The sequence below is a fragment of the Erinaceus europaeus genome, chromosome 12 (genome assembly GCF_950295315.1).
Source record: "Erinaceus europaeus chromosome 12, mEriEur2.1, whole genome shotgun sequence".
Classification (NCBI taxonomy): Eukaryota; Metazoa; Chordata; class Mammalia; order Eulipotyphla; family Erinaceidae; genus Erinaceus; species Erinaceus europaeus.
Window position 1 is genome coordinate 55,646,144 of NC_080173.1, and position 278,605 is coordinate 55,924,748.

Consider the following 278,605-nt stretch of genomic DNA (forward strand, 5'->3'; position numbering starts at 1 on the left):
GATAAGGCTCCCAGCTCCACCTCTGCAGTAGGCGGGTGAGGCAGCCTGGGCTGACAGCCTGGTGGAGGTGGCCATGGAGACTCTGACCCCAGCTGGAGAATGTAGAAACACCAAGAGACCAGAGGGCAGTGAGTGGACAACACCCACCACAGGTTTCCCTACCCCTGCCCTGCCAGAGAGGAGACAGTGGAGGCAGATGAGGGAGTGGCTATCCTGAAGGGGCAAGGTGTCTGCTGTGACCTGTTGTCTCTCCATCTGTTTGTTCATTTGTAAGTAGGGGCAATATTACCTCTAGTGCTGGCTATTGGAGGACTTCAATGAGAGAATTAACCTTCAGGTCCCCAGTGAGCACAGAGTAGGTCCTCACTGCACACTGTGGAGGAGGTAGACAGACAGGCAAGCAAGCAGGCAGATTAGCCAGTCATTCTTCCTGTTGGGTCAGAAACCCACAACACTTGCTGGGGAGTTGTGCAGTATGCTCCCTGAATGGCCCAAGTAGCAGCAGGAAGCCCACTGGCTTAAGCCCCAGAATGTTTCACCCTTGTTGGGACTGCCATGTCCGGTGCCACCACACCCCAAGCAGCTGTCCTAGGAATGAAAGGGATGATGGCTTTTTTGTAGGCAATTCAGACATTAAAATAAAATTACATTTTTTTTCTCTTGAAGCTGGGGAACCCAAAAGTGGCCCATCTAAATCTTAGTTGTTGTGCTTGCTAAAATAATACCTATCAGGACCTTCCAGGGAAGTGATTTCCTCCCAAGGAAGAGACCACAGTAGGGAGAATTCCACGTTCCTGATTGTTGCCTGTGGGTCACTCCAGTGTCCTCACATCCTGTGTAGATGGATCCTCCCCTCCCTCTTCCCTCAAATTGCATTTTCAGGCACTGACAGATTTGAGAATTTGGCAACAATCTAAAGAAAGCATGGAGGTTTTGCCAGCAGTATGATAGGGGCCTCTGAACACTGGGCTTGCCTTTTTTAGAAAGAGGATGCACAGCAAGGCTGCAAGCTTTCTGTCCTTTGCAGGGAGGGGATGAACCAGAACTCCCATCCCATGCCCTGACTAAACTAATCAGGGTTTCCACTCGCTCTTCCCTTCAATGACGCTTTTATTTAATTAGCCAGCCCTGAACCAGGGCAACCCAGATGCTCATGATTTCCATTGTGCATGAAGAGACAGGAGCTCAGCTTGATTTACTAGAGGCTGCACAGGGACTCAGTCCCGCCCCTGAGGACAAGGACCACGTTGTGGTAGATTTTCCATAAGCCACAAATTGTCATTTCTCCCACAGGAGACCGCCTATCACAACTGATAGGGGCTTTCTCTCTCTCTCTCTCTCTCTGTATCTTTTATTTATTTTTCTTCTTCTTTTTTCACCAAAGCACTGTTCAGCTTTGGTTTATAGTAGTGTAGGGGATTGAACTTTGGCGTCTCAGGCATAAAAGTCTCTGCATAACCATTATGCTATCTATCCCTGCCTACCTTTTATTTCTTAATCACTACACAAGCCCCAAGACAGGAGCCCCTAATGACCAAAGATAATGTTAAACCCACCAGCATGATCCTTATACAGCCTTTCAATCATTGTTCATAGGACAATGTTTCCTTGCTTGTAAGACATACATTTGTCACGTTTCTACAATGCAAGTGCACTTTATAATTAAAGTATACACATAATGTACCCCTTTTTTGTTTGCTTGCTTGCTTACTTTGTTTTGTTTTTCTGCTGAAAAAAAGCTCTTGGTAAATCTCTGGGTGTCATATGATCAAGAAAACAGGACTGGTCACTTTGCAGTGATGAAATAAAATCATCAGTGTGATTTCTCTCCCACTCCATTCACTTCCTTTCATATCCCTGGGCATGGCAATGGATTTAAAGTAAGGGCAACAGGCCCCAACTGGATGAAGCTCAGTATTTCATAATCCCTGGCCAGCTGGCCACCCCACGCAGAAGACTTGAGTAATTAGACTAACTTCAGTATAAATCACAATCATAGTAGGACATATTTAAATCACAGCTCTGTGAAGTCCAAAGAGAAAAGGAAAGAGAAAAACTGATGTTTAGTGAGTACCTATTTGGTGACAGCTCTGTGTTGGGGGATTTGAAGGAGGAGGGGGTCTTCCAGGCTGAGGCTGTAACTGAGGCAATAGTGAACAATTCCTCAGAGTGAGCAAGGCTTCCAACCCCAAAGGGGAGGATGCACACTGTAGCCATCCTGTTATCTTCTCTCCCCATCCCTCAGGAATTAGTAAACCAGGAGAAAAATAAGGTTTTTTTTTGTTTGTTTGTTTTACCAGAACACTGCTCAGCTCAGGATTGTGGTGATGCAGGGGATTAAACATGGGACTTTGGAGCCTCAGGCATGAGAGTCTCTTCGCATAACCATTATGCTATCTACCCCTGCCCCGAAAAATGTTTTAAAGGTGTCTTTTAAAAATATTTATTTGTGGGGGTCGGGCGGTGGCGCAGTGGGTTAAGCGCATGTGGCGCAAAGCGCAGGGACCGGCGTAAGGATCCCGGTTCGAGCCCCCGGCTCCCCACCTGCAGGGGAGTCGCTTCACAGGCGGTGAAGCAGGTCTGCAGGTGTCTATCTTTCTCTCCCCTTCTCTGTCTTCCCCTCCTCTCTCCATTTCTCTCTGTCCTATCCAACAACGAATTGCGTCAACAAGGGCAATAATAATAACCACAACGAAGCTACAACAAGGGCAACAAAAGGGGGGGAAAAAAAGAAAATGGCCTCCAGGAGCAGTGGATTCATGGTGCAGGCACCGAGCCCAGCAATAACCCTGGAAGCGGAAAAAAAAAAAAAAATTTATTTGTGGGAGTCGGACGGTAGTGCGGCGGCTTAAGCACATGCAGGTGGCGCAAAGCGCAAGGACCAGAATAAGGATCCTGGTTTGAGCCCCTGGGTCCCCACCTGCAGGTGAGTCGCTTCACAGGCGGTAAAGCAGGTCTGCAGGTGTCTATCTTTCTCTCCCCTTCTCTGTCTTCCCCTCTTCTCTCCATTTCTCTCTGTCCTGCCCACAGAGGTGCTGATTTAGATGGTCTGGGGTAGGGAGTGGAATCTGAGAAGTTGCCATGATGCCAAAGCTGCCTGCGCAGGAGGACTTCCTGGGATGTTCTTGAAGCTGCCCCTGGACCCAGATTCAGACTTACTGGTCTGGGTGCAGCCCAGTCTTCAGGACGCTTCAAGCTGCGTGAGAGATTCTCACATGCTACCCTGGACTGAGAATTGCCGGGTCCTGTGGGAAAACTCAACAGGCATGATTAAGGTTCTGGGGTCTAGAGTGTCAACTGTTCCCCCGGTCTTCTGAATGAGGGGGCCTGCCAAGCCCCCAAGTCTCTGAGGATTGAAGGAAAGTTGCCCTCTATAGGCCATGCTTCTATACCTGGCTTTTTGAATCCAAAGAAACTACCAGCTAATGCTGAAAAAAATGTGTAAGCCTATTAGCGGTGTTTAAGTCAGATGTCATAAAGCCAAGTTTGCTGGTTCCCCTGGGTAAGAATCTGAGCATGTGGCAATGGCTGGAGATGGGGGCTGGGTACAGTCACCCACTCAGATGGCACGCACTTGCCAGCTTGCCACAGTATCCATCACTTCCTAGTGTCTTGACCTCCCCCCCCACCCCTGCCCTTTGGCTGTGTAGAACTAAACCATCTCCCACTAGTGTACAGGTATTAGTGGACAGGTGGTCTGGGAGTTTGGACTCAAACATTGTACCTTGAAATTGAGACAAAAGACAGTTGTGGGAGGTGAGGAAGCAGAGGGAGCATGTTGGGCATGGGTGTCAAGTTCTGGGATGTAAGCTAGACTTTGCTCTTATCCTGAGAAGTTGGGTTGGAGGCACTAGGATGAAGTTTAGGAGAACTAAAATCTAATCCCAGCTCTGTCACCAACTTTCAGGGTGCCCTTAAGCAACTAACACCCCTCTCCCTATGTCTCTGTTGCCTCATCTTGCTGACTTCCTGTGCTCTTCCTTTTCTTGGAGTTGGAAGAGGGAAAAGCTCTGGTCCTAGAGCCAGGGGTTGGGAGGAGGAGGAGGACCTTCAGGCCTAAGGTGGGAATGCAGCTGGGTCCAGGCTATAGCAGGACCATGTTCTGACCTAACCCACCACAGAACCCCCAGCTGGTCTGTCTCCCTGGCTTTGTCTCCTCCCTCCTTTATATGTGTGCTTAGGCAGGTGATTTCACCTCCTAGAATCTCAATATTCTTACAAGGGAAGTTGGCTAGTGACGGCTTGCTAGGAGGATCAAACAGCTGAACATTTAGCACAAACAGAGCCTGTGTATAATAGAATCTCATTGTCATCAAGAGCAAATGATCAGGTTGAAGGTCCCACTTTTTTTTTTTTTTTAGGAGAATAGAACAAAAGCTACAAATGCTTATTTGGAACCAGAAAATACCTAGAATTGCCAAAACAATCTTGAGAAGAAAGAACAGGACTGGAGGCATCACATTCCCAGATATCAAATTGTGTTATAGGGCCATTGTAGTCAAAACTGCTTGGTACTGGAACATGAAGAGACACTGACAAGTGGAATAGAATTGAGAGCCTGGAACTGAGCCCCCACAGCTGTGGACATCTAATCTTTGACAAAAGTGCCCAGACTATTAAATGGGGAAGGAGAATCTCTTCAACAAATGCTGTTGGAAAAATTGGGTTGAAACATACAGAAGAATGAAACTGAACCACTATATTTCACCAAACATAAAAGTAAATTCCCTCTACCTGCAGGGGAGTCACCTCACAGGGGGTGAAGCAGGTCTGCAGGTGTCTTTCTCTCCCCCTCTCTGTCTTCCCCTCCTCTCTCCATTTCTCTCTGTCCTATCCAACAACAACAACAACAACAATAAAAACTACAATAATAAAACAACTAGGGCAACAAAAGGGAATAAATAAATAAATATTAAAAAATCTTTTTTTAAAAAAAAGTAGGGAGTCCAGTGGTAGCGCAGCGGGTTAAGCGCAGGTGGCACAAAACACAAGGACCGGTGTAAGGATCCCAGTTCAAGCCCCGGCTCTCCACCTGCAGGGGATCGCATCACAGGCGGTGAAGTAGGTCTGCAGGTGTGTATCTTTCTCTCCCCCTCTCTGCCTTCCCTTCCTCTCTCCATTTCTCTCTGTTTTGTCCAACAACAACGACATCAATAACAGCAACAATAAAACAATAAGAGCAACAAAAATAAATAGATAGATTTTTTTTTTTTAAAAAAAGTAAATTCTATGGTTTGGGAGGTGGTGTAGTGGTAAAGCTTTGGACTCTCAAGCATGAGGTCCCAAGTTTGATCCCTGGCAGCACATGTGCCAGAGTGATGTCTGGTTCTTTCTCTCTCCTCCTGTCTTTCTCATAAATAAATAAAATCTTAAAAAAATTAAATTCCAAGTGGATCAAAGACTTGGATGTTAGACCAAAAACTATCAGATACGTAGAGGAAAATATTGGCAGAACTCTTTTCCATCTAAATTTTAAAGGCATCTTCAATGATACAAATCCAATTACAAAGAAGACTAAAATAAAAATAAACCAATGGAACTACATCAAATTAAAAAGCTTCTGCATGGGGGTCAGGCGGTGGCGCAGTGGGTTAAGCGCATGTGGCACAAAGCGCAAGGACCGGTGTAAGGATCCCAGTTCGAGCCCCCGGCTCCCCACCTGCAGGGGAGTCGCTTCACAGGCGGTGAAGCAGGTCTGCAGGTGTCTCTTTCTCTCCCCCTCTCTGTCTCCCCCTCCCCTCTCCATTTCTCTCTGTCCTATCCAACAACGAACAACGTCAACAATGGTAATAATAATAACCACAAGGAGGCTACAGTAACAAGGGCAACAAAAGGGGGAGAAAATGGCCTCCAGGAGCAGTGGATTCATGGTGCAGACACCAAGCCCAGCAATAACCCTGGAGGAAAAAAAAAAAGCTCTGCACAGCAAAAGAAACAACCACCCAAGCAAAGAGACCCCTCGCAGAATGGGAGAAGATCTTTACATGCCACACATCAGACAAGAGGGTAATAACAAAATATATAAAGAGCTCACCAAACTCAGCAAGAAAAAAAAAAGACCCCATCCAAAAATGGGAAGAGGATATATGAACAGAATATTCATCACAAAAGAGATCCAAAAGGTCAACAAACATGAGAAAATGCTCCAAGTCTTTGATTGTCAGAGGAATACAAATAAAGACAATGAGATACCACTTTACTCCTGTGAGAACTCACACATACATCAGAAAAGGTAGCAGCAACAAATGCTGGAGAGGTTGTGGGGACAAAGGAACACTCCTGTACTTCTGGTGGAAATGTAAATTGGTTCAACCCCTGTGGAGAGCAGTCTGGGGATCTCTCAGAAGGCTAGTATTGAACCTGCCCTATGACCCTGCAGTTCCTCTCCTGGGGGTATATTCTAAGAACCAAACATGTATCCAAAAAGATCTCTGTATACCTATGTTCATAGCAGCACAATTAGTAATAGCAAAACCTGGAAGCAACCCAGGTGTCCAACCACAAATGAGTGGCTAAATAAGTTCTAGTATATATACACAATAGAATACTACTCAGCGATTAAATATGGTGAATTCACCTTTTCCACCTCATCTTGAATGGAGCTGGAAGAAATCATGTTAAGAGAGATAAGTCAGAGTGGTCTGGGAGGTGGTACAGCGGATAAAGCACTAGATTCTCAACCATGAGGTCCTAAGTTCAATCCTCAGCAGCACATGCACCAGAGTGATGTCTGGTTCTCTCTTTCTCTCCTTTCTCATGAATTAATTAATTAATTGATTGATTGATTGATTGATTAAAAAAGAGAAAGAGAAGTCAGAAAGAGAAGGCTAAATAAGAGATAATCCCACTCACAGACAGAATTTGAAAAATAAGAACAGAAGGGAAAACACAAAGCAGAACTTAGACTGGAGTTGGTGTATTGCACCAAAGTAAAAGACTCTGGGGTGGCAGGGGGGGAGAGTTCAGGTCCTGGAACATGATGGCAGAGGAGGACCTAGAGGGATTGAACTGTTCCGTAGAAAACTGAGAAATGTTACACATATACAAACTACTGTATTTTACTGTAAACCACTAATTTCCCCAATAAAGAATAAATAAAGAAAATAATAAAATTAAATAAAATGTACAAAGGATGAAACAAAATTTACAGAAAAGAAAACGAGAAAGCATAAGGAAAAAAAATTATCAAGTTGTACTCTGAGCCCTTGAAGCCTCAGCTCCAGCCCCAAGATGCCTCTGCTGAGAACAGGGGTCTCCCTGCCCTCTTATTTTCTATTGAGCCAAAGTTTCCTGACGTGAGGTTGCTTCTGGCCCAGGCCACATTCACTTGGATGCTTCCTTGAGTTCCCTGTAGGCGTAGATCCCTGGAGCCAGGCTTCCCTCTGGCCCTGAGCCCCAGACCTACTTACTGTTTGCTGTACCTCAGTGCCAAGCCCCTCACCATTCATCTTCATCTAATATAATGTACCCAACAGCCAATGGTGAGTGCACCCATTCATTCACCCAACACATTTTTTTTTTTAGTTTTTAAAAAATATTTATTTTCCCTTTTGTTGCCCTTATTTTATTGTTGTAGTTATTAATGTTGTTGTTATTGATGTCATCATTGTTGGATAGGACAGAGAGGAGGAGAGAAAGATAGACAATTGCAGACATGCTTCACCATCTGTGAAGCGACTCCCCTGCAGGTGGGGAGCCAGGGGTTGGAACCCGGATCCTTAGCCGGTCCTTGTGCTTTGTGCCACATGCGCTTAACCTGCTGCACTACCGCCCAACTCTCCACCTAACACATTTTCATGTCCACTGTGGATACTGAGTCAAATAACACACCTCACCAGTTATGTGACTTTGGGGAGGTTACTGAATCTTTTTTTTTTTTAAGATTCATTTTCTTACTGAATGAAAGAGAAAAAAGTCAGCGTGCCACTCCAACACATGCAGCACTGGATATTAAACTAGGAGCTTCTTGCAGGCAGGGGTAGATAGCACAATGGTTATGCCTGAGGCTCCAAAGTTCCAGGAGCAATCCCTTGCATCACCATAAGCCAGAGCTAAGCAATGCTCTGGTAAAATAATAATAATAACAGTAATAAATAAATAAAACAAACCAGGACCTCCAGGCACACAAGTTTGTTTTTTGCCATCAAAGTTATTGATGGAACTTGGTGCCGGCACTACAAATCCATGGCTCCTAGCATCTATTTTTTTCCCTTTTTATTTTTCTTCCTTTCTATTTTGTTTGATAGGACAGAGAGAAATTAAGAAGGGAAGAGAAGATAGAGAGAAAGACCCCTACAGATCTACTTCATTGCTTATAAAGTGTCACCCTTGCAGGTGGGGAGCAGGGGCTTGAGCCTAGGTCCTTGCACAAGGTAATGTATGTGCTCAACTGGGTTCACCACCTTCCCAGCCTCCCAGACCAGGCACAGAAGTTTTGTCCTCTATCAGTTGACTTACCCTCTCCTCTCCCTAACTGCACCCTGACCACCTAGGTTACATACTTCTTACCAGCTTTTATATAGTGGGAAAAATAACCTTCCCAGGAAACCTTAAGGTCTAGGAGGACAGGAACAGTTGAATAGAATAATAGGGACAGGCTCAATAGTTCATTTGGATAGTGTGCTGCTTTGTGAAACACACAACCCTAGTTTGAGCCCAGTTCCCATATCACTGAAGGAAGTTTTGGTGTTGTGGTCTCTTTCACTCTCTATCTCTTCCTCTCTGTCTCTATTTAAGAAATGAACAAATAAATACATTGAATAATATGGGTGGAACCTAGTACCAGTTATAGAGTAGGAACAAAGCTAATACTTCTTGGATCTAAACCTGCTTGACTCCTTGGATGGCTGTATTTTCCACCCTGCTCACTTGCTGAGACACGTTCTGGAAACTTTGACCATCACTCACTAGGCCAGTAGGTATCATACCTGACTCTTCCTATTCCTATCTTATCAATTTCAGCCAGGCTGAAGAAGAAGAGCCAGACTTCTGGCATGACCCCAAACTCCTCGCCACCTCATCTAATGTAATGGACCCAGCAACCAAATGGTGAGTTCATTCATTTACTCATTTATTCATCCAACACATTTTTTTATGGAGGGCCTCCCTAGCATCTCTCCCCAAGTTTCAGATTAAGCATCTACTAAGCCCTTGAACATCTCCATATGGGTCTACCACAAAAAGGCCAACTCAATCTTCCTTTTTTCACCCCAGTTCTCCTCCAGAGCTGTCTAAACTACTGATGCCACTGTTTGCCCAGTCACTTGAGACAAACTTAGGAGATGCCCGTGATACTCCCAGCCTGGCAAGCACCTGGGCCTGACAATTTCCTTCCTAAATGTCCTTCATATCTTAGCCTTCCCAACCTTTCCCGTCCCATCTCTGAATGCCGAAGCTCTCTTTCTTAGGCTTCTCTGACCTACCTGCTTCCTCTCGCCCATTACTCTTCTCCATCCTCCCAGCTGCTGCCCCTAGAGGGTCCTGCCCCCACTTTTCTATTCACTAACTGCTCAAACTCTCAACCTGTCACTCAAGGCTACCAAAGTCTAGGGACCTGCCCAGCCTCAATTGTCCTCCTGCTCACTCTTGATCTCTTTCATCAGATGGAGTCCTGGCTAATGCCATTTTGCATCTTACCTCCAGGGCTTATTTGTACTACTCCTCTGCCTAGACACCTTTCCTACCTTACTTCATCCCTTAGCTGGACAATCCTTACTCACCTTTCAAAGCCAGTTCAATGGCACCTCCTCCAGGAAAACCTTTCAGACCCCACCCAGTGTAGATTACAGACTCCAGGTCTGCTCCCATATTACCTGTACATGACTCCATCCTTGCACTTACCACATTATTTTTATAATTATCTGCTTATGTGTCCAGTTTTGCCATTAAATTATTAGTTTATTGGGGCCAGGGACCATGCTTCTTCATCATTCTACCTCCTCTGTGCAGAGTTCCTGATGCAGGTAACACCCTCTTTTCAGATACTGTTTTATAATAAATCACCCCGCAATGTGGTGGCTAAAAAATTGCTCTTTTTCTTTCCTCATGGTTTTTGTAGGTCTGGAACATGAGCAGTTTTCAGTCAGGCACGTCTCACTTCCAGTCGGCCAAAGGCTGCGTCACTAGAAGATTCCACAAGGTTGGGTTCAGATGATGCTCAACACTCACGGGGGACTCCGAGAAATTTGGACCAAAATGAGACCACTGGACTCCCCGGCATGGCAGCCTTAGGGCATTAGGGCATTCAGACTTCTCACATAAACTGGCATTCCTCTCTTCCCCCAGAGTGCATCCCAAGAAAGCCAAAGGGGCCTTTGTGTGGCATTTGCTGATCCAGACTTGGCAATTGGAAGCATCATCTCCACTGCATTCTGTGGGTTACAAGTAAACCATTAAGATCAATTCAGATTCAAGGAAGGAGATAGAGACCCTGGTGTTTGTTTGCTTGTGTGTGGAACCAGAGACTTCCCTTTGTACTATTCTACCACACCTGAGCCATTTTTTTCCCCTTCAGGCAGAGAGACAGAGAAAGATAGAACCAGTACAGCACCCCAGCTTCTTCCAGTGCCACAGCATCTCCCATGTGGTGCCAGGGCCCCAATATGGGCCTCTAGTATGGCAAGGTATGCACCCTACCAGTAAGCAGTCATCTCTCTGGCACAAGATGCTGCTTTGCTTTTCTTTCTTTTTTAAGACCTTCCTCTTAAAATACTTATTTATTTTTAGTGAAAGGGAGGAAGAGAGAGGCAGGGAGGTGGGGAGGAAGAGAGAGTGCAGAATAGTGCTCTACTCTGGTTTATGGTGGTTCTGGGAATTGAATCTGGGACCTCAGAGCCTGAAGCATGCAAATCTTTTTGCATGACCATAATGTTATCTTCCAAGACCTACGGACATGTTTTAAAATCAAGATACCCCTCAACATTTGCTCAATGAGTGTTTGGATATGTGAATGGATGTCTTGAAGAGCCTGGCTTCATAAGTATCTGGTTCTTTCCTTTCTGCTTCTGGTAACTTCTGCACCAACAGGAGAGAGAGAAATTGAGAAGGGAGGGGGCAGATAAAGAAAGAGAGAAGAAAAGACACCTGAAGACCTGCTTCATCACTCATGAAGCTTCCCCCTGCAGGTGAGGACCTGGGGCTTGAATGTGGGCCCTTGAGCATGATAACGCCAAGAGCCTCCCCGCCCTTGCCCAGCTCTTCTGGAGACTTGTTTTGTAATAACACAGGCACAGGCAGTACCACCTAGGAAGGGAGATTCAAACAGTGCAGATGTATACAAAGCAAAAAAAAAAAAAAGTGGACTTCCTTTGACCATTGTTTCTGCCCTGCCTTCAAAAGGCCATTGTCAGTGTGCCCTGTGGCCCTTTTAAAAGCATCTTCGTTCATTCACATGCAGATGCAGAGGAGAGATGGCATTGCTGGGGATCTGTGGTTTTTTTTTCTTTCTTTCTTTCTTTCTTTTAACACAAATGAGATCATCTGTTCCTAATGTTCTGCAACCATGTTCTTTTCACTTTATTCCAAGTCTTTCCATGTCTGGGCAGAAAGATGATCCAGTCCTTTTCCTTCTTTTTAAAAATATACTTATATTGGAGTAAGGCACCAAAGTAAAAGCCCTGGGTTGAGGGTGGGGGTGGATATTCAGCTTCATGGGAGCGGGGGGAACACAGTCTTTTGGTGGTGGGAATGGTGTTTATGTACACTCCTATTAATTTGTAGTCATATAAATCACTAAGTAATATGGGAGGGGGAAAACTGATTGAATGTCTCACACTTTTTAAAAAATATTTATTTATTTATTTATTTTCCCTTTGTTTTTGCCCTTGGTGTTTTATTGTTGTAGTCATTATTGTTGTTGTTATTGATGCCTTTGTTGTTGGATAGGACAGAGAGAAATGGAGAGAGGAGGGGGAGACAAGGAGAGAGAAAGATAGACACCTGCAGACCTGCTTCACCGCTTGTGAAGCAACTCCCCTGCAGGTGGGGAGCCGGGGGCTTGAACCGAGACCCTTATGCCGGTCCTTGTGCTTTGCGCCACCTGCACTTAACCACTGCGCTACCGCCCGACTCCCTGTCTCACACTTTTTAAAGCACAGACTGAGTCTTTTTAATACATAGGCTGAGTCTTTGATATGTTGACTCTCTTAAAAGCCTAGACCAGGGAGAACAGAAGCAACCGGTGGCATAGCTATATACAAATAATGTCAAAGGACATAAAATATGGTGATGGTGTGTATGATACAACAAATCCTAACAAAGGGATTTTTCAAAGTTAACCAATTGCCAAACAATGTGATTATAACAATAACTAGCTATTGTCTTCTTAAACCCTAAGACAGCAGGAACCTCCTGCTTCCTCTATAAAGCCTGTATTTCTCCCAGTCCTGGAACCTCTGGGGTGGGGCCCACTTTCCTGCATGCTTCTCTCAAGTCATACCAAATGATATTGCATCTACTGATCCCAACCTAATCAACGCAGCGAGTACCACCTCAGCATGCTTCACTTCAGACTGTGTCCAGAGATGTCAAGCATGGACTGTCAACCCTTCAGCCTCATTACTTGGGTGAGACCTTTTCTTTCATGGTATTCTCTAATTCCATTCCAGGAGGTTCACTTCCTAACAAAGTCCCAAAACCTGAGATTCCCAAATAGACTGGATGGGCCTAGACCTTGAATAAATCCCTCTCTCTATTGTTACCAGTCATTTCTATCAGGAACACTGTTGTATGCTTCACATTGGTTTGGTCTCCCCCCACCCCCGCAAGGAGAATTGGTTTGGCCCTTGCTAGTTTCGCGCCTCCCCGCCCCCTATGCTACGTAGTTGGGAAGTTCTGGCGGAACCACTGGAAGAGAAGAAGGCAGGACAGATCTGTGTGGTGATTAGTTTGGGTTAGTTTATAAATCGTTGTTTGTGAATAAAGAATACAGCTTCCCGGCCCAACCATGTGTCCTCGAGTCTCTGTTTACCGCCGCAAAGCTAGCCTGGCCTGCTGGAGCCCCGAACATTAACGACAAACAACAAAATAGACCCCTTTGTGGGCCCCCATAGGACCTGGCCCTCAACTTAGGTCAACAATGGTAGAGAATGTTCCATCCTCTGAAGGGAGGATGGACAACACACTCTATGCTACACCTGAGGAAGATGGGTGGATATTGGGGCAGCATGGAATGTCCCTACTCATGACCACAGAATGTGAGCTCAGATCTGGAGGGATGCAGAGGTCACATAGGCTTCTAAGCTGATTATGGGCCCCAGATCACATCAAATCGATGGGGTTTACAGTCAACAATATTCATACCCCTTTCCCATATTAGGGAGCTACTCTCTTCCCTGATCCAGCTTTCTGATCCTTTTTCTAGCCATGACATCATCTCCCCAGACAATAATTAGGATCCACTGGCATATCAGATGTCAGGCTCAGGGGCAAAAAGAAAAAGAAAAAAAAAACTAGTATAGCCACAGGCCCTTTGGAATATAACTAAAATATACCTACTTGCTATCTACAAAATGGAGGACTCCCCAACTCTTCATCAGCACTATTCCAGCCTTTAGGTCCATGACTGATCAACAATTTGTTTGGCTTTGTATGTTAACTCTCTTGTCAACCACCAGGTTCCAGATGCTAGCAGGATGCCAACCAGACTTCCCTGGACAGACAACCCTACCAATATGTCCTGGAGCTCCACTTCCCCAGAGCCCTTCCCCACTGAGGAAAGAGATTGGCAGGCTGGGAGTATGGATCGACCTGTCAACGCCCATGTTCAGTGGGGAAGCAATTACAGAAGCCAGACCTTCCATCTTCTGCATCCCACAATGATGCTGGGTCCATACTCCCAGAGGGCTAAAGAATAGGAAAGCTATCAGGGAAGGGGATGGGATACAGAGTTCTGGTGGTGGGAATTGTGTGAAGTTGTACCCTTCTTATCCTATGGTATTGTCAATATTTCCTTTTTATAAATAAAAATAATTTTTAAAATTTTCAGAAAAAAAAAGATTTGTGGTCTTCCTATTAGAAGAAGCTAGGAAGTCCATTTTAGTTATATTCCAAGGGACCCATGACTTCATTAATATTTGTCTGAACCTGACAGCTAACATGCAGGTGGGCTGAAAGTATTTTCTGGGAAGATGGTAAAGATGGTGTCATGTACTTTACTTTTAATAAATATATAGAGTCTCAGATAAATATATATATATATATATACTTATATATTTCTTTAAATTTGTTTACTGGATAGAGACAGAGAGAAATTGAGAGGGAAGGGGGAGATAGGGAGAGAGAAATAGACACCTGCAGCACTGTTTCACCTCTCACAAAGTTATCTCCCCACAGGTTGGGCCTGGGGCTTAAACCCAGATTCTGGCACACTGTGTGCTCAATTTGGTGCACCGCTGCCCGGGTCCCCAATCTTTTCTTTTTTAACTGCTCTATAAAATGCCTATAACATTGGCAAAAAGACTAAACAAAACAAAACAAAAAAAACCCGTTCTATAATATGGGTATCTAAGTAGACACTATTTCATTATGAACTTGATACTGACTCACTACAGACTATTGTGTATTTTTGCTTTCAGGTATATATTTTGCCCTAATTTATGGATACATGTGAACATATGCTCTATCTTACGGGATCTGCATGTTCCCTAACTCACTGGATCATCTCACTGTCAAGTTCTTGGGGAAATTCCAGTTTTCTCTTACCCCATCCAGTTCTGCGATGGACATCATCAGGCTGCATTGGGCACCGGACCTAGAGCTGCAGAACTCTCCAACCCTCAATGACCTTCACTGGAGTTCAGATCCTGAGGGCGCGGTCTAAGCTGTGTGGCCCGGGGACAGTCACTCCACAACCAACAATAGCGCACGCTCCCTGGGGCGCTGTCTGGAGAGGCACCTGCGAGGCCGCCTCGATCGATCGGCCTTTGCATACTCATGCGTCCGCTAAAGCTGCCTGACTTGTCGACGGGACCCAGATTCAAAGAGGAAATCTCTCTCCTGCGCCCTCTCATGCTCCCCCACCTCTCTCCCCATCTGGCCGCCCGCTCTCATCTCTGAAGGTATGGAAAGCGCTCCCGATGTCTAATTCCGTCTGCTTATGCAACCCAAAATATGATGGCCGCGTTTCCCGGGGGTGATGGAGTGTGTATTCTGGGCTGCAGGCGCGCTAAATGCGGCAGCCGGCCCCGCCGCCCCAGCGCCAGCGCACTACGCGCGGCTGATTTGGGCTCCTGGCAGGCGCGGGGGGCGGGGGGCGGGGGGCGGCAACCGAGGGCGGGGACGCAGGCCCCAGAGCCCGAGGGAGGAGGCGGGGACACTTGTGCCGCCGACCTGGAGAGCTGCTTCTTTACCTCTGATTCCCATGTGCCCCGCGCAGGAAATATCTTCCACGCCATCATTTGACAAGGTGTTGTTGACTCTGTAATAGGGCAAAACTGGATGCCACTGTGCCCGTCGCTGGAGAGCGACTGAAATAAACCAAGGGAACATCAATATTCTGCATCTGTACTGTTGGTTTTTAAGATGGGGTAGGTAAATGGATTAGTGTGGATCCCATTAAAGGAAAAAACATCACAGGAAAACACAGGCTTGGGTGTGTGTATGTGTGTGTGTGTGTGTGTGTGTGTGTGTGTGTGTGTGTTCATTCATAACATGGAAATGGAAGAAAGCATCGAACCATACCACCGTTATCTCTGGGGTGGGCCCAGGACTGGAGACTGTTTGTGGGTGAAACTGTTAGGTTTTACTATCTTTCTATTTTATATGACTGCCACGAACAGACTGTTTGTGTATTACTTACATCCCTTTAAATATATGCTTTCTCTATATTGTAAAAAGAAAGAAAGAATATGAAGAAGAAAAAAAAAAGGAAAGGGAAAAGAAAGATGCAACCAGGGAAATAGCTCAGCTAGTAGAGTGCAGGACTTGCATGTTTGAGGCTCCTGATTCCCTCCTAGCTACATATCCCCAAGTGATGCTTTGGTTTCTGTTTGTCAATAAATAACTATAGGAGGCCCAGCAGTGATGCATCCAGTTAAGTGTGCATATCACCATGTGGATGGACCTGGGTTCAAGCCCCACTTCCCACCTGTAGGGGGGACACGTCATGAATAGTGAAACAGGTCTGCAGATGTCTCTCTTTCTCTCTATCTTTCTCTCTCAATTTCTCTGTATCCTATCCAGTGAAATAAAAAGAAAGAAAGAGAAAGAAAGAAAGGGAATACATATGGCTGGATGGTGATACAACATGTAGAGCACACACACTACCATCCTCAAGGACCAGCATTCAAGTTTCTGGTTCTTACCTTAAGGGGGAAAGCTTCATAAGCAGTGAAACAGTGCTGCAAATATCTGTCTTTTTCTTTTCCTTCCTTTTTGCCTCCAGGGTTATTGCTGGGCCTCAGTGCCTGCACTGCTACCGAAGATTATCTTTTTCCTTTTGTTGCCCTTGTTGTTTATTATTGTTGTTGTTATTGTTGTTATTGCTGTTGGATAGGACAGTGAGAAATTGAGAAAAGACAAGAAGACAGAGGGGGAAGAGAAAGATAGACACCTGCAGACCTGCTTCACTGCTTGTGAAGCGACCCCCCTTGCAGGTGGGGAGCGGAGGGCTGGAACCGGGATCCTTACAACAGTCCTTGCGCTTCGGGCCATGTGCACTTAACCCACTGTGCTACCACCTGGTCCCCTCTGGTTTTTGTTTGTTTGTTTGTTTTTATTTTTGAGAGAGAAAAAGAGAGAGAGAGAGAGAAACACCAAAGCACTGCTCAGCTCTGGCTTACAGTGGTATGGGGAATTGAACCTGGAACTTTGAAGCCTCAGGCATGAGAGTCTCTTCGCATAATCATTATGCTATTTACCCCCACCCTTTCTTTTCCTTTCTATCCCCTATTTGCTCTCAATTTCTATCTGTATAATAAAAAAAAAAGGATGTGGTGAATGACCGCTGGGAGTGGTGGATTCATAGTGCAGGCACTGAGCTCCAGTGATAACCCTGGTGACAGTGAATAAATATCTTTAAAAATAAATGTTTTGTTTCTTTGCTATGGGGGAGAGGCAGAAAAACAGCCAGAGCCTCCCAATGACCTCTTTCTCTGCACACAGTGGGCAGCTAGTAAATGGAGGATCTGCTGGCCTTTGGCTCCAGGCTCAGCCTCCACGTTGTCTGAGTTCTGTGCATGGAGGCCTGAGGTCTGAGGAAAGGGTGTCTACCTGGCCTGGCAAATGCTGAGGGGAAGAATCAGAAAATGGTTTCCAACTTTGTAGGATTGGCTCCAGTGACAAAATGCCTTATATTTGTTGCCCTGGTTTCATCTACCCTTGGAGGGTAGAAAAGGATCAGAAAAGAAAGAAAAGAAAAATGCATGACTAGTAGAGTTGATGTTCAAGGACTGGTAGAGCTGATGTTCGGGCCCTGAGCCTCAGCTATAACTGAGGCTTTCTGCATTTGTGGCAAGAAAAAAATAAATAAGTAAAATAAATAAGTAAATACAAAGGAAGAGTTGGGGAGACAACATAATGGTTATGCACAAGACTTTCATGCCTGGGGCTCCAAGGTCCCAGGTTCAATCCCCAGCACCACCACCAGCCAGAGCTGGGCAGTGCTCTGGTGTTTCTCTCTGTGTCTTTCTCATTAAAATAAATAAATAAAATACTTTTTTTTGAAAAAAAAAAAAAAGGAAGAAGGGGGGAGAAAGCACACAGAAGACACAGGCACGTACATCCTGGGAAGTACATGCAGGTGAAGGGGGCACCAGTCTGCTGGACCACACACAGGCAGGCACCACTCAGAACAGAGAAGTCCTCCAGAAAATTGTGTCCTCAGGACCTAGTTGTATTGTTATATGGAAAACCGGGAAATGTTATGCATGTACAAACTATTGTATTTACTGTTGAATGTAAAACATTAATTCCCCAATAAAGAAATTTTAAAAAGAAAAGAAAAGAAAGAAAGAAAATTGTGTCCTCAGATAGCGGTGGCTTCCCTGGATCTGCATGTGAGAGGAGACGTGGGGGTGGAGCAGGATCAAGGTTTAGAGGGAAGCTAAGGGACTCTCGAGCACATTTAGCAGAGCAGTTCACAGGAGGCATATGTCCTGCGAGTATTTTTATCTTCAGTGCTCATGTGTCTAGCAGAGTCTGGGCAGCTCTGGAGTGCTACCAGGAAGAAGGACAAGTGGCTGGATTTCCAAACAGATGGCCTTTGGAAGGAGACCCTTAATCTTGGCAATACACACACACACACACACACACACACACACACACACTGCCTCAGAAGCCAGCCCAGGCTGTGCCCTTCCCACCAGGAAGAAGCCAGCATTGCAAATCCCCAAGCCCCACCATTCTTTCTCCCAGGTGCCCCCAGGGGGAATCTGACACTCCCCCCCCCACACACACACACACAACCCCCACCATTCAGGAGTTCAGCTCAGGGTCTTCAAGCTGTGACCTTCAACCTGGGACCTGGGCTGTGATAGATTGTGGGAGGTCGCTCCCGGGCTGCCACAAATGCAAGCACTGATGGTGTTTTCCACTGTTCCTGTGGTCGACATTTGCCCTAGCCTCCCAGTTGGTCAGACAAGCTGGTGGATTTGGAAAGCTATTTAATCCCTGAGTTCTGACGCACCCAGTTCACCACCAAGCAGGATCTAGTGCCCACGGATCTGATGTCAGAGGGCGGCCCTGGCATCTCTCCAGCCTCCTGCCCACATGGCAGCATAGTGGGGTGGCAGGAGAGGCACTCTAAAGCCTGACCCTCTTGAATCACAGCCTTTTGCTTTACATTTAGCCTGTAAACATCTAAAACTTCTGAAAGACAGTGCAATAATAATAATAAGGAAGAAGAATTAGGAGCTCTCAAGTGAAGACAGCAGATAAGCAAAACATTAGAACCTTGAGCTTAAGTTACAATAATAACTATGTTTAGGCAGATGGAAAAACTAACAGTGACTATCAGATTTATCACTCAACAAATATTTATTGAACACATATTATTTGTTAGACTGTTCTAGGTGCTGGGCTTATAAAAGTATAGAGAAAAAACTCTAAGTGATTGTATATGGAAGAGTGAACAGATCATGATAAAATAGCTAAATTCAGTACAGTATGATAAATGTTGATAAACACAATGTGAAAAAGAACATAGGGCCTGGGTGGAGGAAAAGGCATAGTGTTTATGCAAAGAAACTCTTGTGTCTGAGGTTCCAAAGTCCCAGGTTCAATCCACTGTAGCACCATAAGCCAGAACTGAGCAGTGCTCTGATTAAATAAATAAATATAATGGTCCAGCCATGACGTCATCTCCCCAGACAATAATTAGGATCCACCTACATATCAGATTTCTGGCTCAGGCAAAACAAACAAACAAACAAACAAAACAAAAAAACCTAGTATAGCCATAGGCCCTTTGGAATATAACTAAAATATGCCTACTAGCTATCTATAAAACGGAGACCCCCCCCTTCATCTGCACTAGTCCAGCTTTAGGTCCATGATTTGTCAACAATTTGTTTGGCTTTGTATGTTAACTCTCTTTTCAACCGCCAGGTTCCAGATGCTAGCATGATTGCCAACCAGACTTCCCTGGACAGACGACCCCACCAATGTGTCCTAGAGCTCCGCTTCCCCAGAGCCCTTCCCCTCTAGGGAAAGAAAGAGGCAGGCTGGGAGTATGGATCGACCCGTCAACACCCATGTTCATCAGGGAAGCAATTACAGAAGCCAGACCTTCCACCTTCTGTATCCCACAATGACCTTGGGTCCATACTCCCAGAGGGTTAAAGAATAGGAAAGCTATCAGGGGAAGGGAGGGGATATGGAGTTCTGGTGGTGGGAACTGTGTGGAGTTGTACCCCTCCTATCTTATGGTTTAGTCAATGTTTCCTTTTTATAAATAAAAAAATTAAATATATATATAATGGTAACTTAAAAATTAAAATCAATAAATATATCTTTAAAAAAAGAACATAGTGGTTGGGTGATGGGTTGTAGTGTTTTATTAGACATTATGGGTGTTTTGTGGAAGCCATTGCTCCTGGACACTCCTGGACCAACTGTTTCATTTCCTTTTTAAATGTCAAATAGAGAAGGTGTAAGAGAAGTAGAGAGAGAGATGGAGAGAGAGAGAAGAAGAGACACTACTACTATGCTGCTCCACCATCTGTGAAGCTTCTTCCTGATGTGGTCTGATCCACTGTGCTCCCATGAAGTGCTGAGGCTTGAACCCAGATCCTCACTCATGGTAAGTAAGGCATGCACTTTATAGAACAAGCAAGCAATCTCCTGACTCCAACCATTTAGCTAATTAACTAATTAATTTTGCAAAACTAGGACCTTATGTATGTGTGATTTCACTGTTCCAGGGGTGGCTTTTCCTTTTAGAGAGACAGAAAGAGGGAGAGACACAACAGTACCAAAATTTCCCCTGGTGCCATGATATTCCCATATGGTACGGAAGCTCAGACTTGGGCCAAGCATCTGTCCTAGCTGGGGAGTTATCTCCCCAGCCCCTGTTTTAATTTTCTAGATATATTTATTTATTTTATTGCCACTAAATTGGGGCTTAGTGCCTACACAAGTCCACTGCTCCTGGCGGCCATTTGTTTCATTTTTTCCCCCTTTCTTTGATAGGACAGAGAGAAATTGGGAAAGATAAGGAAGAAGAGAGACAGAGATACACCTGCAATACTTGCTTCAACGCTCATGAAGCTTCCTTCCTACAGATGGGGACCAGGGGCTCTAACCTGGGTTCTTGCACATGGTAAGGTGTGTGATTAACCAGATGTGCTTCTAGCCTAGTCTTTGTTATTCAGAGAAGGCAAAGGAAGAGAGGAAGAGACTCCAAAGCACCAACCCACCATCCATGGAGTGCCCTTGCTGCTGTCCTTGGTACGAGGGCCTCACACACATGCACTCTACCTTCTTTTTTTTTAATTTATTTATTGGGGAATTAATGTTTTACATTCAACATTAAGTAGAATAGTTTGTACATGCACAACATTTCCCAGTTCTCCATATAACAATACAACCCCCACTAGGTCCTCTGTCATCTTTCTTGGACCTGTATTCTCCCCACCCCACCCCCCACCCCAGAGTCTTTTACTGTGGTGCAATACTCCAGTTCCAGTTCAGGTTCTACTTGTGTTTGCTCTTCTGATCTTGTTTTTCAACTTCTGCCTGAGAGCACTCTACCTTCTGAATTGCCTCCCAGCCCAAGAGGATTTTCAGATTTACTAGGAAATCACAATAGTATGGAGAATCCCCCCCCAAAGCCCTCCCAACCATCAAGCCGTACACAGTTTCTCCTATTACTAACATCTTCCATCAAAATGACACATTTATTATGAGCAATAAAACAGTACTACTTCATAATCAATTGAGGTCTATAGTGAATTAGGATTTCCTTAGTTTACCTAATTTCTTTTGTCATGCACATTACCTAGGCTTGAGCCTGGCCCCCAGGCACCCCTGTGATGGAAGCTTTCATGTCTCCCTCTGCTTCTCTGTTTTCATTTTGTCTTTTTTGTTCTTTTTATTTGTTTGTTTGTTTTCGTTTTATTTTTGCCACCAGGGTTATCATTGGGGCTTGGTGCTAGCACACTCCCAAAGGATCAATGGTCTTTCCTTCCTTCCTTCCTTCCTTTTTTCTTCTTTTCTTTTATTTCTATTTTACTTGACAAAACAGAGAGAAATTGAGAGTGGAGAGGGAGATAAAGAAGAAGAGAAAAAAAGAGAGACACCTGCAAGTCTGCTTCACCACTCATGGGGAACAGGGGCTTGAACCTGGTCTTTGTGTCTGGTAACGTGTTTGTTTAACAGGGTGCACCATCTCCCAACCCCTCCTTCTTTCTCTCCATATCTGAGAAAGTCGGCCCAGAGTGGTGAAACCATGTGATGACCAAAAAAAAGAAGAGATCCCATCCAGATTATTACATTACACAGAAAAGTTATTTTCAACTCCCCTGAACTGTGACAGTTTCTCACACTTTCCTTGTTTTCAATGACCTTGCCAGTTCCGAGGCTACTGGGCAGGTATTTGTGCTCAAATTTGTTTCATCTTTGTCTCATGATCATACTGGGCCTCTGGGTTTCCAGAAGCAAGATCGCAGAGGTAAAGTGTCATTTTCAGCATATATCACATTGGGGGCACACTCCATAAACGTGGGTGTTTGGCTCTTGATGTTGGCCTTGGCCATCTGGGTGAGGCAGTGTTTATCAGCTTTCTCCACCATGGAGTGGCCTCCTCATCTCTCTGCACTCTTCTCTTAGGCTGGAAGTGGTTTCTCTTCCGAGGCCCCCATCTAGGGAGAAGTTCCAACATAAATTATTTAGAATGAATGGCCAGTAGGCTATACAGTGGCTATAATGTTGGACTGGCAAGCACGAGGTCTCACATATGCCAATGATGCTCTGATTCTCTCATTTTCACTCTCTCATTTATGTTAATAAAGAAATGAATCTTTTAAAAATGGTTTGTAGGGGGCCAGGTGATAGTGCAGCAGGTTAAGCACACCTGGCACAAAGCACAAGGACTGGTGTAAGGATCCTGGTTTGAACCCCTGGCTCCCCACCTTCAGGGGGGTCAATTCACAAGTAGTGAAGCAGGTCTGCAGGTGTCTATCTTTCTCTCCCCCTCTGTCTTCCCCTCCTCTCTCAATTTCTCTCTGTCCTACCCAACAACAATAGCAACAACAATAATAATAACAAGGGCAACAAAAATGGGGGAAAAAATAGCCTCCAAGAGCAGTGGATTCATAGTGCAGGAACTGAGCCCCAGTGATAACACCGGAGACCAAAAAAAGAAAAGAAATGAAAAAATAAATAAAGGTTTGTAATGTGTTTACACTGGGGGTTTCTTCTACTCGTTTATTAAGTTATCCAATCACAGGCCAGCAAAATAGTCACTTAGATAGTGTGTTGCTTTGCCATGTGAGTGACAGGTTCAAGCCTAGCCCTCACTGCATTGAAGAAAACTTTGGTGTTGTGGTTTCTTTTGTTTTCTCTTCCTCTCTGTTCTTTATCTGAATAATTCATCCCACAGCAGTGAGACCCGAGAGATAACTATATATTCATTTATCTATCTATAATGGACTCATAGGGGGCCAGGAGTGCTTTACTATGAATGAGGGCCCAGATTCAAACTCTGGTACTACATAGCAGTACCTCAGACATGTCACATGGGGGAAGCACCACAGAGGGAGGGACAATGCTGTGGTGTCTCTCTCCACCTCCCTCTGAAATAAAGAATGAAAAGGTCAGTCTGGGAGTAGTGTACACCAAGATTTTCAGAGGTCTGGGTCTTGATGGGGACAGAAATGCCCCACAGTGGGAGAACAGCCCTTCCCTTCTGCCTAGCAGTGCCCAGGATGGGACTCAGGGGTCAAGTCAACTTGGTCCTCAGCTCCCAGTTTCAGAGGCCTTTGCCACAGTCACCAGGACTGCTAAGCAAATGAACAGCATATTCATGAAGGTGGTATCTCCTGGCCAGTGGGAGGTGATAGCAAAAAATCACACCCATCCCTCATTTTTCAGAAAAACAATAACTTAATTTGAAAAATTATTGTTATTAAAATGTTGTTTGAAAGGTAACACTTCCTGTATCTTCTAAAGCTGAACATTATGACTGCCACACTGGCAGGCTAGCAGAATGAAGGTAGGCGTCCTAAACACAGGTAAATCTCACAAATAAAGCATCCAGCAGACACTGGATACAAAGGTCCTGTGCTGTATGTCTCCTTTTGTGGTTTTATTTCGCAGCAGGTGGAGTAGCCCGTAGGGTTGAGAATCAGGAGAGAGGTTTGGGGTGGAGACAGTGAGTGAAGGTGGCATATGAGTGAGGGCTTCTAAGGTGCTGGGGACGTGTGTTTTAGTCTGGGAGCTGGTTACACAGCCATGCCCAGCTTGTGCAGATTCTTCCAGCTGTGGACTTTAAAATTTTATTTTATTACATATGAGAGTCTTACATGAGGCAGAGAGGGGAAAGATACATACAGACTGACAGAGATATATGCAGCGCAGGTGTCAAAGTGTGCTAACTTAGCACTGGAGCTAGTTCCAGCGGGGCACACTTGATTTATGTAAATTTCCTGCTTCTATTCAGCCTGGAGAATGCCAGGAGCTGTGAGGCCAGTTCCCAGGGTCAGCTCCACAAACATGGCCTCAGCTGAGGCTCTAGCAGGGCTGCAGGCTGGCCCTCCCCAGCTGAGTCACCACAGCGTCCTTGCCACCAGCCTGGGGACCTGGGTTGCTAGGGGCGGCCTTGGGGTCTGTGGGTTATGCCCACCTGCCCTCTGTACTCTCCCCCCCCCCCGTGCAGGGTGGGCTGCCAGGCGAAGGTGTCTACACTGCCTCACCCACCCCCAACCACCCGTAGCAGAGGCTGTGGAGCCCAGGTGCCACTCCCCTCGAGGAAAGCCCTGGGACCCCTTTCCACCTCTTCGCAAAGGTCACCGCACCGGGCCTGGAGAGTTTTGGGTTGCAACACCCGCCTGGGGTTTGGGGAGGTCAGTTCGTGCCCGGACTGCGAGGGGCGCCCTTCCAGCGCTCGCCCGCCCGCGCCAGCCAGTCGGGCGCAGCTATTTATAACCCGGGTCGGGTCGCATTACCTCCTGACCTTCAGTCGGGCCGCGATCCGCAGCGATTAGCATCTCCCCGCCGCCCGCTGCGAACAAACACCCCTCTGTGCGCCCTCCCTTCGAGGCCTGCAGGAAGCAGGATATGGACCCGGAGTCGTGCCCCGTGGCTCCCCAGGGCGCACCCAGCCACGTGTGAGTTGGAGCAGTGGGTGCGGTTTGGGGGAAGGTGAGAGAAAACTCTGAATGATTCCTCCTGTAGTTCCTTGAGTTGGGAACGTTGCTATGTCCTGGGTGGGGGGAGAAGGGGAGAGAGTCTGTCCAGTGGGTCCTTTTTTCAAAGTCAAAGTCGGGAGGAAGAAAGCAGTTACTAGTGACAGACCTGAATCACACAATGTCAAGTACCTCCTCCCCAGCCCACCTCACCCTGGAAGGCAGCTGGAGCCCAGAGCAGGCAATGACTGGGCCAAGGTCACAAAGAGTCATATCCATGACTCTTTGCACTGGGAAGACAAGGAAGCCGGAACTCTCATTATCAGCCTCAGCAGCCATTGTAAAAGGAGGCCAGGTGAGATTAGTGCATTCATCTCTGCATGCATTCATTCTTGCCTTCAACACCATTCTGTTGACTGCCCATTAGGTGCTAGACAGAAGCCCTTACCCTTTTGGTGCTGCCAATCCAGGGGACACAGTCATTCCCTAGAACTGGGGGTCCCTTGATGGAGCCTCACTTCAGCCAGCTGCCAAAGGCCTTGAAATTTAAGCCCCTGGGGAGGTAGATGGAGGCAAGGGGCAAGAGCCCAGACCAAAGGGGCCCTGTGGGGTTGTGACCTGGGATTGAGCATTTGCTCCAGGTGACCAAGGCCATGCATGTTGGCACCCTATGCCCATAAAGGCCCTGCCTTAACAGTAGGTGCCCTCATTCAGCTACACAGACACACACACACACACACACACACACACCTTCTAATGCCCTTGCACCCAGAGCAGAGAGTGACTCACCCAGCACCCAATCTTGGCAATCTTCCTGGGGGAAGCCCTGGGCTGGGTCCAGCTAAGGGGCTGGTTCTGCCCAGGGCAGGAAGGCTTGTGGAGGGTGGCAGTGAGGGTAGGCCAGGCTCTGTGTGCTTCTTTCCCTTCCTGCCAGGCCCTCAGAGGCAGCACTGGGGGGGGAGCTTTGGCTGAGTGATGTGACCATCCCTTGTCACGTCTGGACTGAACCTCTTTTTCCACACATGAGGATGAAGGTTGTGTTGGGAGGGACCACTTCAATTCTAGCTGTCTGAGGTTCTTATCCAGGGGCACACTACACACCTTCCTTCCAGAGTGGTTCAGCCTATAAAGCCGTGTACTGTGCGAGTATGCAGAATTGCCTGCAGTCATGTGTGTGTAGGAGTGTGACTCTGTGAGTAGGTGACTGTACAAAACATTGTGTTCATGGGAGGGGTTGTGCATTCTGATGTGTGTGTGTGTGTGTGTGTGTGTGTGTGTGTGTGTGTGTATGTGGATTGTTTGTATGTGGGAGTTCAGGGATAGACAGTATGTATAAATGTAGGGGGTCACCATGGTGTGGGTGCAGGTATGTTTATGTAGGAGTGTGTGTGTTGTCTCAGACTAGAGGTGAGAGCCTGAAGGGCCTCTCCCTTACACTGAAACCTCTGCCCACATGGGCATCCTGTAGCCATCAGGCCCTGACCAGTCAGTGAACTCAGGGTCTAGAAGAGTCAGCGACTTTTCCAACCTCTATGCCAAATGGGATGTCAGCATGGGGGCGGGGGCTCAGGGGTGCAGCTTGGGGATGGTGGCAATGACTTCATGACTACCGGATGCTGAGCAGCTGGGAGCTGGGGGAAGGGAGCTGGGGCCTGGGATCCCACTGGGATCCACTCAGGGTTCAGGAAGCAGTTCAGTCACAGGTTCACACTTTCTGGGAACCCTCTGGTTGCTTTGGGGGGGGCTGTGGTTATGACAGGGTTCCTAGGGAAAGTGGAAGGAGACCTCTTGAGGATTATGTGCACCCAGGGCTTAAGCTCACAGTAAGAGGCAAGGACCTTTATTCCTGTTTCTCAGATGAGGGAACTGAAACTCAAATATATGTCTGAAGTTGAGGCGGGCTGGTGTGCACCCCACTCTGTCTCACAGCCATGCGATGGTGGCTTGACAACTCTTAAAAACCATTCCTCTGGGGAGTAAGTAAGCAACACACTGGTAGAACACACACTTCACCATGCTCAAGGACCCCTGTTTGAATTTCTGAGATACCACATGGGAGCACTATGCAGAGGGGAAGCTTCACAAGCCATGGAACAGTGTTGTAGTGTCACTCATTTTCTCTCTCTGTCTCTGTCTTTAAAAAAAAAAAATTTACTGGGAGCTGTGGAATTGTGCAGGCAAAAGCCACAGCAAAAACTCTGGTGGCAGAGTGGTCCAGGAGGCGGTACAGTAGATAAAGCATTAGACTCTCAAGCATGAGGTCCCGAGTTCAATCCTGGTAGCATGTATACCAGAGTGATAACTGGTTCTTTCTCTCTGTCTCCTCCTATCTTTCACATAAATAAATACATTTTTTAAAATTTTTATTTATTTATTTTTCCCTTTTGTTGTTCCCTTTTTTTTGTCTTTTTATTGTTGTTGTAGTTATTACTGTAGTTATTGATGTCATTGTTGGATAGGACAGAGAGAAATATAGAGAGGAGGGGAAGACAGAAAGAGGGAGAGAAAGATAGACACCTGCAGACCTGCTTCACCGCCTGTGAAGCGACTCCCCTGCAGGTGGGGAGCTGGGGGCTCGAACTGGGATCCTTTTGCCAGTCCTTGTGCTTTGTGCCACATGCACTTATCCCTCTGTGCTACCTTCTGACTCCCATAAATACAGTTTTTAAAGTTCTTAAAACAAAACAAAAAACTCTGGTGGCAGAGACAAAACAAAGCTGCTCTCCTGGACTTGTGAGGTAGCTCACCTGAGAGCTTAGTCATGCATTTGACCCAGACCTCCTGTTACCCTGTGGAAATAATACAGTACAGGAAGAAGCTTTGGTGCTGTGGTGTTTTCCCCCCAACTCCAGCCCCAGTTCTCTATCACTTTCATCTGAAAAAAAAAAAATCAGCTTTCAGTAGTGAAGCTCTAGCAATGAAAAATGAAATAAAATAGCCATGCTCCTCTGAGAAAACCTTGAAGTTTGGCTTTCTCTAAAGGTTTCTCCTCAGACCCACACAGTTCAGCTCATTCAAAAGAACTCACCCCGGGGGTCAGGCATTAGCGCAGCAGGCTAAGTGTACATGGTGCAAAGCACAAGGACCAGCATAAGGATCCCTGTTTGAGCCCCCAGCTCCCCACCTGCAAGAGGGGTCACTTCACAGGCGGTGAAGCAGGTCTTCAGGTGTCTGTCTTTCCCCCTCTCTGTTTCCCCCTTCTCTCTCCATTTCTCTCTGTCCTATCCAACAACAATAACAGCAATGACAATAACAATAACAACAACAAGGGTAATAACATAGGCAACAAAATGGGAATAATGGCCTCCAGGAGCAGTGGATTTGAGGTGCAGGCACCGAGCCTCAGCAATAACCCTGGAGGCAAAATAAAATATAATAAGATAAAATAAAATAAAATACACCTCATTCCTCTGTAAAGTGGGAGGGACAGGGGGATGACAGATAACCAGACAGTGAGGTCACCATAAGTAAATGAAAGCCTTTACAAATGTCAGTTCCCCTCTCTAAATACAGACCACCCAGCAGACAGGTCCTGACTCATAGTTATCAGGCTAGTGGTGCTCCTTTGTAGGGCTGAGGGGCCCCCAGATCACAGGTTCAGGGGTGGGTGTGAGCATTGTGCATGTGCCCAGAAGCTGAGATCAGCTTTCCAAGTGCTCTTTCTTCAGCCATTTATTAGTTTCCTATAACAATACTAATAACCCCCCCTGCCTAAGCTTTCTAGTTCACAGCACTTTCACAAACAGTCTCTCATTTCATCCCCACTTGGCCCTGTGATGAGGAGTTAATAGTCCCATTTTATAGAGCAAGAGACTGCAGCTCAGGGAGGAAGCCTCTAGGGCTAGTTTCCCATCACAGGGCCTGGAAGTGGCAGATTCCTGAGCCCCTGTCCAGTCCCAGCTACCCTACCCCAGAGGTCCACATCAGCCAGCACCCAGCAAAATGACAAAGGTACCCTCTTCCTTCATCTCAGAGCTGCTTCTCATCCTCCCTGCCTGCAAATACATGGGGGGAGGGGCAGGGGAAAATCTGTAAGGCAACAAAGATGACAGCTTCATGAGAGCACTGGAGACAAAGTGCTGGGGTGAGGGGGTTCCCCACAGCCCATGGCATTGGGTCCAGGTAGCGGAGGGGAATGTGAGCCCTGTGTCAGTTGTTGTCGTGTTCTCTCATCTGCTTGTCATGAAATGAGAAAAATAGGCACAATAGAGGAGCCGAGAAGTCACAAGGACTATCGTCCACCTAAGCTGTGTATTATGTTTCCCCCTACCCTTCCCATTTGTTTTCTAGCTACAGAGAAGGCAGAAAGGGAGAGAGTCAGAGACCACAGCACCAAAGCTTCCTTCAGTGTGTTGGGAGCCAGGCTCAGACCTGAGTCATGCACATCGCAAAGCAGCACACTATCTGACTGAGCTATTTTGCCACCCCCTGAGCTGTGTATTTTCAGTTGTGTGTGTTGCAATGTCTGTAACTTGGTAAACAAACAAGCAAACGGATGACAATGTCAGGCCCTAAGTTGCTTTGTTGGAAAGGCCAGTGACCCAAGAGATTGGCAAATCTGAGAAGCACTGAGCTAGCTCCTAGTTCTGGGTGAGATTTGGCATGAAAGAGTTGTTCTTGAATTCAGGAATGATATATGAATGGCTGAAACAGACCAGAGCGGGGCACTGGGGTTCCTGCCCAGCTCAGCACCACACTCCCTTCACGCGCCACCCCACTCCTCCCAAAGGACCCAGGCATCCCCGAGGAAACCTGAGCAGAAGGAACATCTGAGTAACTGTACATGGAATTCTGAGAAAGGCTTCTGAGGCCAAGTCTCCATGCCACACATCCTCGGCCTCTTTCTTCTCTGACCTGGAGCCAGGAGGAAATGTTCCCTTAAGTCTCTCCCTTCCATGCCACCCCCACTACAACCCCCCCCCCACTCCCTGCCCCAGTCGCCCCCCCAGTCTGGTTCCAAAATAACCCAGGCCCTGGAGACGTCATGGATCAGGCTGGCTGCTTGCCCCTCTGCCAGGGAAGGCTAGTAATGCCGGGCCCTAATATAGAGGGACACCCGACACCCCCGCCCCCAAGGGGCCTGGGGAGCCCCGCTGCTTCCCCGCCCCCATCCCTTGGGCGCTGACACCCCAGAGGCCCGCCCCTCCCGGCTGGGCCCAACCCCGAGCAACATGCCTCGACAAGCCCCGCGCCGAGCTGGAGGCGGCCCGGTGGGGGAAAGGGGGCGCCGGGTCAGGCCCGGGGTGAGCGTGGGGACACCCGGTCCTTCAGGGTCGCCAAGAGAGTTTACGAGCGTCAGTGCCCACAGGCTGCCCCTAGAGGCTGTCTCCCAGGCAGAAGCCTGTTCTTCCCACCCGGGCGGCGGCCATAAACCCCGGGGTGTGGGAGGCGGGCGGGGAGCAGGGCGCCGGGCTGAACCCCAATAAACTGCTGGCTGAATCCAACTGCAAATCATTCTTCCTGATCCGCCTGCTTGCCAGCACTCACTGCTCGTGGGGATTAAAAGTCAAAGGGCAGAGCTGCTGACGCAAATGCCAGGGGAGCCGGGCGGTTTGCACAGGGGCCCCCGCGGGGCGCGGAGCGGCTGCAAGGGGCACCCCGCTCGCGCCCGTCCTCGCCGCCCGCCGGGGCCCGGCGAGGATCCAGTACAAGGCTTGTCCGAAATCCCCGCGAGGCGGCGCTGCCGAGGCCTGGGAGGCTGCAGAGGGCCGGCTCGGCGTCCTGTGAGCAACCCCCTCGTGTGCCCTGATCTGGGGCGCCTGGCTCCCTAAAACCTTGTGTCCCCCCAGGTCCACCTGCCGGCCCGCACACCCTGGAGCCACGGTCTGTGCGTCGGTGGATCCCCCCAGTGTCCACAGTAGGCTGGAACCCGGACCTCGGGCTGTGGCTGGGGAGGTGGGGCAGGGGGTGGAGGGGGGCACAGAGAGAGATTGAGAGATGTGTGTGTTGGAGGTGGTTGGAGGCATTTGTGTATGTACATGCTGAATCTGTTTGCTCCAATTGTGGCTGATGATGAGCTTCCTGAGTGCACACTCATCACCTAGCCCTAAGCCCTGTTTCTATTAATAGCTCCGCCTCTGACCTCAGTCCCTCAGGCTCCATACCTAGCCAGATGGGACTGGCTAATGCTCTTGGTATTGCCCTAGTCATCTCGGACCCAACCTAGGAGCATCTTCAATGATGGGCCTGGGTGAGGACCGGGTACCAGTTCCAGCCCCTGTGTGAGCCTGGGTGGGTCACTTCTCAACCCAGCTTCCTCAGCTGCACAGTGAGAATGGTGAGCCCAGTTTCTGCCTGGGAGAGCACACTACATGAGTTATTCTTCATCTGTGAGCAACATGAGTTTGAACTGGGTTTGTTTATACTCCTTTTTTCTTTTCTTTTTCTCCCATTAGGGTTGCTGCTGGAATTTGGTGTCTGCACAACTCCACCACTCCCAGTGACTACTTTATGATAAGGGGGTGAAAGACAGAAGCAGAGAAAGAGAGATGGAGAGGAGAAACATCTGCAGCATAGATTTATCATTTCAAAGCTTCCCCGCACCCCCCCCCCCCCCGCCAGGTGTGGATGGGAGAACTTGAACCCAGGTCCTCACATGGGGCAATGTGTGTACTCTATCAGGTAAACCATTGCCTGGCCCAGTGCAGATTTTTTTTCATCACTTTCTCCTCTCACCCTATTCACGTGGAAATGAGAATGAAGACTTCATGATGAGCCACTTAGGGTTTTCTCTAGAACAGTTTCCCCTCATTTATTTACTTGTCAGACTACAGCATAATGAGATGTGTTATGGGATTATTTATGTTATTGGTAAGGCTTCTGGCCAACAGCCAGCTGTTGGTAGTTAAGTTTGGGATGAATCAGACATTATGCTCAAATTTTCAACTGGCTGTTGTTAGTGGCCTTATCCCCCCTATACTGTTCAAGGGTTAACTGTAAGTAATAGACAGTACATAAAGACCCAGTCACATAGAGAATTTCAGTGCATGTGGAATTATTTCTGTTCAAATCCTCTATTTTACAAACAAGCAAACTGAGGACGTACGGAGGTAGTTCACCTGGTAGAGTGCACACTGTGCCTTGTGCCATGACCAGGGTTTGAGTCCCTGGCATGTGGGGCACTATGCAAGATAGTTTCTGTGATGTCTCTCTGTCTCTATCTTAACTCAAGGGAGGAAAAAGAAATACACTGGGGACAGTGAGATGCTGTAGGCATCAGCCCCTGGCAGGTGGGTGTGAGGGAAGGAAACAGGCCCAGAGGACTGGTGTGAGAGCTAATGCTTGACACCAAGTCCCAGGTGCCTTAACAACATGTTGTGAGGGAGGGCACTGGAAGTTCCTTCCTACCACTCCTTTTGTCATCACGCTCAGGAGGCCACACCTCCTGAGTTCATCAGGCCCATCCACCTGCCTGAAGGGGCGGGTATGCCTGGCCAAGTGTTAAGGTCACTCAGCCACAGAAAATACCTTTTGGGATGAGACAACCATGGTCATGGCCAGGCGGCTATGAGTCAGGAGGACTCATCTGCAAAGTGACTAGTGAGGTTCAGCATGGCGGTCTTTCGGGATGGTGGGGCACACAGACACACAACCTCTCCTTTCCCCCAGCCTGCCACTGCTGTAGCCCTTGGAGGAACCTGCAGAAGTGCACTGTGTCCTCAAGCATTGGACCCGAGGGCAGGCAGACGCTTGCACCCTGTGTCACACCCCCACCCCAGACACCACCTCCATCCTCCCTGCTCTCTGTAGCCATAAGCTTAAGGCTCCCCATTTTCTCTCTGGCCTTCTTCTGTCTTTTCTTTCTTTCTTTAAGAAAGGAGAAATTAACAAAACCGTAGGATAGGAGGGGAACAACTCCACACAATCCCCACCACCTGATCTCCATATCCCCTCCCCTGATAGCTTTCTCATTCTCTATCCCTCTGGGAGTATGGACCCAGGGTCGTTATGGGTTGCAGAAGGTGGAAGGTCTGGCTTCTGTAATGGCTTCCCGGCTGAACATGGGTGTTGACTGGTCAATCCATACTCCCAGTCTGCCTCTCTCACTTCAGACTGTGACCAGAGACTTCAGGTGTGGAATGACAACCCTTCAGCTTCATCACTCGGGTGAGACCGTTCCTTTCACAGTATTCTCTAATTCCATTCTTCTGTCTTCTACACTAATATGACCTAATTCAACCAGATGAACTCTGGGATCCCCGTGAGTCTACACATTAGGAGCAGAAGAATGGACATTAGAGCTTGTTATTCCTAGCCCCTCCCCACCAAAATTAGTTGCTAGAGGCTGTTGAATCCTCATGGGGGAGAATGAGACCTTACCCCCATCATAGGGGCAAGGAGGGCCTCAAAGAGTGTTGTGAGATGGATTCAAGACCATCTCAGGTGGGGCAGCTCCAGGGCAGAGAAAGGGAAGGGGGAGAGAAATGGGAATAGCCAGTCCTGGAAGAAAGGGACCTTTCATAGCAGAGGGTCCAGTGGTGCTCCAGGGCCTTCAGAATTCCCACCGAACTTCCTCCTTGCCTCACAGACACACACCATTTGAAGTTTCTCCTTACCCAGCTTCCTTTGCAAAACTACACATCAGATCCACCAGTCAGGAGTTAAGTGGCCAGTGTAACACTAATTGAGGAAGGGAAAGGCCTTTGAGAAAGGTTGAGGAGGGAGGGGACGACATGTCTGGCATGGAGCAACGGCAGGGAAACTAAGGGAGTTGCAGCAGACAGAGGGCTATGGCTCCTTGGGGAGCTTTGGTGAACAGTAGCCAGGCTGCCAGGACTCTCTCCTTAGGGACCTGGGTCCAGAACTTCTTTTTTAAAACAAATATTTATTCCCTTTTGTTGCCCTTGTTTTATTGTTGTAGTTATTATTGTTGTTGATGTCGTCATTGTTGGATAGGACAGAGAGAAATGGAGAGAGGAGGGGAAGATAGATAGGGGGAGAGAAAGATAAGACACCTGCAGACCTGCTTCACCACTTGTGAAGCAACCCCCCTGCAGGTGGGGAGCCGGGGGCTCGAACCGGGATCCTTATGCCAGTCCTTGCGCTTGGCACCATGTGTGCTTTACCCGCTGTGCTACCGCCCGACTCCCTCCAGAATTTCTATGACAGGATCATGCCTTGGGCAAGAAGGCCAACAGGACCCCTTCCTCAGCTTCAAGCCCCGGGCAGAGGGAGAATGCCCACAGCCTCTGAGCAAAGCATCCCCAGGGAGAAATGAGAGTCTGGGGGTGGAGCTGTAGAGGGAGGTGAGTAGTCAGGTTCCTCAGTCCACCTGCCTTGGAGCTAAGCTGTATTAGAAAAGGTAAAGGTCAGAAATCACACACTAGGAAGAAGTTTCCTATCAAGACATAACCATTTCCCCAGAGGAGACCCCACCTACCTATGGACTCAGTACAGACTCTCTAACCAGGCCTTTTAATTGTATTCAGCCTGCTTTTTGGGACTGTGTTCTGTCCCTGCCACCAACCCCCACCCCTGCTTTTAGAAATAGCTGTGAGTCTGGGCCTGCCCTGGAGTCAACCGGGCTTCCAGGCAGATGACCCCCTGCCCCCAGGCCAGCCCAGCACTGGCACTGAGGTCTGAGAGATGGTGGTATTCCCTCCAGCCCCCATTAAAAAGGTGCCAGAGAAGGTGGATGAGGAGCCCCTGGACCGCCCCCTACAGGTGGCAAAGCAGTGTTGCAGGTGTCTACTCTTTCCCTCTTGATGTCTCTGTCACTAATAAATAGTACAATCAAATTAAATGAATCTCACCCACCCTTACCCCATCCCCAGACCTCACAAGCAGATAGTGCTTGCAAGGGACCTTGGGGTACCATCTCTTGTTAATTGGCTTGACTCTCCAATAGTAATCTGGTCACCAATTATACTTGGCCTGAGCTAAAACCAGCAAAGCAGGTAAGGGGATGAGGTACACCAGCCCCCTGCAAGGGGAGAAGGTAGTGGCTTGTTTGGGAGTGACTAATACAGAAAAATACTTGGCCCACCCATCTCTGAAGCTGAAAGAGAAGCTAGTGCCCACTGGGGGGTAGGGAGGGCTTGCAGCTCTTTGGCTCAGCTTCACCCACCTTCAAAAGTTTTCTCAGCCATCTTCCCCCTCTGTGCAGAGGTGTGTGTGTGTGTGTGTGTGTGTGTGTGTGCGCGCGCTCTCTTTCTTAATCCTGCTCCTTGCCCAAGACCTTAGACTTCTGAGAACCCTCAGTGGGGCATGCTTGCTCCCCCTCAGCCTCACCAGTACAGGTGAAAGGAGTGTGCGATGGGCAGCAGGGCACCAGAGACAAAACTAAGTGTTGGTCACCTTATGTTCCTCTTTGAGGCCCTCCTTGCCCCTATGATGGGGGTAATGTCTCATTCTCCCCCATGAGGATTCAACAGCCTCTAGCAACTAATTTTGGTGGGGAGGGGCTAGGATAACAAGCCCTAATGTCCATTCTTCTGCTCCTAATGTGTAGACTCACGGGGATCCCAGAGTTCATCTGGTTGAACTAGGTCATGTTAGTGTAGAAGACAGAAGAAGGCCAGAGAGAAAATGGGGAGCCTTAAGTTTATGGCTACAGAGAGCAGGGAGGATGGAGGTGGTGTCTGGGGTGGGGGTGTGACACAGGGTGCAAGCCTCTGCCTGCCCTCGGGTCCAATGCTTGAGGACACAGGGCACTTCTGCAGGTTCCTCCAAGGGCTACAGCAGTGGCAGGCTGGGGGAGGGGAGAATGGAGACTTATTCTAGTCACATAGGTTCTCTCTCTCTCTAATCCTTACCCCCTCCTTTTCCTTTTTCAGCAGCAGTTATAAAATCCAGGAAATAAATGTGGATTGATGGCCTATACAGGGCTTAGTTAATGCTGTGACCTGCCGAGTTATGTAACTCCCATTTATTATCGGCCTTGGACAGAGTTTCTATTGAAGCCACTCACTAAGCTGATTCCATGACATTTCCCTTAGCCTTGTTCAGAGGTGGTGGGCAGAAACAGACAGATTCTTCTGCAGGTTCACAGACCGGAAACTAGTGGTATAGAGGCTTGCAAAAAAATTCCCTTCTTTAATTCTGTGGGCTAGTGCTTCTCTCACCAAATCAATTTCTTTGCTCACTTCTGCAGTGGTGCTGACAAATCTACTGGAAATAATACTCTGCACTAAATTAACATGAGGATGGTTTTTCTTCCCAGTAGGTCCTTGGTAGAGAAGCCTAAAAAAAAAAGGTGTGTGTGGGGTGGATGGTGGTCCACCTCATTGAGTGCTCACATTAAAATGTGCAAAGACCCAGATTCAAGACCCCAGTTCCCACCTGCAGAAGGGAAAGTTTTACTAGTACTGAAGCAGTGTTGTAGGTATCTCTTTCTCTGCCTCTTCCTCTCAATTTCTCTCTACCCTATCAAAGGAGGGAGGGAAGAAGGAAGGAATTAAGAAGAAAAGAAAGTGAGGTGGGTGTTCTCCTTGCCCCTGGTGAAGGGGAGAAGTGGGTTCAAGTCTTAAGCTAGAAGCAGGCCTGGGGAGCTAGCATGAAAATTGTGCAGACTTCCATGCCCGAGGCTCCAAGGTCCCAGATCCAGTCCCCACCCCACCCTTCACCCCCAAATAAGTGGGAGCTGAGGAGTGCTATGATAGGAAGGAGAAAAGGAATGAATGAATGAATCTGAAGCAGGCTGGTTGAAGGAGCTCAGCACTAAGAGTAAAGAGTTCTAGTAGTCAGATTTTCTATATAGGGTGGCCGGGTGGTGGCGCCCCAGGTTAAGCACATGTTACAATGTGCAAAGACCTGGGTTCAAGCCCCTGGACAACCCCCCCCCCCTCCAGAGTGCAAAACAGTGTTGCAGGTGTCTACTCTTTCCCTCTTGATGTCTCTGTCACTAATGAATAATAAAATAAAATTAAAACAATAAAAGACAAAAGATCTCTGTATGGGGGGAGAATAGCCACTTTGGGCCTCAGCTTCTCAGTAAAGCAAACCAGTCCACCTAATCTGTACAACTTGATCCCTAGCAGCACTCTCCTGGGTCTGATGTGGCTTGCCTCACTGGGTAGAGCGGTGAAGGGGAGGGATGAGGAAGGCTAATGCCAACATGGCGCCACCTTGTGTTCAGAAGGGGACAGAGTCCAGGCTCTGTCCAGTCTAGCAATTTTAGAAATGAATTTAATTCCCATCTCTCAGACTTTTCTTTGCAGTTTTTGGTTTGTTTAGTTATTTATTTTTATTTACATCAGATCTGTGATTCTGTATTTTGACTCTGTTTTTAAGACACCAATCTGGCCTAAATACCTGTCTACTCAGCTTTTGTTATTCATCTGTAACCAGTACCTTCCAGGGAAGACAAATGTTTGAATGCTTCTTAAGGCTTAGTATTGCTCTTTTCTGGTAGAGTATGACAGACTTTTGCAATTAGTTCTTAGTAAGAACTTCACATAAACTTCCCAAGACAAATCCTTTCTGTCTCCAAAGAAGCCAAAATGTGCCGAGAATGGGCAGTCAGGGAGGCAGCTCAGTAGAACGCGCATGTGTTATTTGCCCGAGCTAGCCAAAGGGAGTGAAATTAAGCTTGATATCAAAGGACAACAGGAAAAGAAAATAAAGAAAATAAAGCCCCCTATACAGGCCTATACTACGGGACTGGTGCAGTGGCTTCAGGGTTGGTCTGTCTCTCTCTCTCCCTCTGTATCTCCCCCTACCTTCTTGATTTCTGGCTGTCTCTAGCCAATCTATAAAGATGATAAAAGTAATAAAAAGAAAGAGAAGTTGAGATGAGAGGGAGAAAAAAAACCTCAGCACTATTTTTTCCACACATAAAGCTTCCCCTCTGCAGGTGGGAACTGAAGACTTATGCACCGTATTGTGTGTGCTCAATGCAGGTGCGCCACTGCCCAGTGCACACGATATTAAAGTTTTTGAAAGCCTATTCCACTCTTTGTGTGTCTCTGCACCTGAGATACCCAGTAAAAATCTTAAGAGATGGAGGTTTGCTTTTTTTTTTTTTTTTTTGGCTTGAGTAATGTTAAACTTGCTTTCTCATTGATCAGGTTATGGTGGTGCAGGGGACTGAACCTGGGACTTTGGAGCCTGAGGCATGAGAGTCTCTTTGCATAACCTGTATTATGCGATCTACTCCTGCCCATGCTAAGCTTTCTTAGCAATAGGAACTATATACCTTTTTTGCCACCATTCTGCACCCTGCTGTGAATCTGATGTTAATGTTTTACTTAGTTCTGTGTGTTAGTCCTCTAACCACTTACATGCAGTGGCTGGGTTTAATTATTGTCATAAAGTGTAATGAACAACAGATACTGAATAAATATTTTGATGGTATCTGGAATGTAAACTTGCCACTATTTCTCAAGCTCCATACGTGCCTCTGTGTGACTGAATAGGAATGAAAGCAACCCTGGGCTGGCACAGTAGCTTGCTTGGGTAGCGCATTGCTTTGCCATGTGTGTGACTCAGGTTTGAGCGCGGCTTCCATCACACTGAAGGAAGCTTTGGTGCTGTAATCCTTCCTCACTCTTGGTCTATCTCTCTACCTCTCTGCCTCAGAAGGAGAAGGATGCAGAGGAGAAATAAGGAATGAAATAAACTCTTAGATGCAAAGAGAACATGGCTGGGTCTCTGTGTTGCTGGTATAGTCTATTTCCTTACCCTGGAGAGGATGGGGCAGCAGAGAGAGGCTGGATAGGCCCAAGAAAACCTCTACTTCTCAATACAGTTCTTTTAGGACAAGATCTAGAACATTGACAAATCTACTGAAAATGACATTTGGCATTAAATTAGTACTGAAGACAGTTTTTCTTGTTTTAATCATATTACAACATAGCCAAAGCAGTCACTGTGCCAAAGGCTTTTTTAAAATTTATTTTCTCTTTTGTTGTCCTTCATTGTTGTTGTCATCGACATTGTTGGATAGGACAGAGAGAAATGGAGAGAGGAGGGGAAGACAGAGAGGGGGAGAGAAAGACACCTGCAGACCTGATTCACCACCTGTGAAGTGACTCCCCTGCAGGTGGGGTGCCGGGGGCTTGAACCGGGATCCTTTCGCCAGTCCTTGCGCTTCACACCACATGCGCTTAACCCACTGCGCTACCACCCAACTCCCCGCCAAGGGCATTTGTTTACCTACTGATTTCTAACATAGCCATACTTCCTGACTACATGTCATCCTTCCCACATTTGCTGCCTTCTTTTACCCCAGTCTCCTTGAGTGTGTCTTACTCAGGGTTCACATACTTAACACCTAGCAATATGTAAAGTCTGCAGCTGAATGGATGGCAGAGGGAGGTCAGATGTGCTGTTGCAATCACAGGCATTGCTCCCCTCAGCCATCACCTGAACATTTTTCAGGGTGTTACTCATTTTACAGTAAGGAAATAGAATATTAAACAGCCAATGAAGGACCACAAAAATAGAAATCAATAGACCCAATATTCAAACCTAGACCTCCTGGCTTCAAATTTAGTGCTTCCCCCAACATGTCTACAGTACCTTCTAGTGAGTTAATCTGGTTACACTTGCCAGAGAGGACTTTGAATCCATACTCATCTCAGCTGGCCCTATTTAGCAATGAGCAAAATCCTTTTCTTTTAATAAAATTTTTTATTAATTTTATTTTTTTAATTTAATTTTATTTTTTAAATTTATTTATTTCCTTTTGTTGCCCTAGTTTTTTAAAAATTATTATTATTGTTGTCATCGCTGTTGGATAGGACAGAGAGAAATGGAGAGAGGAGGGGAAGACAGAGAGGAGGAGAGAAAGATAGACACCTGCAGACCTGCTTCACCGCCTGTGAAGCGACTCCCCTGCAGGTGGGGAGCCGGGGTTTGAACTGGGACCTTATGCCAGTCCTTGTGCTTTGCGCCACCTGCGCTTAACCCGCTGCGCTACAGCCCGACTCCCATTAATTTTATTTTTGAGACAGATGCAGACACATACACACACAGACACACACAGAGAGAAACAGAGAGAGACACCAGAGCACTGCTCAGCTCTTGCTTATGATGGTGCGGGGGATTGAACTTGGGACTTAGGAGCCTCAGGAATGAGAGTCTGTTTTGCATAGCCATTATGTTATCTCCCCGCCCGCAAAAATCCTTTTAAACTTACTTTTATTTTAATAAAGACGGTGGGGAAGAGGGAAAAGGGACACCAGAGCACTGCTCAGCTCTGACATGGCTGTGCCAGGGATTGAACCTGAGGCCTCTGGGGCCTCCAGGCATAAAAGTTTGGTACACAAACCACTATGCTATCTCCTCTGACCAAAGTCTCTCCCCCCAAAAAAGACAGAAGTTGAGAGAGAAACGGGAGAAAGACACCTGCAGCATTGCTTCACTGCTTGTGAAGCTTTCCATCCTGTGGCTGGATACAGGATGGGGGGGTTTGAACCTGGGTCCTTGCACACAACATATGCAACATATGCAGTCTACCAGGTGTGTCACCTCCTGGCTCTCCCAAAGTCCTTATGGCCAGGTCTCTGGATCACATGAGGACAAAAATATAGTCCAAAGGGTCGCTCTACCAATCTCATTACAGTTTATGGACTAAATGCTTGGAGAAAAGGATTAGATACTATAATATGCTTAGACGTTTTTTTTTTTTTTTCTTTTTCTTTTTGCTACCAGGTTCATAACTGGAGCTCAGTGCCAGCAGTACAAATCCACTCCCCCTGGGGGGGGGGCATTTTTTTCTATTCCTTTCTGTTATACTTGATAGGACAGAGAGAAACTGAGAGAGGATAGGGAGATAAGAGAGGGAGAGAGACACCTGCAGCCTTGTTTTACCACTCATGAAGCGTCTCCCCTGCAGGAGGAGATGGGGGCTCAAACCCTGATCCTTGCACATGGTGATATGTGTGTTTAACTGAGCATGCCACCATGGGGACCCTGATTTTTTTTTTTTAAAGATTTTTAAATTTATGAGAAAGATAGGAGGAAAGAAGGAACCAGACATCACTCTGGCACATGTGCTGCCAGGGATCGAACTCAGGACCTCATGCCTGAGAGTCCAAAGGTTAATCACTGGGCCGGACCACAGGACCCCAATTTTTTTCTATGAAAAGAAAAATCCTTACCAAGCAAAGGGGAAATGAATATTCACTTTAAGCTTTTAATGCAGAATAAGTTCAAAGTACCCTAAACTTCAATTGTCCATGAGTCAAAGAGTTGGAACTGCTGGCCAATCACCAGCTACTGGTAATGACCTGCACTGAATGAATACAGCGCTGTGTTCCTAGAACACAGATGTTGTGAATCCAGCTGGGCTGCCCGGAGTTCCTCTTAAGCAGCTGTTGCCAATTCAAACAAGAGCTGAATCACCTGGGTAAATTTTTTTTTTCTTTTCTAAATATAGCCACAAAGTCTATGGGACTCCTGAGGTAAGGAGTAAAATAATTTCATTCTGGAACTAGCTCCCAGATGGTTCTGGTCATACTCATCTCTCTTAGCCCGGTTGAGAACTACAGCTTTTACAGGGAGTAACTGTCCCTCTTGGGGGGATGGGGGTGGGTATCAGTGTGCACATGCGTGTGCGTGTGGGAGGGTTAGACTTCTCAAAAGTACCATTACAAATCACAATTTATATTTTTATTATTTAATTAATTTTTACCTGTGTGTAGGAGTCAGCTCTGCTTGGATATGAAATCAAGGAGCTATCTGGATCATACTTTACAGTGTTGCTCTGGTAATGTAATCTCATCCATCAGATATCTGAGTACCCAGGGGGACAGGGCAGCTCTGGGCCTGCAAAAGCAGGTATGGTCAGTATCTATCTGTGCAGATAGCAAACTGAGGCAATTCAGAGCTGGGGCACAGAAGCAGAGGCTGTTAGTTGAGCATCTTCTGAGATGACCTGGTTAAACCACCTCCTTGGACGTGAGAGAGTTAACATTCAAAAATGTTAAAGCAGTATCCCCCAGATGAAAATATTATTAAAATGAGAATACAGTTATTTTAAAACTCCCCCCCCCCTCCAGGGTTATTGCTGGGGCTCGGTTCCTGCATTGTGAATCTACTCCTGGAGGCTATTTTTTCCCTTTTGCCCTTGTTGTTTATCGTTATTATTGTTGTTGTTATTGCTGTTGTTGTTGGATAGGACAGAGAGAAATCGAGAGAGGAGGGGAAGACAAAGAGGGGGAGAGAAAGATAAGACACCAGCAGACCTGCTTCACCACTTGTGAAGTGATCCCCGTGCAGGTGGGGAGCCTGGAGCTCAAACCAGGATCCTTACACCGGTCTTTGCGTTTCACACCATGTGCACTTAACCCACTGCACCACCGCCCAACCCCCTCTAAAACTATTCTTACAATCACACTTCACAGATACTCACAAGAGATCCCCCCGTTCAGGTCAGGGGTGAAGCTTTGTGGATGATCTCTCTACTAAGGCTTGAAAGATCATTTCAGGGCAGAGAGAGAGTTCACTAGGTAAGGTGTATGCCTTGCCATGTGTGTAGCTTTCTTTGATGCTGTAGTCTTTCTTTGAATTAAAAAATGGCCCAGAGTAGTACTATCACTATGTGTGAGGATACAACAAACACTATCATTTCACTACTGGGTGGGACTGTAAGCTATGTAAGTCCAGCTCTGAGGACCACACTCCTGTCCTGTCCCCAACAAAGTTAATGTGTTCTGCCCTGTGCTGCTATTCACCAGACACTGTCTGGATCAGAAAGATGGCTGAATGAGGCTCAAGAGAATTAACCAGTTTTTAAAAGAATGGGTTGGCTGGCCCCAGAGGACTAAGTGGCAGTTACAGCACATTCTGTAAGGTAGGAAAAAGCCAAGCTATTGATTCTTTTTTTCTCTTACTAGAGCACTGCTCAGCTCTGGTTTATAGTGGTGCAGGGGAATTGAACCTGGGACTATGGAGCCTCAAGCATGAGAGTCTGTTTGCATAACCATTATGCTTTCTACCCCTGTCCCAGGCTACTGATTCTATTCTAGAGTATCCACCTTACTTGATAGATGGTCTACTAACATGCCACTGAGGACTATTTTTACAATCACGTCAGATGTCTACATTCTGAGTACACAAACCAGAGTAGACAAAATACCACTGCATGAAACATGGATGGAATGGAACTGATCTATCATGTGATTCATTTTATAATCATATCTCCTTCCAGGGTCCTTCCCAAGTAAATGAACTACAGGTAAGCATACCTATTATTAACACATTAAAGCTAGTCTCTTATTATTACTGAGTCATCTGGCAAATGATATACCTTTAGTATCACGTGTGGGATGTTACTCAGCACTTCCAAGTTTCTAGAAAGCTCCACTGTCCATTAGTCATATCTAATATGAATATTCCCCAATGTTCACCTCTACTCACTGCCAAGTCATTAGTTCTGACCGTTGGAAGTGATATATTTGATGGAAGATTGTTGTATTTTTTTTTTTTTACCAGAGCACTGTTCAGCTCTGGCTTATGGTGATGTAGGAGCCTGAACCTGGGACTTTGGAACCTCATGCATGAAAGTGTGTTTGTATAACCATTATACTATCTAACCTCCGCCCAACTGTTCTATTTTCAAATCAAAACCAAGTCCAGGCTCTTAGGCAAAAGCAAAACACACAGGATCTCAGACATGTTTCATATACATATTTATATATATTTCATGTACAAAGTTACATTCCGAACCCCAGGGATTCCATAGTAGAAATAAATACTGAAATAACTACATTGCTAAATGAGTTTTTTACTCATAGAAATGAAGCCTCAGCCTCTAAAAGATACCAAGTGGGACATTCTAGAACCCATTTATCAGATTATAGAGGCAAGTAAAATTCTGCATAAAGTGTCTAGGACAAAAACAAATTTTAGAACATAAATTGGTTAAAATATATTCAAATATTGAGAAATGTATAACAAAAGTAATAATAAAAACTTAATTTTTAAGAGAAAGAAAAAGACAGTGTTACAAAATTGTATAACCCTGTTAGAAAAGCATTTGTGATTTCCACATTGAAAGTTCTCTCTATTTTTCCCATGTTACAATCGGGGGCCAAGTGAGTCCCTTTCTCAACATGATCAATTCAGAAGAACCCTAAATCTGATCAAGTCCTTTGGTAACTGTCATAATACTCACAAGGAAATAAATATTCAGTTCCATAGCATTTGCAAGACACACAATCCTTAGGACAGTTAATATTATTAGACATTTGTTTTGTTACTAAGGCAGCCTATGTTAAAGGGTCTATTCTCAAATATAGGGAGACTTTTATAAGAAACAAACAATACAATAACCAAAAGAATGCATTTTACCCTTTCTATGCAGATACATTGAATCTGAGAGGTTATATGCTGCATATTTTGTGCTCAAGAATGTTTTACACTTTCAACAAGCTTCAACTAATTAAAATATTCTTATTTAAAAAAATTAGATTCACAGGAGCAAAAGAAAAGCATTCTCAAAACAGAGTTCTTAGAAAATAGTCTCCTTTTGCCTTACATGTTACCCTGCAACTAATAGTAAATATTAAGCGACATATATGACGCTGCCATCTTGGTGGATTAGCAGTGGCTGAACACTGGCGATTTCACATAGTCCAAACATATACATAACCCAAGCATAACAAAATTAGAAAATTCTTTAATATCCCTCATTTCTTCCCATAGATGTACTTTATTTTTATTTTTTTACATTTTTTTTTTTCAGCTCGGAGAGTCCAACCTCAGGTACTCAAGCCTTTTCTCTGCCTCATGACATGGTAGTCACAAAGCAGCTTACATGGCTCTGCTGTTTACAACAAGCTTACATTTTGGCCTTTTCTTTCAAAGGTTACCAGCTCAACCAAAGTGAACATTACCAGAAAAGAAGTCAATTATTGGGGGTGGGGGGAAGGGAGACGTAAAACAGTCTATAGAAAATATTGTACTGAAACTGCAAACAGAAGGACAGATCCTTAAAACAAATTGTACAGGTAATTTTTTTTTAATACTCTCTAGTCCTGAAATTGAGTAATAGGGTCACAGTATTTAATAAAATAACTACACGCCTATGATCCTTATATTAAAGTCAGTACGTTTTAAAAGAACAACTACAACCATTGCGACATGTTTGCATTTCTTCATCTTTAACTCCTGATCTTTTAAATTATAGTCCTTACACAAACATGTAAAAGACTAAACAGCAAATGAAGTCAAACTCGGGGATATTTGCTACTTGGAATTAAAATTCCCAAACACCTTGGTGTCTCTTCCTTGTGAATTAATATACAGTAATTCCCCTCTCAAATTAATAATGTGTTTTTAAGGTAGTGCCAAAAATATTGGTTTTTAATAAGATCATAGCTTATAAGCTATGGAAAAGTGGCCCAAGTTTTGGTGCTCTGAAAAATATGTAACTCAAAGCAAAAATTACCCTTAATATAGTTTTTATCAAAATTTTTTTTCTGGCCATCTAAAGTGGCCAGTTTTATCATGTACACAATGTGCTTATAGACACATGTGGCTAAAGGTTCCCTCCAGCCCAATGAATCCCAGGTATTCTGTAATCTAGTCTAATCATATGAATGCTTAAAAGACACTGATATACTTGAAAACAATTCTTTGCATGATAGTTGTTTTTTTTTTTAATCTCTAGTACTTAAGAATGCTTAGATGATCTGAGACCTTTCTTTGCTTACTTTTCTTTGAAGTAGTCCTTCTGATGACTGGGAGGTCTTTAGCCTATAGGTTTATATTTTTTAAGTAGTTCTTAAATTCATAGTTAACTCTACATAATTACTACCCTTGCGTCCATAGTTAACTCTTTAAAGTAGTGGATAAGAAACGGAAATAATAGATTTTTTAGAAGTTTTGGGGGGGGATAACTACCATAATTGTTTAAATAATGTATTAAAATGAGAAAATCAAATCTAGAGTTTTGCTGTTAAACAGGCCTTGTCAGTGATAAGATATAAATCCAACATTTACTTTATGAAGTCAGTTTTGTCTGCTTCCCCTTCATAAGTTTCCTCTCTGAAGATAGCATTTTTAATCTCAAAAGGACACAAAGCTTCAATGTGCCATTTATATATATATTATCAAGTGTGAGCTGTTCTGCAGTTTTATACAAAACAAGAGAAAATAGCATTTCTAATCATATCCCTCATTCCGATCGTCTGGCCACATTCTATCACTGCTACAGCTTTACTCTCAGAGCAGTCCAAGAACAGCTGGTAAACAGGTGAAGTTTTTTTACAAGGAAAAAAGTCAACTCTCACCATCTGCTGGTTATAAGGAATCCAAAACAGTTTCCTTTAAGAGAAAATTCTATCATTGAGGCATATCTCTTTTTAAATAACAAACCTTTCAGAAGACATATCAGTATGAAAATGGGCGAGACTAGTTAACAAAAAAGTCAGTATCTTCAGAAAAGCAGGCCTCATAAACTTTAGAGCTCTAATAAGTCAAAACAAGAACTTTTTATTTAAATAGTGTAGTCTTAATTTCTTTAATATAAAACCCCCCAAATCTGATGAAAACAAAGCTTTATATACCATATAAACAAGATTTGTCAGATTTGAAAGTGAAGTTAAAGTAATTTACAGTTAGCATTTAGCCCTCTCGGGACATTTAGATAAAATCCTGATAATCCACCTGATATTAGTCTGCGTCAATTTTATAATACACTAGGGGAAACTTTACTATTGAACTTAATAGTACAGTTTCATTTATCAAGTGTTTTCATTAATTCTATTACTAGTGGCAGCTAAAAAGTGACCCCATCAAACAAAGTGAGTGACATTAGCTGTGGCAGAATAAACTACATCTGGATTGCTTTCTATAATTCACCAGTTTGCAGAAAGCAAACATTCTTTGATTTGTTCATAATATACTGAAATTGCCTATAACACTGGTGCAGTAAAACAGCTAGTTCCATATTGTTACAGTAAGACAGATCTTGTAATATAAACTTAACAGGAAAAAAAATGCTCACACATTATGTGGTGAAACTTCTTTCACAGAGAGAGCATTAAATAAAGAGGAAAAGGAAAATAAACCATGCAGAAGAGACTGCTTTTCTGTCTCTACCTTTTTTCTGTGGGCTCACTCACTACCATACATCACTTGCCACACTATCAAGTGACTCCTTTCCGCTTTGGCGACAGATGGTTCAAGTGGAAGATCCTCTCCAAGAAGTTCTGATTCTCCACCTTCATCACCTGGCGAATGATAAGCAGACCAGTTATGCAGGCCAGCTCAAATACGCAGGCCAATACACATAAGACCTTTTTTTTCTTTTTTTAAATTCTTTTTGTGATTAATAGTAGGCTACAAAGATTATAAGATTACAGTGTATAGTTCCACATCACACCCACCACCAAATTTCTTTATCCCTACCTACCTCCCACCTCCCAAAGATAACCACCAGAGTTCTCACATCTTAGACACAGTTTGCTTTGCTTCCCCCTTCCCTTCCCTTCCCTAGTTCATGAGTTTTCAATCTCTTGACTCTACTTGAAATCACTGGCAGTTGTGTTTCATCTCTTTACTTATTTCACTAAATGTAATCACTTCTAGTTTATCCATTTTGTCCCAAAGGACACAAATTCATCCTTTTTGATTACAGAGTAGTATTCATGGAATATATATCCCATAATTTTATCCAGTCATCTGCTGATGGGTATTTAAGTTGCTTCCACTCTTTGGCTATTGTGAATAATGCAGTTATGAATATAGGTATGCATATGTCCCTTCAAATTAGTGTTTGTGGAGTGTCCTTTGGATAAATGCCTAAGAGTGGTAGCGCTGGATCATAAGGTAATTCCATTTGTTTGCTTAAGGACTTTCCGTACAGTCTGCCAATTTCCAATCTGCATTATCACCAGCAATGTAGCAGAGTTCTCTTTTCTCCACAACCTCTCCAACACCTGTCTTTTACTGGTCTGTTAATGTAAGCTACTCTCACAGGTGGGAGATATATCTCAAGTGTAGTTTTAATTTGCATTTCTCTAATGATAAGTGAAGTGGAGCATTTCTTCATTTGTCTGTGGGCCATGCATATCTCTTCTTTAGAAAACTGGCTATTGGGGGCTGGGTGGTGGTGCACCTGGATAAGTGAATACATTATCACATGCAAGGGCCTGAGCTTAAGCCCCTACTCCCCACCTGCGGGGGGGGGGGGAATGCTTCATAAATGGCGAGGCAGGTTTGCAGGTGTCTATCTTTCTCTCTTTTTTAATATTTTTATTTTATTATTGGGTAGAGACAGACAAATTGATTGGGGATGGGGACATAGAGAGGGAGAGAGACAGAGTGACACCGTAGCCCTGCCTCACTACTTGTGAAGCTTTCCCCTTACAGGTGGGGACCAGGGGCTTGAGCCTGGTTCTTAAGCACTGTAATTCTCTCTCCCTCTCCCCTCAATTTCTCTCTTTCCTATCAAATAAAATAGAAAGAAAAAAAAAAGTAGCCACAGGGAGCAGTGGATTCATATGCTGGCACTGAGCCCCAGCAATAACCCTGGTGGAAATAAAAACAAACTTAAAATATATATATATATATGGGGAGTTGGGCAGTGGCACAGTGGGTTAAGCGCACATGGCGCAAAGCGCAAGGGCTGGCGTAAGGATCCCGGCGTAAGGATCCGGGTTCGAGCCCCTGGCTCCCCACCTGCAGGAGGGAGCGGTGAAGCAGGTCTGCAGGTTTATCTTTCTCTCCTCCTTCCTCTCTGTCTTCGCCTCCTCTCTCCGTTTCTCTGTCCTATCCAACAATAACAGCTATGACAACAATAACAACTACAAGCACAACAAGGGCAAGAAAATGTGAAAAATAGCCTCCAGGAGCAGTGGATTCGTAGTGCAGGCACCGAGCCCCAGCAATAACCCTGGAGGCAAAAAAATTAAAAAAATGAAAAAATAAAAATAAAAAAATTTTAAAAATCTGCTTAGTTCTTTGGCCCACTTTTTTGTTTGATTACTTTCACTTCTTCTGTGCCAATCTTCAGTACAGATGTCTGATGTCAGTTGCTTGTCAGATGCATAGTGTGCAAATATCTTCTCCCATTTACTGGGTTGCCTGGTTATCTTTATGTAGTTTGCTTTTGATGTGTAGAAGTTCTTTAGTTTCATGTAATCCCATTTATTTACTCATTTTTAATTTAATGTGTCTCACATGAATGCCAATTAAGCAAAAGAAAACATTCATACTGTCAACTAGAGACAGTAGGAAAGAAACCCCCTAACAATCTGCTTTTTTTTCTGCAGGTCAAAGGCTCCCTTATCCAACACCCCCCCAGTGGCTTTTCACAGCAATGTCAAACTGTGATGAGGAGCAATCTTTTAAAAGGAGAACAGCAAAGTCTAGTTTCTGAACTGAAACAATCAGGTGGTAAAAGTATAAAAAAAAAAAAAAAACTAAGCTTGGCTTTTAAATTATTTTTAAATTACAATGGTAACATTGACATTGATTAGCTAAAACATAATACTGTCATTTATTTTTTGAGTTGTTTTGTTCTGAAGGTTCCTCTGTCTCCCCCCTCCCCTCTCAATTTCTGTCCCTATTAAAAATAAATAAATAAATAAATAAAAACACACATGCTCACTAGTAGAATGCAGGACTTGAATGTAAGGTGCCAAGTTTAACCCCCAACCCCTCATAAAATGACAAAAGTGCTCTAGTCATTCTATCTAAACACTACAATTAACTTTATTATATTACAAAAAAATAAAGAAAATGAAACTAATATCAAATAAAATTTAAAAATGCATATTTAATGTTAAAATTAACTTATACTATAAGACGAGTCTACTTTTCAGACAACTAGCTAAATTTTCAGACAACTAGTCAAAATTTTAAAAACTTTTTCTGGATCCATAATGACTAAAATTTTTAGTGGAAATGGAAAAACCACAGATTTTATTTATTTTATTTATTTTTAAAATTTTTTAAAAAGTTATTTATTTTCCCTTTTGTTGCCCTTGTTGTCTTTTTATTGTTGTTATTGATGTCGTCGTTGCTGGATAGGACAGCGAGAAATGGAGAGAGGAGGGGAAGCCAGAGAGAGGGAGAGAAAGACACCTGCAGACCTGCTTCACTGCCTGTAAAGTGACTCCCCTACAGGTGGGGAGCCGGGGCTCGAAGCAGGATCCTTACGCCGATCCTTGTGCTTTGCACCACGTGTACTTAACCGGCTCTGCTACCGCCCAACTCCCAAACCACAGATTTTATTAATGTGTCTCCAACTGACATTTTGAACTCCAAGAAAAAGCTCTAAAAATTCATCTCATTCAGATGAAATTCCTCTATAAAGAAATGCACTGATTTAAAACACGGTGGTGGGGTGAGGTGTGTGTGTGGGGTAAGTTAGGGGGTGCAGATAAGCTTGGAAGTGAAATATCTTCCCACTAGGCCTTGCCATGCAAGTCACCCAGCACCAGACAAACCACAGGAAGAGTGTAAATGTATCTTCCCATCCCAAGATTCTGTGCTATGGTGTCTCTCTTCCTCTACCTAGAAAAGTTGATCTGGAACAATAAAATTGTACATGTTCAAGGTGACAACAACACAAATATATAAAGTCACTTTGAAGTGGCCATTCCTGATGACATCATAAGAAACAATTCGTAAACCTAACATGAACAACTGTTCTTAAAATTCTGTCAAAAAGCAGGGGACCAGGAGGTGGTGCTATCTCCACGGCCCCAATTTTATTCTTGTTTTAAATAGAATTTATTTTAAAAAACAATTTATATCTAAAATAAGTGCTTGTCATCAATCTATAACAATATACTCCCCAAACCTTATGCTTAGGAACTTTCTGAATCATTGCGATTTTAAACCAGTTCAGAGGATCTCCGCCCCTTTTATTTTAGCAAATAAAATTCTATCTCAGTGCTCTATAGTTCACAAAGCATTATTACACTTTCACAAGCACAGAGCACCTGTGCTTTCTTGGTACCTCTCTGCTCATTTCTTCTTAGATCCACCCCTTCATAATCCCTAGTGATTCTCTAAATGAAGTATTGACTCACTGTTGTATATTGGAACCTCCCCGTCTTTTTAATTTTTGAAGATTATTTATTTATTTACTGGATAGAGACAGAAACAGAGAGGGGAGAGGTAGATAGAGAAGGAAAGAGAGACCTGTAGCGCTGTTTCACTGCTCATGAAGTTTTCCCACTGCAGGTGAGGACCAGAGGCTTCAAACCACATCCTAGGGCGCTATATTGTGTGCACTTAACCAGGTGCACCACCACCTGGTCCACTAAAGTAATTCTTTTTTTTTTTTTTTCTAAACAGAGCTTTAGTTCTGGTTCTTGATGTTGTGATTGAACCTGAAGCCTCAGGCATGAGACTCTCTTTGCATAACCATTATGCTATCTCCCCAGCCCAGAACTTCTTCTAGGTTATATTCTTCTTAGCCTCACAGCTTTTTTTTTTTTTTTTTTTAAATAATTTATTTCTTTATTGGGGAATTAATGTTTTACATTCAACAGTAAATACAATAGTTTGCACATGCATAACATTCCCCAGATTCCCACTTAACAATACCACCCCCACTATGTCATTCATCATCTTTCATGGACCTGTATTCTCCCCACCCACCCACCCACCCACCCCATAGTCTTTTACTTTGGTGCAATACTCCAATTCCATTTCAGGTTCGACGTGTGTTTTCTTTTCTAATCTTGTTTTTCAACTTCGGCCTGAGAGTGAGATCATCCCATATTCATACTTCTGTTTCTAACTTATTTCACTCAATATGATTTTTTCAAGGTCCATCCAAGATCTAGCCTCACAGCTTTTAATAACCACTATATGCAAACCCTAAGTCAGTCAGTCTCTAAATCAGTCCCTCCCTCCTAAATATAAAAACCTAAATATCACAAAACCCAGTGACTCTATTTCACCTATATAACTCCAAATGACCATGTTCTTTATACAAAGTCGGCCTGTGCAATACAGAACTCCGCTTTCCCTTTCTCCAGTGACCCATCTCTCTGAGTAAATGTATCTATCACTCCCTCTTTCCCCGTGGCCCATTACTTCTAAATCCCCCACTTAAACTGCTTACATATTCTAGCAGTCATTCTTACTCAGTCATTCCTTTTTTTTTTTCTTCTTCTTCTTCCTAACTCATTTCTTCACCTCGAATCTTTTACTTCTAATCCACAGTCCACACAAATCTAATTGTAACATTGCTCTGTTTGAAGTCCCCCATTAGTTTTCCTTTGCTAAAGGATAAAAGTTCAAATTCCTTTGAGTTGGGGGAAATGGCTCAGTTGGTCGAACATAGGAATTGTATGTTGAAGTTCCCAGTTTAATCCCTGGCACTGCATGTACTAGAGTGGGGCTCCAGCATTTCTTTCTCTCTCATATGAAACTATCTCATATTGAAAAAAAAAATTCTTTTTTCAAACACCCTGACTTGGTCTAAAAAGACTTGAATATAGGGGAGACAGTGTAACAGTTATGCAAAGAGACTCACTCCTGAGGCTCCAAAGTCCCAGGTTCAATCCCCCACACCATCAGAAGCCAGAGCTGAGTAGTGCTCTGGGAAAAGAGGGGAAGGGAGAAGGAAGGGGGAGGGGGAGGGAGGTACAGGGAGAGGGTGAGGGAGAGGAAAAGGAGACTCAGATGGTGGCTCACTGGGTTAAGTGCACATAGTAAAAAGCACAATAAATATTTTAAATTTTATTAGTGATTTGATAATGACTGACAAGACTGTGGAATAAGAGGAGTACAGGTCAGTACATTTCCCACCACCAGAGTTCCATATCCTCAGTTCTTCCCCCCTCTTTTTTATGTTTATCTTTGATCAAATTTGTATTTGCTACTAGAAACTCCATGTTTTAGTCATGTGAAGAAGAAAAAAAGTTGGTCTTCAATTAAGGTAGTTTTCATAAGTTTTAGTAATTTAAAAACAGTTTTTCTTCAGTTAAAGTGTTCACATTTTCTAAACCTTTGGTCAAACTAAACTTTTACCTTGGGATACTATCTATCCTCTACCCAGCTTTTCCCATCCTACTCCAAAATCCAATTCTCTCAACTAATATCCAAAATCCAATTCTCTAAACTAATACTATTCAGTGTTGAGTCATCTCAACCGTCTCCCCTGCCCCCACTCTTTAATTACAGTGCCAAGGTCATGCACATGTGTTATCAGAACTTTTTCATTCATTTGTATGAGAGAGAGGAGAGATACCACAGCACTTCCCCACCATTCATGAAGTTCCCCCCGGCTGTCCACAGTGCTCCAAAATATAGTGCTGGAGCTCTATTAGGTGAGCTACCTCCCAGTCCCGTAAGTATCATTTCTACATTTCCTCCTCTCCTTACTTCTGGAAAGAACTAACTATTCCCTCATCAGGGCACCTATAAAATTGTAACTTATTAAAATATTTCTTTTTTTTTTCTTCCTCCCCCTATTATTTCTTTTCCTACATCATTCTATTATCTTGGAGGGAGGCTTTCTTTAGTCTTTGTATCTCAACTTAGGGTAGAAACGCACATAGTAGACACTCTATAAAGTAAGGAAATGAAGTTAATTTTGCAGCAAACAAGACTTACCAAGTATTAGGTTCTAAGAGACTAAATGATTTGTCCAGAGCCTTCTGACTCCATAGCCTATCTGTTTCACATAAGTCACAATATATGACCACATGATGCTATTTATTAGTGTCCTTTCAAATATACTCTCATGTAAAAAAGAAATATGAAAGAAAAATAAGGAAAATACAAACTTCTTTTCTAAGAATTAAAAAAAAAACAATCTCTTAGAAATCATGTATCAGAATAGTTTCTCTTTTTTTGAGTATTTTACTTATTTAATTATTTTCCTTTTTTGTTGTTTTTATCATTGTTGTGGTTATTGATGTTGTTGTTGCCAGATAGGACAGAAAGAAATAGAGAGAGATGGGGAAGACAGAGAGGGGGAGAAAAAGATAGACATCTGCAGACATGCTTCACCACTTGTGAAGCGACTCCCCTGCAGGTGGGGAGCTGGAGGCTTGAACCAGGATCCTTACACCAGTCCTGGAGCTTCGCACCATGTGCGCTTAACTTGCTGTGCTACAGCCCGACCCTCCCAGAATAGTTTCTTACAGTGGATGAACAGCTAAGACACAGAACCAAGTAGAGATCTCATCCCTAGAACTTACCCATACGGAAGTCAATGTAGCCCTCTCCTCCACTGATGACAAGCATAGATTTTAAGGGTGCCTGGCTGCCAGACTCCTGTGTCGATGGTCCTGCTTTGTCACCTGCTAGATCTGTGCCACTATTGCCACTTTGAGGGCTGACAACTTGACCTACTTATACAGGAAGAGAAGTGAATATTACTTATCACACATTGGAATAAGAGAAAACTCATCTTTTCTGAGTACTTTTAGAAAGCTGAATAAATAGATTTACTCTAATACAATCAATGTTCTGGGATGTTAGAAGCCTCTGTGTGATCAGGAAACATTATCTATACAGATAACAAGAGTCTAATTTGAAAACCTAAGTAGGGAAGTTTTTACATCAAAGAAAGAATGGCCCAGAATCCAGTACGGAATCTGTGTATTGCTTGGCTGGTCCTGGTCAACTGCTTCAGGCTATTAAACTCCACATCTCTTGATCTAAAAGACAATGGAAAGTTCTCTTTCCTGAAATAGTATGTTTATTTGTGTTAGAAACTGAGAAAAGGGAGTTGGGGCAGCAGCACAGTGGGTTAAGTGCATATGGCGCAAAGCGCAGGGACTGGTGTAAGGATCCCGGTTCGAGCCCCCGGCTCCCCACCTGTAGGGGAGTTGCTTCCCTCTCTGTTTTCCCCTCCTCTCCCCATTTCTCTCTGTCCTATCCAACAACAATGACATCAATAATAACTACAACAATAAAAAAAAAACAAGGGCAACAAAAGGGAATTTAAAAAAAAAAGTTGAGAAAAGTGGTGTATTGCACCAAAGTAAAAGACTCTGGAGTGGTGGTGGGGAATTCAGGTCCTGGAAGAGGGTGGCAGAGGACCTAGTGGGGGTTGAATCATTGTGTGGAAAACTGAGAAATGTTATGCATATACAAACTATTGTATTTACTGTTGACTGTAAAGAATAGAGCTCCCAATGAAGAAATTTAAAAAAAAGAGAGAAAAATCTCCAACTTATGCCTTATGAGTTTGGATTTAGTAATTAATATTTAGATCGATTTCAAATCCATGTTTTTTGACTCACATTTAAGAAAAGTCCACCTTATTTTATATTTAGGCTATATAAGTAAGCCTACTGGCAAACATGCTATTTGTTCTAAAGTTTAAGTTCACAGTCAGACTCTGTGCATGAAACAGTAGAGAGCTACATACCTTTAAATATTACTCATGGTCTGAGAAGACAGCATTCTGGAATTATTTGTGACTTTCAATGCTTAACATTAGATTAGATAGCAGAATTAAGGGACAAAAGAGAGGCAATTAAATCAACGATCTCAACAGAATCATGTAACTCACCTGGGACCGCCACAAAGAATTTCACAGCATCCCGGTGCCCGTGAAAGCAAAGCTGTGCGTGTGCCATTGAACAATAGGGTATAAATGTCCCTGGAGTCACTTTATCACTGTTTTCATCACCATACACACGGATTACACTTCCAGGACGATTTCCTGGTGCTCCTGAGGTTTTATTTGCTGTAACAGAAAAACCAAAACCAATTTTACCCCCTAGAAAATACTAGTGATGTAAGAGGTTACTGGTTAATCCTTATGATATTATCTAAAAGCTACAGCCAGTTGAGATAAAACAAGGGCAGCAATGCCAACTCAAGACAAAGCTGGAAAAAAAAAAGATATACAGCATGCTAGTTATTTTTAGGTACCTCAGTAAATGGAGTAGGGGATTTTGCCAGTCTAGCAATAACTAAATTTGTAAGTTTTCCTAATATTTTAAAAAATCATTTCAGTCAGCAAAAGAAAACAGATTTGAATGCCTGTTTTCACTGCTTTCTAATATCATATCACCGTTTTCGAAAACTGATTACTTATATATAATTTATAGTAAATACGTGCATTAAAAAAAAAAAGATTTTTCTTTTATCTTCTGATTTTGGCCCTTTATGGTGAAGAACATTTCCTCTTAAGAGGAATGGTAAAAGTCCTGCTTAAAAAGTCCAGCTACTATAATAGCTTCTCTTTTCTTTACCAGATTAATGATTTGCTGGAGTCTTTGAGAATAAGCAGACTAACAAAATATCCCCAATTCCATGGGCAAGTAAGTGAATGAAAGAAACATGATCGGTAACAAGAGTAAACAATGTAGATTAATGACAGACAGTTTTAAGAGATGTTCCATGTTTTTATTGGAGGGAAAATAAAGTTTGAAAGAAAGTTCAGCTGCAACAGAAAACAATAAATAGACTAAGCTGCTGAGCAGTAGTTTGGTGGCCATGTAACAAACATTACAGGAAAAAAAAAAAAAAGACCTGCTGCGAGATGCAGTGACTGCAAGTGGATGATATTTAAGAACATTCAGAGGGTATTTTAGAGACGTGAGAATAGTCTCCCAGTGGCTATGAGAAGCCAGAAGAAGAGTCAGTTCAGGATCTGCACTTACCCCTCAGCCCCAGTAAACGTCCCTGGTGGAGGATTACGGCTAAAGTGAGAAAGGAGGAAATGGGACATGGAGGGGTGCATGACAGGGAGGAGAAGAATTACTATGAGCCACCACTCTCAAAGTCTTCTACCTGGCAACTTGGTACTCAAAGCTCCACCTACATTATTAGCAAAATACAACCTGGAATAACACCAAGTAACACACCAAGTTCTCACAGAAGCTTCTTTAGAATATCTCTGCTTATTAAGAACAATTTAATTTCCTGTGATTTATCTTTCCCTAGTTGCAAATTAATTTTAGTAAATAAAAATTTTATGGGGTGGGAACCAGGCTGTGGCACATCTGGTTGAGTGCACACACAACAGTGCATAAGAATCTGGGTTCAAGCTCCTGACCCCCAACCGCAGGAGGAAGCTTCATGAGGGCTGCAGGTGTCTCTCTGTCTCTCCATCTGTATCTCCCCTCCCCTCTCAATTTCTGTCTCTATCCAAAATAAGTAAATAAATAATAAAATTTTTAAAAGGAGTCTTTAAAAAATAATTTAACGAGGTCATTTCCTAAATGCTAATACTTCCCCTTTTTCTTTTTTTAAAAAAAATCTGCTTGAACAATTATACCAAAATGAAATTCACTCCTTAAATAAGCTCTGGAGATCCTGAGATTATAAGTATTCTAAATGTGTTTATTTATAAGGAGCTGAAGACAAGACAGCTGAAATTAAAAACTTGGGTTCCTTAAAGCATCCAGACCATGGTCTGGGAGGTGGTGCAGTGGATAAAGCACTGGACTCTCAAGCATGAGGTCCTGAGTTCAATCCCCAGCAGCATGTACCAGATTCTGGTTCTTTTTCTCTCCAATCCTCTCATAAATAAATAAATACAATATTAAAAAGAAAAGCATCCAGACATCCTCCCTTTCCACTGGAAAAAAATAATAGGAGGGCAATTCTGCGTAATCTATTTACTATTTTGGTACTCTGGTACCTGTTTTCAAACATTCCTTGTGGTGAATTTTGCAACACAAAACATTTAATGAATGATCAATGTAATGAAAACACATAATGTATATTCTGTTAACAAAAAAAAATAATAATATGACATAATATTTAAAAAAACACATAATGTACATTTTGTTCACATTCTTTTCATATATAGGATAACTATATCCTATATAGTTATCCTATATAGTCTGCAGCATAAAGAAGGACTTGGTAAAGTGAGAAACTGTCTCACAACTTTTTCTAAATTTCAAATATACTAGACCATGTATCAATACTACCTGTCAGAAAGGTTATGAGAAGTTAGGATAAATATTACTGTTTCTGTATAGTGGTATGTATAAGATGGAAAAAAAAAAAGAACTTTATGGGTAGGGTGATAGCTCACCTAGTACAGCACACGCTTTACCACGTGCAAGGCCATGAGTTCAAGTCCCAGCACTACATGGAGCAGCAGATAATACCCAGGGAATCTCCAAATCTCCATGGATGGAGGACTGGTGGCATGGTAACTTTCCTCCCTCTCCCCCAACCCCCTTCCCTTTCTTCTCTTAAAATAAAACAATAAGAAACTTGACTCAGGGAAGTCACTCAATAGTATCAAGGCGGGTTCATTTCCCAGCACCATATAACAAAAATGGAAAAAAGAAAAATGTTCTTGAGTCTTTATCTGAAAGGTAAAATAGGACTGTGATTCCTGAAATAAGAAAAAGAGCTACACACACACACACGTACTCACACACCTTTTAATTATAAATATTGGTCCTATTAAATGAAAAGTGTTATTCACTAGAACTTAGACATTTCATAAAAGTGTATAGAAGAATGGAGAGACAGCTCAGAGTGTGAAGCACATGCCTTACCTTACATGCCTTGGGTTTGGGGTTTGCTATCTAGTAGCAGATGGGGATACCAATGGCTAGCACCAGTGGGAGCTCCATGGGTGGAAAAGCAGTGCTTTGGTGTCTCTCTTCTCCTCTCTATCTCTACACCTCTTCCAGTATATAGAGTGAGAAAATTGGGTGAGGGATGTCACTCAACATTACTGGATATGCCTGAGACGCTTAATTTATTCTCCCCAACTCCATGCTGAATTGCAGGGGAGGGGATAAAAGAATGAAGGAACAATAGGTAGATCTTTGTTATCAACTTGATTTTCTGAATTATCATAGACCTGCCAATCCTAAACAGTTTCCAGCCTGGATTTGGGGTATAGCCATTCTATTTGGATTCTGATAATTAGCAGGAAATATACTTACTTTCTGTCAGTGGGATGGAGATAATGACACCGTTTCCTGTCCCCACCCACAAGCGATTACAAGACACCATAAGAGCTGTGATTCTCACAAAAGAGAAACCCAGTTTTCCAGTACCTGTATAATAAGAGGAAAACAGTTTACTGAGGAAATTATCACAGATAATGTTTCAGGCTCCAAGTCTCTCAGAGTAGTTGGACTAATAAAACAGAAGAAATGTAACCATGGCTAGCTGGGTGTTTCCTAAAAGACTTTGCATCTTGGGGTGGGGGAGACAGCACAATGGTTATGCAAACAGACTGTCATGCCTGAGGCTCTCAGGTTCCAGGTTCAATCCCCCAAACACCATAAGCCAGAGCTGAGCAGTGGCTCTGTGGTTGGGGCGGAGACTACATATCAAGGTGAACTCTCATTTTGCTTTATCACCTTCCTGAAAAGTGATGGTTAATAAAGAAGGAAAAATCTAAAAGTGGCTGTCATTTCATTATCATTCCAAATATAAGGCTGACTAGGGAATATGACATTAGATTTAATTTAAAAGCAAAACAAAATTAGAAGACAAGAAGACAAAAACAGAATTTGCCATACTGGGAAATTATATCTTGATTTTTAAACTGGGGGGGGGGGGGGAGAAGAAATGCTAAGTTTGTCGTCAATTTCTTCGCATAGATAAAAATTACTTTGTTAACAAAACCTACATTCTCTCGTTTACATGTTTTACGTTCTGAAACAATTTAGAAAATTTAGCTTACCACTGCATGTAAGCATATAACATAGAGAGAATGAATGCATTTTTAATTGTGAAGAAATCTTTCCAACTGATTTTTATTTTCTGGGATTTAAGAGGCAAAATTATTAAACAGAACACATTTATTATGACAAATAGTATTAGCGACTCCTAAGTTCTACAAAAAAAAATGAAGAGTATGTTCATAGAATGACAGTTAAAAGGAAACTTAACTACTATTCATTCTAAGTTAGTGATTTTTAACTTTTGTGCCTAAATGTATACATGTCCTTGATATTGGGAAGACACACAGCTATCATCAGGTATCCTGAATGCAATGACTCTAAAAAAGGTTTTTAAAAAAACTGCTGGGGAGTCAGGCGGTAGCACAGTGTGTTAAGCATAGATGGCGCAAAGTGCAAGGACCGGTGTAAGGATTCCGGTTCGAGGCCCCGGCTCCCCACCTGAAGGGGAGTCACTTCACAATCAGTGAAGCAGGTCTGCAGGTGTCTATCTTTCTTTCCCCTCTTCCCCACCTCTCTCCATTTCCCTCTGTCCTATGCAACAACAACGGCATCAATAATAACTACAACAATAAAACAACAAGGGCAACAAAAGGGAATAAATATTTTTTTTAAATTAAAAAAACAAAAACTGCTGGCACATTCCAAACTTTTTAATAAGGGAAGTCTTTATGATCTACTTAGCAGTCAGACAGCACTAGATTAGTAGCTAAGAACACAGCAAGAAACAAGTCAGAGATGGTCCCTGGCCCTGCATGGGTTTATAGTGGTGGTGGTGGTGGTGGGGAGACACACTGTAAGCAAGAAGCCTGTAGAACCAGTATAATCACAGTAATGAGAAATCCATTCAGAAAACATCTGAGGACCTAAATCAAAGTGGGAAATCAGGAAAGATCTCTTTTGGATGTGATATGTATGCTCTAAGCCTGGAACCAAGTAAAAAGGAGCAGAATTTCTCAGACAGAAGACACAGCACATGTTATGTATTGGCTCTGAAATAGAAACATATTGAATCTGGCTTACCGTCGACAGACCAGAACAAGCAAGAAGAGTAGCTCAGGTCACTTAAATTCTTATGGTCATGTCACAAAGTGTTACCTCAATTAAAGGTTGCTCTACAAGTGGTTTGCATTACATAGTGGAAGTATGCCACAGAGATATTTACACATTGGTTACTAATGGAAGCAAAGAGACCAGTTAGGAAGCGTAAGGTTATCCAGGGATGGGGAAGTATGCTACATACAGAAATGGCACATACAGAAATAATGGTAAGTTAAGTAAATGACTTAAGATATTTATTGGAGGGAGAACTGACAGTTCTCGGTGATGGATTAAATGTAGGGAGTAATAGAGAAGGAATAAAAAAAATTCCAAATTTTTCTTAAGAACCATAACACAGGAGTCGGGTGGTAGCGCAGCAGGTTAAGTGCAGGTGGCGCAAAGCGCAAGGACTGGCATAAGGATCCCGGTTCAAGCCCCGGCTCCCCACTTGCAGGGGAGTCACTTCACAAGCGATGAAGCAGGTCTGCAGGTGTCTCTCTTTCTCTCCCCCCTGTCTTCCCTTCCTCTCTCCATTTCTCTCTGTTTTATTCAACAAAGACGATATCAACAACAACAACAATAACTACAACAAAAAAACATGGGCAACAAAAGGAAATAAATATTAAAAAAAAAAAAAAAAGAAGAACCATAACAGAGGTAGAGAGCATCTGTCTTGTCTTGATACTTTCAGTGATAAAAGAAGCAACTTCTTCATTGATTTTACCAGTATTTGAAACCATTCATAAATCAAACATCTTCTATAACAAAGGTAAAATGTTATGGCAACTTACCTAACATTTTGCTTACATAAGGTTCAATGTCCACATCTTGTAGGTGTTGGTAAGTGTGTGCATGATAGAGACGGAGTGTAGAATCCAAACGAATGGAGACCCACACTCCATCACCTACCCAGGCAAGCTGTCGTACTTGGCTCTCCTTCCTGGGGTGTGCATCAAATGATTTCTAGGAAAGATTGTTCAAATACAATGTTACTTTTATTACACAGGAGTTCATATTTTAAAACCTTGCTAATTTGTACAAATTTAGCAGCCCAAATATTAATTTACTAAATATAATTGCTCCTGTATGCACATTTGCTTTTATTCTAGACTGGAAAAAAACAAAACAAACAACAAAAACAATGAAAGTAAAACTAACACAGTCATGCTATCTAACAGTGTTCAATAAAATGACTGAATTTGGTCTTAGGAGTCTGCATTGTTGCAGAATAACATATGAAGTAAGATCTTATTTGTAATTACAAAAATAGCAACCTACATTGCTGTGTGTGTATCTATAAGGAATCCATCTGAAAAATAAACTCCAATGGTCAACTTTCACTTTAACATTTACATTTACCTAATGATGTAAGTTTTTTTTTTTTCCCTTCCCTTTTCTTTTCTTAAATAATAGAATAGGGCTCTGGCTAAACAGCTCACCTGAACAGTGTACATACTTTGCCATGAATGAAACCCATGTTCAAGCTTGACCTCCACTACACTGGAGGAAGCTTCAGTGCCATGTTTGTGTGAAAGAGAGTGAGTGTGGGTGGGTGTCTGAAATTATTTATGATAGAAGGTGGGGGGGGGGGTGTCTGGGAGGTGGCACAGTGGATAAAGTACTGAACTCTCAAGCATGAGGTCCTGAGTTTAATCTCTGGCAGCACATGTACCACAGTGATGTCTGGTTCTTTCTTTCTCCTCTTATCATTCTTCATGAATAAATAAACAAAATCTTAAAAAAAAAAAAAAAAAAAAAAAAGAGGAGAGGGGTCCAGAAAGTGGTGCAGTAGATAAAGGGTTGGACTCTCAAGCATGAGGTCCTGAGTTCCATCCCCAGCAGCACATGTACCAGTTGTCCGGTCATTTCTCTCTCCTCCTATCCCTCTCATAAATAAATATTTTTTAAAAACAGAGGAGAGAGGGGGGTCGGGCGGTGGCGCAGTGGGTTAAGCGCATGTGGCGCAAAGCGCAGGAACCGGCGTAAGGATCCCGGTTCAAGCCCCTGGCTCCCCACCTGCAGGGGAGTCGCTTCACAGGTGGTGAAGCAGGTCTGCAGGTGTCTATCTTTCTCTCCCCTTCTCTGTCTTCCCCTCCTCTCTCCATTTCTCTCTGTCCTATCCAACAACGAATTGCGTCAACAAGGGCAATAATAATAACCACAACGAAGCTACAACAAGGGCAACAAAAGGGGGAAAAAAAATGGCCTCCAGGAGTGGTGGATTCATGGTGCAGGCCCCGAGCCCAGCAATAACCCTGGAGGAGGGGAAAAAAAAAAAACAAAAAAAACAGAGGAGAGAGAACAAACATATCACTCTGGTACATGTTATGTTAGGTATCAAACTTGGAATATTGAGCTATGTTTAGCACAACTCATGCATAACAAGATTCACATACTCAAAAAAATGTATCTGTTCTGAAAGGCATACATTTAAATGTTCATGTGTTAACCCTCCAGTTCTCTTTTTTTTTTTTTTATTAATTCTCTTTTGTTGCCCTTGTTTTATTGTTGTTCTTGATGTTGTCATTGTTGGATAGGACAGAGAGAAATGGAGAGAGGAGGGGAAGACAGAGAGGGGGAGAGAAAGACACCTGCAGATCCCCTGCAGGTGGGGGGCCGGGGCTCGAACCAAGATCCTTACGCCGGTCCTTGCACTTCGTGCCACATGTGCTTACTCCCAACCCTCCAGTTCTTAAAAAGGAAATTTTACTATTCTTTTGCCAAGTGTGGCACGAGGAAGGGGGTAGACAGCATAATGGCTATGCAGAGGCTCTCAGGGGCCAAGCGGTGCCCCGCCCGCCCGTCAAGTGCTCACATTACAGCGTGCAAGGTCTTGGGTTCAAGACCCCTGTCCACACCTGCAGGTGGGAAGCTTCATAAATGGTCTGTCTCTCTCCTCTGTCTCCTCATCCTCTCTCAACTTCCCTGTCTCTATCCACTTATAAATATACAAATAAAAAAATAATAACTTAGGTCCACTTGCATATCGATGTCAGGCTCAGGCAAAAACTAGTAAAATCATGGGCCCCTTGGAATATACCTAAAATAAACCTACTAGCTTTTTCCAGAACAGAGGTCCCAAATATTCATCTGCAATATTCCAGCCTTTAGGTTCATGATTAGTCAACAATTTGTTCTGCTTTGTATCTTAATGCTTTTCAGCAACCAGGTTCTAGATGCTACCATGATGCCAAACAGACTTCTCAGGGCAGATGACCCCAGCAATGTGTCCTGGAGCCCCGCTTCCCCAGATCTCTGCCCCACTAGGGAAAGAGACAGAGAGGCTGGGAATATGGATCGAACTGTCAATGCCCATGTTCAGCGGAGAAGCAATTACAGAAGCCAGACTTCCACCTTCTGTACCCCATAATGGCCCTAGGCCCATACTCTCAGAGGGTTAAAGAATAGGAAAGCTATCAAGGGAGGAAACAGAATATGGAGTTCTGGTGGTGGGAACTGTACCCCTGTTGTTTGTGGAACTGTCAGTGTTTTCATTTTATAAATTAAAACAAAAAAACAAAAAACAACCAAATGTGGCAAGAAAGGTAAACTAAAGTACTCAAAAACACAGATTTAGAAACAATTGCTACAGAAGCCGAGTTAATACAAATTCAACTAAGTACAGAGAACATGGTTCAACTTGCCTCTATTTTCATGGCTTTTGGCTGTACCACATAGATTTTGTTCCTATAGCCACACCAGACTTTGTCATGAACCACAGTCATACATCTGATGGAATGATGAGGCCGTCCAAGGTCTAAAAGGTGGTAGTTTGACAAATCCCACTGGCCATCTTTAAATTAAGAAAAAGACTATTAGCTATGCATATCACCTTTTATTTACAAGAAACCGTCTACTTCGGGGTATGATTAGATTCATTCATAAAATGTCCCTACCACAAAACTGGAACAGCTATCAAAAGTCATTTGGTCCAACTTGCCACCAAATACTGGCATCCCTATGCCCTCAATAGCAGTGAATGAGATACAACCTTTATCTATGATAATAATAGTTTAGTGAGAATGGCTAGAGAGTTACAGAGTGGTAGTACATAGGACTTGCCAGTAAGGGTTGATTTCAATCAGGATTGTTATCAATCAGGATTGATTTTTCCAACATTAGTAGCTAGAGCTGAGTGGTGCTCTAGTTAAAAATAACAGTAATCCTGGAAGTATTAGAATGGATTTAAGGTTATATGGGGCTTAAGACTAGGAATTGGGAGTCGGGCAGTAGTGCAGCGGGTTAAGGACATGTGGTGCAAAGCACAAGGACCGGAATAAGGATCCTAGTTCGAGCCCCTGGCTCCCCAACTGCAGGGGAGTTGCTTCACAAGCAGTGAAGCAGGTCTGCAGGTGTCTCTCTTTCTCTCCCCCGTCTTTTCCTCCTCTCTCCATTTCTCTCTGTCCTATCTAACAACAACGACATCAATAACAACAATAACTACAACAACAGTAAAAAAAAAAAAAAGGCAACAAAAGGGAAAATAAATAAATATAAAAAAAGACTAGGAATTATGCATATAATCATTTATGTGGTGGCAGAAACAGAAATGAAAACCAACTATTGTGTAGCTTTGCTTGAGAATTTCAGTGAAGTTAAACATACTGGCTCACAAAGTAACTGTTCAATTTGAGAAAACTGTAATTGTCTTAAAAAAAAAAAAAAAAACTTCATACCTCAAGTTTGCTTTATTGTACATAGGGCCTAGTGGTCCATAGTTTATGGCAAATGAAAACAGTAAGTATTGCCCCACTTCTTTGTTACTACTCTACCACTTCCTTTGAAAACCAAGCATCCTTCCTTAATTGTATTTTATATTTACCACAGTTTACAGACTTTTTATCATTACTCCATTTTATCAGTGTTCTTTCAATATATTTGTAAACAACCTGTAGGTAATTCTCATTTTATTATTATTTTAATATTTATTACTTTTTGTCATTTTAATATTTATTCCCTTTTAATATTTATTCCCTTGTTGTTTTATTGTTGTAGTTATTATTGTTGGTATTGACGTTGTCGTTACTGGATAGGACAGAGAGAAATGGAGAGAGATGGGGAAGACAGAGAGGGGGAGAGAGAAACAGACACCTGTAGACCTGCTTCACCACCTGTGAAGCGACTCCCCTGCAGGTGGGGAGCTGGGGGCTCGAACCGGGATCCTTACGCTGGTCCTTGCGCTTAACCCACCGTGCTACCGCCCGACTCCCGGTAATTCTCATTCTTAAGATGTATCTCTTCCATCTTACTTTTCTAAATTCAAAGCAGAACTTTATATTTACCTTATTAAATATTTTTGTCCACTATGCCAATGTGATTTTCAACTCAGTTTACCAAAACATTTTTTATTCCATTTATCTAGGCCTTTCAATTTAGTGAATACAATGAATAAGTGACTGAAACCACTCTATACTTATGAGGATTAAATTGAAATCAAGTCTGTAATGGGGTGGGGCAGGAGGTGGTGCACTGGATAAAGTGTTGGATACACAAGCATGAGGTCGAGAGTTCAATCCTTGGCATCACACATGTCAGAGTAATGCACTGGTTCTCTCTTTCTCTCCCATAAATAGATAATATTTCTTTAAGTCTGTAATGGGTTTGAACATTATCATACAGATGTTTTATTATTTAATGATATGGAGCATTAACCAGAATCTCTGTGAAAAGACTTACTAAAATCTGAATTCAGCATTATCTTTGCTTTTAAAGCATTTCCCTATCCAGTAGTTAGGAAATTAGTTATCATTATGGATGGTATGAAATGATAATCTGATTCATTTGGGACAGGTCTTCTGACACCACTATTCCCTCCCTCTATAAAGAGTAGAAGCACTAATTTTAAAAGAATAAAATTAAGGGGGCCAGGCTGTAGCACAGTGGGTTAAGTGCACACGGTGTGAAACTCAAGGGCTGGTATAAGGATCCCAGTTCGAGCCCCCAGCTCCCCACCTGCAGGAGGGTCACTTCACAAGTGGTGAAGCAGGTCTGCAGGTGTCTATCTTTCTCTTCCCATCTCTGTCTTCTCCTCCTTTCTCCATTTCTCTCTGTCCTATCCCGCAACAACATCATCAATAACAACAACAATAATAATAAACACAACAATGGTAAAAACAAGGGCAACAAAAAAGAAAATATTTTTAAAAAATGAATAAAATTAATATAACCTGAAGATAATTAAATTTTACCCAACTAAAAGCGCCTTTTAAAAAGCTAGAAAAAAAATTTTTTAACTGCCAGACAAAAGAAAAAGACTTTCATTATTTATTCCCCAACTGAATAAACATATGAGTGAAAAACAATTGCTTCCACATTACATTATTTAAGAGTATGAGAAATAATAAACATATTTGCTCATGGTAGCTAACATATTTTAAATGAGGTAGACTATTAATACATACTTCTAGGTATACATGCTCATATTTATTTTTCTCCTGTTAAGTATCATCTCTTTAAAATGTAAAAAGTCAGTTTGCTTGAAAATACTTTTACATCAAAGTGCATATCACATATTCATAACTTACCCACTCCTCTGTGAAAGATTGCAAGGGTGCCATCAGCCAGGGCCACTAGTACAATTCCTTTCACATGTCTACAAATAGAAAAGAGGGTTTAGGACACTCCTCCATTTGGGAATAAGGAAGGGACCACATGCTACTGAACTAGTTCAGAAGCTCTCAGAAGTCGGTGTGTGACTGAGACAAAATTTTTAGAAGAACCTTTTCTTCACCAAGAAAGTCTAACCAGAAAAATATCCTATGGACTAAATAAATAAATAGCATATAAGGTAACTCTAGCCCAAGCTCCTGTCATAGCTGAGTGTTGATGAAAGGCTCACAGACCAGAGACACACAACTTGAAGGAAATTAACATGGTCTGTGAGCCTATAAGACAAGCTAATTTTTAGTAATCAACATATAGGAAAGGAATAGTAAATTGGGTCTCTCCCCTAAAGTACTAATGAACTCACAGTATGTGGAGTAATTAACCTGGGAAGATTTCCCTCCTAATTAAAAGTCTTTTATTCTGCTTTTAAACTAACGGTTTAATCTCATTCAATTTAATTTCATAAAGAGAGTTAAAAAAAATTCTGAATACTAATTTAGACAGGAAGTACAGATTACCTTTAATTGTCTTTATATCTAGTTTATATACCTCCCCCCCAAAAAGACAGGTTTTTATAAGAATTGCTAGAAGACAACTTACACAATACTGAGAATCGAATCTTTAAGTTTAATAGAATGGAGACATTTCCTCCACTGGGCTACGGATGAATGGACATACAAACTGCAAGAACAAAATCAAGACTTAGGCATCGAGAACATCAAATCACTGTTTAATATTTAATAATGAACACAAATTATCTTCAAGAGGAGAGTAACACAAAAATCTTAGAGGGAAAAATGAGAGAAAGTATAGGCCTAAGGTAGAGAGACAAGCTGACTAAGCAACAGAAACACACAAAGAATAAATAGCCAGAACTGGAATAATGGATGGTCAATAGTTTCAGATTATCCCACACTATGGAGTTCTTGGCTAAAATCCTTTATTAAAATTACCTTACAGGGCTCGGTGGTGGTGTATCTGGTAGAGTTTACATGTTACCATGGACCAAGGACCCAGGTTCAAGCCCCCAGTTCTATCTGCAGGAGGGAAGCCTCACAAGTGATGAAGTAGTGCTGCTAGTGTTTTCCTTTTTCTTTCTCACTTTCCATCTCTAATAAATTAATTAAATAAACGGCTTCTTTAAAAAAAAAATCACTACTCTTCTACTATCATGAACCATAATTTTTTTGGCTGACACCAGGGAGTGGCAAAAATAATTGCTTAATTTCTTAATGGCTGGGGGGGGGTCAATACTATTTCAAGATATGTGTGATTTACATGATATTCAAATTTTGGTGTTCATAAATAAAGTTTTAATGGAACATAGTCACACTAACTCACTTATGTATCATCAATACATTGGATGTTTTTGAACTACAACAGCAGAATATGAGTAGCTGCAAGAGATCACAATGCCATAAAGCGAACTATTCTTAATAACCTTCCATAGAAAACATCTGCCAAAGCTTCACTTTGTAGTACTAGACACCAATAAAAAAGATGCACTAGTGGCCTTCCTTAACCTCTGGCAAAGCACAATACTCCCTACAGTACTAAAAGCGGGGGTAGGCGGGTTGTGTGTGTGTGTGTGTGTTAAAATTTAATATTTCTTGGGGGGGGGGGAAATTTAATATTTCTTTATCCTCTCCTAGGTTTTCAGACTTATTCATCCAGGTTGTGGAAGTAACCTTATTAAAAAGTTACATTTGGAATTAGGTAGTCTTATAACCATATACATTAGTTTAACCTCTGATATTATTTGCTGGTTATACTGTAGTCTATATAAGCTTTCTAAGCATCAATAATTCTGTATCTGTCCTATGTAGTATATTCTATTTCTTAATCACACAGAGAACATAATAATTTACCATTCAGAACTAATGCAGATCTGATGTCTAAGGCAACTAGAATATATAGCCTCAAATTTTGTGTGTATAAAATTCTTGTTTTAATAATTGCTTTTTGTTCAATTTTTATGGACCAAGCTTTGCATATTTTACATTAGATTTCAAAAGCAAAAGTAAAGATCTAGGGCTGAAGAGAGCTCAATACTAGAACACAGGGCTTGCATACCTGAGTGTCCATGTCTAATTGCCCAGTAATGCATATGCCTGAGCTGAATAGTGCTTGTATATCTCTTTCTCTTCCCCCTAGCCCATTCCTTATAATACAATTATTTTTTAATTATATAAAGATACTATAATATGTGTGGTTTGGGAGATGGCACAGTGGATAAAGTATTCAAGCAGAAGGTCCCGAGTTCAATCCCTGGAAGCACATGTACCAGAGTGATGTCTGGTTCTTTCTCTCTGTCTTTCTCATGAATAAATAAATAAATAAAATCTTTTAAAAAATAAATAAAGATACTATAGGGACTGGGTGTTGACGCACCTGGTTGAGTGCACATGTTACAGTGCGCAAGGACCTGGGTTCAAGCCCCTGGTCCGCACCTGCAGGGGGAAAGCTTCACAAGTGGTGAAGCAGTGCTGCAGGTGTCTCTCTGTCTCCCCCTTCTTCTCAATTTCTGGCTGTCTCTATCAAATAAATAAAGATTTATAAAAAACAAAGATACTATAATATTATAAGAGTTGACATTTACCAGCCATTCTGGGCACCAAGCCACATAGTTGGCAAAAGACTACTCATCTTCTGAGCTTCTTCTCTTGCCAGGTCTTGTTCGCTTGGCAATACTGATATTTGATCTTTAAACACATCTGAGTCACTACTGGGAAAAAGGGAACAAAAAGAAGATTACTGAGTAGGTTTAGTTACAGTTCTTAGGAATTAAACATTTTAGTCTAAAGTTAAAGAAAATCAAATATTAAAATCCCAGAAAGTCAGATGCTTACATTAATCTTATATTGCAGGGGACTGTGCAGTGGTGCTCCTGGTTAAATGAACATATTGCCATACATAAGGACCTGAGTTCCAGCCCCCAGTCCCCAGATGCAGGGGGAAAGCTTCACAAGCAGTGAAGAGTGCTGCAGTGCCTCTTTGTCTCTATACCCTTTCCCTCTCAAATTCTCTGACCTCTCAAATTAAATAAAGTTAAAATAAATAAATAAATACACTTACACTACATTTCAACAAGTCTACCAGAAATAACAATGCTCATATTTGAAGAAACAAAACACAGAATTAAAACATGATAAGGTGGGAGCTAGGAAGACAGCACACTAGACTTTTATGCCCTGAGGCACCAGATGTAGCAGATTCAATTCCAAGCAGCACCATATGCAAGAGCTGAGCTATACTCTGGTCTGCCTGGCTCTCTCTCTAGTGAAAAGTAAATTTTAAAAGTACTAATAGGACCCAGGTGGTAGCACACTGGGCTAAGCACATATAATACAATGTGCAATGACCTGGGTTCAAGCTCCTGGTCCCCACCTGCAGAGGGAAAGCTTCACAAGTGGTGATGCAGTTCTGCAGGTGTCTATCTCTCTATCTCCCCCTTCCTCTCAATTTCTGGCTGTCTCTCTCCAATAAATAAAGATAATATCTTAAAAAAGAAAGTTATTTTAAAAAATACAGGTCCATGAAGGATGATAGAGGACCTAGTGGGGGTTGTATTGTTATATGGGAAACTGGGGAATGTTATGCATGTACAATCTATTGTATTTACTGTTGAATGCAAAACATTAATTCCCCAATAAAGAAATTAAAAAAAAATTTTTTTAAAAACTTGACAATGAAGTAGCAGTTAATATGTCAGCTACATTATGGCTTTCCCTTTTAGTTATTTTGAATTTCATTAGTTCTGTCGGGGGTGGGGGGGATACAAGAGGGAGAAATGGTTTGATCTAAAAATCAGACACACACACACACTGGGGAGCTTTTCTAATCTGTCAGCTAAAACATGCCTATATGATGTCCCCAAATCACTTTTATTTGGGATTATCAGAGCATATTTAGGAAAAGGAAAAGAGAGAAAGAATATATCCCCATCTCCGAACAAATAAACCTAATTCTAAAACAATGATTTTCATTGTTGTTTCTTTTTCCATTTTTGATAGGAAAGGGAGAAATTGAGAGGAGGGGAAAACAGAGACACACCTGCAACAGCCCTGCTCCAACGTGAGCGAAACTTTCCCCCTAAAAGTGGGGACTGGAAGGCTTGAACCCAGGTCCTTGGACATTATAATATGTTCAATCATATGTGCCACTACCCAGCTCCCTACTTATTCTTATATTAAGACATGTTGCTAGACATTTCACCGTTCTATATACTAAGAGGAAGAACAGAAAATTGTAAACAAGATATACTTTATAAAAAAAACCCATAAGCTTTTCATAAGGCCTAGACAAGTTAAGAAAGAAAAATAATTCACTAAGTGGGCCTAAGATAAACCAAATTGTTTTCTAATAAGATGTTTGCCAGAAAATTAAATCAAATGGTTATTCAAGTTCATGGGGGAAAATTTAAACAACTGCCAATATTGTGGGTAAGTAGAACTAAGAGTAGGGGTCGGGATTTAAATGCTAAAGTAGGTAGCAAACATAGCAACTCTGAAAAAAAAATTATCCCCGTCAAAAAAAATCACACCAGAGGAGAAAATGTTAGGAAAATGTTAACTAATAAACTATAAAGACTTATTTTTAAGTTGGAACAGGGAACAAAAGGAAAACCACATACAGAGAGAAAGGATGTAGAATGAAGAGACGAAGAAAAAAGAGCAAGTCTAAGTGTGTCACAATGTCAATTATAAAAATATTTTATTGCTAGAGATTATTTTAGTTTCTTTCATATATACACTTATCCAGTTTCCTAAAGTTGTCGGGTCATTTGCATACCTTGACTGGTACACTGGTGAGAGGTCTTCTGGGATTTGAACTCCCAAAGGATCCGTGAAGACATGCTCTGTGTACACGCCAGTTTGGGAGGTGTCCACTGTGTCTTCAGCTGATCCTGCATTGCCTTCTGTGGCTTCCGTTGCTTCTTCTGCTGTTGGGACATTTTCATCAACCTCACTGTTTTCTGCTTCCTTTTCTACAAAACAAATAAAAACATACTATCAAGCTTAATCTTTTCTTCTGCAATTATTTTACACACTCAACCCAACTCTTGAATTCCACCCTTTCTTACATAATACATCATGGACTTAAGGTTTTTTTCTTTTTTGTTTTGTTGTTTTTGGTGCTGGAAATCAAATAACCCAGGACCTTATACATGCAAGTCATACACTTCACTGCTGTGCCACACCCCCAATTAAAAACTGAAAACTTGGGAGTCGGGTGGTAGTGCAGCAGGTTAAGCGCATGTGGTGCAAAGTGCAAGGGCTGGCTTAAGGATCCTGGTTTGATCCCCCTGCAGGGGAGTTGCTTCACAGGCGGTAAAGCAGGTCTGCAGGTGTCTACTTTTCTCTCCCCCTCTCTCCATTTCTCTCTGTCCTATCCAACAACGACGACATGAATAGCTACAACAATAATAACTACAACAAAAATAAAAAACAGCAAGGGCAACAAAAGGGAAAAATAAATAAATATAAAAACTGAAAACCCAATTTTATTAATAAATACTACCACTTTAAAATTTTATTAATTACATAATAATAATTTACAATATTACAACTGTTAGTAATTACTACACCTTTTTTCAAACTTGTTAATTTAGTATCTAAATTAAGTCTAATGATAAGTCTAAAAACAATATCTAATGTGTCATCTGGGTAGCTTCAGACTTGCACATATGATACATAAGGGGAACAGAAGTACCTAGTGGTTTTTCCATCACAGGAGAAGCACCGTTGGTACTGGGGGTAGTGGCAGCTGCTGTCACACTTTCTGTGGAACAACCAACCACCGTGATACCTCCCAACAGACTATCAGTCTCTGCTGAACTATTGCTTGTCATACTTCCACATAAAGATGCTTTGTCTACCTGTCCCGACTCTGAAAGTTCTTCACCTGCAGGGTAGTCTGTTTCTCGTGCACCTGGGGGGGAAAAAAGAAATCCCCTTCACAGTTAAGTAAGTTCCTATAAATATAATTTTCTCCATTAAAAAGAAAAACTGAGTCTCTATGGTAAAATAAGATGATGGTGTGACTGAAGGTAAAATGTACTGATACTCATCTTAGGGAAATGTGGAAATGTACCAGTGACAACAAAAATCCTGTAAGTCAGCATTTGCTCAATAAAGTAATATTGGAGTTGAGAAGAAAAAATGAAGGTTAATGCATTTAACTGAACATCTGTAAATTAGTTATCTGATCACAATCCAAATTCTGAATCTCAGATTATCTGGAAAATCGATAAAGCTTTGTCAGGATAGCAAAGGATGGGTTGGCATAGAATATTAAGCATCATATAAAAAGATTTGGTTGGGAGTCGGGCGGTAGCGCAGCAGGTTAAGTGCACGTGGCGCAAAGCTCAAGGACCGGCATAAGGATCCTGGTTTGAGCCCCCGGCTCCCCACCTGCAGGAGAGTCGCTTCATAAGCAGTGAAGCAGGTCTGCAGGTGTCTGTCTTTTTCTCCCCCCCTCTCTCTCTTCCCCTCCTCTCTCCATTTCTCTCTGTCCTATCCAACTACAATGACTTCAATAACAACAATAATAACTACAACAATAAAACAACAAGGGTAATAAAAAGGGAAAATAAATTTAAAAAACCATAAAAAAAAAAAAGATTTGGTTTTAGAGTTCCTTTTCATGGTTCACTCAGCTGAATTCACTTTACTACAGCATTTGAAAGTAGTCCAAAAAACAAACAACAAAAACCGTAAGGGGGAAGGAATGATTATGAACCAAGACTTTCGTGCCTGAAGTTCTTAGGTCCTTGGTTCAATCACCAGCACCACAAGCCAAAACTGAGCAGTGCTCTGGTTAAAATATATATACAGAATAATTTTAAAGAGAGACTGAAAAAAGAGACAGCAAAATGGTTATGCAAAAAGACTTTCAAGCCTGAGGCACCAAAGCCAAATTCAATCCCCAGTACCACCAATCAGCCAGATCTGAGCAGTTCTCTAGTCTTTCTCTATGAATCTTTCTCTCTTTATCTCTCTCATTTAAAATATATACATATATATATATACACATATGCATTTGTTATTAAATATGCTTTTGTCTTGGACTGGACTGAGCAGGATGTACTGCACTAAAACAAGACTCTGGTGAGGCAGGGGTTGGGAGAGTATGAAAGGATTCTGAGGTACTGATGTGCTTATATGCCAGGAACCATACTATAAACCACTAAGCCTCCACTAAGATCGAGGAGGGGGTTCAAAATATGCTTTTGTGAACATTAAAAATTTTACTGTAGAAACAAATAACCTAAAATTGTCGCTTTGATCATCTTAAGTACACAATTCAATGACATCAGTTACATTTATAATGTTGTACAATCATCACAACTATCAATGTCTAAACTTTTTCCATTACTCTACAGAGAACTCTGTATCCATTAAACAATAACTACTTATCCCTTACCCTTTTGCCCCCAGTAAGTGTTCACCTGCTACTATCAGTATGACCTTGCACTAATTTGCTAATTCATAGGTGCAATGATATGGTGTTTGTCTTTTTATGTCTAGATTATTCAGTTAGTGCGCTTCCAAGACCGATCCAATGTTGTAATATGTGTGAGAATTTCAATTCTTCTTAATAAAAACATTTACATATTTACAGTATATGGACAGACCACAATTTCATGTTTTAAACAGATATTTTAACATCATCTATTTAATCTAGAACTCTAGATGATCATCCTTAACTCATACATACAAATAACCCCCTTGCACTGCATTCTGGTCATTTTCTCATATTGCCATTGTTTTATTTTCTTTACATATCTGAAAACACCTTGCCTAATTATTTGCTTTCAAGTTTATTTTCAGGCTTCCCCAACTAGACCATAAATTTAAGTAAGGGGACATAGATTAGAGCCGTCCAATTATATTTCCAGTAACCCAATCTGATCCTGCAGTGATAGACGTATGGATGATGAAAAGAAAAGGACATGGTTCACGCTTACCTGGCACACTTGCTATACACAGAACATGAGAGTTGCAAACAGTGAAACTGTCTAGGATATTGCCTGGTTGAACAGCATCAATAATGATAACTTTTGTAGCTGAATGAGTGCTGGTACAGATCCAGACGAGACTGGATAATTCTTCTTGATTTTTTAATTCCTTCTGTTGCTCCTGTGGAAGCAACAAAGAAAGATGACCACTTGAAATTCTATGTAAGCATATATTTGATATGGAAGTGTTCATATACAGTAAAAAGACAAAGGTATTTAAAGTTTATTTCCACATTAATTGAAAGGCAGAATATAAAACCACTTTAAAAAGTTTTGCAGGAAGAATTAAGAGTCCAACATTTTATTCAATGTGCCACATCCTGGGCTACAGTCACCTCCAATATTACTAGACTGAAAAATATTAACTGGGGGGCTAGGCATTGGTGCATCCAGTTGAGTGCATACACTACCATGCATGAGGACCTGGGTTTGAGCCCCCACACCCCACCTGAAGCTTCACAAATAGTGAAGCAGGCCAGCATATGTCTCTCTTTCTCTCCCTTCTCAATTTCTCTATGTTGAGGAAGGGGTAGATAGCATAATGGTTATGCAGAGAGACTCTCATGCTGAGGGCTCCAAAGTTTAACCACACACACACACACACACACACACACACACACACACACACACACCCAGCCATAAGCAGAATTAACAGTGCTCTGGTGTTACAAATAAATAAATAATAAACAAACACCAGCAAAATGATGTACAACTGAAATTTATGTAATGTTATAATGCAGTATTACTTTAATTTACACAGTTATAAAAAGAAAGACATCAACTATCAAGTGTATTCACTTACCTTAAGTTCCTGATCTAACTTATCCAAACTACTCTGAGATGCACTGCGTTGTTTACTATCTTCTGTATCCAAACCAGAAACATCTTTGTAAAATACACTTGCTCCAACAACAGAACCGCCATCTCTGGTCTTCCCACCTGATAAATTGACTCCAACAGCACACCACAACTTTGGGAGTTAAAAAGAAAGAAAATAAGGCATTAAAAGTCACTACCTCTCTAAAAATATTTACAGTTTTTCACATTTTCATATGTGCATCTTTCATATTCAAAGAACTCCCATCTTAAAACTGTAATATACCCACAGAAGTAGAATTTAAAAGTTTTTGTTGTTAGATAACTGACCCACAGTTTAAGAACTATCTCTAACTTCAAAACCGAATTACCTTCATTGATGTATCTTTTTCATCCAGAGGTCTGAGATAGACAGGGACAGGTAAATTTTTCATCTTGTTTTCCCCTTGACCATTAGTTACCTAATCATTTAGAATGGGAGAGAAAAGAGCACAATAAAATGCTCCAGAATAGTAAATTTACAGCAATACTGAAATATGGGCAAACATGACTGTTATGTGCTTATTCCTTGAAATCAAATGCAAGTTAATTTATTCATCATTATTTGAAAATTAGCATGAGTGGTCTAGGATGTGGCACAGTGGATAAAGTATTGGACTCTCAAGCATGAGGACCTGAGTTCAATCCCTGGAAGCACATGTACCAGAGTGATGTCTGGTCCTTTTTCTCTCTCCTCCTATTTTTCCTCATCAATCAATTAAAAAAAAAAATCTTAAAAGAAGAAAAAGAAAAATTGCATGAAAATCAAGTAGCAATTAAAAAATATAAACAGGCCAGGCAGTAGCACACACATTCTAGTGTATAAGGACCTGGGTTCAAATCCATGGTTTCCCACTTGCAGGGGAAAAGCTTCACAAATGGTGAAGCAGGGATATAGGTATCTCTCTCTTTCCCTCTTTAGTTCTCCCTTCTCTATTTTTGTCTCTATCCAATAATAAAAGATTACAGAAAGAATAATCTTTAAATATGTATTTAGATATATGATACAAAGGAGCTTTGAAGTGATATCATTAATTCTTTGGTTTTTGTGTGTACATGTGTGTTGGGGGGGAGGTATGTAAAGACGTGAGCTGAGTCACTTGAGGATATGAACAGAATATTCACCAAAGAAGAGATCCAGAGACATATGAAAGAGATCCAACAGACATATGAAAAAATATTCCAAATCATTATCAGAGAAATGCAAATAAAGATAACAATGAGCTATATCACTTCACTCCTGTGAGAATGTCATACATCAGAAAAGGTAGCAGCAACAAATGCTGGAGACGTTGTGGGGGCAAAGGAACTGTTGGTGGGAATATAAATTGGTCTAACCCCTGTAGAGAGCGGTCTAGAGATCTCTGTCAGAAGGCTAGAAGTGGACTATGACCCTGCAATTCCTCTCCTGGGGATATATCCTATGGAACCAAATACACCCATCCAAAAAAGATCTATGAATACCTCTGTTCATAGCAGGACAATCTATAATAGCAAAACCTGGAAAAAACCCAAGCGTTCAACAATAGGTGAGTGACTGAGCAAGTTGTGGTATATATACACAATGGAATACTACTCAGCTATAAAAAATGGTGAATTCACCTTCTTTATCTCATCTTGGAGGAGCTTGAAGGAATCAAGTTAAGTGAGATAAACCAGGGTGAGGGTAGACAGCATAATGGTTATGCAAAGAGACTCTCATACCTGAGGCTCTGAAGTCCCAGGTTAAATCCCCCCACACCACCATAAGCCAGAGATAAGCAGTGCTCTGATTATTTAAAAAAAGGAGGAGAAGGAGGAGAAGGGGGAGAAAGAGGAGAAGGAGGAGAAGAAGAAGAAGTGAGATAAGCCAGAAAGAGAAGGGTAAATATAGGATGATTGCACTCATAGACAGAAGTTGAGAAATAAGATCAGGAGGGAAAACACAAAGCAGAACTTGGACTAGAGTAGGTATATTACACCAAAGTAAGAAAGACTCTGGGGTGCGGAGGAGTGTTCAGGAAGACCTAGGTGGGTTGTTGAACTGCTATGTGGAAAACAGAAATGTTAGCACATGTATAAACTACTGTATTTCACTGTTGACTGTAAATGATTAACCTGTTCAGTAAAGGAGGATAAAAGTTATTAAAAAGAGAGAGAAGGCTTGGGGTGCACATTTTGATTCTTCCATGCCCAGCCATACTTTTTTTTTTTTTCAATTATCTTTATTTATTTATTGGATAGAGACAGCCAGAAATCGAGAGGGAAGGGGGTGACAGAGAGGGAGAGAGACAGAGAGACACCTACAGCCCTGCTTCAACACTTGTGAAGCTTTCCCCCTGCAGGTGGGGGCCAGGGGCTCGAACCTAGATCCTCACGCACTGTAACGTGTGCTCAATCAAGTGCGCCACCACCCGGCACCCAGCCATACTCTTATGCCCCTGCATTTCACATTAGATGAACCCACTTTACCTGTTTATATTTTTGAGGCAGACTCCAGCCAAAAGCCTGCACTCTACCATCTTCCTTCTGGACATGTGCTTTCACCTGACGATACTGTTCTCTCTTCTGTTCTCTGCGTGAGGCTAAACTAGCTTCAGTTCTAAAAGGGAAAGAACATTTTCTTTTTAGCTATATGAGTAAGTTTCCTCCCCTTTTTTAAAGCAACAAAAATAACTAGAAACATGACTTTTGATTATTTACTTCAGACTATAGTTTCTCTTTATAAAATGTTATACTAGGGGGGTAGACAGTCACACACCCAGTACAGCTCACAAGTTATCATGTATGAGGACCAGGGTTTGAACCACCATTCACCACTTACAGGGAGGAAGTCACATGCAGTGTGAAGCAGTGCTGCAAGTGCCTCTCTCACTCCTTCCTTATCTTCCCCCTTCCCTCTCAATTTCTGCCTCCATCCAAATAAACAAGTAACAAAGATATATATATATATATTAATATGTTAAATATTATACTAAAGGTAGTCTCTTTTTCAAATATTTTATTTATTTATTTCCTAGACAGAGACAAAGAGAAAGAGAAGAAAGAAGAAGGTAGAGAGGAAGAGAGAGAAACACCTGTAGTAGTGCTTTATCACATGTGAAACTTCCCCTTGCAGGTGATGGCCAGGGCTTGAGCCTGGGTCCTTGTGCATTATAACATATGTGCTCAATAAAGACAACAATGAGATACCATTTCACTCCTGTGAGAATGTCACACATCAGAAAAGGTAGCAGTAACAAATGCTGGAGAGGTTGTGAGAACAAAGGAACCCTCCTGCACTGCTGGTGGGAATGTAAGCTGATCCAGCCTCTGTGGAGAGCAGTCTGGAGAACTCTCAGAAGGCTAGAAGTGGACCTTCCCAATGACCCTGCAATTCCTCTCCTGGGGATATATCCTAAGGAACCAAACACACCCATACAAAAAGATTTGTGTATACCTACGTTCATAACAGCACAATTTGTAATAGCCAAAACCTGGAAGCAACCCAGGTGTCCAACAACAGATGAGTGGCTGAGCAAGTTGTGGTATATATACACAATGGAATAATACTCAGATATTAAAAATGGTGAATTCACCTTCTTCACCTCATCTTGGACAAAGCTTGAAGGAATCGTGTTGTGAGCTAAGTCAGAAACAGAAGGATGAATATGGGATGATCTCACTCATAGACAGAAGTTAAAAAATACTACCATGACACCAACCTGTGTTCCCTGGGAAGTTGACATCACCAATGTGTCCTAGAACCCCACCTCCCCCTAGCCCTATCCTACTCGGGAAAGGTAAAGACAGGCTGGGGGTATGGATTGACCTGTCAACACCTATGTCCAGAGGAGAAGCAATTATAGAAGCCAGACTTCCGATATTTTGTGCCCCTTAGAGATCTTTGGTTCATATTCCTGGAGGAAAAAAGAATAGGGAAGCTTCCAGCAAAAGAGATGGGATACGGCATGATGGTGGTGGGAGTTGTGTGAATTGTGCCCCTCTTATCCTGCAATCTTGTCTATCAGTATGAAATCACTAATAACAATAATAACAACAACAACAGAAGCTGGAAAATAAGAAAACACAAAGCAGAACTTGGACTGGGTTTGGTGTACTGAACCAAAGTAAAAGACTGGAATTGGTGGTGGGCGTGGGGGTGAGGGTGGGGAGTTCAGGTCCTGGAACATGATAGCAGAGGAGGACCTGGGGGAGTTGAACTATTATGTGGAAAACTAAGAAATGTTACACATATACAAACTACTGTATTTTACTGTTGACCATAAACCATTAATTTATCAAGAAAAAAAAATTCAAAAAAAATCTAATAAACTACCTAAGGTGCTAAACATAAACAAACAAAAATAATATATGTGCTCAACCAGGTGAACCACCAGCTAGTCCCTAAAGGTAGTCTCTTAAAGAGTAAAGTATCCAAGCTAACAGGTTAGCAAATAGTTTATAATAGTATATTGAATCACCTAGCAAATTTCTACCAGGTTTTAGATTTTGGCTATATTAAAGGGGAATTTTCTTAAATATTTTTTTATTCCTTTTTTCTGTTTATGCTCACTCCACAAATTTCTACTGAGAAATTTCTAATGTCAGTGAATGTGCTACTCAGCATCTCAAGAAGATAATACAGGTTAATTTTCAGGCCCCATTAACTTCTTTCAGAAGGTAAAATGAAGGTAAGCACTAGCACCATGGAATAAAACACTGTGCAAGTGGTTCTGAAAAATAACTTGTTTCTAGACAGACCACTTAAAATTTGTTTGAGACAACTTGCTGTGACTCTTTACAGACACTATATGATTCATTCTAACATCTCTGCTGTAGATTATAATACTCACTCAGGCTACAGGCAGAGAGAAACTGGGGTTCTGACAGGCTAACTTGCCCCAAGTTCATGTATCTAGTGAATAGCTTTCAGGGTAGAAAACCAAATCCTTCTGATGCCAAAGAAAGCCTTCATATTTAGGATAAGGAATCACATAGATCACTGAATTTCCATTAACATTTTACCAGTGTTACTGTATCAATGAAAATGAAACACTGAAAAGAATATTCTTTATGAAAACCATGAAATTCACGAAAAAAAAGTGCTTACTTTACTTAAAGGAGCCAAGTTATAGAAAGTGTCTTTATAGATTGATATAAACTTTAATAACTTATCTGATAAAAAGAAAAAAAAAGTCTGAACTGTGTAAGTTATTAAGGACATAACCATTAGCCTAGAAAACACTTACTCTTCACTAAGGAAATCAAAGGCTTTGGACTTATCTCCTGGGAGCTGAGATAAGGTGCTGCTTCTTTTCTTGACAGAAGGAGTAACATGAGAGGTGGGTGCATTGTACTTCAGATTCACAGGTGGTTCAGGCTTCTTAGTAGTATTACTTGAGGGGTTGAAAAGTCTGCTAAAACTGAAAAAGAAAAGAGAGGAAAGAAGAGAAGAAGGCATTTGTGACAAACATTGTCAAGAATAACTCATAATCTCCCACAAACTCCACAATGACCTTTACATAAAAGGCAGTAAATGAAAAACCAGCAGAAAGATTTTTTTTTTTTGGGGGGGGTAGTCAAACAAAGCAGCCTTTACAATAACTCAGAGCCAAACTCAAACACACAAGGAAGAAAATAATTGCTTAGACATGCCATTTAAGAGTGCCTTAATTAGAAATTCCCACAATGAAAAGAAGATCTCAAGTAGAAGGAACTACCCTAAGTGAAGAAATAAAGCAAGGTAGTTCTTTCAGCTACCTTCTACTTTGTGCTGGCTCAAGTAGTTGTTAAAAAAGCAAAACTTACTGTGTTAATTCTAATAGTCATAATAAAGCACTGGAACACACACTAACAAAATTAATCACACTTTAAACATTTTCTCAAAAGCTTAATTTATATAACTTGTTTTCACATCCACTGAAGGGAAGGTTCACCAAAAGGGGTTAAGCTTTAAACACAGTAAATATATGTATTTCTAACACAAGTATAATTCAAATCCAAAACATACACTTTCAAATGCTAATCAAACTCCACAAAGACTAAATTTCTAATCATTGTAAAGTTCTTTGCCATCACACAGCCAGTGATTAAGTAACTTATATTGTAGGGATCTAGGTAATTATCAACTCTTTGAATGATTTCATTTTGTTTCATTTTGCAAAGGATTCCACCAAATGCATAATCAACATGATGCAGCTTAAAATAGCATTTTTTCTGACCTCAAGAACAGCCTTACCGAGCTGGCATACTACATATTGAAAAGAAAGGGGGAAAAAAATCAATTTAGTTATGTGCTTTAAATTTTAAAAAGATAAAATAATTATTGAAAATAAGTGTTGATTATAACATTTTGTTACAAAATGTTGTCTAGTATCTTTACTAGATATTAGACATTTTAGATACTCACAACTGCCAAATGCTTGACCTTTTTTTTTCTTGCATGGCTGGATTTTCTCTTGATGCTCTAAAAAAAAGAAAAAGGAAGAAAGGTGTTGTCAGCAAGATTTTCTAGCTTTCTATAGGAAGGGAACCAAGAAGTTATGAAATAACAGAGAAGTGAAAATTCAATTCAGTAAATAGCTACCTTGACCTGGCATGTGCTTGACTAAGGTTAATGTAACTAAGATAAATAAAATATAATCTCTCTAACTCTAGAGCAAGAAAGCCTGCCTCTCTCTCTCTCTCTCTCTCTCATTTTAGTTAATATTCATTCAAAGTTGAAGTTTAGAATTTACATTTTACTACAGAATATGGATTGCTTTCTTTAGTAGCTATAAGCAATCACAATTATAGCAAACTGTAACTGTGATATATAAAATATATCATTCTAATGTGACATTTGTAAAGGATATAAAAATAATAAAATAAATTATATAATAATAACAATGGGAAAAGTGGCAGTTAGAAAACATGTACATGGGAGTCGGGCGGTGGCGCAGTGGGTTAAGCGCACATGGTGCAAAGCGCAGGGACCGGTTCAAGGATCCCAGTTTGAGCCCCGGCTCCCCACCTGCAGGGGAGTCGCTTCACAGGCGGTGAAGCAGGTCTGCAGGTGTCTGTCTTTCTCTCCCCCTCTTGTCTTCCCCTCCTCTCTCCATTTCTCTCTGTCCTATCTAACAACGACGACATCAATAATAACAATAATAACTACAACAACAATGAAAAACAACAAGGGCAACAAAAGAGAAAAAATATATATATAAAAAAAGAAAGGGTGGGTGGATGGGGAGAATACAGGTTCAAGAAGGATGACAGAGGACCTAGTGGTGGTTGTGTTGTTAAATGGGAAACTGGGGAATGTTATGCATGTACAAACTATTGTATTTACTGTTAAATGTAAAACATTAATTCCCCAAAAAGAAATTTAAAAAAAATGTTTAAAAAAGAAAGAAAACATGTATATAAGCTTTTTAACTAGAGGGAGGAGATTTAGATGAGATAGAAAGAAAGAGACAGAGATACAAACCAGAGCACCACTCTGATACAGGCAAAGGTAGAAATTAAACCAGGAACCTCAGGCATGCAGGTCTGTCTGATGCTTTAAATTGAGCTGTAGGGAGTACTGGTTGCTGAGATTATGGCCACTAGATGGCAGTAGTAAATGAGATTAAATCCAACTAACAAAATATGGAAGGAAGGTGTTTTTTGATAGTCAGAAAGTGGAGGAGGGGGTCGGGCGGTAGCGCAGCGGGTTAAGCACACTTGCTGTAAAGCGCAAGGACCTGCCTAAGTAAACCGGTTCGAGCCCCTGGCTCCCCACCAGCAGAGGAGTCGCTTCTAAGGCAGTGAAGCAGGACTGCAGGTGTCTTTCTCTCCCCCTCTGTCTTCCCCTCCTCTCTCCATTTCTCTCTGTTCTATCTAACAACGATGACATCAACAACAACAACAACAAAACAACAAGGGCAACAAAAAATTTAAAATAGGGGGTCAAACGGTAGCACAGTGGGTTAAGCGCACATGGCACAAAAAAAGCGCAAGGACAGACTTATGGATCCTGGTTCCAGCTCCCGGCTCCCCACCTGCGGGGGGGGGGGGGGGGGGGGGGGCGGGGGGGGGGAATAACTTCACAAGCGGTGAAGCATAGCATGTCTACAGGTGTCTATCTTTCTCTCCCCCTCTTGACTTCTCTCTGTCCTTTCCAATAACAACGATATCAATAACAATTACCTCAACAATAAAAAAATAGAAAAAAAAGTGGAGGAAATCAGAAAGAGGATTGATTTTGTAGGAAGACAGAGTAAGAATCACTAACTTTCCATGTTGTATATAAAAACTTTATCTTCTCTTAAATATAAATAAATAAATAAAATCACTGACTAGAAAAAAAACTTTATCTTCTCCTAACATGACTGCAAAACAATGTCAATTTCTATATTTTTTGAGAAAAGACCACTTTTTGTAAGAACTAACCATTGCTTTTTAGAAGTCATGGAACTGGACAGGGATAGATAGCATAGCAGTTATGGAAAGAGATTCTCATCCCTGAGGCTCCAAAGTCCCAGGTTCAATCCCCAGCATCACCATAAATCAGAACTGAGCAGAGCTCTGGGGGGGGGGGGGGGGGAGACTGTCAATAAATAAGTAAAAAAAAAAAAAAAAAAAAAAGTCATGGGCCCATTCTCAGCCTTCCCGGCAATAAAAGCACCCACTTAAATCACATTCTGTTACCACTGCCAAGTATTATTTTCCAAAGTCTCTCCTAGCAGCTGAAGAGGTCATACTGTGGACTGGATAGAGCTAGACCTGCATGTATGAGACCATAATTCACTCTCCTAACACTGCACATACTAGAGCTGTGCTCTGGTAGCTCTGATCACCCTAATAACAAACAAATAAATCTGTGGAAAAAGAAAAAAGGAAGCTTTTCCAGCAAACAGAACAAGTACTTTGGATTCCCAAGGCAAGATTACAGTTCTGAATCAAGGAATTATACAAAATAGAAAATACAAATAATAAAAAATAGGAAACCATCAGACGTATTTTTTTTTTATACTAACCGAATCATCTCTGTCCATCGAACAGCTTCCTGAAGCTCCATCAATCTCTCTTTATATTGGTTTCTCTCCATCAGAACTCGGGCCATTTCTACCCTAGTAAACCGCTTCCTCTGAGCTGTAGGAATATCACTCTATAATGAAAAGAACACTATCAATCACTTTAAGAGTCTATATCTGCTATTTATATAGTTTTGTAATGATATAGACCAACTGCCTGGTATTAAAGTTCTAAACTTTAGAGTGAGTGTGCATATGCCTAACACTATTAAACAATTTTCAATTATCAAGATTCTATTGCTATAAGTCAAAATTCAAAGCAAAACAAATAACATAACTCCCTCATTAACACCACAGTGCTCTAGCTAGTCCTTAATACTTGAAGATGAAAACATAGATCATAGAGTCATGGGAAAGTGGGAACACCTACCACCACATATAGCAAGGCTTAGCATTCATCTGGATACCATGCACTATCCTATTCATGGCCAGAAACATGTTTTTTTTTTTAAGATTTTATTTATTTATTTATTAAAGAGAAAGACAGGAAGAGATAAAGAACCAGACATCACTCTGGTACATGTGCTGTTGGGGATTGAACTCAGTCTCATGCTTGAGATTCCTATACTTTTTCTACTGTGCCACCTTCTGGACCACTGTGTCTGGAATTTTATTAAAATTTTTCACACTTATATCCAAAACAAAACCAGCAAACTTTTTCCAAGATACTAAAGTGTGATAGGAAAAATGCCCCAAACTGTAAACTTACATCATCATCATCTTTTGCTTTCTGCCTTGCATCTTCAGCTTCTGCTCGAGCTCTATGGGGAAAATAACAAGCTGAGTTTATTTTTTTCAGAGAACAGAAGATAAGGTGAGGGAGTTGGGCGGTACTGCAGCGGGTTAAGTGCACGTGGTGCAAAGTGCAGGGCGTAAGGATCCCGGTTGGAGCCCCGGCTCCCTACCTGCAGGGTAGTCACTTCACAGGCGGTGAAGCAGGTCTGCAGGTGTCTATCTTTCTCTCCCCTCTCTGTCTTCCCCTCCTCTCCCCATTTCTCTCTGTCCTATCTAACAACAATGACATCAGTAAGAATAATATCTACAACAATAAAAAACAAGGGCAACAAAAGGCAAAATAAATAAACAAACATAAAAAAGAAGAGAAGGTGAACAATTATAACCACCACTAAATTATTAGTTTTCTTTTCCTACTAGAGTAGCTGTCTCTACTCCAGCAAACACCATAGTGCTATTTTTCAAGAGAAGGAGGAGGAGGAGAGCAGGAGCAGGAGGAGAAGAAGGAGAGGAAGAAGAAGAAGAAGGAAAAAAGCACTAAAGAAAGCTGGGAGGAACCAGGCAGTGGTGCCTCTGGTAGATGACATGTTATAATGAGCAAAGGGCCCAGATTCAATCCCCTGGTTCCCACCTGCAGGGGGAAAGCTTCCTAAGTAGTGAAGGATTCTCTGCCTCTCCTCCTCTTTATCTCTCCCACCCACCTTGATTTCTAACTCTATACAATTATTTTTAAAAAAGAAAAGCTGCAGAAAGGGGGGAAATGAATATTCCTATAACTTCCTCAATTGCAGTATTTGCAATGCTCTTCCAATACACAGACACACGCACGCACTCACGAATGCGCACATGCATAAAGTATAAGGCCTGCTCACAGTGGAGGCAATGGCTGGGTCCTTTCCCCTATTATTAGTTACCATGTAGCTCATGGTCCTGCTGGCCTGAGGAAGGCTGAAAGGATCAGTGTCAGAGTAGCACCTATAACCTTTTATGGAACAGTGGCAATTTAGCTTGGTTTAGATAGAATGAAAACTTACTTCCTCAGCTCTTCCTCCAATTCTTTGTTCTTTTCCTCAAGCTTCAGTTTGGCTTGTTTCACAGCCTCCAGTTCCCCTTGCAGCACATCTTTCTCACAGGTGAGCTCGTCTACTTTTGCTATCAAATCATTCTTCACTACATTCAAAGCATTTCTAAGAAACACATATTTCAAGTGCATCATTACAGATACTCTTTCCTTCTTTCAGTTTATTCTCTTGTAGACTAAAGTGATTACAGTTATTAAATATCTGAATACTTCAAAGACCATCTATTTGATGTTCCTAATAGAAAAGGTTTTTTTTTAAAAAAAAAAAAAAGCAGAAGTCTAAATTCTTACTCTTACTACTAATCAAGTGAAAAATAAATAGGTAAAGATGGGCAAACCATCAAGTAAGAAAAAGTTAGAATGAAACTAAGACTAAACTTTTAATAAATAGCATTCCTCAAAGCACCTTTATTAAGTTCTAAAAGGTATTACCTAGTCATAAAGTATTCATTGAAATAATATGTAACAACTGAAGAGGAAAAAGTCTAAATTGGAAAGAAGCTTAAAAAAAAAAATCAAAGGGTCTAATTCCTTTCACTATGGCAGAGGGCAGGCACAAGACCTCATTATAGCTGCATTCTGTTTTGCACTGACATAGTTCTAATGCTGTGACATAGCAAATTGACAAAAATGACAAAATGACCCAGTCTGCTCATATACATGACTCACAACCTGTCCCAGTAAAACAAGACTCCAATGTGCTTGAGGACCCAAAGCCTCAGAAATTTTACCCAAAAATCTGCAACAAAGGAAGAAAACTCTGAATATATACGTTGGGATTACATCAAAATATTTGTGCAGAAACCTAAGGAGGAAACAAAAAAATAATGAAAACCAAAGAAGGGCACAAGAAAAGCACAGGACACAACTACAAGAAAAAGGCATCAGTACTAGAGGGAAGGCAAAATTTGCTTCTGGGGGTGGGGGGTAATGCAGAAGAATAAAACATACCCATCAGCAAAATTACATCCTGTTGCCTATTTGTATGTGCATATGCACACATACAAAGAAGAATGAGACGAGGCTGTGAGAGACCACACTAGTCTTGTATCCAACTGAAGAAGTTTCATAGACTTCGACAAGAAGAAAATTCAATTTCTTTTGATCCTTGTTGTATACTTACTTGGTTTCCAATAGCTGTGTATTTTCTAATATAAGATTTTCAACTTCACGACCCATTCCTATCAGAAGAAAAAGAAATATTTTGAAGATATAGTTATCAAAAATTACGTAAGTTCACAATAAGTTATAGTCATAAAATATATCTATATTTTATCAATTTATTTTATTTAATTTCATTTGATATACCTACTAATGTATAGATTATAAAATTAAAAATAATTATCTATTGAAAACCAAACCAAAGCTAAAGACTTTGCTGGTCAATTCTTTTAACTGTTAATCTATATTTTATTTCTCATAAATATTTCAAAAGGACTAAGAACTGTCTGTGACATATTCTGATATGAAACATTATTTAAATTGGGAAAAAGAACAGTATCAGTATAGACAGGAAAGTATTTCCAATGAACATCTGATATTATAGTTATTAGCCTAAAAAAAAAAATTAGGAGTGGACAAAGACACCAATGCAGATGAAACCTTACCAAAGAAATTATGGTCTTAAAGCCCATGTATTCCATGTAAAGCAAAAACAAAGAACAAGAAATGTTTTATGTAAGAAACAGCATGATTATCTGTACAGTTCTATGCATGGTATGAAAAACATCTAGACTTGTGATTCAAAGCATAATGATGTGTGTGCAAAAGAAAAAAAAAGAAAAGATGACTCCCTTCTCCCAAAGATGTTCTTTGATGTTATACCTAAAAATGCTTTACTCATTTGCTCTCACAATAAAACTGAATATAGCTAGATTGAAAACCCCAGATTCCTTTAATATGACATCAATAAAACAATAATATTCCACTGTCACCTTGTAGATTACGCTTAATAATTTAAGAGTACTGTAAGGTAGATAGGTAGAGTACTCCTCAATGTAAGATTCAGCATACTGAGCTTTATGGAGAGGCAAGCTATATAATTTTTTTTTGTAGGAAATTAATGGGCTAGGGAGGTGGCTCATTAGCAGAGCACATACCTCACAGGCATGAGTTCCTGGGTTTAATCAAGATACCCATTAAAAGAGGAACAGAAGAAATGAGACAATTCATTAAGCAACTGACCTTAAAAAGCCATAGCAACAAAGAAATAAACCGATCACAAGTTTTCCTAAGATAATGTGAGTTAACGTTGGAAAAATCACATATAAGAAGTAAATTTGAAAACAGGTAAATAAGAAGGAAACATCTTCAACTAAAGTAACATATGGCAGAGTAGTTAATATGTCCCCTTTCCAAAAAGGTAGTATTCCAAAAGATTTCATTAATAACAAAACTATCCTAGAGTTGCTAAAAATTCACTGTTCTGTGAAATTTGTTTCAAATATTCTTAAATATCAAGGTTGTTCTACCATTAAGAATTAAGTATCAGAAATAGCATAATTTAATCATCTATATGTTCTTCAAAAATTGAGAAGGATTTCATATCCTATTTACAAAGAATTTTGGCAAGCTATATTCAAATATTTGCTTTATATATTATCTTTCCATTAAAGCTACAATCAGAAAAAAGTAGACTTCAGATTAGTTGAAATTTTTACATAAAATTATGTGTTTGCTACGATAAAAGGACAGAAAGAAAATAAATAATACAAACAGAAATCAATTATATATTTGTTATAAACTCAAGCACATAGGAAAATATATATAAACACTGAAAATATTATGGAGGGCAAAAAAAATAGTTGAGCAGCAAAAAAAAAATAACACAGCTTTAGATGAAAATAGCAGCCAAAAGTATCTTTAAAAGCAACAATGTTAAGAGTATTTAAAAGCATACACACCAGAATATTCCCCTGGGTAAGCAGCCCAAGAGAAAAGTGAATGAGAATCTCAATTAGGTTGTTTTTAGAACGCAAGATCTATACTCATTTACTTCCAAATGAGAGAGGAGACAAAAAATTGAAAAGATGTATAGAAACCAGTAACTAAACACAATAAAGTATAAATATTATAAGAAAATATTTTGAAATATGCACTATGTGGGAATCATGTCCTATAATATAGTTTTTAAAGTTCATATATCCCCAGTGAAGACATTAAAATCTAGTAAAAAAAAAAAATGTATGAACAAAACTGCCCAAATTTTTCACTTTGAAATGTGCCAATAAAATTAAGTTCATAACTATGTGAAAAATGTAACAAAAGTGTTTCAGTTGCTATTCAAGACTTCAAGCAGGATTGGGGAGGTAGCACTTTTTTGCATAGTGGTTATGCAAAAAATATTTTCATTCCTAAGGGTACAAAGTCACAGGTTCAATTCTCCAACCAGTATAAACCAAAGCTGATCAGTGCTCTGGTAAGAAAAAAATGGAAAAAAAAATTCTGTAAAGGCTGAAGAGTGACAAAGTAAATGAAACACAGTGCAGTATGAATACTTGAGGGAAATTTAAGGCAGATTCCTGAAGAAGGATATGCCAAGCAGTGGCAAGCAGAAATTATATAAAGATACACATAGAGATACATGTTGATGTAAGAACAGCTTTGTAGACTGGAAAGGCAGTAAAGATAAAGAATCAAGCTTCTAGTAAATCCACTGCAAATTCATATAAATAATCTTGGAGATGTCTTTTGGGCTATTTGGAAGTAAAAATCTAGAATTCTTAAAAGAAAAAAACAAAACAAAAAAATGGGGGGGGGGGCGCGAGTTGGGCAGTAGTGCAGTGGGTTAAGCGTACATGGCGCAAAGCGTAAGCATCCCGGTTTGAGCTCTCAGCTCTCCACCTGCAGGGAAGTCACTCACAAGTGGTGAAGCAGGTCTGCAGGTGTCTAGCTTTCTCTTCCCCTCCTCTCTCCATTTCTCTCTGTCCTATCCAACAACAAAGACATCAGTAACAATAATAATAACTACAACAATAAAACAAGGACAACAAGGGAATAAATAAAAGGGAATAAATTTTTTTTTTTAAATCTGAGGGGGTAGATAGCATAATGGTTATGGAAAGAGTCTCATACCTGAGACTCCAAAGTCCCAGATTCAATCCCCCACACAAACATAAGCTAGAGCTGAACAGAAAGTACTGTGGCAGGGGAAAAAGTCTTGGAGAAAGGTGAAAAGTATTCATGAGGGGCAAGGTGGTGGCGCACCCGGTTAAGTACACACATTACAATGTGCAAGGACTTAGGCGAGTCTCTAGACCCCACTTGCAGGGGGAAAGCTTCACAAGTGGAGATATAAGGTTGTGGGTCTCTCTCTCTCTGTCTCTCTCTCCCCCCCTACTTCCCCCTGCCCTCTGAATTTCTCTATCCAATAATAAATAAATATATTTTTAAAACAAAAACTATTCATGTAAGTCAAACTATAACAAATACGATTTGTTATAGTTTGACTATAACAAAAACAAAAAAGTCAGCCTGGCTCAGGAATGCTAATCTCTGAAATATGGACAAGGACAGATGCTGCCAGGGAGACTGAAAAGGAAGAGGCTGAAAACAGTGCAGCAAACTCTGATATCACAGAGACCCAGGACTTTTAAAGATAGGTGTTATTTGAGAAGTCGCGTGAAACAACTGAGAAGAAAGCTCTGAATATAGCAAAAAGAAGCTTGTTCTAGGCCAGATGAGAGGAGGAATGCCAAATGAGGTGCAAGTGGGACTAGGGTACTGCTGCCAGTTAAAAGCAGTCACACTGCAGCCTGGGAGGATAAGCATGAGGTCCCAAGTTTGAGCTCCAGCATCACATGCACCAGTGATGCTCTGGTTCTTCCTTTCTCTATCTATGTCTCCCTCTCTCTTTTTCTCTCATAAATAAAATGAAAAAGCAAAAAAAAAAAATTATTGAGATTAATGCTATCGTGGATTCAATATATGTGCTTACAATTGCATTGTATACCAGGCCCCCAAAGTGTTTGCCTTCTCTTTGCTCCCCCTCCCTCCTCGGAGTCCTTTGCTTTAAGTAGCCATGTTGAGTCAGCAAGGTAGTTCATATAATCAGACATATTTTGGGGACTAGGGAGACAGTACAGCAGATTATATGACACTTTTTTAAAAATACAACAGACTTTTCCGTCCGAGCTTTCAAGATGTCTGTTTTGATCACTGACATGTCAAAAGCATCTAGAATGGTACCAAGTACATAACTGCGATCTCATAAGAGACAGCTGCTTAACAATATGACTATAAATGGAAAGAGTGGCCATGATAACATGACAAGATACTGGATATGCAGGGTGAGAGGGTAGCATTTTTTTATTCAAAGGATTCGGGGCTGGGCAGAGTGGTACACCTGGTTGAGGAAATGCACTACTATGTGCAAGGACCTAGGTTTAAGCCCCTAACTCCCCACATGCAAGGGGAGCAGCTTCATAAGCAGTGAAACAGGTCTATAGCTCTTCCCCTCTCAATTTTTCTGTCCTATCAAAATAAAAAGAGGAAGGAAAAAAAAAGGCCTAAACATTTTATTTTGTTAGAGACTGAGGAAAACATATTAAAAAAAAAAAAGATTTAAAATCAGGGCTGGATGGTGACACACCTAGTTGTGCACACATGTTGCAATATGCAAGGACCCAGGTTATAGCCCCAGTCCCCATCTGCAGGCGGAAGCTTCACAAGCGGTGAAGCAGTGCTGCAGGTGTCTCTCTGACTCCCTCCCTCTCCATCTCTCCCTTCCTCTTGATTTCTGGCTGTCTCTGTCCAATAAATGAAGATAATTTTAAGGAGGGGAGCTGGGGAGATAGCATAGTGGCTGTGTAAAGAGACTTTCATGCCTGAGGCTCCAAGATCTCAGGTTCAAACCCCAGTACCACCATAAACCAGAGCTGAGCAGTGCTCTGGTCTCTATCCCCTCTCTCTGTATCTCTCATCAAAAATAAATAAATAAAATATAAAAAGAGAGAAATTGAGAAGGAAAGGGAAGTTAGAAGAGGGAAGGGGGGAGGGAGTAAGAGAGGAGCCCTGCTTCATCACTCATGATGCTTCCTCCCTGCAGGTAAGGGCCAGAGGCATAAACCCAGTTCCTTGAACACTGTATCATGTATGCTCAACCACTTACACCACAGCCCAGTCCCCTGAACATATTTCTATGGCAATAGTGTAAATGAGCAAATATGGTAAAACTGAAAGTACAGAAGATAGCCAATGCATGAAAGTGTGATTTCAAGTCCTAAAATGTGCCTCCTAGGGAGTGAGTGACGAAAGTCAATGAAGGGGAGTCAGGCTGTAGTGCAGCGGGTTAAGCGTAGGTAGTGCAAAGCACAAGGACCAGCATAAGGATCCCGGTTCGAACCCCGGCTCCCCACCTGCAGGGGAGTCGCTTCACAGGCGGTGAAGCAGGTCTGCAGGTGTCTTTCTCTCCTCCTCTCTGTCTTCCCCTCCTGTCTCCATTTCTCTCTGTCCTATCCAACAACGACAACAACAATAATAACTACAACAATAAAACAATAAGGGCAACAAAAGGGAATAAATAAAATAAATATTTTTAAAAAAAAAAGAAAAAAAGAAAGTCAACGAAGAAAAGGGCCATAAAAGTGAAGGGATAGGGCTGCGGATGCAGCATGATGGTTTTGCTTGTGGCTCCAAAGTCCTGGGTTCAATCCCCAGCAACAACATAACCAAGGGCAGGGAGGGGGAGGGAGGGAAGAGATGAAATTTATATCATATCATCAAAAAAGAAAAAGTAGTGCAGCGGGTTAAGCACACGTGGCTAAAAGCACAAGGACTGGCATAAGGATCCTAGTTTGAGCCCTCAGCTCCCCACCTGCACACAGGTGGGGAAGCAGGTCTTCAGGTGTCTATTTTCCTCTCCTCTCTCGATTTCTCTCTGTCCTATCCAAGAACAACGACAGCAATAACAACAACAATAAATACCAAGGGCAACAAAGCAGAAAAAATAGCCTCCAGGAGCAGTGGATTCATAGTCCAGGCACTGAGCCCCAACAATAACCCTGGAGTCAAAAAAAAAGAAAGAAAAGAGGAAAAAACTGTACATCCAAAATTATGAATCTTAATGTATATTAATTCTTTTGGCAATAATAAATAGCTCAACTGGCAAACCGTAGGACTTGAATCCCTAAGGCTTCTGGCTAGATTCCCTTTACGACATGTACTGGAGTGGTACTTTGGTGCATGTACATTTCCTCTCTCTCTTTCTCTCTCTTGCATTAAAAAAAAAAATTGGGGGGCAAAGGGTAGATAGCATAATGGTTAAGCAAAGAGACTCTCGTGCCTAAGGTTACAAAGTCCCAGGTTCAATCCCCCAAACCACCATATGCCAGAGCTGAGCTGTGCTCTGGTATATATATATATATATATATATATGATACTTTTAAGAACAAAAGAAAGGCTTAATTAATGTTTTTAACTTTTTTCTTTGCACCAAGGCTTCATGTCTATGTGATCTCACCTCTCTCAGTGGACTCCCACTTTTTCCTATGTGGTGCCAGGGACTCTAATTAGAGTATTCATGTACTACAAGGTGCATATACTCTACCAGGTAAAATCTCTCCTGTCCCCAGCTACTTTTAATGGTGGTTGTCTATGTCTAACTCAGAATAGTTCCTCCTAGTAGACAAGTGAGCTTTAGTTAGACAGAACTTGTGTATCTCCTTCAAAAAGTACTTCAGAAGCCAGAAGGCAGCTCACTAGCTAGATCACGTGCCTTACTGTGCATGAGGCCCTGGCATTTGAATCCTGGCACCACATGAGAGCACCATGAATAGCATCAGCATAGATCCATGGGTGGTGGAGCAGTGCTATGGTGCCTTTCTTCTCTATTACCTTTTTTCTTTCCCATCAAATAGAAGAAAAACTTGGAACCAGAAGGCTGCTCTACATGCATGAGACTGAGTTCATTCTCTGTTATCATGTTTAATTTTTTTTTGTTCAAACTGCTAAAAAAATTGAATATTATTTGTTTACTTATTCATTTATTTTTGAGAGAGGGAGAGGGAGAACAAATATCAGAGAACCACTCTAGCACATGTGATGCTGGGACTTGAACTCTGAACTTCATGCATGACAGTACAACATTCTATCTAATGTGTCAATGCCCAGGTCACACTGCCAATATATTCATTGTAAGTTAGTAAATCAAAATTAATGCAGCAGTGTCACTCTATAATCATGAGAAGTAACAGGGAGCACCTCTTGAGAATAGTGTAGTCTATATTATAGTCAGATTAATAGATACTAAGATTATTTTGGAGATTGGTAGATACCAAAGAAACAGATTTTTAACAATTTAAGCTTTTCAATTTCTCAGAGTTCTCAATTTATAAGTACACCAATATTAATTCACAAATAAATCACAATCACATTATTATTGAAAACTTTAGAGATAAACTAGAGTAGGAGTCAACAAAGTATTGTTTTATTATTTTTTAACTTTTATTTATTTAATTCAATAGGACAGTGAGAAATTGAAAGGGAGAAAATTGAAGGAGAGAGAGACAGAGAGACACCTGCAGCCCTACTTCACCACTTGGAAGCTTTCCTCTTGCAGGTGGGGGCCGGGGACTCAAACCTGGGTCCTTGCACATTGTAGCCCCAAAGGTTTTCTATAAAAGTCCAGACAATTCTAAGCTTTATAAGTCATATAGTTTGTCTATTACAAACTCCTAACTCTAAGGTTAGCAAATGGGTAGAAGTATGATCCAACCAAACTACACACATTGGGTGTGTACTAGATTTGGCCTATGAGCTGCAATCTGTCTGACCACTAGACTAGAGCCTTTTTCTTTTCCTCCTTTCTTCCTTCCTCTCTTTTCTGTTTCTTTTTTACTTTATACAGAAAGAAACTAAGGCATGGAAAGGTTTAAGCTACTTGTCAAAGATCATCAGCTAACTAGTACAAAAAACAAATGCTGTGTTCTTTTCAAACCAGTGATCTTTAGTAATACAAACTTTAACGTGGTTACATTTGTCAGGGAGGAAAAGAACAGTATTTTGAACAATCAAGTGATATAACTTCTTATTTAAGGTCAATAGAATCTGAAATGCGGGAGTCAGGCGGTAGCGCAGTGGGTTAAGCGCATGTGACAAAGCCTAAGGACCCCGGTTCAAGCCCCTGGCTCCCCACCTGCAGGGGAGTCACTTCACAGGTGGTGAAGTGGGTCTGCAGGTGTCTGTCTTTCTCTCCCCCTCTGCCTTCTTCTCCTCTCTCCATTTCTCTCTGTCCTATCCAACAACAATATCAATCATAACTACAACAATAAAAAACAAGGGCAACAAAAGGGAATAAATAATAAATATTAAAAAAAAAAAAGAATCTGAAATGCACTGAAGTCAAGAACTAACTATCGGCTAATCTACACATTATATGTATATAAAAACATCACCATGTTTCTAATATGTAATATTTATCTTATAATATAGAAAATGGGTATTTAATATAATGCATTGTATGAATTTAAAAGCAACTAAATTTAGAAATATTCATGTGAAAATTCTTTCATTTAAAACTCAAAAAAAATAAGCTCCAATTAATTACCTAAAAGTATAACTATTAATGGGCAGGTAGGGACATTTTGAAGGAATTTTCAATTATGTCATATTCTTATTATCTATCTATTTGAAAAAATAGCATGGTGCTCCTTCGGGTAAGCTATCATACCTAGTAAATCTGCTCCTTCATCCACATCTCCAATTAGGCCTGAGCCAGCTGAAGACAGTTCTTCAAAAAGAGATTCTGTATTGCGATCAAAAGCTTTGTTCTCTATGCCTTTGGTGGGAGTGCTATGCAACAAAAACAATAAAACCAAATCAGCAAACTTTACAATGACTTTTTAACCACGCAAAATGAAAACAAGAGGCAATTTACAACTATTTTTACCTGTAATTTATACTTACTGCAAAATGCAATTTTAAAGGTTTTTCTCAAGTTTCTTAAAGAAATACTTATTAAATGCCACAGAAATAACATGATCAAGAAAACACAGAATTGTTATGGTAAGATCCCAGCAGACACAAATATTAAATGGTTACTAACAGTTTGATATCTGGCACTGGTCTGAGTGCTTTATATAGATAATGCTATTAAATCCTCACCAGTACACTACAAAGTAGATGTTGCTATTACCTCAATATTACCAATGAGGGCACTAAAGAGGTTAAATACTTTTCTAGGGTCATCAACAAATGAGTGAAGGAAGCAGGGTTCAAACTCAGACCACTGGGTTTTAGAGCCCAAAATCTTAACTACTGTGTTCTATGCTGTTTCTGTATAAATTGTCAAGGAAATTTTATTTTTTTCCTTTAAAGGCAACTGGTAATATGTATTAAAATTCAAAGTTAGCATTGAAGAGGTGCCTCACTGCGTAGTGGCAAGCCCTGCCACACACATGACCCAGGTTGAAGTCCTCACACCAGGTAGGATGGTAGGTAAGGTGGGGGAGATGGGGTGGGAGGGAGCTCTGATGCTATAATGTCTCTCCCTTTCCAGCTCTCTATCTGAACAAAAAAGTGGCCTGAGGGCAGTGAAATTGCACATGTATGTAAAGACCCAGCTCCATGATAAAAAGATTAACTAATTTAAATTACACTGGCCCGACAAAGTGATATTCAAAAATGTCCTACAAAATTCTGTCACAAGAAACAACAATATATGCTTAAAAAAGAATGATCAGAGCATTTTTATAGTAGTGAAAAGTTCAAGCAACTTAAGTGATCATTGACAGGGTTGAAATAAAGCAAACTATGCAAATAGCCTATGAAGTTACATTGTTTTAATTTAATAAATGCATTGAAATAGAGCTTTGTAAACTACAGAAATCATCATATACTTGTTTTTTATATAACTGTTTCTTAAGCAAGCTGCAAAACTTGATTGTTTAGTGTGAACCTCCCCCCCTTTTTTACTGTGAACCTTTTAAAAATATATTTATTAATATGAGAAAGATAAAAAAAAAAAAAAAGGATCACAGCACTGCTTTAGCACATGAGATGCTAGGGATTGAATTTGGGACTTTTTTTTGCCTCCAGGGTTATTGCTGGGGCTCAGTGCCTGCACTATGAATCCACTGCTCCTGGAGGCCATTTTTTTTTTTCCATTTTGTTGTCCTTGTTACCACTGATGTTGTTGGATAGGACAGAGAGAATTCAAGAGGGGAGGGCAGACAGAGGGGGAGAGAAAGATAAGACACCTGCAGTCCTGCTTCACCACCTGTGAAGTGACCCCCCCCCCCATAAGGTGGGGAGCCAGGTGCTCAAACCAGGATCCTTAAGCTGGTCCTTGTGCTTCAGGCCATGTGCGCTTAACCTGCTGCACTAACCCCCCCCAAACGTGGGACCTTTTTTTAAAAAATTTTTTTTTCTTATTATCTTTATTCATTGGATAGAAACAGCCAGAAATTGAGGGAAGGGGGATATATATATATATATATATATATAGATAGATAGATAGATAGAGAGAGAGAGAGAGAGAGAGAGAGAGAGAGAGGTACCTGCAGTCCTGCTTCACCACTCGTGAAGCTTTCCCCCTGCAGGTGGGGAAAAGGGGCTTGAACCTGGGACCTAGCATATTGTAACATGTAAGCTCAACCAGGTGTGCCACCACCCAGCCCCTGAACTTGGGACTTTTAAGCCCAATGCTCTAGCCACTGCACACTATACCACCTCCTGGGTTGCTCAGTATAAGGCCTTTTACATAGAAGTGTACAAAGAAATGGGGGTGCTTGCATGTTTGTACATTCATGTTATAGCAACAGAAAAAAAAGTCTGCACAGGATTCCAGTAAGTCACAGAGGTTTGAACATAGTAATTATCATTCAACAATTCATAAATTCAATTAAAATGACAGTAAAAGAATTAGAAAAGATATACACCTGCAAAGGCATAGAGAACAGAAAAATAAACTTTAGCAGGTGAGATGCAAATGTTTGTAAGAAGAAAATCAGATGGGCAATCAGGAGAATAAATAAGCAAGGGAGTCAAGAGATTAAGTTACTTGAATTTAGGAGTAAAACAAAATGCTACCAGAATGCCTGAAAAATCCAAGAATTCTTAGAAGCAAGCAGTAATCTGCAGATACAGTAATGTAAGGAAGAACATGAGGTCATAATTAAGACAGGATACAGAAGGCACAAGGAGCAGTATGAGACCTAGATCCAATAGAACAATGAGACCTCTCTTCTTGCACCATAACTGCCCAAATTATAAGGTCAAGCTTAAATGTTATAGGCAGAAAACTGAAGAACCTGTGCTATCTACTTCAGTGTAACCAAAATAGTCATAAACATCAGAGACTTTTAATATAAAATAAAGAGCCCAAAACAAATGGATAATGACAAAAGTACTCTTGGCAAAAAGGGGAACCCCCCCCAAAAAAAAAACTGCTTTCAGAATGAATAACAGGATATTTCCGAAAGTAACCATCAAAAAAAATTCAAATAAAAACTTTCAGGGGTTCTCACTTGCAGGGGGGGAAGCTGTTTAAGTAGTGAAGCAGTGTTGTAGGTGTCTCTCTTTTTCCCTGTCTCCCCCTTCTCTCTCAATTTCTCTGTCTCTAGCAAATAAATAAATAAAATATTAAATTTAGGTGGGGGAAGCAATGAAGGATTAAAGATAAAGTACACGTTAGATTAGAATTAAAAAGCTACGGGGAATGTGAGGGCCAGTTCAGAAAATTCAGTATCCTAACTGGTATTTCAGAAAAAGAAATGGTGGGGCAGGGGTAGTTGCATAATGATCATGCAAACAGGCTCTCATTCCTGAGGCTCCATAGTCCCAGGGTCAATCGCGTGCACCACCATAAGCCAGAGCTGAGCAATTGCTCTGGTAAAACAAACAGAGAAAAAAAAGCCAGGAATGGTCAACAATAAGAGACAGACAGAAAAATGATGCAAATCAGTAAATGGGAGAAGATACTTGCATATCACACATCAGACAAGCATCAAATGTCTACACCGAATTGGTACAGATCTACAAAAAAAGGAGAAATAACCCAATAAAAAAAGTGGGCCAAAGAGCTAAACAGTTTTCTAAAGGAGAGATACACATGGCTCACAGGCACATGAAGAAATGTTCCACTTCATTTACCATTAGAGAATTACAAGTTAAAAATTACACTGAAATACCACCTCACACCTGGGAGAATGGCTTACATCAACAAACTAGAAAATGGCAGGTGTTGGAGAGGTTGTGAAGAAAAGGGAACTCTGCATCATTGCTAGTAGGAATGCAAATTGATGCAGCCCCTTTGGAAGACTGTATGGACAGTCCTTAAACAAATAAAAATGGAATTACCTTATGACCCAGCAATACCACTCTTAAGCATTTACCCAGAGGACACTCAAAGTTATGGGATATATATAAAAAAAGATGATATTGTGTCTTTTGGGACAAAATGAATGGAACTGGAGGTGATTATTCTTAGCAAAATAAGAGATGAAAAGAAAACGACCAGATGCTCTCACTCATGTGTGAATCTAGAGATCTGATTTACATGAACTTGCCAAAAAAAAAAAAATCAAACAAAACAGAAGCAAGCAAATTCTTAAGACTAGTGAGAACTATGGTGGTTATCTTTGGGAGGTGAGAGGGTGGGGGGCTGTAGAACTATAAATGATAATCTTACAATCTTGTAACAAACTACTAACAAATAAAAAATGGGGCCCTGTGGTGGCACGCCTGGTTGAGTGCACATGGTACAATGTGCAAGGATCTGGGTTCAAGCACCCCAGTCCCCACCTGCAGGGGGAAAGCTTTGCAAGTGGTGAAGCAGTGTTGCAAGTATCACTCTGTGTGTCCTCTTTCTATCCACCCCTTCCCTCTTGATTTCTGACTATCTCTATCCAATTAATAAAAATTTTAAAAATTTAAAAATTAAATTAAAAATATCTCTGGAAGATTAAAGAACTTACTACTTAGAAAAAAATTTTAATGGATTATATATATGAACTTACTACGTACAAGAAGATATAAAAGAAGACCCATGGGAGCCGGGCAGTACTGCGGCGGGTTAAGCACAAGTGGCGCAAAGTGCAAGGACCAGCGTAAGGATCCTGGTTCAAGCCCTTGTCCTCTCACCCGCAAAGGAGTCGCTTCACAAGTGGTGAAGCAGTGCTGCAGGTGTGTCTCTCTCCCTCTCTATCAACCCGCTCCTCTCAATTTCTGGCTGCCTCTATCCAATAAATAAAAGATAATAAAAAATTTTTAAAAGCAGAGATACATAAAATAACTTGATCTTTTCCATTTAAAAGTCAACAGCTAATGTCCCATGAAAGCCTTTTACAAAATGCCTCATTTGATCCACAGGATATAGAAAGTGACTTGAGAGACTTTTTAAACAAACTCTTCAAAGAATGTACACAGTCAGGGCTACTCTATATGAACAGGGCCTAGCTAATCAGTTATATAAGTGATACCCTGGGAAATTAAAACTAATTTTCTCATTAAAAAAAAAAAGATGAGAAAGAGGATGATCAAAAAGAGCAACCTAGGGATATGACTATGATCCTCAAAGATAAATAGTGAGAGAACACTTAAAGTAGAAACGAGAGGTGAGTAGTGGTTATGGGGATACTATTTATTACCTTTCGTATTTTTTTATTATTTGACCTTTATGTTGCATATATACATTAATTTAAGAAAAAAATATTTTTTAATATTTGTTAATAGATAGAGACAAAGAGAAATTGAGAGGGATTGGTGTATTGCACCAAGTAAAAGACTCTGGGGTAGGTGGGGGCTGGGGGAGGGGAGAGTTCAAGTCCTGGAACAGGATGGCAGAGGACCTAGTGGGGCAACTTGTATTGCTATGTGGAAAACTGAGAAATGTTATGCATGTACAAACTATTGTATTTACCATCAACTCTAAAACATTAATCCCCCAATAAAGAAATTTTTAAAAAGAAAGAAACTGAGAGGGAGGGGGTATAGAGAGGGAGAGAGTAGCCCTGCTTCACCACTCGTGAAGCATTCCCCCTGTAAGTGGGGATCAGGGGCTTGAACCTGCATCCTTACACAATGTAATGTATGTACTTAACTAGGTGCACCATTTCATGGACCCTGAGAAATTAATTTTTTAGGGTCTAAGAGATGGCTCATCTAATAAAGCATGTATCTTACTAAGTATTAAACCCTGGATTCAACCCACAGCACTACATGGGAATACCGTAGAAGGCACACTGAGAGTTTAAAAGATGCTTGAACAATGCTCTGGCTAGCTCTGGCAAGCCCCCCACCCCCACCCCAAGAAGGGAGGGAGGGAGGAAGGGACTAGAGCCTAAGGTGATATCATGCATGCATAAAGTCCTGAGCTCATTCTCCAACATGACATTTTCTTTTAATTATTTTTAAAATTTTTACAAAGGCTGGAAATATAAACACTACACAAGGTTAATGTCCCTAGGAGTCAGGTGGTGGTGGTTAAGCACATACATTACAGTACACAAGGACTTGGGTTCAAGCCCCTGGTTCTCACCTTTAGGGAAAAAGCTTCATAAGTTACGACGCAGGGCTGCTGGTGTCTATCTCCTTCCCTTTTTCTACCTCCCCCTCCTCTCAATGTCTCTGTCTCTACCCAATAAGATTTTTAAAAATAATTTAAAAAGTTAAAACAAACAAATAACAGTATGTAACAAGCTTGAGAATAAAAAATATTACTTTTTAAAAAATATTTATTTATTTATTTTCCTTTTTGTTGCCCTTGTTGGTTTTTATTATTGTTGTTGTAATTGATGTCATCATTGTTAGACAGGACAGAGAAATGGGGAAGACGGGGGCGGGAGGGGGGGAGACACCTGCAGACTTGCTTCACCACCTGTAAAGCAACCCCCTGCAGGTGGGGAGCTGGGGCTTGAACCAGGATCCTTACACCGGTCCTTGCGCTTTGCATCACATGTGCTTAACCCGCTGCGCTACCGCTCAACTCCCCAAATTTTACTTTTTATACTCTGTATTATTTACATTTTTAAATAAATAAGGGGACAAAACATGACATGGCCTTTGAAATTTGAGTCTTAGAATGAAACCCAGCCTCACTTCTTATTAGCTTGGTGTTCTTGAGCAATTTGCTATATAATCCTGAGTTTTCTTATTTGTGAAACAAGGATGAGATCTCTTCAGGAGGTTGTAATTAAGATCAAACCATATAAAATAATTAGAATAATAGTAATATTAGCTCATATCTATTGAATTAGGAACTTTTTGCCAATGATTTAAAGTATGAATATTAATTTACTCTTTACAATCATCTGAGGTATTATTTAAATGTACATCCATGTGTAAGGAAATTTACCTCATACTCACGAGACAGGATCTGAACCCATATAATCTTAATTTGTTTTTTACGCTACTACCTACTATTGTATTCAAAACAATGTCTAACAGTGACCAAAAATGGCATTATTATGATTAAAAATAAAATCCATGAAAAAAAATCAAAGGAAGGTAGAGAGAGCCAGGCAGTGAAGCACCAGGTTAAGCACACATAATATGAAGCTCAAGGACCCGCGTCTGAGTCCCCAGCTCCCCCCATGTGGGGGTCATATCACAAGTAATGAAGCAGGTCTGCAGGTGTCTGTCTTTCTCTCTCCCTCTCTATCTTCCCCTCCCCTCTCAACTTCTATTATACCCCCCCCAAAAAAAAAACTGGAAAAAAAAATGGCCACAGGAGCAGTGGATTTGTACTACAGGCACTGAGCCCCAGTAATAACCCTAGAAGAAGAGGGGGGGGAAAAAGGAAAAGGATAGAAACACTTGTCTGACATTCATAAATTCCAGTGAGTTTCAGATAATCCTGATTTAAGACAAATAACCATTTTCTTCCCACCATTAAATAAGTATCTTTTCCATGTAAAGACAACAGAATGAAATAAATTTCTTCCCAACAATAAAATCATTACAGTTCAAAAAATCTAACACTCTCTTCTACCTGATATCAGGAAAGGAACAAGTTTCCTTAGTTTCCCCTACTCCTGCTTCTGTTTCCTCAAACTCCAAAAAGGACTGGGTTTTCCTTAGCTGTTGTTTCTTCCCCAACTTTCTAAATGTTTCTTCCCCAACCTTCTAAACCAACTCCCTGATGTTACAAAGGCAGTATTTCAGGGGGTAGATAGCATAATGGTTATGCAAAGAAAACTCTCATACCTGAGGCTCTAAAGTTCCAATTCCCCACTCCACCATAAGCCAGAGCTGAGCAGTGCTCTGGTAAACAAATTTAAATTAAAGGGGGGGGGGGGAAGGTGGCACACCAGGTTAAGTACACATAATACCAAGTGCAAAGACCCGTGTGAGGATCCTGGTTCAAGCCCCTGCCTCCCTCCATGGGGGGGGGGGGGCCGGCACTTCACAAGTGGTGAAGCAGGTCTGCATGTCTATCTTTCTCCCTCTCTATCTCCTCATCCTCTCTCAATTTCTCTCTGTCCTATTTAATAAGAAATGGCTTTCTAGGAGTAGTGGATTTATACCCGAACTGCCCCTGCGGCTCCAGACAGACTATGACCCACATAGTCAATGACTGCCACCTCTCCAGATTCAAAGGAGGTCTCGAAACTTTACATCAGGCTCAACCTGACGCTGTTGACTGGCTACGGAAGAAGGGCAAACGCTAGAAGAAGAAAGTGCTGGCACTGAGCCCCAGTGATAACTCTGGAGACAAGGGGGGGGGCAGTATTTCACATGTAAACCATGTACAAGATTCAATTTCATCAAAATACATGAGTAGACCGAGAACAGTGCGCTTCTGGGAGAAAAGGAGAATACAATGTCTTCATATGATATTCACAATACCTTGAGCCTTTATATCCACTGAGATCTTTGTCCATATCCAACTCAGGAGTAGATTCAATAATTGCTTGAACTTCTGACTTCTCTTCATTTTCAACAGAGCCTTAGGAAAGAACAGACAACAAATAATATATATATATATTTATATATATCCCCCAATATGAAAGCCTGTTGCTTCTATGGTTGTAAAAACATCATTTGAGGGGGCTGGATGGTGGCACACCTGGTTGAGTGCACAGGTTACAACGTGCAAGGCCCCAGGCTCCAAGCACTGGTCTCCACCTGCAGGGGGAAAGCTTTTCAAGTGCTGCAGGTGTCTCTCCTGCTCTCTCTCCATTTCCCCCCTTCCCTCTCAATTTATGGCTGTCTCTGTCAAAAAATTTTGTTATTTTCCCTTTTGTTGCCCTTGTGGTTTTTTTTATTGTTATTGTGGCTATTGTTGTTGTTATTGATGTCATTGTTGTTGGATAGGACAGAGAGAAATGGAGAGAGGAGGGAAAGACAGAGAGGGGTGGAGAAAGGCAGACACCTACAAACCTGCTTTACCGCTTGTGAAGGGACCCCCCAACAGGTGGGGAGGTGGGGGCTCAAACCAGGATCCTTACACTGGTCCTTGCATTTCGTGCCATGTGCACTTAACCTGCTGTGCTACCACCCAACCCCCAATTATATCATATTTTTAAAGAGTAGATGATTGGAAATACAGGATTAGATAATATGTCACCAATAAAGACACTGTCTTCCTGGTCTTTCAGATTCTCCAGTCCCCTAGGTCCTAGCTTTTTTTTTTTTCCTCCAAAACTTTTTTTAGAAGATTTCATTTATTTATTAATGAGCAATATAGGGAGAGAGAGAAAGAGAGAGAGAACAAACCAGACATAACTGTGGTACATGTGCTGCCACGCACTGAACTCGGGACACCATGCTTGAGTATAATGTTCCATCAGCTGCACCACCTCCCAGAACACTCTCCAAAACTTGAATCATTCTCTCTTTTAAGTTTATTCACAACTGTGTACAATGAATTATTCAACACCTAGTTTATCTATCTAAAATAGCTATACCACAAGGTGGATTTTCTCATAGCCGTATAATATTCATTACTGAATATTTTGCCAATAAGTAAAGAACAAAAGTTGGGTCAGGAATATAACATGGCAATTTACACAAGAGACTTTTATGCCTGATGGCCTCTATTCAATCCCCAGCACATCACCTCAAGCCAAAGCTGAGCAATGCTCTAATGTCAACACACACACACACACACACACACACACACACACACACACACACACACACCCGTAAAGGACAAGGGTCACTTACCTGTTGATACATTTCTAGTTTCTTGGGCCACTTGTACTTCGATATGCTTGTTTATCTCTGATTTACTTGGTGTATCTGCTACTTTCACAAATCCTTCATTATCCTCCTTCAATGGAGTGTCAGCAGAGAATGCTGCCACATCTGAGGCAGCTGTTGATGCTGGAGTGGTAGCTTTCGATCCATCTTGGCTGACATCTGAAAGCTCGTCCTACAATAAAAATAATTAGGGAGAAAATTGTGAAGAGTACTTTATTTTAAAACATCTTAAAAATGGGTTAAGAAACAGACTTGTCAGACCAGGAGATAAGCTTACCTAAGAAAGCACAAGCCCTGTTCTGCATGAGGGCCCAGGCTGGTGCCCATGGGAGTACCACCAACACTGGGAAAGCTCCAGAGATGGTGGAGCTGTGCTGTCGTGTTTCTCCTTTTCCCCATCAACTCCCAAAATTAAAGAATGAAAAAGTCAGCCAGAAACAGAGGAATCCTAAGTACAAGGTCCTCATGCCCTCAGACCTAAGACCCCCTTACCCTCAAAAAAATAACTGTCAAAAAGAAAATTATATTTTAAAAAAAGTAACAGTCACTGAATAACAAAATCAACTAATCACCTTTGCAGAATACTTTCAAGTAGGAAATGTTTAAATGAACCGTATTTTCCCAGAGATTCTTCTCAACAGAAAATCTGTAGATAAAAGTAGAAAAGGTAACTAATGGGGGCCAGGTAGCATACCTGGTTATGGTTCAAGTCCCTGGATACCACCCACAGGTAGAAAGCTTCATGAGTGGTGAAGCAGGGCTGCAAGTATCTCTCTCCCTCTGTAGCTCCCCCTCCGTTCTCAAATTCTCTGTCTCTATCGAATAATAAATAAATGACACAAAATTTTAAAAAGAAAAGATTACTAACAAAAAAGCAAAAGAAAAAAAGTAATGTCAACATAAGAGGGTTTTTTTTGTTTGTTTTTGTTTTTGCCTCCAGGGTTATTGCTGAGGCTTGGTGCCTGCATTACGAATCCACTGCTCCTGGGGGCCATTTTTTTCCTTTTTGTTGCCCTTTTTGTTTATCATTGTTATTATTATTGCTGTCATTGCTGTCGTTGCTGGACAGAGAGAACTCGAGAGAGGAAGGCAAGACAAAGTGGGAGAGAAAGAGAGACAGCTGCAGACCTGTTTCACCACTTGTGAAGCGACGCCCCTGCAGGTGGGGAACCAGGGGCTCCAACCAGGATCCTTAAGCTGGTCCTGCACCATGTGTGCTACCGCCCAAACCCCAACATAAGAGGTTTTAACAACAGTTATAATATGACACAATCATTTGACAAAGAACTATTGGGTAAATCAATATTAAATCACTAATAAAACATATATTTTAGAAAAAGAACTACTGAGTTGTCAGAAAAGCTATGACACATTTTTGCATAGGACAACACAGGAAAAATATATTATGGAGGTAGACAGCATAACAATTACACAAAGAGACTGTGATGCCTGAAGCTCCAAAGTCCCAGGCTCAGACCCCCACAGCACAATAAGCCTGAGCTGAGCCCTGCTCTAGAGAAAGAAAACAAACTAACAAAATTGTGACTTTTCCTGAATATTTCACAAGATTGGAGTGCACATCTTGCCACATGTGAGGACCCAGATCAGAGCCTCAGGAATTAGATGAGAGCACCATGCATGATCAATGAACTGACTGATCAAAGAACTGTGATCACTGAACTGTGAAACTGAAAGGGGAAGGGGGAAAAAAAATGAATAGTCAACTAGAGCAGTGGAGTCGATCAGGCACTAGGATCTAACAGCAAAAAAAGGGGGGAGGGGCATTTGATCAAGCTACTGACATTTCAAAACATAAGGTAACTATTATTCTAAAACAGCAGTGAAATAGCAAAATACAGACTTATAAAATGCAATTTTTAAAAAAAGCAATCCAAAAAAGAAATTGGCAAGGTCCCTTGAGCTGGTGACTGGCACCTAAATACAAAAAAAGTAGCGTAAAGAAATTTGGGGGCCGGGGGGGTATACAGCATAAAGATACTCTCATGCTTAAGGCTCCAAAGTCTCAGGTTCAATCCCCAACCACCATAAGCCAGAGCTAAGCAGTGCTCTGGTAAAAACAGACAGACAAGGGGGGGGTCTGATGGTAGCACAGTGGTTTAAGAGCACAAGAACCTGCTTAAGGATCCTGGTTCAAGCCCTGGCTCCCCACCTGCAGGGTGATCTCTTCACAAGTGGTGAAGCAGATTTGCAGGCCTCTATCTTTTTCTCCGCTTCTCTGTTTCCCATCCTCTCTCAAGTTCTCTGTTCAATCCAACAATGACAATAACAGTAACGACAACATCAAGGGCAAGAAAATGGGAAAAAAAAAAATAGGCAGACAGATGGGGGCGGAGCCTGGGGGAAGGTGATTTAAATGGCAATGGCTACACAATTCCACAAATTTGTCAAAACTAAAAAAAAAAAAAAAAAAGTACACAAAAGTATTTTGCCATATGTTCTTATGTTTCAAACTTACATTTTCTTAAACCTGTCCCTCAATTTGGCCAAGGAACCAGTTTCTTAAAGCAGTTAAATCTTGGGTTCATGAGATAGTCACTTGGCTAGTGTAAAGCATTGCCATGTGCACAACCTAGGTTGTTCAAGTATGACTCCTACTGCATTGACAAAAAGCTTTGCTGCTGTGGATTCTGTCTCTCTAAATAAATAAATAAATAAATAAATAAATAAGGCAGACAAATCTTAAAAGAATTTTTCATCGGCTGGGTGGTAGCATACCCGGTTGAATGCCCACTTTATAGTACATAAAGATTGGATTCAAGACCCAGTTCTCACCTGCAGGGAGAAAGTTTCTATTTCCCCCCTTCCCTCCCAATAACTCTGTCTCTAACCAAAATAAATAAAATATTTTAACTTTTCATGCTTAATTTAAGGTATACATTTAAATGTAAAAACAAAGTGTTCTTTAAGAATTAATCTTTTGATTTTTGGGCTTTACTGAACATTAATTAAACTGGAGGAGATCAAACTAAGCTAAATAACTCAGAAAAGAGACAATACTGAATAATCCTATGGAAATGTGGGTTATAAATAAACAAGGAAATACAAAACAAACTCTTAGATTCTAACTGCAGAGCTAAGGTCACCAACGAAGGAATAGGAGTAGGGTATATAATAGATTTTAAGAAAGGAATATTGGTGGTCTGGTACTGGGTGGGCATGGTATGTGGTAATACACAATAAGAAAGAGAAGTTACACCACTAAAACATAGTCTTATAAGTTAACTGTATGTTGATAAAATTCTTCAAACTTAACAAAAATAATTTATCTTCTGGGGTCTTGTGTGAGAAATAAGAATTATTCAGAGAAGATATAAATGGACAGTTCTCTAAAGAAGAGATGCACTTGGCCCACAGACTATATGCGACAATGTTCTAATTCACACTGAGATTCCATCTCACACCTGTAAGAATGGGCTCCATTAATAAAACAGGAGAAGATAAACACTGGAGAGGATATGTAGAGAGAGGAACTCTATGACACTGCTGATGGAAATGTAAACTGGTACAACCACTATGAAGAACAGTATGGGAAATCCTTAAACAAATACAAATGGAGATTGTAAAACCCAGCAATCCCACTAATGGGCATAATAGTCACAGTAATAACACTGATTCGAAGGGGTATATGCACCCCAATACTTATAGCGTTTTTATTCACAATAGCAAAATCCTGGACAAAACCAAAATACTCTATTGTGACAGGTGACTGGATAAAAAAAGCTATGGGGCATATATTCAACAAAATATTACACAACAAAAAGGGATGATTTTGTGTCCTTGTATTTCTATCAAAAAATACTTCAAGATGTCAAGGAAATTTAACTGTAGTTGATAAATTAAACATTCTATATTCTCAAAAACTGGCAAACAGCTCTTTTTGAGACTGTAAACATATTTGATAAAAATAAACAATTATTTCCAGAGCCAAAAAGAACTGTAACTAAAGTAGAGCTACACGAATACCTTTTTTTGTGTGCCTGTTACAAACTATTAAAAGAAAAAAAGGTTGATAGTCAATTAAGTTCAGTTATCTCCCCAGCCTTATTTTTACTTAAAAAGATTACTAGGGGGGCGGTGCATGCTAGGTGGTGGCACATATAGTTAAGTGCACTAATGTTATTATGGGCTAGGACCCAGGTTTGAGCACTCCCACTCCCCACCTGTAGGTAGGGGACAATTCAAGAATGGTAAAAGCTCAGGGGCCTTAGGGCCCTTTATCTGGTTTAAGTTAAGCTCTCTTCTGGCAACAATTACACTCCTCTGTCCACAAGTGAATTTGAGGGGGTAGGCTTTCGTTAAGCTGTTTAAATTGTGTTTTCCCTCCTAGTTCCAGAGACTAGAATCTCTTGAAGGATCTCAAGGTTTAGGGTTAAAAAAAAGTTGCAAATAAGGATCTACAGAGAACAATATTTTAAATTTGCCCATGGCTATCCAAATAACATTAAGTTTATTTATCTTTAGTTTACTTCCCATTTAAACCTTAACTACATAAATATATTTTACACTCATTAAAATAGCTCCCTGTGTGGGTTGTTCTTCTGACAACTGGATTCCAAGGACATTGCTGAAAGCTAAGGAAGGAAACACTCTAAATTTTAGGTGATAGTTCTCAAGAGGCATTTTTCATCATATACTAAGGTTATGCTGCTTTGGTCAACAGTCTAGACAACAAATGTCACTTTACTTAGCTAAATACTCCTATCCTATCAATTCCAATTACCTGGTATCATTAAGTTCTTTTTCTTTTTTTTTGCATATTTATTTATTTTCTCTTTTTGTTGCCTTTGTTTTTTATTGTTGTTATTGATGTTGTCATTGCTAGATAGGACAGAGAGAAATGGAAAGAGGAGGGAAAAACAGAGAGGGGGAGAGAAAGACACCTGCAGACCTGCTCCACCACCTGTGAAGCAACTCCCCTGCAGGTGGGGATCCTTATGGGGTCCTTGTGTTTTGTTCCACCTGCACTTAACCCGCTGCACTACCGCCCAACTTCCATTAAGTTCTTTTTCTTAATCTTTATTTTATTGGATAGAGGCAGCCAGAAACCAAGAGAAACCCTGCTTCACCACTCCTAAAGCTCCCCCCCTGCAGATGAGGACCAGAGGCTTCCTTGCACATTGTAACATGTGCATTCAACCAGGTGCACCACCACCTGACCTCCTCATAAGTCTCTTCAACGGTAGGTATAGTTGTCAAATATGGAGATTTAAATTGGGCTTTAAAATGGTAGGTATCATTCAAAGATGACACATAAATGAGCAAAAAGTACATATAAAGACATATCACTAGTCATCAGAGAAATGGAAATAAAAACCACAATGTACTATCTCCTCACACACATTAGGGTGACTATTATATAACAGAATCAATCAAATAAGAGGCGTAAACATGGGTGTGAAGCAACTGGAACCTTTGTGTTGGTGGGACTGTAAAACTGCATACTTACTATGGGAAATAATTCCTTCATAAACATAAAAACAGAACTACTATCTGTGATCAGCAATCCCACTTCTGGGAATATATCCAAAAGAGTTAAATCTTGAAGAGATACTTGCCCAACCAGGTTCATAGCAGCAGTATTCACAATTGTCAATACGTATGGATTAATGGATGAATGAGTAAACAAAATGTGATATATGCATACCATGTGGGATTACTTGGTTTTAATAAGAAAGGAAATCCTGTCACATGCTACAATGTGGATTAATCTTGAGGACATTGTGCTAAGTGAACTATGCTAGTCACAAAAAAGACAAATACCACATAATCTGGTTTTATGACTTATGTGAAACAATCAAACTTATTAACAACAAAATGGGGTTCCCAGGAGACTAAAGGGAAAGAGAATAAGTGAGTCGTTCAATAGAGCTTCAGACATACAAAATGAAAAGCTTTTGGAGGCCTAGCAAGGTAGCTAGAGTGTGCTTCCTTTGCCATGCACTCAACCCAGGTTCAAGCCCAGCCCCCAGGATTCCATGAAGCTTTGGTGTAGTAGTATCTTTCACAGATCTCTGCCCTCTGCCTCTATCTCTTACTCTGTCTCTACTGGAAAAGTCAGCCTGGTGTGATGAAGACCCAACAACAAAGAAAATTATTTAACATATTCTTAAATCTTCTTAAAAGTTAAGATGATACATTTCATGTTATGTGCTTTTGTACAACAAACACATGAAAACTGTAAGCTTCATTTGAGATACCATGATCAAAACAATCTAGACTTTGTAACTACTTCCTACTGGTTTTAGGTATTCTACTAAAAATTCCACTGGCCTTTACCAAATATGTTCAATTTTTCCATTTATCAAATACCTCATGTGCTCGGAGCTGTGCAGAATAAATCTATCATGTGTTATCTGTCACTGCCCCATTGCTATTTATTTTCTCAAAAACTACAAACTATATTCCAATGATATAAAACACATTATCCCATTTAAAGGACAACTTAAAGGACAAGAAAAGAGAAAGCCTGACCAGGGATGCTCCAAAAATGGTAAGCAAAGCAATGTCCTTTCTCTAAAATAAAAACAATTTTAAAAAAATGGGGGTAGGGGAGATAGCATAATGGTTATGCAAATAACCATTTCATGCCTGAGATTCCAAAATCCCAGGTTCAATCCCCCACACCACTATAATCCAGAGCTGAGCAGTGCTCTCTGGACTCTTCCTATGTACCTTTTTCTCTACATATCCCTCATTAAAACAAAAACAAATTTAAAAAAAATTAATGTAACTAAAACCAGCAATTTCAGGGTGCTGGGAGATAGCTCACTTTATAGGGTGAATGCTTTTGGTAGTATGAGTCCCTGGTTTGAACCCCTGCACCACAGGACAACATTACAACACCAGGGGTAGCTCCATGGATAAAAGAGTAGTAATATGATACTCTCCTTCCCTGCTTAGAGGAGACTGAAAAAGCTGGCCCAGGAGCAAGGGTACAGTGAGTACACAAGACACTAACACCAAAAATAAATAAGTAAGTACTGGTTTGCTGGAAAAATCATGACACATTTTTGCATAGAAACACAGACGAAAATGTCATGACTTTTCCAACAACCTAATGGTAGTGGTTTCTAAAGTTTTATAAAAAAAATTTTAAGGGAGTCGGGCGGTAGCGCACCGGATTAAGTGCACGTGGCGCGGAAGCTCAATGACCAGAGTAAGGATCCCGGTTCGAACCCCCCCCCCCACCTGTGGGGGAGTCGCTTCACAGGCGGTGAAGCAGGTCTGCAGGTGTCTGTCTTTCTCTCCCCCTGTCTTCCCCTCCTCTCTCCATTTCTGTCTGTCTTATCTTACAACAACAATAATAATAACTACAACAACAATGAAAAGCAACAAGGGCAACAAAAGGGAAAATAAATAAATATAAAAAAATTTTTTTAAAAACCAACAATTTTAAGATAGTAGAATTTCACAATCCAGTACAGACATATTTTGCTTTGTTTCTCCATGGGAGAAAATTATCTGTCAAGTAAATAGCCTGACTAGTAAGAATAAAATAAAATAAAATAAAATAAAATAAAATAAAATAAAATAAAATAAAATAAAATAAAGGGCCTGCATGCCTGGGTCTTTTGCTATTTTGCTTTTGCTCTCCTCTCTCTCATCCTCCCTCCCCTCTTTCTTGCATACACGCACACTACCACCACATTACACAAAAAATTCATCTTCAAATAAACTTTTTTTTTTTTTTAATTAATGAAAGAGAAAGGAAAAGAGAGCATGATTCTCACACATGGCAATGCTAGGGAACAAACTCAGACCCTCCTGCTTGAGAATCCAATGTTTTATCCACTGAGTCACCTCTTGGCTTGCCAAAAAAAAAAAAAATCACATTTTTAAAGGAAAAGAAAAAACAAAACTCAACTTGTAAATCCTAGAAGACTGCCACCCAAACAAACACTGAGAATCATAATTGTAGAAAGAACTGGAAGGGCCAGGTTGTGATACACTTGGTTGAGCGCACATGTCACAATGCGCAGGGACCTGGGTTCAAGCCCCCAGTCTCCACCAGCAAGGGGAAAACTTTGCAAGTGGTGAAGCAGGGTTGCAGGTGTCTCTCTCCCTGTCACCCCCACCCTTCTTGACTTCTGGTTGTCTCTGTCCAATAAATAAAGATAATATCAAAGAATTTTTAATTAAAAGAATTAGATGAAATAAATTTAGATGTAAACTGTACTGTATGTTAATCACATTCAGATTATTAAAGGAATGGTATAAATATTGTTTCACTGACAGATCTGTTAAAAAGCATTCATAGACTCATGCTAACGTTGACCTAGTGGGTAGGACTTAGCTGTCTTTCCCTAATGCCCAGTATATCAAGACTGACATGAAGCAGGCACTCAACTGATGTTCACTGAATGAAGCTGAATGGCACCTTGATTGGGCCTGAAGAAATATAAATCCATTCAACTAGGGAAGGAGTTCAGGGTAAAATAACATATAAAGCTGTTTCCAGGATACATATAAGTTATGCTCACTTTTCCCTGAGAATAGTACTTGTGTAAAGCATACTCATTTTCTTACCTAAAGCTGAATAAATGGAAATAGGCTGAATTCCCACAGGATCTACTTATATTTTTTTCTTCTTTATTCCAAAATGCTGACTTTAGGGGAAGAATAAATTATAGGTTACGGTAAATCCTGGCAACCACTGTAGAGAAAGTTATTCTCTTTTGTATTTCAATGAATAAATCAGTAGTCTTCCAAACTGAGCACTTGGTATCTTGAGAATAGCAGTGGAGGACGTAACCAATAGTTAAATCACTTTCATTTATTCTTTGCAAATGTTTTTGAAACAACCATTCTCACCTCCTGTTCTACAGCCTTCAGAGGTTCAGGACTACTGCTGACCTGGGAAGAGGGAAAGATTATAAAAGAGAAAAAATCATGTATTTACTAGGAGATAGCATATTTGTAAGGATCTATCTCTTTATTATCTACTATGTTGAAATGAGGGCTGGGGAGTTTGGCTTTTTCTTATTTTGATTTAAAGTCACCATCTTGAAATCTCTTAATGGGAATAGTATCAGGATTCATAAGGCACTGCCTGGGTTATTTCTTACATTATACTTAACAGACAGCTCATCATATAAACCCTTTTTTATATATGTTCACACAAGTCTATGAAACTCTCTAAAATTTATTCTAGTCATCAAAACATTCCATACAGATGTAACACACCTTTCATCTCATCTATTTTCAAAATTATTCAATAGTACGAATAGCTGAAGATTGACCAGATTGAAATGCTTTTCACAAAACATCTATTTGTTCATAGTTCTGTTTTAATTTTTGTTTGTTTTCACCACTGAGGTTCCAGGCCTTTATGATTTCACCACTCATGGCAGCTGCCCTCCACCCGCACTCCTTCCCCCCACCCCCAGACAGAGGGTGAGAGACAAACAGGGAGAGATGGAGAGATACAATAGCATGGTTCCACCACTTGTGAAATTTCCCTTTGCCTGAGGTTCCCATGTGATGGCACTATTATCAGGTGAACTATCTCCTGGTCCCCCAAATTCTTTATTTCTATCTGTACATATACTCTCTGAGATAAGAATTTATTTATTTATTTAGTATTTTTACTTATTTAATATTGGATAGACACAGAGAGAAATGGAGAGGGGAGGAGGGGGTAAGGAAAAAAAGCAGAGAGACACACCTTCAGGCCTGTCTCACCACTTGTGAAACTTTCCTCCTGCTTATGGGGACCAGGGGCTTGAACCCAAGTCCTTGTACACTAAGCCAGGAACACCACTGCTTAGCACCAATAAGAATGCTTTTCTAAAACACAAAGCAACTTCAAGTTTAAAATATTCTTGATCTATAAACTCACAAAGTGTTTTCAAAAAATATAGATTTTCAATGCAACAAGTACCACCTCAGCATGCTTCACTTCAGACTGTGTCCAGAGACATCAGATGTGGAATGTCAACCCTGCAGCCCCATTACTCGGTGAAACCTTTCCTTTCATAGGATTCTCTAATTCCATTTCAGGTGGATCACTTCCTAAAAAAGTCCCAAAACCTAGATATAGACCAGGTCACATGAGATAGAGCATATGTCCACATATATCCATAAATAGGGCAAAATATATACCTGAAAGCAAAAGTACACAATAGTCTGCAGTGAGTCAGTATAAAGTTCCTAATGAAATAGTGTCTACTTAGACATAGATACACTCCTCACCTACTTCCTATTACACTTCCCTCACTCACTCCAAAGCTAACCTTATCAAAGCAAGGACTGCAAAAGTTGAATAAGGGCAAGAGACTGGCATACTTTAACAAAGACTCTTCAGTCACTATCAGGCCACCCCGTCAGCTGGGGCCTTAATCGGGGAGTCTGGAGATTCTCCAACAGACATGACAGGCCTAGACCTCAAATAGATCCTTCTCTCCATTGTTACCGGTCACTCCTATCAGGAACAACATAATAGACCCCTTTGTGGACCCCCATAGGACCTTGCCCTCAACTCAGACCAACAATGGTAGAGAATGTTCCATCCTCCAAAGAAAGGATGGACAACATACTCTATCTTCAACCTGAGAAAGACACGTCCTGAAATTGGGGCAGCTTGGAACGTTCCTTCTCATGACCACAGAATGTTAGCTCAGATCTAGAGGGATGCAGAGGTCACATAGGCTGTTAAGGTGAATATGGACCCCGGATCAGATCACATCAATGGGGTTTACAGTCAACAATATTTATACACCTTTCCCATATTTGGGAGCTACTCTCTTCCCTGATCCAGTTTTCTGATTCTTTTTCCAGCCATGACATCGTCTCCCCAGACAATAACTTGGATCCACCTGCATATCAGATTTCAGACTCATGGGGAAAAAAAAAAAAAAACTACTATAGCCACAGGCCCTTTGGAATATAACTAAAACATGCCTACTAGCTATCTATGAAACGGAGACCCCCCCTCAACTTTTCATCTGCACTACTCCAGCCTTTAGCTTGATGATTAGTCAACAACTTTGGCTTTATATGTTAACTCTCTTTTTTCAGCCATCAGGTTCCAGATACTACCATGAGGCCAACCAGACTTCCCTAGACAGATGACTACACCAATGTGTCCTGGAGCCCCGCTTCCCCAGAGCCCCACCCCACTAGGGAAAGAGACAGAGAGGCTGGGAGTATGGATCGACCTGTCAACGCCCACGTTCAGTGGGGAAGCAACTACAGAAGCTAGACCTTCCACCTTCTGGACCCCATAATGACCCTGGGTCCATACTCCCCCAGAGGGATAAAGAAAAGGAAAGTTATCAGGGGAGGGGATGAGATGAAGAGTTCTGATGGTGGGAATTGTGGTGTTGTAGCTCTCTTATCCTATGGTTTTGTCAGTGTTTCCTTTTAATAATAATATATATATGTTATATATATATATAGATACATATATAGATTTTGTATATATATGTATATACATATATACATATATAGATTTTACAAGTCTGTTAATTCAACAAAACAGATCAGGAAGGTGTGGTTTGCTTTATAAAAATCAGATTTTCTCTTCTTTAATGGTTACTCTATAATACATATCTACATAACTGTGCATATTTATATATAATAAATTATCTTAAGCATGAATTCCTGAGTTTGAGCCACAGCAGCTCATGTACTAAGAGTAGATGTCTGGTTTTTTCTATCTTCTCCTATCTTTCTCATTAATTAATAAAATCTAAAAAAAAAAAAAAAGAAAAGAAAAAATAACTAATTGGAGACAGGGAAAGTAACCTGAGACTGTCTTGAATACTTGAGCCTATTAATGTGTCAGGCTTTATATCTGGGATGACATAAGAGACTAAGAGGATAAAAATTTTAAAGTACAGGGAGTCGGGTGGTAGCACAGCGCACCAACAGGCATAAGGATCCCGGTTTGAGCCCATGGCTTCCCACCTGCAGGGGAGCTGCTTCACAGGCAGTGAAGCAGGTCTGCAGGTGTCTATCTTTCTCTTTCCCTCTGTCGTCTCCTTCTATGTCCATTTCTCTCTGTCCTATCTAACAACGATGACATCAATAACAACAACAATAACTATAACAACAATAAGCAACATAAGGGAAAATAATTAAATATTTTAAAAATTTAAAGTACAACTAGAAACAAATTATATGTGCATCTTATATATAGTGTTTGCTTCTGAACTCTAATCGCCTTTAACCATTCTCAATTACTTACAGGGTTGTGGAAAAGTCATGATGTTCTTTTGCATAGAAAATAAAAGTAAAAAAAAAACATCATGGGGGGTAGACAGCATAATGGTTATGCAAAGAGACTCTCATGCCTAAGGCTCTGAAGTCCCAGGTTCAATCCCCCACACCACCATAAAAATCATTAAATATTTTAATAAGTAATTCATTTTTCTTCAAATTGTATTATTTTGTCCCAGTATTTCATTATTGTGTCCATTAAAACATTATAGAGCACCTGACTTGCAAGGGTAATGTCCCAATGACAATCAGAATGACAATCTCTCCCTCCCAAATAAATAAATATTTAAAATATTATATCCCAGACAGTAAAAATATTAGTGCCCAGATCTCTATTAAAAGCAATAAGGGTACCTTGAATAAAAAGAAGAAGGTGGAGACAGGAAAATTAAAGCAAAAATAGGGACCAAACAGAAGAATAGGGAAGGGAGAGGACAGGAGGGCAGACAAATAACAGAAGCAGAAAATTGATAGTAGTGGGAAAAACTCAAATTTTTAATAGTACAAGTCTGTAGTTTAGTTAATAAAATTGTTCCAATGTGGGTGGTGGGTGGTAGAGCAGGGGTTAAGCTACAGGTGGTGCAAAGCACAAAGACCTGTGTAAGGATCCCGGCTCCAGCCCCCAGCTCCCCACCTGCAAGGGAGTCACTTCACAGGTGGTGAAGCAGGTCTATCTTTCTCTCCTCCTCTCTGTCTTCCCCTCCTCTCTCCAATTCTCTGTCCTATCCAACAATGACAACATCAACAACAATAATAAATTAAACAATAAAACAAGGGCAACAAAAGGGAATAAATATTTAAAAAATATTTTTAAAAAATTGTTCCAATGTTAATTTCTAGTTTAGGTAACTGTACCATGGATAATTGCATTAAACAGTGGAAGATTCTGGGTAATATGAACTCTGCAGGGCAGAAGAGATAACAGGCCTGAGGCTCCAAAAGTCCCAGGTTCAATCCCCAATACCACTGTAAGCCAAAGCCAAATAGTGCTCTGGACACGGACACGGACAGGGACAGGGACAGGGACATGGAGACAGACACACACACACACACACACACACACACACACACACACACACACACACACACTCTGCAGTTCTCAGGTAACTTTTTTCTCTACAACTAAAAAAAAAAAAAAAGAAAAGAAAACTTTAAAACAAACCCTGAGAGCTTTCACTTGTTTTGATATTTTAAATCACACATACACTTTATAATAGGCATAAGTATAACTAATCAGATAAGATACAGGATTAAAGCTCAACTGCAATGGAGATTCAGGTTTGGGAAAACTGAAGAATTAAAAATAACCTAAAAACAACAAATGGAAGAGGGAGGAAATTTCTTCTGAAAAAAAGAAAGCTGGCTCTGTTTAGACAGCTCCTGCTCTGTATTCTAAGCACAACCCCTGAAGAATGCAGCACACACTGACCACTGACCTTATATACCAAGTGCTGTTAAATAAGTTTCTCACAGCAGTTCTACTTAAATAGTTCAAGTCAAATTACTTTAAAAAAATAAAATCTATAAAATCCTTCCCAAGTTGGCACTAATACTGTATCTTTTCAGTTAAAATTATTCTCTCTGTTCTAAAAGCCACATTAATAAAAGCAAAACCAAAAACCACGATTATCTCAATAGATGCAGAGAAAGCCTCTGACAAAATCCAACACCCATGCATGCTCAAAACACTACAAAAATGAGAATAGATGGAAAATTCCTCAAGATAATGGAGTCCACATATAGCAAACCTACAGCCAACATAATACTCAATGGATAGAAGGTGAAAGCATTCCCCCTCAGATTGGTGACTAGACAGGGCTGTCCATTATCACCATTACTCTTCAATGTCCATTATCACCATTACTCTTCATTACTCTTCTAGTATTAGAAGTTCTTGCCCTAGCAATCAGGCAAGAGAAAGAAATCAAAGGAATATAGATTGGAAGGGAAGAAGTCAAGCTCTCACTATTTGCAGATGATATGATAGTATACATAGAAAAACCTAAAGAATCCAGCAGAAAACTACTGGAAGTTATTAGGCAATATACTACAGGCTACAAAATCAATGTAAAAATCAGTGGCATTTCTTTATGCAAACACTAAATCTGAAGAAGAAGAAATCACTCCCACACACTGCTGCAGCAAAATCAATAAAATACCTAGGAATAAGCCTGACCAAAGAAGTAAAAGACTTATATACTAAAAACTACGAGTCACTATTCAAGGAAATAGAAAATGATACCAAGAAATGGAAAGACATCCCATGCTCATGGGTTGGAAGAATTAATATCATCAAAATGAACATTCTCCCCAGAGCCATATACAAATTTAACGCAATACTCATCAATGTTCCACCAAGCTTCTTTAAGATAATAAACAAAAGTCACAATCATTTATCTGGAACCAGAAAACACCTAGAATTGCCAAAACAATCTTGAGGAAAAGAAAGAAAAATGGAAGCATCACATTCCCAGATCTCAAACTATATTATAAGGCCATCATCATCAAAACAGCCTGGTTCTGGAACAAAAATAGGCACACAGACCAGTGGAACAGACTTGAAAGCCCAGAACTAAACCCCCACACCTACAGACATCTAATCTTTGATAATGGGGCCCAAACTATTAAATGGAGGAAGGAAGCTCTCTTCAATAAAAAATGGTGCTGGGAAAACTGGGTCAAAACATGCAGAAGAATGAAACTGAACCACCTTATCTCACCAGAAACAAAAATCAACCCCAAATGGATCAAGGACATGGACGATAGACCAGAAACTATCAAATACTTAGAGGAAAACATTGGTGGAACACTTTCCCACCTAAACCTCAAGGACATCTTTGATGAAACAAACCCAATTGCAAGGAAGACTAAAGCAGAAACAAACCAATGCGACTACATCAAATTGAGAAGCTTCTGCACATCCAAAGAAACTATCACAAACAAGGAGACTCCTCACAGAATAAGATCCTCATATGTCATACATCAGACAAGAGACTAATCACCAAAATATACAAAGAGCTCAGCAAACTTAGCAACAAAAAAGCAAATGACCCCATCCAAAAATGGGCAGAGGATATGAACAGAACATTTACTACAGAAGAGATCCAAAGAGCTAACAAACACATGAAAAATTGCTCCAGGTCACTGATTATCAGAGAAATGCAAGTAAAGACAACACTGAGATACCACCTCACCCTTATGAGAATGGCATACATCAAAAAGGATAGCAGCAACAAATGCTGGAGAGGCTATGGGGACAGAGGAACCCTTCTGCACTGCTGGTGGAAATGTAAATTGGTCCAGCCTCTCTGGAGAGCTGTCTGGAGAACTCTCACAAGGCTAGACATGGACCTTCCATATGATCCAGTAATTCCTCTCCTGGGGATATACCCCAAGGACTCCATAATGCCCAACTAAAAAGATATGTGTACAACTATGTTCATAGCAGCACAATTCATAATAGCTAAAACCTAGAAGCAACCTAGGTGCCCAACAACAGATGAGTGGCTGAGAAAGCTGTTTCTTCTTCTAGCGTTTGCCCTTCTTCCGTAGCCAGTCAACAGCGTCAGGTTGAGCCTGATGTAAAGTTTCGAGACCTCCTTTGAATCTGGAGAGGTGGCAGTCATTGACTATGTGGGTCATAGTCTGTCTGTAGCCGCAGGGACAATTCAGGTCATCTCTGGCTCCCCAGCGATGGAACATAGCGGCGCACCGGCCATGGCCTGTTCGATAGCGATTGAGGAGGGCCCAATCATAACGTGCTAGGTCAAAGCCGGGTTGACGCTTGCAGGGGTCTGTGATGAGGTGTTTGTTCTTTACCTCAGCTGACTGCCAACTCTGTTTCCAAGAGACTGGAACAGAGAAGTTCAGTGTAGGTGTAGGGGACCAGATTGGGTGACGAGATGTCAAGCATTGGACAGGGTGGGCAAAGATATCCGCGTATATTGGCAGGTCCGGTCGAGCGTAGATGTGGGAAATGAACTTAGATGATGCCGCATCCCGACGAATATCTGGCAGGGCGATGTTGCTAAGAACTGGCAGCCATGGAACCGGGGTGGAACGGATGGTTCCAGAAATTATCCTCATGGAGGAATATAATTTGGAATCAACCAAGTGGACATGGGGGCTAAGGAACCATACTGGGGCACAGTATTCTGCAGTGGAAAAGCATAATGCCAGAGATGATGATCGTAGTGTGGAAGCGCTCGCGCCCCATGAGGAGCTGGCCAGTCTTGCAATGATGTTATTCCTCGCGCCCACCTTTGCTGCAGTTTTTATGAGATGTTCGTGAAATGACAGAGTGCGATCGAGAGTAACGCCAAGATAGACTGGCTGGGCTTCATGCCGGATTCTCGTACCGCCAAGCTGCACATTAAGCTCACGCGAGGCCGAGGCATGGTGTAGTTGGAAAACAGATGATACCGTTTTTGCAGTGCTAGGGATTAGTCGCCATTTTTTACAGTAATCAGATATCAGAGACATGTCTTTCGTGAGTGTTTCCTCAAGGATGTCGAACCTGGATGCCTGAGTTGCACAGCAGATGTCATTGGCGTAGATGAACTTCCTTGAAGAAGTTTCTGGGAGGTCATTGATGTAAATATTAAATAGCATAGAAGCCAGAACAGAGCCCTGGGGGAGGCCACTTGAGACAAGTCTCCATCTGCTAGACTTGTCACACAGATGCACCCGGAATCTTCTGTTTTGGAGAAGAAACGATATAGTGTTGGCCACACATGGAGGCAGGCATCTTGAGATCTTGACTAGGAGACCACGGTGCCAGACCGTGTCATAGGCTGCTGTGAGATCAACAAAGACAGCACCCGTCTTTAAATTCTTCTGGAATCCATTTTCAATGTAAGTTGAGAGGGCCAGGGCTTGTTCGCAGGTAGATCTTCCTGGGCGGAAACCAGCTTGGGCAGGTGATAGGAATTTCTCTGTAAGATGAGAAATACATGACAGAAGCAGCCTCTCAAGGAGTTTGTAACACACGGAGAGGAGAGAAATTGGTCTATAGCTGGCGGCCAGTGTTGGGTCTTTCTTTGGTTTCAAAACCGCTATAATCTTCGCACGATGCCAAACTTTGGGCATAGACTCAGATTCCAAGATGTGGGACAGGAATGAAGCGAGCCACTTCTTTGCCGCGGGACCCAGGTTAAGAATGAGTTCATAGCCAGCAGCTGTTCCTGGTTTAACCCTCTTCAAAGCGTCTTGGGATGCATTGGATCGACCTTCCCGTGGTGCATCCCGTGAGTACCCATTCATTGGGGAAACTGACGATCCTTCCTAGCCGACTGAATCCACATGGATCCCAGTCACTTTCAAAGCCAGCAACAAGCAGCTCCTGACAGCTTTCAAGCTGTTGGTCCTGCTCTTCGAGTCCTCCAACTTAATGTTATGGGGCTGTCCTTTGCCAAACGCGTTCTTATAGGTCAACTGGCGATACAGCATCAGGCAGATGTTATCTGCCTACAAGAAACATATAGCAGTCGATGAAGCTGCTCAATTCACCATCAGTGGATTTGATTTAATATGCTATAATCTCCATCCTAAACACGGCCGAGCCATCTACACCAAATCGTGTCTTGCGGACGTTTACCACACGGCCTCTTCGACCTTCTACGAGAAAGCTGTAGTATATATATACACAATGGAATACTATGCAGCTATTAAGAACAATGAACCCACCTTCTCTGACCCATCTTGGACAGAGCTAGAAGGAATTATATTAAGTGAGCTAAGTCAGAAAGATAAAGATGAATATGGGAAGATCCCACTCATCAAGAGGAGTTGAGAAAGAAGAACAGAAAGGGAAATTAAAAGTAGGATTTGACTAAATCTGGAGTAGGGCACCAAAGTAAATACCCTGTAGTGAGGGTGAGGGTGAGGGTGGATATTCGGCTTCCCAGGTCAGCGGGGGGGTGGAGGGTGGTATGTATGGGACATAGTCTTTTGGTGGTGGGAATGGTGTGTATGTACACTCCTATTAATTTGTAGTTATATACATCACTAATTAATATGAGAGGGGAAAACTGATTGACAGCTAATAGGGCAAGACTTTGTTATTATTGTTCTTTAGGACTATCCAGTTATTCTTGACCCTTTGTTCTCCATTCCTTCTTTAGTTGTAGCTTGTTCAAGAATATAATTTCATTGAATGAATAACCCTACCTTAACATTTCTGCCCATTCCCAGCCCTACCACTTTTATAATACATTTTTTAATGAAACAGCTTTGACAACTAACATAAAATTTGTTTTACCAATTTCACTAAAAACCCCACATAAAATTTTTTATTGTCTGTGGTGCAGTAGAAAGCTCTTTGTTTTTTCAACTGTTGCCTAAAGCATAGAAAACAACAATAGTTTCAGATGAGGCTTCTCTAAGCTGTGTCACTGAAAGAAGGTAATTCCAGTGGTGGTGACCAAACAGAATACTAGTATTTAAGTGGGGAAACTAAAATAAATAAATAAATATTCTGAGATCAATCCCCAACAACTCATTGTCAGAGTGTTATTTTAGTGTCCCGTCCCCCCAGCCCCCATTAAGAAATCTTTTTTTGTGTGTGTAAACCACATAGCGTTGGGCCCACAAAACAGCTCACTTGGATAGTGAGCTGCTATGCCATGTACATGACACAGGTTCTACTACATTGAAGGAATTTTTGGTGCTGTGGTTTCTTTCCCTCTTTTTGCCTTTGTCTCTCTGTGTTGATCTGAAAATGTTAGCCCAGAGCAGTGAAGCCCCAGAGATGATGATGATGATGATGATGATGATGATGATGATGATGATGGGGGTATGGGGGTGGGAAACAGCAGTTAGAGCATCAAATGTGTCAAAGGCTGCTTGCTACAAGGAAGGTAGAAGACAGAGTTTCCAACAGATTTGGAGAAACATGTTTTTCTTAGCCCCGACAAAAGGTACTATAGGTAGGAATCAGTCTCTGAGGGGTAGGATGACAACTCGCCAAAGTTTGTCCTCTTCTCAAGGTCTTTTCTGATGCTACTTCACTGTCTTGAAACACCTACTCAATTAAACTATTTTCCAATGAACCTGCAAATCTCTCACACTGGGGTACAAATCACCTCTTCAACAATAAAAAAAAAAATGGGCAACAACAGGGAAAATGAATAAATATAAAAAATTTTAAAAAAGAATTATACATGTACAAACTATTGTATTTTACTGTCAACTATAAACCATTAATCCCCAATAAAGAAATAAAAAAACAATAATAGCAATCTTAATCTGAGAACCCAGGTTCAATTTCCCATACCACCATAAGCCAGAGTTGAGCAGTGCTCTGGTAAATAATAGTAATAATAATAAAACAGAATGTAAATAAAAACTAAAATTCAAAAAAGTCTTAATATTAATCTTAACTCTCACCTTTAGTTTTTTTTATAACTAAAACAAAGCATGTTCTAAATAGAATTGGGTCATTCCCAAAGTTCTTAGAAAAACGAAACTGTGCACTACATTAAATTAGAGAAAGCCTAGACAAGTTTCTCTCACACAAGTTTAAAAAACCCTAAATCCCTAACACCCAGTCTTTTAGAAATTCAGAAAAAGATAGCTAGTTAATAAGAAGGGCATAGATAAAATACTAAGTACTGATTATCATTCTCACTTTAAGTGGACTTTTGTTATTTTCTAATATACTACCCTATCCCTGGAAATTTTTTTCTCTTGAGTCTTTTTCTCACTTAGTAGCTTCATGTCCAGAGCAAAAGATTTTATTTTAGAGAGATCATGGGAACTGTTTGCTTTATTATCACTAAACAAGACACAAAAGGCTTCCATGCCTAAATCCATGTTAATAATCTGTTAATCAGTTCATAATTTGTCATTTCTGCCACAGCATATCACTGGATTAAATAACAAGAGAATTATAATAATCTAAAGTGTCTTTCTGGATAGTAATTAAAATTGGTTGTCATACAGCATACATTTTAAAGTATTAAGAGTATTCCTCCTTAATTTATTCATTTAAAAAATTTTTACCAGGGTGATGGTCAGCTCTAGCTTGTGGTGGTACAGGGGATTGAACCTAAAAGTCTTTTTGTATAACCATTATGCTATCTCCCTTGTCCCTTCCTACTTAATTCTGTTGGAAGAATAACACAGCAAACTGAGGACAGGTGTTCTTAAAGATAATAAATCTGTGTGAAGGGGGCAGGAGGGGAGGAAGAGGGGGGGAAAGAAGAATAAGAGTAGAGGAGGAGGAGAGGGAGGAGAGGGAGGGGAAGGGAGGGGAAGGAAGGGAAGGAAGGGAAGGAAGGGAAGGAAGGGAAGGAGGGGAAGGAGGGGAAGGAGGAGAAGGAGGAGAAGGAGGAAAAGGAGGAAAAGGAGGAAAAGGAGGAGGGAGGAGGGAGGAAGAAGAAAACTCCAATGTGATTCCAGGAGTAGAGGGAGAACATTTCCTAATGGCATCAATGTGGACTGGCACTAAGCAGCTAGCTGCACAAGCTTCTAATAAACTGAGCAATAAGAAAAAGAGAAGGGGGGGGGGGTAAGGTCAGCCTTCCTGATAAAGTAGTTTTCTGGGCTAAAGGGACAATGTAGTGGTTATGCAAAAGACTTCATGCCTATAGCTCCCAAGTTGAATCCCAGGCATCACAATAAGCCAGAGCTGACCAGTGCTCGAGTAGAAATAGCATTTTTCCACATGAGAAAAGTAATCAAATATTTATTAGCCACCTACTTTTCAAACACATTGCAAAGGTCAGGGGAACAATTCTAAATGCCTCTACCTTCTAGAACTGAGATAAACCATTTTTATTATCCCAAGAGAGTCTTAAGATCTAAAACAGCTCACTCAACTAACATGCTCTGAGTGACCACTATATATACATGAGACACTTTTTTCTAAATTCTGAGGATACAGTAGTAATCAAACCACATGGATTTAGAACTCATAGTGGAGAGAAAATAAAGTAAATAAGAACATACTAGCATAGTATTCTAAAAGTATCACAAGAACTTCATTTAAGCATTTATTACATGGTGGTTCTTCAAGTACTTGGAGGAATACTTGGAGGAAAAGAACATAAAAACATAACTCACTCAGGAGTCAGGTGGTAGTGCAGTGGGTTAACCACACATGGCGTGAAGTGCAAGGACTGGCATAAAGATCCCAATTTAAGCCCCTGGCTCCCCACCTGCAGGGGAGTCACTTCACAGGTGGTGAAGCAAGTCTGCAGGTGTCTATCTTTCTCTTCTCCTCTCTGTCTTCCCCATCTCTCTCCATTTCTCTCTGTCCTGTCCAACAACGACAACATCAACAGCTACAACAATAAAAAACAAGGGCAACAAAAGGGAGAAATAAATGAATTAAAAAAAAACAAACACAACTCACTCAACTGTATTCACTTCTGTTTTATGATAGAGTAGATTTTATGTTAACAAGGTTAATCTATAGTCAATATTCCTTTTATAAATATTCTGCTGTACAGGTTACAGAAATGTATTTAAATTCTTTATCTTTTTTAGCTAGTAGTTTATATCTCCACTCAGAGTGTCTCAGTTATATAGTTACATGTGACACTTCTAAAATATATGATAACAAATTTTAGTCAGGGATATAGTTAATAAATTAGAACAGAACATTTCAGCTAGTAGATACAATGCATGTTTGAATATTACTTTAAGTTTTTTTTATTTATTCATTTATTTATTTATTTTCCCTTTTGTTGTCCTTGTTTTTTATTGTTGTTGTAGTCATTGTTGTTGTTATTGATGTCATCGTTGTTAGGACAGAGAAAAATGGAGAGAGGAGAGAAAGACAAGAGAGGGGGAGAGAAAGATAGACACCTGCAGACCTGCTTCATCGCCTGTGAAGTGACTCCCCTGCAGGTGGGGAGTCGGGGGCTTGAACATGAAAAGTTTTACGGAAGGAAAAAAGTGTGGGTTGCTTGTTTTTAAGTGAATCCCTACAGCAGAGTTTCCAACAAATCATGGATTTCAAGTGACAATTCTGAAAATTATTTACTATTACCATGCCCTAAATTCATATAATGTTGCCTAAATCAGAAAGAAATGTTGGCCATTAGTATGTCAGTCAAAATGAAAGTGTTTAATTTTGTATTCACTTATAATTTTTTAAAAACTAGCAAAAAGAAGAAAGAAAGAGAGAGAGAGAGAAAGAAAGAAGCAGGCTTGCTTTTTCAATTACAAAATTTTTACAAACTGAAATGTAGACATGCTATTTAATTTTATTATGCTTTGGCTGTCTGTTACTTCATTCTGGATAAGGAAGTTGATAAATGTAAATGAAGCTTTTAGCACATTAAATCGTACCTTCAGGCTGGTATGAGAACGTGGTTGACTTAATTCCTGAAATTTCCACTGCTCTGATCCAGGAGTCTCTCCACCTTTCTGAGCATCAGGTGTAAGCAACCCATCTCCAGCAGGTAATGGGAAAATCCCTAATGATATAGGACGTTCTTTTCTATTTGGAAAGGAAAGAAAAAAGCTAAGCATTCAATCTTCTTTTATTTTCCTAGTCATGGTTATAAATAATACATCTAGACTGTCACTCAGTTCATTATGACTGCCTATCTGAACAAGTAGACTTACCAAAGAGAAAAGATAAGGTCTCCGAAGTTCACGTTAACCCCAAGAAATAAACTAAGAAAAGTATAAGAAGTAATTTAGAGGGAATCGGGCATAGCACAGCGGGTTAAGCGCACGTGATGAGAAGCACAAGGACTGGCAGAAGGATCCCGGTTCGAGCCCCTGGCTCCCCACCTGCAGGGGAGTCGCTTCACAGGTGGTGAAGCAGGTCTGCAGGTGTCTACTATCTTTCTCTCCCCCTCTCTGTCTTCCCCTCCTCTCTCCATTTCTCTGTCATGTCTAACTACGACAACATCAATAACAACAACAATAACTACAACAACAATTTTTTTAAAAAAGTAATTTAGGAACTATCTTATCATGAGTTCCTAGTCCAGGAAGCAGTCTGAGGTCTGATTTTACAAGAAGAGCTATCCTCAGAAAATTTACAACCTTTTCCTTTGGAAGCTATCCCAACCCCAATTTTAGACTTCTCAAATCCTCACACTAATTCCTAAATATTTACCCAAGCCTCTTCAGGGTATGATTATTCTGGCTGGAGGGAAATCAATATATTATATGGTTGCAAAAATAAAAAGATTCTTCAGCCTAAAGCAGGCATGTTTGTTTTATAAAGAACCAATATATGACTTCTTTTCAGAGAACACATGAGAAAATCATTGTCAATTTTATCAAAAAAAGAAAGCCAAAGACTTCAATAAATAATAATGGAATTTCCAATGCTTTCTGAGAAGTTTCAGTAAAAAAGAGTTAGAATTTAAATAATAATAGAATTTCATTAAGAAACACATCTTTTGTTGATGCCAATCAAAGGGCTCTTAGAGGGTGGAAACGAGCCTACTAACAAGTCCTTCTGGGTCATTAATTTAAAAAAGTGAAAACTCTCAAAAAGATTTGGGGCCTCCTAGAACTCTACTTCTACTGGTAAGAATGTAAGGATATATTTATACCAAGGCTGTAAATACAAGTGTGTGTGTGTGTGTGGGGGGGAGGGGGGTTCAGCTTACTTCTTTTGCTATATAAATTCGTTTATTTATTTATTTTTTTAACCAGAGCACTGATCAGCTCTGGCTTATGGTGGTGAAAGGGATTGAACCTGGAACTTAGGAGGTTCAGGCATGAAAGTCTGTCTGCATAACAATTATGCAATCTACCCCCACCCTGAATTCATTTATTTATACCAAGAAACTTAAGCCATTTTTGAAATGTGCTCTCATATAACAAGGAGTGTACTCTTCCATTTACAAACAAGAGAAAGGATTAATGAAACTATCAACACCATCTTAAAGATTAAGTGAAACAAAAAAGTTGAGAGATGATAGATATTTTGTTAAAACTGTATTTATAAGGAAATAAAACAGAATTTTTCTCAACTGGAAGTAATTATTCATCTTTTTCACACCTCTGGTACTTTTCCTGCTTTACTCAGATTAAAACTCAAATGCAGGTAAGTAACAGAATATGAAGCTACATTTTAATACCAAAACTGAACTTGTGATTAAAAGCTGCCAAAACAGATAAATGACAAAAATTAGGTAACTTTTCTGCTTATACCATTTATTCCCAGATGCTGGTTTGACAAAGTTTTCATAAATTTATGTGGGGTGGGGAGATAACTATTAATATCTTTACTTGACAATATAATATTGTCATCTTCATCTTTAGGACCCAGATTTCTAGCCCCTGACTTCTGGGTCCTTCTTGAAACTTTAGAAATAGTTTGACTAAGAGCACATGAGAGTGGTCCAGGAGGTGGTGCAGTGGCTAAGGCACTAGACTCTCAAGCATGAGGTCCTGAGTTCAATCCCTGGCAGCACATGTACCAGAGTGATGTCTGGTTCTTTCTCTCTCTCCCCTATCTTTCTCATAAATAAATAAATAAAATCTGAAAAAAAAAAGAGCACATGAGAAATGACTCCACCTCTCTATTTTCCGTAGGGCATAGTTTTCACTAAATTCTACTCTCTCACATAGATATGTTTATCATTGTATCTATCACTTAATAACAATGAAGGGTAATTTAAATTCTGTGTCTCTGCCACCTTAGAATTATTTTTTCAGAGCCTAGGCTTCCCTTCTACTTCTTTAACCAAGAATAAATACTTCTTTGCTTTTTCTTTTTTTCTTTGGTCATCTTGTTCCAGCAGATTGACTTTTTCAGAGACACAGAAAGGGAAAGAAACCACAGCAACAAAAATGTATTCAATACCATATGAACTATGCTCAAGCAAGGGTCACACACAAAGCAAACCAACACACTATCCAAGAGCTGTTGTGTTGTTCAGAAAGTCATGTATTTTTCTGGGGTTTTTTTCTATGCAAAAGTGTCATGATTTAAATGATAATCTAATAATTTGCAAGCCCATACTCCCCACTCCAACACTGATCCTTTTGTTCTTGAGAATGACTGACTTTTTTAAAGATAGTTTTTCTTTCTAAACATTTTATTTATATTTATTTATTTATTTATTATTTTTACCAGAGCACTGCTCAGCTCTGGCTTATGGTGGTACTGGGGATTGAACCTGGGACCCTTGGTGCCTCAGGAATGAAAGATTATTTACATAATCATTGACTCTTTTCTCTATCTTTTCTGATTTTTTTTTAATCTTTATTTATTTGCTGGATAGAGACAGTCAGAAATTGAGAGGCAAGGGGGTAATAGAGAGGGAGAGAGAGAGAGAGAGACACCTGCAGCTCTGCTTCACCACTTGTGAAGCTTTCCCCCTGCAGGTGGGGGCCAAGGGCTCGAACCTGAGTCCTTGCGCACTATAACATGTGCACTCAACCAGGTGCACCACCACCTGGCCTGCTTTATGAGTTTTAAAATGATGGTGATATGGGGCAGGGCAGTGGCATACCCAGTTGAGTGCACACATTACAACGCACAACACCCATCCTTAGTCCCCACCTGCAGGAGGTGGTTTCACTTATAGAAGCCTGACTGGTGCTCTCGTTCTTTCATTGTATTGTGTTCCTCTTTCTCTCTCTCTCTCTCTCTCTCTCTTTCTCTCTCTCTCTCCCTCTATCTCTCAATCTCTCTCCCCCCCTCACTCTCTGTCCTATCAAATAAAAAGGGGAAAAATAAATTAAAAAGTAAAATGATGTGACAGTTTTTTAAAGTGGAATTTTTTTAATGTCCATGTGAGCAACAACCAAAAAAAAAGTGTCAACCTGGTGCTTATCCTTTATGCCCCAGTCAAGGAAAATATATTTTGGAAAGTGAAAATCTAAGGGGGCCAGGTGTTGGCACACCTGCTTGAACACACATGTCGCAATGTGCAAGGATCTGGGGTCGGGTCCTCAGTCCCCACCTACAAGGGGAAAGCTTTGTGAGTGGTTAAGCAGTGCTGCCAAGTGTCTCTCTGTCTCTCTCCTTTCTCTACCACCCCTTTCCTCTTGATTTCTGGCTGTCTCTATCCAATAAATAAATAAAAATAATTTTTAAAAATGTTCAATCTAAGGACCTAAGAGTCAGCATGTGACTTACTTATTTTTTAACATCTCATAATGATTTAAGCAAAAAAGTTAATGTTTGACCATAGTTTAATGATAAGCTCTCTAACTAAAATACAATCAGGAAGATAGTAGAAACTTCAAATGAATCCATTAACTATTAAAGAAAAAAAAAATCAAAATACAGGCCAGTCATTAGAATTATCACAAAATATAAAAGATAACATTTCACACATATCAAATTTTGAGAAAGAATAAAAATGTTCTTAAAAAATAAAAACATTCTGTAGACTGAAGTTTTACTTTCTCCTGTCAACTAAATCTACAACCCAAAGCACAAGCAGAAGTGACAACTCTTTCTTGCTAGTGCTTCTATTTACAATTTAAAAACTTCTCTATAGGGAGAGAATATTTCTTGAGAGACTGACTAGTCTTGAGCTATCTGCTAAGAGTATCAAGAGATACTCTGTGTTATATTATTCCAATCCTGGAAAAATAATACTACTATATAAACCTTTTCTCTCATTTTACTAATATGTTACATAAGCATTAAGAAGGGGGGGGAAGGACATGGAATTATGCAAGTCTATTAGGGTTCTAATTTCAAAAAGAAACCCTAAGAGGTGAACATTAGCCCTGTACTATGTTGGTATTCATATTTAGTATTCTATTGTATTAAATGGTTCAGTAAAAAAGAAACCAAAGAATGAGAAACATACAGAAAAAAATGTCGAGACAGATTTGAACTCCAGGTGTTTCAATATAATATGCTATACTGTCTAGAAACAAAGCTATCATAAATTATGAGGATTTCTGTTGTCTTAGATCAATACCTAATGACTTTTATGTCAAGAAACATTTTGAATTTATAATCATAAGTTATTACAGTAGTAGAAGAACTGGAGCTAAAGTTTTAAAAATGGGATACACATTAGTAACTATTAAAATTATGACCTCTAGGGAGTTGGGCGGTAGCGCAGCCGGTTGAGCGCACATAGCAAGAAGTGCAAGGACCCATGTAAGGATCCCGGTTCAGCCCCCGGTTTGAGCCCCCGGCTCCCCAAGTGGTGAAGCAGGTCTGCAGGTGTCTGTCTTTCTCTCCCCCTCTCTCCATTTCTCTCTGTCCTATCCAACAAAAAACGACATCAATAATAACAAATATAACTACAACAACAATAAAAAGGGCAACAAAAAGGAAATAAATATTTTTAAAATCTTTTTAAAAAAATTATGAGCTCTAGTTTACTATGTATTCTTGCATGTGATTAAGTATAAAACAACCTTCTTGCTTGGTTTTTAATAATCAACCAGTGAATGGGTTAAGAACCTCAGTAGATTAAAAAGATTGCCAAAAAGTCCACTTGCAGAAGAGCTTTTTTTTTTTTACCCAGGCATGCCAACTCCACAGCTTCTTACTTACTACACAACAATGCATGGCATGGCACAACACTGACTCCTCAAACAGAACCAAGACCCAAGGCACCTCTTTATAAAATTATCGTCTCATTTTAGTACCCTGTATATTCTTTAAAGTTGTCTTTTTAATTTTCTAAATGCACAGATGTTTTATGTGCCAAAAACAAATACAAGTAATGAGAATGTAGTTGATTTTTAGAAGATTGGGTAAGAAAATAAATACTAATTGTCTAGTTTTAGACTACAGACAAAATTTAATTTCTGGGCTTTAAGATAATGTTGAATGTGAATCACTTATCAAAGAACACACTGAGGGAACCTATTTTAATTCTTTTTAAATTATCGAAATCCACAATTGGGACTCAAGAATTTTAGGTCAACATTTAAAAAATAAAAACTATGTATTATAAATCTTCATGGTTTTAAAAACCACACATAATGCAGACATATGAATAGTTGTAATTAGATGCATTAGAAAATGAAGAAATCAAAACCTTAAATCACTAGAATGCTGAAGATAGTTCTAAAAAGGTATAGATGGAGTGGAGAGCAGGAAAGCTAGAGATTAATAAATGACTACCCCCACAGCAGTCGTGGCTATTTGTCACCCAACTCTACAAAGAAAGGGCAACCTCAGACAAAACAATAGTGAATAGGCTTTGTAAAGCTTTCACAACTTTGATGTATAAATAATGGAGAATGCATTCCTTGCCTTAAAGGGTCTCAATGTTTTCACTTTAAAATGTTTTTTTAAGGAGGAAAACATTTAAGTTTTCAGTTTTCATGATCTGCTAAAAAAAAAAAAAAATTGCAAAAATGATGGTTGAACCTCTATCAATCAACAGCTAGCTGGAACAATACAAGCATGCTTCCTATATCTAACTGACTGCAAGTTCTAGCATAAAAGATATGTGCCCCCAAAATGCTCAAAATGCTAAACACTGAGGTTGCATGAACTTGGGCTCAGTGCTGTAATCTTGCTCTTCTGTTACTCTCTGAACACGCTGCTTGAAACAAGACCCACACTGACCTTGTACTCCTAAGTACAGAACGAAAATCCTTTCCTTAGGTCAGTGCTTTCTAAACACAAAGCATATCCTTAAGTGATGGCCTATAAGTTACTATAAATAGGAACAGAAATCCTAGCTTCAGGCCATTTTTCCATTGTTTCAGTCAGCAATAGAAATGGTTACAAAGCACACTCATGAAGCTAAATTTTTGAGAAAAACCAACTAAACAGGGTCTTCTAAAAGAGTACCTGAGTATCCTTGGTAGGTTCTGCGTCAGAGCTGGCACACCGGTAGAAATAGAAAAGTGCACAAGCAGCAAAACAGAGAGAGATACTAAGATAGCAGAATTAATGACCACCGCCCCGCCAACAAAGCCAAACACAAACAGCAGCATGCATCCAGGACTCATGGCGCTGTGCTGGCATGGTGAAACACCCGAACCAGGAGGCCTACTCGGGGGCCAAAGGGTTATCTTTGTAGTGAGGATCTGTCATTCAGCTGCTGCCACAAAAACAATGCCATCAGCAGCAGCTTTCCACTCCATCCTGCAGCAGCTCCGGAGCAATGACGTCATCCCGCTCTCCCCACCTCAGACCCATAGAGCTGCAGCTCTTAAACATTTATGCAGCAATCCAGAGTGACTGACTGCCAGCCTATTAACTATTTTCCTCTCCTCTAAGAGGCCTGGCTTAACTCATTGGCTACAAAGCCTGGAGATCTACATAATTTATTCACACTTCCACATCAAACAGAAGCCTAGTTAACCCTTTCAAACTTGCCTCTCTGTTACAAGGACTTTAAAGCAATTATACAGAAGAATAAAACTTTTTCAGCATTCCATAAATCAGAAAAAATTAAACCTAGAATAAGTTCCATTAAATATTAGAAAACAAATACTTCAATATGCTGCTTATCTGGCAAGGATCACTATTAACCTTTTATAATGAAAGCTGTTTCTATGTTTTTTTTACACTAATCTATTGCATTCCAGCCAAAGTAAAGAGCTCTTTGAATCTGCCTAACTATTGTTCTAGGATTAAAGAACAGAAAAAAATACAAAGATTATTTCACTTTTTCTCAAGGCAAAATATATAATGAAGAGCTTACCTAATTCTACTATGAGCTGTAGACTCTAGTTGGTCACTCCCTGAGAGCTGATGAAGTTTTGTTCTTTCTAAGTGTTCCATGTAATTATGGATCATCTATTTTGAAAAAGGAAGAAAACACATGCAAAAATTGAAGACTAATACCTGGAATAAAAACAGTGTTTTTAACAAGGGAGACATATTTGTATGATTTCTGAATTTTTCAGACTTCCCATACAGGGCTCTATTGGTAGAAATCACCCCCCCAAACCTACAGTCAACTAATTTTTGATGGGAGCCCAAAACATGGAAAAAGAGAGCCCATTCAACAAATAGTGTTGGGAAAGCTGGGTTGAAACATTTAGCATAGTGAAACTGAACCACCAAATTTCATCATATACAACAGTTAACTCCAAATAGATCAAAGATTTAGAGGTTAGGTTAGGGAAAAAAAAAATGTTAAGGATGAAATCACAATTTTAATGGCCAAGGAGTATTCAAATGCTTGATTTAAAGGATGCTTCCTCCATCAAAGCATACAACACCTTGTTTAGCATAGCAAAAACCTTTTTTTTACATGGCATGCTCCTAGATGATATGATTTTGACATAAGTAACACAAATCAGGATTTAGACACAGGGGAGATGATATGAGACTACAGGTTAATCATAAGAAATGGCACCTGAGAAATTCATTCTTCGTTTCTGATGGAAGCAAAGAAACAAACATAAAATTCTAAGAAAGACAAAACTTATCTTTACATGGTGAGCATTTCCATTCAACAAAGTCAAAACTCATTTTCAAGTTAACTAATTTTATTTTCTTATACACTAACAATTAGTAAATTTATATGTCTCTTGTCCACAGATTTACTTGAGAGTAAGTATGTAACAGTCAAGGGATTCTAGAGTACTATTTGATTTTTTTTTTAAAGATTTTATGTATTGATTAATGAGAAAGATGGAGGGAGGAGGGAGGGAAACTTGCAGCACTGTTCCACTGCTTGTGAAGCTTCCTCCCTGCAAGTGGGAGTGCTGGGTGGGGGGGTTTGACCCCAGGTCCTTATGCATGGTAACATGTGAGCTCAACTGGATGTACCACCATCCAGACCCCTCTAGTTTCACTTTTAAGAAACCAGTATCTGATATTTAAAAATCAAACTACCTTTGTTAGATGTTAATAGATATAAAAATAAAATTTTTTAAAGGAGAAAAAGTATGTTAGCATCTTAAAGAAAACATAAGTATTAAGAATGGACAGGAAAATATTGAATAATATTTTCTTTCTTGAGAATATTCCTTGAATTTTTAAAATGATAGCATGAAACAAATGTGGATGATTCTAAATGTTAGCTTTATGAAAAACTGGCTTCAGGGGCTGGGTCATGGAGCACCTGATTGAGCACACATTACAATGCACAAGGACCTGGGTTCAAGCCCCTGGTCTCTACCTGCAGAGGGGGAAAAGCTTTGCAAGTGGTGAAGTAGGGCTGCAGGTGTTTCTCTGTCTCTCTCCCTATCACCTTCTTCCCTCTTAATTTCTGGTTGTCTCTATCCAATAAGTAAATAAAGATAATTTAAGAAGAAGGAGGAGGAGGAGAAGGAGAAGAATAAACTAGCGTTAATATAACTTACCATGTAGCATATTTTTAAAAAGAAAATCTAGGGGGGGAGGGCAACCAGTAGTGCAGCAGGTTAAGCGAGAAGCTCAAGGATCGGTAAGAATCCCGGTTCCAGCCCATGGCTCCCCACCTGCAGGGGAGTCGCTTCACAAGCAGTGAAGCAGGTCTGCAGGTGTCTTTCTCTCCTCCTCTTGTTTTCCCGCCCTCTCTCCTCTCTCTCTGTCCTACCCAACAACATCAACAACAACAAGAACAATAATAACTACAATAAAAAAAAAAGGGCAACAAAAGGGAAAATTAAAAAATGTTAAAAAATAAAGAAAATCTTAGGGTCAGAGAGATAGCTCACTGATAGGTCACAAGTCTTGTCATGTGCATGGCCTGGATTTGAGTTTTAGCACCACAGGAAGTGTTGGGTTGCTTGGGGCTTTGGGGCTTTGGGGATTGGAGCTTGGGGCGGGGGGTTGTCTCTCCCTTTCTCTCCTCTATCAGAATTTAAAAAAAAAATCAGCCTACAAATGATGAAATCGCCTGTGTGCAAGATTTTTTTTTTTTACCTGTTTTTAAAAATCGTGCTTTTGAAAGCAAGAGATAGCTTATTTGGGAAGGTACATTTTACCATGTGTAAGGCCCTAGGTTCAAGTTCATGGGAGCACTGTCACATGTTCCATGGACAGTGGAGCAATGCTGTGATGCTCCCATGGCTTTCCCTCTCTCTATCTAGAAATAGAAAGAATGAAAAAGTTGATGCAGGAGCAGTGATACTGGCATGTGTATGGTCCCAGCACCACACACACACACACACACACAAAATGATGATGATGACTAAATAAAAAGCATGATTTTATCAGAAAAGGAAAGGGAGAAAGTACCAGAGCACCACTTTGGCACATGTGATGATCAGAATCTCATGCTTGAGAGCCCAAGCTTTAACCACTGTGCCAACTCCCAGGCCACTGCTATAAAATTTTTATTGACATGCCTGGAGGTGGCAGAATGATTATAGTGCCAAACTTACAAGGGTGCAGTCCTGAGTTCCGCCCCTTGCACCAAGTGTGCGAGAGTGATGCTCTAGTTCCCTTTCATCAATCAATCAATAATTTTAAATAGTAAAACAAAATAAAGTGTATTTATATCAAATAAATAAATAAATAAATAATCTCCAGTGTATGGATGAAGACAAGCAAATCGGCAGCCAGGGAGGCACAGTAGTAGAATCTGTATTTATAAGGTACCACATATGGCACAATGATGCTCTGATTCTCTTTGTCTCTGTCCCTTATTTATCAATAAATACTTTAAATGAGTATATCTTTCAAATCAAACATCTTTTACTAACACTTAAAGAACAGCTTTTGTGGAAATAGTTTCCGTCTGTTTTTGTGTAAACAAGCCAGAAATAATTACCTTCTTCTTGTATCAGAAGAACATTAATGGAAAATATTAAAATGAAGATATGAGAATGAAGTAATAGTTAGGCTAATTAAGTTGGATGCTTATATACTAGACATTTATCTTATTTTTTTACACTTTATTTATTAATGAGAAAGATAGGAAGAGAGAGAGGGAAAGAGGACACACCAGACATCACTCTGGTACATGTGCAGCCAGGGATAAAACTCAGGATCTCATGCTTGAGAGTCCAATGTTTTATCCACTGTGCCACCTTCAAGACACATTTGTCTTATAAAATTTATCAGCTGCGGGAGTAGGGCAGTAGCACAGCGGCTTAAGCACAGGTGGCACAAAGCGCAAGGACTGGATCCCGATTCAAGCCCCCGGCTCCCCACCTGCAGGGGAGTTAAGCAGGCGGTGAAGCAGGTCTGCAGGTGTCTATCTTTCTCTCCTCCTCTCTGTTTTCCCCTCCTTTCTCCATTTCTCTCTGTCCTCTCTAACAACAATGACATCAATAACAACAATAATAATAACGACAACAATAAAGAAAACATCAGAAAAAAAGGACTTAAAAAAAAATTATCAGCCGAGTGGAGGAGTTGGAAAAAATAAAACCTAGGTTGTTTTTACTGTTATCAATTCAATAAGAAAAAATAAAAAAAGAATTATAAATAAACAAATGCAAATACTAGTGGTTCTATCCAATAAAAAAAATGTCTGACTGATCCCAAGTAATTGTAGATAAAGTATTCTGATATTCCCAACTGATCTCTATCATGAAACTGACTCCAACCCACTAAGCTAGTATTTAGTAGGAAAGAATAACAAAATTCCAGATGACATTTATTGAGCACCAACTACAAATCAATCAATGCACTTACTTTTTTTTTTTAACCAGAGCACTGTTCAGCTCTGGTTTATGGTGGTGTGGGGGACTAAACCTGGGACTATGGAGCCTTAGACATTTGAGAGTCTCTTTGCATAACTATTATGCTATCTACCCTCACCTTCAATGCAGTTACTGTTAATGTTTCATTTAATCCTCACAACATTATAATTTTATACTTTTCAATTTGAGGAGGTAAAATAAATTGTCCAATCTAACCAGCTAGTTATGATTAACTGTTCTAACTACTATTAATGAGTTAGCTAGCTTGGGAGCCAGAACTTAAGATTTATCTCAGTTGTTACTGCATTACATAGAACTCACACTGTATCTGTCCTTTTAGTCAATTTGTTAGACAAGCAATAGATTCATTGTCCATTCTTCCTCACACCCACAAGAAAATCCCACACCCTAAAGTATTTCCTGACGTCTAAAATAAAATATGTACTATAAATACACAAGTAGAAAAATGAGTATTAACATTAATTTTAATGTCAGGGCTTCACAGCTTAACTCTAGTTTTCATGTTTTTAGTAATAAAGGAGCGGCAAGCTGGGAGGCGGCACAGCAGAGGAATGCAGGACTTGCAAACGAGATCCATCTTTTTAAAAGATTTTTAAAAATATTTATTTATTCCCTTTTGTTCCCCTTGATGTAGTTATTATTGTTGTTGTTATTGATGTTGTTGTTGTTGATGTCATTGCTGTTGGATAGGATAGAGAAATGGATAGAGGAGGGGAAGACAGAGAGGGAGAGAGAAAAATAAGACACCTGCAGACCTGCTTCACCACTTGTGAAGCGACTCCTCTGCAGGTGGGGAGCCGGGGGCTCGAACCCAGATCCTTAGGAAGGTCCTTGCACTGTGTAGCCATGTGCACTTAGCCCACTGTGCTACCGCCCGATTCCCAAAATCCCTATTTTAAATCATCTATTGCTGAGTCTGCCAGGCTTACTTCTCCTGCTTTTAGAACTATAGCACTGAATTTTCTCAAGTATGCACATTAATTACTTTACATTTGTCAGTATTAAATTCAGCAACAAATAGCTGGAGTTATGAAGAAGGATCCCAAGCACACTATCTTAAAATTTTCTCTTGGCTACAGAAACCTTCGTAACAGAAATTAAGTCACTTTTGGCCAAAACTTGAAAGAAAAGGATGGGTGGTGGTGGTAATCCTGAAAAGAACTAAGGCAATGACTAGATTTGGTTAAACTAGAGCAGCTCTCAGCTCTGGGTATTTATTTGTGGTGAGGTAGATTGAACACAAAACCTCTCATCTGCAAGTCTTGTGCTCTACCGTTATAATGAAGCTTCCAAAACAATAGCCACAAATCCGTTTCATGTTAACCTTGAAATCTTTTCATAAGAAGTTCTAGAAGCATATCTAATTATCTACAAAGCCACACTATTTATCATTTTTATTTATAAAATGGAAATACTGACAAGACCATAGGATAAAGCCACACTATTCTTAAAGTTACTGACATGGCAAAAGAAGAGTCAGGGGCAGGGGTAGATAGCATATGGTTATGCAAAGAGACTCTCATGCCTGAGGCTCTAGAGTCCCTGGTTCAGTGCCCTACATCACCATAAACCAGAGCTGATAGTGCTCTGGTTTAAAAAAAAGAGGGGGGGTGGGGCTGGGCAGTAGTGTAGTGGGTTAAGTGTACATGGTGCAAAGCACAAGGACCGGCATAAGGATCCTGGTTTCAGTCCCCCCCACCCCCCGCTCCCCACCTGGAGGGACATCGCTTCACAAGTGGTGAAGCAGGTCTGCAGGTGTCTTTCTCTCCCCCTGTCTTTCCTCCTCTCTCCATTTCTCTCTGTCCTATCCAACAACAAAGACAGCAATGACAGTAATAACAATAATAAAAAACAAGGGCAACAAAAGGGAAAATTAAAAAAAAAAAGTCAGAAACATTTCTAGTGTATTTGGGATCCATATGTTCCATAGGCTTAAAGTATTATTAAAAATACAGGCAAAAAAGAAAATCCAGGTAACAAAATCAAATAGGTTGAGGTTCAAATCAGATTGCATACTAGTGTGGAATTCAGAAGAAATTACTGAAATCATATTCTCTTTTTAAAACTCCATCTTTAAAGTGGGGGGGTTGTGGGGTCAGGCAGTAGCACATCCAGTTAAGCACACACATTATCACCTACAAGGACCCAGGCTTGAGCTCCCCACCCTCAGGTGAGTGCTTCATGAGTGGTAAAACAGGTCTGCAGATAGCTTTTTCTCTTCCCCCTTGCCCTGTCAATTTCTCTCTGTTCTATCAAGTATAATAGAGAAAAAAAAAAAAAAGAAAGAAAAAGGAAAAATGGCTACTAGGAGCAGTGAATTTGTAGTGCTGGCACCAAGCCCCAGCAATAACCCTGGTAGAAAAACAAATAATAGAAAAATAATAATAATAAAATAAGGGTGGCTTTCAAACACAAGTGTTAATAGTAAAGGGGATCATGTCACCTTTAGGGGACTATCTGTGCTTTTCAAAGTGAATTTAAAGGCCCTACACACACACTGGGGCTGAGCAGATCAACAATGGGAAACTGAGAACCCTGGCCCCACATCCTTGAGGGGGAAGAAAAGGAATGGGGGGGGGGGTTGGCTGCTGAAGTAGTCATGGAAGGATGAATCTAGAATACTTTTAAACATCCAGTAATGAGAGACGGTTCAAGTCTTGTGGTTTTAGGGGTCAGGTGGAGGCATGCCTGGTTAAATGCACACATTACAGCGCACAAGGACCCAGGCTCAAACCCCTAGTACCTATCTGTAGGGGAAATCTTCATAAGTGGTGAAACAGGGCTGCAGGTGTCTCTGTCTCTCTCCCTCTCTATCTCTCCCTCCCATCTCAACTTCTGTCTCTATCAAAATAAATAAATAAATAAATAAATAAATAAATGTTAAAAGGGAGGAGTAAACTTCCTTTAAGCAGTAAACAGCGTGTTTGGTAAAAAGTGTTGCTCAAGAAACTTTTGTATGTGCCTATAAATTAAAGCTACTTTCATTCAGAGAGTTAAATAACAAAAATCTACAGTGATTACATTTAACTATCAAATTGACTTTATAAAGATTTCATGAGGTGGTCCAGGAGTTGGCACAGTGGATAAAGCACTGGAATCTCAAGCATGAGGTCCTGAGTTCGATCCCCGGCAGCACATGTACCAGAGTGATGTCTGGTTTCCTCTCTCTCTCTCTCTCTCCTTATCCCTCTCAATGATAAATAAATAAAATATTTTTTTAAAAAAATGCATGAGTCAGGCAACATCCCATTTATCAAGTAAATAGGTGCTCCAGTACAGAATAGGAAATAAAGCTTTTCAAAAAGTAACACAAGGAAATTAAAAAAAAAAAAAAGATTACTTCAGATTAAGTAACCTTCCTGTAGGAATATAAAGAACTATGTGGCAAATTACCTCATTTCTTTTGGTGGACAAAAAGGGTTAGCTCACAGGTAATTAACAGAAAATTTCACATTGACCGGTTAAAACTACATTCTGGGGAAGGCTGTAACAACAAGTAGGTTAGGATTAAGTCTGGTGGGTTTAGCACAAATGACTCATTTTGGGCCTGACTCCATTTGGGTTTCTCATTTCTTCTTAACAGATTAATAATACAAAAGATTAAAGTTAAGCTTTTCTCGGACTTCCTCCCTCTGAAGATTTCTAGAATTTTCCTTTAAAGGACACCTGCTTCTTGAGCACTGAGTAGCTATTTATAATTGCTAATTGAATAGCACTTCTATTACACATATATAAACACGGGAAAACGTGGGTTAGAAAGAACATAGAAATGGTCCACATTTCAAAGCGGTCATATCTGTGTCCCTTAAATTTGTCCTTAAGACAAAGCAAAAGAAAAAGATCCTATTAGGGCAGCAGAGAGAAGCTGCTTATAATAGAGGCTCCTATGAAAAGAGCTGTTGTGCTACATGCAAAATCTGCCTTGGAAACTGGATAGGACCAACTGATTTAAGATTTTCCTAGGGTTTTGTTATTCTCCCTGAATTTTCCTTCTCTGAAGGAGTAGAAAAACAGAAGAAATAAAATTCTAACTTTTTTACTGGATGTTGTCAGGTGGCTGTTAGGTTCCCTTTTCTGTAGAAATTTATCTTTATATTCATTAAATATGAGAAAAATATAAAATGTAAGTTTATAGTGATTTTTAAAGAGTGACAGATTTTATACACACTCAAGTTGCCAATCCTCAATTACTATTAAGGTTAGAACTTCACAGAAAGAATAAACTCTTATTATTATTCATCATTATCAATTATTTCTAGCATATAAACATTTCCCCCAAACATTAATGACTATCAGCATTTGATGGGCACTATCAGTGTAAATATTTTAAAAAGCAGTCTTTGTCAACTTTTTTTTTTGGAGAAGAGAGACAGAGTTTGGGACATGCGCAAAAGCAATTTCACCATTCTGGGCTGCTTTTTCATTCAGAGAATATTGGAAAGTGAGAGACACCACAGTGCCAAAGTTTCCTCCATATCTCAGTATGTTCTATATGGTACCAGCGCCAAAATCTTGACCATGCACATAGTAAGTCGGGTGCTCTACCAGGTTAGCTATCCCTCTTGCCCGTTAACATACTTAATATCCACGAAAAGACTGTATAAGCTGTTTCTGTCTTCTTGGAATTCTATGGTTCCAACTCCCCATGCCTGAACTTCTCCCTCTACAACTGTATATCAAGTCTGTGATACTTCACGTTTCATGTGTAGCTAATAAAATTAAAACAGTATAGTGGTTGGGGGCCGGGTGGTGGCACATCTGATTGAGCGCACAAGGTGTAATGTGCAAGGACCCAGGTTTGAGCCCCCGGTCCCCACCTGCAGGGGGGAAGCTTCATGAGTGATGAAGCAGTGTTGCACATGTCTCCGTCTCTCTTCCTATCACCCTCTTCCCTCTCAATTTCTGGCTGTCTCTATCCAATAAATAAATAAAGATAATAAAAGATTTTAAAATAATATCTTTTTAAAAATAGTATAGTTGTAAACCTCATTTCAGGAAGAATTCCCAACCCTCACCAAGAAATTGTTAAGCACATTATTCTAAAGGAAAGAAAACTCACTTAAGTGGGGTTTTGTCTTCCTTAGAATTAACAACACAGGTGCCCTGGGAGTTTGAATAGTGGATAAAACCTCAGATTCTCACACATGAGATCCTGAGTTCAACCCCTGGCATCCCAGGTGCCAGAGTGAACAGTAATGCCCTGGTGTTCTTGTTCTATCTTTCTCTCTCCTACACACACAAACACATCCATCTATCTATCTATCTATCTATCAATTTCTATCTCTCTTTATTCCCCCCCCACATATTTTCTCTCCCTTTAACAAATAAATAAATCTTTTTTGAAACCATCTGGATAATGAAAGCTAAAAGACAAGAAAGGAAAATATGATTTTTTTTTCTTTTCTTTTTTATCTTATTTTATCAGAGCACTGATCAGCTCTAGCTTATGGTAGTGCTGCCGAAGACTGAACCTGGGACTTTGGATCTTCAGGCATAAGAGTCTGTTTGCAAAACCATTATGCTATCTACCCCCGCCCAGTAAGAGGATTTCGTATACAAATAATGCAAAATCTGAAAATTCTATTTATGTAAATATGTGAACCTTATACTAACCATGATATACAAAAATAATTTTTACATTAAAGAGAAACAATAGCAACATGTAAAATGGATCATTAAAAAGAAAGTTTTAAAAACCTTCAAGTACATTTTCTAATCTCCTTTGAAGAGATTATGTGCTGTATGTTCATTTTAAAAACAGAAAATGCAGAAATTAAGGACAAGGAAACTGATATAATGGCTTGTGCAATGGGTTTTTATGCCTGAGACTGAGAAGTCCCAAGTTCAATCCCCTGTACCATCATAAGTCAGACCTGAGTAGTGCTCTGGGGGAAATGGGAAAAGTGTGTGTGTGTGTGTGTGTGTGTGTGTGTGTGTGTGTGTGTGTGTGTATAAACACAGTTTATTGTTATGTATTTAGTACAAATATGATCTTTATATTGGATTGTAAATCTGAATAGCATGTGAATAGCTTTACCAATCATGTACCAACTAGCAACAAAATAAATCACATCTCTCATATCAGTGACATCCATACTTTTTTTTTTTGCCTCCAGGGTTATTGCTGGGGCTCGATGCCTGCACAATGAATCCACTGCTCCTGGAGGCCATTTTCCCCATTTTGTTGCCCTTGTTGTTATCATTATTATTGTTCTTGTCATTGCTGTTCTTACTGTTGGATAGGACAGAGAGAAATCGAGAGAGGAGGGGAGACAGAGAGGGAGAGAATGAGAGACACCTGTAGACCTGCTTCACCACCTGTGAAGCGACTCCCATGTAGGTGGAGAGCCGGGGGCTCAAACCTGCTGTGCTACACCCACAGCCCCTATACTTTTTTTTTTTTTTTAACCAGAGCACTGCTCATCTCTGGCTTATGGGGGCATAGGAGCCTCAGGCATGAAAGTCTTTTTGTATAACCATTATGCTATCTTCCTTGCCCATGACAGTTATACTTTTTATTATGTACACATAAATTTTTACTTATTAAATCAAAGGAAGAACTATTGAATGTCTTAATAATTGTATTAGTCTGTGGCACACTAACTCACATGAAATATTAATTCCAGATTTTAAAATAATTACAAGTCAACATTTGATAACTAGTCAAATACCACAATATATTTAATGTTTCTGGACATAATCTCTCAAAATGATACTAGTTAATTTTCAAAGAAAAGCTCAGACATATTTTCTAAACTAAGTTTTTTATCTCGGTATTAGCATTAAAAAGGGCAGAAACTTACCTCAGTGTGTCTCTGATGTAGTGCATTATATTCTTTCTTCAGTTCTGCTTCTCTTTCTTCAAGTCTGCTAACTGAAATTAAGATATACATAATGTGAAATAAAGAAATGTACTTGAAATTTTCATCTTTAAAACCTGTAGGGGAGTCGGGCTGTAGCGCAGCGGGTTAAGCGCAGGTGGCGCTAAGCTCAAGGACCGGCGTCAGGATCCCGGTTCGAGCCCCGGCTCCCCACCTGCAGGGGAGTCGCTTCACAGGCGGTGAAGCAGGTCTGCAGGTGTCTGTCTTTCTCTTCCCCTCCTCTCTCCATTTCTCTCTGTCCTATCCAACAACAAAGACATCAATAATAACTACAACAATAAAACAACAAGGATAACAAAAGGGAATTTAAAAAAAAAACCTGTAGTGGTTGATGTATAATCCTTAGAAACTTTAGGACTAAGTGTTGCACTTGCAATTCTTTACAAAGCTAGTGACCTCATGTCATCATAAATAAATAAAACTCTCCAAAAAGGGGGGACAAACTGAAATAAAAACTGTACATAAGATTGTTGCTAACTGTATGTATTTGTCAGGTCATGGTTTAAATAGATTTTGAACGTAATATAGAATTACCTCTATGAAGACTTCTTTACAAATCAGTTAAGAGAGTCTTAACCTGGTGTTAGAGTCCAACTTACTGAATACTCACATTACTCAGATTCTTCTTCATTGCCATGCAACATGTGAAAATGTTATCATTTATATAAGTGGGTATTGTTTATTCTGCTTCAGGTCTTAACTTCCAGACTAATCTTTCATTTAGCTCCCTCTGCTGATAGAGTTTGTAAGTAGCACTGACTTAGCATAGTGCTCTCAGAGTACTACTTTATATTTAAAAAAAAAAAAAAAAGGAAATTTCAGATCAAAACAGATTTTCATATGAAAGAGGGTTGGGGGAGATAGCTTAATGGTTATGCAAAGAGTCTCTCATGCCTGAGGCTCTGAAGTCCCAGTTTCAATCCCCAGCACCACCATAAGCAAAAGCTAAGCAGTGTTTTAGTTTAAAAATAAAAATTTATATGAAAGAATGACATCTGAAAGAAATGATTTTAAGAGTACAGTCCATGCTGAATCATGAAAAAAAAATTGCTGAAAATTTGGGGACCAGGTGGTGGCACAGCTGATTGAGTGCACGTTACAATGGTCAAGGATCTGGGTTCTAGCCCTGGTCCACACCTGCAGAGGGAAAACTTTGCGAGTGATGAAGCAGGGCTGCAAGTGTCTCGCTGTCTCTTTCTCTATCTCCCCCTACCCTCTTGGTTTCTGGTCTCTATCCAATAAAGATAATAAAATAAATTTAAGAAATTATTTTAAAAGATAAACATCACCACTTTAAAAATCAAAAAATAAAATAGAATAAAGAAATTACTGTGATTAAGACAGAGAGCAGCAGGAGTGGACTTAAATTCCATTACCACAGAGAGGCAAACACTAGAAGAAGAAACCACAGAGATGGGAACACAAAACAACAATGGGGGTGAAGTAGAAGTAGGAGGCACACCAGTGGGGAAAAATAAAACTGCTGCAAGGAGTTTGTCAAGATGCTGATTTAAGGAAAAACATTCAATAAATCAGAAATGTTCTTCTGGTATCAACTGCAAGTCTACAGGGCTGTTTATGTGACAGTCTGTGTTATATGGCCTTCAGAGTAACTACTGTGAACAGCGCACATATGAATGCTTTCGTATGCCTAATGACACACCAGATGCCAGTCTAACCTAAGCTGGCTAGTAAAGTCATCTGAGGTTTGTGCAGCTGTTGGAATATCTTGTAATGTCATTAAGAAAACGGTAGCTCTGACTATTCTTTATAATCAAGCCTGTAAACAGGCGTATTAAAATTGTACCAGTAACCAAAGGAGCATATTTTAATATGACAAGTAAGGACTAAGTAGATGTGTTGCTCATCTTAGCCTATGATTAAAAGTCATAACAAGCACCAGAAGAGAAAACACTAAGCAGAACCTGGACTGGAGTTAGTGTATTGCACCAAAGTAAAAGATTCTGGGGTGGGGCTGGGGGCTGGGATACAGGTCCTGGAAAAGGATGATAGAGGACCTAGTGGAGGTTGTATTGTTATGTGGAAAGCTGAGAAATGTCATGCATTTACAAACTACTGTATTTACTGTCGAATGTAAAACATTAATCCCCCAATAACGGAAATAATAATAATAATAAAATGATAACGGGAGTCAGGCAGTAGCGCCCAGGTGGCACAAAGCACCAGGACTGGCGTAAGGATCCCGGTTAAAGGCCCCAGCTCCCCACCTGCAGAGGAATCCCTTCACAAGCTGTGAAGCAGTTCTGCAGGTGTCTGGCTTTCTCTCCCCCTCTGTCTTCCCCTCCTCTCTCCATTTCTTTCTGTCCTATCTAACAATGATGACATCAATAACAACAACAATAAAACAACAAGGGCAACAAAAGGGAATAAATATTTTTAAAAACTTTTTAAAAAGTGCTAACAAGCAAATTACAATGCAGATATGTTGAATTAATATGTAAATATTAAAGTCATAATAATTGTTAGTGCTGTTATGTTGTTGTCACCAGGGCTTTACTGCTCCAAGCCAAATTTTTTAATTCTTTTCTTTTCTTTTTTTTTTTATAGCTAGAGGGAAAGATACCCTAACACTGGTTTCCTCCAGTGTGGTGGGTGATTAGGCTCAAAACCTGGGTCATGTGCATAACAAAGCAGACACACCACACTATCCAGGTGAGTGATCTAGTTGGCCTTGCTGGTTTGTTTGTTTGTTTGTTGTTGTTGTTTTACCCACCACAAAATTAATCTAGGGATTGCTCCAAAGCAAAGAACTCTGGGGAAAGAAAGGAGTGAAGGGGGCCTTGGAGACCTGGTGCAAGACAGTAAAAAAGGGCCTAAGTTTGAAGTGAAGGTGTTTTGCAGACACACATCACGGTGAGATGAGAAATTCTACCAATGTGTCAACAATTGTATTTTTTTTTTATTTTCCCTTTTGTTGCTCTTGTTTTTTATTGTTGTAGGTATTACTGATGTCGTTGTTGTTGGATAGAACAGAGAGAAATGGAGAGAGGAGGGGAAGGCAGAGAGGGGAGAGAAAGACACCTGCAGACCTTCTTCACCACCTGTAAAGCAACTCCCCTGCAGGTGGGGAGCAGGGGGATCGAACCGGGATCCTTGCACAGGTCCTTGCGCTTCACACCGTGTGCTTAACCTGCTGCACTACTGCCTGACTCCCAACAATTATACTTTAAACCACTAACACGACTCTCCCCTCCCCCCCATAAAGTGATTTGAGGGGAAAGAGAGAAAAAGAGGGAGAAAGAAAGAAGATGAAGGGAAGGAGGGAGGGAGAAATGGGGGGTGAACTGAACCTAGGGCCACAGGCTTACGCAATATTACTGTAGAGTGCATTCGCATGCAGTTGCTGACCAACCTCCTGGTTTTGTGATCTTATTTATTCGTTTGTTTGCTGACTGCCACCATGGCTATTGCTGGGGCTTAGTGTCTACACTACTACTCCCAGTGGTCATTCCACCCCCTACTTTTTTTAATTGGATACGACAGAGAGTAATTGAAAAGGAACAGAGCACTAGACAAGTAGAGAGAAAAACACCTACAGACCTGCTTCACTGCTCAAGAACCACCCACCACCCTTCTGTAGGTTGGGAGCAGGGTCTTGAATCTACATCCTTGTGCATGGTAAATAATATATGTGCTTAACCGAGTGTACCACTGCCCAGCTCCATTGTGGTTTTAATTTTAAAGCACAAAATACAAGCAGATTATAAATATTTTGCTACAGTTTCAAAATGAACATTTCATACTTCCTGTCAATTAAACTGATCTAAAAGGTTAACCTTGGAATAAATCTACAGGATATTTTCGGGGTTTTTTATTTGTTTTGCTTACATGTTTTGTTTTAATTTTTTATCTCCAGGATTTCACCAGTACAGAGGCAAAACAAGAGAGAAAGAAACAACAACATCTAATTTTGGTCCATACTCCCAGAAGGATAAAAGTAGAAAAGTTTCTAATAAAGGGATGGGACACAAGCTCTGGTGGTGGGAACTGTATGGAATTCATCTTACAATCCTGCTAATCATTATTAAATCACTAATAAAATTTTTAAAGAAAGAAATCACAGCACCAAAGCTTTCTTAAATGTGGTGGGGTCTGAGCTTAAACCTGGGTCTAGCACATGGATAAAGCAGTGCATTATCTAGTGAGCTATTTTGCTAGCTCAAAATAACATGCTTTTTGTTTCTTGTGGGGCTGGTTTTCACCTGCTCAACTCAAGCTAACATGGTGTATGGGGATTGGAGCCTTAAGCATGAAAGTCTTTCTGCATAACCATTATGCTACTTCCCCTCACCCACACACACTATGCTTTTTTAGCTCATTTGTGTGTGTTAAGATTTCCTTGGTTTTATTTATACAATCAAAACAAAGTCAAAAGCTCCAGCTAAAAAATATATATCCTCAATTTCCTTTTTTTAACTAATTTATTTATTCCCTTTTGTTGCCCTTGTTTTATTGTTGTAGTTATTATTATCATTATTGATGTCGTCATTGTTGGATAGAGCAGACAGAAAGGGAGAGAGGAAGGGAAGACGGAGCAGACCTGCTTCACCACTTGTGAAGCGACTCCCCTGCAGGTGGGGAGCCGGGGGTTCAAACCAGGATCCTTATGCCGGTCCTTGCGCTTTAAGCCACCTGTGCTTAACCCACTGCAAAGTTGTGCTCAACAACAGGTCTCATTATTCTCATGAGCTGAGTTGATAGTGACTTATAAATATGTATCCCCATTACCACCAGCTAACAAACCTGGAGGGCTCACTCTGTGCTATTCACCGTCCTGTATATTTGATATGAATTAACTTCTGAACTTAACATCAACCTTAAATATGAAGATTATAGAGCCAGGTCGTGACACACCTGGAAGAGTTCACACTTTACCATCATAAGGACCCGGTTTCAAGCCTACTATCCCAACAACCTGCAAGGAGGAAGCTTCACAAGCAGTAAAGCAGTGCTATCTATAGTTGTGTCCTTTTCTCTTGCTCTATCTCTCTCTTCCCTTTCAAATCTTCTGTCTCTATAAAACAGAAAAAAGAAATAAAAAATAATAAAATTATTTTTAAAAGATAAAGATTATAACTCCCACACCAATATAAGCCAGAGCTGGAACAGCGCTCTAGGGGGGAAAAAATGATTATCATTGCGTTCACAAAAATGAAGTGCATAGGAGCTAAGTAACTTGCCCAAAATCACAAGACTAGTAAATGGCAAAAAAACTAGGATTCCTGGTGAAAGAACCTGGTTTTTTTGTTTGTTTGTTTGTTTTGTTTTGTTTTGGCATTACCCTTATATAGTGGATACAGACAGCCAGAAATTAAGAGGGAAGGGGTGATAGAGAGGGAGAGAGACAGAGAGACACCTGCAGCCCTGCTTCACTACTCACAAAGCTTTCCCCCTGAGGTGGAGACTGAGGGCTTGAACCTGGGTCCCTGAGCATTGTAAATGTGCACTCAACCAGGTGCACCACCACCGGGGCCCCTGTTTTGTTTTGTTTTTTACATCCTATATATTTTATATTGGGTTTGATTTTATTTTACCATACTTCACAAAATTGTAAAATTTCTGGAGTATAGCTTTATACTCACAATCATTAATCACTAGGTTATACTGCCTTTTAAGAAACGGTATTTTAATATATATTTTTTCTTTTTTGTCTCCAAGGTTATTGCTAGGGCTCAGAGACAGCACTACAAATCAACTGCTCCTTGTGGCCATTTTTTTTTCCATTTTATTGGAATAGAAGAGAGAGATATTGAGAGGGGAGGGGATATAGGGGAAGAGAAAGACAACTACAGACCTGCTTCACAGCTTGTGAAGTGTCACCCCTGCAGGTGGGCAGCGGGGGGTAGAGTTGGGGGCTCAAACCTATACCAAGATCCTTGTGTAGGTAGGTCCCTTGTGCTTCGTACTATGTGTGCTTAACCTAGTGTGCCAACACCTGGCCTCCTTTTATTTTTTCAAAGATGTATTTTACTGATTAGATATAAGAGTTTTACATGAGGTAGAGAGAGGAGGGAAAGAAGCCAGAGCAAATACTCTGGTATATGTGGTGGTGGGGACTGAACTAGGAACCTCAGGCATCTAAGTCCAGTGTTCTATCAGTTGAGCTATTTCTTCTGTTAATCTGACTTCTACCTCTTTTTTAATTAATTTATTTTTTTAATCTGTTTCCTATACTGGAGTCTACTTTAAAAAATGTCAGTTGAGAGGAAAAAAAATCCAAGACTCTAAGCAATCCTTCTTACTGTAAACAATGAAAACAAATGCTCTATTCTTATGAAAGGAACTTAAGAGGTATCAAACTAAGTAAAATACATACCCAACTTTATTAATCACAAAAATGCATATATAAAACCAAAATGGAATACTATTATATATTCATCCAAAGAGCTAAATGTGAAAAACTTAATCAAATGTAATGAGGATGCAGTGCAACTGGAATGATTACATATTGCTAGTGGGAGCATAAGTCGGTACACCCAGAGTAAAAACTGGAAGAATTTAATAGAGTAAAATGTTTGCCATCCTTATAGAAACCTGCCAATATACGCGGATATCTTCGCCCACCCTGTCCAACGCTTGACGTCTCGTCACCCAATCTGGTCCCCTACACCTACACTGAACTTCTCTGTTCCAGACTCTTGGAAACAGAGTTGGCAGTCAGCTGAGGTAAAGAACAAACACCTCATCACAGACCCCTGCAAGCGTCAACCCGGCTTTGACCTAGCACGTTATGATTGGGCCCTCCTCAATCGCTATCGAACAGGCCATGGCCGGTGCACCGCTATGTTCCATCGCTGGGGAGCCAGAGATGACCCGAACTGCCCCTGCGGCTACAGACAGACTATGACCCACATAGTCAACGACTGCCACCTCTCCAGATTCAAAGGTCTCGAAACTTTACATCAGGCTCAACCTGACACTGTTGACTGGCTACGGAAGAAGGGCAAATGCTAGAAGAATAGAAAAACAGCTTCCTTGCTAGGAAACACATAATGTATCCACCAAGAGGTAAACAATGCTTCAAATAGCACTATTTGCAATAATCCTAACATGCTAATAATACAAATATTGATCAAAAATAAAATGGTTAATAGTCCCAGAAGGTGGCATAGTATAAAAGGTGTAGGACAAATTACTTCATAGCTAAAATGTCTACAAAAATGCATGTAAATCTGTATAAATGATAAACAACTCTCTTGCACTTCCAATACAAGAATTACCCACTTCCAGAACAAGAATAAAACAAGTCTATTCACCTCAGTTGATTTAATTAGTTCTCTAGCCCAATAAAAACGAAAGGCTGTTTAATTATAAATGTAAATGATAAACAATCATACATCTCAAGAACATTAATATATCACCGATTACAGACAACCGCATTACAAGATGATTCAAATATTATGTTTTCTACTTCCCCGCTGTGAAGTAGCAACTCAAAAAGTCTGGATCCAAACAGAAACATGAGGCTATCGTCCCAAAGTGGCTCTTCATTATTCTTATTATACTCATGCAAAATCATGTTTTTTGGATAGTGAAATTAGAGATTTCATTGTTTCTAACTCTGACATCAGTAGAACAAATACATGGTGGGGAAGGGGGAGAGGGAGGGTCACAAAATGTAGTGTATCCATATAGTAAATTATTATTTAGTTCTCAAAAAAAAAAAAAAAGGAATGAGGTACTAACACGTGTTATATTATAAGAGTTAACCTTATGCTAAGTTAAAGACGCAAGTCACAGAAGATCAATTACTATTATGATTTTGTCTATATGAAATGTACAGGATAAGCAAATACATAGAAACAGAAGCAAGTAGGATGCGGAGTGAGTGCTAACTTTTAATACAAACAACCATGAGAAAAGTGCACATTAATAGTAATCTGCTTTTTAGGAGAAAGGAAGTCAGGCTATAAGAGAACAAGAAAATTTCAACATTTGAAAGAGTAAACAAAATCAACAAACCTTTAGCCAGACTCACAAAACAAAAAAGGGAGAAGACCCAAATAAATTGGATAGTAAATGAAAGAGGAGATATCACAACAGACACCGCAGAAATTCAACATATCATGCGAAGCTTCTATGAACAACTATATGCCACCAAGCTAGAGAACCTGGAAGAAATGGATGATTTCCTAGATACCTACCAACTTCCAAAACTAAGTAAAGAGGAAGTGGATAACATGAACAGGCCCATCACAGCTAATGAAATTGAAACAGTTATCAAAAATCTCCCCAAAAATAAAAGTCCTGGACCAGATGGTTTTACAAATGAATTCTACAAAACCTTCAAAGAAGAACTAATACCTCTACTTTTAAAAGTCTTCCAGAAGATTGAAGACACTGGAATACTCCCTGCCAGCTTCTATGAAGCCAACATCACCCTGATACCAATAGCAGACAGGGACACAACCAAAAAAGAAAACTACAGACCAATATCTCAAATGAACATAAATGCGAAAACATTGAACAAAATTCTAACCAACCGGATACAGCAGTATATCAAAAAGATTGTTCATCATGACCAAGTGGGGTTTATCCCAGGCATGCAAGGCTGGTTTAATATACGTAAATCGATCAATGTGATCCACCACATCAACAAAAGCAAGACCAAAAACCACATGGTCATATCAATAGATGCAGAGAAAGCCTTTGACAAAATAAGACATCCCTTTATGATCAAAACACTACAAAAATTGGGAATAGATGGAAAATTCCTGAAGATAGTGGAGTCTATATATAGCAAACCTACAGCCAACATCATACTCAATGGTGAAAAACTGGAAGCATTTCCACTCAGATCAGGTACTAGACAGGGCTGCCCTCTATCACCATTACTATTCAACATAGTGTTGGAAGTTCTTGCCATAGCAATCAGGAAGGAGCAAGGCATTAAAGGGATACAGATTGGAAAAGAAGAAGTCAAACTGTCCTTATTTGCAGATGACATGATAGTATACATGGAAAAACCTAAGGAATCCAGCAAGAAGCTTTTGGAAATCATCAGGTAATACAGTAAGGTGTCAGGCTATAAAATTAACATTCAAAAGTCAGTGGCATTCCTCTATGCAAACACTAAGTTAGAAGAAATTGAAATCCAGAAATCAGTTCCTTTTTCTATAGCAACAAAAACAATAAAATATCTAGGAGTAAACCTAACCAAAGAAGTGAAAGACTGGTATACTGAAAATTATGAGTCACTACTCAAAGAAATTGAAAAAGACACAAAGGAGTGGAAAGATATTCCATGTTCATGGGTTGGAAGAATTGACATCATCAAAATGAATATACTACCCAGAGCCATCTACAAATTTAATGCTATCCCCATCAAGATCCCAAGCACATTTTTTAGGAGAATAGAACAAATGCTACAAATGTTTATCTGGAACCAGAAAAGACCTAGAATTGCCAAAACAATCTTGAGAAAAAAGAACAGAACCGGAGGCATCACACTCCCAGATTTCAAACTGTATTATAGGGCCATCTGCTTGGTACTGGAACATGAATAGACACACTGACCAGTGGAATAGAATTGAGAGTCCAGAAATGAGGCCCCATACCTATGGACATCTAATCTTTGACAAAGGGGCCCAGACTATTATATGGGGGAAGCAGAGTCTCTTCAACAAATGGTGTTGGAAACAATGGGTTGAAACATACAGAAGAATGAAACTGAATCACTGTATTTCACCAAATACAAAAGTAAATTCCAAGTGGATCAAGGACTTGGATGTTAGACCAGAAACTATCAGATACTTAGAGGAAACTATTGGCAGAACTTTTTTCCGCATAAATTTTAAAAACATTTTCAATGAAACGAATCCAATTACAAGGAAGACTAAGGCAAGTATAAACCTATGGGACTACATCAAATTAAAAAGCTTCTTCACAGCAAAAGAAACCACTACCCAAATCAAGAGACCCCTCACAGAATGGGAGAAGATCTTTACATGCCATACATCAGATAAGAGTTTAATAATCAACATATATAAAGAGCTTGCCAGACTCAACAACAAGACAACAAATAACCCCATCCAAAAATGGGGGGAGGACTTGGACAGAATATTCACCACAGAAGAAATCCAAAAGGCCGAGAAACACATGAAAAAATGCTCCAAGTCTCTGATTGTCAGAGAAATGCAAATCAAGACAACAATGAGATATCACTTCACTCCTGTGAGAATGTCATACATCAGAAAAGGTAACAGCAGCAAATGCTGGAGAGGGTGTGGGGTCAAAGGAACCCTCCTGTACTGCTGGTGGGAATGTAAATTGGCCCAACCTCTGTGGAGAACAGTCTGGAGAACTCTCAGAAGGCTAGAAATGGACCTACCCTATGACCCTGCAATTCCCCTCCTGGGGATATATCCTAAGGAACCCAACACATCCATCCAAAAAGATCTGTGTACACATATGTTCTTGGCAGCACAATTTGTTATAGCCAAAACCTGGAAGCAACCCAGGTGTCCAACAACAGATGAGTGGCTGAGCAAGTTGTGGTATATATACACAATGGAATACTACTCAGCTGTAAAAAATGGTGACTTCACCGTTTTCAGCCGATCTTGGATGGACCTTGAAAAATTCATGTTAAATGAAATAAGTCAGAAACAGAAAGATGATTTGGGGATGATCTCACTCTCAGGCAGAAGTTGAAAAACAAGATCAGAAGAGAAAACACAAGTAGAACCTGAAATGGAGTTGGTGTATTGCACCAAAGTAAAAGACTCTGGGGTGGGTGGGTGGGGAGAATACAGGTCCATGAAGGATGATAAATGACATAGTGGGGGTTGTATTGTTAAATGGGAAGCTGGGGAATGTTATGCATGTACAAACTATTGTATTTACTGTTGAATGTAAAACATTAATTCCCCAATAAAGAAATAAATTTTTTAAAAAAGAAAATTTCAACATTTAGTAAATGATGAATAAATAAATGAGCAAGCAGTAGGGAGTTTTAAAATGATAATAAAAATAAAACCACACTAACCTTGAGATTATTAAAAATCAGATTATGAGAACACAAATAATAAGCAGTATTTTCACTAAATTTCCTCACCTATTGTCCCTTATTAATTCACAGTAAGAAGAATAGGTTGAAAATTGCTAACCTTGGGAGTCGGGCTGTAGCGCAGCGGGTTAAGCGCAGGTGGCGCAAAGCACAAGGACCGGCATAAGGATCCCGGTTCGAACCCCGGCTCCCCACCTGCAGGGGAGTCGCTTCACAGGCGGTGAAGCAGGTCTGCAGGTGTCTATCTTTCTCTCCTCCTCTCTGTCTTCCCCTCCTCTCTCCATTTCTCTCTGTCCTATCCAACAACAACAACAACAATAATAACTACAACAATAAAACAACAAGGGCAACAAAAGGGAATAAATAAATAAAATAAATATTTTTAAAAAAAGAAAAAAATTAAAAAAAAACAAAATTGCTAACCTTTATTTAGGTATATTCACTATCTTAACTCAACATTTAAGAAAATCCTGTACTAGCTACACTGGTTATTCAGGTGAGGCAGAGAATGGTTAGATATTAAGCAAAAATGTTCCTTCCATCTCTTGGACACATAACTAGACAACGTGTCCAAGTCCCTGTAGTTAGATTTGACTCAGTTGTGGACAAAAAAGTAAAAGCAAAAGTACATTACTCCTAGGCCAACCACAAAAAAAAAAAAAAAGAACTTCCATTGGCTTGGGAGGTGTAATAATGGTAGGGCCTGGACTTGCAGGCATGAGGTCCTGAGTTACATTTCCCAGCACCCTATGTACTAGATGTTGTTACCCTGGGTGCTCTCACTGTCTTACATGCTCTATCTCTGGAAGTAACGACACCCATTTTAAAGTTCAGATGAACAAGAAATAGCTTATAACATTTGAATTATTTCATTGAATAAGTTTCGTTACAAGTTACTTTTTTTGTTGTTTTGGATGGAGACAGACAGCAGCTAGGAGGGAAAGGAGAGTAGGAGGGCAGAAAGGGGGGAAGGGGCAGGCAGACCTATGTGAAGCTTGTCCTCTACACACAGGGACTGAGAGGTTGAACCTGGGTCCTTGCACACTATTCATGTGTGCATTCAACCAGATGTGCCACCACCTGGTTCCTAGCAAATAGTTACTTTGTAACTCATGTGTTAATACTCTCTTAAAGGACTTTCTAAATCACCAAAGGTATATTACACCTTAGTGATGTATCCTGTTATTCTAGATGATTTTCTAAATGTTATTCTGTCAAGCACTTTAACAGAAACTGTCTATATATTTCTGTATTTCATGTTTTCTTTACCTACACTATGATTTTAAATATTATTATAGTATCTCTCTAGGTATATGAATTAACTACCAAGATGTTATAATACAAATTCAGAACTGTTCTTTTCTGAAAAGAAAAAGATAATCAGTGTAACGGTAAATGAACTCAATTTTCTCAAGGTCCAAGGTACAAAAAAAATGACAAAGCTAAATACTTGTGAGAGGATCTCTAGATGCTCATTGAAAAGTACTGGATTTCACAAAGTAATCAGTAAGTTTAGAAAGAAAGAAAGAAAGAAAGAAAGAAAGAAAGAAAGAAAGAAAGAAAGAAAGAAAGAAAGAAGGAAAGATGTAGAAGAGAAAGAAAGGCCCTTCTGGACAGGAACAACAGAAACCCCCCTATAAACCTCCTGAACCATAAAGTTTACTCATTTTGTTGCATTATATGTGATTTGTAATAAAAGATCTTTTCTTATATAGTAGTTCCTAGTTTCCATATGACCCAAACCTCAAAATAATTTCAGGAAACATCCTCAAACAACACAATGTTACTCAAACTAGTCACAACCTGATATTAACTAAAAATAAACAAGCTTCTCTTATTAATTCTTTCAATCCCATAACAGTTAACTAATCTACCATTTTTTAAGAAGCTACTTGAGTTCCAGGGTGCAGCTGGGGAAAATCAAGATTTCTAAAAGGAAGACAGGGAGAGCCTCAAGAAGAAGACTGATCTACAATGCCCCTCCCCCCCCATTATATAGCCATGGAGTTACTTAAGCCTCATTTCGAATGCTCTTTCTAGTCATCTTTCCGAAGAGCAAGAGGATATGATTAAGGCAGGAAGAGTCACCTGCTCTGCCTGCTCAAAATCAGCTTACCTCCTTAGATTGATGGCCTTTGCCAAGTTTGGAACACCTTCCATCTCTGTTGTCTTCTGCCTCATCAGACTGCTGATAGGCCTATGGGTGGGAAGAAAGAGAAACAGACCTGCTAGAATGCCATATCCAACTGATTATGTGCCTTCCCAAAAGGAATCAATAGTTCTTACTATTCACGGAAGGCAGATAATCCAACTATTGCTTGGCCTCAGAAGATTGACACATTCCTTCAGAAACTTCTCTTTGAACAATTCAGCATCAAGTCTCAATGTGCTAACTGAAAAGCAATCAAATCTCAGACAACCATATGAAAACAATAAAACCTTCTCATCTGCTAACTTAGTCCTTCACCAGATTCTCCAAATTTCAATGATCTTGGAACAAATGTTTTATGTTACCAATCAAGACACAATGTGAAATCCTAAAGTAGTCTCATGAATCAACAATCATATCCTTAAAATAGAGGATACCCTAGAAAAATCTACCAGTAGTAGATAACTAGAGACCTGGCTGAGGCATTAATTGCCTTGAAGAAGCTACCTAAGCCATCCAAAACAAAAAGTTAATCTCCTAAAGTCTCTATGCAAAGGGACTATGCTTTCTCTCCCATAGCACATACTTTTTTGTAAGTACTGCCTTGGTCAAGAAATACTTTCCTTAGGATCAAACCAAAACCAATAGATCCATGTTCTCTAATTTAAACTTCCAAACTTACAAGCAAATTGGTTATCTATCTTACCCATTTCTTTCTTTATATGTTTGAAGTAGTAACTACATCATTTGTTTTTCTTCTATTCTCCAAACTAAACCACCAAAAATCCTCTGACTCAGAAAACATAAAATGCTTATGAAGAACACAGGATATTACCTAATGAAGCACAAAACACAATGTTACTGTTTATATAGATCACCATTTTCTGCTTTCCCTCACACTTCTTGCTTCTGAAAAATATCCTTAAGAGGCCAGGTAGTGGTAGAGTGCATGACACTCAAGTATGAGGCCTCAGGTTAGACTCCCCAAAACTGCAAAGATCATAAAGTGAAGGAATGGTTTTCTCTCAATAAAATAAGTAAATATTCTAAGTTGTGACTCTTTATTTAGTATAGAGATACTCTTATGGCCTCCATACACAGGCTCTAAAAATAGAAATAACTCAAAATATAGTACATATTAATGTACTCCTAATATTATAAAGAGCTAGTTAAATGGACCACAGCTATTCTGAAAATAACACAGTGGCTATGCAAAAAGACTTTCATGGTTGAGGTTCTAAGGGCCTAGATTCAATTCCTAGCTAGGGCTGAGCCAAACTCTGGTAATAAATGTATAAAAATTAAATAGACAAAAATATGGTCCTTTTTGTGGCTCGGAGGGTGGTGCAGTATGTAAAGCATTAGACTCTCAAACATGAGGTCCTGAGCTTGAATCTCAGCATCTTAATGTACCAGAGGACAGCTCTAGTGTTCTCTGTTTCTCATAAAGGTCACATTTTATGTAGTGAATTATATTTTGTCATTTTTTTAAATCAGGAGTTCTTTTATCTTCCTTATCAAAAACATGTGCTTTCAACAAAATATAAATCACCGAATATCTACTTTTATCACTCAGAAATAACGATGCAGTCTCCCAGGATTTCCAACTGACAAGAAAAAGGTTGCCTATTGAAATTATTATTCAAATTTCAGAATATTAAAAATCATTGACAAGATGAAAGACAACTACCAAGTGGTTTTATTCATTCATATGTGGAATCTAGAGAACTGATACACATAAATGGGGTGGGGGGTGGGAACACAAAACACACAGAAGCAAGCAAGCTTAAGACTTGTGATGGCTACAGTGGTTATCTTGGGGAGGTGAGAGGGTGGGGATACAGAAGTCTGATGATGAATATGGTGAGGAACTATGCACTGTAATCTTACAATCTTGTGACCTACTAGATAAATTAAAAAAACAATCACTAACAAATTTAAGGCACAGTAAAGAGCTTTAGAAAGCCATTTATTGGCTTGAAGGTATTTTTTAACATGATTAGAAAAATAGTGACAACGTTTTTACGCTCTCTGGTAACTAAACAAGACTGTTTCCTTTTGTGATGTAAATGTTCTAAATTATCAGTCATCATTAATAAATAGACCTGGCTTATTACCAACTTTAAAAAGCAAATGAAAGTTATATGGAGGTTGAAGAAAATAGAAAGCAGAAGCTGGGCAGTGGCACACATGGTTAAGTGCGCATATTACCATGCACAAGGACCCAGGTTCAAGCCCCCACTCCCCACCTGCAGGGGGGATGCTTCACAAGCAATGTAGCAGATCTGTGTCTATCTTTCCTTCTCCCTCTTCATCTCCCTCTCCCCATCAATTTCTCTCTGTCCTATCAAAAAAAAAAGTTGGAAGGTCAGAATCTAAGTTTCTACCACAAATATTTCCAGTTGTCAAGAACATTCTGCCATCTAACTTTAAAATATATATATTATCTCCAGGAGGTATCACAGTAGATTAAAAAGCTCTCAGGCATCGGATCTTAAATTTAAACCCCAGCGTTGCATGTGCCAGAGTGATGTTCTGGTACGCTCTCCTCCCCCCAATTAATAATTAATAACTAATAAATTATTTACTTATTAATGCAACATGGGCAAGCAGAACATCAGAGCATCATTCTGTCACATGTGATACTAGGGGGTCAAACCTGGAACCTTGTGCTTCCAAGTTTAGTACCCTACTCACTGTGCCACCTCCCAGGCCTATAAATAAGTATTTTTAAACAAATTTTTATTCAGAAGAAGCAATAGTAGAATAAGTCTCTTTTAGTAAAGGGATTTAAGTTACTGATTTATGGGTAGGATAATGGTTATACAGAGACTCTCATGCCTCAGGCTTCAAAGTACTAAGTTCAGTCCCTCGTACCACCAGAAACCAGAGTTGAGCAGTAGTGTCCTGGTTTAAAAAGGGGAGGGGGGAGAGCCGGGCAGGCGGTAGCTCAGCGGTTTAAGCACACATGGTGCAAAGCGCAAGGGCTGGCGTAAGGATCCTGGTTCAAGCCCCCTGCTCCCCACCTGCTGGGGAATCGCTTCACAGGCGGTGAAGCAGTTCTGCAGGTGTCTCTCTTTCTCTCCCCTTCTCTGTCTTCCCCTCGTCTCTTCATTTCTCTGTTCTATCCAACGATGACAACAATAATAACAACAATAACTACAACAATAAAACAACATGGGCAACAAAAGGGAATAAATAAGTATTTTTTTAAAAAGTAGCAAATTCATTGCTATTTTTTTTTTTGCTTTTTTTTTCTACTATTTAAATTTTACTACCGCCACAATTCATGGGGAAAGTCATGTCTCTAAATTCATGAATTTTAATGGTAAGAGTTTTGCTAAGAGAATCTAATAAACAGTTCTTTATCAGCTGTGAGATAAAGAACTGTTTATTGTATATAGCAATTCAAAATGAAACCTGTAATTAATTTTACTTCTTCAATTTGGCTCACACTAGAAATGATTCACAGCCACTACATACCAGAAACCACTAAAATGTTCATACTACTTGACCTACTTCCTTTAACGATATTCTAAGAAAACTGTCAGGAAAACCTCTGAGTGTAAGAAAAAAAACCACTATAATATGACTATGACTTACTACACTGGAAAAAAGATTGTTATAAGAGTTTTTTTTTTCTAAATTTACTTATATTTAATTTTACCTTGATCTAGTCATTCATTTCACACAAGATTTGAGATCTCTTCTGAAAATATATTATAGCATTATGTGTCTAAAATGAGGATCATGTAAGGGTAAAGAAAAAAAAAAAAATTTAAATATACCATCAAGGTCAGATTCAAACTAGGCATTACTTTAAAGTTTGTTTTGAGAGAAAGGAGGTGAGGCTCACTGGAAAACTGTAGGACTTGTACACCAGAGGCAGAAGTGGTACTCTAGCTTGTCACTCTCCCCCCTCTTCCTCTCGCTCTCTTAACTCACTCTATGATTTAAATCATACTTTCAAAAATATTAAATATTATATAACAAAGACACAATAGTGTTGAGAAAAAATAGATATGTGTATGTATATCTGTGTGCACACATACATTTACACAGTATTTTAAAAACATGGTATGGGCCCAGGAGGTGCAACTACAAAACACAAGAATATTAGGCATGAGGTTCTAAGTTTGATCCCTGGCACTGTACTGTATATGCCAAAGTGATGTGCCAGTTCTCTCTCTCATTAATAAAGATTAAGCGAGTCAGCATATAGTATATACGGGTAAAAGACAAGAAGTTCACATACATAGCCTCTTCCTCCCACTCAAAACAGTGACTGCACTAATTCCAATGACCAAAATTTGTGTACCACAACCATTCCAGGTAGAACTAATCAAGATAAAAGGCATTTTAGAATCAACTGAGGAGATAGCATAGTATTTATGCACAAAGATCCTCAGGCTGTGGCACTAAAAGTTCCAAGTTCAAACCCCATTAACATCAAAAGCCGTAGCTGAACAGGCATCTGGTTTAAGAAAAAAGAGAGAGATAGATAGATTTTGGACACTAGGGATATAACACACCAGTTTGTACAACCAACTTCCATACTCTGAGGTCCCAGGTTCAATCCCTAGCACCACCACAAGCCAGCATTGAGAAGTGCTCTGGTCAAAAAAAAAAAAAAAAGTGTTTTCTGACATATAATCCATTCTGATGACATTATTTTTTAAAAGATTTTATTTATTAATGAGAAAGATAGGAGAAGAGAGAGAAAGAACTAGACATCACTCAGTACATGTGCTGCCAGGGACCGAACTCAGGACCTCATGCTTGAGAATCCAATGCTTTATCCACCGCATCACCTCCTGGATGACGATCACATTATTAATGATAAGGTTTACTGTAGATTCTTCATGCATTAGAAAAGCACCAATAAGTTTTCTCTCAATCTGTAACTTTCTTAATTCTACACCAAACATATATTAGATTCTACCATGAGGTTCACAAAATGTAGACTAATAAAGATGTGTTATAGCTGTCCCCAAAAAATAACATTCGGCCCTTAAAAAAAAAAAAAAAAGCTTTATTCATGGGAAATCCTAATTGATTGTAGAAATTATTATTTTCAAAAATTAAACTACATTTTTTGAAAATAACAATTTCCACAATCAAGTAGGGCCACAAAATTGTGTGTGTGTGTGTGTATTCAACTTCTCACATTGTGAGATCATATCATGACCTAATTTTTAAATTATTTTGTATTATTAAAGGACATAAAGTGCGTGCTTTAATTCAATTCCTTTTTTTCTTTAACTTTGTTTTGTTTCTCAAATAGAAAGTAGCCATAACCAAAACTTCTGTTTTTAACACAGGAAACCATCTTCATGACAGAAGTTATACTTCTACTGTGGCTACAATATATTTTTTTTAATTTTTAAAGAGATATGTCCTCTAAACTATGTCAGTTAGAATTAATAGGTACTATCATAGAAAATTAAAACTTCTAGGGCAGGGGTAGATAGCATAATGATTATGCAAAGAGAGTCTCATGCCTGAGTCTCCAAAGTCCCAGAATCAAACCTCCACACGACCATAAGCCAGAGCTAAGCAGTGCTCTAGTAATAAAATAAACAAATAAATAAAGCATTAGACTCTCGAGCATGATGTCCTAAATTCAATCCATAGCAGCACATGTACCAGAGTGATGTCTAGTTCTTTCTCTTTCTCCGCCTATCTTTCTCATTAATAAGCAAAATCTTTAAAAAAAAAAAAAAGAAAATAAGGAAGGAAAGAAGAAAGGAAAAGAAAAGAAAAGAGAAAAGAAAAGAAAAGAAAAGAAAAGAAAAGAAAAGGAGAGAAAAGAAAAGAAAAGAGAGAAAGTTAAAACTTCTAGTAGATTATACAAGTATAAACATGGGAGAGGTCAGAGAGATGGCTCAGCAGTTGAGCACATAGCTAAAAATCACACACACAGGACAAAATACATTTGTCATACAGTACTCAAAAAATGATACAGAGGACAAGGAAAATGCTTCAGCAGTGGAGCAGATGCTTTGCATGAGGGTGCCTAGAGTTTAATCCCTATCACCACATAAAAACAAAACAAACTGGGAGTTCAGCGGTAGCGCAGCGGGTTAAGCCCCCGGCTCCCCACCTGCAGGGGAGTCGCTTCACAGGCAGTGAAGCCCGTCTGCAGGTGTCTATATTTTCCTCCCCCTCTGTCTTCCCCTCCTCTCTCCATTTCTCTCTGTCCTATCCAACGACAGCAAAAACAACAATAATAATAATGACCAGGACAATGATAAAAAAAAACAAACTGGGATGTGGGTGGTAGCACAGCAGGTTAAGCACAGGTGGCGCAAAGCACAAGGACCAGCATTATGGATCCTGTTTCAAGCCCCTGGCTTCCCACCTACATGGGGGTAGCTTCACAAGCGGTGAAGTACGTCTGCTGGTGTCTATCTTTCTCTAGCCCTCTCTGTCTTCCCCTCCACTCTCTATTTCTCTCTGTCCAATCCAACAACAACAATAATAACTACAGCAATAAAACAAGGGCAACAAAAGGGAATAAATATTAAAAAAAAAAACTAAACAGAACGTCTTAAGTGGTAGACGAGTACTTTGCTCTCCCCTTCATTAAAAACAAAAAGAGGAGAGGGGATGCCGAAAAGGGAAATGAACAGAAAAAAAAACTACACCCAGACCTCTTCTACTTCCACCACCGTTGATGATGGTAGAGGTCTGTGTATCAGCAGTAATTTCTATGGCCTTAAATCAATACTTGTTTAAAACAGATGTTGGAAACACAAAAATATTTAAAGCATTTTTTAAAATGAAAATAAAAGACATTGGCTAGCAATTGCTTTAATTTTAACAAAAATCAGAGAGGCCGGGAATATCTCGCTAGGAAGAGGGCACACTTTACCAAGTACTTGGACTCAGATTTGAACCCCAGTTACCACATGGGAACACGACACAGAGGAAGTTTTTTATTATTATTATTATTTTATTTCTTTATTGGGGAGGAAGTTTAACAGTACTGGAGTACTGTGGTGTCCTCCCCATCTTTGTGTTTCTCTCTCTCTATCTCTCTCTCTCTCTCTCTCTCTCTCTCTCTCTCGTGTGTGTGTGTGTGTGTGTGTGTGTGTGTGTGTGTGTGTGTGTGTCTTCCACTCTCTACCTGGAAAGAAGGAATAAAATCTGTTGGTGTTGTGGAGTAGTACAGGCACAGAGCCCCAGTGATGAGGGGCTAGAAGGCTGGTGGATGGAGATGGTAAAAGGGACTAAGGGTCTGAGCCCACAAGCTTCTACTGCTCCCAAATCAATTTTCTTTGTTTTTTCATTAGTTTGTTAGTTTTGTTTCTCCTTTCTTTTTTTACCCCCAAGTAGAAAGGGTGAGAGAAAGAGAAAGGAAGCACCACTCTGCTGTTCATGGCTTTACCCCTGGTGTCTGTCATTCATGGTGTTCCCATGTGATGTAAAGGTTCAAACCCAGGTCCTACTAAGTGGTAAATCAGGCTTCTGTCTGAGCTACCTCCCAGGCCCTATACAGTCTTAAAGAGCAGTAATTAATCTTAATCATAGTAAGATTGAGATTAAATAGTCCTGGGAGTCAGGCAATAGCACAGCGGGTTAGGCGCACCTGGCGCAAAGCGCAAGGACCCACGTTAAGGATCCCGGTTTGAGCCCCAGGCTCCCCACGTGCAGGGGAGTCGCTTCACAGGCAGGGAAGCAGGTCTGCAGGTATCTATCTTTTTCTCCCCCTCTCTGTCTTCCCCTCCTCTCTCCATTTCTCTCTGTCCTATCCAACAACGATGACATCAATAACAACAATAGTAATAACTATAACAATAAAACAAGGGCAACAAAAGGGAATAAATATTTTTTAAAAATTTCACGTGTGGAATGACAACCCTTCAGCTTCATTACTCGGGTGAGACCTTTCCTTTAATAGTACACTCTAATTTCATCTCAGGTAGTTCACTTTCTAACAAAGTCCCATAACCTAGATATACACCAGTTTCTGTGAGAGAGAGCTTATGTGCACACGTATCCATAAACTACTGCAAAATATATACCTGAAAGCAGGACTACACTAGAGTTTGCAGTGAGTACCTCCCTAACACTTCCTCTCCACTATTCCAAGCTTGGGATCCATGATTGCTCAACAAATTGTTTGGCTTCATATGTTAACTCTGTTTTCAATCACCAGGTTCCAGATGCCACCAGGATGCTGGCTAGGCTTCCCTGGATTGAAGACCCCACCAATGTGTCCTGGAGCTCAGCTTCCCCAGAGTCACACCCTACTAGGGAAAGAGAGAGGCAGACTGGGGGTATGGACCGACCAGTCAACGCCCATGTTCAGCGGGGAAGCAATTACAGAAGCCAGACCTTCTACCTTCTGCATCCCTCAACGACCCTGGGTCCATGCTCCCAGAGGGATAGAGAATGGGAAAGCTATCAGGGGAGGGGGTGGGTTATGGGGATTGGGTGTTGGGAATTGTGTGGAGTTGTACCCCTCCTACCTTATGCTTTTGTTCACTAATCCTTTCTTAAATAAAAAAAAAAAAATTAAAAAAAAAAAATCTAAAAAAAAAAAAAAAGGTTAAATAGTCCTGACATTGTTATCTATTATATAGGAAAGAATAAATGAGTCTAACAGAAAGAACAGAATATTCTCTGGTCTCTGCAACCACCTTTTTAAGAAATAGCAATAACAATAAGCAAAGAGTTTAACAGATAGGGAGGTATCTTACTGTGAACATAATACTTGACTTCCGTGCCTAAGGGCCCAGGTATAGAACTCTGGTGTCTTTCTCTGTGTCTCTGACACACACACACACACACACACACACACACACACACACACACACACACACACACACACACACACTATTTTTTAAGATTCACTACAAATTTTTAAAACAGATGTTAGGGGAAGATGACCAGAGGGCTCTGAACGCCAGTTCCATCAGGATCCACATAGAGGGAAGGAGGGAGAAGGGGGGAGGGGGGGAGACACTCAAATAGTAGGTGTGACTCAGAAAGGAAGAAAAAGGACCATAGAAAAAATAAGCAACTATATATAAATATAGATAGATCTAGAAATAATAGTCAACCCATATTTGTCATCTTGGGAGAACTAATGCAGTTTCCAATGGAAGAAATGGGGACAGAACTCTGGTGGTGGGAAAAGTGGGGAGTTATGCCTATTATCTTATAGTTTTATAAATCAATATTTAATCACTAATAAAAAAATTTTTAACAGGAGTGAGGTAGCATGGGGTCAGGAAATAGTTCATCTAGAAAAGAGCACTATGCCATGCACAAACCCAGGAGTTCAAGGTCCAATCCTACATGGAAATATCATGGACAGCACCAAAAGGGTATTCCAAGAACAGTAGAATAATGCTAAGGTGTCAGACATCTGGGAAGGAGCGAAGGAAATGGACCCAGGAGGCTGATAAGCAACATCATGCATATGTGAGGCCCTCAGTTCATTCCCTGGTACATTTAAAAACTTTAATAATAATTTTAAAATATTAATATAGGGCTCTGATTCATATTAGAGATTTGGGGGAGGAAAAGTTGAGTAGAATAAAATTAGTCAATATATTTCTCCCATAATCTTTCTCCAGTAGTTTTATATAGATGTTACTAAAATAAAAAATATAAGAATAAAAAAATAAAATCAACCAGGTCCAGTAAGATAACTCACTGGATGAAGCTGCTTTGTCATGCACATGGCCCGGGTTGGAATCCAGTCCCAACCACAGGAGAGGAAGCATCAGCACTATGGTATCTTTCCCACCCCAACCAACCATCCACCCTCCAACCTGAAAAAGTTTGCACAGAGCAATGAAGGCAACAACGGAGGAAAAAAAAATTTTTTTTAACTGTCTCAACCTCAGGTTATGGACCAAATCACTTGGTGCTTCTGGATGGACAATTGTGATTAGCCATAGTTGTTAAATTGTTTTAAGATTTATTTTATTTATTTCAGAAGAGCACTCTACCAGTGCAAAATCTCACTGTGCCCAAAATTCTTTAACAGTTATTTAGATATCAAGATTTATTTGAAGATAAGAAAACAAGACAGGGAAAACAATGCAGTCTAAGTGCTCAGGACTTTGATGTGAGAAGTCCCAAGCTTGATCCCTGGCACCACCAATAGCCATAGTTGAGCAATGCTCTAGTAAAATAAATGAGAGAGACATAGCAGATATTTTATGGGAGAAATTAATTAAGAAAAATTATATTAATAATAAAAATTAAGTTCCCAGATCAAATTTATCCCAAGATAATATTTACTAATTGGTATGGAACGGGGCTCTCTGGACTGGATTACAAATCTGGGACACTTCTTCTAGCGTTTGCCCACTGAAAATAGATAATCACAACTCTCACAACTTCTGATATTAATCACTTTTTAAAAATCTTTTATTTATAAAAAGGAAACATTGACAAAACCACAGGATAAGAGGGTACAACTCCACACAATTCCCACCACCAGAACTCTGTATCCCCACCCCTCCCCTGATAGCTTTCCTATTCTTTAACCCTCTGGGAGTATGGACCCAAGGTCACTGTGGGATGCAGAAGGTTGAATGTCTGGCTTCTGTAATTGCTTCCCCACTGAACATGGGCGTTGACGGGTTGATCCATATTCCCAGCCTGCCAATCTCTTTCCCTAGTGGGGAAGGGCTCTGGGGAAGCAGAGCTCCAGGACACATTGGTGGGGTTGTCTGTCCAGGGAAGTCGGGTTAGCATCGTGCTAGCATCTGGAACGGGTGGTTTGGTAGGTTCCTGAAGTGTTTCTAGTCCTGCCTTGCTGCGGTCCCAGGTGGTCTCCCTATTAATCACTTTCTTAAGAGACTAATATATTCTTTTTATATTTACTAAAAATGAATAGAAGCAATTTTAATTTTAGTAAAGAGGGATAAAGTGTATATAATAAAACTAATTCAGGGTGGGATTAGGCAAACTGATTCTTGTGCCTGAGGGTCCTAAGTTTCAGGTTCAATCCCCACACCACCATAAACCAGAGCTGAGCAGTGCTCTGGTAAAGATAAAATAGGGAGTCGGGCGGTAGCGCAGTAGGGTAAGTGCATGTGGTACAAAGCGCAAGAACTGGCTTAAGGATCCTAGTTCGAACACCCGGCTCCCCACCTGCAGGAGAGTTGCTTCACAGGCAGTAAAGCAGGTCTGCAAGTGTCTATCTTTCTCTCCCCCTCACTGTCTTCCACTCCTCACTCCATTTTTCTCTGTCCTATCCAGCAATAATGATACCAGTAACAACAACAATAATAACTACAACAAAAAAAATAAAAAACAAGGGCAACAAAAGGGAAATAAATATATATATACATAAATTTTTAAAAGATAAGATAAAATGTATGTTCATTAAGTATAAGAAAAGGAGCTTTAAGACACTCTGTTATAAAAAGTACAATTACAAGTACTAGGTAAAACTTCCTCAATTCCCTGTTACCTTATGCATAAAAGAATTCTAAACATCAAGTTCCTAAGTCAAGAGAAAAAAATCCTTATCTAAACATTGGTAGTCTTCAGAAATCAAAGGAAAAATTAATAGGTATAATGGTAAGATGCTTCTATCAATTGTGCCTTTAGTGTCTGACTCTAAAATACAATATAAACTCTAATATAAAACACATCAAATTAGAATTAAAGCACTTTCAATATCTAACTTGTCCTCTTTAAATACTGAATATATATATTGAATTGTAGCAAAAGCTAACAAAAGCCACAATACTGTTTGTTTAGAGTAAGGGCAGAGAATGTCCAGCCCGCAAGTTTTATCATTTGGACTGGCCATACCAAGGCAACCATAGGCAGAACTAGCATAGGCAGGACTAGAAATTCTGTAAGTGTAGGAACGTTTTTCACAGCAGCATTAAGTACTAAATTTTAGTGGTCTGAGAGGTGGTGCAGTGAATAAAGCATTAGATTCTCCACCAGGAGGTCCCAAGTTCGATCCCTGGCAGCACATGTACCAGAGTGATGTCTGGTTCTTTCTCTTCTCCTAGTTTCTCATGAATAAATAAATGAATAAATTCTAAATTTAAAAAAGTACTAAATTTTAAGTTGATAATTTTGTATAGCCTAAAAACAATATTATAAATATCTAAATGGGCCTTATCAGAAAAAAGGTCCCCCACCCCTTGACCTATTATAGCTGAAAGGTAATAATGTGACTTTAGTACTACTATACTTGTTAAGTGTCTTTCTTGATTGTGTTAAGATGCATTGTGGACTCTGACGTATACCTCTATTAATACCTCAAATTTCCAAAGCAGAAGTACAGATGCACTCAATAAAGTCAGTATTAACAAAAGAAAGATATATAACATTCTGGGTGCCTAACCAGCCTGAAAGTACAAAGACTTAACACATGGGTTAATTTTGTCACCCTCCAATAAGTTTCTGTTACCAAACACTCAGTGGTGCCCTTGTATAACACATGTGAGTGGTCCTTGAACTCTAGAATATCTGAGCTCCAGATCACCTGGTGGTTCTAGTTTTACACTATTGGGTTTTTGAACAGCCCTAGAGTGAGTTGTCAGTTATCCAGCACGAACAGTTGTCACTATGTCACCTTAGTGGGTGATGTAAGAAGACTGACTGCTAGTCATCTCTTGCCCTTCTGGAGCCTGAAAGCATAAGGCTTAAAGAAAAACTCAGAGTTGTCTCACTGCCTGAGTCAAACATGGAAAATGGTCATGAGTTTTATCATCATTTATTTTTCTAAATTTGACTTAATTAGGAATCACTTTCAACAGCCAATAAAAGGGAGTATCATCCCCATGGTTTGAAACAATAATTACTTTTAAATAAAGAATAACATATAAAACTCTTATGTTTTTAAGAAAATGAAAACTGGTCCAGGAGATGGTGCAGTGCATAAAGCATCGGACTCTCAAGCATGAGGTCCTGAATTCAATCCCCGGCAGCACATGTACGAGTGATGTCTGGCTCTTTCCCTCTCCTCCTATGTTTCTCATTAATAAGTAAATAAAATATTAAAGAAAAAAAAGAAGAAGAAAGAAAATGAAAATTACTCTATTCCCACAAAAGCTCTAATTTTTCCATTAGAAAGGAATAAGAAAGGAAATTCGGTAGTTTTTAATAGTCTACGTCAAAGTTAGAACTTCTTACAGTTTTAAAATTTAAAGCAATACAGGAACCAAGGAAACTTTGAGACCTTCAACAAAAGCAGAGTGATCCATGTACATACACCCCACAATTATGCACATGGATACAGCACGATGCTAACTACAAACAAAAGCTACAGCAAAACTGGAGAGTCTTATAGGTATACTTGATTCAGTTGTTTCTCTAGATTCAAATACCACATGAAAATGTAAATGACATTTTTTAAAAACAAAAACAAGCTCCCAGGTCTCAACGTTGAGTCTAGATGACAACTCCAAGTATATATTTGGAATCTTAGTCAAATGTCATGAGTCACTGCACTACTGGAATACACTCCAAGGTACTTATGACAAGAAGTGTCTTTACTTACTCTGGTCAGCATAGTTTTTTGCTTTGAGTTCAAGTTGTCTTGTTTGGGATTCTAGAGATTCCACTCGTGTCTGTAAATCTTTTTTTTCCTGTTCTTGAGAATCTTCAAATTCAATGAATTTCTGATAAAGAAGAAAAGCACAATATTTTCATTAGTGAAGTAAAATGTTAATATTTTTTAAAATTATTTTTAATATTTTATTTTATTTATTTATTCCCTTTTGTTGTCCTTGTTGTTTTATTGTTGTAGTTATTATTGTTGTTGTCGTTGTTGGATAGGACAGAGAGAAATGGAGAGAGGAGGGGAAGACAGAGAGGAGGAGAGAAAGATAGACACCTGCAGACCTGCTTCACCGCCTGTGAAACAACTCCCCTGCAGGTGGGGAGCCGGGGTTCAAACCGGGATCCTAATGCCGGTCCTTGCGCTTTGCGCCACCTGCGCTTAACCCACTGCACTACAGCCCGACTCCCAAAATGTTAATATTTTAACAACTGTGTTTCTTGGTATCAAGAATCACAGTGAAGCATTAACTAAAAAAAAAAAAAAAAAAAGAGAGAGAGCTTTTTAGCTTCTCTATAAAAACTACAAATATAAAGAGTATTTTGACATAAAAAAGCACAATTACTAGTACTAGGTAAATCTTCCTTCAATATCTCCATTACATTATACATAAAAGAATTCTAAACATTAAGTTCTTTTATAAGCCAAAGACAATGTCCTTATTTAAAACCGGGTGGACTTCAGAAATTGAAAGGAAAATCTAATAGGTGCAATAACAAAATTGGTTCTGTTGGTAAAACAAGAGAAAATATTTGTTTATAAAAATTATTTTCTCCTCATATAACAGGTACTCCAAAAGAAATGTACACACCCAGGAGCTGGGCAGTAGTGCAGGGGTTTAAGTGCACGTGGCGCAAAGCACAGGAGCCAGCGTAAGGACCCGGGTTCAAACCCCCAGCTCCCTATCTGCAAGGGAGTTGCTTCACAGATGGTGAAGCAGGTCTGCAGGTGTCTTTCTCTCCCCTCTCTGTCATCCCTTCCTCTCTCAATTTCTCTCTGTCCTATCCAACAACAGCTATGACAACAATAACAACTATAACAAGGGCAACAAAAATGGGAATATTAGCCTCCAGGAGCAGTGGATTCATGGTGTAGGCACCAAGCCCCAGCAATAACCCTGGAGACAAAAGAGAGAGAGAGAGAGAGAGAGAGAGAAAGAAAGAAAAAAAGAAAGAAAAATGTATACACCCTACTCCAAATATATAAATCCTTTAACTAGTATACTTACAGATTCATCTGAATTAAGATTCCCCTCTCTCCCCCCAGAGCACTGCTCAGATCTGGCTTATGGTGATGCTAGCAACTGAATCTAGGACCTCTGAGTCTCAAGCAGGAGCCTCTTTTATGTAACTATTGCTATCTTCCACGTCTCAAGACAAATTCTTGTGAAGATTCATTTGATTTTTTTGTAATGAGAGAGATTCCTATGAGGAAAACTTTACTTGAGCAGAAAGAGAAAGAATCCAGAGCAGCACTCCTGCACTTGGTGCCAGGGATCAAACCAAGAGCCTCATGCATCAGAGTCCCACGCTCTTACCATTGAACCACTTCCCCAGCTGCCCCAAGACAATTTTAATGTGATTTTATATATAATATTCAAAAGATAAAGAGAATAGAATGAGTGGTATGAATATTTGAATGAGTATCTGATTAGTGACAGTCTACTTTCTGTATCACCTGAGCCACTGTTTTTAAATTCCTAAGGAAAAGAGAGCACTGCTAGAATTATCTCTGCCAACTAAACCTAACACTCAAAAAAGATTAACATTAGATCACTGTCAAACCTCAAATCTCATTTTAATCTTTTTATAAAGATATATGTACTTATTTAATGAGATCACAGCACCTCCATGGCATATGCAGTGAAGGGATTGAAGCCAGGGTTTTGAAAATGCAAATCCCATGCTATGCCTGCACAACTACTATCATCATTTGACAACTGCTCACTCATTGGGGGGAGGGTGGGTGGGGTGGCACTGCTACATCTGATCCCACCCAAATTTTTCACTCAGATAGAGAGAGAGGAGAGACAAAGAGGCAGAGACAGAGACCATAGTACCAGAGCTTCCCCAATTTTCTTGGCTCTTCCATATGGTACCAGAGCGCAACCTGGGTCGCATGCCCTACCTATTAGGCTATCTCTCCAGTCCAAAGTGTTATTAATGAAAGTTCCCAAGAACTTTCATTAATAAGTAAATAGGGAGTCGGGCGGTAGCGCAATGGGTTAAGCGCAGGTGTCGCAAAGCTCAAGGACCAGTGTAAGGATCCCAGTTCAAGCTTCCCACCTGCAGGGGAGTCGCTTCACAAGCGGTGAAGCAGGTCTGCAGGTGTCTGTCTTTCCCCTTCTCTGTCTTCCCCTCCTCTCTCCATTTCTCTCTGTCCTATCTAACAATGATAAAATCAATAACAACAGTAAATAATAACAACAATAATAATAACAACAACAGTAATAACTATAACAATAAAACAAGGGCAACAAAAGGGATTAAATAAATATTTTAAAAAGAATAGATTTTTAAAGTTTCCATCACACACAAAGTTAACTATATGAAGTGATGAATGTGTTGAGTAATCTTACTGTGACAGTTATTTTGCAGTATATACCTATGTTATTATACACTATGATACCCTAAGCATAAAACATTAAAATATGTCTTACATGTTATGTCAACTTTATCTCAATGAAGCTGAGAAGGGAGGAGTTGGGAGGTAGCGCAACAAGGTAAGCACACATGGCACAAAGCGCAAGGACCTGCATAAGGATCCCGGTTCGAGCCTGCAGCTCCCCACTTGCAGGGGAGTCGCTTCACAAGCGGTAAAGTAAGTCTACAGGTGTCTTTCTCTCCCCCTCTCTGTCTTCCCCTTCTCTCTCCATTTCTCTCTGTCCTATCCAACAACAACGATATCTATAACAACAACAATAATAACTATAGCAATAAAACAACAAGGGCAACAAAAGGGAATAAACAAATATTAAAAAAACTGAGAAGGGGGAAAACTGCCACTATTTTGCCTATTTAGAACTCTTTTCTGACTGATAAAAGAAACATCATCAAGGATACAGTTCCATGTCTACTGTTTCTTAGAGATCCAGTTTGGCTATAGAAGAATATGCATAATTTACATCTGTTAGTGCTCACTCTTAATCATGGAGACCTAGACAATTCCAACTTGTTCATGTTATTTTAACAACTAAACATTTATAGCACCTTAAGTAAATATGACAGAGAGACAGAGAGAGAGAGAGATTACTAGAACACTTCTCAGTTCCAGTTTAAAGTGGCGCAGGAATAGAATCTGGGCCTCAAAGCTTCTTTTGCATAATCATTATGCTATTACCCCACTACCAAGAGTTGTTTTGCTTTATCATCTTTGGGACTAACAGGACAGTTTATCTCCAAATGGAAATCGCTTGTTTCTGCTGTTTCCCTTCACAGGAAAAGGACTAGAAATTATGAAAACATTACAAAGCACACACATAATCCATACTTTTCCCTCAAGGAAATTAAAATGAATAGAATGTACAAAATTAACTGCTGTGTTGTGGAGACAGCATAACAGTTCTGCAAAAGACTTTCATGCCTGAGTCTCTGAGGTCCCAGATTCAATCTCCAGCACCACCATAAGCCAGAGCTGAGCAGTACTTTGGTCTCTCTCTCTCTCTCTGAATCTTCCTCTGTATCCTTCCTCTCTGATTAAAAATAAAGTCAAATTGAAGGGGTTTACAGTCAATAATATTTATACACCTTTCCCATATTTGGGAACTACATCTCCCCAGACAATAATCTGGGTCCACCTGCATATCAGATGTCAGGCTAAGGAAAAAACTAGTATAGTCATGGGCCCTTAGGAATATAACTGAAATAGGCCTAGTAGCTATCTTCAAAACAGAGATCCCGAGTCTTCACCTGCAATATTCAGCCTTTGGGTTCATGATTAGTCAACAATTTGTTTGGCTTTATATGTTAACTCTTGTTCAGCCATCAGATTCCAGATGCTACCATGATGCTACCAACCAGACTTTCCTGGGCAGACAACTCCACCAATGTATCCTGGAGTCCCGCTTCCCCAGAGCCCTGCCCCACTACGGAAAGAGATACAGGGTATGGATCAACCTGCCAACGTCCATGTTCAGCGGGGAAGCAATTACAGAAGCCAGACCTTCCACCTTCTACACCCCATAATGACCCTGGGTCCATGCTCCCAGAGGGATAAAGACTAGGAAAGATGGAGGTTGGAAAGATGGAGGTTGGACAGTTGCACAGAGGGTTAAGCGCACATGTTGCAAAGCTCAAGGCCCAGCTTAAAGATCCCATAAGGGTCCCGGTTCAAGCTCCTGACTCCCCACTTGCAGGGGGGTTGCTTCACAGGCAGTGAAGCATGTCTGTAGGTGTCTATCTTTCTCTCCCCCTCCTTTCTCAATTTCTCTCTATCCTATCCAACAACAGCAGCAGCAATGACAACAGTAATAACGACAACAACAAGGGTAACAAGGGCAACAAAATGGGAAAAATGGCCTCCAGGAGCAGTAGAACAGCCAGGCACTGAGGTCCAGTGATAACCCTGGAGGCAAAAAAAAAAAAAACCCAAAAACAAACATGTCAATGAAGTCTTAGCATGTATGACACCTCTTCCCCTTCCAATAACAGGTCAGTCAGCAACAACACTGGCATAATTTCACGAAGAATGAACTCTCCTAGGAGCAACCAGAGACTTTAAAAAGGGGGGGGGGGGGATGGGGACGCTGGTAGCAGTAAACAATACAGACTTATGTCAGGATCTACAGAGAATAAGCTTTGTGATGAAGCAAAATGATTTCGAGTCCAGCTGGCTTATAGGGTTTGCTTTGCCTCACTGTTCTGGAAAAAAAAAAAAAAACACGAATGAATACTCTGAAAAGGCAAACTCCCAAAGTTAAATACACACACACACACACACACACACACACACACACACACAGAACAGAGGTGGGGGTATGTGTTAATTCAGTCTATTACAGCACCAATTTATATGCCTGAGGCTCCAGACACTGCAGGTCAATCCTTCATGCCAGAGCTAAGCAGAAGTTTAGTGTCTCCCCCTTTCTGCGCCCTCTCACCCCCCCAACCCATCTCTCTAAATAAATATTTCATAAAATGAAGAGAGAAAATCCTTTAGGGCTGCAGAGAGAGCTCAACAGGTAAGGTGCATGCTCTGTCATGCATACAGCCCAGGTGGCTTGTGTGAGTGCAAGCCTGTGTGTCTAGCTGAGTGAAAAAGTAACCTATAGCAAAAAAATGGTTAGACTTTCATGCCTGGGGCTCCAAAATCTCAGGGTCAATCTCCCAACCACCAAAGCCATAGCTGAGAAGTGCTCTTGTATAAATAAATAAGCACAAAGGGGTATGTACAAATATCTGTTAAAGCACTATTTGTAATAACAATTCAAAACTGGGAGATAACTTACAGATATGGAAATATCAAGAACTCAAACTGGTATAGCATAGGGCTTGCACATCTGAGATTTACAGTTCCCAATGCTACATGTGCCAGGAGTCTCTGTCTGTCTCTGTCTCTCTCTCTCTCTCTCTCTCTCTCTCTCAGCAAGTGGGTCCTCCTTGCCTATCCACACATAAGACAAAACATGTGCTTTCTGAATCAATTCAAAAAGAGATATCTAGACTTTTGGATACTGGACATCAGGTGCCAAATGAAAAGAGAGATTAAAATCTATATAGTAAACAGTAATAGTCACAAGATCCCTCTCCGTGCCTGTGCTCACCACGATTCCCCTAATAACTAAGCTTATCTCTCATTATAATCTCTCCCACAAAGGTTATTATCTTTCTTTGGAACAAGTCAAACATCTCTGAGGAAAGACCATGGGGTACTAAAATTTAGGTTCCCAAAAGACAACAAACTGGATCCAGACACACAAAGCTTATGACTCTCCTTTTTTAATGCCTCATTCTTAAAACCTAAAGAAATAATTAAAGGGTATCAGGCACTAGGAGTTCCAACTTGAAAGAGAAAAACCAAAACTTTCAAAAAATAAAGGGGGAGGTATGATACCTCTGGGGATACAGAAAAAACAAGGAACAAATTAAAACTATAATTAATATATTCAGAGCCCAAAGAAAAGTCACTGTATCCATGAAACAAGAACAGTACACTATTTTTAAAGACAGCTGGGGAGGGTAGGGTTAGAGAGAGAGAGAGAGAGAGAGAGAGGAAGAAGAATAAGAAGAAGGAGGAGGAGGAGGAAGAAGGAAGGAAGGAAGGCGGGAGGGAGGGAGGGAGGGAGGGAGAAAGGGAGGGATGGATGGATGGATGGATGAATGGATGGATGGATGGAAGAATGGAAGGATGAGCACCAGAATATTACTCTGGTACCCAGGATGCTGGGGCTCAAACTTGAGACTAATTGCCTTACCTCCTGGGTCACTCTTAGGTCTTCTTTGTTTGTTTGTTTTAGATTTTATTTTTCATGGGAGGGATGAGGAATGAGGAGGAAGAAAACCAGAGCATCACTCTGGCACATGGGATTCCAGTGACTGAACTAGGGACCCCATGCTTGAGAAATCCAACACTTGACCAGGAGGTGACACAGTGGATAAAGCATTAGACTCTCAAAAGCATGAGGTGCTGAGTTAGATCCCCGGCAGCACAGGTAACAGAGTGATGTCTGATTCTTCCTCTCTCTTCCTACCTGTCTAATAAATAAATAAATAAATCTTACACAAGAAAATACTATAAAGTTATTGTAAAATATGATTTAGAGCTAGTCAGATACAGGCTGTTGCCAGGTGCCAAATGAAATAAAACAAGCAAAACACACACACACAAATCAATAAATCTAAGAAAGTATGTTCAACCACACTAGTGATCTGAGAAAAATAAATCAAAACAAATAATTTGTACATATCATATTGGCAAAAGAAACTAAAAGCCTGAAAGTATCAAATGTTGGCAAAAGTATAGGTAATAACTCTTACATACTATTGATAAAAGTATAAATCCTAAAACATAACATCTTGCTTCTTTTTTTAAGAAAGATTTTCTTATCTTTATTTATTTATTAGATAAAGACAGCCAGAAATTGAGAGGGGATAATGGGAATGGAGAACGGAGAGAGACAGAGAGACATCTGCAGCCCTGCTTCACCACTCGCAAAGTTTTCCCCTTGCAGGTGGGGACCAGGGGCTCAAACCCAGGTCCTTGTGCACTGTGACATGTGCGCTCAACCAAGTACACCACCACCCAGGCCCAACATCTTGCTTCTAAATGAAGCACAAAGCTTTATGTGGTTTTTAAGTTTTTTTATTATCTTTATTTATTTATTAGAATAGAGACAGCCAGAAATTGAGAGGAAAGGGGAGATAGAGAGGGAGAGAGACACCTACAGCACTGCTTCACCACTTGTGAAGCTTTCCCCCTGCAGATGGGGCCTGGGGACTTAAAACAACCCGAGTCCTTGAGCATTATAACATGTATAGCACCAACTGGCCTCCTAAAGTATAAAGTTTTGTAAATGTCTCATACAAGCACTGAGCATTACTGCAGCAAATCTTGTAGCAGTACAGAATACAGAATATACAGGGGGCTGGGGAGACAAGCATAATAATTATGCAAAAGACCTTTTTTAATTTTTTTATATTTACTTATTTTCCCTTTTGTTGCCCTTGTTTTTTTCTTGTTGTTGTAGTTATTGTTGTTATTGAAGTCATCGTTGTTGGATAGGACATAGAGAAATGGAGAGAGGAGGGGAAGACAGAGATGGGGAGAGAAAGATAGACAGCTGCAGACCTGCTTCACCACCTGTGAAGTGACTCCCCTGCAAGTGGGGAGCAGGGGGCTCGAACCAGGAACCTTATGCCGGTCCTTACGCTTTTCGCCACGTGCGCTTAACCCACTGCACTACGCCCGACTCCCCCCCCCCCTTTTTTTAACCAGAGCACTGCTCAGGTCTGACTTATGGTGGTGCAGGGGAATTAAACCTGGGACTTTGGACCCTCCAGCAAGAGTCTCTTTGCATAACCACTATATTAGTTCCCCTGCCCTGCAAAAGACTTTCTTGCCTGTGATGCCACCACCATAAACCAAAGCTGAGCAGTGTTCTGGCCTTTCTCTCTGACTCTTTCCCTACACCCACACATGCCCCCTCCCTCAGTGTCTGTCTGCCTGCCTCTTCTCTCTCTCTCTCTCTCTCTCTCTCTCCTTCTCTCTCATAATAACTCATAGTTTTCACAGTGGTATATTCATGTAATGGAATACATTTCAATCCCCAGCATCACATATTCCAAAGTGTGCTCTAGTCCTCCCTCTCACACACAAATCTTATTTTGTTAAAGTATCCCCAAAACAATACCATATACAGTTTATAGTTACATGTATCTGTAGTAGATGTCTAAAATAAGAAGTGAAAGGATAAACCCCAAATTCACAAGTCAACTTTTCTCTCAGTATCACTTCCCTCTTAGGAGGTCACTATATTTAATGTCCTATACATACATATATATATATATATATATATATATATATATTAGTTAAGTAATTTAAGTAAAAATAAATGTCTATGTTATCCTGAGTTGCTATGAATGGATGAGTAATTCTTATATTATTAGCTTTTCTTTTATATGTACTTAATATCGTCACCAGGACTTCACTCCAGGCTGCTATTTCAGATAGAAAGGGAGAGAAACCACAGCATAGAATCTTGTGGGTTGGTGAGATAGCATAATGGCTATGCAAGCAACTTTCAAGCCTGAGGCAGAGCACTGGATTGATTTATTTTATTTATTTATTTATTTTTACCTCCAGGGTTAACTCTGGGGCTCAGTGCTGGCACTAGGAATCCACTGCTCCTGGCGGTCTTTTTTCCATTTTATTAGATGGGACAGAGAGAAGTTGAGAGTGAGAAAGACACCTGCAGACCTGCTTCACTGCTTGTGAAGTGTCATCCCTGCAGGTGGGGAACTAGGGGTTCAAACTCAGGTCCTTGCACCTAGTACTATGTGCAACTTACCTGGGTATGCCACCAACTGACCCCCCAGAGCACTGGATTTATATGGCCGAGGTTCTTGGTTCAACTCCTAACACTGCATTTACCAGACTGATCCTTTGGTTTGGCTCTGTTTCATGTGAAACGTTCTAGTGTGTATTAATAAAATATTCTAGGGGCTGGGGTTGTAGCACACCTGGCTGAGCACACATTACAATGTGTAAGGACCAGGGTCTGAACCCCCACCACCACCTCCAGGGGGAAAGCTTTGCAAGTGGTGAAGCAGTGCTGCAGGTGTTTCTCTTTCTCACTCTATCTTCCCTTTCCCTCTTGATTTCTGGATTTCTCTATCCAATAAAGAAAGAAAACAAAAAATAAAAAATTGAACAATTTTTTTTTCCCTCCAGGGTTATTGCTGGGCTCGGTGCCTACACCATGAATCCACCGCTCCTGGAGGCCAATTTTCCCCCTTTTTGTTGCCCTTGTTGTTGTAGCCTCGCTGTGGTTATTATTATTGCCATTGTTGACGTTGTTCGTTGTTGGTTAGGACAGAGAGAAATGGAGAGAGGAGGGGGAGACAGAGGGGAGAGAAAGATAGACACCTGCAGACCTGCTTCACCGCCTGTGAAGCGACTCTCCTGCAGGTGGGGAGCCGGGGGCTCGAACCGGGATCGTTATGCTGGTCCCTGGGCTTTGCGCCACATGCACTTAATCCACTGCGCCACCGCCCGACCCCAAAATATTTTTAAAACAGTCTGGGGAAGCAGCATAATGGTTATGCAAAAGACTTTCATGCCGGAGGATCTGAGGTCCTAGGTTCAATCCCCAGCACTACCATAAGCCAGAGCTGACGAGTGCTTTGATCTCTATCTCTCTATCATACATTAAAAAATTAATAAATAAAAAGCCAAAATTATGAGATTTTTCACACAGAGACATTTATTTTCAACTATTCTAAAATCTTTCTCAGGCACATTAAAGATTAAACTGGGGGATCGGGCGGTAACACAGAGGGTTGAGCGCACATGGTGCAAAGCACAGGACAGGTGTAAGGATACTGGTTCCAGCCCCCCGCTCCCCACCTGCAGGGGGTCGCCTCACAAGCAGTGAACAGGTCTGCAGGTGTCTATCTTTCTCTCCCCCTCTGTCTCCCCTCTATTCTTGATGTCTCTCTGTCCTATCTAACAACATCAATGGCAACAATAACAAGGGCAACAAAAATGGGAAAAAATGGCCTCCAGGACCAGTGGACTCATAGGCACCAAGCCCCAGCGATAACCCTGGAGGCAAAAAAAAAAAAAAAAAAGATTAAATTAAGTAAATGACTAACTAAATCCCTATGAAAGCCTTCCCCTCCCTCAAAAAGTATTCTTTAAAGTGTTAAAACTACACAGAACCAACAAAAAAAGTGATATTTATCAGTGTTTCCCAAATCATAGCAAACAAGTTCAAATGGACTATTTTCATAGGAGAATCATAGACAAACGATAGCCTTTTCAGAAAATTACCCTTCTGGTGGTGCAGGAGGTGACACAGTGGATAAGGCGTTGGACTCTCAAGCATGAGGTCCTGAGTTCAATCCCCGGCAGCACATGTACCAGACTGATATCTGGTTCTTTCTCTCTCCTCCTATCTTTCTAATAAATAAATAAATAAATAAGTTACCCTTCTGGTTTTACAAAAGTCTATTTGATGTCACATTTCTATTCTATACATCTATTATGATTTTTAAAAGGTATTTGTTTGTTTTTTTTTGTCAGTTGATCTTTTTACATGTTCTCTGTTTTTTATTAATTGGGGGAGTAATGATTTCAATAAATACAGCTGTTGGTACAGGTTTAAAATTTGTTTTCTGCAAAATACTCTCTCCCCCAAGTATTTGCTTTGGAATCAGTAACTGAAATAAAGTCCAAAATGAAGCTGCAATCAAGCAGTAAAATAAAAATCTGATTTATAAAATAACAACCTAAGGTCAGGAGGATAGCATAGCAGGTGTGCAAGACTTTCACACCCGAGGCTCCAAGGTTCCAGGTTCAATCCTAACACCACCATAAAGCCAGAGATGAGTAGTGCTCTAGTAAAATAGTAGTAAGTAATAACAACAGATATAATAATAACCTACAAGAGACCTTAAACAATATAGTTCTGTTTTGGTTTTCTTGTTTGTTTGTTTTTACTTGTTTTTTGTTTGTTTCCACTGCCAGGGTTTCACTGCCAGGCTTTCATAGCTCTGGACTGGTTTTTTCAGATAAAGAGACAGGAAAAGAGGAAAGACACCACAGCACCAAAGCTTTCACCAATGCAGAGGAGCCAGGCTGGGTCTCAAGCATTATAGTTGTTTTGTTTATTTTGCTGTTTGTCTATTTCTAGACAGAAGCAGGGATTCTGTAAGAGACCACAACACTAAAGCTTCCTTCAAAGCAATGCAAACAGGGCTTGAACCTGGGTCACACAAATAGCTAAGCTATTTCACTGGTCTGCAATAGAGATCTTTATGTCCAAGAACTAGAAGTTTATTGTGACCCAGAAGGTAGAGCAATAAATAAAGTACTGGACTCTCAAGAATGAGGCTTCAAGTTCAACCCTGGCATCACAGATCTCTCTCCCTAACTTTCTCATTAATAGGTAAATCTTGGAAGAAAGAAATTTTTATTCTTCACAATGAATGTTATCTTCAAAAAAAAAATTGGGGTCAGGGATAGATAGCATAATGCAAAGAGACTCTCTCTCATGTCTGAGTCACCAAAGTTCTAGGTTCAATCCCCTGCACCACCATACACCAGAGCTGAGCAGTGCTCTAGTATTAAAAATAAGTAAATAATAATAAAAATAAATAAAAAAGAAAGAAATTGCAGGAGATGGCACATCAATGTACAAGCATGTCTTCAGTTTGAATCCTGGCACCATACACTCCATGATGTTCTGATTCTCCCTCTCATGCATGTACACTAAATAAAATATTCTTAAAGGAAACTGTTTTAATAACCAATTTTTTCACTTTAGGACATTATAGCTGTACACTAATTAGACGTATCTATTATAAGATTATAAATTAACATTATCATTTGGGAGGCCAGGGAGATAATATAATGGTTATGCAAAAATAATCTCATGATGGGGGGGTAGGCAGTAGTACACCAGGTTAAGAACTCATTGCATGAAGCCCAAGGATCCAGGTTTGAGTCCCCAGCTCCCTACCTGCAGGGCAATTGCTTCACAAGTGACGAAGCAGGTCTGCAGGTGTCTTTCTCTCCCCCATGTCTGTCTTCCCCTCCTCTTTCCATTTCTCTCTGTCCTATCCAACAATAACAATAGCAATAACAACAATAATAAGGCAACAAAATAGAAAAAATGGCTGCCAGGAGCAGTGGATTCATAGTGTTGGCACCCAGTCCCAGCAATAACTCTGGAGGCAAAATAAATTTTTTAAAAAATAGTCTCACATTTAAAGCTTTAAAGCCCTGGGTTCAATCCCCAAGTAATACCTTAAACCAGAGGTAAGCAGTGATTTGCTTAGATAAAATAAACTACTTAAATTAACATTTTGGCACTTAACTTTCATGTGCATAAAAATTATTCAGATAAACCAACCTATTTCTCAACTTAAAAGTATTTGTGGCTAAACTAATCAAATTGCAGCATAAATCCATTCCATTGTGGTTAGAATGGTCAAAGACTAGTGAGGCTAACAAAACTTTAAAAAATAAATAGCCTGGTTTTTGCAAACGCAGAAGTAATCCCTATAATTCTTCCAAGAGTAGTTCCACTGATTTTAGGATTTTTATTTTTTAAATGCATAAATGTTTCTAGAATACCTACTATTTATAGGATCAAATAAAATGTCTAAAATAACTACAGTGAAAAGTTATGGTTTTTCTATATATGCAAAAGTCAAAGAACTTATTGAAGAACTTTTTGAAAGTTTTAGCATAACTTGGCACTGAAAGTAAGCACAATGACTTGAATGCACAAAAGAGAACTTTAAGTAATTAGACTTAGCAGTTTGACCTTTAGTATGTTCACCCATCCATCCACCCAAGTAAAAAAATATTATTTCCTTATCTAGTATATCATAATAGTTTAGTAGTTAATCCTAGTGAAAGATTAAATTGATATAACAGTGGAAGTGCTATGAGAAGAAAAGTACTGGAAAATGAGTATGCTCCATAGTTTTAAGAATTTAAGTCATTTCACATCATCTCCCCAGACAATAACTTGGGTCCACCTACATATCAGATGTCAGGCTCAGGAAAAAACTAGTAAAGTAATGGGCCCCTTGGAATATACCTAAATAGACCTACTGGCTTTTTCCAAAACGGAGACCCCAAATCTTCATTTGCAGTATTCCAGCCTTTAGGTTCATTATTAGTCAACAATTTGTTCTGCTTAACTCTTGTTCAGCCACCAGGTAACAGATGATACCATGATGCCAACTGGATTTCCCTGGGCAGACAACCCCACCAATGTGTCCGAGCCCCACCACCCCAGAGTTCTGCCCCACTAGGGAAAGAGAGAGAGAGGCTGGGAGTATGGATCAACTTGTCAACACCCATGTTCAGCCTGGAAGAAATTATAGAAGCCAGGCCTCCCACCTTCTGCACTCCATAGTGATCCTGGGTCCATACTCCCAGAGAGATAAAGAATAGAAAAGCTATCAAGGGAGAGGATGGAATATGGAGTTCTGGTGGTGGGAATTGTGTGGAATTGTACCCCTCTATCCTATGATCTTGTTGGTGTTTCCATTTTATAAATAAAAATTATCAAAAAAGAAAAAAGAGGGAGTCAGGTGGTAGCACAGTGGGTTAAGTGCAGGTGGCACAAAGCGCAAGGACCGGAGTAAGGATCTAGGTTCAAGCCCCCAACTCCCTCACCTGCAGGGGAGTCGCTTCACCAGCGGTGAAGCAGGTCAGCAGGTGTCTTTCTCTCCCCCTCTCTGTCTTCCCGTCCTCTCTCCATTTCTCTCTGTCCTATACAACAACAACATTAATAACAACAACAATAATAACTACAACAATAAAACAAAAGCAACAAAAAGGAATAACTAAGAACAAAAAAATAAATTTAAAAAAGAAAAAAGAATTTAAGTCATTTCAAGATTTTAAAAGCTGATCAGAATTCCTATTGTGGAGAGCTCTGAGCATAAAAAGAATGTTTACAGCTTGGCAATAATAGAAACAGAAAGATCGTAGCCTATTCACTGAAAATATTTGCCGGTTACTATATGCCAGGTACTGACATGCAATATTTTATTTTTATATTTTTTAACCCAGGAGAACAGGACAGATAGTATTCTGGTTATGCAAAAAGACTCTCTCGATCCTGAGGTTCCAAGGTCCCAGGTTCTATCCCCCATACCACAAGAAGCCAGAGCTCTGATAAAAATAAATAACTTGGTAGTTCGGCGGTAGAACAGCAGATTAAGTGCAGGTGGTGCAAAGCGCAAGGACCAGCGTAAGGATCCCGGTTCGAGGATCCTGGTTTGAACCCCTGGCTCCCCACCTGCAGGGGAATCACTTTACAGGCGGTGAAGCAGGTCTGCAGGTGTCTATCTTTCTCTCCCCGTTTTCCCCTCCTCTCTCCAATTCTCTGTCCTATCCAACAACGATGACATCAATAACAACAGCAGTAATAACTACAACAATAAAACAAGAAGGGCAACAAAAGGGAATAAATGTTTTTTTAAAAAATAAATAAATAACTTAATGGTAGTAATAATATCATTTATTATTAATATTATAAATGCAATTATAAATATTAAAAATAATGATGATGATTACTAATCTGGTTTCTGACCAGATGGATGGTGATATTCCTACAGAGATAAATACAAGCGAGGAGAAGGCTTGGAAGGTTAAATTCACTTCTGGACATGTGAGGAGATAGTCATGTCTAATAACAACAGTAATAGGGATCTGAAACACCAAAAAGAGATCTAGTTTTAAAGATACTGGGGAAATGTGGAAGTGTACCCTTGTAACAGCAATCCTGTAAATCCACATTTCCTCATGAAAGTGACACTGAAATCGGGGTGTGGGGGTGTGTTAGTAGACTGTCAGCTCCATGAGGCAAAAAATTTTGGTTTTGTTTGCTTGTTTGTTTTTCCAGACCACTGGAACTGAACTGGGGACTGAACCTGGGACTCTGGAGCCTCAGGCATGAGTCTCTTTGCATAACCATTACCCTATCTACCCCTGCCCAGAAAATTTTTATCTATATTACTCACCACTGCTATCCCCAATGAGCACAGTACTAGGCACTGAACTGTCACTCAACAGACACATGTAAATGACTGAATGAGATATATTTTGGAATAGTCTACAAATGATCATTGAGAAGTAATAGCATACTCAGTCTAGCTGTGTACTGAGTAAAACCTAAAGAGGATCCTTAAAAGAATACCAAGGAACACAAAAACAAACAAATATGAGAAATCAGATAAGAAAACCCAGTGGCCCAGGAATTAATTAAGTAGCTCAGTGGAATAGTTGCAACTACGTGGTCTCAAGTTCAGTCCCCAGCATCACATGTGCCACAGTGATGGTCTAGTTTTCACTCTCACGTGCATACAACCCCCCCCTCTAATTAATAGATAAACCTAAAAATTTTTTTTAAAAAAGGGGGGGTTGAAAGGGAGAGACAGGAGAGACACAGCAACACTGCTTCATCATTCAAGAAGTTTCCCTCCCCTCTCAGCCTCCTACTCTGGCAGGTGCTCGCTCCCATACAGTATCCCAAGGCTCAAACCCAGGTACAACATGTATGCTCTACCAAGGAATGTTTAGCCAGCCATGCAACTTCACCTTTTGTAAACATGATTTTTCCATGTCTTCCTTTTTACTCTTTATGACACTACCTGGCTTATTTCCCACCTGTCGTATATTATAATATGTAATTAAGAGGTCTGTCTGCTCCTTATTACAGTACAAATTCCAAACAAGCACAGGCTATCTTCCTCATCTATTTTGCTTGTGGCTACATTCCTAGAATCCAAAATAGTGACTGGCCCATTAAGTAGTTGTTGATTCTGATTATCTGTGTCTGCTTATCTATTTAATACAGGTATGAAGTAACATAAAAAGAAAGATCATGGGGTCTTCTTCCCAGTCATTAAAAAAATAACTAGGGAATACAGCATCGCAGCGGGGTAAGTGCAGGTGGCATGAAGCACAAGGACCTGAGTAAGGATCCCGGTTCAGGGCCCCAGCTCCCCACCTGCAGGGAACCTCTTCAAACAGGTCTGCAGGTGTCTTTCTTTTTTTATTTTTTAAATACTTTTTAAATTTTTTTTTAAATTAATTTATTTTCCCTTTGTTTTTGCCCTTGTTGTTTTATTGTTATAGTCATTGTTGTTGTTGTTATTGATGCTTTGTTGTTGGCTAGGACAGAGAGAAATGGAGAGAGGAGGGGGAGACAGGGAGAGAGAAAGATAGACACCTGCAGACCTGCTTCACCACTTGTGAAGCGACTCCCCTGCAGGTGGGGAGCCGGGGGCTTGAACCGAGACCCTTATGCCAGTCCTTGTGCTTTGCGCCACCTGCGCTTAACCGCTGCGCTACCGCCCGACTCCCTGCAGGTGTCTTTCTCTCCCCCTCTGTCTTCCCCTCCTCTCTCCATTTCTCTGTCCTATCCAACAACAACGACATCATCAACAACAATAATAACTACAACAATAAAACAACAAAGGCAACAAAAGGGAATAAATATTTAAAAAAATAAAAAAATAAATAACTGAAAAAAGTACAAAATACATTTCGGGGGGTTGGGCAGTAGCGCAGTGGGTTAAGTACACATGGCGCAAAGAGCTAGGACCAACACAGGAACCCCAGCTCCCCACCTGCAGGAGGGTTGCTTCACAAGCAGTGAAGTAGGTCTGCAGGTGTCTTTCTCTCCCTTTCTGTCTTCCCCTCCTCTCTCGATTTCTCTCTGTCCTATCAAACAATAATAACAACAACAACGACAATAAACAACAAGGGCAACAAAAGGGGAAAAAAAATAACCTCCAGGAGCAGTGGATTCATAGTGCAGGCACCAAGCAATAATCCTGGAGGCAAAAAAAAAAAAAAAAAAGGAAAGAAAAAGAAAGAAAGGAAGGAAGGAAGGAAGGAAGGAAGGAAGGAAGGAAGGAAGGAAGGAAGGAAGGAAGGAAGGGAGGAAAAATAATTTCAAGAGGGACCAGCAGTAGTGCACTCAGTTAAGCGCACACAGTACAAAGCAGTGTTGGAGCACCGCCCCCACCAGCAGGGGGTCCGATTCACTAGCGGTGAAGCAGGTCTGCAGGTGTTTCTCTCCTCTCTATCTCCCTCTCCCCTCTCAATTTCTATCCAGTTAAATAAACAAACAAACAAACAAACAAACACCAGGAGCAATGGATTGATGTAGACAGCAGGCCCCAGCAATAACCCTGGAGGCAGGTAGGCAGGCAGGCAGGCAGGCAGGCAGGGAATACATTTCAAAGGATAGTAAGAATCCAGAATCATAAAAATCCTAGACCCTTTAGAATTTAACAGGCTCTCAAATTATAAGCAAAGATAATTCTTTAAGGGGGACTGGGTAGTGGCACACCTGGCTGAGCGCACATGCAATAATGTGCAAGGACCCAGGTTTGAGCCCCAGTCCCCACCTGCAGGAGGAAAGCTTTGCAAGTGGTGAAGCAATGTTGCAGGTGTCTCTCTGTCTCTCTCTCTCTCTCTCTGTCACTCCCTTCCCTCTAGATTTCTGGCTATCTCTATCCAATAAATAAAATAAAAATAAAAAAAAATTTTAATAATTCTATGAGCTTGGCAGATAGCATAATGGTTATGCAACAGACTTTCATGCCTGAAGCACCAAGGGTCCCAGACGCTCTAAGATCCTAGGTTCAATCCCTTGACCGACCATAAGCCAGAGCTGAGCAGTGCTCTAGTAAAAAAAAATTAAATTATGGATTATTAGATATTAGAAAATGTTCTCAAAACTATTTAATTTTGTGGTGATGTAGTAGAAGAGTATTGTTTTTTAAGAGATAAGTGTGTTAAGTACTGAGGGAACAACATACATTGTATTTGTGATTTACTTCTATTCTTTTGATCATCACCATAGCTTTACTGCTCTGGGGCTACTTTTTCAGACAAAAACAGAGAGATAAGATAGACACCTTAGCACTGACAGTTCTCCCAGTGCAGTGGCGGCTGAATCTGAACCTGGGCTGCACACATGACAAAGCTGGTATCTTTGCAGGTAAACTACGTAGTTCTCCTTTTCCTGTGACTTACATTTAAATGCTACAACACTTTTCAAACATGGACATGTTGTATACACATATGCTATCTGTACATATGTGTATGCATAAATCTAGATAAGCATAGTAATCAATAGATAATCTATGATAATCACAGATAATCAATGTGCTCTTCATTTTTCTGTATAAATTTTTCCCTAATAAAATGTTCTGGGGAAGTTACTGAAAAGCTTTGCTATTCTGAAAAATACATACATTTTTGAGGATCAAAAAATAAAACACTTGGGGGCTGGGCAGCTCTGGCTTATGGTGGTGCTGGGGATTGAACTTGGGACTTGGGAGCCTCAGGCATAGAAGCTTTTTTTTGCCTCTCCACTATACTATCACCTCACAATCCTGTGTTTTCCTTTTGAAATATAAAGGGTTTTTTTTAATGTTTTGTTTTATGTATTCATTTTTGGACAGAGAGAGAAAAAAAATTGAAAGGGAAGGGAGAAATGGGAGGAGTGGGGTAGGGAGAGGAAGAGGTGGGGGGAGACACACCTGTAGCACTGCTTCGCCACTTGTGAAACTTCCCACAGGTCCCTGCACATCATAACATGTGTGCTCTACTGGGAGCATCACTGCCAGACCCTTAAATATTAGGTGTTTTTTGTTTTCACTTTTTTTTTAACCACAGCACTGTTCAACTCTGGCTTATAGTGGTGCGAGGGGTTAAACCCCTATAAAGTGTTTTTAAAACATAGTGAGCTTGGGGGAGGGGGGGTGGTAGCGCAGCGGGTTAAGTGTAAATGTCACAAAGCGCAAGGACCAACATAAGGATCCCATTTCAGCTAAGGATCCCGGTTCCAGTCTCCAATTCCCCATCTGCAGGGGAGCCGCTTCACAAATGGTGAAGCAGGTTTGCAGGTGTCTTATCTTTCTCTCCCCCTCTCTGTCTTCCCTTCCTCTCTCCATTTCTCTGTCCTATCCAACAAAAAAACGATATCAATGGCAACAATAACAACAACAACAATAAACAAGGGCAACAAAAAGGGAAGAAATAGCCTACAGAAGCAGGGGATTCTTAGTGCAGGCACAAGCCCCAGCAATAACCCTAGAGGGAAAAAAAAAAAAAAAACAGTGAGAGACAGAAAAATGGCTATGCAAATAGATTTAATGCCTAAGGCTCTGAGGTCCCAGGTTCAATATCCAGCACCATGATAAACCAGAGATGATCAGTTCCATCATTATAAAAACTGTTTTGGAGCAGAGGGTAGACAGCATAATGGTTATGCAAAGAGACTTGTGCCTGAGACTTCAAAGTCCCAGGTTCAATCCCCCACACCACCATAAGCCAGAGCTGAGCAGTGCTCTGGTTAAAAAAAAAAAAAAATTGTTTTGCAAACAAATCAATTTCCTTAGGTTTTGATTGAAATATTTTGAGAACGTGAATTAACATTTAATAAAAAAGAACACAGAATACTAGTGCTTGTTTTCTTGCCCATGAATCTTACCCGTCAGTGTTTATAACTTCTAAGGAAAAGAACTTGATTGGGAGTCGGGCGGTAGCGCAGTGGGTTAAAGGAACAGTGTAAGGATCCTCAGTTCAAGCCCCCGACTCCCCACCTGCAGGGGAGTCACTTCACAGGTGGTAAAGCAGGTCTGCAGGAGTCTGTCTTTCTTTCTCCCTCTCTGTCTTCCCCTCCTCTCTCCATTTCCGTCCTATCCAACAACGATGACATCAGTAGCAACAAAAATAACTACAACAATAAAAAAACAAGGGCAGCAAAATGAAAAGTAAATATTGAAAATATACATATAAAAGAAGAAAAACAACTTGATCAACTTTGATTTTGAAAATAAAAATATGGGAGTCGGGCGGTAGCACACTGTGTTAACAGGCAGTGAAGCAGGTCTGCAGGTGTCTATCTTTCTCTCCCCGTCTTCTCTCTCCATTTCTCTGTCCTATCCAACAATGGTGACGTCAATAACAATAATAGTAACTACAACAATAAAACAACAAGGGCAATAAAAGATAGATAAATAAATAAGTATTTAAAAAAAAAGAAAAGAAAAATAAAGTGGTCCAGGAGGTGGCACAGTGGATGAGGCATTGGACTCTCAAGCATGAGGTCCTGAGTTCAATCCCCAGCAGCACATGTACCAGAGTGATGTCTGGCTCTTTCTCTCTCTCCTATTATTTCTCATGAATAAATAAAATCTTTTAAAAAATAAATATAAATAAAATAAATCAATTTTGTTAATGCTTTAAGCGTGTTTAACTGAGGAAAAAGTTAATCAGAAACTACTCAGTATGTCAGGCAGTGGCGCACCTGGCTGAGTGCACACATTACCCGCCATGTGTAAGGAACCAGGTTTGAGCCCCTGCTCCTCACCTGTGTGGGATACACTTCATGAGTGGTGAAGCAGGTCTGCAATGTCTCTCTCTCACCCTTCCCTCTCAATATCTCTCTGTTCTATCAAATAAAATAGGAAGAAGAGGGAGGAAAGGAAGGAAGGGAGGAGGGGAAGGAAGGGGAGGAAAGGGGAGGGAGGGGAGGGGAGGGGAGGGGGAGGGGGAGGGGAAGGGGAAGGGGGAGGGGGAGGGGAAGGGGAAGGGAGGAAGCAAGGAAGGAACTCCAGTGATAACCCTGGTGGCAAAAAAAAAAAAAGACTCAGCAGTCTCCCGTACCTTAACATTAATTAATCTAATTTTTAAGCCAAAAAAAAAAATCAGAAAAAAATTAAAAGTCCTGTGGTCTGGGAGATGGCACAGTGGATAAAGCACCAAACTCTCAAGCATGAGAGTTCAACCCACCCCCGGCAGCACAGGTACCAGGATGATGTCTGGTTCTTGCTCTCTCTCCTCCTTTCTGATTAATAAGTAAAATATTTTTTTTTTTTAAAAAGGGGGGGACGGCCAGTAGCACAGCGGGTTAAGCACGGGTGGCACAAAGCCCAAGGGCCAGCATAAGGATCACGGTTCCAGCGCCCGGCTCCCCACCTGTAGGGTAATCGCTTCACAAACGGTGAAACAGGTCTGCAGGTGTCTATCTTTCTCTCCCCCTCTCTGTCTTCCCCTCTCCATTTCTCTCTGTCCTATCTAACAATGATGACATCAATAATAGTAACTAATAAAAGCAACAATGGCAACAAAAAGGGAATAAATAAATATTTTTTAAAAAATAATTAAAAGTCCCTTTGCTTCTTTCTATGAAATATAAATTCTTTTTATTTCTTTTTTTAATATTTTTCATCTTTATTTATTGGATAGAGACATCCAGAAGTCGAGAGATAAGGGGGTAATAGAGCAGAGAGACAGAGAGACACCTGCAACACTGCTTCACCACTTACAAAGCTTTCCCCCGCAGGTGGGGACTGGGGACTCGAACCCGGGTCCTTGCACATGATAACACAGGCACTCAACCAGGAGCGCCACCACCCAGCCCTGCAAATATAAACTCTTCACCCCACTCTCTTCATGTGTATGCTGCTATTATTCAAGAAGGGAGAAAAGAAAGAATGAAGAGTTGCATCTTCATTTGTATATATATTCATGCTCTACCCTATGATGTCGTAAAAACTCTCACCTTGGGGCTGGGTGATGGCTCTCCCAAATGAGCAGACACACAGGTTACCATGCACAAGGACCTTGGTTTAAGTCCCTGCCACCCACCTGCAGATATTTTTCCTTCTGTCCCTTTACTCTTCTCTATTTTTCTCTATCCCTGAGACTCTTAACAAAAAGAAAGAAAAAGGAAAAATAATATGTTCATAGCCACCAGGAACTGTGGAGTCATGAAGGCACTAAGCCCCAGAAATAACCTTGGTGGCAATAAATAAATAAATAAATAAATAAATAAATAAATATATTTGTTAAACAAGCCCTCACTTTGAGATCAACAGTAGTTAAAAATAAAGAGTCACAGAATCACTTCAAACTACATTTCTTTGTTTAAAATCATGCTATTTTAATGACAGAGAAAGACCAGAGCACTACTCAGCTCTGGCTTTTAAAGTGGTTCTGAGGATTGAGCATAGGAACTATGAGCCTCAGGCACAACCTTTTACGTAACAATTAAGCTGTCTCCCCAGCCCTCAAACTTTCTAAGGAAAAGGTTCTTTAACTCATTTTGTTTACCTATCATGGAAGACTTTTTTTATGATTCAAAACAAATTATGATGAAAAAATAAAAACACGAGAGTTGGGCAGTAGCACAGCAGGTTAAGCGTACGTGGTACAAAGCACAAGAAGGACCAGCGTTAAGGATCCCAGTTCGAGCCCCCAGCCCCCCACCTGCAGGGGAGTCGCTTCATAAGCGGTGAAGCAGATCTGCAGGTGTCTTTCTTGCTCCCTCTCTGTCTTCCCCTCCTCTCTCCATTTCTCTCTGTCCTATCCAACAACGACGACATCAATAACAACAATAAAACAAAGGCAACAAAAGGAAATGAATATTTTTTAAAATAATAAAAACACATACAAAAATCATATTTTAAAAAAACACTGACACATTCTTCCCTAGATTATGAATAACACTTCTATCCAATAACATTTTCTATCCAAACTTTTGTTTTTACTGTCTCAAAGACTTTGTGAGAACTGTGGTGGTTATTACTGGGAAGGTGGGGCACAAAACTTCGGTAGTGGGTACAGTATGAAACTGTACCCTGTAGTCTTATAGTCTGGTAAACCACTATTCATCACCAAAAAAAAAAAAAAAAAAATTACTTGGGGGTGGGGGGGAATCACTGATTGATGGCCCAGAAGGTGGCACAGTGGATAAAATATTAAACTCTCAAGCATAAGATGCCTCCTCCTCCTCTCTCCATGAATAAATAAAATCACAAATCTATGGGCAGAGAGATATCACAGGTATTGTGTACCACCCTTTCATACTTCCAAGAAACCAGATTTCCAACACCACCATAAAACAGCAAAGCTGAGCAGGTCAGTAGGTGGGTTGGTCAGTCTCGTGCTCTCTCTCTCCCTCTCTCAAATAAATAAGTAAAATAAAATTTAAAAATGATCCAGGAAATAGCATCAGACTTGCATGTCTGAGATTTACAGTTTGACCCCGGCATTGTATAAAGAAAGTGGTACTCTGACCTGGCTTTTTCCATCTCATGTGAAACTCTCATATGTAATAAAATCTTTAAGGAAAAAAAAAAAAAAAAAAAGTCATTGACTGCAGTGGCAAGTGAATAGAGCATTAGATTCTCAAGTATGAGGTCCTAAGTTTTATTCCCAGCATCACACATACCAGAGTGACACTGTGGTGTGTTCATTCTCTCTCACTCACACACAGTAATAAATCTTTTTTTTTTTTTAAAAAAAGGCCAACTCACTATCTTACAAATAAACCACTCAGATTCACAGAATTTACTCTGAATAGATATGCAAGATCTCACTGAAGAAATGAAATTTAAACTGGGTGAAGAACTAGACAGGGTGGAACTGTAAAGGAATAAATAAAGCATTCTAGGCTAGACTGGGGGAGACTTTCATGCCTGAAGCTCCCATATTCAATCCCCAGCATCACTATAAGCCAAAGCTGAGAAGTGACCTGTTCTTCTCTGTATGTTTATCATTAAAATAAAAATTTTTTAATTATTTTAAAAAGGAAGAAGCCTTCTAGGCCAAGGGACCAGCATGGGTAAAAGCATCAGGTAGAACTTGGATGTGGCTGTCCCAAAGAGAGTGGTAATAAAATTATTAGCTTGAAACTGGTCACAAATTCTTTAAAAATAGTGGGGGTTTTTCTTTTCTTTCTCTTTCTTTCTTCTTTTTTTTTTTAACCAGAGCACTGCTGGGCTCTGGCTTATGGTGTAAGGAAGTTGAACTCCAGACTTTTGGAGCCACAGGCATGAAAGTCTTTTGCATAATTATTATGCTATCTCCCTTGGCCAAAATTATTACTACTTGAGGTTGCTGTCAGATTTATTTAATGGCTGGGGGGAAGTGACAGATGGTAGAGTGTCTGACTTGCAAGCATGAGGTCCTAAGTTCAATCCCAGCATCACATATGCCAGAGTGATGCTCTATTTTTTTCTCTCTGCATTAATAAATAATATTTTAATGGTTTATTTAATGAAAGAGACAGAGAGAGACAGACAGACACACAGAGACAAAAAGTTGTATATAGTGCCAAAGATAGGAGCCTAGAGTTTCGGGAGTCAGGTGGTAGCGCAGCATAGGTTAAGTGCATGTGGCACGAAGCACAAAGACCTTAACCATCCCGGTTGGAGCACCTGGCTCCCCACCTGTGGGGGAGTCGCTTCACGTCTGCAGGTTTCTATCTTTCTCTCCCACTCTCTGTCTTCCCCTCCTCTCTCGATTTCTCTCTGTCCTATCCAACGAAGTGGTGAAGCAGGTCTGCAGGTGTCTATCTTTCTCTCCCACTGTCTTCCCTTCCTCTCTCAATTTCTCTGTCCTATCCAACGACAGCAACAACAACAACAATAATAACCACAACAATAACAAAAGGGGAAAAAATGGTCTCCAGAAGCAGTGGATTCCTGGTGCAGGCACCGAGCCCTGGCAATAACCCTGGAGGCAAAAAAATAAAAGAGCCTAGAGTTTCAAGAACATGCTTTACCTATTGAGCCACCTCCACAACTGCACTAGGGTTGTTTTTTTGTTTGGTTGGTTGGGTTTTTTGTTTGTTTGTTTTCTTAGAGACAGAGAGGCAGAGAGAGACCACAGCAATGAAGCTTCCTTCAATGTGTTGGGGCCAGGCTCAACCTTTGATCGCGCACATGACAAAGCAGTACACTATCCAAGTGAGCTATTTCTCCAGGCTACTTAAGTACTTTTTGTTTGCTTGCTTTTTATCATCATAAGGGCTTCACCACTCCTGGCTGACCTTTTTAGAAAGAGACAGTAGCCTGGGAGATAGCACATTGGATAAGGCACCGTCTCAGCGTGAGGTCAGGAGATCAATCCCCGGGAGCACATGTACCACAGTGTGGTCTGGTTCTTTCTCTCTCCTCCTCCCCTTTCTCATTAATAAATAAAGTCTTAGATCAAGACAACACAGTACTGAAGCTTCTTCCAACATAGTGGGGGCCAGGCTTGAACTGGGTCATGTACACGGCAAAGCAGTAGTTGCCCTGACCAGGTGAGCTATTTTGGCAGTCTCAAAATAGGTGGTTTTTACAGACTCACTAAAACTGCCAACTCCACACACACACACAATTCAAACAGAAGCAAGGGTGGAAAAAAGACAGAAGTTATTCAAATTAAGTAATATTGTGATAAAGATTAAATTTCTGAGTCCTGGCTGAGGGATCCTACAAGGAAGAAATCAACCACTTCACTTCTAAAGCATTTACTTACCCTCCTAAATTTGTACAAAGAGGCTCAGAATTTACTGTATACTTTCTGTTGGTGTACAGTCTGTTACTTTACAATTAAGTTTGCTGTAAATACCCTGAGGCACTTCTGCTATGAGCAGACTCTTCAGTCTCCATATTAAAGGTCAGAAACAAAGCACTCACAGATAAGGAAGCACAGAATTCACTCTGCATATGGCTCTAAGACAGACTAAATTTCTAGATACTAGGTAAACCTGATTTATGATCTTACATAAAGACTGATAACAGCATAGTTTCTCTTTGTGGTCTGGGAGTTGGCTATGAACTATACAAAAAAGGTCATGGGGGTGGGGGGTGGGAGAGGGCAGGCAGTAGCCCAGCAGATTAAGTGTACATGGCACAAAGGACCGGCCTAAGGATCCCGGTTCCCCACCTGCAGGGGGGTCACCTCACAAGCGGTGAAGCCCCGCCCCCTGCACCCCCAAGCTCTACCTTCTAAGGATGCTCCAGAAGTGCTGAAACAGGTCTGCAGATGTCTTATCTTTCTCTCTCACTATCTCCCACTCCCCTTCTCAATTTCTCTCTATCCTATCCAACAACAACATCAATGGCAACAATAACAACAAGAGCAACAAAAATGGGGGGATGGCCTCCAGGAGCAGTGGATTCGGATTCGTAGTGCAAGCACTGAGCCCCAGCAATAACCCTGGAGGGAAAGAAAAAAAAAAAAAAGTAATACACAACCCAAGCCTAGGAGTTTTATTTTGATTCTGCAGAAGGTTCTGTTGGCATTATGTGACTCTGGCATCTTGCCCATGAACTGACAGTTTAAAACTGAAGAAATCATTTATTTTATCTGAGATGATAGGGCCATAGTAGGTCAACTTCTCACCTGTGAATGTATGTGGTTAATTTCCCAGTCTAATGTATATTCACACACACTAGCAAGAGCCTGTCTGAGCAAGAAGATATGTCATGACATCTCAGAAGGAGACCTGATCTCTGGTTTATAAATAATCTTTCCTCCTCTACATTACTTGGAAATATCCCTGAAATAAAGTCAATTTTGTTTGGCAAATTCAAAAGTTTCTTTTGACACAAATTAATCACAAAATCAGAACTAAAGATTACTACCACAGTCAAGCTTTAAAAAAAGAAAACAAACAAAAAATATTTGATTTTGTACAAAACGAGAGGTTTAAATGGTGCTACTATTTAGTACTAGTTAATGAGCTGCTAAACAAATCTAAAACGCTAAAAATCTTTTAAGTACTTTTGGGAAATTACATGCCATTCCTTTATTAGCTTCCTTCAATCACCACGTACTCAGCCAGGTATGCTAAATGCTCAGGAAATAAACAGGACACTTTGCCTACAATGGCTAAGCTCTACAGAAAGTATACCAACGCATCTCATCTCGAAAACTAAAAATGTAGACTGTCTCGAGGAGTAGAAGACTTAATCACCTGCACCCCAGCTTGCCAAAAGGTTCAGGTTCGGGGGCGAGTGCCGAAGGTCACTGCTGAGGTGTTCGAGTTAACGACCAACCAAATGCACCTATAAATTGCAGTCGGGAAAGGGTTGCCAACAGTCACCTGAACCCCGCCCCCCAAGTGCTCTTAATAAATAGAGAGCTTTTAAAGGGAACTCTCCAAGGTTACCACCTGATATAGAGGAGTGTCTAGGTATGGGATCGTAAACTCTAGAGTTTCGCTATCCAACCTTGAAGTGCTGACAAGGCACGTTGAAAAAAATTAATAATAGTCAAAACCTCTTTCTCAGTAGGGTTAACACAACAAAGAAGAAACTGACTGAAGAAAGAGAGAATTCTAAACTTCTCCCAAACAGCCACCTCCTAGAAAGGAACTGGAAACAGCGGATGTTACAGACCCAGACTGGGGCGCTCACATTCGCGTCCCCCGCTCCCACACACACCCTACAAGTTGGAGCCACCATCCAACTACCCCGCGGGGGTCGGAAACTTCCCTAGACAACAAGAAGCAAAAGCGGACACCGTAAAACCCCCGCCCTCAGCCAAACCCAGGTGCCCGCAGGCCAGGCTGTCGCTTCCTCCCGGGGCCGCGCCTCCCCCAGCTGACTCCTTCCCCTGGACACCCACGAGCCTGCCACGACCTGCAAACCCCCGGCCGGGGTCCCGGGACGCCGCAGCCTCGCGGCGCCGCCAGGGCCGCAGCTCCAGGCTCGTCCCCGGCAGGCTGGCGCGCCCCTTGCCCTGCCCGGCCCGCTGCGACCCTCCGCCCGGTCTCCCTCGGGCCGGCCCCCGCCCCGCCGGCCCTCACCTCCTCGGCGTGCTTGCGCAGCGCCTTCTCCCGCTCGTACTGGGTGATGAGCTGCTCGTTGTCGTCCCGCAGCAGCTCCAGCTCCACCTGGTGCTCCTGGTCCTGCGCGAACACCGAGTCCAGGTTCTCCAGCACCGCCACCACCAGTGGCATCAGCTCCTTGACCACCTCCTCGTCGTAGCGCCCGATGAGTCGCTCGAACTCGCGGTAGATGGAGCCGGCCAGGCCGGACACCCGCTCCGACATCACGGCCCCGGAGCCGCCGGGCTCCTCCTGGTACACCACACCGTCCTCCAGCTCCATGGTGGCGGGCGGGCGGCCCCGGGCGTCTCCGGCGGAGGGGGGCAGCACGGGCCCGCGCGGGACGGGCCCGGCTGGGGCTGGGGCTGGGGCTGGGGCTGGGGCTGGGGCTGGGGCTGGGGCTGGGGCTGGGGCTGGGGCTGGGGCTGGGGCTGGGGCTGGGGCTGGGGCTGGGGCTGGGGCTGGGGCTGGGGCTGGGGCTGGGGCTGGGGCTGGGGCTGGGCCCGCCCGGGTGGGGGCCGGGGCCGGAGAAGGGGAGGGGTAGGTGAGCGCTCAGCCCAACCACTGCAGCACCAACTGCCTGAGCGGCCCGGCTGCGCGCACCGCACGTCACCCACGGGGCGGGCCCCGCGTCGCGTTGGGCCCGATGGGCAGGGCCCCGAGGGAAGCCAGGCGCGGCAAGAGGCGTGGCCGAGCGCCATCATCGAGCGCCGGCGGAGGTCGGGGGAGAGGTGACGTCAACACTGAGCGCCGCACGGACAGTGCGTAAGCCAATGGGAAGACTGCGAGAGGAGAGGGGCGAGAACTGGCAGCCTGGGCGGGATTTGCCTGGCGGGTCCCAAAGGAAAGGGAGGGGTCCCGGAAGAGTGACTTTGCTGCCCAGATTTAACGTGGCTAACGTTGCTCCCCGTTTTTGCAGCTCGCCAAGTGTTTTCCCTTTTGTTCTCGCGACAGGCGTGGTGTGTAGACGTTTGACCCACTTCACAGGAAAGTAGGGCCCGGAAAGTTGTGATTCACTCAAGGTCACGCAGCTGGAACGGGAAAAGACTGAGAATTCGGGGCTCAGAGAAAAGAAGGGAGAGGCGAAACAACTTTAACTAGGACAAGGCCAGTGTAAAGATTGCGGACATCTTGAGTAGAATAGAATTCTTCAGGGATAACGAAAGTAAATACAGCCTCAATAGGAGAAAGGCAAAGCATTCTGGAGAATGGTATAAGACACATCTTTCATTTCCCCAATGCCGATTTTCTTTAGACCCAACGAACAAGTTGGCTGAACGGAATTTCCTGTATCCAGCCGTCCTCGTCCCCTAGTCTTGAAGGAGGCGGGGCAAAGAAATAGGACTTGGGAGCAGAGGAGAAAGGGGAGGAGTCACTAGCATGAGTAAGTCCCATGATACGTGGTCTCCACCGCCTGGCAGAACATCATGTGTGAGGAATGACACAATACCCAATCCTCCGGCGGAATGAGTCAAGGATCTCTTCTCCGTGTTCCAGCTACCCCTGTAAGCGAGGCAAAGACACTCCCAAAATGTCCTTCTCTCTGCTGCTAGTGACTCAGAAGTTCTGCGGCCCAACTCATTTAGGAATAGAAGAGGCAGAACTTGGCTAAAGAGTTCAGTGGGGAAATCGGCCATCTCCCAGGATTCTAGCTCCCTTAGTTTGACACTTAAGTTCTTGCCAAGCACAAACCAGACACACAATCTGGAGACCCACCAAGACATAATATTGGGTGAAGGCCAATCTGTAGGAACAATAAAATGAAAATACCATGCTTTATGACACCAAATGGGACTCTGAACTGGTGACTTGTATATGTCACATAGGCCTCATATTAATTAGTTCTCTAAGAATTTGTGTATACATCTGAGACCTAGGGATTTTTTTTTATCTGTCACTAGGGTTGCCACTGACACTCGGTGCATGCATGATGAACTCACTGCTCCTGGCAGCCTTTTTTTTTTTTTGTAGAGAAATTGAGAGGGAGAAAGAGAGAGACATCTGCAGCACTGTTTTGCCACTCGTGAATCTTTCCCCCTGCAAAACCCACAAATAGTAACATACCAGTTTCACCACCACCCGACTGAATTTAGGAATTTCTAACGTATGACTGGACGTGCCCTCTTCTAAATCTCACATTTGCAAAAACAGGAGACTCTTAATCTGGGTATTTTGCTTTCTCCCTGACGGATGTCACTTGAACAATCTACTTAAATGCATTCCTCTATTTTCTTTTTTTTATTTTTTTTAAAATATTTATTTAAAATATTTATTATTGTTGTCTTCATTTTTGGATAGGACAGAGAGAAATGGAGAGAGGAGGGAAAGACAGAGGAGAGAGAAAGATAGACATCTGCAGACCTGCTTCACCGCCTGTGAAGCTATTCACTTGCAGGCGGGGAGCCGGGGGCTCAAACCGGGATCCTTACACCCGTCTTTGTGCTTTGTGCCATGTGCGCTTAACCCGCTGTGCTACCACCTGGCTCTCATAATTTTTTATTTATTATTATCTTTATTTATTGGATAGAGACAGACAGAAAACAAGAGGGAGGGGGTGATAAGAGAAGGAGAGAGACAGAGAGACACCTGCAACCCTGCTTCACCACTCATAAAGCTTTCCCCCTACAGGTGTGTGGGGGGGAGCTCGAACCCAGGTTCTTGTGCATTGTAATGCATGCACTCAACTAGGTGCGCCACCACCTGGCCCCGCATTCCTCTATTTTCCTGGAAGTCAGAAGAACAGGAGCATTTAGGGCAAGGCATTATATTTCTTTTTTATACTTTTATTTATTTATTGGATAGAGACATAAATTGAGAGTGGAGGGTAGATAGAGAAGGAGAGAGAAAGAGAGACACCTGTAGCACTGCTTCACTACTTGTAAAACTTCCCTGCAGGTGGGGACCAGGAGCTTGAACCTATTAACATGTGCATTCAACCAGGGGTACCACCACCTGGCCCCTCTCTTTCCACTAAACTATAATACACATCAGAAAGTTTAGAGGGAATTTTTTTTTATTTCAACTATAAGATAACTCCTCATAATAGGTCTTCTTCCTCTCTCTGTCTCCTTCCCCCTTCCTCCTGCTCCTCCAAGAAAGTATGATGTGCTTACTATGCTGGGGATTGAACCCAGGACTTCACACTTGCAAAGCAAGCACACTACCCACCGAGCCTCTTCCCTAGCAGTGTAATTATAGTTCTTTTTTTATTATTAAATTTATTTCTTTATTGGGGAATTAATGTTTTACATTCAACAGTAAATACAATAGTTTATACATGAATAACATTCCCCAGTTTCCCATTTAACAATACAACCCCCACTATGTCATTTATCGTCCTTCAGTAATTACATTTCTGTAGAATTAAATTCAGGGGGGCCAGTATTGGCACACCTGGTTGAGTGCACGTGTTACAATGCACAAGAACCCGGGTTCAAGCCCCTGGTCCCCACCTGCAGGAGGAAAATTTCACAAGTGGTGAAGCAGTGCTGCAGGTGTCTCTCTGTCTCTCTCCCTTTCTATCTCCCCCTTCTTCTCAATATCTGGCTGTCTCTATCAAATAAATAAAGAGAATAAAAAAATTTAAAAAGATAAGAATTCAATTGTGGTTCACGTAATGGTGCAGTGGATAAAGCATTGGACCCTCAAGCACTAGGCCCCAAGTTCAATCTCCAGCAGCACATGTACCATGTTCTATTTACTTCCTGTTTCTCTCATAAATAAATAAAAAATCTCAACATAGAAATATATCCAATTGGGGGAGTTGGGTGGTAGCACAGTGTGTTAAGCACACGTGGCACAAAGCACAAGGACTGTCATAAGGATCCCGGTTCGAGCCCCTGGCTCCCCACCTGAAGGGGAGTCACTTCACAGGTGAAGCAGGTCTACAGGTGTCTATCTTTCTTTTCCCCTCTCTGTCTTCCCCTCCTCTTTCCATTTCTCTCTGTCCTATCCAACAACGACAACAATAACAACAATAAAACAACAAGGGCAACAAAAGGGAATAAATATTTAAAAAAAACAACAAGAGCAACAAAAGGAAATAAATAAATATTCTTTTTTTAAAAAGAAAGATACCCAATTGGGTCAATGAAATAGCTCACTTGGATAGTGTTCTAATTTGTCATATACAGGACCCAGGCTCAAGCCTGGCCCTCACTGCATTGAAGGAAGTATTGGTGCTTCAGTCTCTTTCACTCTGTGCCTCTCTGTGTCATTATTTAAAGGAAAAAAGAAAGATCTATATTTGTTCTGATTTGATTCTAATAGCCATCAGAGATTACATTTTATTTGGTAAAAAACTATTCAACTTATATATAAGGAAAAGTATATACTGTGGTCCGGGAGGTGGCACAGTGGATAAAGCACTGGACTCTCAAGCATGAGGTCCTGAGTTCGATCCCTGGCAGCATATGTACCAGAGTGATGTCTGGTTCCTTCTCTCTCTCCTCCTATCTTTCTCACTAATAAATAAATAAAATATTTTTTAAAAGATAGTTATGCTATAGTGTTAATTTTTAATTCTCAGCGGAGGTAGTTATCGTCATGAGAGGCTTAGATGGGAAGAGAGGACTGAATCAGAAAATGAAGGAGCAACTGTATAAATAAATGGACAGATAGTTGTAGAGAAGATGGTTGGCCCATGTCTACAACCTTAGGGGAACTGTGATGGATTGCACTGGGGAAAGTGAGGATTCAGAACTCTGGTGGTGGGAATGGTGTGGATTCAAGCCCCTATCAACATGTAATTCTATAATATAAAAATAAATAAATGAGGGAGTCGGGTGGTAGCGCAGTGGGTTAAGTGCACAAGCGCACGCAGCACAAAGCACAAGGACCGGTTAGGATCCCGGTTTGAGCCTCCGGCTCCCCACCTGCAGGGGGGTCACTTCACAGGCAGTGAAGCAGGTCTGCAGACTTCTCTCTGTCTCTCTTCCTCTCTATTTCCACCTTCTCTCTCAATTTCTCTCTGTCTCTATCCAATAACAAATTTTAAAAATTTTTTAAATAAATAAAATAAAAAATAAATGAAAATAAAAAAATAATCCTCAGTAAAAAGAATGAACTGTATGCTGCAATGTGAATGAACCTTAAAAGTATATTTTTTTACCTTTATTTACTTATTGGATAGAGACAGCCAGAAATCTAGAGGAAGGGGAAGACAGGGAAAGAGACAGACACCTGAAGCACTGCTTCACCACTTGTAAATTGTCCCTCCTGCAGGTGGGGACTAGAGGTTTTAACCTGGGTCCTTGTGCACTGTAACATGTGCACTCAACCAGGTGTTCCACCACCTGGCCCTTGAACCTTAAAAGTATTATGCTGAGTGTGGCTGGGGAAACAGCTCAACTGGTAGTGCACTGGACTTTCATGGCTGAGGTTCCTGGTTCAATCTTGGGCACAGCATATCTCTCTCACTCCTCAGTCTCTTCCCTCTCTGCTTTGTGTGCTCAATAAGAAAAATCAGTTACGGGTGGGGGAGACAGCATAATGGTTATGCAAACAGACTCTCACGCCTGAGGCTCCTAAATCCCAGGTTCAATCCCCCACACCACCATAGCCTGAGCTGAGCAGTGCTCTGGTGTTTCTCTCTCTCTCTCTCTCTCTCTGCATCTCAAAAATTAAAAAAAATAATTTAAAAATTAATTAAATAAATAAAAGAAAAAAGAAAAAGAAAAACCAGTTACAAAGGAACATGTATTGTTTGATTCCATTTATATAAAAGGTCCTGAATAGGCAACTCTAACGACAGGGTTGGTGAGGGGGGAATCAGTAATTGCCTGGAGGAGGAGGAGTTAGGGCAGATGATAATGGAAAATAAGACTGATTGTTAATGAGTATGGAATTTTCTTTTCTTTTTTTGCCTCCAGGATTATCACTGGGGCTAGGTACCTACACTGTGAATCCACTGCTCCTGGAGGCCATTTTTTCATTTTGCTGTCATTGTTGTTGGATAACATGGAGAGAAATCGAGAGAAGAGGGGAAAGACAGGGGAAGAGAAAGACACCTGCAGACCTGCTTCACCACTTGTGAAGCAACACCCCTGCAGGTTGGGAGCTGGGGGCTCCAGCTAGGATCCTTGCTCTGATCCTAGCGATTTGAACCATGTGCACTTAACTCACTGAGCTATGACGGCCCTCCGAGTATGGAATTTTCTTTGGGGGAGGAATGAGAAAAAAATACATATGTATATATTGCCACCAGCATTATCATTGGGCTGTGCCAGCATTATGACCTACCACTCCCAGTGGCCATTTCTCCGTGTTTTGTCTTGTTTTTCTTATTATTATACTTGATAGGACAGAGAGAAATTGAGAGGGCAGGGGAGACAAAGATAGACACCTGCAGACCTGCTTTACCACTTGTGAAACTTCTCACCTGTGGGCTGTGAGTGGAGGGTCAAACTCCAGGTAACTTGGGTATGCTATAATGTCACTTCACCAGGTGTGCTACTACCCAGCGCCAAGAAAATACCTTAATCTTGATTGCAGTGGCAGGTACACATCTCTGAAAATACTCACATTATACACGTTAACTAGGTGAGTGGGACTGGGAGATATCTCACCCTGTAGAGCACAGACTTTCCTGTACATGAGGCTCTCCCTGGGTTCTAACCCTGACACCACATGGAGACACCATATGTGGCACTAGAGGAACTTTCTGGGTAGTGGAATGGTTCTATGGTGTCTTTAATAATAATGACGGTAATGATAAATAAAGGCCTGGGCCACAGAAGCTACTTGACCATATTCCCATGCAGGAGAACTTAGTATTCCTTGACATCATGTTAAAAAAAAAAAATAGGTGATTGTAGAGTATATGAGTTATATGTCTGTAATGTTGTTAAAAATAATACATGAGGAAGTTGGGCGGTAGCTCAGCGGGCTAAGCGCACATGGCGCAAAGCACAAGGACCAGCAGAAGGATCCCAGTTCAAGCCCTGGCTCTCCACCTGCAGGGGAGCTGCTTCACAGGCAGTGAAGCAGGTCTGCAGATGTCTGTCTGCCTCTCCCCCTCTCTGTCTTCTCCTCCTCTCTCCATTTCTCTCTGTCGTATCCAACAACGACGACATCAATAATAACTACAACAATAAAACAACAAGGGCAACAAAAGGGAAAATAAATAAATATTTTAAAAAATAATAATAGTGATCCGGGAGGCGGCACAGTGATAAGGCTTTGGATTCTCAAGCATGAAGTCCCGAGTTTGATCCCCGGCAGCACATGTCCAGAGTGATGTCTGGTTCTTTCTCACTCCTCTTTTCTCATAAATAAATAAAATCTTTAAAAATAATAATAACTTTTAAAAAGAATAATAATAATACATGAAATAAAATGTCAGGTTGTAGCGACTTATTGAATGGAATGAATTGAATTCCATTGAATGGAATAACATAGCTCCACTAGTATGATAGATTACAAAGAAAACCTTTTTTTTCTTCAGGATTCTCACTGGGATTCAGTGCCTGCACTACGAATCCAAGGCTCCTGGTGGCCATTTTCATTTTTCCTTTTTTTCTTTTCCTTTTTATTTTTATTTTTATTCAATAGGACAGAGAGAAATGGAGAGGGGAGGGAAGAGAGGAGAGAGAGGGAGAGAGAAAGATAAACAGACCTGCTACAGACCTGCTTCACCACTTGTGAAGCATCCTCCATACAAGTGGGGATTGGGGACTTGAACCCAGGTCCTCCTACATAGTGCCTTGTGCACCTAACAGAGTGTGCCACTGATTGGCCCCACAAAGAAACCTTTTTGTTTTTTGTTTTTACCAGAGCACTGCTCAGCTATGGCTACTGATGATGCCAGGAATCAAATCTTGCATGCAAATCTTTACCCCTACAACCCCAGAATATAACTTTTAAAAAAATTTTATTATATGTATTTATTTATTGGATAGAGTCAGTCAGAAATTGAGAGGGAAGGGAGGGATAGAGAGGATGAAAGACAGAGATACCTGCAGCACTGTTTCACCAGTTGTGAAGCTTTCCCCCTGCAGGTGGGGACTGGGGGCTCAATGTACCTTGCACATTGTAACATGTGTACTCAACCAGGTGCGCCACCACCCAGCCCTGAATATAACTTTTTAATTAAGAACCTTGTGTTCTAGTGTGGAATAGTTACTCTGAACTGCTTAAGCCAGGAACAAACAGCCAAATAATTATTGAGTTTCTACATGGGAGGTGGCACTGAATACTCAAGGATAAGGTCTTGAAGACCCCAGCATTTCATATGCCAGTGTGATGCTCTGGCTCCCTCATTCTCTCTTTAAATATATACCACATAAGTAATCTTTATTTTTATTTATCTTTTTTTTTTTTTTTTACTCCAGGGTTATCACTGGGGCTCAGTGCCAGCACTATGAATCCACAGCTCCTGGAGGCTATTTATTCCATTTTTGTTGCCCTTATTGTGGTTGTTATTGTTGTTATAGCTGTTGTTGTTGGATAGGACAGAGAGAAACCGAGAGAGGAGGGGAAGACAGAGAGGAGAAGAGAAAGACACCTGCTGATTTGCTTCACCGCTTGCGAACCAACCTCCCTGTAGATGGGGAGCTGGGGGCTCAAACCGGGATCCTTACACCTGTCCTTGTGCTTCATGCCACCTGTGCTTAACCCGCTGTGCTACTGCCCAGGCCCCTATTTATCTATTTATTGGTGTAGATAGAGAAAAATTGATAGGGGAAAGGAGATGAGAGAGAGAGAGAGAAATGGAAAGAGAGAGAGAGAAACCTGCAGCACTACTTCACTGTGAAGCTTCCTCACTGAAGTTGGGGACTGGGGGCTTCAAGTGGGGTCCTTCTGCATTGTAACATGGGTGCTCTACCAGGTGTGTCACTGCCCATCCCCCATAAATAAATAATTACTTTTTTATATTTAGTTATATTCCCTTTTGTTGCCCTTGTTTTTTATTGTTGTTGTTATTGTTATCATCGTTGTTGGATAGGACAGAGAAATGGAGAGAAGAGGGGAAGACAGAGAGGGGGAGAGAAAGATAGACACCTGCAGACCTGCTTCACTGCCTGTGAAGCGACTCCCCTGCAGGTGGGGAGCCAGGGGCTCGAACCAGGATCCTTAAGCCGGTCCTTGCGCTTTGCACCACCTGTGGTTAACCCACTGAGCTACCACCCAACTCCCAAATAAATTATTTTTTAAGGAAAGAAAAAGAACTGTGAGCTTGAAGAATCAGGAGCTAGCTCACCTAGTCTAGTAGAGAGCACCCTTTAACAATCAAGAGGACTGATACTAAAGCCCCTGGTACCACATGGGAGTGCCAGGCACAAGGGAAGCTTCACAAATGGGCGACCAGTAATGTGGCATTCTCCTCTCCTCTCCTCTCCTCTCCTCTCCTCTCCTCTCCTCTCCTCTCCTCTCCTCTCCTCTCCTCTCCTCTCCTCTCCTCTCCTCTCCTCTCCTCTCCCTCTTCTCCTCTCCTCTCCTCTCTTCTCCTCTCTTCTCCTCTCTTTTCCTCTCCTCCCCTCCCCTCTCCTCCCCTCCCTTCCCCTTTCTCCCTCACTCTTTTACACTGAAAATAAAAAGGGGAGAGGGGGGCTGCCAGTAGCTCTGCAAATTAAGCGCACATGGCGCAAAACACAAGGACCAGTGTATGGATCCTTGTTCGAGCCCCCGGCTCCTCACTTGCAGAGGAGTCCCTTCACAAGCTGTGAAGCAGATCAACAGGTGTCTTCCTCTCTCCCTCTCTGTCTTCCCCTCCTCTCTCCATTTCTCTCTGTCCTATCCAACAACAATGACATCAATAATAACTACAACAATAAAACAACTAGGGCAACAAAAGGGAATAAATATATATTTTTTAAAAATCTTTAGGGACCGGGTGGTAGCACAACTGGTTGAGTGCACATATTACAATGGCACAAAGACCCATGTTCAAGTCCCCAATTCCCACCTGCAGGGGCAAGGCTTCGCCAGTAGTGAAGCAGTGCTGCAGGTAGGTGTCTCTCTGTTTCTCCCTCTCTATCTACCCCCCTTCTCGATTTCTGGCCATTTCTAGCCAACAAATAAATAGAGATAATTTAAAAAAATAAATTCTCAATAAATAACTTTTATAATCTTTTAAAAAGAAAAAGAAAATTCCCAGCACCCGTCTTTAACCTCAAGGGCAAAAGTGATTATTAAAGACAAAGAGTCATTCAGGGAAATAGCTCTTGTTGTGAATTTTATAAGAAATGTTTACTCTTGATTCCTAAAAGGAAGGAAATTCCATTTTAAGAGATCCTTGGCCCTTGCAAAAAAAATTGTGGGGATGGTAATGAGAGCAGCAGAGGGGAGGAGCTGATGGAAGCAGGAAGGGAGAGGTTTCTTCCTAAGCACAATAACTATAATCAGTAGAAGACTGAAATTACTAGTCCTGTTGTTTGTCTAGCCTTCTGGAACTCACAGTTATTTCTGTGTGAATAAAATTCTCAAATTTCACAAACTCCATTTTCCTATATGAAGAGAGAGGGTCTCTGACAACGCAAGAGAAAAGAGGGCTCCCAGTGTGTACCCACCCCTACTTAGAGAAGAATGAAAGGAGAAATTATTTCATCACCCCATACAAGCTAGGGATTGTGTTGGGGAGACAGTCTGGCTATGGATTTGGGCATTTCTTACACAGTGCCAGAGGACTTTTCTAAGTCTCCAGTTTGTCTTTGGAAAGCCTTTTCATAAAGGTGTCAGGACTAGATGAGTAAATGTATTCAGGCTGAAGTTGCACAAAGGTCTCTGGACAGTAGAGTGGCTATTTCCCTCCTAGGTGTCTAGACTTTTGGACTATCAGAAATTACTTCTGAGATAAGGAGGCTGAAAATATGGCTAGAGCAAGAAGTTGCTTTGATGGGTCCAAAGGATATTTGTCAAGTTTTTGTTTGGTTCTATTTTCTTTTTCTTTTTCTTTTTCTTTTTCTTTATTCTTTGCCTCCAGGGTTATTGCTGGGGCTCAGTGCCCAAATCCACTGCTCCTGGAAGCTATTTTTTCCCTTTTGTTGCCCTTGTTTTATTGTTGTTGTGGTTATTATTATTTTTATTGTTATTATTGTTGGATAGGACAGAGTGACATGGAGAGAGGAGAGGAAGACAGAGGGGGGAAAGAAAGACAGACACCTGCAGACCTGCTTCACCACCTGTGAAGCGACTCCCCTGCAGGTGGGGAGCTGGGGGCTCAAACTGGGATACTTAGGCAGGTTCTTGCACTTGACGCCATGTGTGCTTAATCCACTGAGCTACCGCCCAACCCCTTGGTTCTATTTTCTTTGACCTGGGGTGAGTGGACGAAAAGTCACTCCATCACTCACCTCTCAGTATACTTTTTACACATAGAACTAAACTTCACTCTGTAAATTAAAGACAGAGTGAAGTTTAGTTAAATTATTTCAAAACAGTGGGTTGCTTTTAAAAAAGGGAAGTTGATGAGATAGCTCACCTAGTAGGATGCCAGCCTGCCATGCACTTAACCCAGTAATCCATTAATCTCATGTAGCATACTATATGAGAGGCAGATGTCTGTCTGTCTGTCTGTCTCTCTCTCTCTCCCCCTCTCCCTCTCCCTCTCCCCCCTCTCTCTCTTTCCCTCCCTCCCTCCCTCTCTCCCTCCCTGCCCACCTGCTGAAAAAAGTTGTCCTAGAGTGGTGGAATCAATATGTTCAAGAATACCGTGTTGAAAACAGAGATGTGGTCCAGGAGGTAACACAGTGAATAAAGCACTGAACTCTCAAGCATCAGGTCCCAAGTTCAATCCCCAGAAGCACATGTACTAGAGTGATGCTCTGATTCTCTTTCTCCTCCTATGTCTCTCATTAATAAATAAATGAAATCTTTTTTTAAAATCACCTTATCAGGGCTGAGGAGATAGCATAATGGTTATGCAAACAGGCTCTTATCCCTGAAGCTCTGAGGTCCCAAATTCAATCCCCAGCCCCACCATAAGCCAGAGCTGAGCAGTGCTCCGGTCTTGTTCTTTGTGTCTTTCTCTGTATCACTTTATTCAGTAAAATATAATAAAATAAAATCTATTTTTAAAAATCACCATATCCCCCAGGTATCACTATTAGGTGGTAGCTCACCTAATAGTGCACATATGCTTTCTACTATGTGCATGAGCCAGATGCAAGACCCTGGTCCCCTCCCGCAGTCAGGAAACTTCATGAGCGTGGAACGGTGCTGCAAGTGTCTCTCCTTTTCTCTGGCTGTCTCTGGCTGTAGATCTTCACCATCTGTCAAAACAGAAAAAAGAAAAATAAAGAAAAAAATGACAACATGAAGCAGTAAAGTTATGTAGGCACTGAGCCCCAGCAATAACCTGGTGGTGTCAAAATTATAGTAAATTAAATAAATAAATAAATAATAAATCTGTTTACCAGGAAGTTTTTGTTGCTGTCCATGTGAGAGGAAGCAGCGCAAGGCACCTGTCTTTTCTGGAGTAAATGAAAATCCAGTGAAACTCTTTAGTGAAAGATTTGAACATTCACCCTACTTCATTTTAGTCCCCGAAGTAAATTGAACAAAGTATAGTATGGATTCAAATTTTTTTTTTTTTTGGTTTAGATTAGTTGTGCCAGTAGTACATTTTTCAAGAACTATGTCTTCTAATATTGCTTTCCTGATTTCTGGCTTCCTGTGAGTTTTTTTTTTTTTCCCTCCTCCAGGGTTATTGCTGGGCTTGGTGCCTGCACCATGAATCCACCGCTCCTGGAGGCCATTTTTTCCCCCTTTTGTTGCCCTTGTTGTAGCTTCGTTGTGGCTATTATTATTGCCCTTGTTGACGCAATTCGTTGTTGGATAGGACAGAGAGAAATGGAGAGAGGAGGGGAAGACAGAGAAGGGGAGAGAAAGATAGACACCTGCAGACCTGCTTCACCGCCTGTGAAGCGACTCCCTTGCAGGTGGGGAGCCGGGGGCTTGAACCGGGATCCTTACGCCAGTCCCTGCGCTTTGCGCCACATGCGCTTAACCCACTGCGCCACCGCCCGACCCCCTGGATTCAAATTTTTAGGAACCCTCAGACTGCAGAGCTCATTTCCAAAAAAAAAAAAAAGTCTCTTAAATAGATTTCAATGGGAATGACATTGAAAATCCATTCTAGTTTAGGAATTAATTTTGACACACTTTTTCACACGTGTGCTCAAAAACAGTTAAAGAGAAGCAACTGTCAGGGTCAACAAAATAGCTCACTTGGATAGAGCACCTGCCATAGTCACCACCCAGGTTCCAGCCCATCCCCCACTGTCCTGGAAAATATTTCAGTGCTGTGGTATCTTTCCATTTCTTTATCTCTCTGCCTCTGTCTCACTCTGTCTGAAAAAGCCAGCCCAGAGCACTGGAAGCTCTGGTAATAACAAAAAAGAAGAAGATGTTTAGCATTTCCAAATTCCAGTTATATGCATATACAATTTGGAGGGAAGATCTCAATTACTCAAAACATTCACCATCTTTAAGAATTCAGCGTAGGGTGGTCCGGGAGGTGGCGCAGTGATAAGGCTTTGGACTCTCAAGCATGAGGCCCTGGGTTCAATCCCCGGCAGCACATGTGCCAGAGTGATGTCTGGTTCTTTCTCTCTCCTCCTATCTTTCTCATTAATAAATAAATAAAATCTTAAAAAAAAAAAAAAAAGAATTCAGTGTAGGGAGCCAGAGGGTGCTGCACCCAGTTGAGCACACACATTACCATGCATTACCTGGGTTTGAGTCCCCACTCCCCACCTGCAGCTTCATATTTTTCTCCCCCTCCTTATATTACCCTTGCCTCTCAATTTTTCTCTGTCCTATCAAATAAAATAGGAAAGAAGGGAGCGATGAAGGAAGGGAGAATAAAAAGGGGGAAAAAACACCTCAGAGAGTTACACAGGACAAAGAAGCTTTGTTTAACTCGCTATACAATTTTAGCAGACCCGTAGCAAAAAAAAAAAAAAGAAAGAAAAAGAAAACATCTCAGTGTGGGCCAGGTGGTGGCACACACCTGCTTGAGAGCATATGTATGTTACAATGCTTAAGGACCAGGGTTCAAGCTCCCAGTCCCTACCTGTAGGGGGAAAACTTTGCAAGTGGCAAAGCAATGCTGCAGGGTCTATCCAACTCTCTCCCTCTCGATTTCTGGCTGTCTCTATCCAATAAATAAATAAAATCAACAATAATATAAAAACTCAATGTCATTTAGCCAACAGTTGCTGTCTGTTCGGTGCTGGGTCCAAGGTGAAGGTGCAAGGACAAGGAAATATGAATCAAGCACAATACTTCCCTTCAAGACAAGTAAACTGGGAAGCGCACACCATATGAAAATCTAAACACCAGGACCAGGGCTGGTGCACCCAGTAGCATGCACAAGTTAGATGGTCAAGGGCCTGGGTTCAAGCACTTTGTGTCCCTGAAAGTGGAAATGTTTTATGAGCTTCGAATCAGTGCTATAGTTCTCTCTCCCTCTCTTCCTCTCGCCCTCTATGTCCCTTTTCCTTCTCAATTTCTCTTTGTCTCTGTTCAAAATTAAAATACATATGTATACGTGTGTGTGTGTGTGTGTGTGTGTGTGTGTGTGTGTAGACAGACTCGAAACATCTACAAGCTGAAAAGGTGGTAAAGAAGAAAGAACTTTAACTCTGGAAGTTATTTAGGTGAAGCCTCCTAGACAATTTTTCTAAACGGAAAGTATCTCGGAGGCCCAGCAGCAGCACAACAGGTTAAGCGCACATGCGCAAAGCACAAGAACTAGTGTAAGGATCCCGGTTAGAGCCCCCGGCTCCCCACCTGCAGGGGGGTCGCTTCACCGGCAGTGAAGAAGGTCTGCGGGTGTCTGTCTTTCTCTCCCCGTCTCCCCTCTCTCTCGATTTCTCTCTGTCCTATCCAAAGACAACAACAGCAATGACAACAATAATAACTACTACAAGGGTAATAACAAGGGCAACAAAATGGGAAAAATGGCCTCCAGGAGTAGTGGATTCGTGTAGTGCAGGCACCGAGCCCCAGCAATAACTCTGGAGGCAAAAAAAAAAAAAAGAAAAAAAAAAGAAAAAAAGGAAGGTATCTCCATGGAGGTTTGGTTTAAGAGTTAATTCACAGCAAGATTCGGGTAAACAGAGAAATATGATTTATTTGTTTTGTCTAAACTCAATCTGGCCTACTTCCTGAGACTTCAGTCACAGAACAGAACTACTTCAAAGGAAAGCTTGGCCTAATGAAATTATTGAAACAGTCATGTGCAGTCTCTCTTAGATAAGCATGCTAAGTCTTTGAGCTAACCTCTCCAACTCCTTCCTGTTTTCCCGTTAAAAATATTTAGTGGGGCTGTGAAATAGCTCACTTGGATAGTGTGCTGCTTTTCTGCATAACTCCAGGTTCAAACTTGGCCTCTACCGCTTTGAAGGAAGCTTAGGTGCTGTGGTCTCTTTCTCTCTCTCTTTCTCCCATCTCTCTGTCTCTATGTGAAAATACATTTAGAGTGTGTGATTGGGAAGATAGCTAAACTGGGAGAGTTGGGGACTCTCATCCCTGAGGCTACTGATGCCTTTTGTGCTGGAGTGGATCCATAGCTTCTCTCTCTCTCTCTTTTAGTGGAAGACTATATAATATAAAATAAATAAAAATAAATCATTTAAAAAGTTTGATTTATTAATGAAAATGGGGGAGGGGAGAGAGAGAACCAGAGCATCACTCTGGCATGTGTGATGCCAGGGATTGAACTGAGGACCTCATGCTTGAGAGTCCAAAGTATCCATTGCATCACCACCCAGGCTGCAAAATAATTTTTTTTTTTATTTGAAGGGTATTTAAAGCATGGGAGGAAAGTGTGTATTCTGCCACTTAGTAGCAGTGAAGAGAGGTTTGTGGGGTTTTTGAATCCATACAGTGATCTTTATTCTCTGTCCTTTGCTCTTTCTTTTTTTTTTTTAATTTTTATTATCTTTATTTATCAGATAGAGACAGCCAGAAATTGAGAGGAAGGGAGAGATAGAAAGGGAGAGAGACAGAGAGACATCTGCAGCCTTGCTTCACCACTTGTGAAGCTTTTTGCTTACAGGTGGGGACTGAGGGCTTGAATTGGGTCCTTGCACATTAGAATGTGCACACTTAACCAGGTGTGCCACCACCAGCCCCCCTTTGCGCTCCTTCTTATTTGCCTGGCTTCTGGAAGTTCAGCTGGTCCTCTAAGCTGAAGGTTGAAGTTATTGGAACTCAGGATCTTTTTTTTTTTTTTTTTTTATAATCCTTCCCAGCCAAACTCAGCCTCTAACATTATGTGATATATGTCTGAAGTCTGTCTGGTAGTGACCTTTCTGCTTCAATGACATGAGAGACACCTGCTGCCATCATCTACCCCATCTGAGTTCCCAGGTCTTCAGGGCAGCATCTTTTCTTACCAAAGAAGAGAGAGGAGTAGGACCTTCAAAGCTACTGTCATCATTCAAAACACCTCATAGCAGGGGAGGGGAAGTGTAGGCTGGGGCTTCACTGCTATGGGCAGATTTCTTTCAGATAGAAAGAAAGAGATTGGGGACCAGGCAATGGGACCAGGCAATGGTGCACCCAGTTAAGTGCACAAAATACTAGACACAAGGACCCACACAAGGATTTGGGTTCGAGCCCTAAAATCCCCACCTGCAGAGGGGATATTTCACAAGTGATGAAGCAGGTCTGTGGGTGTTTATCTCCCTCTCTCCCTCTGTATCTCCCCCTCCCAAGTTCTCTCTGTCCTAGCCAATAAAATAGCAAAAAAAAAAGGGGGGGGAGGCTGCCAAGAGCAGCAGATTTGTAGTGTTGGGACTGAGCCCCAGCTGTAACCCTGGGGGCAAAAAAGAAAGAGAGAAAGAGGGAAGAAAGGAAAGAGAAGAAGTGAGAGGAAAACACTATAACTCCAAAACTTGCCCAGTTAGGTGGGGACCAGACTCACTGGGTTGCACACATGGTAAAGCATGTGCCTTCCCAAGGAGTGGGGAGATAGCAAGAAGACTTTCATGCTTGAGGTTCTGAGGGCCCAGGTTCAAGCCCCAAACACTACAATAATCCAGAGCTGAGTAGTGTTATAAGTAATAATAATAATAAAATAAAATCCCAGTGCACAAGGAGCTGGGTTCAAACCCCTGCCCCCACCTGCATGGAGAAAGCTTCACTGTGGCATAACAATGTTGCAAGTGTCTCTCTGTCTCTCTTCCTCTATATCCCCCTCTTCCTTCTGAATTTCTCTCTGTCTCTATCCAATAATATTAAAAGGACCAGAATACAGTACTTTATTCAATGTGCCATCTAGTGGACCACCTGAATTTATTTTTAACACAGTGTCCTTGCTCAGGATCAAACTCAGGGCCTCACACATGCAGCACATGGCATCTCTACAATTGAGCCACCTCCCTGGCCCATGATTTTGAATTATAGAAAAAAAATTTAAAGTTTATTTACTTTAATGAAAGAGATAAAGAGAAACCAGAACACTGTTCAGCTCTGGTTTACATCTGCTCAGTGGATTGTGCTTGGGAGCCTCAGGTATGAAAGTTAAATTTATTTATTTATTTTTTACCAGAGCACTGCTCAGCTCTGGCTTAAGGTAGAACCTGGGATTTTGGAGCTTCAGGCATGAGAGTCTCTTTGCATAACCATTATACTATCTACCCTCCGCCCTGAAAGTTAAAATTTTTATAAAGCAATAAAGAATATATCCTGAGGGAGTCGGGCTGTAGTGCAGCGGGCTAAGCGCAGGTGGCGCAAAGCACAAGGACCGGCATAAGGATCCCGGTTCGAACCCCGGCTCCCCACCTGCAGGGGAGTCGCTTCACAGGCGGTGAAGCAGGTCTGCAGGTGTCTATCTTTCTCTCCTCCTCTCTGTCTTCCCCTCCCTCTCTCCATTTCTCTCTGTCCTATCCAACAACGACAACAACAATAATAACTACAACAATAAAACAACAAGGGCAACAAAAGGGAATAAATAAATAAAATAAATATAAAAAAATTATAAAAAAAATAATATATCCTGAGTCTTGATTTCTGCTGATTTGATAATGAACTTACATGAAACATCAATATTGTTAAATTGAACACCAGCTAATATCATATCATTAGACTTTTGATTTAGGAATTTGGAAAATTGGAGACCAAATAGGGTCCTGAACTGAGAGTTCAGAGCTCAGGATACTAGTTCCAACACAGAACTTTTCACATGACTATCAATGATTCCTCCAGTGTAAAATGAGAGACCTGGACTCCATCCTGCTGTCTGGCTAAGAGTCTCATAAAACAGAAAGGAGCAGCCCTCCCTGGGAGATACCAGCACTGTGACAGAAAGAAGGAGCAGGGAGTTGGGCTATCTACCCTACCCCAGTAAATCTTTATAAAAATGAAAGACAAAATTATAATTTGACATAGATGGGGGTCGGGTGGTGGAGTAGTGGGTTAAGCCCATGTGGCGCAAAGTGCAGGGACCGGCTTAAGGATCCCGGTTCGAGCCCCTGGCTCCCCACTTGCAGGGGAGTCGCTTCACAGGCGGTGAAGCAGGTCTGCAGGTGTCTGTCTTTCTCTCCCCCTCTCTGTCTTCCCCTTCTCTCTCCATTTCTCTCTGTCCTATCCAACAACAAACAACGTCAACGATGGCAATAATAATAACCACAAGGAGGCTACAACAACAAGGGCAGCAAAAGGGGAAAAAAATGGCCTCCAGGAGCAGTGGATTCATGGTGCAGGCACCGAGCCCAGCAATAACCCTGGAGGAAAAAAAATTTAAAAAAATATATATATATAATTTGACATAGAGTGGATCTTGTCTTAATAAAAATTTACTACCTTTGGAGAATGCCAGGAACCTAGCCCCAGGTTGCCACATCAGTAGGAAGATGAATGACTATTTCAAAAAAACTATGCAAGTTTGATCACTTTGCAAATACTAAAATGTAACTACAGATGTGTTGTGAACATTGATCTCTATTCCTCATAATGTACAAAAGGTCAGCTCTGAGAACAGAGTCGGTCCACACGCAGACAGCAGGATATGAACACACTAAGGCACAATAATAATAGACTGTTGACTATGTTTTCTATTTAGGGTCTACAGCTAATCCGAAATAAGACAGAAAAACAGGGTCCAGTTGGGAATAAGGTGCGGCATATCATCAGAAGGGAAACAATTCACAGAACCTCCATGACCTTTGTCTCTTTTTCCCTCCACATATTCATGTATGAAAATGACTCAGCTCTAACACCAGTGGCCTATTTTTAGTAGGGGCAACAGCGCCTGTTGTAAACCTAAGCATACTCACCACTGCCAATTGACAGCCTCACACATCAGAAGCAAGGAACAGATACTCATTTATTCAATTCAATTTGGTATGTGTGACTCAAGAGGCACCAGTGTGTCTGGCTCTTTCAGGATTTATTTGCTCCTTCTTCTTCTTCTTTTTTTTTAATATGTATTTTTATTTTTTAATATATTTTCTCTTTTGTTGCCCTTGATTTTTGTTGTTGTTATAGTTATTATTGTTTTATTTCTTTATTGGGGAACTAATGTTTTACATTCAACAATAGTACAATAGTTTGTACATGCATAACATTTCCCAGTTGTAGTTATTATTGTTGTTAGGACAGAGAGAAATGAAAAGAGGAGGGGAAGAGAAAGATATGACACCTGCAGACCTGCTTCGTCGCCTGTGAAGCTACTTCCCTTCAGGTGGAGAGCCAGGGGCTCGAACCGGGATCCTTATGCCAGTCTTTGCACTTCGAGCCACGTGTGCTTAACCCACTGTGCTTCCGCCCAACTCCCTACTCCTTTTTTTCTGTCACAGTGCTGGTATCTCCCAGGGAGGGCTGCTCCTTTCTGTTTTATGAGACTCTTAGCCAGACAGCAGGATGGAGTCCAGGTCTCTCATTTTACACTGGAGGAATCATTGATAGTCATGTGAAAAGTTCTGTGTTGGAACTAGTATCCTGAGCTCTGAACTCTCAGTTCAGGACCCTATTTGGTCTCCAATTTTCCAAATTCCTAAGTCAAAAGTCTAATGATACGATATTAGCTGCTGTTCAATTTAATAATATCGATGTTTCATGTAAGATAATACCATTCTGTTGTTCATTATCAAATCAGCAGAAATCAAGACTCAGGATATATTCTTTATTGCTTTATAAAAATTTAACTTTCAGGGTGGAGGGTAGATAGTATAATGGTTATGCAAAGAGACTCGCATGCCTGAAGCTCCAAAATCCCAGGTTCTACCTTAAGCCAGAGCTGAGCAGTGCTCTGGTAAAAAATAAATAAATAAATTTAACTTTCATACCTGAGGCTCCCAAGCACAATCCACTGAGCAGATGTAAACCAGAGCTGAACAGTGTTCTGGTTTCTCTTTATCTCTTTCATTAAAGTAAATAAACTTTAAATTTTTTTTCTATAATTCAAAATCATGGGCCAGGGAGGTGGCTCAATTGTAGAGATGCCATGTGTTGCATGTGTGAGGCCCTGAGTTTGATCCTGAGCAGGACACTGTATTAAAAATAAATTCAGGGGGCCGGGTGGTGGCCCACCTGTTTGAGTGCACATGTTACAGCACTCAGGGACCCGGGTTCAAGCTCCTGGTTCCCACCTGCAGGGGGAAAGCTTTGCAAGTGGTGAAGCAGGGCTGCAGGTGTCTCTCTTTCTCTCTCCCTCTCTATCTCCCCTACCCTCTCAATTTCTGGCTGTCTCTATCCAATAAAGACAATTTAAATTTTTTTTTAATTTTAAAAATGTTAAAAAAATTAAAAAATAAAATAAGATAAAATAAATTCAAGTGGTCCACTAGGTGGCGCAATGAATAAAGTACTGTATTCTCAAGCATGAGGTCCCAAGTTCAATCCCCCGCAGCACATGTACCAGAGTGATAGCTGGTTCTTTCTCTCTCTCCTCTGATTTTTCTCATTAATAAATAAATAAAATCTTAAAAATAAATAAAAATAAATAAATTTAGTACCAGGCAGGCAGGTAGCATAATGGTTATACAAAAGATTATCATGTCTGAGGCTCTGAGGTCCCAGGTTCAATTTAGCGAGCCAACATAAACCACAGTTGGCAATGCTCTGGTAAATGAATAAATATAAGCAAATAAATATAAACAGAGTAATTAATTTAGCAATCTGGGAAGTCACATAGTGAATAAAGTGCTGGATGATCTCAAACATGAGGTACAAATTCAATCCCCAGTAGTGTATGTACCAGAGTGATGATCTGGTTCTCTTCTCTCTTCCTACTTTTCAAATAAATAAAGAAAGAAAGAAATATTTTTCTTTCTTTTTCAATAATAAGTAAAATAAATTCAAAATATTAACTAAACATAAAGCAATAAAAACAGTGAATGAGAGAATATAGGGCCAGCGGCCAGATGGTGGTGCATCTGGCTAAGCACACACATTACAGTGTGCAAGGACCCAGGTTCAAGCCCCTGGTCCCCACCTACAGGGGGAAAGCTTCACAAGTGTTGAAACAGAACTGCAGGTGTCTCTCTATCTCTTCCCCTCTCTATCTCCTCTATCTCTGTGTTTATACAATAATAAGTAAATAAATACATTTTTTAGAAAAGAATATAGGTATTAGTACCAGATTCTAAATTTGCTTTTGCCAATTACTAGCTGTGGCATATTTTTATTTTAACAACTTTTAAAAGCTTATTATTTATTGTATACATAGAAGAAAATCAAGAAGAAAGGGGGAGAAAGAGTGATCCAGGAGGTGTACAATGGATAAAAAACCAGATTCTCAAGCATGAGGTCCTGAGTTTGATCCCAAGCAGTACATGTACCAGGATGATGTCTGATTCTTTCTCTCTCTTCCTATCTTTCTTATTAATAAATAAATAATGGTAGCGCAGCGGGTTAAGCACCGGTGTAAGGATCCCGGTTCAAGCCCCTGGATCCTCACCTGCAGGGAAGTCGCTTCACTGGCGGTGAAGCAGGTCTGCAGGTGTCTATCTTTCTCTCCCCCTCTCTGTTTTCCCCCTCCTCTCTCCATTTCTCTCTGTCCTATCCAACATCGACAACATCAACAACAATAATAACTACAACAATAAAACAACAAGGGCAACAAAAGGGAATAAATAAATATTTTTAAAAAATAAAACCTTTAAGAGAGTGTAGGAAGTGGGGGAAGAGGGCGAGAGAGGTGCAGAGAGGGGGAGAGAAAGACAGACACCTGCAGACCTGCTTCACTGCCTGTGAAGCAACTCCCCTGCAGGTGGGGAGCAGGGCGCTCAAACGGGGATCCTGATGCCGGTCCTTGTGCTTTGCACCATGTGCGTTTAACCCGCTGTGCTACCGCCCGACTCCCAAGGCTCTTTTTATAATCTTTTCTTTTTTTCTTTCTTTTTTCCAGATAGAGGTGAAAACAGAAAAGGAGAGATACCTTAGCACCATCCCACCACTCGTGAGACTTCCCTGTGAAGGTACTACCATATGGTGACCAGGATGCTCAAACCTGGGTCCTCACTCTATTGGGTAAGTCATCTCACACCCTTTACCTCTTCACCCGAAACCTCCCTCCCCTTCACCTCCCAGCACACACCCTTCCACCTATAGGTCTTCTGTTTGATTTGTATTAAACTGTCCTTAATGAGATAGAATTCCAAGAATTACCTGAGGATTTGTTCAATGTCTGCCTTTATTCTAATGAAAGGGTGATTCTTGCTTTTAATAAGTCCAAGTTTAATTACAGAAACTTTTTTGGGGGGGTGTCTTTTTTTTTTTTTTTTTTTACAAATATATTTTATTTTTATCAACAAAGATGGGATGCTTGGGATCAGTCTTCAAGCCTTAAGACTACGGCCATTGTAGTCCCTGCCACTTTCCCTTCTCTCAGCTTGGTTCCTTTTGGTTCTCCTCCCACTCTTCTTGGGCAATGGAAGGTGGTTTGAGGTTACCTTTTCTGTATTGCAGAGTACATCCTAGGAGCAGATGAAGATTGCTTTACTGGTAACAGATCTTTCTAAAAAGCAAAACTCTAGCAATTGCTAGCAATTGGCCTGTCACAATCTTCAGTATTGACACTGCCAGGAAACCTGTTGAAGAAGTTAAAATTTCTTACACTCACTCCACCCGAAACTGGTGAAAATCAAAGAGAAAGTTATCAAAGCATATGTTGTGAAATATAGGAAAGTTGAGTGGCAGCTACAGGTATTATGCTGACCTGTGCTGTCAAAGTCTCTCCAGGTTATTCTTGCATGCAGTTGGAGATCCCATGGCTACCACCAGCCATAAACCTTGGGAACATGCTGGGGGGGGTGTCTTTTAAGACCACTCTCAGCTAGGCAACTTCTGAGAAATGGCTGCCTGCACAGGACAAGGAAGAGAACAGTCAAGCTGTAAGGCATGCCAACAAAAGGGCCAAGACAGGGTCATCTGACAGGAGGTAAAACACTCCAGAGAACAAGAACAGGATTAAACTCTAATTTAGGGATTACAGTGGAAGGTTAATGTCCAAGGTACATGTAGATAAACTGTACTGGGATAGACTGGGAAAAGAGGAAACAAGTTTGCCTGTGTACAACGTTAGCAAGAGGAAAGTGGAGACATTCCCTGCTCACAGAAGCCCTTCATTCCTCCACTCCACATTTCCTTCTCCATTAGGGCTGGGCAGGGCCATCTGATTGATTCTGGTGTGGATGGACTGGAGGGAACAGTCACAAATAACATTTTCCTGCCAAATCTATCTCTTGAGAGCCATAAAGTAACCCTACACCTCTCATTGCTATATTATGGGCACATAGGTCTACAGGTTGCAAAGAACCAACATCCTGCAGAGAGGAATCTAACTAACTTTTAATTAACGCACCACATTCACATACTAACCAGGCCCGACCCTGCTTAGCTTCCAAGATCTGACAAGACTGGGCACGTTCAGTGTGGTAAGCTGCAAACACTGCAGAGATGTTAAACCTTCAGCAGACATTGTGTGAGAGGTTGATCATGTTCAGAGCAACCGAGTGAATATTTATTCCCCATCCTACTTATATGATGAAGTCTAACCCCCAAGGGGATGGCTTTAGAGGGTACTGATCTTTCAAAGGTGTGACTGAATCTTGAGGATGGGCTCTTTATGCAAGGAATTAGTGGTTTTTATGAAAAAAAAGATCTGAAACCCCAGAGATGGTGTAGTGGATGAAGCCTTGAACTCTAAAGCATGAGGTCCCAATTTAATCCCTGGCATTGCCTGTGCCAGAGTGGTGCTTTGGTTCTCTTGTCTCCTGTCTCTCTCATAAATAAATATTAAAATAGAATTTTAAAAGAACAAGAAGTCAGGACCAGGGAGTTAGTGCAACATATTAAAGTACAGGACTTGCATACCTAAAGTCCCAGATGCCCCAGTTTCAATACTTAGCACCAGCATAAACTGAAACTGAGCAGTGTTCAGGGTTCTCCCTTTTTCTCTGTGTCTCTTTCTCATTTAAAAACAAAACAAGGGGGGGGGGGGTCAGGCGGTGGCGCAGCGGGTTAAGCGCAAAGCTGACGCAAAGCGTAAGGACCAGCCTAAAGATCTCAGTTGGATCCCCAGGCTCCCCACCTGCAGGGGAATCGCTTCACAGGCGGTGAAGCAGGTCTGCAGGTGTCTTTCTCTCTCCCTCTCTGTCTTCCCCTTCTCTCTCCATTTCTCTCTGTCCTATCCAAGAACGAATAACATCAACGACAACAATAATGACCACAACAAGGTTAGAACAAGGGCAACAAAAGTGGGGGGAATGGCCTCCAGGAGCAGTGGATTCGTGGTGTGGGCACTGAAGAGCTGAGCAGTAGCACCATAGGTTAAGCGCACGTGGTGCGAAGTCCAAGGACCGGAGTAGGGATACGGGTTCAAGCCCCCGGTTCCCCACGTGCGGCGGGGGGGGGGGGGGGGGGGTAGGAGTGTCGTTTCACAAGCGGTGAAGCAGGTCTGCAGGTGTCTTTCTTTCCCCCTCTCTGTCTTCTCGTCCTCTCTTGATTTCCAACAACAATGACAGCAAAAACAACAATAATAATAACAATGATAACAGGGCAACAAAAGGGGAAAAAAGACCTCCAGAAGCAGTAGATTTGTAGTGCAGGCACTGAGCCCCAGTGACAACCCTGGAAATAAAATAAATGAATGAATAAACAAACAAACAAAACAAAAAGGGAGCCGGGCTGTAGTGCACTAGGTTAAGCACACATAGTACCAAGCGCAAAGACTGGAGCAAGGATCCTAGCTCCCCACCTGCAGGGGGGTTGCTTCACAAGTGAAGCAGGTCTGCAAGTATATAGCTTTCTCTTCCCCCTCTGTCTTTCCCTCCTCTCTCAATTTCTCTTATCCAACAACAATAACAACAATTGAAAAAGAGATGGCCACCTGGAGCAATGGAATTATAATGCTGGCACTGAGCACCAGTGATAACCTTGGAGGAAAAACAAAACAAACAAACAAAAAACCTTCAGGGGGCAGCCAAGGAGGTAATTGAGGGGGGTAAATGCATAATTTTCATGTGTGAGACCCTAGGTTTAAATCTTAGCATTGCATATTACACATTGCATGTTGCATATTGCATATGCCTGAAGGGGTAATGCTCTGGTTCTTTTTCTCTTATAAAAATGTTCATTTACTGGGAGTTGGGTGGTAGCGCAGCGGGTTAAGTGCAACGTGGCACAAAGCCCAAGGACCGGCATAAGGATCCCGGTACGACCCCAGCTCCCCACCTGCAGGGGAGTTGCTTCAAAGTCTGCAGGTGTCTGTCTTTCTCTCCCCCTCTCCATCTTCCCCTCCTCTCTCGATTGCTGTCTGTCCTATCCAACAACGACAACATCAATAACAACAACAATAACAATAAAGACAACAATGGCAAAAAAAAATGTTTATTTATGGGGCCGGGTGGTGATACACCTGTTTAAGTGAACATGTTATAGTGCACCAGGACCCGGGTTTGAGCTCCTGGTCTCCACCTGCATAGAGGAAAACTTCACGAGCGGTAAAGTAGTGCTGTAGGTGTCTCTCTGTTTCTCTCCCTCTCTGTCTCCCCTGCCCCTCTTGATTTCTGGCTGTCTCTATCCAAAAAATAAATAAAAATAATAAAAATGTTTATTTATTAATGATTATTAATTATATATAGAGAAAGAAAACTAGAGCATTACTCTGCCACATGCAATTCCAGGAATTGAACTCAGGATCCCTCAAGTTTGAGAATCAAATGCTTTTTTTTTTTGCCTCCAGTTGCTGGGGTTCAGTGCTGGCAGTACGAATCCACCACTCTGATGTTTTTGTTTTGTTTTCCCCTTTTCATTCGATAGGACAGAGGGAAATTGAGAGGGGAAGGGAATATAGAGAGGGAGAGAGAGAGAGAAAGATAGACACGTGGGGGGCTAGGAGGTGGTGCATGTGGTTAAATGCTCACATCACAGTGCTTAAGGACCTGGGTCTGAGCCCCTGGTCCCCGCCTGCAGGGGGGAAGCTTCATGAGTGGTGAAGCAGGGCTGCAGGTGTCTCTCTGTCTCTCACCCTCTCTGTCTTCCCTCCCTGTTGGTATGCTTCTAAATTCTGCTTATAAGACCTTCTGTTTTGATCATCACATTAGGTTCGCTTGAATTACTTACGAAGTGGTCTATTTACATAATCACTGTTTTACCTGGGTCCCGCCCTGCCTGCAGGATATTGGTTTAATCCCCACTGCTTAGATAGAAGCTTTCTATGTTCTGTTTGCACTCTTTTTTTGCTCTTCCCCCTCTCCTAGTCATTTCCTTTCCCTTGTCACTTCCGGTAAAGAGATGCATAAAAGGTGATGCATCTGATTAATAAACGAGATACTGCTTCCCAGCTCAGCCATGAGTCCCTGGTGGTCTGTCTCCCACCCGCGAGACAGGCACCTCCCCTCTCAATTTCTCTGTCTCTATCTAATAATAAATAAATAAAATTTTAAAAAATCATTTTCAAATAAAATTTTAAAGGTGATTAATTAATTTCTGTAAAAGGCAGTAGCCTTGAAATTCCCTTTTTATGCAGTTGTTTAAGTGCTTTTAGTATGAGTTGCTTGTAGTATGAGGTGGAAAATTCCTTGCCCCTTCCCCCTTGAATAAGCAGGACCTAATCAGTGAAGGCCACCCATTGTTCGAAGGACCCTGCCTGGGGACAAGCCTTATCAGGACCTCATCAGTGAAGGCCACCCATTGTTCGAAGGACCCTACATGGGGACAAGCCTTATCAGGACCTTTGAACAGACTTTGTGGTGTGCTGCCTACCAGATGGGTGGTCATAGCCGATGGCAGGAGGATGTGGCGACCCTGCCTGGTTGAATTTTATTGGTTGTGTGATCTTACTATATTTGAAACTAGCCCGCGCTTTGCTTTGAATGGATCATGCTTTTGCTAAGTTTGAAATGATTGGATCTTGTGTTTGCTATAGCCTGTTATTGGATGTAGGTTGATAAGGTGATGTGCTCCCCCTCCCTGAGTGTAGTCTGAATTCCTATAAATTGTATGGTTTGAGCCCTGTTCGGGGTCGAGCTTGGTAGACTAACACCAGTCACCATCTCGGCCCGGATTGCAATTCGTCAATAAACATCTTTGCTTCCTTACAGTGGATGGTGGTTTGATTTATGCTCGCTAACAATTTCCTCTTTTTTATTACTATCTTTATTTATTTATTAGAAACAGCCAGACATCAAGAGGGAAGGGGGTGATAGAGAGGGAGAGAGACAGAGAGACACCTACAGGACTACTTCACCACTCATGAAGCTTTCCTCCTGCAGGTGGGGACCTGGGTCCTTGCACACTATAACATGTGCGCTCAACCAGGTTCACCAGCAACCAGCTCCTAATTAATTAACTTAATTAAAAAGATTAAAAAGATAGACACATGGTCCGAGTGGTAGCACAGTGGATAAAGTGTTGGACTCTCAAGCATGAGATCCCAAGTTCAGTCCCATAGCAGCATATGTGACAGAATGATGTCTGGTTCTTTCTCTCTCCCATCCTATCCTCATTAATAAATAAATTAAATATTAGAGAGAGAGAGAGAGAGAACTGCAGAATTGCTAGTGAAGCGTCTACACTGCTGGTGAGGAGCAGAGTTTGAACTTGGGTCCTTGTGCTTAGTACTATGTGCACATAACTGGGTGTGCCACCACCCAGTCCCCTGAGAATCAAATGCTTTATCCATTGTGCCACCTCCCAAGCCACAGGTTCTCTTCCTCAGCTAGTATATGACTTTCTTTCTCTGTGTGGTCCAGAGGGTGGCTGAAATCTGGACTCACAAGTATGAGGTCCTGAATTTGATCTATGGCACTGCATATGCCAAAGTGCTGCTCTGGTCTCTCTCCCTCCTTTGATCTAAATCTGCTTATCTCTTGTGAAATATTTGTTGGTTTGCTTGTTTATTTTACCTGAGCACTGGTCAGTTCTGGCATATGATGTATGGGTGATTGAACCTGGAACTTCGGAGCCTGAGGCAGGAAAGTCTCTTTGCATAATAATATGCTACCATTTTGCTATCTCCCTTGCCTTTCTCCTCCTCCTCACCATACACCAGAGCCAATCTTTGCTCTGGTGAAGTAATAATAATAAATATTAGGGAGTTGGGCGGTAGCACAGCAGGTTAAGCACAACGTGGCACAAAGCGCAAGGACCAGTATAAGGATCCTGGTTGAGCCCCTGGCTCCCCACCTGCACGGGAGCCGCTTCACAAGTGAAGCAGGTCTGCAGGTGTCTGTCTTTCTCTCCTCCTCTCCGTCTTTCTCTCCTCTCTCCATTTCTCTGTCTATCCAACAACAACAGCTATAATAACAATCATCAATAACAACAATAACTACAACATTAAAAAAGGGAAACAAAAAAGGAACAAATAAACATTTAAAATAAATGAATAGTAAATATTTAAAAAAAAGAAAGAAAGAAAGAAAAAAAGAAAGAAAGAAAGAAAGAAAGAAAGAAACCAGAACCAGAACATTGCTGGCTAGAAAGGTGACTCCAGAAGTGGAATACATACCTTACAGGCACAAGGCCCTTGGTTGGATCTCTGGCACTGTAGCTGAGCAGTGCTCTGGTCTCTCTTCCTCTCTCTTTCTCTCTCTCTCTCTCTGTATCTTTTTTCTCATTAAAGAAGAGAGAGAGAGTAGATAGCATAATGGTATGCAAACAGATTTTCATGCCTGAAGCTCTGAAGTCCCAGGTTCAATCCCCTGCACCACCATAAGCCAAAGCTAATCAGTGCTCTGGTAGAGAGAGAGAGAGAGAAAGGGGCCAGGCAGTGGCCCAGTGGCTAAGCACACATAGTATGAAGCACAAGGACCCATGTAAGGATCTCGGTTCAAGCTCCTGGTTCCCCACCTGCAGAGGGGTCACTGCAAAAGCTGGAAAGCAGGTCTGCAGGTATTTCTCTTTCTCTATCCCTCTCTATTTCCTTCTCTTCTCTCTCAATTTCTCTCTGTCCTATTCAATAAAATGGGGGTATTGCTACCAGGAGAAATGTACTTGCAGTGCTGGCATCAAGCCCTAGCATTAACCCTGGAGGGGAAAAAAACTGAGGAGGAGGAAGAGGATGAGGAGAAGGGAAGGGGAAGGGAAAGGGGAAATGTAGAAAGGAAAGAGGAAGGGGAGGATGAGGGGGAGGGGAAAAAGAAGGGGGAGGGGAGAAGCAGGGGGAGGGGAAGAGGAGGAGAAGGGGAGAAGAGGGGGAGGGGAAGAGGAGGGGGAGAGGAGGGGAAGAGGAGGGGGAGGGGACGGGGAGGGGGGAGGGGAGGGGAAGAGGAGGGGAGGGGAGGAGAAAAGGAGGGGGAGGGGAGGGGACGAGGAGGGGAAAAGGAGGAGGAGGGGAAGAGGAGGGTGGGGGAGGGGAGGGGAGGGGAAGGGAGGAGGAGAAGAATGGAACTCATATCTGTAATATTCTTGCCTTTAGTTTCATGATTAGTCAACAATTTGCTTTATATCTTTTTTAAAAAATATTTTATTTATATATTCATGAAGATAGAGAGAGAAAGAACCAGACATCACTCTGGTATGTGTGCTGCCGGGGATTGAACTCAGGTACTCATGCTTGAGAATCCAACGCTTTATCCACTGTGCCACCTCCTGGACCACTCTGCTTTATATCTTAACTCTTTTTCAGCCACTAGGTTCCAGATGATACCATGATGCCAACCTGACTTCCCTGGGCAGAGGACTCCACCATGTGTCCTGGAGCCCCACCTCCCCAGATCCCTGCCCCACTAGAGAAAGAGACAGGCTAGGAGTATGGACTGACCTGCCAACACCCATGTTCAGTGGGGAAGCAATTACAGAAGCCACACCTTCCACCTTATGCACCCCAAAATGACCCTGGGTTCATACTCCCAGAGGGATAAAGAAAAGGGAAGCTATCAAGGGAGAGGATTTGGAGATGGAGTCCTAGGAGTGGGAATTATGTGGAAATGTACCCCTCTTATCCTATAGTCTTGTCAATATTCCCATTTAGCAAAAAATAATAATAAATAAAAAGGAAAAAATAGTGCTCATGACTTAGGTATGAGCTGGGCCCCCACCATGCTAAGGGAAGCTTTGGTGCTATCATGTCTTTTTCTCTGCCTATTGTCTGTCTCTGTCTTTCTCTCTGAAATGTTCGACCTAGAGCAGTGAGTCCCTAGTGATGACAAAAAATAAAATGAGGGGGTAGGGGTGGGGAAGGAGAGGGAGGAGAGGAAGGGGGGGACACCTCTGGGACAGCAGTGCTTTCATAGTACAAGGTCACTGTGAGAAGATGGGCATCAATGAGGAACGAGTCCTCACCAGAAACCAGAATCTGTAGATGCCGGGATCTATCCAGGACTGTGAGGAAACAAATGCTGTTTATACAAATCACCCAGTCTGTAATTAGAGTGATAGCTCAGTTGGTAGGGCATCTGCCTTGCTATACACATTACCTAGGGTTTTGTCCTGACACCACATGTGCATTATAACCTCAGGGGAAGCTTCAATACTGTAGTGTCTCTGCTCCTCTCTGTGTGCCTTTGTATATTTGAAAAACTCAGCCTGGAGAAGTGAAATCATACCCGTTGGTGTTACCTAGGCAGCAACAAGTAACAATAAAAAGTCACCTAATGGGAGTTAGGGGGTAGCTCAGGGGGTTAAGCTCAGATGGCGCAAAGCACAAGGAATGGCGTAAGGATTCCAGTTCGAGCCCCCAGCTCCCCACATGCAGGGGAGTCGCTTCACAAGCGGTGAAGCAGGTCTGCTGGTGTCTCTTTCTCTCCCCCTCCTCTCTCCATTTCTCTCTGTCCTATCCAACAACGACATCAATAACAATAGCAATAATAACTACAACAACAAAACAACAAGGGCAACAAAAGGGGAATAAATAAATAAATAAATAAATAAAATTTTTTTTTAAAGTCACCTAGTCTATGGTACGTGGCCACAACCATGTGAATGAACTAAGACATTAAGTCACTGAGAATCAGAGAGATTCTTCTTCTTTTTTCTGCATCACAGCTTAGCCTATCCTAACTAATACCAAAAGCGCAATAATATACTCTGCCTACAGTGTCCCTACTCTGGAGAGGCTGCTGCAGGAAAGAGAGACAGGTTGAAGTAGTCTAGTATGTCATCATCATACCAGGTAAGACAAAATAAATGAGACCCATGTCAAAGTAGATCTCCTGGAGAGTCACACCACATGAAAGGAAGAAGGAGATTAATGTGAAATGAATATTATTTTATTATTATTTTTTAATATTTATTTATTTTCCCTTTTGCTGCTCTTGTTTTTTATTGTTGTAGTTATTATTGTTGTTGTTACTGATGTCATTGTTGTTGGATAGGACAGAGAAATGGAGAGAGGAGGGGAAGACAAGAGGGGGAGAGAAAGACACCTGCAGATCTGCTTCACCACTTTTGAAGCAACTCCCCTGCAGGTGGGGACCCAGGGACTTGAACCCGGATTCTTAATCTGGTCCTTGTGCTTTGCGCCACCTGTGCTTAACCCGCTGCGCTACTGCCCGACTCCTGTGATATCACTATTGTAAATGTTGAGCCTCTATAACCACGTAATCCTTCTCCCTGAGAGTATTAAGTCAGACTAGACCAGGATTAGAGCAAGTAAAGAGACTGGTACAGACAAAGAAGCAAATTTTTAAAAATGTTTATTATTTATTCCCTTTTGTTGCCCTTGTTTTATTGTTGTAGTTGTTATTGATGTCATCATTGTTGGATAGGACAGACAAAAATGGAGAGAGGAGGGGAAGACAGAGAGGGGGAGAGAAAGACACCTGCAGACCTGCTTCACCGCCTGTAAAGCGACGCCCCTGCAGGTGGAGAGTCAGGGGCTCGAACCCGGATCCTTATGCCGGTCCTTGCGCTTTGTGCCATGTGCGCTTAACCCGCTGCACTACCGCCCAACTCCCTTAATTTTTTTTTTTAAATGCCAAAGGCTTTTTGAATCTAAGCTTAAGGAAATGGAAATAAGAACGAAGCTGTAAGAAAATGTAAGAATAAGTGGGTTTGGGGCCAGGTGGTGGCGCACCGAGTTAAGCGCTCACATTACAGTGCGCAAGGCCCCAGTTTCAAACCCCTGGCCCCCTCCTGCAGGCGGAAAGCTCCAAGAGTGCTGAAGCAGGTCCGTAGGAGTCCCTCTGCCTCTCTCTCCCTATCTCCCTCTCCCTTTCAATTTCTGTCTTCACCAGTAATAAGTTAAAAATTAAAAAAAAGAATAAGTGGGATTGGAAAGCTCAGTAGTGTATAAGTCGTAGCTCATAGGATAGAGCAGAAAACACAGAAGTGTTGAAGGAAGACAGAATAGTTGTACAAAAGAGATGACTTGGGGATGAGTGGTGGCACACCTGGTTGAGTGCACACATTACAATGCACAAGGACCTTGGTTCGAGCCCCTAGTCCCTACCAGCAGGAGGGAAGCTTTGTGTGTGGTGAAGCAGGGCTGCAGGTATCTCTCTGTCTCTGTCCCCATCTACTTCACTTCCCCTCCCAATTTCTGGCTATCTCTATCCAATAAAGGTTAAAAACAAGAAAAGAGATGACTGAAGTGACTTGGATTGACTTCTATTCCTGAAGGTCTCCCTGAGCTGGGAACGTTTATGATTACTGCATTTATTACAGTCTACTGTAAGGTCTAGGGAAAAATATAAAACAGATCCACAGACCAGTTTGGTCTGTGTCTTTCTAATTGTCTGGTCTAGGATGAGTTATTCAACTTTAATTTCCTCAATTTTCACTTTAGTTGCATAGGAATTAGAAAATAGCTCATTTTAGGGGGTCGGGTGGTAGTACAGTGGGTTAAGCACACATGAGGCAAAGCACAAGGACCAGTGTAAGGATCCTGGTTTGAGCCCTTGGCTCCCCACCTGCAGTGGGGTAGCCTTACAAGTGGTGAAGCAGGCCTGCAGGTGTCTATCTTTCTCCCCTCCTCTTTGTTTTCCCCTCCTCTCTCTATTTCTCTCTGTCTTATCCAACAACAAAAATAATAACAGCAGCAACAAACAACAAGGACAACAAAAGGGGAAAAAATAGCCTCCAGGAGCAGTGGATTCACAGTGCAGGCACTGAGCCCCAATGATAACCCTGGAGGCACAAAAAAAAGAAAGAAAGAAAGAAAGAAAGAGCTCATTTGTATAATGCATTGCTTTACCATGTGAAAGACCCATGTTTCAGCCTGGCCTCCATGGCAATGAAGAAAGATTCAGTGCTATGGTCTCTTTCTCCATATCTGGAAAAAGAGAGAGAGAGAGAGAGAGAAAACAGAGGGGGGAGGGTTAGAACAGAGCCTACTTCAAAAGGCTGCTAGACCAAATTATTCAAGAAGTCTCTCCTAGTTCTCTCTCTCTTTCTCTCCTTCATAGGACAGAGGAGAAATTGAGAAGGAAGGGGGGAGAGAGAAAAAGGAGACAACTTGTGAAGCTTACCTCCTGCAGGTAGAGAGCAAGAGTTCGAACCACGTCTTTGCACATAGTTAAATGTGCACTCAAACTGTTTCTCTTTCTCTCTTTCTTTCTTTTTTCTCCCTTCCTTCCTTTTTTCTTTCTCTCTCTCTCTCTTTCTTTCTTTCTTCTTTTGCCTCCAGGGTTGTCACTGGGGCTCGGTGCCTGCACTTCGAATCCACTGCTCCTGGCAGCCATCTTTTTCCCATTGTTGTTGTTGCTGTTATTGTTGTTGTTGCTGCTGCTTTTGTTGTTGTTGGATAGGACAGAGAGAAATTGAGAGAGGAGTGGAAGAGAAAGAGAGACACCTGCTGACCTGCTTCACCACTTGCAAAGTGACCACCTGCAGGTGGGGAGCCAGGGGCTTGAACCAGGATCCTTTAACTTCACACTATGTGCACTTAACCACATGTGCTACCGCCTGGCCTGCATGATTTTTCCTATTTGAAATAGAGAAAGAGAAGCAGAGAAAGTGAAAGAGACCAGAGCACTGAAAGCTTCCTTCCCTGCAGTGGGGGCAGGGCTCAAACCAGGGTCACACATATGGCAAAGCAACACACTATCCAAGTGAACAATTTTACTGACACTTCTTTCCCACCTTCTATTCTTTTTTAAATAATTTAAAAAAATATTTATTTATTTTCCCTTTTGTTGCCCTTTTTTTATTGTTGTTGTAGTTATTGTTGTTGTTATTGATGTCATCGTTCTTAGGACAGAGAGAAATGGAGAGAGGAGGGGAAGACAGAGAGGGGGAGAGAAAGACAGACACCTGCAGACCTACTTCACCACTTGTGAAGTGACTCCCCTGCAGATGGGGAGCCAGGGGCTCGAATTGGAATCCTTATGCGGGTCCTTGCATTTTGTGCCACCTACGCTTAACTCGCTGTGCTACCACCCGACTCCCCCACCTTCTACTCTAATCAGAAAGAAATACAGGTTTTCCAGAAGACTCTTCCTCTTCCTACTTCAGGGTTCAGGCCTCTCTGCAGTAGTGGATGAGGAAGCACTTTTCCCAGAGTCTGGAGCCAGAAGCAGACAGTTGCTTTTACACGTCTAGGTTTGTGAAGCAGAGGCTAATTCCATCACTTAGTGATCCTGCTGTTTGATTTGTAGTGTGACTTTGGAGTCAAAGGTGGGAGGCTCTCTACTCCATTCTTGATTATAGGCTATGAAAACCCCCTGGGGCTCATTCCCAATTAAGGTTATGAATGTTCTCTCTCTGCCCAGCATCCCAAGATGCCTTTCTGTGCCTCATGCTTGGGCATAAGGCATTAGCTATTCTGACTCCTTCCGTCATTAAAAACAGGACAGTCACAACCTGAATTGATTTCATTCCTCCACAGTATTACAGGTAGCTGTCTGGCTGATGTTGAATTATGATTTCTTTCTACACGGAAGTGATACCACAGGATAGAGGCTGGTACAGAGAGAAGTAACATATTCATGTCCTAGAGCTCAGGCCCCTGCATTCCGTTGGTTTGATGTTGTGGCTGGACTTTCAAGCATGAGGCCTCAAATTTGATTTCTTTCTTTTTAAAGGCTACGTGTACTGCTGGGGCTTAAACTCAGGACCTCATGCTTGAGAGTTCAGTGCCTTATCCACTGAGCTATCTCCCAGACTACCCAAATTGATTTCCACCATCACATTTGCTAGAAATGTTCTGACAGTCTTCTCCCAACCCCACCCTTCTATCCTGGGCTGAGGAGGTAGCATAATGGTTATGCAAGAAACTCTTCATGCTGGAGGCACCAAAAATCATAAATTCAATCCCAAGCACCACCATAAACCAGAGCTCAGCAGTGCTTTGGTAAAACAAACAAACAAACAACAATAACAACAACAACAAAAAAAAAACCCCACATAAATCCTGACTGAATTTGGGCAAATTATTCACCCTCCCTGAGCTTCAGTTTTACCATCTCCTCAAAACGAGGACAGCTGTTGGTTTGCTTCTAAATTCTGCTTCTAAGACCTCTTCCGTTGTATTCCTTGCCACTGTAGTCTATTTACATAATTATTATTTTGCCCTCACTGGTTTAATCCCCACTGGTTCGAGTGCTTTTTCCTTCTCCCCACCCCCTATCCTACGTACTTCCTCTTCCTGACACTTCTGCCTCAAGAGATATATATAGGACAGGATTGTGATTAGAGCTAGCTAGATCGAACTGTGTCCCTGCTCGTCAATAAAGATTGAACTGCGTTCCCAGCTCAGCCATGAGTCCCTGGTCATCTGTCTCCCGCCCGCAAAACTAGCCCGGCAAATGGCGCCCTAAACAGGGACTGGCAGATAGCAATAATATTTACCTCATTTTAAAAATAATTTTTAATATTTTATTTAGTTATCAATGAGAGGGATAGGACAAGAGAGAAAGAGAGAAAGAACCAGACATCACTCTGGTACATGTGCTGCTGGGGAACAACTCAGGACCTTATGTTTGAGAATCCAATGCTTTATTCACTGTGCCACTTGCCAGACCACTATTTATTTATTTTTAATTTTTTAATGTTTTTTCTTTATTTATTAGTTTAGGATAAAAACAGAGAGAAATTGGGAGGGATAGGGGAGATACAAAGGGAAAGAGAAGGAGCCAAGCAGTGTTGCATCTGGTTAAGTGCTCACATTATAGTGCACAAGGACCCAGGCTCAAGCCCCCGGACCCCACCTGCAGGGGGAAAGCTTTGTAAGTGGTGAAGCAGAGCTGCAGGTGTCTCTCTCCCTCTCTATCTCCCCTCCCCTCTTAACTTTCTCCCCTCCCCTCTCAACTTCTCTCTTTCTCTGTCCAATAAATAAATAAATAAGAGTGAGAGGGATGCTCTTGTGAAGTTTCACTCTGCAGGTGGGTATCAGGGGCTTGAACCTGGGTCCTTTCACATGTGTGCTTTCAGCCAGGTGTGCCACTGCCTCCCCGCAATTTATCTGAAACAAATGTTTGTTTGTTTGTTTGTTTGTTTAGTCATGAGCCAAAATCTGACCATGTGTAGTTTCACTGCTCCTGATCACTTTTTCGTTCAGATAGATAGGTAGATAGATAGGTAGATAGATAACAGCTTCCCCTAATGCTGTGGCACTGCCATGTAGTTCAAAAAGTAAGCCTGGGCCACACACATGGTAAGACATGAATCCTACCCAGTGACCTATTGATCTACCTCCCTTTTTTTTTTACTAGAGATTTAATAGTGATGTACAAAATAAAATAATAGGGATATAATTCTGTACTATTCCACCACCAGAGTTCTGTGTCCCCATCCCCCTCCAGTGGAAACTTCAATAGTTCTACCAAGGTCATAGATATGGGTTGACTTTATATTTATATCTATCTATATCTACATGTATGTACAAATATAGATAAATAGACATATGTATATATTACCCATTTTTAAAGATATAGCTCTTTATAATTTTAAAATATTTTATTGTCTTTATTTTATTTTTTAAATATTTAATTGATTTTATTTTTTGTGTTTTGTTTTATTTATTTACTTATTTATTTTGTGGGTATGTGTGTGTTTGTCATTGTCTTTATTTATTTATTGGATAGAGACAGCCAGAAATCAAGAGGGAAGGGGGTGATAGAGAGGGAGAGAGACAGAGAAACACCTGCAACACTGCTTCACCACTTGTGAAGCTTTCCCCCTGCAGATGGGGACTGGGGACTTGAACCTGGGTCCTTGCACATTGTAACATGTGTGCTCAACCAGGTGTGCCAACACCCAGCCCTGTGTGTGTGTTTTAAATACTAGAGCACTGCTCAATTCTGGTTTATGGTGGTGCAGGGGATTGAACCTGGGACTTTGGAGCCTCAGGCATGAGAGTCTCTTTGCATAACCATTATGCTATCTACTCCTGCCCATTTAATTTATTTATTAATGAGAACTATAGGAGGAGGGGCCGGGTTGTGATGCATCTGGATGAGTGCACATGTTATAATATGAAAGGACCCAGGTTTGAACCCCCAGTCCCCTCCTGCAGGCAGAGAAAGCTTGGTGAGTGGTGAAAGAGGGCTACAGGTATCTCTGTCTCTCTCCCTCTATGTCAGGCCCTCCCCTCTCGATTTCTGGCTGTCTTCATCCAATAAATAAATAAAGATAATTTTTAAAATAAAAAATCATCACTCTAAAAAAAGAAAGAAGGAAAAAAAAAAAGAAAGAAGGAAATATAGGAGGAGAGAAAAAAACATATATCACTCTGCTACATTGCTACCAGGGATTGAACTCAGGACCTCATCCTTGAGAATCCAATGCTTATCTACTGCACCACCTCCTGGGCCACTTATTATCTTTACTTATTGGATAGAGACAACCAGGAGGAGATAGAGAATGAGAGAGACAGACACCTGCGGCACTGCTTCACCACTTTTCCCCTGCAGGTGGGGACCAGAGGCTTGAACCTGGGTCCTTGAACATTATAACATGTGCACTCATTCACCTGATTTGCCCCTTTCTGCCCATTTTTTCCCTAAGGTCCTGCCATCATTTCCTTTCTAAGAAACACCTATACCTATTACTACTTCTCAGTGTCCTTTTTCCTCTTCTTTCTCAGATTAGTGAAACAGTACCTGAGTTTCTCTGGTGTTTTCCAGATTTGCTTCCCTTTCACTGATGATATAAAAACTAAGATTTAGGGGGTCGGGTGGTAGCACAGCGGGTTAAGCGCACATGGCGCAAAGCGCACAGACCAAAGTAAGGATCCCAGTTCCAGTTCCCGGCTCCCCACCTTCAGGGGAGTCACTTCACAAGCGGTGAAGCAGGTCTGCAGGTGTCTATCTTTCTCTCCCCCTCTCTGTCTTCCCCTCCTCTCTCCATTTCTCTCTGTCCTATCCAACAACAACGACATTAATAACAACAACAATAATAACCACAACAATGATAAAAAACAACAAGGCCAACGAAAGGAAAAATGTAGCCTCCAAGGAGCAGTGGACTTGTGGTGCAGGCAGCGAGTCCCAGCAATAACCCTGGAGGCAAAAATCAAAACAAAACAAAACAACTACGATTTGGGCAGGGGTAGATAGCATAATGGTTATGCAGAGACTCTCATACTTGAGGCTCTAGTGTCTTAGGTTCAGTCCCCCACACCACCATAAACTAGAGCTGAGCAGTGCTCTGGTTAAAAAAAAAAAAAAAATATATATATATATATATATATATATATATATATACAGAAGCCAGACCTTCCACCTTGTGCACCCCATAATGATCCTGGGTCCATACTCCCAGAGGGATAAAGAATAGGGTAGCTGTAAAGCAAGGGGATTGGATATAGAGTTCTGGGGGTGGGAATTGTGTAGAAATGTACCCCTTATCCTACAGTCTTGATAATATTTCCATTTTATAAATAAAAATTAAAAATTTGGGAGTCGGGCAGTAATGCAGCAGGTTAAGGGCACATGGTGGGAAGCACATGAACCAGCAAAAGGATCCCAGTTTTAGCCGCCGGCTTCCCGTCTGCAGGGGAGTTGCTTTACAGGCAGTGAAGCAGGTCTGCAGGTGTCTATCTTTCTCTCTCCCTCTCTGTCTTCCCCTCCTCTCTCCATTTCTCTCTGTCCTATCCAACAACGAGGACATCAGTAACAACCACAATAATAACTACAACAATAAAACAAGGGCAACAAAAGGGAATAAATAAATATTTAAAAAATATACATGTATATATATTTATTATGTAAGAGAGAGAAGTAGAGAAGGGGGTGGGGTGGGAAAGACACCAGAACAATTTTTGTTTGTTTGTTTGGTTGGTTTTGCCACAGGATTGTCACTGAGGCTCAGTGCCCACATGATGAATTCACAGCTCCCAACAGCTATTTTTCTTTTCTCTTTTCTTTTTTGTTATTAATTTTTTATCTTTATTTTTGGACAGAGACAGCCAGAAATTGAGATGGAAGGGTGATACATAGGGAGAGAGCAAAAGAGACACCTGCAGCACTGCTTCCCCTTGCAGGTGAGGACCAGGGGCTCCAACCTGGGTCCTTGAGCATTGTAACATGCTCAATCAAGTACATCACTACACAGCTCCTTCTTTCTCTTTTCTTTCTTCCTTCCTTTTTTTTTCCTCTTCCTTCCTTCCTCCCTTCCACCAGGGTTATCTTTGGGGCTTGCCTGCACAACAAATGCACTGCTCCAGAAGATCTTTTCTATTCTTTTCTTCCTTCCTTCTTTCCTTCCTTCCTTCCTTCCTTTCTTTCTTTCTTTCTTTAATTCTTTTTTTTTTTTTTTTGCCTCCAGGATTATTGCTGGGGCTTGGTCCCTGCATCACAAATCCACTGCTCCTGGAGGCTATTTTTCCCCTTTTGTTGCCCTTGTTTGTTGTTGTCGTTGTGTTTTTTATTATCATTGTTATTGATGTCATTGTTGTTAGGACACAGAGAAATCGAGAGAGGTAGGGAAGACTGAGAGAGGGAGAGAAAGAAAGACACCTGCAGACCTGCTTCACTGCCTGTGGGTGGGGAGCCGGGGGCTCAAACAGGCATCTTTACACCGGTCCTTGGGCTTTGTGCCACGTGCGCTTAACCCGCTGCGCTACTGCCTGGCCCTCTCTTTTTTTCTTTTTCTTTTCTTTTCTTTTCTTTCTTTTTTTTTTTTTTTACCTCCAGGGTTATTGCTGGGGCTCAGTGCTGGCACTACAAATCCACTACTCCTGGCTGCCATTTTTTCCCATTTTACTGGATAGGATGGAGAGAAATTGAGAGAGGGAGGACATAGAGTACGAGATGAAAAGATAGACACCTGCAGACCTGCTTCACAGCTTATGAAGCATTACCCCTGTAGGTGGGGAGTGGGGGCTTGAACCAAGATCCTTGCTCGGGGCCTTGAACTTAATATTATATGTGCTTAACCAGGTGAGCCACTGTCTAGCCCCCCCCCACCATTTTTTTTACTTTATTTGATAGGACAGAGAGAAATTAAGAGGGAGAGAGGGAGATAAAGAAGGACATAAAGTAGTGCTGGGGATTAAACCTGTGGCAGTGTGGCTTCAGGCATGCAGCTCCTATGCTCTATGTTGTTTTGTCTACAGAGGAACTCAATGCCTTGTGTATAAGTGATATCACTAAACAGCTTCTCTAGCCCACTTTCTGTTCCCTCTCTCTCTCTCTTTCTCTTTCTGCTCTCTTTCTCCTTCTTCCTGTCCTCCTCCTCCTTCCCCTTCATCTTTTTTTTATACCCCACACGCCCCCCCCCAACCCCCTTCATCTTCTTAATTTTTAAAAGATTTGTGTACTAGTAAAAGATAGCCAGAGCATCACTCTGGCACATGTGACACCAGAAATCAAAACTAAAAACCCCATGTTTGAGTGTTTAATACTGCATCCACTGCACCAGTTTCTGGGTCATAAGTGCACCCCTCTGGCACATGTGATGCCAGGAATTGAATTCATGCTTGTGAGTCCAGTGCTCTAGCCACTATAACACCTCTTGGGCTTCTTGGACATTTTTTTTTTTTTGCCTCCAGGGTTATTGCTCAGTGCCTGCACCATGAATCCACTGCTCCTGGAGGCCTTTTTATTTTTCCCCCTTTTTGTTGCTCTTGTGGTTACTATTGCCACTGTTGATGTCGTTTGTTGTTGGATAGGACAGAGAGAAATGGAGAGAGGAGGGGAAGACAGAGAGGGGGAGAGAAAGATAGACACCTGCAGACCTGCCCCACTACCTGTGAAGTGACTCCCCTGCAGGTGGGGAGCCGGGGGCTTGAACCAGGATCCTTAAGCCGGTCCTTGCGCTTTGCATCATGTGCACTTAACCCACTGCGCTACCACCCGACCCCTGGCCCAATTTTTTTTTCATTACTGCCTTCAGGGTTATTGCTGGGGTTCAGTGCCTGCACAACCTGCCACCTCCCTTTTCTTCCTTCCTTCCTTCCTTCCTTCCTTCCTTCCTTTCTTTCTTCTTTTCTTTCTTTCTTCCTTCCTTTCTTTCTTCTTTTCTTTCTTCCTTCCTTTCTTTCTAGGGGGCTCAATGGTTTATAGCCAACAATAAAAATACAATAGTTTCTACATGTGTAACATTTCTCAGTTTTCCACATTCAGCCCCCTCTAGGTCCTCCTCTGCCATCACATTCCAGGACCTGAACTCTTCCACCCACTTCAGAGTCTTTTACTTTGGTGCAATACACCAAACCCAGTACAAGTTCTGCTTTTTGTTTTCTTATTTTTCAACTTCTTATTTTTTATTACTAGTGATTTAAGATTGATCAACAAAATTGTGGGATAAGAGTGGTACAATTCCATACAGTTCCCACCACTAGATTGCCATATCCCATCCCCTCCATAGGAAGGTTCCCTATTCTTTATCCCTCTGGAAGTATGGAGCAAAGATCTCTATGGGGTACAGAAGGTGGGAGGTCTGATTTCTGTAATTGCTTCTCTGCTGGACATGAGTGTTGAAATGTCGATCCATACCTTCAGACTGTCTCTACCTTTCCTTAGTGGGGTAGGGCTCTGGGGAGGAATGCCACCACTTCTGATGGTGATTCTTTTCTCTTTCTTACTCTCTTTCTTCCTTCCTTTTCCTATTTATTTATTTATTCATTTTTGCCTCCAGGGTTATTGCCAGGCCTTGGTGCCCACACTACGAATCCACTGTTCCTGTGGCTTTTTTTTTTTTTTTTAATATTTTGGATAGGTCAGAGAGAAACTGAGAGGGGAGGAGAAGATAGAGAGGGCTTAGAGAAAGATAGACACCTGCAAACCTGCTTCACCACTTGTGAAGCGACCTCCCCTCTAGGTGGGGAGCCAAGGGTTCCAACGGGTATGCTTGCATGGATCCTGTGCTTCCTAATATGTGTGCTTAACCCAGTGTGCCACTACCTGCCCCCTTTCCCTTCTTTCTTTCCTTCCTTCCTTCCTTCCTTCCTCCCTCCCTCCCTCCCTCCCTCCCTTTTTTCCTTCCTCCCTCCCTCCCTTCCTTCCTTCCTTCCTTCTTCCCTCCCTTCTTCCCTTCCTTCCTTCCTTCCTTCTTCCTTCTTCCCTTCCTTCCTTCCTTCCTTCCTTCTTCCCTTCCTTCCTTCCTTCCTTCCTTCCTTCCTTCCTTCCTTCCTTCCTTCTTTCCTTCCTTCCTTCCTTCCTTCCTTCCTTCCTTCCTTCCTTTCTGTCTTTTTTCTTATAGAGACAGAGAAAAATTAGGAGACAGAGGAAGAAAGGGAGAGAGAGACACTGGCAACACTGCTTCACCACTCATGAAGGTTCCTTCCTGCAGGTGGAGAACAGAGGCTTAAACCCAGGTCCTTGCACGTGGTAAATTGTGCATTCTACCAGGTTGCCACCATTCAGCCCTCAATTTTTAATTCTGTTTCTTAGAGACAAAGAGAGTGAGACCAAAGCACCGTTCACCATCCATGGAACTCTATCCATTGAAGTCCATGGTGCTTTCTACCAGGTGCACCCCAACTCTGTTTCTTTTAAAAGACTTTTTAGGGGAGTCTGGCGGTAGTGCAAAGGTTAAGCGCATGTGCGCAAAGCGCAAGGACAGGCGTGAGGATCCGGGTTAGAGCCCAGCTCCCCATCTGCAGGGGAGTCACTTCACAAGTGGGAAAGCTGGTCTGCAGGTGTCTGTCTTTCTCTCTCCCCTCTGTCTTCCCTTTCTCTCTCCATTTCTCTCTATCCTATCCAACAACGACAACATCAACAACAGTAATAACAACAATAAAAACAACAAGGGCAAAAAAGGGAAAGTAAATAAATAAGTTTTTTTTTTTTTTAAAGACTGTTTAGGCCTACAGATCACCTTTCTGCAGACAATGCCACATGTCACTCCTTTGATCTAGAATCTTTTCAGGATTCCAGATAAAAGTCTCAGTGTGTGTGTGTGTGTGTGTGTGTGTGTGTGTTTACCAGAGTACTGCTCAGCTCTGTTTTATGGTATTGCTGAGGGTTGTACCTGGGGCATTTGGAACCGCAGGCATGAGAGTCTATTTGCTTAGCCATTATGCTATCTCCCCCACCCAAAGTTTTAAAAATTATATATATACATTTTTAAAAAAGAAAAAAAGGAGAAGCCACCAGAACTCTGCATTCTAGTGAGGAGGTTGTGGCATGGACGCGTTTCAGTTTCAGGGGATTAAGTACCAACAAAATGATAGAAGGTTTGCACTGAATGCAACACTAGCAGTTGGGAAGTAGTGCAATAGATAAAGCTTTGATTTTGTGGGCATGATATCTTGAGTTTGATACTTAGTATTGCATGTGACAGTCTGACTTTTTGATTATTTCTCCCTCTCCCTATAAGTAAACAAATAAAATAAAATGAAATAAAATAAAGTTGGGTGGTATTGCACCTGGTTAAGTCATATGTTACCAAGCACAAGGACCCAGGTTGAAGCCTCTGGTATCCTGCTTGGGGAAAGCTTTGTGAGTGGTGAAGCAGTGTGGCAGATGTCCCTCTATTTCTCTCTCCCTCTCTCCCTACCTCCCTTCCTTCTCAGTTTCTCTCTGTCTTATCAATACAATGAATTCATTAAAATTAAAAAATTAAATGCAACAGGAGCTGATGTGATTGAAACTGGTGCCTGTTTGGCTATAAACTGTGTTCAAGAGGAAGTGGTACATCATTTTCAAGATCTAAGTTAGTCTAGGTTACAGTGAAATCCATAACGAAATGAACCTGAATCTTTTACTTTTTTTCCAGACCAGTGCTCAGCTCTGGCTTATGGTGGTGCGGGAAATTGAACACGAGACTTCAGAGCCTCAGGCATAAGTGGGCAGTAGTGCAGCAGGTTAGGCATACATGGCATGAAACACAAGGACCAGCATAAGGATTCAGGTTCTATCTCAGGCTCCCTACCTGCAGGGAATTGCTTCACAAGCAGAGAAGCAATGGTCTGCAGGTGTCTATCTTTCTCTCCCCATCTCTATCTTACCCTCCTCTCTCGATTTCTCTCTATCCTATCTAACAACGATGACATCAATAGTTACAAAAAAAAAAGGGCAACAAAAGGGAAAATAAATAAATAAATATAAAATAACTTTTTTTAAAAAAGAGTCTCTTTGTGTAACCATTATGCTATCTACCCCTGTCCTGAACCTGAATCTTTATTACCAAGAAAGCAGAATTCCTTCTCCCTCTCCTCTTTGCCCCCAGTACCCACCCCTACTTCCTAGTCCATCTCTCCCACTCTCCCATCTTTGTTGGTAATGACGCAGCTTATCCAAAGTTTAAAAAAAAGTGATATCAATACACTAGTGTGCAACCTCTTTATTATAGTCCATGTACCATTGAAATTGCACTACACTTTGATGAAACAAACCCAATTTCAAGGAAGACAGAAGCAGAAACAAACCAATGGGACTACATCAAATTGAAAAGCTTGTGCACAGCCAAAGAAACTATCACACAAACAAAGAGACCCCTCACAGAATAGGAGAAGATCTTCACATGCCAGACATCAGACAAGAGACTAATAACGAAAATATACAAAGAGCTCAGCAAACTTAGCACAAAAAAAGCAAATGACCCCATCCAAAAATGGGCAGAGGACATGAACAAAACATTCACCTCAGAGGAGATCCAAAAGGCTAACAAACATACGAAAAATTGCTCCAGGTCTCTGATTGTCAGAGAAATGCAAATAAAGACAACACTGAGATACCACCTCACCCTTATGAGAACAGCATACATCAACAAGGACAGCAGCAACAAATGCTGGAGAGGCTGTGGGGACAGAGGAACCCTTCTGCACTGCTGGTGGGAATGTAAATTGGTCCAGCCTCTCTGGAGAGCCGTCTGGAGAACTCTCACAAGGCTAGACATGGACCTTCCATATGACCCAGTAATTCCTCTCCTGGAGATATACCCCAAGGATTCCATAATGCCCAACTAAAAAGATATGTGTACACCTATGTTCATAGCAGCACAATTCATAATAGCTAAAACCTGGAAGGAACCCAGGTGCCCAACAACAGATGAGTGGCTGAGAAAGCTGTGGTATATATACAAAATGGAATACTATGCAGCTATTAAGAACAATGAACCCACCTTCTCTGACCCATCTTGAATGGAGCTAGAAGGAATTATGTTAAGTGAGCTAAGTCAGAAAGACAAAAATGAGTATGGGATGATCCCACTCATCAACAGAAGATGAGAAAGAAGAACAGAAAGGGAAACTAAAAGCAGGGTTTGACTAAATCTAGAGTAGGGAACCAAAGTAAAAACCCTGTGGTGAGGGGAAGGGTGGACATTCGGCTTCCCAGTGTGGCGGGGGTGCGGTGGGTGTGAGTGGGTGGAATGGGACACAGTCTTTTGGTGGTGGGAATGGTGTTTATGTACACTCCTATTAATTTGTAGTCAGATAAATCACTATTTAATTAAGATGAGAGGGGAAAAATTGATTGTATGTCTCAAACTTTTTAAAGCACAGACTGAGTCTTTTTAATACATAGGCTGAGTCTTTGATATGTTGACTCTCTCAAAAGCCTATACCAGGGAGAACAGAAGCAACTGGTGGCACAACTATATACAAGATGATGGGTATTATACAGCAAATCCTAACAAAGGGTCTTTTCAAATTTAACGTAACTACCAAATAATGTGATGATAACAATAACTATCTATTGTCTTCTTGAACCCTAAGACAGCAGGAACCTCACATTTCCACTGTAGAGCCGATATTTCCCCCAGTCCTGGAACCTTAGGGTGGGGCCCACTTTCCTGCATGCTTCTCTCAATTCATACCAAATAATATTGCATCCACCAATCACAACCTAATCAATACAAAAAGTGTCACCTCAGCATGCTTCACTTCAGACTGTGTCCAGAGACTTTCAGGTGTGAAACGACAACCCTTCAGCTTCATTACTTGGGTGAGACCTTTCGTTTCATAGTATTCTCTAATTCCATTCCAGGTGGTTCACTTCCTAACAGAGTCCCAAAACCTAGATATAGACCAGGTCCCATGAGATAGAGCATATGTTCACACATATCCACAAACTAGGGCAAAATATATACCTGAAAGCAAAAGTACACAATAGTCTGCAGTGAGTATCCCCAACACTTCATCTGCACTTTTCCAGCCTTTAGGTCCATGACTGTTCAACAATTTGTTTGGCTTTGTATGTTAACTCTCTTTACAGCCACCAGGTTCCAGATGCCAGCATGATGCCCACCAGACCTCCCTGGACAGACAACCCCACCAATGTGTCCTGGAGCTCTGCTTCCCCAGAGACCCACCCTACTAGGGAAGGAGAGAGGCAGACTGAGAGTATGAATCAACCAGTCAGTGCCCATGTTCAGCTGGGAAGCAATTACAGAAGCCAGACCTGTAAATGGAGAGAGGAGGGGAGACAGAGAGGGGGAGAGAAAGACAGACACCTGCAGACCTGCTCCACGGCCTGTGAAGCGACTCCTCTGCAGATGGGGAGTCGAGGCCTGGAACCGGGATCCTTAAGCCGGTCCCTGCACTTTGCGCCACATGCGCTTAACCCACTGCGCCACCGCCACCTGTCTTACACCTGATTCTTACACCTGTCCTTGTGCTTTGCCACCTGCACTTAACCCGCTGCGCTACCGCCCGACTCCCTATTTTTATTTATTTATTGGATAGAGACAGCCAGAAATCAAGAGGGAAGGGGGAAATAGTGAGAGAGAGTGACAGAGTGACACTTGCAACACTGCTTCACCACTAGTAAAACTTTGCCCCTGCAGGTGAGGACTGGGGGCTCGAACCTAGGTCCTTGTGCATTGTAACGTGCGCTCAACCAGATGCGCCACCACCTGGCCCTATTTTATTTATTTTTAAAAAGACTTTGTATTTATTTATGAGAAAGATAGGAGGAGAGAGAAAGAACCAGACATCACTCAGGTGCATGTGCAGCCGGGGATCAAACTCAAGACCTCATGCTTGAGATTCCAGTGCTTTATCCATTGCGCCACCTCCTGGACCACCTCCAGAACTTTTATATGATGCGACATGTTACATATTAATTGGCTCATTTGTTTATTGTTTATTCTTATTCCCAAACCCACCAGAAGCTCCAAAAGAGATTATTGCAATGTCTGAAATAGTGCCTGGCACACAGCAGGCATTCAATAATCTTTGCTGACAAATCAGACGGAATGAGAAAACTCAAGCTAGAGTGACTTCTAGCGTTACTTCTAGGTACAGGAATTTGTTCAAGCTTGATGCAAAGAAAAAAAAAAGCAGCACCGGAAGTTCTAAGGAAAGTTACACCCTAGAATGGTATGCATTGGATCGACCTTCTCGTGGTGCATCCCGTGAGTACCCATTCATTGGGGAAACTGATGATCCTTCAGAGCCGACTGAATCCACATGGATCCCAGTCACTTTCAAAGCCAGCAACAAGCAGCTCCTGACACCTTTCAACCTGACACTGTTGACTGGCTACAGAAGTAGGGCAAACGCTAGAAGAAGAAGAACTCCCTAGAATGACGCCCAGCTCACAGGAGGAAGTGTGGGCGTGTGGTGTTCTGTAACTTGGGTTCTCCAACAACCAAACTGGGAAGAAGCGTTCCGCTTTAGCTGCTGCCCAGAACCACGTGGGGCCGGGGTGCATTTCCGGTGCGGGTGGCAGCAGACTGACGTGGAGCTAGAGCAGCTGGAGGAGTAAGAAGGGTTCAGGGTTCTGAGAAGGATGGGAGGGGAGGGGAGGGGACGGGAGAAGGGGAGAGATTAAGAGGTCGGATGAGTTACTCTCTGGGAGCTGGCGAGGGGGATCCTTGGGCGGGGCAGCGCCTGTGGACAGGTGCAAATCTGTCGGGGCTCCCCACGCCACGTGCACCTGCTTTGTCCAAGGCTGCGGCTGCCTTTAGCGTCAGGCTGCCACCAGGGGTTTTGCCTTGTCTCTGGTTAGTGCTAGATGCAGAATTGGTACTCATTTCTTACTGAATGAATGAATGAATGAATGAATGAATGAATGAATGAATGAGAGAAAGTGTGTATGTGTGTGTGTGTGGGGGGGGTGGAGTGCGGATGGAATATTTATTGGGTCTACTGGTTTTTTGGCCCCATTTTTCTCCGGGAAAAGCCATGCTTGTGAACTTCCACCTGGAATCGTTTCTCTCTCTCTTTTTTAAGTATTGTGGGTGATGATGACTGAGGACATTTCGAGTGCTAGGCCCTGTGGTTAGGGAGCAGGGCCCGATTCAGGTATAATCTAAGCCCCGTACGGGCCACATTCTAGCGGGGAGACAGATAACAAAAGCAAATTAAAATATATTGTTAAGGTGCTATGATGAGAGGTTAGCTAAAGTACAGGAAGACAGAACCAGGAGGTGGTGCTGCTCTCACATTACAGATTGTCTTTCAAGGTGAGGGGCCTTGTCCTTTCTCTTCTTGTGGAGACATGCAAGGTCCAGTCTTTTTCTCTGAAAGGAAAGACTTGGAATAGTTCTTGGGTTTCTTTCCAGAATGATGTCCTTTATCAGATATTACTCATAGCACTAGTTCTTCCAGTCTACCTTTGTTAGTTAGAATATTCATTTTACTATGTAGCTTGCCTCTGCTTGGGAAATCTGGATGTTGGTCACCATTCTGGTGTTCAAGATCTGCTTCCTTATATGTAAAATGAAGAGATTGTAATGAAATAATCTCTAGGGCTTTTTCCAGATCTAATAATTTGACTTTGAGAGTAGGTCATTACTATTTCATGCTGCCTTGGACCTGGCATCACTTGCACAATGTAAGTGTAGATTTCCTTATCTGAATAATGGAGATAGTGCCTCTTATTGATTGATTAGTTCACATTTCTTTAGTTCCTGTACAGTGCTGAGTAGATGGTTAGTATAAGCTTATTGATCAAGTAGAATAAAGGGCCCTCAAAATAGTGTGTTGCTTTACCACATGCACAGCCAGCCTTCAAGCCCAGTTCCCACTAAGTTGAAGGAAGCTTTCTTTAGTGATGTGGTCTCTTTTTTTACTCTCTCTCTGCATCTGCCTTCTCTGTCTCTATCAAAAACAACACAGACAAAAGGGGAATAAAAATTACATCAATAGCAGGGCTGGGTGGTGGCGCATCTGGTTGAGAGCACATGTTACAGTGTGCAAGCACCTGGGTTCAAGCCCCCAGTCCCCACCTGCAGGAGGAAAGCTTCACAAGTGGTGTAGCAGTTCTGCAGGTGTCTCTTTGTCTCTCTCCCGCTCTATATCCCCCCTTGCTCCTCGATTTCTGGCTGCCTCTATCCAATAAATAAAGATAATTTTAAAAAAAGAAAGAAATTTCATCAATAGCTTTTGCTTTTGGACCTTCCCCTATTATGCTATTTTTATTGATAGGTAAGGGGGCTTGAGTAGGCATAGGGTTTTTACTAGAGAATTTTGAGATTGGACCTGGTGGGTTTAAATCAGCTTTATGGGATCCGCTTGCAAGAGATAATGGTGTAGGAGGATATTCAGTACTTTTTCATCCCCTATCTATTCCCAGGACCATGGCCACCTGTGAGCGCACATTCATTGCAATCAAACCCGATGGGGTCCAGCGTGGCCTAGTGGGAGACATCATTAAGCGCTTTGAGCAGAAGGGATTCCGCCTGGTTGGTATGAAATTCATACAGGTAAATGGACTTTACTCTTCCTATTTCTGTTGCAGCATGGGTGAATATTGTAGATTAGACTCCATTTCTCCCTTTGCCCTGTTTTTTGCCTTCCTATTACCTTGTAGGGTGAACACAAATGTCCTGAATCCTGGAAATTCCTTAGAGACTCAGTTATCATGGCTGAGCCTCAGAACAAACTAAATTACTTGGGACTTTCAGAAATAACTTTCATTTGGGGACAGTTTGCTCCAACCCCTTTGCAGTATACTTTTACTTTACTAATCTGTCCTTTTCCTTGGGCAAATCAAAAACAAAATATATTGAGAAACCTTTTGACACACCTGGGAAAAGAGATTTTATATTCTCACAGAAAATAAATTAGGGGACAGTCTTTGTTTTTATTTATTATTGGATTGAGACATTGAGGGGGATATAGAGAAAGAGACAGAGAGACACCGGCAACCCTGCTTCACCACTTGTGAAGCTTTCTCCCTGCAGGTGGGGACCAGGGGCTTGAACCTGGGTCCTTGCGCACTGTAATATGAGCATTTAACTAGGTGTGCCACCACTGCTCCTGGAGGCTATTTTTCCCATTTTTGTTGCCCTTATTGTGGTTATAACTATTGTTGTATAGAACAGATAGAAATTGAGAGAGATGGGGAAGACAGGGGGAGAGAAAGGTAGACACCTGCAGACCTGCTTTGTGAAGCGACCCCTCCCACACACACACAGGTGGGGAGTTGGGGGCTCGAACTGGGATCCTTATGCTGGTCCTTGCATTTGTGTGATATGTGCTTAACCCGCTGCACCACCCCCAGCCCCCCGCCCCAATATGTACTTTTTTTTTTTTTTTTACCAGAGCACTGGTCAGCTCTGGCTTATGGTGGTGCAGGTGACTGAACCTGGGACTTTGGAGCCTCAAGCATGAGAGTCTCTTTGCATAACCATTATGCTATCTACCCTTCGCCCTCAATATGTACTTTAAGGAACACTTTTGGCTCCACTTATAAAAGGGGAGAGAGGTGGGCATAGACTGTTGTTCATCAGAGTAGGTTGATGTTAATGGGAAGAGTTTAATGGAATGAGTATATTTGTATATTAAATTAGCATTTGAAGCTAAATAAATGTAATATTGTTGATCAGGCATTTAGCTTGCACTGGACACATGTTTTCTCGTTTAACCCAGTATAACCCTGTGAGATACTTGTTCCAATATTTTTATTTATTTATTCATGAGGAAGATAGAAGGAGAGAGAAAGAACAAGACAGCACTCTGGTACATGTGCTGCTGGAGATTGAACTCAGAACCTCGTGCTTGAGAGTCCAGAGCTTTACCCGCTGTGCCACTTCCCAGAACACGAGATATTTGTTCTTATTCCTGTTAATGGTGAGCAGCCAGAGGCCTGGAGAGTTTAAATCATATGTCTAAAACACTGATAGGGAGTTAGGCGGTAGTGCAGCAGGTTAAGCGCACGTGGCACAGCGCAAGCGCAAGGACTGGGTAAGAATCCTGGTTCTAGCCCCTTCACAAGTGGTGAAGCAAAAAAAAAAAAAAAAAAAACACTGGTAATGGTGCGTCTGGAATTTCAACTTTAGTCTCTCTGGTCCCTATGTGCATATTTTCTCCTTTATACTGAACTTTGTAGCAAAGATATGGGAGAAGAAATACCTGTCAGGGGTCTACAGAATTAATCTGGGGGCAGGGAGTGGTGCACCTGGCTAAGCGCTCACATTACAGTGTTCAATCCCCTGATCCCCACCTGCAGGGTGAAAACTTCACTAGTAGTGAAGCAGTGTTGCTGGTATCTCTCTGTCTCTCCCTCTCTGTCTACCCCGCCCCTCTCACTTTCTCACTGTCTCTATCCAATAATAAATAAATAAATAAAAGAATTAATAAATCTGATGTGAAGGAGGGCAACAAGGGAAACCTTGAGGAAAATGAGTCTGTCATCTCTTTTGTAGACTAAAGATAATAAAAATAAATGAATAGAACTGAAAGAGTGTTCTGGTAAGGGATGATTAAATCAGTGTTTTAGGAGGCTATCGGTACAAGTCTAACATTTGGATTGAAAAAGATGCATGGGGCTGAATGGCTAACACAGAGAAATCACTTCAGGGGCATAATTTGACTTGCTTTAAAAAATTTTTTTAATGATGTGTTTCTTTTTTTAATTTTTAATTTTCTCTTTTGTTGCTTTTGTTTTTTATTGTTGTTGTAGTTATTAATGTCATCGTTGTTAGATGGGACAGAGAGAAATGGAGAGGGGAGGAGAAGACAGAAGGGTAGAGAAAGAAAACTGCAGACCTGTTTCACCACCTGTGAATCGACTCCCCTGCAGGTGGGGAACCAGGGGCTCGAACCGGGATCCTTAAGCGGTTCTTGTGCTTTGTGCCATGTGCGCTTAACCCGCTGCACTACCGCCCAACTCCCCTAATGATGTGTTTATTAATGAGAAAGAGAGCAAGAGGGAGAACCAGAGCATCACCTGGCATATGCAATGTTGGGGATTGAACTCAGGAACTCATGCTTGATGTTTGATCTACCGCGCCACTTCCTAAGCTGTGTAATTTTACTTTTGAAAGTAGCCAGCAGGGAAGCCGGGTAGTAGCACAGAAGGTTAAGTGCACATGGCATAAAGTGCAAGGACCAGTGTAAGGATCCCGGTTCAAGCCTCTGGCTCCCCATCTGTGGGTGTGTGTTTGTGTGTGTGTGTGTGTGTGTGTGTGTGTGTGTGTCACTTCACAAGTGGTGAAGCTGGTCTACAGGTGTCTTTCTCGCCCCCTCTGTCTTCCTCTCCTCTCTTGATTTCTCTCTGTCCTATCCAATAATAGCAACAATAATAACAAATATGATAAATAACAAGGGCAACAAGAGGGGAAGAAAAGCCTCCAGGAGCAGTGGATTCGCAGTGCAGGCACTGAGCCCCAGCAATAACCCTGGAGGCAAAAAAAGAAAATAAAGTAGTCAGCAGCCAACAAGTGAGGACTGAATAAATGCAGTACTATGGAACTGAGAAAACGAAGAGACCTTCTTAGGTCTTTAACAAACATCTGTGCAGTGACAAAAGAACATAATAAATTGGAATTGCTAAGCAAATGCTTTGTTCTTTGGTTAACTTGCTCTTTATTGGATAGAGACAGCCAGAAATGAAAAGAAAAAGGGGTGAGAGAAAGAGAGAGAGAGAGAGAGAGAGAGACCTGCTGCATTGCTTCACCATTTGTAAAGCTTTCCCCCTGCAAGTGGGTCCAGGGGCTCCAAGCTGGGTCTTTGAGCATGGTAATGTGTGCTCTGTGCTCAACCAGGTGCATCACCACCAGTTCCTTTAGCCAAATTCTTAAAGAATTTATTTATTCATGAGAAAGATAGAAAGAGAGAAAAAACCAGACATCACTTTGGTACATGTGCTGCTGGGGATTGAACTCAGGACCTCATTGTTGAGAATCCAATGCTTTATCCACTGCGCCACCTCCCAGACCACTAGCCAAATTCTTTTTTTTTTTTTTTTAATTTTTTATTTATTTATGAGAAAGATAGAGGGAGAAAGAACCAGACATCGCTCTGGCACATGTGCTGCCGGGGATCGAACTCGGGACCTCATGCTTGAGAGTCCAAAGCTTTACCACTGCGCCACCTCCTGGACCACGGCCAAATTCTTTATTGCTAGATGTATATCTGTAGATGTCATAAGGTCACCACATTGGGCCTTTATCCTCTGAGCAGGTGTGATATGTCCCTGAGAAATGGTCAGGCTAGTTTGCTTCTTAGTGAATGTCATAACTGCCTCTCTTTTTTTTCCCCTCTAACATTTGCTTTGAAAATAGAAATCCATTGTGTTGTTAGTTTTCCTATTTAAAATGAGGTGACTAGATTTGATTCTAAGGTTTTGATGAGTAAGGCCTATTTGGGGAAATTAATGCCAAGCAGTATTTCTAGTCCTTCACACTGCTCTGCTTTGGGTAGAGCTGAGAGTTAGGCTTTAACAGAATCAGCAAGCAGAGATCTGATATTTTAAATGGCATGACAGGTGAGTAGGAAGTAACTAAATTGCTGATTATTGCATAATCTGGAGGCCAATTCTTATTCTTTACCCTGTGAAATAGGCTTCTGAAGACCTTCTCAAGGAACACTACATCGACCTAAAGGACCGTCCATTCTTCACTGGCCTGGTGAAATACATGCACTCGGGACCAGTGGTTGCCATGGTGAGTGTTGTTGTGTGGGGGACTGATGAGAGTGATTCTGTTGAGAGCAAACAATGAGTCTTGTGATTCCTGTTTTTTTGACGTCATGTTTCTGATTGATACAGTAGAGATTAGGGAGATTGGACAGTGAGGTTATGAGTAGTAGCTAGCTTCTGACTACACAAAGACAAAATATACTTTTTCTTTCTTCCTCTCTTTCTTCCTCGATTTACTTATTTGATAGAGACAGATGAAGAATAGGGAAGGTAGAGAGAGAGAAGGATACCCATAGTACTGCTTCACTACTTATGAAGCTTCCTCACTGTAGGTGGAGACTCGGGGCTTAAACCCAGGTTCTTGTGCATGCAAACACGCATGCTTTACTGGGTGTTTCACAGCTTGGCCCCCAAAATACATTTCCTTGCTGAGCTGAAGAGTTAAAGCTGGGAAAGATCAGGAAGGGTCTACCAGACCAAACTCCTGAAGTACAGGGAGATGATCTCATGTTTATTATATTAATTATTAATTCCTCTCCCAATATGTACTAGTTATCATCTACGTGCCATTATTATTGTTTATTTTATAGAATATATTATGTATTATCCACTTAACTACGTCTTGAACCACCTGTTTATTTATTTATTTATTTTTATTTTCCCTTTTGTTGCCCTTGTTGTTTTATTGTAGTTATTGTTGTTATTGATGTCACTGTAGTTGGATAGGACAGAGAGAAATGGAGAGAGGAGGGGAAGACAGAGAGGGGGAGACACCTGCTTTACCACTTGTGAAACAACTCCCCTGCAGGTGGGGAGCTGGGGGCTCGAACCAGGATCCTTACGCCGGTCCTTGTGCTTTGCGCCACGTGCCCTTAACACACTGCGCTACCGTCCAACTCCCCTGTTTATTTTTTTTAACTAGAGCACTGCTCAGCTTTGGCTTATGGTGGTGCTGGGGGTTGAACCTGAGATTTTGGGACCTCATGCTTGAAATTTTTTTTTGCATACCCATTGTTATCTTTCTGCCCCTGTATTCCATGCTTTTATATATAGGAGAAATGTTCATGATTGAGACAGAATAGATTTTTCTTTAAACAAAATGTAGTTATTTTTTAACTTGATAGGTCAGTATAAAAAATAAGAGGGAGGAGAGATAGATAGGAAGAGAGACACCCGTAGCACTGCTTCACCACTTTTCAAACTTCCTCCCAGTAAATAGGGTCCAGGGGCATGAACCTGGGTCCTTCTGCATGGTAACATGTGCACTCAATCAGCCTCTTGTAGTTATTTAGTTCAGATATTTTATTTATTTAATGTGGGGGCTGGGGCCAGGCGGTGGCGCACCTGCTTAAGCACACACATTACAGTGCTCAAGGTCCCAGGTTCGAGCCCCTGGTCCCCACCTGCAGGGGGAAGCTTCACAAGTGGTGAAGCAGGGCTGCAGGTGTCTCTCTGTCTCCTTTTCTACCTCCCCTCCCCTCTCAATTTCTCTCTGTCTCTATACAATAATAAATAAATAAGTAAAACAAAAAAATTATTTAATGTAGGGGCTGGGGCCAAAGCACAACCGTAGTCTTCATGTATGTATGTTCTGTTCGCTCTCTGCTGATGTGTCTCCCTGACCACTTCCATAGTTTTCCTTGCTTGCCTTCTAGGAGGAGAATGATTTAATAATAAAGAAAACAAAAACATGTGTAAGTAGTGATTGGTGAGATTCACAGAAATGGAAGTAAGGTGATATGATAGCAAGTGACCGATTTAGAATGGATGGTCAAAGACTTTCTTTTCATCTGCATGAGAAAGAGGCAGACAGCATGTACAAAGGACCTGGGGTGAAAACTTCCTGAATTATATAGAGTGACTAAAGCCTGAGGGATGAAAGACAGCTGTGTGAGCTGAGTTCAGAAACACTCAGAGGGGCTAGTTCTTGGAGGGGAGTGTTGACCATGTACTTCATGAATGCTGAGAAGCTATGGGAAGCTTTACACTTGCATTTTCACTTTTTAAAAAAATTTTTTTTCTCTTTTGTTGCCCTTGCTGTTTTTATTGTTGTTGTTATTGATGTCATCGTTGTTGGATAGGACAGAGAGAAATGGAGAGAGGAGGGGATGGCAGAGAGGGTGAGAGAAAGATAGACACCTGCAGACCTGCTTCACCACCTGTGAAGTAACTCCCCTGCAAGTGGGGAGCCAGGGGCTCGAACCGGGATCCTTATGCCGGTCCTTGTGCTTTGCGCCACCTGTGCTTAACCCACTGCGCTACAGCCCGACTCCCAGGAACATTTTTTTTTTGTATTGTCTTTAGAGAGAAATAAACCAAGATCTTTATCTTTTTTTTTTTTTTTAGCTCTTTTTCTCTCTTTTTAATTTTTTAAAAATTTTCTTTATTTATTGATTGGATAGAGACAGTCAGAAATCGAGAGGGAAGGGAGGGATAGAGAGGCTGAGAGACAGAGGGACACCTGCAGCACTGCTTTACCACTTGTGAAGCTTTCCCCCTGCAGGTGGGGACTGGGGGCTAGAACTGGGATCCTTAAGCTGGTTTTTGCACTTTGTGCCATGTGTGCTTTACCCGTTGCACTACCACCCGACTCCCCAAGATCTTTATCTTTTTTTTTTTTAGCTTCTATTTTTTTAAAAATTTATTTCTTTATTGGGGAATTAATGTTTTACATTCAACAGTAAATACAATAGTTTGTACATGCATAACATTCCCCAGTTACCCATATAACAATACAACCCCCACCATGTCATTTTTCATCCTTCTTGGACCTGTATTCTCCCCACCCACCCCACAGTCTTTTACTTGGGGGCAATACGCCAATTCCATTTCAGGTTCTACTTGTGTTTTCTTTTTTTTTATTATTATTATTATTTTTATTTATTTTTAATAATTTATTTCTTTATTGGGGAATTAATGTTTTACATTCAACAGTAAATATAATAGTTTGTACATGCATAACATTCTCCAGATTCCCATTTAACAATACAACCCCCACTATGTCATTCATCATCTTTCATGAACCTGTATTCTCCCCACCCAGCCACCCACCCGAGTCTTTTACTTCGGTGTAATACTCCAATTCCATTTCAGGTTCGACTTGTGTTTTCTTTTCTAATCTTGTTTTTCAACTTCGGCCTGAGAGTGAGATCATCCCGTATTCATCCTTCTGTTTCTGACTTATTTCACTCAACATGATTTTTTCAAGGTCCATCCAAGAGGAATATTCTTTTATATATAGTTTTCTTTTTTTTTTTTTTTTTGAACTAATTGTTCTCATATTTTCAACTGTTGCGATTGGTTTTGTCCTTTGTATCTTCTTTTATTCTTGCAGGTCTGGGAAGGGCTGAATGTTGTAAAGACAGGCCGAGTTATGCTTGGGGAGACCAACCCAGCAGACTCTAAGCCAGGGACCATCCGCGGCGACTTTTGTATCCAAGTTGGCAGGTGAGATTTGGTGCTTGTTACCCCATTTCCAAACTCTGAATTAGGAACAACAAGAATCTGGGTTCCTGGGGGTTGGGCAGTAGTGCAGCAGGTTAAGAGCATGTGGCCTGGGAGTCGGGCCACGTGCTTTTAACCTTTTTCCCTTTTGTGGCCCTCTTTGTTTTTTATTATTGTAGTTATTGATGTCGTTGTTATTGGATAGGACAGAAAGAAATGGAGAGAGTTGGGGAAGACATAGAGGGGGAGAGAAAGATAGACACCTGCAGATCTGCTTCACCGCTTGTGAAACAACTCCCCTGCAGGTGGGGAGCCGATGGCTTGAACCGGGATCCTTACACAGGTCCTTGTGCTTTGTGCCACCTGCGCTTAACCCACTGCGCTACCGCCTGACTCCCTTTTTTTTTTTTTTAAATAAGACTGAAACTGAGATGGAAGAGGAAGATAGAGAGGGAGAAAGATAGACACCTGCAGACCTGCTTCACTGCCTGTGAAGTGATCCCCCTGCAGGTTCAAGCCAATGGCTTGAACCTGGATCCTTTTGCTTCATACTATGTGCACTTAACCTAGTGTTAACCTAGCCAGCCCACTCAGGGGCATTCTTTATTTACTGCAATTTGTGGTTTAATGTACATGGAGTGCTGGCTTTTTCTATTGCAGTGGCTATGTCAGCTCTCTGATACTGGGAAAGGAGTAAGGCTGGGGGCTTCTGGCCAATTTAATCCTTCTGTTCTTGGTAATATGGTCTTTTCTTTCCTTACCCAGGAACATTATTCATGGCAGTGATTCTGTGGAGAGTGCAGAGAAGGAGATTGGCTTGTGGTTTCGTCCAGAGGAACTAGTAGATTACAAGAGCTGTGCTCAGAACTGGATCTATGAGTGACATGAAATCAGACTACAGTGATTTCTCCATTCCATTCCCTTTCCTTCCCAAGAGCCATGGACCAGACTATCGCAAATATAGTTATTTCCGAGAACTTCCTTGTAATCTGGAGTGAAATTTTTGGAGCTATTAAGTGTTCCCTATACAGTATTAAGTGCTACCATCAAATTAAAATATTTTATCCCAGCTGGTAACTGATCAAATTGGTTACTTTGTGTGTTATATATTGCCTTCTTTTCTTTTTTGAAAATTACTTTTATTTATTGAATAGGAGTGATAGAAATTGAGAGGGGAGGGGGAAATAGAGGAGAGAGAGAGAGGCACCTGCAGCACTGCTTCAACACTTGCAAAGTTTTTCCCTTGCAGATGGGGATTGGGGGCTCAAACACAGGCCCTTGTTCATTGCAACGTATGCACTCAACCAGGCGTGTCACCTCCCTGCCCTTGCATTCTATTCTGTGTTTTTTTTTTCTTTTTCATGTACTACGGATAACCTGAGCTAATAGTATAGGTACTATATAAATTATTTATATTGACCTGAAATAGTTCTTTCTCTCTCCCTCATGCACATGTGCACACAAAACACACACACAGGGCCTGGTGGTGGTGGTGCATCTGGTTAAGCGCACATGTTATAATGTGAAAATACCTGGATTCAAGCTTCACCTGTAGGGAGAAAGCTTTGCAAGTGGTGAAGCAGGGCTGCAGGTGTGTCTCTCTCTTTCTCCCTCTCTATGTCTCCATTCCTCTTGATTTCTGGCTATCTCTATCAAATAAAGATATTTTTTTTAAAAAAGTATAATGAAACACATACACACACACATCTCCCTAGCATCTATCCCACCCATTCTTGGCCCCAAGCCAGTGAGTAAGCATCTATCAAAAATCTGCCAAGATGCCAAGAAGATATGCATCCTTTATCTCAGGAGGTAGTACAGTGAATAGAGTGTGGGATTTGAAAGCATGAGGTATCAAGTTTGATTCCTTGAGTTGAGTGTGTCAGAGTGATAATTTAGTTCTCTCTCATTAATAAATAAATAAATAGTGCCTGTTCTGCTCTGAGGAGCTCAGTGGGTGGGGGGAGTGAGAGAGAGTACGTCATTTAAAACCGAAAAGCTATGTGAGCGTGCCACACTGGTTAAGCACATGTTAAAATGGGCAAGCACTTGAGTGTAAGCTCCTGCCCCACCTGTAGGAAAAAAGCATCACAAGCAGTGAAACAGTGCTACCAGTGTGTCTGTCTCTTAGTCTCTATCTCCTTTCTTTTTTTTTTTTAAAGACTTTATTTATTTACTTCTTCTTCTTCTAGCGTTTGCCCTTCTTCCATAGCCAGTCAACAGCATCAGGTTGAGCCTGATGTAAAGTTTCAAGACCTCCTTTGAATCTGGAGAGGTGGCAGTCGAGAAACATAGGAGAAGAGAGAAAGAGCCAGACATCACTCCTGTACATGTGCCGCCGGGGATTGAACTCAGGACCTCATGCTTGAGAGTCCGGTGCTTTATCCACTGCACCACCTCCCGGACCACCTTTTTCTTCTTTTTTTTTTTTTTCTTTTTTTAAGATTTTATTTATGAGAAAGATAGGAGAGAGAAAGAACCAGACATCACTCTTGTACATGGGATCGAACTTAGGACCTCATGTTTGAAAATCCAGTGATTTATACACTGTGCCACCTCCCAGACCACACTCCCCTTTCTTTCTCTCTGTCCTACAGCAATAACAATAACAAAATGGAAAAAATGGCCTCCAGCAGCAGTGGATTCATCATGCAGGCTCCAATCCCCCAGCAATAATCCTGGAGGCAAAAAAGAAAACAGGATTGAAGGGAAAATTATAATAAAAAACAGCTGGAGGTCTATGTCTATTCTTGTGTTTATTGTTAATTATAGCTAACTACTGTATTGTATGCTTGAAATTGCTCAGAGGGTAGACCTTAAGTTTCCTTACAACCAAAAAAACAAGGAAATGCATACACATTACTTGGATTGTGATCATTTTACAATGTATACATACAGGTTTCCTCCACTATTCAAAGCAGCATATTCTTATTTGGTGGTTTGAGAGTCTGAAAGGGGGACTGGGAGATAGCGCCACAGGTTAAGCAAGCACAAGTACCCGCCTTAGGATGGCGTTTGGAGCCCCTGGCTCCCCACCTGCAGGGGCAGGGGTTGCCTTACAGGTGATAAAGCAGGTCTGCAAGTGTCTGTCTTTCTCCCTCTCTGTCTTCCCCTCCTCTTGATTTCTCTGTCCTATCCAACAACAACGATAGCTAATGACAACAATAATAACGACAACAACAAGGGCAACAAAATGGGAAAAATGGCCTCCAGGAGCAGTGGATTCATAGTGCAGGCACTGGGCCCCAGCAATAACCTGGGAGGTAAAAAAATAAAATGAATCTGAAAAGGCCATTGGAATGGTCCAGGACCCCAAAAATAACCAAAATAGAATATTCTGTTTTTGGATAGTGGGGCTCAAGCTGTAATCCTTATGCTGGTCCTTGAGCTTTGCACTATCTGCCCTTAACCTGCTGTGCTACCTCCCGACTTCCCAAAACATCAACTTATATATAACAGATTTTGTTAATTACATTTCAGTAAAATGGGGGGCAGTAAAGAAATAGGTGTGGTAATATTATCCTTTAAGATTGTTCCTTGGATGTCGGCCGTAGTGCAGCCAGTTAAGTGCACGTGGCGCAAAGCTCAAGGACCAGCATAAGGATCCCGTTTGAGTCCCTGGCTTCCCACCTGCAGGGGAGTCACTTCACAAGCGGTGAAGCAGGTCTGCCGGTGTCTATCTTTCCTCCTCTCTGTCTTCCCTTCCTCTCTTCATTTCAGTCTGTCCTACTAACTGCGACATCAATAACAACTACAACAACAATAAAAAACAAGGGCAACAAAAGGGAAAATAAATATTAAATATATTTTTTAATAAAAAGATTGTTCCTTGTCCTGGGGAGATGGTTATGCAACAAACATGTCTGAGGCACTGGAGGTCCCAAATTCAATCACTCACACCACCGTAAGTCAGCTGATCGATGCTTCAGTGTTTTATTAGGAAAATAAAAAATTGAGTCCTGTGGTCCGGGAGGTGGTGCAGTGGTAAAGCTTTGGACTCAAGCATGAGGTCCTAAGTTTGATCCCCGGCAACACATGTTCCAGAATAATGTCTGGTTCTTTCTCTCTCCTCCTATCTTTCTCATAAGTAAATAAAATCTTAAAAAAAAAAAATTGAGGGGAGTCGGTCGGTAGCGCAGCGGGTTAAGCGCACATGGCGCAAAGCGCAAGGACAGGTGTAAGGATCCTGGTTCGAACCGCCCCCCCTCCCTGCAGGGGAGTCGCTTCACAGGCGGTGAAGCAGGTCTGCAGGTGTCTATTTTTCTCTCTCCCTCTCTGTCTTTCCCTCCTCTCTCCATTTCTCTCTGTCCTAGCCAACTACAATGACATCAATAACAACAATAATAACTACAACAATAAAACAACAAGGGCAACAAAACGGAAAATAAATAAATATTAAAAAAAAACATTGAGTCCTGAGGTCCAGGGACTCACTTCTGATTAACAATGGAAAATAGGTTACTATATATATTTTCTATGTGGGTGCATAGTTGAATGCTAGATACACTTATTCGCTGTACAGAGTGTGGCCTGTATTTATTTTGGAGGGCAAAGTAGTACGCAGACTTCAATAAAATGAACAGGTATGTGGAGAGGCAGGAGGGTTATGTCTTCCCACATAAGATCAGCCTTTCCAGGAAGGAAAGTTAAGGACAATTAGCTAACAGTTGCCAAAAGGACGGATTAGTAGAGGGACCAGGCAGTGGTGGATCTGATAGCACATGTTACAATGCACAGGGATCAGGTTCAAGCTCTCATCCCTATGGGGGGTAATGGGTTGGGGCTGGGAATGAAGCAGTGTTTCAGGTGTCTGTTTCCCCCCCTCCCCTCTCAATTTCTCTCTGGCTTTATCCAAAATATGAAAATAAACTTAAAAAGATAAATTTGCTCATTTGACATATATGAAAGGAGGAACTAGTGACCAGACCAAGGGGTAATAACAGAATGAGGGCTGCTAGTGGTATTAATGGTTTAATGCTCTGCAGCTAGAAATTTGGGAAGATAAAAAAAAAATGTAATAGAAGCCTGGACTGTCAAGTTCATATAATAGTTTCAGGTTGTCAGAGCAGTGCCAGGGTCACATATAACTCTTGAGCTCAGTCCATCTCAGGGCATAAGCATTACTGAAGGGATGTCCAGGAACGCTGGTAGCAGGCACAGGCGGACTGCCCCGGGAAACTGGATACCACTATGTGTGGGGAGAGAAGGTGGCTGTTGTCTGTAGGAGAGGATCTAGAATCTCCTCAAGGGTGTGTCTGGGGTTGAACAAGGCAACTAATCAGAGCTAGGAAATGTGGCTGGGGGGGGGGGGCGGGTGTAGCACACTGGGCTAAGCACACATGCACATAGGAAATGTGGCTAGGGAGATAGGTAGGGAGGGTGCAGGTATGTTGTGGAAAGCATGGGGTATCTTTTTTTAAAAAAATTTTTTTTAACTACAGCATTGCTCAGCTTGTTTATGGTGGTGCTGGTGATTGAACGTGGGAGCTCAGAGCCTCAGACATGAGAATCATTTGCATAACCATTATGCTGTCTCCCCAAGGTGTGGGCTATCTTGCTTTTGAATACCATGGGGAGCGGAGGTGTCTAAGCGGGCCAGAGGGTCAGATGGGTGATTGAGGATTTTGAGGAAGCTTTCTGGGGTGAGAAGCCAGTTTGAATGAGGGAGATTGAGAGGAGACAAAAAGGGAACAAGGCTCAAGTCCCTGTTCCCCACCTGCAGGGGGGAAAGCTTCAGGAGTGGTGAAGCAGGTGTCTCTGTCTCTGTCTCTCTCCCTCTCACTTTTCAATTTCCCTGTCGTCCCTGTTCCCCACCTGCAGGGGGGAAAGCTTCAGGAGTGGTGAAGCAGGTGTCTCTGTCTCTGTCTCTCTCCTCACTTTTCAATTTCCCTGTCTCTATGCAATAATAAATAAAAACTTAAAGAAGAGAATAGAAATGTAAAAAAAAAAAGAAGGTGTGTGTGTGTGTGTGTGCCCGCGCGCGTGCGTCCGTGTATAAAATGCACTGATGAGAGTAGTTGCTTGTCTTTGGGACATGCTGGCTTCACTTGCCAGAGACTGACGTGGAGAAGAAATTCACTTCCTGCTCTCAGCCGCTGTGCAAGTCGGAGGCGAGGACTGACTTCCCGGCGGCTACCGGCCCTGCGGGTTGGACGGCGGCGACCTCCGGGGTGTGGCCGGCCCGCGCCCCTCCTCCAGGCCCGGGTGGTCTCTCCCGGTCTCCTCGCAGCGCAGCCGCAGCCCCGCTCCGCCAGCTCCTAGGTAAGGCAGTGGGGCGCAGCTCCCTGCGCAACCCCACACCGCTCGGGGTCCCTCTCCGCGGGCCCCTTCCGTCCCCTCTCTTCGGATTCGGGCCGGGACCCCCACAGCCTGGACTCTGCGCGCACCCCTCGCCGTGTCCCCCGGGCGGGCACCGCGCGGGATGCCACGTGTCCCCTGGAGAAGGGCGGAGGGCCCGCGGGTGGGGGAGGCGGACCCACTCGGCCTCCGTGCCTCGAGCCCGCGGAACCCGCGCCGGCGCCCGCGTCCTGACCCTACCTCTCGACCGCAGGACCATGGCCAACACGGAGCGCACCTTCATCGCCATCAAGCCGGACGGCGTGCAGCGCGGCCTGGTGGGCGAGATCATCAAGCGCTTCGAGCAGAAGGGCTTCCGCCTCGTGGCCATGAAGTTCCTTCAGGTGACGCGCCCCTTCGCAGCGCTGCCCTCCCTGCAGCCGCTGGGGATTTGGCCTTCTCCGCGGCGGCTGTCGGCCTCTTGGGGTCGCCCCCTCTTGCTAATTTCGCTTCCCCAGCGATCCCTGTTGCCCTGCAGCCTCCTCCCCACCCCCGCAGATGCCCTTGGGAAGGTTGAACCCTGGGGTAACGTGACGCCTGTTCAGGGCTGGCGACCTTCCCGCCCCAGCTGGGCTGGACTGGGCTGGGCTGGGCTCGGGGCCGCCGCCGGCCGGTTGTCGCTGGGGGGCAGCAGCGAGTGGGGAAAACCTGCGCCCTAGGCCCCCCCTTTTCCGGTCCACGCGGCGCTGCAAAATGAAGCTGGGGATTGCTTTGTCTTTTAGCTGGAAGTTATGAGAGTCAGAGGGTGATTAGGATGTCCTTTCCTCTGCCCTCTTTGGGCTGTATTTTCCATATAAAATTCGGAGGATTTTTTGTTTTATTTTATTTTTTGCCTCCAGGGTTATTGCTGGGACTCAGTGCCTGTACCATGAATCCACTGCTCCTGGAGACCATTTTTCCCCCTTTTGTTGCCCTTGTTGTAGCCTTGTGGTTATTATTGTTGTTGATGTCGTTCGTTGTTGGATAGGACAGAGAGAAATGGAGAGAGGAGGGGAAGACAGAGAGGGAGAGAGAAAGACAGACACCTGCAGACCTGCTTCACCGCCCTTAAAGCGACACCTCTGCAGGTGGGGAGCCGGGGCTCGAACCGGGATCCTTATGCCGGTCCTTGTGCTTTGCGCCACCTGCGCTTAACCCACTGCGCTACAGCCCGACTCCCTCCTCCTTTTGTTTTATTGTTGTTGTAGTTATTATTTTTATTGATGTCATTGTTGTTGGATAGGACAGAGAGAAATGGAGAGAGGAGGGGAAGACAGAGAGGGAGAGAGAAAGACACCTGCAGACCTGCTTCACCGCCCTTAAAGCGACACCTCTGCAGGTGGGGAGCCGGAGGCTTGAACTGGGATCCCTATGCTGGTCCTTGCGCTTTGCTACACGTGTACTTAACTCGCTACGCTACCGCCCAACCCCCAATTTGGAGGATCTTAAGGGGTATCTATTAACCGTGCGCATCAATGAAGAAATAATATTATTTACAACAGACATTTTTTAAAAATTTTATTTATTTATTCCCTTTTGTTGCCCTTGTTTTATTGTTGTAGTTATTATTGTTGTTGTCGTCGTTGTTGGATAGGACAGAGGGAAATGGAGAGAGGAGGGGAAGACAGAGAGGAGGAGAGAAAGATAAGACACCTGCAGACCTGCTTCACCGCCTGTGAAGCGACTCCCCTGCAGGTGGGGAGCCGGGGTTCGAACCGGGATCCTTATGCCGGTCCTTGTGCTTTGCGCCACCTGCGCTACAGCCCGACTCCCACAACAGACTTTTTAAACCAGTGCACTGCACAGCTCTGGTTTATGATGGTGCGGGAGATTGAGCCTGGGACTTTGGAGCCTCAGCCATGAAAGTCTCTTTGTATAACCATTATGCTATCTGCCCCCATCCTTTAATTATTATCTTATTTATTGGTTAAAGAAATCAAGAGGGAAGGGGGAGATAGAGAAGAGAGACACCTTTAGTCCCCCTGCAAGTGGAGACTGGTGACTCGAACCTGGGTCCTTGTGCATTGTAACACGTGCACTCAACCAGATGTGCTATCACCCAGCCCCATTTAAAACATTTGTACCCCCACGCGTTTTTTTTCTCATTTTTATTATCTTTATTGGACAGAGACAGCCAGAAATCGAGAGAGTAGGGGGAGATAGGGAGACAGACACCTGCAGCCCTGCTTCACCATTTGTGGAAACAACCCCCCCCCCACATACAACCCCCATACACACAGGTGGGGACCAGGGGCTCAAACCCAGGTCCTTGCACACTGTAACATGTGTGCTCAACCAGGTGCGCCAGCCCCCACCCCACTTTTTTAAAAAAGTTATTTGACTGAGAAATGGGGACCAGAGTGCTGCTCAGCTCTAGCTTATGGTGGTGCTGGGAATTGAACCTGGCAGCTTGGAGCCTCAGGCCTGAAAGGGTTTTGCATAACCATTGTGCTATCTCCTCAGCCCTATAACAGATTTATTTATTTATTCCCTTTTGTTGCCCTTGTTTGATCATTGTAGTGTTGATTATTATTGTTGTTGTTAATGATGTCGTCAATAGGACAGAGAGAAATGGAGAGAGGAGGGGAAGACAGAGAGGAGGAGAGAAAGAGAGACACCTGCAGATCTGCTTCACTGCTTGTGAAGCGACTCCCCTGCAGGTGGGGAGCCGGGGCCTTGAACCGGGATCCTTACCATGGTCCTTGTGCTTTGTGCCACCTGCGCTTAACCCGCTGTGCTACCGCCAGCTCCCCCTATAACAGAGTTTTAAAAAAATATTTTATTTTTAAAATATATTTATTATTGGATAGAAACAGAAGTTGAAAGGGTGAAGGTACAGAAAGAAAGAAGCAGCACCTGCAGCACTGCTTTAGCACTCATGAAGCTTTCCCCTTGCAGGTGGGGACCAGGGGTTTGAACCTGGGTCCTTGCACACTGTAATGTATGTGCTTAACCAGGAATGACACTGCCTGGTCCAAAAATATTTTGCTTCTTCCATTTCTTAAAAAAAAAAAAATTATTGGCCCAGGCGGTGGCGTACCTGGTTAAGCGCACACATTACAGTGCACAAGGACCCAGGTTCAAGCCGCTGGTCCCCACCTGCAGGGGAAAAGTTTCACAAGTGTTGAAGCTGGGCTGCAGGTGTCTCTCTGTCTCTCCCTCCCTCTCAATTTCTATCTCTATCTAGTAATAAATAAAAAAAATTAAAAAATAATAAAAACAGAATGAAAAATTATTAATGATTTAATATTGCTTTACAGGGACAAGGCAAGTGGTGGCGCACCTGGTTAAGTACACACTGTACAGTGCACAAAAGCTCAGGTTCAAGCCCTGGTTCCCCTTTGCAGGGGGTGGGGGAAGCTTCATGAGTGGTCAAGTAGGGCTGTAGGTGTCTCTGTGTCTCTCCCTCTTCCCCTCTCAATTTCTCTGTCTGTCCAATAATAAGTAAAATACAATAAAAAAGAATTTTAGAAAATACTGATTCATAAAATAAGATGATTCATAATTCCACACCTTTACAACCACCAGATTTGTGTCCCCCTCCATTCCCTCCATTGAAAACTGCATTAGTTCTCTATGGTCCTGCCTTCTCTTCCTTTCTAAGTCACACCAGTTTTGAGCATCTTTCCTCTTTTTTTTCCCCCTCTTTTTTCTCTGGATCCTGATAGAATTGGGAGTTCAGAGCCGTCTGGTTATCTTTCCCCTAACATTTCTCTCCCTCTGTCAGTAGGGAGCAAAATTCTTTCTGGGGTGCAGAGGATGTAAGGTCTGACATCTGTAATTGCTTCTCCACTGGACTTAGGCATTGGCAAGTTGATCCATACTCCCAGCCTATTTCTGTCTTTTTTCCCAGTGTGGTAGGGCTCTGGGGAGGTAAAGTTCTGGGATACATTTTTGAGGTCATCTGCCCAGGAAGTTGATAAAATAGTAGCATTCACAACTTGGTGACTGTGGCTTAGTGAGTTTCTGGTGAGATAAGCTTTATTTATTCATTTATTTTAAAGATTATTTATTAACATGAAGGAGAGGGATGCTAGGGGTTAAACTCCATGCTTGATAGTCCCAGCACCCTACGCTATCATTCATTGTGTCATCTGACCTGCCTTCCAGGTCTTGCTTACCATTTGGAACTTAGGAAAATGGTTCATCTTGTGTCCAAGTCCTGGTTTTGTAGTGGAGAATGGATGTTCTCTTGTGAATACTAGAGCAAAATCAAAGCTTTTCACCCTAACTGGTATCTCCTCTTCAACACCAGGCCTCTGAGGAACTCCTGAAACAGCATTACATTGACCTGAAAGACCGTCCATTCTTCCCTGGGCTTGTTAAGTACATGAACTCTGGGCCAGTGGTGGCTATGGTAAGTACTTGTAGGACGAAAGTGAGAACCATAGAAAATAAGCAGTAATATATACCTGGGCCTGGTCTTAGCTTATATGTTTATAACAGAACAACTAGCAACATGGGAGGAGGATAAAGGAGGGGAGGAGTACTAGACCTTAGGAAAAGTACGGACAGTAACGGGATTTTTCATACCCAGCTGAGAGGGGAAGTTTCATCAGTGGGGTAGCAGTGCTGCAGGTCTTTTCTTGTTGCCCTTGTTGTTTTATTGCTGTAGTTATTATTATTGTTATTGATGTCATTGTTGCTGGATAGGACAGAGAGAGTGGAGAGAGGAGGGGAAGACAGAGAGGGGGCTAGAGAAAGACAGACACCTGCAGACCTGCTTCACTGCTTGTGAAACAACTCCCCTGCAGGTGGGGAGCCGGGGGCTCGAACCAGGATCCTTATGCTGGTCCTTGCACTTTGCACTACCTGTGCTAAACCTGCTGCTCTACCGCCTGACTCCCTCAGTCTTAAAAGAAAAAAGGAGTTGGGAGGTAGCGCAGTGGGTTAAGCGCAGGTGACACAAAGCAAAAGGACCAGTTGAGCCCCCCGGCTCCCCACCTCAGGGGAGTCGCTTCACAAGCAGTGAAGCAGGTCTGAAGGTGTCTGTCTCTCCTCTCTGTCTTCCCCTCCTCTCTCTATATCTCTCTGTCCTATCCAACAACCATGACATCAATAACTACAATAAGGGCAAGAAAAGGAAATAAATAAATATTTATTTAAAAAAACTTTCTGGGCCTGTAAGATAACTCGTCTGGGAGGGTGCCTGCCTTATCTTGTGACCCAGGTTCAAATCTGGCCTCCATCACATTAAAGTATGCTTTAATGCCATAGTCTCTTTCACTGCCTACCCCTCTCTGTCTTTATCTGAAAAGTAAATACACAGACATTTAGGTCTGGGAGGTGGTTCATTGTATAGTGTTGGACTTAAAAGCATAAGATTCTACAGTCCAGAAGGTGGTAAAAAGGTTGAATTTTTCAAGCATGAGGTCCCAAGTTCAATCCTTAGTAGTGTAGATATAATGCTTTGGTCCCCTTCTCTTCTATCTCATTAATAAATACGATGTTATTTTTATTTTATTTTTTTAAAAAGGCATGAGGTCCAGGTTTGATAGCTGACATCATGTGTGAGAGTGATGCTCTGGTTTTCTCTTGATAGTAAATATATGTATATTACATTTACCTACAGGCAAATATATTATATTACTGGGGTTTGGTGGTGCCACTATGAATCCATTAGTTGTGGTGGCCTTTCTTTTTTTTTCCCCTCCTCATGGGATAGGACAGAGAAATTGAGAGAGGGAGAGAAAAATAGATACCCGCAGACATGCTGCACCACCTGTGAAGTGATCTTCCTGCAGGTGGGGAGTCAGGGTTTGAACCAGAACTAAGTGTGCTTCACTTGGTGCACCACAACCCGACCCCCAAATAGATGTCTTTTTTCCATTGTGCCACCTCCCGGATCACTCAAATAGATGTTTTTAAAAAATATATATTTAATGAGAGAGGGAGAAAAGTACCAGAGAATTTATTAGATTTATTTATCAAACTCAGTACCTCGTGTTTGCAATCCAAGTTCTGTTTTTTTTTTTTTTTTTCTGCTCAGCTCTGGCTTACAGTGGTGTGGGGTATTGAACCTGGGATTTCAGAGCCTGAGGCATGAGAGTCTCTTTGCATAACCAACAGCCATTATGCTATCTACCCCTGTCCGCAAGTCCAAGTTCTACTATGACATCTCTCAGGACATATCTATTTATTTTTATTTTTTAATTTTTTTAACTCTGGACAGTATAGATGCCTGGGGGTCTCTATTGGAAATATCTATTTTTTAAAATCTTTTAAACTTTTATTTATTATTGAATAGAAACAAATTGAGAGGAAAGGGGGAGATAGAAAAGGAAAGAGATAACAGAGACACCTGCAGTTCTGCTTCACCACTCATGAAGCTTTCCTGCTATGGGTGGAGACCAGGGGCTTGAACCTGGGTCCTTGTGCATTGTAATGTGTGTACTTAACCAGGTGCCCCACCACTTGACCCCTCACATCTATTTTTCTTTAGCTGAAAAGGTCAGCCTAGAGTGGTGAAGCCGAGATGAAGACAAAGTTTTATTTTTTTAGATTTCCATGTTTAGTAGGTATTTAAAGCCTACAGTTTTTTTTTTTAATATTTATTTATTCCCTCTTGTTGCCCTTGTTTTTTTATTTTTATAGTTATTGATGTCCTTGTTGGATAGGACAGAGAGAAATGGAGAGAGGAGGGGAAGACTAAGAGGGAAAGAAAGACACCTGCAGACCTGCTTCACCGCCTGTGAAGCGACTCCCCTGCAGGTGGGAGTCCCAGCTTGAACTGGTATCCTTATGCCAGTCCTTGTGCTTTGCGCCACATACGCTTAACCTGCTGTGCTACCACCCGACTCCATAAGCTTTTATTTATTAATGAGAAAGACAGGAAGAGAGAAAGAACCAGACAACACTGGTACATGTGCTGCTGGGGATTGAACGCAGAACCTTGTGCCTTAAGGTCCAATACTTTATCTACTGCGCCACTGCCGGATCACGAAATGTAGTTTATTCTGTAGTACTATTGCCTTATTGAGAGTGGAAAGTAGTAGAGGGTACCATAGGGATGCATTGAAGTTGCTGAGAAGGTAGAGTTATGTCCCTGTGTACTGAGGATGAGGTTTCACTTCCTATTTTTCCCCTGCACTACATTTTTCCATGTGTTATGTGTGTGTGTGTTTATTTTCCCTTTTGTTGTAGTTATTGTTGTCATTGATGTCATCATTATTGATAGGACAGAGAGAAGTGGAGAGAGGAGGGGAAGACGGGGAGAGAAGGATTGACACCTGCAGACCTGCTGCACCACTTGTGAAGTGACTCCCCTGCAGATGGGGAGCCAGGGTCTCAAACCAGGATCCTTATGCCGGTCCTTGGGCTTTGTGCCACGTGCACATAACCCGCTGTGCTATGCCCAACTCCCTACATTTTTCCTTTTTGTGTCAGCCTTTGCCATCTCTTGCTCTGTCTTCTGGGCTGTTCTTCCTATAGGCCTCTGTATTTTACTGTGGTTAGCTGACAATTAGTTGATAATAAAATTGTAGATTGGTCTAATTAACATATACCATTAGGTGGGAAAATATTTGTCCTTACTCATTTTGGATGACATCTCTAATGCAACTACTTTTTCCCTGTTGTCAAGGTCTGGGAGGGGCTGAATGTAGTGAAGACAGGGAGAGTGATGCTTGGGGAAACCAATCCAGCCGATTCTAAGCCAGGCACCATTCGAGGGGACTTCTGCATTCAGGTTGGCAGGTAAGTCCTAAGGGGTGTTTTTCTTCAAAGCCATTAAATGGGGCCTAAAACTTTTTTTTTTGGCTTATCCCAAACCTAGAAACATCTGGACGACTTTATCAGATGCTAATTGTCATAGGATGATTATTTTTACTTTCATTTTTAAAATTATTGTTATTTTACCCATTCCCACATAATGGTTATGCAGGGGGTTGAACCTGAGACTTTGAATCCTCTGGGATGAAAGCTTTTGCAAAGTTAGTTTTCTCTTTTTGTGTGGTGCTAGGGACTAAATTAAGGACCTTGCTCATTAGTGATGCTGTTGAGAGCAACGTCCCTGGCTCAACCTTTTTAAAAAATCATAGACTTGAGAGGGGTCATGAGACACCATAGCAGCACTGCTCTCCCATCTGGAGTTTGCTTTGGTGGTATCCATGGCACTTCCTGTGGTGTCCAGAGTCTCACTTGTACTTTTACCTGTTGAGCTACCTCCTGGCCTGGATGAAACCTTCTTTTGCCCCCCATCATTTTAATGAATAATGGGGGCCAGGTGGTGGTGCACCTGGTTGAGTGCACAAGGATCCGGGTTCAAGTCTCTGTTCCCCACCTGCAGGGGGAAAGCTTCATAAGTGTTGAAGTAGGGCTGCAGGTCTTTTTTTTTTCTTTCTTTCTCCCCCTTCCCTCTTGATTTCTGGTGGTCTCTATCCAATAAATAAAAATAATTAAACATGTGTACTCAACCTGGTGTGCCACCACCCAGCCACAATAAAAATAATTAAAAAAAATTTTTTTTGATGAGTAAGTTACAAAGAGAAAGAGACCAGAGCACTCACTGCTTGACTCTGGTTGATGGCGGTGCTGTGTATTGAACCTGGGACCTTGGAACCTCAGGTTTGAAAGTCTTGTGCATAACCACTATGCTATCTGGCTAAGAGTAAACATTTGGGGTCAGCCTCCTGCTTCAAGTAGCAATGAGATTCTAAGGAATAAAGAAATTGTCAGTAAGGATGAATGTCTTGACTGGGCTCTGCAGATTATTAAGAAAATGTAACAGAAATGACCCATAATGGACTAGCCTAGCTACTTCACTATTCAAAATTTGAGGAGGATTATTTTGAGATGCAGTAGTCTCAGTACAAGCACTGCTTGGAATGGAGGGAGATGGAGACATAATAAAGTTGAATTGTGGAATGTTTTTGAGTAAAAACTTTTTTTTTTTTTTTTTTTACCAGAGCACTGATAAGTTTATGGTGGTACAGGGGATTGAACCAGGGACTTCAGAGCCTCAGGCATGAGAGTCTCTTTGCATAACCATAATGCTATCTACTCCTGCCCTTTTTTTAAAAAAATATTTTATTTATTTATTCCCTTTTGTTGCCCTTGTTGTTTTTATTGTTGTAGTTATTATTGTTGTTGTCATCGTTGTTGGATAGGACAGAGAGAAATGGAGAGAGGAGGGAAGACAGAGAGGAGGAGAGAAAGATAGACACCTGCAGACCTGCTTCACTGCCTGTGAAGGGACTCCCCTGCAGGTGGGGAGCCGGGGTTCGAACCGGGATCCTTATGCCGGTCCTTGTGCTTTGCGCCACCTGCGCTTAACCTGCTGCGCTACAGCTCGACTCCTTTTTTTTTTTTTTTTTTTAACCGGAGCAGTGATCATCTCGGGTTTATGAAGGTGCTGGGATTGAACCTGGGACCTCAAGAGTTTGAGGCTTGAAAGTCTTGGGCATAACCACTATGCTGTCTGCCCAGTCCTAAGTGTTTTTATGGTTGCTTTCAAGAGGAAATATTTGAGCAGCCTCCTGCTTCAAGTAGCAATTTGGCTGAAAAGACAAATAATAATAATAGTTGACTTGTACTTTATCCTTTAAATAGTCTGGTAACTTGTAATTGTTGTCTTTCTTAGGAACATCATTCATGGCAGTGATTCAGTAAAAAGTGCTGAGAAAGAAATCAGCCTATGGTTTAAGCCTGAAGAATTGCTTAACTACAAGTCCTGTGCTTTTGATTGGATTTATGAATAAGAGGTGGACAAAGTCCACTTTGACACCACTTGATGATTTATGGACACCGCTGTTGAGGTGGAAGCAATGGGATTGATCTTCCTTTGTTTATCAGTAAAGCCTTTGGAAACTGGGTGCAGCCTTGTGTGTTTGCTTACTCCTACACTGAAAGATAAGATATGCTGATTTTATCCAGAAGTGACTCATCCTGCTTATTTATTTTTTTAAGATTTTATTTACTTACTAGATAGATAGTCAGAAATTGAAAGGGGAGAGGAAGAGAGACAGAGACACCTGCAGACCTCCTTGATTGCTCATAAAGCTTTCCTCCCTGCAGGTGGGGACTTGGGGTTTGAACCTGGGTCTGCACATTGTAATATGTGCGCTCAACCAGGTGCGCCACCACCCAGCCCCCTTAAGATTTTATTTATATATTCATGAAGAAATGGGGGCGGGGGAGAAAGAACCAGACTTCACATTGGTACATGTGCTACCAGGGGTTAAACTCAGAACCTCATGCTTGAGAGTCCAATGCTTTATCCGCTGCGTCACCTCCCAGACCATTATGGTGGTATGAGCATTGAACCTGGTACTTTGGATCCTCAGGCATGAGAGTCTCTTTGCAAAATTATTGCATTCTCTAACCCTACCCCACTAATCCTGCTTACTATGGAAGAATGATCTGACCCTTCTTGAACATACTTCCAGACTCTGGGAAGGGAAAATAGTGAGGCTGGAGAGGACAAATGTGGCAATGATTTTATCTAAGGAGAATGAATAATGGATAGTAATTATAACTGCTTCAGCTCGTACATACAGGCAATATTTCTTTTACAAAGAATTTGTTGAAGGGGCCAGGTGGTGGTGCACCTGGTTTAGCGCACATGTTACAGTGTGCAAGGACCCTGGTTCAAGCCCCTGGTCCCCACCTGCAGGGGGAAAGCTTCACAAGTGGTGGAGCAGGGCTGCAGGTGTCTCTCTGTGTCTCTCCCTGTCTCCCTCTTCTCAATTTCTATTCAAAAAATAAAGATAATACATTTTAAAAATATTGTTGAAATGTGATAGGATAAAAGTTATATCTTTGTTGACTGCAAATTGTGGAAGCTAAGTATGAGAAAATGGTCTTAATACCCACTTAAAGATAATACCGCTACAGTGTTGGGTTAAATGAAATAGCATTCATTAAAACTTAGTTTTTATTGCATAGAGAAATACTGGAAAAGAAGGGGTAGGTAGAGGGGAAAGATAATCTGCAAACCTGCTTCACCACTCATGAAGCTGCAGGTGGGAACTGGGGACTTGAACCTAGGTCTTTGCACATGATAACTTGCAAACAACCAGGTGTGCCAATGCCTGACCCCTAAATAGCATTCCTAAATTTTTTATCCTAGTTTCTTTTTTTATGTTAATTCCCTTTTGTTGCCTTTGTTTTATTGTTGTAGTTACCGTTGTTACTGATGATGTCGTTGTTTGATAGGACAGAAAGAAATGGAGAGAGGAGGGAAAGAGAAAAACACCTGTAGACCTGCTTCACTGCTTGTGAAGCAACTCCCCTGCAGGTGGGTAGCTGGGAGCTCAAACCGGTATCCTTATGCCAGTCCTTGCACTTTGCGTCACGCGTCACCTGCACTTAACCAGATGTGCTACTACCCAACTCCGTTATCCTAGTTTCTGACCCATCAGCAGTACATGAACTGTTCTCTGCAACCCAGCTGCCTTTACTCCTCGCTGGGATGAGTTACCTGTGGTTTCTAGAAGCAGTGAATGGTGACAAACATCTTAGACTTGTGCCAACCCAACCAAATTAACCTTAAATCAAGAAATAATGACTTTTGAACCCAGGTCTTTGCACATGTTAACTTGCACAGATCGAGAATGAGGTGTGCCAATGCCTGACCCCTGAAGTAGCTTTTTTAAAATAGAATTTAGCTTTCACTTTCCAAACAGAAAACTTTATACCAAAAATTCTTTGTCATTTATATTAATACGTGCACTTTAACATCTTAGATGTGTGCCCATCCAACCAAGTTAACCTTAAATCAAGCTGTTATGTTGGCTAATCCATATTGCTACATTACATGATAATGAAAGAAGCCCAGTTTGGGACAAAAACTTAGGATTTGGGTCAGACAGTGGCACAGCTGGTTGAGCGCATAAGGACTAGGGCTTATGCCATCAATCCCCACTTGGGGTGGGGGCTTTGCAAGTGGTAAAGCAGTCTCTCCTACTCTCCCCATCCCTCTCAATTTCTGGCTGTCTTTATCCAATAAAAGATAAAAAAAAGTTAGAAAAACTTAGGATTCAACAACTGGCTAGAATTTTGTTCAATATTTTAGCATCAGTGTTCATCAGAGATACCAGTCTAGGGGTCAGGCAGTGACGTACCTTGTTAAGCACAGATATTACAGTGCACAAGGACCCTGGTTCAAGCCCTGGTCCCCTACCTGCAGGAGAAAAGCTTCACAAGTGGTGAAGCAGTGCTGCAGGTGTCTGTCTCCCAATCTTATCTCCCCCACTTCCCTCTTGATTCCTGTCTGTCTTTACCCAAATAAATATACAAAAAAATTTTTAAAAAAGATGTCTATAGTTTTCCTTTTTTTTTTTTTTAACATTTTCCCCTTTGTTGCCCTTTTTTTATTGTTGTAGTTATTGTTATTGTATTGATGTCGTCGTTCCTTTCATAGGATTCTCTTGAATCATTTTGGGTGGTTCACTTCCTAACAAAGTCCCAAAACCTAGATATAGACCAGGTCACATGATGTAGGGCATTATGTTCACGTAATATATACCTGAAAGCAAAAGTGCACAGTGGTCTGCAGTGAGTCAGTATATGCAGCAAGCAAGTAGAAAGACGTAAAAAGACACCAAAAAGTTCCTAATGAAATAGTGTCTACTTACACTTAGATACCCTCCTCACCTACTTCCTATTGCATTCCCCCAGGTCACTCCAAAGCTAACCATATCAAAGCAAGGACTACAAAAACTGAATAAGGGCAAGACACTGGCATACTTTCATGATGACTCTTTAGTCACTATCAGGCCACCCCATCAGCTGGTGCCTTAGTTGGGGGAGTCCTGAAATTCCCAGACATGTGATGGGCCTAGATGGTGTTGCAGCATCTCTTGCTTCTTTCTCAGAAATGGAGGCAGAGGTACACACACACACACACACACACACACACACACACACACACACACACGCACCGCCGGAGAGAGATGGTGCAGCACTGAAACTTCCTTCAGTGTGGCGAGGGCTGGGTATGAACTTGGATCATGCACATAGCAAAGCATCATACTATCCAAGTGAACTATTTCACCAGCTTACTATCTTTCTGAGAGGAAAGAAAAGTTGGTCTGAAGTGGTAGAGCCTCAGTGACAACACAAATACTGAAAAAGCTTATATAAAAAGAGAACCCTGGGGAGTCGGGCTGTAGCACAGCGGGTTAAGTGCAGGTGGCGCAAAGCTCAAGGACCAGCATGAGGATCCTGGTTCAAGCCCCCGGTTCCCCACCTGCAGGGGAGTCACTTCACAGGCGGTGAAGCAGGTCTGCAGGTGTCTAGCTTTCTCTCCTGTCTTCCCCGCCTCTCTCCATTTCTCTGTCCTAACGACAATAATAACTACAACAATAACAAAGAAGGGCAACAAAAGGGAATAATTAAAAAAGAACATTGAATGCTTTAACACGGAGTAAACAAAGCAAGGGATGGAAAAAGCAAAATGAAATAGACAAATGTTGGGATTTGAATTGCAGATCTGTGGTCATCAAGGGAGTATTGAGGGGCAAGGCAGAGTGGGCTGCAAGAGTA

The 278,605-nt window shown here is 41.5% G+C and overlaps 3 protein-coding genes, 5 long non-coding RNA genes, 1 other non-coding gene and 1 pseudogene across 19 annotated transcripts; 8 read left to right on the forward strand and 2 right to left on the reverse strand.

The window, feature by feature from the left end:
• The first annotated feature begins 23,892 nt into the window (after positions 1-23,892).
• Positions 23,893-49,398, forward strand: LOC132541968 (uncharacterized). The gene is made up of 3 exons (XR_009553081.1): positions 23,893-24,761; positions 42,673-42,900; positions 48,944-49,398. It is a non-coding gene; the product is annotated as an uncharacterized LOC132541968 (long non-coding RNA).
• Positions 29,789-31,628, forward strand: LOC132541969 (uncharacterized). The gene is made up of 3 exons (XR_009553082.1): positions 29,789-30,502; positions 30,569-31,056; positions 31,175-31,628. It is a non-coding gene; the product is annotated as an uncharacterized LOC132541969 (long non-coding RNA).
• On the forward strand, positions 32,657-38,070 carry LOC132541971 (uncharacterized). Its single transcript, XR_009553084.1, has 2 exons — positions 32,657-32,885; positions 37,787-38,070. It is a non-coding gene; the product is annotated as an uncharacterized LOC132541971 (long non-coding RNA).
• Positions 43,338-201,270, reverse strand: SPAG9 (sperm associated antigen 9). Of its 9 annotated transcripts, none has more exons than XM_060203750.1 (31): positions 200,868-201,270; positions 173,015-173,135; positions 146,267-146,337; positions 135,560-135,654; positions 128,295-128,445; positions 114,591-114,632; positions 105,723-105,930; positions 104,403-104,502; positions 96,286-96,407; positions 87,742-87,799; positions 86,572-86,724; positions 85,512-85,563; positions 84,746-84,876; positions 82,156-82,212; positions 80,996-81,169; positions 78,237-78,366; positions 76,118-76,207; positions 75,733-75,900; positions 74,880-75,051; positions 72,623-72,841; positions 71,702-71,897; positions 69,510-69,632; positions 67,511-67,591; positions 66,829-66,896; positions 63,949-64,097; positions 61,096-61,267; positions 58,517-58,630; positions 56,261-56,299; positions 55,162-55,338; positions 53,840-53,989; positions 43,338-46,900 (listed from the first exon to the last, which is right to left on the reverse strand). In XM_060203750.1, the coding sequence occupies exons 1-31, from the start codon at positions 201,168-201,170 to the stop codon at positions 46,785-46,787; spliced, it is 4,002 nt and encodes a 1,333-aa protein (XP_060059733.1). In that variant the 5' UTR covers positions 201,171-201,270; the 3' UTR covers positions 43,338-46,784. The 9 variants fall into 9 exon arrangements, with proteins under 9 accessions (XP_060059733.1, XP_007525614.1, XP_007525616.1 ...); XM_007525552.3 differs by having other exon boundaries at positions 69,510-69,635; XM_007525554.3 differs by lacking the exon at positions 114,591-114,632 and having other exon boundaries at positions 69,510-69,635.
• LOC132541970 (uncharacterized) lies at positions 131,856-157,746 on the forward strand. The gene is made up of 2 exons (XR_009553083.1): positions 131,856-132,043; positions 157,512-157,746. It is a non-coding gene; the product is annotated as an uncharacterized LOC132541970 (long non-coding RNA).
• LOC132542298 (small nucleolar RNA SNORA68) lies at positions 141,791-141,957 on the forward strand (annotated as a pseudogene).
• A 75-nt stretch (positions 201,271-201,345) lies between the features above and the next one.
• Positions 201,346-202,677, forward strand: LOC132541728 (uncharacterized). Its single transcript, XR_009552826.1, has 2 exons — positions 201,346-201,649; positions 201,843-202,677. It is a non-coding gene; the product is annotated as an uncharacterized LOC132541728 (long non-coding RNA).
• Positions 202,678-223,955: 21,278 nt separating this feature from the next.
• LOC132542315 (small nucleolar RNA SNORA44) lies at positions 223,956-224,086 on the reverse strand. Its single transcript, XR_009553403.1, has one exon. It is a non-coding gene; the product is annotated as a small nucleolar RNA SNORA44 (small nucleolar RNA).
• A 25,017-nt stretch (positions 224,087-249,103) lies between these two features.
• Positions 249,104-259,882, forward strand: LOC103115751 (nucleoside diphosphate kinase A). 3 transcript variants are annotated; one of them, XM_016189328.2, is made up of 5 exons: positions 249,104-249,255; positions 251,072-251,201; positions 255,285-255,386; positions 258,696-258,808; positions 259,571-259,882. In XM_016189328.2, the coding sequence occupies exons 2-5, from the start codon at positions 251,076-251,078 to the stop codon at positions 259,686-259,688; spliced, it is 459 nt and encodes a 152-aa protein (XP_016044814.1). In that variant the 5' UTR covers positions 249,104-249,255; positions 251,072-251,075; the 3' UTR covers positions 259,689-259,882. The 3 variants fall into 3 exon arrangements, with proteins under 3 accessions (XP_016044814.1, XP_060059737.1, XP_060059738.1); XM_060203754.1 differs by lacking the exon at positions 249,104-249,255 and adding an exon at positions 249,387-249,497; XM_060203755.1 differs by lacking the exon at positions 249,104-249,255 and adding an exon at positions 249,876-249,959.
• A 5,008-nt stretch (positions 259,883-264,890) lies between these two features.
• Positions 264,891-274,931, forward strand: LOC103115750 (nucleoside diphosphate kinase B). Its single transcript, XM_007525548.3, has 5 exons — positions 264,891-265,066; positions 265,356-265,485; positions 269,376-269,477; positions 272,703-272,815; positions 274,701-274,931. Exons 2-5 carry the CDS (start codon positions 265,360-265,362, stop codon positions 274,816-274,818), a joined length of 459 nt encoding a protein of 152 aa, XP_007525610.1. The 5' UTR covers positions 264,891-265,066; positions 265,356-265,359; the 3' UTR covers positions 274,819-274,931.
• Positions 274,932-278,605: the final 3,674 nt, after the last annotated feature.

Coding starts and splice junctions, on each gene's coding strand:
- LOC103115751 (XM_016189328.2), top strand. CDS start 251,076: ATGGCCACCTGTGAGCGCACATTCATTGCAATCAAACCCGATGGGGTC. Junction 251,202..255,284: donor TTGGTATGAAATTCATACAG/GTAAATGGACTT, acceptor CCTGTGAAATAG/GCTTCTGAAGACCTTCTCAA. Junction 258,809..259,570: donor TTTTGTATCCAAGTTGGCAG/GTGAGATTTGGT, acceptor TTCCTTACCCAG/GAACATTATTCATGGCAGTG.
- LOC103115750 (XM_007525548.3), top strand. CDS start 265,360: ATGGCCAACACGGAGCGCACCTTCATCGCCATCAAGCCGGACGGCGTG. Junction 265,486..269,375: donor TGGCCATGAAGTTCCTTCAG/GTGACGCGCCCC, acceptor CTTCAACACCAG/GCCTCTGAGGAACTCCTGAA. Junction 272,816..274,700: donor TTCTGCATTCAGGTTGGCAG/GTAAGTCCTAAG, acceptor TGTCTTTCTTAG/GAACATCATTCATGGCAGTG.
- SPAG9 (XM_007525552.3), bottom strand. CDS start 201,170: ATGGAGCTGGAGGACGGTGTGGTGTACCAGGAGGAGCCCGGCGGCTCC. Junction 105,931..114,590: donor TGAAGGCTGTAGAACAGGAG/GTGAGAATGGTT, acceptor TTTTTATTGTAG/GACGAGCTTTCAGATGTCAG. Junction 55,339..56,260: donor ACGTTTACTGGGGCTGAGGG/GTAAGTGCAGAT, acceptor TTTCTGTTACAG/CAAATAAAACCTCAGGAGCA.